This window comes from Aquarana catesbeiana, linkage group LG11, assembly GCF_042186555.1.
Source record: "Aquarana catesbeiana isolate 2022-GZ linkage group LG11, ASM4218655v1, whole genome shotgun sequence".
Classification (NCBI taxonomy): domain Eukaryota; kingdom Metazoa; phylum Chordata; class Amphibia; order Anura; family Ranidae; genus Aquarana; species Aquarana catesbeiana.
In genome coordinates this window covers 230,294,315-230,582,672 of record NC_133334.1, presented here as the reverse complement: position 1 = coordinate 230,582,672, position 288,358 = coordinate 230,294,315, and the positions used below count along the sequence as shown (strand labels likewise).

Genomic DNA, 288,358 nt, shown 5'->3' with positions numbered 1-288,358 from the left:
TGCAGACCGAACCTCTGAAGAAGACCCCAACTATTAAGGGTTGAAACGCGTCAGGTCTTATGTTCATGATAGGAATTGTGTTATGAATATATGTCTGCTATGTATGTTCAGCTATTTAGTTTTTAAGCACTCCCCACTGGAGCTCATTGTTTTTAACCTTTTTTGGTATAGCTTTCAATAAAATTGTTATATTTTTTCTTACAACATTGACTACATCCATTATTGTGCTGCCTAAAAACCCCGCTGCGGGGAAACCTTCTTTCTTTTCTTTTTTTTTATTTCTTGCTTAAACAAAAAATACAAATTGTGAAAAAACAAACATACATTTGGGCTGACTTACAAACCGTTTGCGCCATCAGAGACTCAAATTACAATTTCATATTTACGTAACGTTTGCGCAACAGAGCGCTGATCCCCATTTACTATAGTGATCTCGGCGCACGGGAGAATGAAATCTGAGTGCCACTATGGACATGGCGCACGGCATCTTCAATTTAATATTAACAGAAGATGGAGGTGCCAATATTGTGGGATGATGTGAGGAAGTTTAGTAACAACTGCCCAAGTAACAAATATATACCTGAAATAGAATGAGAAAGTAACATTTTGTGAGCAAGCCTGCGGTGCCTGCAAGTGCGTTTAGAACTGCGTGAGATCAATGTAAGCACTGCACAAGCGGCTCTTGCTCTCGTTCAAATTCGTTGGTTCACTGCGCGGCCAAAATCTTAGTAAATGTCAAGCAACACAAATTCAGTTGCGTGGGTTGAACGGGCACACCTCTAAACTTGACAATATTTTTTTTTTTTTTTTTTTATGCTGGTTCACCTTTTATGTATTTTAAGGATGTTTGCACACAGGTCATGTTAGCATATTACATTGCCAACATGTGACATGCACCTTGTTAAAATTATGTAAAAAGACTCTAGCTCCTCCTAAAAGGGCATTTAGCCTTCCCCTTCTAATGCATATGATTTCCTTGGGCTAACTTTTACTTTTACAGGGGAACTCCACACTCCACTCCAACCACCCGTGTTTTTACGGGCAGCCCGTAAAAACGGGGCTATTTTTTCATGTCTATGAAAGCCCATATATTAAAAATCTTGCCAGTAAAAATATGATGGTCCCGGCTCAGAACAGCGCATGTGCAGTTCCAAAGCATCCCAAGAGTCTCTGATCATCCCGATGATCTTTCTGATACTGCTGCTACTTGTCTTGTACCTTCCACAGCGCGCCTTATTTGATTTCCGCACTGGAGTTGCTGGGAGGGGGAGGAGTGGAGTCGGCCTGCAGTGGAGCCAGACGGACTTCAGCCTAGCAGAGGGTAAGCTAGCTATTAGCTAAGCTGAGCAAAATGCAGTGTCTCATTGCCTCGTCTTAGTAGGCAGGAGGAGGGGGGAGAGGATGGGCTGTGTAGCAGGCTTGTGTACAGTAGATTGTTTTTTGTGTCAGATCTGCTTTGCTTCTAAAGGGAGGACGTTTTCTGAGATCTCCCCCAATCTCTACATATTGCCTGCAGTGCTCACCAGTCCAGTCCAGGCACAGCCTCCTCAGTCCTCTCCAGAGTTACCGCCTCATGTGTCTGGGTCACTACAAATCCAAGCATGCCAGGAGAGGGGGGGCAGCAGCAATATTATTTGCCTGATTTCCAGATGAAAAGTGCTGCAGGATATTGTGTTTGTACAGTGTGCATAGTTGCCAACATTGTAATAAAAATTTTCGGAACACTTTTTTGGCTGTAGGTGGAGTCAGCCTATAATTAGGGGGCGGGGCATGTGTCAGTAGGCGTGACATAGGAAAAAGAAAAAATGCGGCGCGCGAGGGCATGGTTTACGTGAAATAGTGGGCGTGGCTAAAATGGGGTGTGGTTAGAGTCTGAGATGAATGAGGGATGCAGGGGGAAAGGGGGGGAGAGGGAGAGGGATGGAGGGACAGCAGACCCAGATCCTACACCACAAATAGCAATGTGTATTCCAGAGTTTAACCATCAGCAGATAAAGATACTCCAAACACCTGGTGTTGGCGCTTCAATCATCCCGGCACCATGGTTGTTATGGTGTTGTCAGGATGATTGAAGCGCATTATTTCTATTATTACATTGTAATATAAAATGAAATCATTCAACTCACCATAATGCAGAATTGGTGGGACCACTGAGCGTGTCACCTGCTACGTCGCCTGCCACCAGATGCCATCAGGTGCCCCCAGCAGAGTCTGTCCTTACATCAGGTGCCCCCAGCAGAGTCTGTCCTTACATCAGGTGCCCCCAGCAGAGTCTGTCCTTACATCAGGTGCCCCCAGCAGAGTCTGTCCTTACATCAGGTGCCCCCAGCAGAGTCTGTCCTTACATCAGGTGCCCCCAGCAGAGTCTGTCCTTACATCAGGTGCCCCCAGCAGAGTCTGTCCTTACATCAGGTGCCCCCAGCAGAGTGTTGGCTACAGTCTAGCTACATCTCCTCAAGAGTGGTGACAAGGGGAGAGAGGTGTGTGGGTGGAGGCATGGTGTTTTGGGGTGTTACAGGCTGACTTGGGGAAGGGTGGAGACAGGGTGGTGATTTGGGGGTGCAGGCATGGTGGTGACTAGGCCGGAGAGAGTGCAGGCATGGGGGGAGGCGGGTGCAGGCATGGTGGTGATATGTGGGGAGGGGGTGCAGGCATGGTGTTGTCATGGGGGGAGATGGGTGCAGGCATGGTGGTGATATGGGGGGAGGGGGTGCAGGTATAGTGGCGACATGGGGGGAACAGGTATGGTGATGACATGGGAGAGGGGGGGCAGGTATGGTGGTGATATGGGGGAGGGGGCCAGGGCTGGACTGGGACAAAAAATGTGGCCCTGGACTTCATCCAGACTGGCCCAGGGCACAACACATCAGGGTACGGTACATCAGGGCACAAGGCACATCAGGATACAAGGCACATCAGTGTACAGCACACCAGGCCACATCAGAGTACAGGGCACAGCACATCAGGGTACAGAGCCCAGCACATCAGTGTATAGGGCACATCGGGGCACAGGACATCGGGGCACAGGACATTGGGGCACATCAGGGCACAGGGCACCGGGCCACAAGGCACATTATGGGGCACATCAGAGCATGGGGCACGTCAGGGCACATGGCACATCAGGGCACATTATGGGGCACATCAGGGCACATTATGGGGCTCATCGGGGCACATAGCACATGGCACATTAGGGCATGGGGCACCTCAGGGGGCACATTATAGGGCACATCATCAACTAGCCAGTATGCAGAGTAGCGCAGGAAGCGTGTCTGTAGTAAATTCTCTCATGTCACACTCACGAGCGGCTGCTCCCCGGCGGCCCCCCTCTTCTTGTCTATCCCTGAAGACGAGACACTGTCACACACAGGGCAGAGCGGAGGGAGGATTTCCTTGTGTTCAGTGGAGAGGGGGGCGCGGTCACCAATCCCTGTAGCCAATAGGCTTCAGTGTACAATAGAATTTTCTATTTGTACACTGAAGAGAGAAGCCGATTGGCTGCCCCTCTCCCCTGCACTGAACACAAGGGGAAACAACTGATTGACTGACTCGTGGAGGCGACAGCGGCCATTTTTGTGGAGCCGTTGCCGTTTTTTTTGAGAAAAATACTCACGATTTTCTTGGGACAAACCCAAAAATTCCGGAAAACACTCGGGACAAGATTAAATCGGGATGAGGGTCCCAAAATCGTGATTGTCCCGGGAAAATCGGGACTGTTGGCAACTATGAGTGTCTGTATAGTGTGTACTGTATGGTCATAATATGATTATGTATTGTGCTTGATGGTCTTGAGGAGTTTGTTCATATATTTTTATCTGAGTAAGTAGTGAGCACATTTGGTCTCCTGTATTATGTCCGCAGTCTCTGACCGTCTCTCCTGTATCATGTCTGCAGTCTCTGACCATCTCCTGTAGGGTAAAACCCAGAGCCACCAAGCTGGAGCCATTTGAATGAGCCCTGCATGGTGCACCTGAGAGGGGGTCAGTGACAGTGCCGCCAGGCCAGCCTGAGGGGGGGGGGTCACTGATGTAAGTGGGGATTGAATACAATAATGTAAGGGGGCACTGATATAAAAGTAACCCCCCCCCCTTACCTTAGTGTATTCACTCTACGGAAGGTGGTCTCTATTCACCAGAGTCCCCCCCCACATCAGAGTTCCTGGCGTTCCCCTTTACATCATCAGAGTCACAGGAATCCCCCTTACAGTGCAAGGGGGAACTCAATCTGTGGACCCTGATGTAATTGGGAACTCTGATGTAAAGGGAACACAGTGGACTCTGATATAAGGTGGTCTCTGGTCACCAGAGCCCCCCTCTACATCAGAATTCCATCTTAGATCATGATTTGCAGTGTTCCCCTTTACATAAGAGTTTAGTTTCACTGTCAGGGGGAATCCTGCAGACTCTGATGTAACCTGGCCTTCATGTCAATATGCAGAAATGTTTTTTTTTTTTTTTTTTAAGTTAAAAACATTGCTAATAGCACTAGATAGGTTTATAGTTCAAATATTGATATTTGCACTATTTAGCACTGAAAACTGTAATTGTAGGTACTTTTTTTGCAGTGCCAGTAAAAAAAATGTGGCTGCCAGTAAATTGCATGATTTAAAAAAAAAAAAAATTTTTTGGAGTCCTGCCAGTAAATTTCGCTTTGGAGGGTTGGGAACTCTGCAATGGATAGGCACCAGGAAATTAAAATCAGAGCGGTAAGCAGGGGCGGACTGACTATTCGGGCAGTCGGTCGCTGCCCGAGGGCCCCGTGGTGGGAGGGCCCGTGCCAGCCCTGGAGGTGCCCGCAGCTTAATATGCAAAACAATACCCCCGAGGAAGCAGTAAAGCGGTACCCTTTAAATCCCGCTAATCCGGTTGATGCGGCTATATGAGCAGAGCTGACCAGGATGGATCATTCATCAGCTCAGAGGCGAGCCGTCAGCCGCTCAGGGATGGTTTTAGTGACAGGCGCTCCGGCCACCTCTCCCCCTGGGGAATTCAGCCGACGGGCGGGACCATTCGTCACTGCCGCGGGGGACCGGTAAAGAAGCTGGAGGCTGCAGAGCGCACAGGCTGAGCGGAGTCAGCTGGAATCTGGATAGAAGAATTTCCCTTTCCCAAAGGCACCCACACTGACCTGCCTTGTGTGCAGCAGCAGGTCAGTGTGATAATGACAAAGAGCAGTTGGTGTATTTATGTCTGTGTTGTAACTTGTAATAAGAAAAACGAGCGAGCCATGCTGCTGAGTGTTCCACTTCATTCTTGCCCTGTGCTGTGCCTATTTACCGGGTGGCAGGTGCTATTCACTAGTGCACGCTGACATCTGGTACATTGAATGCCACTCAGTGTATAGATATTAGTGTTATATATAGGGAATAGCAATTTGCCATGCGATTTGACATGGCAAATTGCATGGCAAATCAGCGGCAATTGCTGTCAATGGCACTACCTGAATCAGTGTGATGCCGCATTTGTTGGGCCGCACTGATTCCCAAAACTAGTTTCTGTACAACTTTTGGCAACTCCTGGGTGCGATTTCCATAAACATCTGTGCAGCAACCCACACAGATGACTCTGAAATCGCTGCCAAACTCACACTGACATGTGGGTATGAAATTGTGCGAGTTTAGCTGAACTCGCACGCTTTCATTCCTGCTGTCAGTGTGAACCTAGGCTAAGTGAGATCTATCTATATCTATATCTATATCATTTTGGGGACCACAGTTTTTTTACAATTCCACAGGTGTGCTGAATTTTAGGACTTGACATGCTTGGTATTGTTGGGTGCAGTTTTCAACTTAACTGCTTCTAGTTTATATTGCTTTGCCAAATTTAGCTATCAAAGAAATAAGACACAGAATATAGGTTTCTGTATATCAGATCCGAGCCTTAAAGGTCCCGTACTGTCAACTGAACCTGTCGGCTCTTTATTGGGGCTTTTTATAGACTGGTTACAGAAGCATCAATTTGAGCAAATTTCCATATAAGGTAACAAGCAGTATAATTTCAACATACATGACGCTAGACTTACACATCTGGAAAAACTTATGCTACGTCTTACAACTGACACGCACACATTATACAGAAAAATGGAAAACAACTTAAGTAGAACTCCAACCTATTATTTCCAACCTTATCAATTTCCCCCTTTGACATCATCCCCTCCACGATTCTGGGTCCTTGCAAACAAGTGAACAGCCGATACTTCAAAGAGTACTATCCCTGACCGCGGGTTGTCAGAGGAGGATAAGTCTTCTTTATTTACCCTCATCCCTCAAATCCATACCTGCATCTTATAAGCAAAGAGAATAGAAAAGGGGTGATGTCAAGTTACCCTTTTTGTCATTAGAGTTCCTAATACCTTTCTCTTTTCATTTTGTCTGTTCGTGCCTTAATCTTCCTATATAAGCAACAGTTTATCACGGTAAGCAGTACAAAAACTAAAATTAGAATAAGTATCGGATTGAGCAAATTAAGAATTGCCGTAGCAGTGGGTGATCATCCAGCAAATACATCATACCAATGTTGTGTTGTTTCATCTCTTATTTGTGAGGATAAATGTATTAATTTCCCTTTATCTATAACCGCAGATATTAGATTATTTTGAAGGGTATGTTCTTGTGTCTCTATGTGTTTTCTAAGTATTTCGGACTCATTTAAGATTTGCCGTAAGAGCTCTAATGATATTATAAAAGGAGTAGTATCAGTAAGATTATCTACCGTCCATTCTAGATTAAATATTCTATGTGCATCTGGTTCAAAAAGGAAAGTGTCATTTTGCCATTTAAGCATTTTAACATTCTTTACGCATCCTGAAAAAGGGGCCATTTTATTTAAACTTTCCATAGTTTCCTGATCATTTGTGACTAAACAAATATGTTGTGGTCCTATCTCCATAAATCTGTTTCCTACACCTACTGGTAATCTCTGAAACTTACATATGTTAGATTGATGTTTCAATAAGCAAGGTTCATAGACTAGAGAACTTCTCCCACAGACTATTCCCTTATTAGTTTTAACACATAAACTTAGATCATGAGTCATGTTTTGTGTATCTACATAGTGTCCATAAATCTCAGGATACCAAAATTCAGGTAGATCCTTTCCTATCAGGAGTGGCATCACTAACTTACACATTACCTGGACCTCCTCCAATTTGTATACATCAAACCTTCCAGCACACTATCTTTCCTCACATTCAACTTCTTTTCCTGGTACTTCAAACCATATACTTTCTAAATTTAAACCCTTAAAATAGTTCATCCAAGTGCGATTTGAATGTGATAAGATAGTGTAGAAAAAGCACATTAAGTAATGTTTATAAACTCCTGATTTTCTTTCCACAACTCCAGACTAACTAGTGCTGTGTGATTAACCATAATATTGAGATATTTAGTTAATTTTACCTGGCTAATTTGTGTTTCGAATGTTGTAGGTAACCATTTACTTATGATTATTAAACTATCAGCTATGTGACTTCCTGCACATTTCCACTTATTTTGTATCATTTCCATCTGTATCCCATTCATTATTCCCATTCCAGTTCTTGCAGCTCCCAGAACTGTATCATACCATTCTCGGCGATACCTACATTCTGGTAGCTGGGGAAAAGTTACATTCAATTTGATTTTTGTTTTCTGTTATAATACCGAAACATTTATGCAAGATCTAGGAATAGGAATTAATACAGAGGATTCGAAGATGGTGGGTAGAGCGTCTTCTATTTTTATATTGAAACCATAATGTTGCCATTATATATATATCCTCCTGTTGTGTTTTCCCATTTCCTTACTGGTACAAAATACCATGCTGTACAAATATAAGTTGCAGATTGATTGGTACTAAGAGGACCTATTAGATTGAATTGCCCACTTCCCCTTGCTGGTCTAGGACCTTTTCCCTTCTGTGCTATCTCGTATTCTTTTGAATTCGGAGTTCTAAGTAACTGTAGTAATTTGTCTTTTACTTCTCTCCATGTTTCAGATGGACCTAACTTATGACATTTATGTGGTGTGTTATTAAAGGGCCATGTTAAATTGTCCCTCCAATGGAAAGTTATGTTTACTTGTGCTTGTGATTTAGCTTTTATCCACACTACTGGTGATTCCATATTCTGCATCATATAAAAAGGACCCTCCTGTACTGACACCGTGAAATGTCCTACCGTATACCATTCGTAGTAAGGATATTGTGTTATACTCTTATCCTGATTTACCCATCTAAGATCAGTACTATTTTCATGAACTGTTACATTGATACCCGGAGTCCATGTATAAACAAACATTTGAAAACATTCAAGCACTATTATCATAGTTAGAAGAATCTTCATTCTGTTTCTCTCGGTTCAAGACTCTTTTTGCAGTGTGATGCGTGGATCCAGGCTGCTTTTCCTTCCAATTTCACTGAAGTGGCTGTGGTCAAAAGCACTTGATAAGGACCTTCAAATCTAGGTTCCAATGTCTTTCTGGTGTGTTTCTTAACATATACATAATCTCCTGGTAGCAGTGTATGTGTACCTGCTATTGAGTTAGGGTCTGGAAGAGAAGAATACACACTTTTGTGGATATTAGTTAGACGTTGTTGTAATTGTATCACATATGCAGTCAAACTATCACATTGCAATTGCATACTCTGTGGAAAGTATAGACCTAATTTAGGTGCATTCCCAAAAAGTATTTCATATGGGTTTGTTTAACTCTTGCATGGCTTTTTGTATTTTCAACTTTATTGTCCCATTTACTCTTTCCACTGATCCTGAACTCTGTGGATAAGGGGTGTGAAAACTTTGTTGAACCCCTAACATGGTCATCACATTCTGCATGATTTCTCCTGTAAAGTGTATCCCCCTATCTGATTCTATTGTTTCAGGAAGACCAAACCTAGGTATTAACTCTGTGATCAGTTTCTTAGCTGTGATTTTTGCTGTAGCTGATTTTACTGGATAGCTTTCAGGCCAACCTGAAAATAAATCGATACACACGAGGACAAATTCAAAGGGGCCGCTCTTAGGCATTTGTATGTAGTCAATTTGCAGTCTCTGGAAGGGGAATTGGGCCAGAACCTGGTATTTTTGTGGGGTTTTCACTTTCTGTCCTGGGTTATTCAGGAGACAGATTTGGCAGGCTGCACAGTAGTTTCTTGCAGTACTACTGAATCCAGGGGCGAGCCATCCTTGGTTCACAATCCTATACATGGAAATGGAACTGACGTGTGTGGGTAGGTGAACTGCCACTGCCATTGCTGGGTACAGAGAGGCAGGCAGGCATACTTTACCTCCTTCCCTCCATACATTGTCAAGGTCTGGTGCTGCTCCCATCCTGACCCACTTATCTTTCTCGCTCTCCCCTGCTTGCTCCTGTAATTTACTCAACTGCTGCCATGTTGGTTCTGGGATACTCACCTCTACCGCTGCTAAGGTCTCAGGGCTTCCTTCCCCTAGAGCTGCCTGTTTTGCAGTCAAATCTGCAAATGCATTTCCTTTTGCCTCAATTGTTTTTGCGCTCGTGTGTGCCGCTATCTTCATGATGGACACTCGTTTAACCTTTTGAAGATTGTTCAGAACTCTCTTAATCCCTTCTCCATGTTTTACAGGTGTACCTGCTGCTGTCAGATAACCTCGAGCCCTCCATATGTGGCCATAATCGTGCGCTACGCCATAAACGTAGGCAGAGTCAGTGTAAATATTCCCTTCTCGTCCTTTTAAGTATTCTAGGGCTTGTTCTAAAGCTTTTAATTCTGCTTCTTGTGCTGACATGTGGGCTGGTAAGGGCTGTGCGTCAATCATCTGTGTATCAGTCACTACGGCATACCCTGTGTGATATTTACCCTTGTCATCAGCAAACCTACTACCATCTATGTACAAAGTGTGCTCAGCATTTAAAATTGGTGTATCTGTAACATGTACCTTTAAGAAAAATGTACTCTGTCTTAATTAACACCAGATGTTCCTTCTAACTAGAATTACTCTATTGTAGGGATGTTTAACCCTTTCAACTCTAAAAATACACTATATATGAATGTAAAAAATGATGTGTAAAAAATATCTCATCTTGATATAATAAACATGTCCTGTCACATAAAAATGATATATAAAAACTGCAATATCCATATCTGATGGATAAATTTATTTCATCAGTAGTCAAAAAAAACTAAAAAATCCATTGTTTTTAGAATGTCCTCTCTTATCAGAGGTTCTCGAGAATTTTTTTCTTCCTCTTCTTCTTCCTTATTAGCACTATTATTCCCCCTTGCCAAATCTGGTGACTGAAGAGGCAAAAAGGTGGCCAAATTTAAAGTTGTACAGCGCTGAAAAGTAACATTTGGAGGTAAAAGTAAAGTACACTGTAACCTTAATTGCCTAGCCATTGAAATGTGTTTGGGCTGAACTTGAGACAAGATTGCATGTATGTCATGTGTAGTGTGCACTACAACTGGATTGTCTAGAACAATTTCTGATGACTTATCTAGGATTATCGACACCGCTGCTACCGCCCATACACAGGACGGTGAACCTCTGGACACTGGATCTAATGCTGCTGAAAATTAAGCAACGGGTCTTTGTTTTACATGTGCCTGTGTCAAAACACCTGTGGCGTGTCCAGTGATTTCAGCAATGTACAAATGAAATGTCTTGGTGTAATCTGGAATATCGATAGCCGGGGCAGAAATCAATAACCTTTTCAAAGTGACAAACGACTCATAAGCTACTTCTGTAAGCATATACGGTACAATTTTCAAACAATCGTATAATGGCTGCATCAAAGCGCTAGCATGTGGTATCCATTGTCTACAATATGACACAATACCTAAAAACATACGCAATTGTTTGAAATTCCGTGGGGGTAACATTCCCTTTATCACTTGAACCCTCTCCTCAGTGAGATGTCTTGTACCCTGTGATATACAATGTCCCAAAAAGATAACTTTTTTCTGACACACTTGCAACTTTTTCTTATTAACCTTGCAACCTTTTTCTGCCAAAAAATCGCAACAAATTAAGGGTGGTATTCAGGCTTTCAGTCTTTCACTTATCTGTGGAATTGATCCTTCCATAAACTGTCTATTGAAGGCTCAGATCGTGACTGGCAGAGCCAAATCCAATCCCTCATCTGCCATCATACTTTCCATAGATAAGTAAAATTCCAATACAGTCTGTCCTGGCATTTGTTTCATGAGTGATATTGACCCCCTCTCCTGTTGTTTTGCCTGACAGAAAGCTTCTAATCTAGCAATAAAAGGAGCCCTTGAGTTTGTGTCCAACGTCCTGTCTCTAAATTGCCATCCCCCTCAGCTCAGTCTGCAGGTCGGTCATAAACTAGTTAAACAGGGTCAGAGTCATTTTATGTCTGCATAAATCCTCCCCATCCTGCCAGGTTGCTTCATGTGTATTCATTAACTGTGTCACAAATCTACAAATCTACAGAAAGCAGCTGGCTGTATCAGTGCGTACGGGGGCTACAGTTTCTGAATGAGATTTTTGTACTCTACAATCCTGACAAACTTATCCTCTACCCTCAAGTATAGGATATATCTTGTGTAGTTTACGTTCTATGTCAGTATATGGGGGTGGGATGGCTGAACTAAGATTATTTAAAATTTTTTTTATTCTTCTGTCTTTCATATCCCAACCATCACAATCTGGATTATATTTCCACCCCTCTTCTTTTGCTCTATTTGAGACTTTAATTAAGCATTGAACCTGACGCATCCATTGCTTCTCTAACACCTCTCCTTGTCTGTCCCTTTTTATTTCACTCCATACATCCAGGTCTAAACCCGCTTCTCCTTTCACCTTAAATTTACGAAGAACATCCTTTAAGTCCTATGCTTCATCTTTCCCATAGATGTTCTTAATTATCTGTGGCACCGTATAATGCACCACAATTCCCTGACGGGGTTTCGTGTTCTGCTGGCCCATTCTGACAGTCCGTGCCTAGGTAGCGTGTGGGACACTTAGTGTACAGTACTAAATACTAAAAAAGCTACACTAGTTCCTCGTTGCCTTCCTCCTAGGGTGCCAGAATACTAAAAACCTCTCCAGGATGAGATTTCTGAAATCGAATTACTTTATATGCTAGCCAACTCACAAATATTATGACCAAAATGGCAGCTACACATATACAAGCATTCCTTTAAGTGACCAGGTATCCGACTAGATCTCCGGGCTTATGGAGACCTCATTCCCCCCCGTATCTGGGATCCCTCACATACACTCTTATCCCTGCTTTATGGAGCAGACAGGGCTTATACTTTCAACCCGTCTATGGTTTATGAATTAAATTGAATATCAAACTTAAGCGGCAGACCCCCAAAGTCCTCTTGCGAGGTAAGGGCGCATTCCACTGCTCATTGGGATGATATTCCTTCAATTCATACCAACCTAGGCAAGGCTCATTCACTTTCTCAACAAGACAGACAAAACAACAAACAACAAATAATTCCAGCAATATAAACCACAATATGCAGTAATTCTAGACTCACCACTACAGAGGCTGGTGTTTTAAAACCAGGAGAACCGTAACTGACAGAACGGATAGGCACAAATCAGGGGAGCACAGAATATAAGAAACATAAAGCTTTTTCTTACCTGCGCAGGTTTTCAATCTGTGGTTCCCGGAATGCCTGTCCTTTTGTTCCGTCAGTCCAATTCATCCACCTCTTGAAGTGTCATCGGTGTGTCCCTGTTCGGGCGCCAGAATTGTTGGCTGCAGTTTTCAACTTAACTGCTTCTAGTTTATATTGCTTTGCCAAATTTAGCTATCAAAGAAATAAGACACAGAATATAGGTTTCTGTATATCAGATCCGAGCCTTAAAGGTCCCGTACTGTCAACTGAACCTGTCGGCTCTTTATTGGGGCTTTTTATAGACTGGTTACAGAAGCATCAGTTTGAGCAAATTTCCATATAAGGTAACAAGCAGTATAATTTCAACATACATGACGCTAGACTTACACATCTGGAAAAACTTATGCTACGTCTTACAACTGACACGCACACATTATACAGAAAAATGGAAAACAACTTAAGTAGAACTCCAACCTATTATTTCCAACCTTATCAGTATCTATTTACTCCACGCAACCCAATCTTTTCTATTTTACCAAATAACTGGGTATGATGTGTTTGTTTGCATTAAAATTCTGTTTAACCACTTAACCTGTGTTTGTTTTTTTTTATTAATAAAAAAGAGAATATAAATCTGAATAAGTGTACATTAATTTGTTTGAAAGTTAGTGTCTACAAACTATGGATATATACTGGAATGTATGCAGCTATAATGTAATAGTGGTGATCAGCAACTTTTACTGTATTGTAACTGTGATAGTGTGGTGGCCAATCTGGTGCTAACGGACACTGGCTGGGAGGGACATTAACTGACACTTGTGGGGTTAAAATGACTTATGAGGTGTATTCAGTAATAGATTTATTCACCATGAGGTGAATTGTTAAAAACTAAGTTCACCTTTTTACAAAAAATTATAAATGCACATTTTTTGGAGGTAAAAAAAGTGCATTTATCATTTTTGTTGTTGCAGAGCCTGTAAAGCATCACACCAGTGATCAGCAGATTGCTGGTGCCATGCAAGCAGACAGTTTCACACTGACAGGAAGACTCAATGAACTACCACAGTGCTTAACAGAATCATGATAGTTTATTGAAAACTACAAGCTGCAAAAGATTCGGGACGTGTAGTTCAGTCACACACAGAGCTCTGCAAACCAATGACGCAGCTGTGTGGGCGGAGCCCCACATGTCCGCCCTATTTTCAAAAAGTGACAGCTAGTACAGCGAACGTCTCCCTGTACTGCTGTCACAGGGAGGGGGGTCAGCAGGGAGCTGTTTCAGCACTGAGAACATGTTACATGTTCCACCCTAAAAACGGGTGGAACATGTAACGTGTAGTGTTTTTATATTTCCTGTTGCTGGCTTATGTGCAAAACCACCTATTCAGAGACAGGTGAAAACCACCTGAACTTCCAACTTGGCAGTCTGTTAACCACTTGCTGACCCCCCCCCCCCCATCATTGTATTCAGCGCACGGGGACACGAGGTGTGCGCATGCGCAGTACGTAACCCAGTGGGCGTGTATTTCAGAGCAGATATAAGGGTTGAGTGGCAGCGTACACAGCCAATCCCATGAAGAAGTCTATCCATGACGAAACATGTCGGGGGCGTGGCTGTGAGTTGTGACGTACATGCTGTAGGCCACACAGGAGGATAGGATTACGAGCGCACGGAGGGACGGAGGTATCCCGAGGGAGGGGTGAGAGCATACCCAGCAGCTGCACACCTCGGGTCCGCCGTGACCATTGGTTATTGTTTAATCCACAAAGTTGAGGCTTGTTGTTGATCACACGTTCTGTGCCTTTTTTACGTTTACACAATGTGAGTGCTATGTGTGAGGATTGCAGTGATTTTAATAAATAGTTGTTGCTGAATTACACTATTGGAGCATTTATTTACTTTTATGTGGATCCATTGAACACCATCGCTGCGAACCTCGTATGCACTATTTACCCTGGAGTGTGGTAAAGAGAGCTTGTTTTGCCTTGCATGAGAATGCTGGCATTTTATTTCGGTGAGTGTATGTCTGGAGAGTGTAATTCACTGGCACGGTGGTGAGGTGGAAGAAGCACGAAGTTACTCATCATTTGACATTTATCACTGAGGAATCATCTGTGTGGGACATTTGATTTACATTTTATCGTCACTATCTTTTATCACCTGCAGCCTGTGTACAGGCTGTTCTCATTCATGGACTGTATATGGAGTTTTTAACTTTTGCAGCATGAATTGAAATATTTGCACGTGTTTATTTTTCTAATTGCTGTCACTTTTATATGTGTGTATTAATTCATATGGTTACACTATACATTTGAAAGTTTTATTTTATATTTACAGGTTTATATACTTTTATGGTCCACTGCTAATCCAGTGTGCTACACTTAAGTGGTTGATTCACTAATAGAGGGTGTCACCACTATTGTACACTGCAAAGTGTACCTTTAGTGTTTACACCCAGTTAACCCATTAGATAATAGAGGTGTGCTACACTTTGGGTGATTGATTCACTAATAGAGGGTATCACCACCATTGTACACTGCAGAATACACCTTTATTGTTTATACCCAGGGAACCTATTGACCAATAGAGGTCGTCACTATCATTGTACACTGTAAGGTATATCTGGATTGTTTTTGAGCGCCTTCTAATTTACCCTATGTGTCGGTACACCATTTTTGGTTTTTTAACCGATATTTAGGATTAAATTAACTATTGATTCTTATTGTGATTTTAAGGGGGCAGCTCTACATTTTCTGTGTTCACTAGTTTATTTTTATTTAATCACTGTCACTGGTGTATATGTATCTAGTATTTATTCAGTATTTTTGAAGTTTTTTGGGGTGACATTGGCGCGGTGGAGGTGTTCTTCGTGCAGAGGGCATGAGCATTAAGGATACCTATTTGTTAAAGACTTCTAATCCATCTGCAATCTATCCCCAAGCAAAAATAAGAAAGGATTTCATTTAGTTTAACTCTGCAAAGACACATTCCTAAGTTCAACTATGATGCATGTCAATGGCCCATTTAGACCTTGTTTAATATAAAACACCAGTTGCCTTTCACTATAAACATTTGTTAGTCCAGTCCTGGAAATCTGCATCTGCTTTACTATTAACCACTTAAGGACCAAGCCTCTTTTTGAGATGTGGTGTTTACAAGTTAAAAACAGGTTGTGTGTGTTTTTTTTTTTTTTTGTTTTTTTTTGCTAGAAAATTACTTGGAATCCCAAACATTGTAATTTTTTTTTTTTTTTTTTTACTAACACCCAAGAGAATAAAATGGCAGTCGTTGCAATACTTTCTTTTTTATATCGTGAAAGATTTTGTTATGCCGAGTAAATTGATACCCAACATGTCACGCTTCAAAATTGCGCCCGCTCGTGGAATGGCAACAAACTTTCTCCCATAATCTCCATAGGTGACATTTAAAAAAATTCTGCAGGTTGCATGTTTTAAATTTAGAGGAGGTCTAGGGCTAGAATTATTGCTCTCGCTCTACCGATCGCGGTGATACCTCACATGTGTGGTTTGAACACCATTTTCATATGCTGGCGCTACTCGAGTAGCTCGGCGGGATGGGGCGCATTTAAAAATGTATTTATTTTAACTTTTTTATTTTTCGACTGTTTTTATTTTAAAAAATAAATAAATAAATTGTGTCACTTTTATTCCTATTACAAGGAATGTAAACATCCCTTGTAATAGAAAAAAAAGCATGACAGGACCTCTTAAATATGAGATCTGAGGTCAAAAAGACCTCAGATCTCATATTTACATTTAAATGCAATAAAAGAATAAAATAAAAAATAAATGGCCCTTTAAGAGCTATGAGCGGAAGGGACGTTTTGACGTCGCTTCCACCCTGCATTGTTATGGAGACGGGTGGGGGCCATCTTCCCCTCACTCGTCTCCATGCCCAGCAAGGGTGAAGACCTGATCACCTCCGGTAAGCGGCGGGAGTGGCCCCCCTCTCCCTCCGCCAAAAGTGATCTTGCAGCGAATCCACTGCAGAGACCACTCTTATCAGAAAGCGGACCGCCGGCCGAACAAGAGGATACAGGGGTTATGGCAGCTAGCGCATAGGTATGTTCTGTGGTGCATATCTGGTTCCCGGAAGTGGCAGACAGCACACAGGAATAACATCGCTCCCCTACAGGAAATTGCTTGCACTGCTGCTAACTTCTTCCCACCACCATGCCCTGCTCACTGTTCTCTGAGGATGAGATGATCCTTATTTGCAAATTAAGAAATTTTATTTATTATTTTAACATGGGGTGGTGTTTTGTGTGGGTCCCTAAAACACATTCAGACATATTAGGGCCAATTTAGACAGGATCCGATTTACCTACCAGCATGTTTTTAGAGTGTGAGAGGAAACTGGAGTACCTGGAGGAACCCACGCAGGCACAGGGAAAGCATGCAAACTCCAGGCAGATGGTGTCAGGGGTGGGATTTGAACCAGCGACCCATTTTGCTGCTCGGTGAAAGTGCTAACCACTACACCAGTGTGCTGCCCAAATATTTATCTATAGATGTAGGTTCTTGTGTCCACCAGCAGAGAGAAGTTGGGTAGATGCCACACTCCCAATTCTTGAGGCATAATAATGGTCTAGCACAGGGGTCTTCAAACTACGGCCCTCCAGTTGTTCAGGCACTACAATTCCCATCATGCCTAGTCGTGAATGTGAGGGTTTTACAATGCCTTATGGGATGTGTAGTTCCGGAACAGCTGGAGAGCCATAGTTTGAAGATTCCTGATCACTCTAGCATGTCTTGAAAAAAGGTGGTTTCTCATGTACCTTGTATAGTGCACCATTATCAATGAGAAAACTGCAGTTACCCTAGCACCAGTTGCAGTTTACATATTTATTATCATTTGCGCATCTGCGTGCGCTGGTTTGCACGTTCAATCAATCATTTTTCCGGCGCAGCGCTTTCGTCTTAGTAAATCACCTCCATTATTTTTATATCCTAGTTTGTTAAAATTTTGCAAACTGGTATTTTCTCTCCTTCACTGATGGGCACTGAGAAGTGGCACTGATTGGCACTGAAAGGTGACACTCATGGGCAATGGCACTGAAAGGTGGCACTTGTTGGCACTGATGGGTAGCACAGACTGGGACCAATGTCCCTGTAACAGAAGCTGGTTACCGGCTTTTTTTTCTTTTCTCCTCACACTGATCGTGAGGAGAAAAAAATCCAGTAACCGGCTCCTGTTTACTTCCTGATCAGCTGTCATTGACTGACAGCTAATCACGTGGTAAAGGGCCCACTGTGATTGGCCCTTTACCCTGCTCTGTGAACAGCTAAGTCTGAAGGACTCGGTGATCATTGTGCGCCGGGCGCGCAAGCAGCGTGATCACAGGAGGACATCTATTGACGTCCTCCCGACACTGGAAGCCCGCGCTGTAGCTGTCATTAGACTATAGCATGGGTGGAAAGTTGTTAAGGGGGCGTGGGAGGGTGTGTGTCCCATGCCTACATACTTTTGCTAATAGTTGTCCCTCATTCCCATCTCAAAAAGTTGGGAGGTATGCATAGTGGTTAGTGAGAGGAAACACCATGCCCAGAGGGGATCGTGCTTTTTGGTACACCCAAAATTGTCAGATAGCAGTGACATCTGGAGTTCTGCAAGAGATTTTGTTCACCACATGTTGTGAAAGAATGTATTTATCTCTTTCCACAGTGCCTTTACTCTTATTTAGTATGCTCTTTAATGGCTTCCCAGCTAGCCAATATGAATAAGGGTTTTTTTTTTCCTTTTCTGGGATGGCGTGCCTGTATGTCCTCTCAGAAGTGCACGTCACACGCACCTCCTGGGGCATGCCATGGGGTGATCTGTGACCCACCGTGTCCACCGGATGCAACCAATCAGGATCATGGTACAGGCTGCTGCAAGCAACCCTGGTACCATGTGATCACTGTGACCAATCACAGTGATCACAATTACAGTAGTAAACAAGGCCCTGTACCATGTGATAGCTGTAACCAATCATAGCATCACAGAAAAAAAAGGCAAAGGTTTCGTGTAAGAAGCCTTTGAACAGAGTTACTGATTGCTAATAAGCAATTTGAGTGTTAAAAAAAAATCCCTAATCACTCTCCCTAGAGTAGTAGAGTGCCACTATGGTGACACGGCACATTTCTGGTGAGAGTATGTAAAAAAAAAACAATTGTAAAAAATGGCTGGCTGCTTTGATATCACTGTATGTCAGTGCAGTGTCCCTAATCACCGACGCACCACTGAAAGTTTCCCTAATCACTACAGTCCACTCAGTGTCCCTAATCTCTTATTTTTATTTATATAGCAATTAATTTTAAAAAAATAGTGGTGATTAAATACCACAAAAAGACAGCTCTATCTGTTCAAAAAATGATAAACATTTCATTAGGGCACAGTTGGATGACTGATTAATTGCTGGTCAAAGTCTGACAGTCCTGAAAGCTGAAAATTGGCCTGGGCAAGAAAGTGGTAAAAGTGTTCGATATTGAAGTCATTAAAATGTATTTACTTGATCATTATTTTTGTTATCTGCAATAAAGTAAACCTATGGTAAAAGGTAGTCTGACAATGCTGACCTGTGCTTCTATAAATATGCATAAATAATATTTATTCTCTCATGGCAAGTTTTTTCTTTATCCATTCATTGTCTTAAAATGTTGGCATGAAAAGGAATTTTTAAATGTCTACCTTTTTTTTTTTTTTTTTTTTAACTTGATAGAAGCATGATAACTGTGATAGGATTTGTCACTGTAATGCCTCGTACACACGGTCGGATTTTTTTTGGAAAATGTCCGATCGGAGCGTGTTGTCGGAAATTCCGACCGTGTGTGGGCTCCATTGGACATTTTCCATCGGATTTTCCGACACACAAAGTTGGAGAGCAGGAGATAAAATTTTCCGACAACAAAATCTGTTGTCGGAAATTCCGATCTTGTGTACACAAATCCGACGGACAAAGTGCCACGCATGCTCAGAATAAATAAAGAGATGAAAGCTATTGGCCACTGCCCCGTTTATAGTCCCGACGTACGTGTTTTACGTCACCGCGTTCAGAACGATCGGATTTTCCGACAACTTTTGTGTGACCGTGTGTATGCAAGACAAGTTTGAGCCAATATCCGTCAGAAAAAATCCTAGGATTTTGTTGTCGGAATGTGCGAACAAAGTCCGACCGTGTGTACTCCCTATATCAGATGTTACAGTTCAAGTAGTATTTTTTTGTTTTTTTGTTTTGTTATGTAAAGCATTTGTTACCCCAACACTTCATATTTCTAATATGTGCCTGTTGTACCATGTAATTGTATAAGAACGTATCCTATTATTTTTGTATTGCTTACTATATGTGAAATTCTTGGTGTTCCTGCTAGTGCATTTGCTTTCCTTTTAAAAACTGACCACACTAAGCAGGAAAGCACACCGTGGTTAGTTCTCTAGCTATGCTGGGAACTCTGTGTACTCTCCTCCAATGATCAGAATTGTCCTGACATGCCTCTGCTGTACAGCCATTCACTGGGAAGCTCAGTGTGATGCTGCTTCTCCTCCCCCCAGCTCTTATGCAGCTAAAAACAGGGAATGTGATCATTTATAAAAAAGGGGGGAAAAAAACAGAAAATTGGATACTCACCTTTCTGTAAATTTTTCCTTTCCTGATGCATCTCCATGGCCGCACACACTGGGTTGTGACTTCGCCCCCACAACCTGACAGGATTGGTTAACTATAAATTGTGTCAAAATTACTAAAGCGCTGATGTGAATGATTGTATCAAATTGTGAACCAAAAATTATATTAAGATGAAACAAATGATCGTGACTGCTATTATTGTGTTATGTGCTGATATCACAAAAAATATTAAAAAAAAAATCACAATAAATATATTAAGTAAATAAAGCGCTACCATCTACCTTATTATGGCACGGTGATCCAATAAATAATGTGATCCTATAAATAAACTAATATATAAGTGTCCAGTAAACCACACTAGAGATAAATTAATTGCTGTTCTTCTAAAATGCTTGTAGATTTCTGGAGATGCTGGGGGAAAAAGTCAAATACCACTCATAAGATAAAACACAAAAGGACGACGATACCAACGATGCCCAAATGATCAGGTGTGTAGTCACTGATGTTCACATGTGGAGGATTTCTTTCATACCTTCATTGCTTTCAATCCTTCATAGATTGATATCGCTTGAATAAAAGAGAGAACATACCTCATTGTGCAAATAAATAAACTACAAATGACATGTGGGTAATAAAACACAATTGCACTCACACATGCCCCGCAATAAGATTGCATATTGAAAAAGTCACGTGCCAGTGATGTAATGCGCAGTAACCCCAGTGCTGTGTGAGCAAGAAAAAAGTTAAGTGAGGAGACTGTCTGAATATATGCAACTGACCTTCTTAAATGCGATCTTATTGCGGGGCATGTGTGAGTGCAATTGTGTTTTATTACCCACATGTCGTTTTTGGTTTATTTATTTGCGCAATGAGGTATGTCCTTTTCTTTTATTTGAGCGATATCAATCTATGAAGGATTGAAAGCAATCCACCACATGTGAACAACATCAGAGACTACACACCTGATCATTTGGGTATCATTGTCCTTTTGTGTTTTATCTTACAAATGAGTGGTATTTGACTTTTTTCACAGCATCTCCAGAAATCTACAAGCATTTTGGAAGAACAGTAATTTATATCTAGTGTGGTTTACTGGACACTTATATATGATTAGTTTATGTATTCTTTATAGGATCACATCCTTTATTGGATCACTGTGCTATATTAAGGTTTATGGTAGCGCTTTATTAACTTTTTTTTTTTATGTATGTGTTAACTATAAATTTGAAGGAGAGGCACCCCCCTTCATTCTCTGTAACTATCATCTAAAGAAGAGTGGGATGCTGTGTGCTGCCATGGAGATGCGTCAGTGAAGGAAAATTACGGAAAGGTGAGTATACAATCTTCCGTTTTCCTCACGCATCATGGCAGCACACACTGGGAAATAACTAGCCAGTCGGGTGGTGCAAGTTAAAGTAGTAGTATTTATAATTATATAACTGAAAAATTGGCTCAAACAACGTCTCTTCCAAAATCTACCGTTGATAACTGAGCCGAGTCCACTCTGTAGTGGGACAATAATGTATGCCTGGAGGACCAGGTTTCTGCCCTGCAGATTGTCTCTGGAGACACCCTGCAATCGCTGCCCAGGAAGCTGCCACTGCCCTTGTTGAATGAGCCCTAATGCCTCCAGGTACTGTCAGATTCTGAATGGTGTAGGCTTTCTTGCTGGTCTTAACCAGCCAAGATGCGATGGTGCGAGATGATGCCATGTGGTCTCTTCTCCCTCCGTGAGGAATCGCCAAAAGTTTATCGGTCTTCCTGAAAGAGACTGTAGCTGACAGCTAATTCCTAATAGTGGTCTTAATGTCCAAAGCGTGTGGTTGTCCTTGATCATCTGTGAATGATGGAAGGTTGATTTCCTGATTATAGTGAAAGGATGATGTCCCTTTTTGGAGTAAAGTGGTCTGAGGGTTTCAGTACCACCCTGTCTGAGTAAAAGACCACGTAGGGTTCTGAAATCATTAACTCCTGTATCTCTGAGCTTCTTTTAGCTGAAGTGATGGCGATAAATGTTAATTTCAGAGTTAGGTTCCATAATGTAATCGAGTCAGCTGGGTGAAAAGGTAAATCTGATAGTGTATTCAGAGCTATTGATAAATCCCATGCTGGCAATGTCGGTCTTCTTGGAGGCCTGATCTTTACACATGCTCTTATAAACTGGATTAGAAGAGGGTTTGTGGCCCATTTGAAGCCTTTTTTTGCTGATAGAGCCGAAACCTGCACTTGAAGGGTACTTGAACTGTGTCCTCTAGATAAGCCTGCTTGAAGAAACTCCAGGATTTGCGGAACTTCTGGAGATCGTGGGTCCCAACCATTCTGCTGGGCCATGATCCTGAATTTATCCTATATTCTGTCCTAAGTAACGTTAGTTGTGCATTTCCTAGCCTGGAGTAACGTTGAAACGACCTGGGAACAGCCTTGCTCTAGAAACCTTTTCCTCTCAACATCCAGGCCATTAGATGGAGCCTCTCTGGAGCTGGATGGAGAAACTTCCCCTGATGAAGTAGATCCTGAGACAGTGGATGAGGTAGTGTATCTTCTAGACTGAGCTGCAGTCATGAACCAAGGCCTCCTGGGCCAGTAAGGAATTGCCGCAAAGGATGAGCCGAACACCCCTGGTTCACACTCAGAACATCCGAACAGGCCCAAAAATTTGGCAAGAACACCGTTAAAGTCTATGAGACGTGAACATGAAAAATCAAAAGTGCCAATTTTAAAGGCTTATATGCTGGGATCTGGGGGTCACCTTGTTAAAGGGGGCTTTCAGATTCCGATAACCCCCCACAATCACCGGGCAAGAATTGTGGGGATGAGGCCCTTGTCCCCATCAACATGGGGACAAGGTGCTTTGGGGGGCTGCTCCAAAGCATCCTCCCCATGTTGAGGGCACGTGTCCTGGTACGGGGGGGTGCTCTCTTGGCCCCCCTTTTCCTGCGGCCTGCCAGGTTGCGTGCTCGGATAAGGGTCTGGTATAAGTTTTGGGGGGACCCCTACGCCATTTTTTAAAACATTTTGGTGCAGGGTTCCCCTTAAAATCCATACCAGACCTGAAGGGCCTGGTAATGGGATCGGGGACCCCATGCCATTATTTTTTTTTTTTCAGTGAGTTTTGTCTATATTGCCGAGACCCGACAATTCATTACAGCCGCGATCAGTTTTAAATAACTTTTTTTTCCTTTAGAAATGTAATTTTGCTGTGGTACTGTTCTAAACACGGGAAAAATGCGCCACTTTACAGGCATACTAAGGACACCCCCAGGCACGATATTCAAAGGAATATTTAATTTTTATTGTTGCACTTTAAGCATTAAAAAAAACACTGCTCCTGAAAAAACTGCAGTTTTTTTAAACTTTTTTTTTTTTTTTTTGCATTGTAACATGTCCCCTGGGGCAGGACCCGGGTCCCCAAACACTTTTTATGACTATAATTTGCATATAAGCCTTTAAAATGAACACTTTTGATTTTTATGTTTAATGTTCCATAGACTTTAACGGTGTTCCAGTGGCTTTTGAATTTGTCGGCGAACAGGCAAACACCCGATGTTCGAGTCAAACTTTCGTTCGACTCGAATATTGGGCTCATCCGTAATCACCGCTATTACTGAGGCTAAAGACCTCTTGAGCCTGGATAGGAACCTCGCAATTAGAGGTGTTGGTGAAAGTTCCATGGATGAAAAAGGCAGTCCACCCCCTCCACAGATGGATATGCTGCTCTCGATCGGAACCTCTGGCATTTGGTGTTTGTGGGTATCGTGGCCAGATCGATCTCCAGGATTCCCCAAGTTTGGGTCAGGAGACTGAAGACTTGATGGTTCAGGGACCACTCCTTGTTCGACAGGAACTCTCTGCTCAAACAATCGGCTAGTAAGAAAATAAACCGCTCGTAGATCCCCTAGAAACATAACTGGGCCCATTCTAAGATGGGACAGACTTCCTCCAACAGAGTACTGCTTCTGGTACCCCCATGTCTCTGAATGTATGTTACTGCCACCTTGTTGTCCATCCGGATCAAAACACTCTTCCCCCTCAAGGACGGGCCAAAGTCTAGGAGTGCCTGGAAGGCTGTTCTGAGCTTGAATATTCTATACTAGATCTTCCGCATGAAATTGCCATCGACCCTGAGCTGCCTGGTTCTGATAGTGGGCTCCCCATCCTGTCTGGCTGGCATCCGAAGTGATCACCTCAAGTTCTGGGTGAACTATAGGTCTGTGTCTCCTGAGATTATTTATATGCATCCACCAGCAAATTGACTGTTTCACGTTGTGGTGAATAGTGATCGACTGGAGCATTGATGTTCCATTCCACTGAGCAAGGAATGAGTACTGCATTGTCCTCATGTGCCATTGCGCTCACTGAATCATCGGTAGAGTGGCAGACATCGAACCTAAGGTGCTCAGATTCTCGCTGGAAGAAATTTTGCTGACATTAGTCTCAACTTTCATATTAAGGGACCTATCTTTTCCTGAGGTAGACTGACTCTGATAAAGTATTGAGTTCTACCCCTAGAAAAGTCATACGTTATGTGGGCTGAAGGCTGCTCTTTTTCCAGTTGATTAACCACCCGAAGCTCTGAAGTGTGTTGATCAGTATAGCATGATGGTAAATCAGCGTTTCCTGACTGTCTGCTAGAAGAATGTTGTCCAAATAGTGATGGAGTCTCAGGCCTCTCTCCCTTAGAAATGTGATCACAGGAAGGAGAGTCTTGATAAATGTCCTGTGAGCAGAGTAGATGCCGACTGGAAGACACTGAAACTGGAAATGTTGGTTGACCGAGAATCGCAGATACTTTTGAAAGGTGGGGTGTATAGGCATGTGTAGATAGGCGTCCACTAAATCTACGGAAAGCATCCAGTCTCCTAAGTTTACATCTAATAGAATTGATCTCCATTTTGAAGGCTTCTACTTGAATTCTTCTGTTGAGCCCCTTTAGGTCTATTACAGGTCGTAGGTCTCCTGTCTTTTTCCTTACTAAGAATAGAGGGGAGTAATACCATCTTCCTCTTTGGGGGCTTGGAACCTTCAAAATTGCCCCCTTCCTTTCTAGCTCCGCCACAAACTTGAGAAGTGGCCTTCTCTTGACTGGTGATGACGGCAGTCTGGTTGACTGAAAATGGCTTTCTAGTACTTTTGTCTATAAATCTCCACCTGTGCCCATACTTTACTGTGGACAATGTCCATGTATCCTCTGTGTTCCGTCCAGACCTGTTTGAATTTTTTGAGCCTGGCTCCCACTCTCCCAGGTAGGACAGGCGTACCCTCCAAAAAGACTTCTGGTTTTCCCCTGACATGGTGGTCTTATAGGGCGTACACACGGTCGGACTTTGTTCGGACATTCCGACCACAAAATCCATGGATTTTTTCAGACGGATGTTGGCTCAAACTTGTCTTGCATACACACGGTCACACAAAGTTGTCGGAAAATCCGATCGTTCTGAACGCGGTGACGTAAAACACGTACGTCAGGACTATAAACGGGGCAGTGGCCAATAGCTTTCATCTCTTTATTTATTCTGAGCATGCGTGGCACTTTGTCCGTCGGATTTATGTACACACGATCGGAATTTCCGACAACGGATTTTGTTGTCGGAAAATTTTATTTCCTGCTCTCCGACTTTGTGTGTCGGAAAGTCCGATGGAAAATGTCCGATGGAGCCCACACATGGTCGGAATTTCCGACAACACGCTCCGATCGGACATTTTCCATCGGAATATCCGACCGTGTGTACGGGCCATTAGACGTCTGAAGCCTCAGAAAAGATGATTGTGGATTCTTCCAATTCCTTTTAAATTCTCTTCCCAGTCTATATGTTCTTGCCTCCCTGTTCCTCTCCGGGAGGTTGTGTTTGAAAGAACGGCCCTTCTGTGGCTTAGGTCTTCTGTCAGAGGGGATCAGTCCCGATTTGCCTCCTGTTACTTTGGAGATTGCTGAGACCAGTTTTGAACCAAAAAGATTAACCCCATCATAAGGGATCTTGCACCAATTGGTCATTGGTGCTGCATCCGCCATCCTTGGCTTGAGCCACAGGGCTCTTCTAGCCATGACTGACCCTAACATAGTCCTTGCTGAAGAACAAATCACATCCACTGAGGCCTCTGCCACGAAATCGCCTGCCAGCTTCAATTCCTGAAGAGAACTGATTATTTTCTCCTGGTCAGCCTCCTCGCAAATGGATCTTTCTATATTGGCAGACCATCCTGAAATCGCTTTGCCGACTGCAGCCGCTGCTACTGCAGGTCTACATGCACCTCCTGCTGTGCAGTATGCTTTTTTCATGTCCAGATCAATTTTCCGGTCCAGCACATCCCGGAAGGTTACTGCATCCTCTATTGGTAAAGTAACATGTCTTGAGTCACATTAAAGTGTCGACCACCGGTGGGTGGATCAGTGACTTCACCTTCAGTTCCTTCAGAGGATACAGTTTAGCCAATCTATTATTCAGGTTAGATCTTTTATCTGATCTCTCCCACTCATCCATAATGAGGTCCTCCCAGTTCCTTGATAAAGGGGAAGGACTCTGGTTCCCTCTTTCGATTAGGAAAGTACTTCTGGATTTTGCGAGGGGCCTCTTTCGCTTCCTCCCATCCTATGGCCTCTTTTACTGGTAAAGTCAAATCCTGTAGGGATCTCTTGAGTCTTCATTGTCGCAAGCTGATTCTGAATCTATAGAAGGATTTGGAGCTGCGGAAGATGTGCTTGGGCCTGCCTTGTCTGGTTCGAGGACTGATGTCTCCAGGATAGATCCCCGCACAGACTCTGAGGTCAGAATCCTTTTCTCTGGTTGAAGCATGCACGGCAGGCTAACTTGTCTGGCAAAGCTGGAGCTCCGCACACCCAGCAAGCATTTGCTGCAGGGCGGGTGTGATGGCTCCTCTTGTGAGAAGGTGGCCACCTGTGTGAGCGGCTACGGCGTGAGTGACTGTAATGTGAGTGGCTTCGGCCAGAGCGATGATGGCGAGATGAAGATTTTGAGCGACTTCTTCTCCTAGATCTCCCATGGCTTGATCAACCTTGATGCCTGGAGTGTGTAGATTTTGACCTGGAAGGGCTGTCAAAGTCGCAGAATTAGAGGATATGCACTCTTTTTCCTCTTCCATACATTCTGGGCACCTCTTACCTCATATGTTGAGGGTGGTCTGCTTGGGCAGTGGCCTCCATGAAGACATTGCAGCAGGAAGACAGTATCTAATAAGGAGTGAAACGTCATAGAATTGCAGTGCAATCAAAAGAACGTTTACTAATTAGTCATAAAAAGAGATGCGGAACTTACCTGAGACTGAGGGCAGTAAGGAACGCAAAAGGAATCCCCAATAATATGCCTGCAACCATCAGCAACTACTGACAGGTCACAGGTCTTTTTAAATTCGTTGCGGCGGAAATGACGACACTGCGCATGTGCAGAAGCGAATCGTCGCCCCGAGCGCCATCTTCAGTTACCTCACTTCCTCTGATGCATGCGCAGAGCAATGATGAGGACACGGCCGCCATGATGGGAATGACTCTGACTCGTGGAACTACAGAGCTCAGCCAAACTTTGCAAATAAGAAATGGAAAAAGCATGAAATACCTTAGTGAAAAGAGGAGAAAGGTAGGAGGCCACTGCGGAAATCTAAACTTCTTTAAATGCCAGAAATTACTTGCCCCCGAGACCACCAGATTGGGGTTCTCTCCATAAAGGCTCATTTAGAGACTGCACCGGAGAGACTTCCAGCCAGGAGAGGCTTAACCTGGTGGGGAGAATGCGGTAAGGCTGCAGAATCCTGTTTCAATCTTGTCAGGTGAGGATAAAAAAAAAGAATGAAGGGGGGTGCCTCGCCTTCAAATTTTATAGTTAACAAATCCTGTCAGGTTGTGGGGGCAGAGTCACAAACCAGTGTGTGCTGCTATGATGCATCAGGAAAGGTATTAATAATGGGGTATTTTTATTTATTTTTATATATATCTATACAAAAATGTTTTGCCTTTTCATTTCTGTTTTAAACTGAATTTTTACAATTGTTGTAATTTTTTTTTTTTTTTTTACAATTGGTTGTTTTTACAAGGGGATCGTTTACAATCACGTTAAATATTTAATATTTCAGATGGAAGGACTCAGCTTCAGGGAAGTGATGGAGACAGTGAATGAGGTGTATAAGATCCCTGTAATGATTTCCAAGGGGATGTTCCAGCTCTTTTCCAGTCACATGGAGATCCTGGCTGTAGTTGGAGGGTGTTTCATCCTGTGGAATTTTTTCAGCTTTCTTCATTTCTGGTATTCAATGATACAGCAATATGCCATTCCTTGCTTTCTAAGCAGGTCCAAGCATATCAGACAGTATGGAGAATGGGCTATAGTTACTGGTGAGTGAGAAGATCTGAAACATAAAAGCACGTAACTGAATTATGTTTTATTTCTTGTATTGGTTCACATAACGCCTTCATCTTTGAAGTTCTGTGGATTTCCATTTAAAAAAAAAAAAAAAATTATGACATTTCTGCTTTAAAAACTTTAACCACTTTCCTACCAGCCTATAGCAGATTGACGTCCACAAGGTAGCTCTGTTATGCTGACTGGGCATCATATGACATCCAGCAGGTTAAGCTGCTCGTGCGCGGTGATCGGTAGTGCTGTGTGTCACTCTACCACGATTGGATATGCGGGCTTTCCTTGTTTTGCGCTGACGGGGAGAGCCAATCGGCGGCTATCCTAAAGGGGGGGGGGGCTGCGCTAATAATCAGATTATCAGCGCAGCCCCCATCAGAAGCGCCCACCACAGGTGCCAATCAGTAACGCCTGTCAGTGCCCATCACAGATGCCAATCGGTGCCCATCAGTAATGACTATCATTGCTGTCTATTGCCGCTCATCAGTACCCATCAGTGTACCCTCATCAGTGTCTGCCAGTAAAGGAGAAAACACAATTTTATAACCGAAACGAAGAAAAACTTGTAAAAGAGGTTGGTCTTTTTTAATTTGTTTACCAAAAAAACCCAGTGGTGATCAAATGCCACCAAAAGAAACCCCTATTTGTGGGAAGAAAATTATAAAAATTTTGTTTGGGTACAGTGTTGCATGACCGCGCAATTGTCATTCAAGTGTGACAGTGCTGAAAGCTGAAAATTGGCCTGGTCAGGAAGTGGGTGAAAGTGCCCAGTATTGAAGTGGTTAAGAGATAGTAGGAGGAGTTGAAGCAGGAAGTTTGTGTGATTAAATTAAGATGGTGACCTGTTTGCACTTACAATGGTGACAAGGGCACTTGCAACCCTGTGTGCAGCCTCCAATGCTTATCCTGGCCTAGGCCGACAAGGCCCAGGCCTAGGGCAGCACTTTGCAGGGCGGCAGCACACTGTTAGTGTAGCGCCAGTCTTATGGGGAGGACTGGGCTGAGAGGCAAATTAGTCTAGCCCCCCCTATAAAGTGGCTGCACTGCTTCCGGTATGCGGGCAGACAGCATATGGGGGGGGGGGGGGGGCGCTTCTAATTTCGACTGTCCTATCATCCTGTACCACAAATCTTCCTCACTGTGCTATGTGTTTTCTGCTGCACCATTGGCATGGTTATATCTTCTTAATCCTCTCCATAAAATTATCAGAAATTTGTGCTTAAAGTAGAACTATAGGCAACACTTTTTTTTTTTTTTTTTTCGTTTTGGATAGAATAAGGGAGAATTATAGCCCCAGTCAGTTTATTTTTTACCATCCTTGTCCCATTGCAGAGATTCAGGAAGTGAGAGGGAATCTATGCAAATTAAGGGAATCCATTGGCCCCTCAGGCCCTCAGAACTAGTGTCCCCACTCGAATGTCAGGGCGGGTCTTAAACAGCAAGGGGTGTGGCCTTGACAGGAAGGGGTGGGTCATATTTAAATTGGGAGGTCACGAGTTTAGTCAGGCCTAGGGCAGCACAAAACCTAAATACACTACTGGCAGCCTCCTGAGAATTTTCTGCAGCCTGCTAGCAAGTCTGCAGTGCCCTGGAATCTCTTGGTATGAACAATTTTTTCAATCTATTTTCAGGCATCTGGCCTGGATGAAGCCTCACCTGAGACAGGAGGGCCTTGCTGTTTAAAGGATAGGTTCACCTTTGGGAACTTGTAACAATGCTGCAACCACTTCCCTATTTATTTATTTTTTTCTTTCTGAGTTCTGTGAATTAACTACAAATACCAACATCCTTTGCGGATGTTTTTTAGTTCTCAATGAACTGCCACAGCGCTGTGGAGCGCCAAAGTAATTCATTGATTCTTCCTGTCAGTGTATCTGTGTGTCCGTACAGGCAAGCAGATACACTGACAGGTCAGCAGGAGACCTACATTGCACCAGTGATCAGCACTGCTTTTCAGGCTTTGTTTTACCTGTGCAAAAAGTGCTTCCCCCCCCCCCCCCTTTTTTTTTATTTTTGTGAACTTATTCAGAAGGCTTCCTCACCTCTGGAAGCAGATACCTCATAAACGGCTACAGTTATAAGCCCTGGAACAGCATTTTAAACCAGCTACAAATGATGATGCAATTGGTGACTCGGATTGATCACAGCATAAAATCTGTTTATTTAATGTAGACAGAGGTAAAAAATCCAGAAAACAAGCAGCTTACATGTTTCAGCCCTCAGCTGTTCTGCCGCAGTTAAAAGCATGTAATATGTTCTGTGAAATTCAAGACTCCAGGCACTGTGATCAGCTGCATTTTGTACAGTGCGATTACCTGCATTTACGTGCGGTTACATGCGGTTGTGTTTAGCTGTGGTAGTCATTCCCATATTGTTTTTTGATATTGTTGACACAAGACTGCGATTACCTGCAGTTATGTGCATATAGCTGCGCTAAATTGCTCCTGGACGGAGTCAATTCTATTTTTTCTATCCGCACCAAACCGCATGTAACTAAATCGCAGCTAAACGCAGTGTGTGAATGGGGCCATAGGAGAGCATTGTGTGCTTTTAGCCGCCGTAGAAAACTAGAAAATCCGCAGCTAAAAGTACAATTCTATCAATCCATGTGAAAGGGGCCTTATAGCTACAAACACAAATTACACACTACACTTTTATAACCGCACTCAAAGGCTCGGTTCACATAGGGGCGACTTGTCAGGCGACCTAGTCGCCTGACAAATCGCCTCCCGTTCTGTGCTACGGAACCGTTCTAATAGGAGCGACGCAAGTCGCTCCGACTTAGAAAAAGGTTCCTGTACTACTTTGGGGGCGACTTGGGGTGACTTGCATAGACTTCTATACAGAAGTCGTTTTGCAAGTCGCCTCGGAAGTCGTTTGCAGGTCGCCTCGCTGAGGCGACCTGCAAGTCGTGCCGCCCCTGTGTGAACCGGCACTAATCCTCCAGGGGTGGTAATCACGAATTAACCGCTTGGAGTCTGGTATACGCATATTCATTACATGCAGAAACAAACAGGGCAATTTACAAATCTATACAAATATATGAGAGCAAAAGAACAACACAAGGAGAGAGAGAACACGTGTGGGGGGACAGACAAACGTGCTATTAAATAATTTTATATCCTTTATGTAAAAAGTGATGATAAATCTAAAGAGACCCAGAGAGGGAGGTTTGCGCAGATACGGGTCAAAGTCTCACCTGAGATTTAACACTTGTGGCTCTCGACCCTGCAATCTATGAATCGACTATACCTCCCTCTCTAAAAGTCTCCGATGTCTACCACTCCACCTGGGGGTAACTGTTATGCCTTGTACACACGATCGGACATTGATCGGACATTCCGAGAACAAAATCGATGGATTTTTTCCGACGGATGTTGGCTCAAACTTGTTTTGCATACACACAGTTGCGCAAAGTTGTCGGAAAATCCGATCGTTCTGAACGCGGTGACGTAAAACACGTACGTCAGGACTATAAACAGGGCAGTAGCCAATAGCTTCCATCTCAATTTATTCTGAGCATTTGTGGCACTTTGTGCATCGTTATTGTCCACACACGGTCAGAATTTACGCAAACAAATTTTGTTATAATTATATAAAATTTTATAGCCTGCTCTCAAAGTTTGTGTGTCAGAAATTCCAATGGAAAAAGTCCGAAGGAGCCCACACACGGTCGGAATTTCCGACAACAAGCTCTGATCGCACATATTCCGTCGGAAAGTCAGACGGTGTGTACAGGGCATAACTTTCAATGCCACAAAATTTAAAATAAGGTTGTATTTCCTCCTTGTTTCTCCCTAAAATGTTTGGAAGCATTGGAGATGTACTTTGTTTTTTCATCACTAGAATCTAAAAAAAGGTCTCCTATGCGAGTTCTTATTGGTTGTGTCAAACTGCCAACATATTGCAGGCAGTAAGTAGTACAAAAATTTGACCCACAATTAATGCACTGATTTGATCTTAACCCTCTCACCAGTAACAAAATTCAAAGGTATTAGTAAGTATATTTGTAGCATAGAATCACACATGTGTGGGAGTCTGATAGGGCTGCACACCCTGATACAAGTACTGTATTGGCATATAACACGCACTTTTTTCCCCTTAAAATCACGGGTGCGTGTTATACGCCGATCCCCCGGTGACTGTGAGCGGAGGAGCGAGCGCCGCCGACATTCATACATAGCCAAGTGTACTCGGCTAGGTTCGGCTAGCTCCGCTCAGTCACGCCCAGTCCCGCCCTAAGATGGACATAACACAGGGACTGGGCGTGACTGTGAGCAGAGCTAGCCGAACCTAGCCGAGTATACTCGGCTATGTATGAATGTTGGCGGCGCTCGGCTCCGCCCATAGGACTACGAGAACAGCCGAGAGCAGCCGAGAGACACAGGACTGGCTCTGTGTATCTCGGCGGCGCCATATTTAAAAACTGCAGTGTCACTGGGCAAGGCTGCAGATGACACTACAAGGCTGCAGATGGACACTGATAAGGCTGTATTGATGGGCATTTAAATGTAAGTTTTTTTTTTTTTTTTTTTTTTTTCCTTTAAGTTTTTTTCCTTAAAATTCCCTCCTAAACTTGGGGTGCATGTTATACGCCGGCGCGTGTTATACGCCGATAAATACGGTATTTTTTTTTTTTTTTGCAGCAAATGGGGCATTTCCTAAACATCGAATAGTATAGTATAACTATAATTTATCAATACTGTGAGGTAACATCCTCTGATGCATATTGTTTACGAATTATACCACATGGTATTATCCACTGTTTGATTTTCCTTCCTAGTCCAAACTGTCTCGCATTGTGTACACCAGAGCTCATATTTTAACTTTTGTACCACATTGATGTTCAATTGTCTTTTGATAAATAAAATTAATAATTTTTATGAACCCTTTTGACTCATATTTGTGAGTACATTTAACCACTTTGTAAGTACAATACCACTTCCATACCGCTAAATATCCTATGACGCTGCGATCGGCGAGCTGGAGAATGACTCGGCCGGCAGCGGCCGTTTACCATAGAGAATACCGCTGACCTTTGCTTGCATTAAAGTAAAAAACGTTTCGTTTCTCTGTGCCCCCCTTGCCTGTGTGAAGGGGAAGAGAGGGGAGAAAAGATTAGTGCTGTGCATGGATGCATCTTTTTTCTCCCCTTACTTCTTCTTTACACTGCAATCGAGTAGGAGCCATTGGCTCTTGCTGCTGTCAATCAGAGGAATTGGGGGGCGGGCCTAAGTCCTGCTGTGTAAGTCTATGGAGCACGGCTCTCTAGACACACAGCTCGGGAGCCCGGGGACTGCCTCTCATAGCCAGCTGGCTATGGTAGCCCCGCAGAAGAAGAGGAGGAGCCAAGATCGCCACCGGGGTCCCCAGAAGAGAAGGATTGGGGCCGCTCTGAGCAATACCACTGCACAGAGCAGGTAAGTATAACATGTTTGTTATTTTAATTTTTTTTTTTAAATGTTAGGTTTAGTAACACTTTAAATACACCTTAATGCAATTCACCCACGCTGGCATCTTCAGGACACTAGAACAGATGAAACACGTTGAGTTATGTTGTCACTGTTGGTTTTGCCGGCGAGAACGGGAGGAAGTCCATGTACACCCTCCTGGTAGTTTAAGCCTGCGCTATAGCCGAAACACGGCTACAGCGCGGGCTTAAAATACTGGGAGGGTGTACATGGACTTCCTCCCGTTCTCGCTGATGCCAAGTGGTTAAGCTCCTCTCTAGGGAATTATCACGGTGATTACATTAAATAATCCTTTTCACAGCTAATCACTAGCTGTGAAAAGGATTATCGCCCATTTCTCAGTTTATTAAACGTACAGCTTGGTGTGAGATACACATTAGGAAGGAGCCAGTTGAATGTCCTCACTTATTGATACCTGTGCTCTTTGCCTGACAGTGGTATAGAGTGTTATTTCTGTTAAAGGGTAAGCTCACCTTTACAGAAAAATCTGTAAGGTGAACTTACACTGGACCCCCTCTTCATCCCCCCCCCCCCCGTACCACTAACCTGGAGCCTGGCGATCACCCGCTAGGAGACCTCGTATAGCCGCCTCACCGGTTCAGGGCTTAGAAATCTCCTTGGCTTAATCTCCTAGAGGTACGTCTAGGAGCATTCTAATTGGTTGGCGCTGTCACGTGGGCAGCGCTGACTAATCAGAACCCGCAAAGCCCGTCACTGCAAGCGAAGAGTAGAGAAAGCCATGGGGATTTCAAATCCCAGGATCGGTGAAGCGGCTATATGATCGGTCAGAACGGGTGAACGCCGGGTTCAGGTACAGCGAGGACCAGGTGCGATGAGGAGGGGGTCCAGTGTGGGTTCACCTTACAGGATTTCTGTAAAGGTGAACTTACACTTTAAGCTTGCTACGGTATTGAACCATCACATTTCAATGTGCGCATTAGTATTACCAGATATTTTACCTGTATTTTATTTCCACTGTATTTTATTACCCTATTTATTGTGACGTTTTCCACCTTTTTACGTTTGCATTTTTTGGGTGTGAAGCCTGAAAATTATTCCTTTTCAGCCTTGGTGTGTCAGAGGGTATGGCATACCAGAAGGGTTGTTGTCTGGAATCGGGGAGCCCATAGATCAGTGGCTCCTCTGGTGGTAAGCGCTACATAAATATTTGTTACTTATTTAATCTGGTTGAAAAAAGTCCATCTAGTTCAACCAACAGAGAAAAAAGAAAACCAGCACACTCAAATAGAAAATCTCGATATACACAATCCTATACCCACAGTTGATCCAGAGAAAGGCAAACAAAATCCCATAAAAGCATGATCCAATTTGCTCCTGCAGGGGGGGGATGAACTACTTATAAATATTAGTTATATTGTGTGCATTTAGGAAAGAATCCAGGCCTTTCTTTTTTGTTTTTTGTTTTTTGCACCTTAAAAACTAAATTTTTCGCTCTTTGGGTAGTTTTTGTCCTTAATGTGAATAACTCTACACCAAGTTCACTATATGGATCACTTATGTATTTATACATGTTAATTATTTCCCCCCTTAATCTCCTCTTAAGCGAAAATAAACTCAGTTCCTCTAATCTTTCCTCATATGTGAGTTTCTCCATGCCTCTTATCAGTTTGGTTGCCCTTCTCTACACTTTCTCCAGTTCCTCAATATCCTTTTTGTGAACTGGTGCCCAAAACTGAACTCCATATTCCAGATGAGGTCCTACTGATTTTGTACAGGGGTAAAAATCTCTCTGCAGTCCTTACCTCTTTCAATACAAAGGATTTTGCTCGCTTTGGAAACGGCAGCTTAGCATTGCATGCATTATTAAGCTTATGATCTACCAGAACCTTCTCCACCATTGATTCCCCCAGTTGTATGTACTATGCATGATGCATCCATAATTGTAGCCCTCAAGTGCATAACTTTTACGTTTATTAACATTTAGCCTCATTTGCCACACAGAGTTGATTGTTACCATCATTATTACTTTTTACAGGCTACCTTAAGGATGTATTTTCAGTGTAGAATCAGTATGTCCAGCAGACCATTCTTGTGTATTACACAACAATAAACCACAGCCCAACACCGTCCCTATAAGTCACTGAGCCCTATAATTTCTTTTTCACAGGAGCCACAAGCGGCATTGGTAAAGCATACGCAGAGGAGCTGGCAAGTCTTGGTATGAACATCATCCTAGTCAGCCGCAACCCTGAGAAGCTTAAGGAAGTATCTGAAGCCATTGCTGCGACTTACAAAGTAAAAACTCGCTTCATAGTGGCTGATTTCAGCCTGGGACGTGAAGTCTATCCTCATATTAAGGAGGCTCTGAGAAATGTAGAAGTTGGTATTTTAGTTAACAATGCTGGAGTGTTCCATGATTATCCACAGATCACTACAGAGGTTCCAGAAGACAAACTATGGGAAATTATTAATGTCAACATTGGCGCAGCTGTCATGATGGTTCATATAGTTCTCCCAGGGATGGTACAGAGAAAGAGAGGAGCCATTGTCAATGTGAGCTCTGCAACGTGTTGCAAACCCACCCCTCTAATTAACATGTATTCATCTGCCAAGGTAACATAATCTTTATGGCTACCTCCCTCCCTTTATTTTTGCACACGTTCCAATGCACATTTTTAGATGTTTCCTGACCCTGGAAAATAAAATAGTAGTAGTTGCAATTTATTCTGTCACACAATATTAGCACAAGGGTTTCTTTAAACCCAAAATTTACAATAAAAAAAAACTTTTTTTTTTTTTCTAAAATATAACAGATGAGGTTGCCTTGAGTAAATACTGTAGGATACCAACCATGCCATCCCATAAATTTGCATGCATCCATGAAATGTGACAAACTTCCAAAAGCATAATTTTCCATAAGCAACACTTTAAAAGCAGTTTAGAGTTAACCATAAGGCCCCTTTCACACTGACAGACCTTTTAGGTCTGCCTGTCAGTTTTTTAGGTGGACCTGATCAGACTATCCATTGATCTCCATGGAGCAGCGGATGTCAACGTACATTTGTCTGACACCCGCCAACATCCATACAGATCCTGTCTGCTAAAAACAGTCAGATCGGATGGAAATGAACAGGTAGTCCATTTCCATCGGACAGCCCCATTGAGAACAGTTGCTGTGTCCATGGCCGCATTGCATCAGCGGAAGAGACACAGGTCTGTCATCCCCCTGTTGAGGCGGGGATCAGAGGACTAGTGTGAAAGGGGCCTAAAGAATAAATGCTCCCACTCCAGCGTGCATGGCAATACATAACGTGTAGCACAAACCATGTTTCTCCTATCACCTTCCAGGACGGCACACCTGAAAGATGAGGGCTCCTCCCTACAGGAAACACAAGCAATTGACAGCTTGTTATAAGTCCCCACCCTTCCCCTTGATCCCCAGTATTGATTGTGTTTCTCCCAAATATACCGGCATGTTTGTTTTGTTTGAGACCAAATGACTGGGTAGGGACAGATGGTCCCTTGTTGAGACAGGTTCTAGGAAAGCCTGGAAGGGCTGAACTAACCTGCAGGCTTATTCTTCTCACAGGTTGCCCTCAAGGCTGTATCAACGCTCTGGCCACAGGGAGTGTGTGCCATCGCTGTAAGTGCAAAAAATGCTGCCGCCAGCTGCTTTCTTCCTCATAAGGAAAAAAAATCTTGCATTGGACGAAGTGCTGCTCTCCAGGCCTCGCTCTGGATAATGTCATGGCCGCCTCACAGGAAGTGAATGGTGCCAGAGGAGCAGCGCGATCCGGAAGTACCTCTAAAATGCTGGGAGAACAGCGTGGAGATCAGCGTGGGGAAGTAGAGACAGAGCAAGGCAGCAAGCAGCGGTTGGCTCCCTGTACTAAGCCCTCAGTGGTACCAGCAGCCCAGGACTGGGCCAACCTCCACATGGAACAGCAGGAAGGGATGTCGACTACAACTGTGGGTGGATCCAGGTCAGGGCCAGGTGAGTAAAAACCCCCCTTGGAAAGGGGGGGGCGAGAATCCCTGGGCCAGCCAGGATAGGCGGGGTCTCGCTAATCACCTTACAATCCTCCTTCTAGTACAAGCTCGCAGTTAGGGGGAGGACAGAGTAAGTTACATGTATGCTCTACCTCTTGTCTTACAGAATCCCCTAGCAGAACCCAGGAGGCCCCAGATAAACAGCCTCCTGCTGCAACAGGGCATAGCTCCTCAAAAAAAAAATGTGGATACTGTAAGGATAAGCTTCCAAAATCCCAAGCCTTTCTACTATAAATGTATTAATAAATTAGCAGGGAAAGAGGCTTCAACTTTAATGAAAAAGTTCCTTTCATCTATGCAGACAGAAATGCTGGCAACAGTCAAATCTTTCAATCAGTCAAATCTTTCAATCAACAGCCCAGGGCCTTGACCCAGAGGAGCTTGCCCCTAGAGAAGGCCCATCCTCTCAGGAGAGTCTCTCCAGAGTGGGACCTAGTGCTCTCCTCCCGCCCTCAGTCACTACCGCTAGCTCAGGAAGAGGAGGATGGGGAGAAATGGAAAGCCAGGTCAAATCAGACCACAGCTCAGATGGGGGGGGAACATCCAGACCAGCTAAACGAAACAAAGGAGGATGTCAGGCTAAGGAGACACCTCTTCATCCTGGAGGATCTGGATGGGCTCCTACAGGTGATATATTCTACAGAGAAGATTCCAGAGACCCCCCCCAAAGTGACTGCCGCACAGGACAAGGTATACAGGGGGCTGAGCAAGGCTCAATCCAGGGTGTTGCCACTCCACCAGTCCCTAAAGGATTTGATCCTACAGGAATGTAGGGAACCTGAAAGAAGAATTGTCAGGCAAAAAACCTGGAAAAGGAGATTTCCTTTTAAAGAGGGTAACAAGGAGACATTTTTTAAGCTCCCAAAACTGGATGGTGCTCTGTCTCAAGTCACCCAGCAGTCTGACCTCTCCTTTGCGGATGCAGGCAACTATTAGGGGTCTGATGAACTGTAGATCAGAATCCCTTCCTAGAAAGGCTTGGGATGCAAGTACATCAGCCATGGGTCCAGCCTTAGCGGCAGCCTGTGTAGACAGGAATTCAGACTTCTGGGTGGAGAAGCTGACCAAACACCTGTCACAGGAATCTGAATTGGATGACATCCTTGACTCCCTATCAGTGATAGGAAAATCCATTGCATACCTTGCAGATGCCGCAATTGAGTCTGCAAGAGCCTTGGCCAAGACAGCCGCATTAATCAATTCAGCTAGAAGAGCTGTCTGGATTAAGGCCTGGGAAGGAGATTTTACATCAAAGAGTAAACTATGCGGCCTTCCCTTTCAGGGCTTATTGCTTTGTGGCCAGGTCCTAGACGACATCCTATCTAGGTCCCCAGAAAAGGGTAAGAAGTTCCTAGTGAAGCCCAAGAAGAAATTTCAGAAAATTTTTTTTGTGGCCCTCTGGGGCAACGCAGCATAGAGTCAAAAAAGAACCCAACAGGAGGTGGGGCAATGGTAGGGGAAGGCAAAAGAGCACCTTACTGTTTTCCTCCCCCAGGGTTGGCGCCAAAGAAACTGAGTGACGCCAAGATCAGGGTGGGGGGGTTGGCTGTCTCACTTTGTCCCACAGAGGGAAAAGATATCAGACCGCGCCTACATTTGCCAGATCCAGCGAGAACGGTATCGCCTGGAATTTTCGGCAAAATGATCACCCTCACACATCTCCCCCCCCCCCAGGGATGCCCTAAAAATATCAGCTCTTCTGGGTGGTATGCAGGAATTGTACCAAAAGAACAACAATACCAAGGATTCTACTCCAATGTATTCATTGTTCGCAAGCTGTCGGGAAAGTATCGGCTTATAGTAAACCTAAGAAACCTGAACAAGTTCTTGGAATACAAAAAATTTTCAATGGAGAGTATCTACTCCGTACGTAAAAAACCTTATGAAGGAGGGCTTCATGATGACACTGGACCTCAAGGATGCCTACCTGCATGTTCCAATTCACTTGGATCATCAGGCATTCTTGAGGTTCGCAGTAGACGTCGGAGGGGAGATTTTTCACTAGCAGTTCAGAGCCTTCCCATTCGGGTTAACAACCAGCCCAAAATTTTTTACCAAAATCCTAGCAGAAGCAGTAGCCTTTTTGTATCTACAGGGTATATCTCTGATTCCCTACCTGGACTATCTAGTGGTCTCTGGACTGTCAGTTGCCCAAGTCAGATCAGAGACCGACAAGGTAATGTCAGTCCTGGAAAGCCTGGGCTGGATAATTAGCATGGAAAAATCCTCCCTCAAAACAGAACAGGTCCAGAACAAGACCTTCCTAGGCTACTTAGTAGACACCAAACTACAGAAGCTCTTCTTGCCAAAGGACAAGGTGGCAAAACTAGCTTCATCATTGGGGGACATGATTAAAAACTGTCACGCAAACCTTCCTATTGGTACAGCCAGATAGTCACCCTCAGGCCAGATCCCTTTGTATCTACCAACTTAGCATCTTTATTTCATAGGATACAAGATATAACATTGCCGTCCTTTTATGATAAATCAAAAAACAAGAAAGAAATTAAATTTCATTGCCTGGATGTAAGAAGATGTCTCCTTACCTATTTACAAAGAACAAGAGTTTAGGAGATCCAATCACCTACTAGTTTTATAAGTTTGGCCAAGTAAGGGACTTCAGGCTTCTAAAGCCTCAGTCTCGAGGTGGATCAAGGGAGCTATCTCCCTGGCTTATGAGAGTTCTGGGGTTCCAGTACCAGTAAAGGTTAAGGCCCATTCAACCAGGTCACTAGCGACTTTCTGGACTGAGAAAGCAAGGGCCTCCTGGGAACAAATCTGCAGCGCGGCCACCTGGTCCAGTCAGGATACATTCCTGAAGCACTACCGCGTGGAAGTGTTGTCACAGTAAGACTTTGCTTTCAGCCGGAAGGTCCTACAAGCTGTGGTCCCACACTGAAGGTAGGCCTGTGGTTACTTGATTATCCTCTCAGGTGTGCTGTCCTGGAAGGTGATAGGAGAAAACCTACATTAGACTTACCAGTAACAGTATTTCTATGAACCTTCCAGGACAGCAGGCCTTCTTCCCACCCTATAGTGGAGGGAAAATGAGTTGAACACTAGGTGGTGAGTACCTATGTGGAATAATTCTCCTTATGAACCGGTTCAGGATTACTTTATTACAATTGGGGATCAAGGGAAGGGTGGGTACTTGTAACAAGCTGTCAATTGATTGTGTTTCCTGTAGGGAGGAGCCCCCAATTCTCAGGTGTGCCATACTGGAAGGTTCGTAGAAATATCGTTACAGGGAACTCTAACGTAGGTTTTTTGCATGTAGGCCACCCTGACATGAGCGGTTACATTTGTGTGGATGCAGGCTGCTTTAAAGTGATTATAACCCCCAGAATGAATATGAACAAAGCACATCCTTCTATATTGTGCAACATCAAGAGGTGATGGGGGTGGAGAGCCCCAGTGCACAGCCTGTGACTGATATTCACAGCTGTGCTTGTTGTTCATGTAGAGTGAGGAGGGTAGTGTGACCCTTCTCTCCAATCAGGGTTCAGAGTTCTTCTAACTGAGCTTTGCAGTGAGTGAATTCCCCCCACCCCCTGCTTTCTGCTGCTGAGAGATGCAGCCAGATTCCATGTTGAGATTTGTGTTGTAGAAGGCTGTACAGCTCACTACACCACACATCTAGGGTGCATTGCAGTGTGAGTAGGACACATAAGAAACAATCGTTTTCTGTGTGTTCTATTGCTGACCTGTGATTTATCCAGTGCAGTAAAATGCGGGTCACCGCTCTGTGTATGAACGGGGGTCTAAGCCTTACATTGGTGGTATTGAAAGCTGTAATCAGAAGCATCAGTGAACAGGAATTGGGATATACACATCGAACTTCTGATAGGCTCCTGTCAGGCTATTTGTAGTTTTGGATAGAGTGAGGAAGGGCTAAGAACCTTATCAGTTAATTTTTTTGCTATCTTTGCCACATTGGGAATCTCTACAAAGGAAGGGAAATCCCCCTCTAATGCCGCGTACACACGACTGTTTTTTCCGTCAGAATAAACTCTGAAGGCTTTTTCGACTGAGTTCTGCTGCAACTGTCTTGCCTACACACGATCACACCAAAGTCCGACCGTCTAGAACGCGGTGACGTACGGCGGGACTAGAAAAAGGAAGATCAATAACGAGTAGCCAATAGCTGCCGTCTCGTACTTGCTTCAGAGCTTGCGTCGATTTTGGTCCGTCGGAACAGCATACAGATGAGCAGTTTTCCCGATAGGAACTGATTCCATCGGAAAGATTCAAAATTTGTTCTATTTCTAGGTCCGCCAGAATTTTCGAAACAAAAAAAAACGATCGGAATATCCAATGAAAAGATTCTGTCGGACTTTTCCTGCCCGAAAGTCCGACCGTGTGTACGCGGCATTAGACATTGGAAAAATTACCATCACGTCTTATTATGGTGACCTCGCCAAGTTTTGTATTTCTTATGTCTCAGTAACAATAGTCAATAGGACAAACACAGAAGGTTAATCTATCCTATGGGGACAACAGACAGCAAACAAACCATGGTAGAGGTTCTAACCCTTCTCTAGTCTTTCCATAACGAAAAAATATGATTTGACTGTGTATATATACATACTTTAACCTCCCTGGTGGTATTCCCGAGTGTGGCTCGGGGTGCATTTTCATTACCAAAAGCGGTAACCCTGAGCCACACTCGGCATTGCATCTCAGTTTCCTGGTAAAGTTACTTACATTGTCCCCAGGTTGCTGCGATGTCCGCGGGCTGTATCCTCCGCCCGATTTATCACTGTGCCGGGCTCTGTTCCCTGCGAGCATAGCGACGCATGGGGTGGAGCCCGGCGGCAAATTCAAAATGGTGAAAAATGCAGAACACACAATACACTGTAATCTGTAAAATTAAATTACTGTATCAAATCATTTCACCTCCCTTTTTTCCCTAGTGCTTTGTCCAGTGCCCTGCCTGCAGTTTTACATTTTTATATACAGTTTTGCTCATAAGTTTACATACCCTGGCAGAATTTGAATTCTTGGCCATTTTTCAGAGAATATGAATGATAAACACAAAAACATTTCTTTCACTCATGGTTAGTGTTTGGCTGAAGCCATTTATTATCAACTGTGTTTACTCTTTTTAAATCATAATCACAACAAACTACCCAAATGACCCTGATCAAAAGTTTACATACCCTGGAATGTTTGGCCTTGGTGCAGACACATAAGGTTGCATGTAGGGATGAGCCCGATGTTCAAGTCGAACATAAGTTCGACTCGAACATAGGGTGTTTGACGAACAGCGAACATTATGCGGTGTTCGTGGCAAATTCGAAAGCCTCGGAACACCGTTAAAGTCTATGGGACACTAATATGAAAAACCAAAACTGCTAATTTTAAAGGCTTATATGCAAGTTATTGCCATAAAAACGTGTTTAGGGACCCGGGTCCTGCCCCAGGGGACATGTATCAATGCAAAAAAAAGTTTTTAAAATGGACGTTTTTTTCAAGAGCAGTGATTTTAATAATGCTTAAAGTGAAACAATAAAAATGAAATATTCCTTTAAATATCGTGCCTGGGGGGTGCCCTTAATATGTCTTCAAAGTGGCGCATTTTTCCCGTGTCTAGAACAATACCACAGCAAAATGACATTTCTAAAGGAAAAAATTTCATCCAAAACTGCTCACAGCTGTAATGAATTGTTGGATCCAGGCAATATAGATAAAAATCATTAAAAAAAATGGCATGGGGACCTGGGTCCTGCCCCAGGGGACATGTATCAATGAGAAAAAAAGTTTTAAAAATGGCTGTTTTTTCAGGAGCAGTGATTTTAATAATGCTTAAAGTGAAACAATAAAAATGAAATCTTCCTTTAAATATTGTGCCTGGGGGTGTCCTTAGTATGCCTGTAAAGTAGCGCAGTTTTCCCATGTTTAGAACAATACCACAGCAAAATTACATTTCTAGAGGAAAAAAAGTCATTCAAAAGTGCTCGTGGCTGTAATGAATTGTCGGATCCCGGCAATAGAGATAAAAATCATTGAAAAAAGCGGCATGGCATTTGGCTGCTAAATAACCAGGCCATTTTTTGAGATTCGGCACTGCGTCACTTTAACTGACAATTGTGCGGTCGTGCGACGTTGTACCCAAACAAAATTGATGTCCTTTTTTTTTTTTTCCACAAATGGAGCTTTTTCTTGGTGATATTTGATCATCTCTGCGATTTTTTTTTTTTTTTTTTTTTTCTTTTTTGTGCTATAAACAAAAAAAGAGCGATTTAATTTTGAAAAAAAAACACAATATTTTGTACTTTTTACTATAATAAATATCCCCTTAATTTTTTTTTTTTAAAAAAGCATTCTCAGTTTAGGCCGATATGTATTCTTCTACATATTTTTGGTAATAAAAATCGCAATAAACGTATATTGGTTTGCGCAAAAGTTTTATAGCGTCTACAAAATGGGGGATAGATTTATAGTAGGGCTGTTACTGATTAAAATTTTCGTGTTCGATTTAATTGACTTTTTTTTTTTTAATCGATTAATCAACTAATTTCGATTAATTATAACGCACATACAGATCCGACTACTTTTAGCTGATCTCCTTGCATTGCAACTCTGCATTAGTCAGTGGTAAATGTGGTATACACTATATACAATCACCCGACACTAGTTAGTTTCCGCAATCCATGAGTACCGATCAAAAAAATTAACGATTAATTGAGGAATTTATAGCATTTTTATTTTATATATATATATATATATATATATATATAATATAATTTTTTTTTTCTTTTACTAGTAATGGCGACAATCTGCGATTTTTTTTTTTTTTTTTTATTGTGACTGCGACATTATGGCAGACACATTGGACAATTTTGACACATTTTTGGGACCATTGGCATTTATACAGCGATCAGTGCTACAAAAATGCATTGATTACTGTAAAAATGTCACTGGCAGGGAAGGGGCTAACACTAGAGGGCGATCAAGGGGTTAACTGTGTTCCCTGTTACGTGTGCTAACTGAAGGGGGATGGGACTTGCTAGGGGAAGAGATAGATCGGTGTTCATACTTTGTATGAACACACGATCTGTCTCTTCTCCCCTCAGAGAACAGGGATCTCTGTGTTTACACACAGAGATCCCGGTTCTCGCTGTGTCATGAGCGTTCATGGGAGCCCTGCGGTCATCGTGTCCGCCGGGCACTCGCATTAGCTTTGGGGGCGAGCAGTGGGCGTGCACCCCTAGTGGCCACAATAAGAAGCGACGTAACATTACAGCGATTTCGCGCAGCCAAGCCATTCTGCCGCAGTAAAATTGCAGCGGCTGGTCGGCAAGCGGTTAAGGAGAACCCTGCTCCAAATTTTTTTTTTTTAAAGATGCGTGGGAGTCCCCCCAAAATCCATACCAGGCCCTTATTCGAGCACGCAACCTGGCAGACCGCAGGAAAAGGGGGGGATGAGAGAGCGCCCCCCCTCCTGAACCATACCAGGCCACATGCACTCAACATGGGAAGGGTGTTTTGGGGTCTGCGGGCAGGGGGCTTATCGGAATCTGGAAGCCCCCTTTAACAAGGAGACCCCCAGATCCCGCCCCCCCATGTGAATGGGTATTGGGTACATTGTACCCCTACTCATTCACCAAAAAAAGTGCCAAAGATAGTAAAATTGACAGACAATTTGGGACAAGTCCTTTTTATTAGAAAAAAAAAACTGTCCCGCGATGTCTATTCATCTTCGATCACAGTGCGGCAGACCGAGGGAAAAAAAGAAAACGCAACAACTCTGCCTCGATGGAAGGCTCCCGCCGACTGAATCCTCTTCACGGTGACAGCTGTTATATAGCTAAGGGAAGAGCCACACAGTGACGTAAATGGGTGGGCATGACGTCAGAAGGGTTCAGGATCACTCGTTTACATCACCGGGTGGCCCTGCCCTCAGCTATATAACAGCTGTCATCGCGAAGAGAATTCAGTCGGTGGGAGCCTCCCATGGAGGCGAGTTGTTTCTATTTCTTTTTTTTCTCGGTCCGTCTGCGCTGTGATCGAAGATGAATGGACATTGCGGGACAGTTTTTCTTTAGTTTTTTTAAATAAAGGACTTGTCCCAAATTGTCTACTGTCATTTTTAATATTTTTTTTTTTTTTTGGTGAATGAGTAGGGGTACAATGTACCCGATACCCATTCACATGGGGGGGGGCCAGGATCTGGGGGTCCCCTTGTTAAAGGGGGCTTCCAGATTCCGATAAGCCCTTGCACGCAGACCTCCAAAAACACCGGGCAAGAGTTGTGGGGATGAGGCCCTTGTCCCCATCAACATGGGGACAAGGTGCTTTGGGGGGGACCCCAAACACCCTCCCCATGTTGATGACATGTGGCCTGGTAAGGTTCAGGAGGGGGGCACTCTCTTGCCCCCTCTTTTTCTGCGGCCTGCCAGGTTGCGTGCACGGATAAGGGTCTGGTATGGATTGGGGGGGAACCCCTACGCCATTTTTTTAAATTTTGGCTCAGGGTTCCACTTAAAATCCATACCAGACCTGAAGGGCCTGGTATGGATTTTGGGGGACCCCTGCACCATTTTTTTTGTTTTGGTGCAAGGTTCCCATTACTATCCATACCAGACCTGAAGGGCCTGGTATGGATTTTGGGGGGACCCCCACACATTTTTTTTACATTTGGTGCAGGGTTCCCCTAATATTCATACCCGACCCAAAGGGCCTGGTAATGGACTGGGTGGGGAAACAATGTTGTTTTTTTTTAATGATTTTTCTCTATCTTGCCGGGATCCGACAATTCATTACAGCCGTGTGCAGTTTTAAATTAGATTTTTTTTTTTTCTTTAGAAATGTAATTAAAGGAATATTTCATTTTTATTGTTTCACTTTAAGCATTATTAAAATCACTGCTCCTGAAAATGCCGTTTTTTCATTGATACATATCCTCTGGGGCAGGACCTGGGTCCCCAAACACTTTTTTTTATGGTAATAACTTGCATATGAGCCTTTAAAAATAGCACTTTTTTGGTTTTTCAGGTTAGTGTCCCATAGACTTTAACGGTGTTCTGAGGCTTTCGAATTTGCCGCAAACACCGCATAATGTTCGCTGTTCGGCGAACATCGGGTTCACCTTCTGTGACTTTTTATGGCAATAACTTGCATATAAGCCTTTAAAATGAGCACTTTTAATTTTTCATGTTCGTGTCCCATAGAGTGTTACAGTGTTTTCTTGCTCGTGCTAATTGTTTGCCCGTTCGCATGTTCTAGTGCGAACCGAACTGGGGGGTGTTCGGCTCATCCCTAGTGGCACACACAAGTTAAAATGGCAGTTAAAGGTTAATTTCCCACATTTGTGGCTTTTTAAATCACAATTAGTGTCTGTATATAAATAGTCAATGAGTTTGTTAGCTCACATGGAGGCACTAAGCACGCTAGACACTGAGCCATGAGGAGATAGAAAAGAACAGTCAAAACCTGTGGAACAAGGTAATGAAACTTTACAAAGATGGAAAAGGATATAAAGAGATATCTAAAGCCTTGAATATGCCAGTCAGTACTGTTTGATCACTTATTAAGAAGTGGAAAATTGGGGGCTCTTTTGATACCAAATCAAGGTCAGGTAGACCAAGAAAGATTGCAGCCACAACTGGCAGAAGAATTGCTCAGGATACAAAGAAAAACCCACAGGTAACCGCAGGAGAAACTGAAATAAAAAGAAGACAAGGGCGCACCAGCCTTGTGCATTAACTTTTAAAACATTTATTAAATAAAAAATGGTAAAGGAAATAACTCACAGGCGATTGGTGGAGGAGGCACAACATAAAATCGCACCGGTGGACAGTCTGCGATTTGGGTTGAGCGAAACCTTCCAGGGGTCGTGGAGGAACGCACAGACGCTGCAATCCGCTAACGCGTTTCGAGGGGAAACACCGCCCGCACGGCCAGTGTACTGTGCGTCCTGCGGAGGGGGAGATGTCAACCCCGCCTCCCTCCTCCAGCGTGGCACGCATACTTCACCTTCTCTCCCTGTAGCTTGGAACGCAAGCACATCGGAGTGCGTTCCTCTTGATCACAGACACGCTGCAGTGACCGGCCACGGTGCAGCGGATGTGGAGGTACTTCACAGGCCCTGACCCCCACAATACTAAGTGTAAGTACATGCACACTTCCATCCACTGTGTACATTCTGAGATTTGAAGAGGGAGGTTTTGAAGTGTGACTCTCACCCACTATGTGCAATGTCTACTGTGATTTATATCTGGCAGTATGATTGGTAATATTTACTGTGATGTATATCTGGTATTTTTAGATACCACATGTTGCCTTTCAGTCCATATGCACAGTACGCTGCTGTTCACTTCCTATCAAGCGATCTATCAATTGGCTATTTATTAGGTGTTTTTATGTGTATGTATATATGTGTGTGTAGGCATGCACGTGTATATATGGTGTGTACACGTGTCTGCATATGCACTTATGCGTATATGGCGTGCCTGATTAGAGGACCTAGGAGGGAGGGATTTTTTAAAGGGGGAGGAGCCCCGCACCCCATCCCTGTCTTATTGGCTTGCAGGCATTTATAAGTGAGGTTCACTGAGGGAGGTTGCACTGCATAGCTCTGAGGAACAGGGGATTTTCCCCTCGAAACGCGTTAGCGGATTGCAGCGTCTGTGCGTTCCTCCACGACCCCTGGAAGGTTTCGCTCATCCCAAATCGCAGACTGTCCACCGGTGCGATTTTATGTTGTGCCTCCTTCACCAATCACCTGTGAGTTATTTCCTTTACCATTTTTTATTTAATAAATGTTTTAAAAGTTAATGCACAAGGCTGGTATGCCCTTGTCTTCTTTTTATTTCAGTTTCCACTAGGATCCCCATCCTTGAGGGCGGCAAGGCCTGTGCTTACCTACTACATATGGTGATCCACCTGTGCGCAGGAGTTGCTTTTTTCTCTTTTGCTACTGTATTGCACGTGTGGGGTCTCCTGCAGCAGGGTGGTCTTCATCATCATCTTTTATAAATGAACTCACTGACAATGGTTTTATCTATTGAGGAAAGACAGTTAAGAAGATCCTCATTAGCGAAGGGATTCACCACCAGCATTGACTCATTTGAGATGCAGAATCCCAACAATGAAGAAGTTACAGCACATACAGTTGATGAGCCGACCCCATCGAGAGAGGACAGAATGATATCTTTGTTTCACAATCTAAGAGACTTATTGGAGAAGGAGATGTTACAATGGTGGGACATTTTGCTCCTACAAAAGTATGTTGAATTCAAACGAGTCCCTAGGGGCTTAAGAATCACCAAACTATGCTCATTTCTTGATGATGATCTTAATGACAAGTGGATCTCCTGTTTGCATGATTGCAACCAACTATGGCTGCAATACATCATTGTTCAGAGAGAACGTAACCTTGATAGAATTCGTGTGGACATTAACACTCTACATGAGAGTTTGTCTACATATCTAGATGTTGCAACATTTGAGAGTTGGGATCGTAAGATCAATAAACAAATGATGACGTATGAGACGACCCTTATCAGCAAAAAATCAGGGAAATTTGAGCGTGACCGGTTGGACTACCTTAACAATAGGGAATTCAACTGGAAGAAGCCCAGATCTCCTACTGATTTGGCGAAAGGGGTGAAAGTCTCCAACAATAGGTCCAAAAATAACAACAATAATACCCATAAATGTAACAAAATAAACAGGAAGAATAATACCACTAATGAGCACAAACACTCCACCGATTCATCTCAGGCTGCATATCTATCTCAGCCACAATGTACCAAGTACACTGAGGATTCTAGTCACAATAGGAACGGTCGATCACACAATAAGATTGGTAAATAATCTTCCAAAATGTACAGTAAGAGCACACTTCACAGACAGCGACCCCCTATCGAGGATCGTATGTATGGGAAAAGTGTTTCTAATCCTACCCCACCATCCATTGCTGTTGATACTGTGGTGACGGATGCTGGGGATAGAGGCTCGGTCAGCCCCTCACCTTGTGTGAGGCGATCTTCCACCGTCCATGCGGCCTCACCACAGCCCCCCACTGTCAGGTCTATGGCCTTCCCTTCAACCGCCGATCTTGAGATCACATTTGACCCCTCCATAGTCACCCATAATCGCTTCACTATCTTGGAGAACCTAGAATCTGATCTTAACCATGGCAGCATTGCCAACATAACACCTCCATTGATTTTTTTAGAGACGGAAGTTGCAAGGATAGAGGGGATTGCAACGGAGCACGAGACGTTGAACCCTCAGCCATGCACTATGTCAACAAAGAAGTCAAGGAAAAGGGAAGAAGAACTAGAAGAGGTAGAAGAGGTGGTAAGAGACACCAAAAAGAGGCAGAGTATGAATCACACTCTTGAAACCATTAGGATCTTTAATCTATCCAGTTCCGTGTTCATGGACACAGACCTGGATCTACTTAGAAAAGGTCTTAACTATGCCCCTCCCAGTGTCCCTAACCTTTTCGAACTATTTGTTGATCTCAACAAATATGTGCGTAAACTTACTTTGCAGTGGTATTACATACTAAAAGACACTGGTAAATCCTCGGCAACCATCAGTAATGCGGAACCACCGTCTACCCCGCTCTCGGACAAGAGCTTTGACGATGACTCTGCCCTGAATATTTTGGAGGAGCTTTACATAGAGGCAGAGCATAGTGATGCACCATCCTCTTCTTTTGAATCTCTTAGCAACACAGCGATAGTCCACACCTCTTTTTCCCCTAAATCCTCCTTTTACCCACATTGGGCTAAGGGGAAATACATCTCGACATTCTACGATGTGGTTTTTGAATCTTTTAAAAATAGATTTTACATGCTAACAAAAAAGGCAATAAGTTCAATAGGCATCTTGACCCCCTGGGGCTATCCATCACTAGCCTTAGGCAGAACCAAGATGTCATCATCAGGAAAGCTGATAAAGGTGGGAGTCTAGTGATTCAAAACAGGGAAGACTATGTAGCCGAAGCTATGAGGTTATTGGGGGACACATACACTTATACCAAATTGAAAGGTGACCTTGTTGTAGAGTATACGAAAGATCTAAAATCACTTTTAGATCAAGCATTATTGAACATGGTCCTAACCAAAAATGAGTTTCAATTTCTCTACAACAGACATGCCTTAACCCCACACTTTTACCACATCCCGAAGGTGCACAAAAGCGAGGTGAATCCCCCTGGTAGACCCATCATTGCGGGTGTTGACAGCATTACCAGCAATGTAGGGTGCTACATTGATCATTTTCTGCAGGGAATAGTTACGAATCTTCCATCTTTCGTTAGGGACTCGAGCCACATGTTGGATATCTTATCACACTACGTATGGCAGCCTAGATATAGATGGCTCTCCTTAGATGTAGCCTCGCTCTACACGTCGATTGATCATGTCTATGGCCTTAGAGCAGTGAATCACTATTTGTCTAAGGAAGGTGGCCTTAACTCTGTACAGGCTAAGTTTATACTTGACTGTGTCGAATTCTTCCTTAAACACAATCATTTCTCCTCGGAGAAACCTATTTGCAGATTAGGGGCACCGCGATGGGGGCCAGGTTCGCCCCCAGTTATGCTAACATCTTCATGGGGTATTGGGAGGAATTGTTTATTTGGAACAACAACCCCTTCGGAGCGAACCTGGTCCTCTTCACTAGATATATAGACGATATCCTTATCATTTGGGATGGATCCGACCAGGAGCTAGGACAATTCCTTGAGCACTGTAGAAGCAATCCGTTTGGGATTGAGTTCACGCATGTCATCAGTAGTGACAATCTCGTATTCCTAGATCTGGAGCTCAGGAACGGCTTTGATGGGAAAATTATTTCCAAAACACATTTCAAACCCAGCAGTGTTAATTCTTTTTTACATGCAGAGTAACCATCATCCCAGATGGATCAGGAACGTCCCAAATGGCCAGCTTTGTCGCCTTAAGCGCACCTGCACAACAAAAAGCGACTATCTAGAACAGAGTAGGATCCTCCGTAACAAATTCATTGATTCCACCCTAATTGATATGACCTGCAATAAATATGTCCATCTATATGAGGAGCCCTTGGTACATGATTCACAGCCCACCCCTGCGAGTGATGAGGACACTATACAGACTCGGTTCTCCACCCAATATACCAACAGAGCTTTTGAAACACAAAGTATTTTACGGAAGAACTGGAGTATCCTCAAACACGACCCTATTTTGAGTAAACATCTTCCTGATAGACCTAATATAGTCTATAGAAAACCTCGTGACCTAAGAAGCCTGATAGCCCCCAGCATGGTGAAGAAACCTTTAAGTCCATCAATGTCTGGTCGACTATTTTTGATCAGAAAGGCAGTTACAAGTGTAGCGTTAGGAACTGCGGCACCTGTCAATGTGGCACAGGAAGAAGTCTGTCACTGGTATAGATGGCAGGACTCACCACCTGAAGCAATTCATTAACTGCGGTACTGACCATGTAGTTTATGGCATTATTTGTCCGTGTGAGCGCCTTTACGTTGGCCGCACCTCTCGCCCAATGAGAGTGCGCATTGGCGAGCATAAATGCGACATTATCAACACACGAGTCAAATACCCTGTCCCTCGGCACTTTCAAGATGTCCACAATGGAGACCCCATGGGTATGAAATTGTTCGGGATCGAGTCTATCAGGGGTGATATTGACAGAGGTAGAAGACATCAGAGACTCTGCAAACGCGAGGCCTATTGGATCTTCACCTTAGGCAGTATGACCCCTGGGGGGTTGAATGAGGATCCTGAGGTTCACAAAATTGTCTGACCATGTAGATTTCGATGAGCATTTATCTGCTCCCCCCCCCCTCGCCCCATAACCCCCCCCCCCCCCGTGTTTCTGCCTATCCCCGTTTAATTTCCTCGCATACATTTACACTGTCCCTAACATACAGGACAGCGTCAGTGTACTTCCCTATTTATCTGATGTAGCCGATTTCCTGTTTTGATTATTAGTGGATTACCAATGGTTTCATACCAATATAGTGTTTTACTTGAGACACCATTCATGATATATATTTAGTGGTTAAGTATAGATATCGTTTTGTTTGTACAGTCATTGTCACAACCATCTTTTGCACATAGCGACTGAAGATGCAATATTTACCGTTTGTATTGTTATTATATAATATGTATGGTATAGCAGTCGCAATAGGTTGTTGCATGCGCATACCTCTCTCAGTGTGATCCTAATTCTTATTTTAATTTTTAATTCATTTCATTTACTATTGGCACCACCATTATTATGGGAGTTGATCAGTAGCTGAATAATGGCATGCGAGTCTGTGGGTACCCATATGCGCATAGGAGCTACATGTACAGTGCGCTGGTGGTCGGACGATTTATCATCTACTACACTATTTATTATTATTATTTTTACTAGTGCTATGATTTTTTTATTCTAAGAAAAACACTTCTATTAGCCTTATCCTTGTAATAACATCATCAACCGCATTACCAGATAACACACATATTACCATTATTAATGATTTCATCACTACTCCTTCTACTATACAGTCTACTATCATCTAGTGGTATTTGTATTTTCATTGCCAGTTTCATCATTATTCTTTCATTGCTATACACACTGGCAGTGTATTGTGGCAATGTGTTGTTTAGATGTGCCTGGTTCATGGTCTGAGCGACAGCTGGTCGCTTTGTTAGACACCAGGATGTTTCTGGTGGGCGGAGGGCTCTTCCTATGTTGGTCCCGCCCCTAGCTGCACATCACTAGGCTTTCTCACGCCGCCCGCACGGCCAGTGTACTGTGCGTCCTGCGGAGGGGGAGATGTCAACCCCGCCTCCCTCCTCCAGTGTGGTATGCATACTCCACCTTCTCTCCCTGTAGCTTGGAACGCAAGCACATCGGAGTGCGTTCCTCTTGATCACAGACACACTGCAGTGACCGGCCGCGGTGCAGCGGATGCGGAGGTACTTCACAGGCCCTGACCCCCACAATACTAAGTGTAAGTACATGCACACTTCCATCCACTGTGTACATTCTGAGATTTGAAGAGTGAGGTTTTGAAGTGTGACTCTCACCCACTAAGATGTGTAATGTCTACTGTGATTTATATCTGGCAGTATGATTGGTAATATTTACTGTGATGTGGTATCTAAAAATACCAGATATACATGTTGCCTTTCAGTCCATATGCACAGTACGCTGCTGTTCACTTCCTATCAAGCTATCTATCAATTGGCTATTTATTAGGTGTTTTTATGTGTATGTATATATGTGTGTGTGTGTATGCATGCACGTGTGTGTGTATATATGGTGTGTACACGTGTCTGCATATGCACTTATGCGTATATGGCGTGCCTGATTAGAGGACCTAGGGAGGTTGCACTGCATAGCTCTGAGGAAGAGGGGATTTTCCCCTCGAAACGCGTTAGCGGATTGCAGCGTCTGTGCGTTCCTCCACGACCCCTGGAAGGTTTCACTCATCCCAAATCGCAGACTGCCACCGGTGCGATTTTATGTTGTGCCTCCTCCACCAATCGCCTGTGAGTTATTTCCTTTACCATTTTTTATTTAATAAATGTTTTAAAAGTTAATGCACAAGGCTGGTGCGCCCTTGTCTTCTTTTTATTTCAGTTTCCACTAGGATCCCCATCCTTGAGGGCAGCAAGGCCTGTGCTTACCTACTACATATGGTGATCCACCTGTGCGCAGGAGTTGCTTTTTTCTCTTTTGCAACCGCAGGAGAAATACAGGCTGCTCTCCAAAAAGACGGTGTGGTTGTTTTTAACCACTTACACCCTGTTCCAAATTATTATGCAAATTCTATTTCAGTGTCACAAAGATTAAATATTTTGTTTTTCAGTTTAACTCATGGATGGCATTGTGTCTCAGGGCTCTTTTGATCACTAAAAACAATCTCCACACCTGTGATAATTAGACTGCCAGGTGAGCCCAATTAAAGGAAAAACTACTAAGGGAGGGTGTTCCACATTATTAAGCAGAGCACCGTTTTCAAGCAATATGGGAAAGAAAAAGGATCTCTCTGCTGCCGAAAAGAGTGAAATAGTTCAATGCCTTGGACGAGGTATGAAAACATTAGATATTTCATGAAAACTTAAGCATGATCATCGCACTATTAAGAGATTTGTGGCTGATTCAGAGCACAGACGGGTTTCACGCAGATAAAGGCACATTGAGGAAGATTTCTGCCAGATCCATGCATCGGATCAAGAGGGCAGCTGCTAAAACACCATTACATAGCAGCAAACAGATATTTGAAGCTGCTGGTGCCTCTGGAGTCCCACAGACATCAAGGTGTAGAGTCCTCCAGAGTCTTGCAAGTGTGCATAAACCTTCCATTCGACCACCACTAACCAATGCTCACAAGCAGAAATGGCTGCATTGGGCAGAAAAATAAATGAAGACTAATTTTCAAACAGACCTGTTCACTGATCAGTGCCATGCAACAATGAATGGTCCAGATGGATGGAGTAGTGGATGGTTGTTGGACAGCCACCCTGTTCCAACAAGGCTGCGACGTCAGCAAGGCAGTGGTGGAGTCATGTTTTGGGCCAGAATCATGGGAAGAGAGCTGCTCGGCCCCTTTAGGGTCCCCGAAGGTATAAAGATGACGTCTGCAAAGTATGTGGAGTCCCTGACTGACCACTTCCTTCCCTGGTACAGAAGGAAGAACTATGCTTTCTGTAATAAAATCATCTCCATGCATGACAATGCACCATCTCATGCTGCAAAGAATACCTCTGCATCAATGGCTGCTATCGGGATAAAAGGAGAGAAAGTCATGGTGTGGCCTCCATCCTCTCCTGACCTCAATCCTATTGACAACCTTTGGAGCATCCTCAAGTAAAAGATCTATGAGGGTGGGAGGCAGTTTACATCCAAACAGCAGCAACAAATTCAAGCAAAAACTCACAAGTTCAATGGATGCAAGACTTGTGTATTTGCTATCAAATAAGGGGTCCTATGTTAAAATGTAATGGTCAGTGACCTGTCAAAATGTTTAAAAAGTTAAAATGTTGTTCAAAGTTTGATTGAAATAACTTTTGTTTTCAATAAATATGCTGCAAACACAACAAATGACAATTTTCAGTTCTTTACAACCTATAAAGTGTTTTGAAACGTACTGTGCGTAATAATTTGGAACAGTGCATTGTAAGTTTTTTATTTTGAAAAAAAAAAACTTATTAGGAGGCTTGTTCAATAAAATTTGAAATGTACTCTTAATAGTTGATAACATGAGGATTTTGCTGACTGTTGTTTACATCAATTATTTAGCATAATAATTTGGAACAGGGTGTAAAGACCAGGCCTCTTTTTCAGACTCGGTGTTAACAAGTTAAAAACCAAGTTTTTTTGCTAGAAAATTACTTGGAACCCCCAAACATTATGCATTTTTTTCTAACACCCTAGAGAATGAAATGGCGGTCATTGCAATACTTTTTGTCACACCGTATTTGCGCAGCAGTCTTACAAGCGCACTTTTTTTTTAGAAAAAATTCACTTTTTTGAATAAAAAAATAAGACGACAGTAAAGTTAGCCCAATTTTTTTTATAATGTGAAAGATAATGCTACGCCGAGTAAATTGATACCCAACATGTCACGCTTCAAAATTGTGCCCGCTCGTGGAATGGCGTCAAACTTTTACCCTTAAATCTCCATAGGCGATGTTTAAAAAATTCTATAGGTTGCATGTTTTGTGTTTTATAGAGGAGGTCTAGGGCTAGAATTATTGCTCTCGCTCTAACGATTGTGGCACTACCTCACATGTGCGGTTTGACCACAGTTTTCATATGCGGACGCTACTCACGTATGCATTTGCTTCTGCGCGCGAGCTTGTCAGGAGGGGGCGCTTTAATTTAAAAAAAATCTTATTTATTTTACTTGATTTTATTTATTTTTTCACTGTTTTTAAAAAAAATTGGGTCACTTTTTTATTCCTATTACAAGGAATGTAAACATCCCTTGTAATAGAAAAAAAGCATGACAGGTCCTCTTAAATATGAGATCTGGGGTCAAAAAGACCTCAGATCTCATATTTTGACTTAAATGCAAAAAAAAATAAATAAAAAAATTGGCATTTGAAAAAAATGACAACAGAAAAATGTGCCTTTAAGACGTATGGGCGACCACCATTATCCTAAACAGGACCGCCGGCTCAGAAGATGGATACCTCGAATGTGGCAGCAGCTGCTGCTGCCGTTACTGAGATATCCCTCTTTAAACTGCCAACGTATATGTACAGGAGCCGGTCGGCAAGTGGAGCACAATTCAACGATACATTAAAAAAGAGCTGCATGGTTGAGCTGCCAGAAGGAAGCTTTTACTGCACCAATGCCACAAAAAAGCCAGTGAAGCATGTCAAGGTGTTGGCCATATTGTAACCAGGCTTTTTGTGGAACTTGTACAGTAAAGGCTTCTTTCTGACAACTTGACCATGCAGCTATTTTTTTGTTCAAGTATCATCATATTGTGCTCCTTAAAAACAACCACACCATCTTTTTCCAGAGCAGCCTGTATTTCTCCTGAGGTTAGCTGTGGGTTTTTCTTTGTATCCCGAACAGTTCCTGTGGCAGTTGTGGCTGAAATCTTTCTTGATCTACCTGACCTTGGCTTGGTATCAAGAGATCCCCAAATTTTCCACTTCTTAAGTGATTGAACAGTACTGACTGGCATATTCAAGGCTTTGGATATCCCTTTCCATCTTTGAAAGTTTCATTACCTTGTTACGTAGGTCTTTTGACTGTTCTTTTCTACCTCCTCATGGCTCAGTGTCTAGCCTGCTTAGTGCATCCATGTGAGAGCTAACAAACTTATTGAATATTTATACACAGACATTAATTGTGATTTAAAAAGCCGCAAATGAAAAGAACCTTTAATTGCCATTTTAACCTGTGTGTGTGCCACCTTCTGTGTCTGTACCGAGTCCAAACATTCCAGGGTATGTAAACTTTTTGATCAGGGTCATTTGGGTAGTTTCTGTTGTCATTATGATTCAAAAAGTGTAAACGCAGTTGATTGGATAATAAATGGCTTCAGCCAAACACTAACCATGAGTGAAAGAAATGTTTTTGTGTTATCACTCATATTATCTGAAAAATGGCCAAGAAATCATAAAGTACCGTATTTATCAGCGTATAACACGCACCCCAAGTTTAGGAGGGAATTTTAAGGAAAAAAAACTTACATTAAAAGGCCCATCATTGCAGCCTTCTCAGTGCAGCCTTGCCCCAGTGCAGCCTTGTCAGTGCAGCCTTGCCCCAGTGCAGCCTTGCCCCAGTGCAGCCTTGTCAGTGCAGCCTTGTCAGTGCAGCCTTGCCCCAGTGCAGCCTTGCCCCAGTGCAGCCTTGCAGCTCGCAGTTTGAAAATGGCACCGCTCCCCTGCGATCCTGTGATCCCCTGCGACCTGAGCTTCAAAATCGCCGACCGCGATTTGAAAATGGCGCCGCTGGCGCCGAAATACACAGAGCCGGTCCTCGGCTCTTCTCGGCGGCTCTCGTTCCCTTTCGGCTCCACTCGTAGTCCCGCCCGGGATGGGCGTGACTGTGAGCGGAGCTATCCGAACCTAGCCGAGTACACTCGGCTAGGTTCGGGCGGCGCTCGAGTGAAGCCGAAAGTGGGCGAGAAGAGCCGAGGACCGGCTCTGTGTATTTCGGCGCTGGCGGCGCCATTTGCAAATCGCGGTCGGCGATCTTAAAGCTCAGGATCGCAGGGGATCAGCGTATAACACGCACCCGCGATTTTCCCCTGATTTTAAGGGGAAAAAAGTGTGTGTTATACGCCGATAAATACGGTATGTAAACATATGAGCACAACTGTATACTGTTCTTTCTGCCTGGAAACTTGAGAACATCCATGGCATCCAAAAAAGTGTCCCTCTATGTAAAAAGCAATTTTAGACCAGCTAGAAAACGGCGATAGTGAATTAGAATCACTTGCAGTATTGAGCGATAGTGATTTGTGGGGAAATTCATCATCAGACACTGACAGTGACAATAGCGACGATTCTGCGTCTGAGCTAATATCAGTGTTTTTGATTTACAGTAAAACCTTGGATTGCGAGCCATTGGATTGCGAGCATAATTAGTTCCGGAAACATGCTTGTAATCCAAAGCACTTGTATATCAAAGTGAACTTCCCCATAAGAAATAATGGAAACTCAGGTGATTAGTTCCACAACCATTTATTCATAGGTCATTCAGTTTATAGTCCATATAAAAATATTATAGCAATGTGATAGGTTGTGTATCCATAAAATGTCCATCCACAAATGGCAGCCTCCACAAAGGGATTGGAAACGATGATTAAAACAGGCACATCTAAGTATGCAGGCATCTGGGGTAAAGCTGTCCACATAGACCATCCTGCGCACCGCCGCCTTTTACCACTGTCAGTCTGTAATCGTGACCGGCAAGACTACCCTGAAAGCGAGGCTTCAAGCGCTCATGGAACGCAGCATGGAAATTAATGATGTTGATGGTGGTGTGGAGGACGGTCCATGTGGACAGCTTTACCCCGGGTGCCTGCATACCTTGATTTGCCTGTTTTAATCATCAACCATGTGAGTTGCTAAATGTTGTACCTTCATTAAATGTAACCATATTGCTACACTTAGAGGCACCTCTCTACTCTTTTATACACGATATGTTGAGAGAATCTGTACTTGTAGTTGTGTCTTAGAGCAGTCCTGTTTTTGCACATAACCATGTCAGCATTCACAATTCCTAACCTCCCCCGACCTGCTTCATAAAGCCGTGACAATGCTTTGTCCTTGCTATACATCCCTCAATTACTTTCCAGACCGTCTTATCTCTGTGCAGTTTTCTGATCCCTGCAACAGATAATATCTTTCTTTTTGTCTGAGTTACTGCGTTCATTTTCTGCTTTTGCATTTTCGTCTGATCCTGCTAATTATGCCTTAAATTCTTATACCTATATGCATTTTCATTTGAGTTTAATAACGAGGATTTTAATTAGCATTTTAATGCTTTGGTTCTGCTGTTCTATTTTATATTAAATTGCAGATTCTTTTATTACTCTTGGCTGATGAAAATTCATTACCTCTTCCACTGCTCGACTTCTTGCACAACTATTAATCAAAAGGACAGAGTTTAAGCTGTAGTTATATGCCAGATTTATTACTGTGCAGTTCAGATCATATATAGTTAAACCCACGTGTTTTTTTAAGCTGTGTCTTAGCCCAGTTGGGGACAAAGGAAAATGTCAGTTTTTTCAGTAAAATAATCTTTTTATTATAAAAATAAAATAATAATGTATGCAATATTTCATGTGATTTGACTCTTCTAATGTTGAATAGATAGATATACAGTGTATATATGCAGTATTATATATTATACATAAAGTATATTATAGTTATTTTTCCTTCTTAGAAGGATGTGACACCACCCACTTTACAAAGATATTAGAAGTAGCATATAGATATTCATATGTACTGTGCAAGGTGCATGTTCCTGTATAACACATCCTTCTTGGGCCAATCCTCCATTTTTTATCCCTCTGTAAATGCTGCACGTGATGTACATCTCTGCTCCTCAACTAAGTATTTTTTTACTTTGCTGTGATGCCCGTGTCTGCACATTTATCTGTGTCTAGATAATGTCTACTACTAGTGCAGAGCATTTGAGATTTACCTCAGGTGCCCTCAATTTTTTAGATCTGTCCAATCTTTGCACCGATTTAAGGATTTGATGGATGGAACTGCTGATATATATAGATATACAGTGCGAACGGAAGAATTCAGATCCCATTAAACTTTTCACTCTTTGTTATATTGCAGCCATTTGCTAAAATCATTTAAGTTCATTTTTTTTCCTCAATAATGTACACACAGCACCCCATATTGACAGAAAAACACAGAATTGTTGACATTTTTGCAGATTTATTAAAAAAGAAAAACTGAAATATCACATGGTCCTAAGTATTCAGACCCTTTGCTGTGACACTCATATATTTAACTCAGGTGCTGTCCATTTCTTCTGATCATCCTTGAGATGGTTCTACACCTTCATTTGAGTCCAGCTGTGTTTGATTATACTGATTGGACTTGCTTAGGAAAGCCACACACCTGTCTATATAAGACCTTACAGCTCACAGTGCATGTCAGAGCAAATGAGAATCATGAGGTCAAAGGAACTGCCTGAAGAGCTCAGAGACAGAATTGTGGCAAGGCACAGATCTAGCCAAGATTATAAAAAAAATTCTGCTGCACTTAAGGTTCCTAATAGCACAGTGGCCTCCATAATCTTTACATGGAAGATGTTTGGTACGACCAGAACCCTTCCTAGAGCTGGCCAAACTGAGCTATCGGGGGAGAAGAGCCTTGGTGGGAGAGGTAAATAAGAACCCAAAGATCACTGTGGCTGAGCTCCAGAGACGCAGTCGGGAGATGGGAGAAAGTTTTAGAAAGTCAACCATCACTGCAGCCCTCCACCAGTCGGGGCTTTATGGCAGAGTGGCCCGACAGAAGCCTCTCCTCAGTGCAAGACACATGAAAGCCCGCATGGAGTTTGCTAAAAAACACCTGAAGGACTCCAAGATTGTGAGAAATAAGATTCTCTGGTCTAATGAGACCAAGATAGAACTTTTTGGCCCTAACTCTAAGCGGTATGTGTGGAGAAAACCAGGCACTGCTCATCACCTGTCCAATACAGTCCCTACAGTGAAGCATGGTGGTGGCAGCATCATGCTGTGGGGGTGTTTTTCAGCTGCAGGGACAGGACGACTGGTTGCAATCGAGGGAAAGATGAATGTGGCCAAGTACAGGGATATCCTGGAGGAGAACCTTCTCCAGAGTGCCCAGGACCTCAGACTGGGCCGAAGGTTTACCTTCCAACAAGACAATGACCCTAAGCACACAGCTAAAATAACAAAGGCGTGGCTTCACAACAACTCCGTGACTGTTCTTGAATGGCCCAGCCAGAGCCCTGACTTAAACCCAATTGAGCATCTCTGGAGAAACCTAAAAATGGCTATCCACCAACGTTTACCATCCGACCTGACAAAACTGGAGAGGATCTGCAAGGAGGAATGGCAGAGGATCCCCAAATCCAGGTGTGAAAAACTTGTTGCATCTTTCTCCAAAAAGACTCATGGCTACATAGTTACATAGTTAGTAAGGCTGAATAAAGACACCAGTCCATCAAGTTCAACCTGAGCAAGTGTGGGTGCGTGTCTACAACTATCCCTATTTTTATTTAAGGTACCCATATAGCACTGTGTCAACTTTTTCACGCAGCGCTCCACACATATATCGCACACTCACATCAATCCCTACCCTCAAGGAGCCCACAATCCAAGGTCCCTAACATTCAAATACTAGGGCCAATTTTGGACAGAAGCCAATTAACCTAAGAGCATGTCTTTGGAGTGTGGGAGGAAACCCATGCAGGCACAGGGAGAACATGCAAACTCCAGGCAGGTAGTGTCGTGGTTGGGATTTGAACCAGCGACCCTTCTTACTGCTAGGCGAGAGTGCTACTCACTACACCACTGTGCTGGCTGTATTAGATCAAAAGGGTGCTTCTACTAAATACTGAGCAAAGGGTCTGAATACTTAGGACCATGTGATATTTCAGTTTTTCTTTTTTAATAAATCTGCAAAAATGTCAATTCTGTGTTTTTCTGTCAATATGGGGTGCTGTGTGTATATTAATGAGGAAAAAAATGAACTTAAATGATTTTAGCAAATGGCTGCAATATAACAAAGAATAAAATATTTAAGGGGGTCTGAATACTTTCTGTCCCCACTGTAGAGAGATATATATATATATATAATATATAATCTCTGTGCTGCTGAGGGACTGAGGAACCATTGTCATAGGCATGGACAGGACATCCTGAGACTTGTAGTTCCACAGAGATCAGAACACATTAGGTTTGTTATTTGTGAACATGCACTTTAAGTGATAATACCTTGCGTAGATCTTCTCTGAGTTATGGATTTAAGTGATATTGAACCCAAAGGCAAACCTATAAGATATTGCATTATTTCAGTCCCTACACGTGATGACTATTTGTTTTTTATTTTTTTAGGCTTTCTTAGAGCCTGGTGTAGCGCCAGCATTTTTGCTTATTGATGTAGTACAATGTTAACTTATGAACAGTATTATATTTTAATATGTGGCACCATCTAGTAGCCAAATTTTGTGAATGGACTTTATTTTATTTTCCTTTTTCAAGAATGTGAGAATATGACAGGAAGTGACTGTTGTTTACTTTTCATATTAACTTACCTACCCAGCATGCCGTGTAATTTACCTAGCAGGACTCCGTACTGAATTGCATGCTGGGTAGGTTATAAAAAGGCTCTGCGCAGCCATCTTGGGTCTCTTCTGAACGCGTGGCCTGCCTGGGAGGATCTGTGTGAGGTATCCAGAGGAGCGCGGCCTACACCCATTGCGGAGCGTCCCGATCAGCGATCCTGTTGCACTTCAGTGAGGTGGACAGACGTGAGACAGAACTGGGAAGGATCCAGAGAAGCCCGTCGGAGCCACCTGAAGGCCTCGGAACATCTAGCTGAGTGGAGCGGAGCGGCGTAGCAGTATTTGCTGAGAAGAAACAGGACCGCGTGCACCGGAGCAGAACTGTTCTACCTTGCATACTTGGTTGGGTGAGAGGGCTGCTGCCCAAAGTTTCATTGATGCACTTTCACACATTTGCATCTATAACATAGAGCTGCTGGGACCTGTAGTCCCACAGAAGAGATTTAAAGAATTAAAGACGGAGTTTAATATAGGCCCCAAGCCTATCCTTCACTACAATTCTAACATTGTGTTATACCAAGTTACGTGTACCGGAGACAGTTGCAGTGCTGCCGCATTACAATAATAGTTTAACACCCATATTGCTTTGACCCAGGTTTGTTAACCACTGGATTACAATTTAACCTACACATAGCTAGCAGAAGACAGAAGAAAAAAAGGACTGCCTCTTTTAACGCAAGGCCTTACATTTTATTGTTCTGTAGAGGTATTGTAATATAAAGCAGTGGAAGCTCCCTAGGAATTGTACTATGCTTTATTAAAATAGTAATTGTCTCTTTTAAGACAAACAGAGCATGCTGAGAGTGGGACAGTGCACATAGTGAAGTGAGTTTCACTCTGCCATGGGTCCCATTTTATAGACGCACTTCTAAAAGGTTAAGTTCACAACTTTTATTTGTGCAGTACTGTTGTGAATTAAATCTGTTGGCTGTCACACTACGTTGGTCTGACTGTACAACTGCTGTAATCATTATCTTGAAGCAGATACAGTAAAATCTTATTCTTGTTTAAGTATTATTGTGTGGAGTGCTGTTTTCTTTTGAATAGCAGATCAAGTGGAGAGTTGGAGATTAAAGGTAAAGACAAAAGGTATAATATATATGATATTGTGGAATTGTCTTTAAGTTCCTGCTGCATACTAGCATTACACCACAGCTGTGTCAAGGGGACTGAGTCACATTAAGGGGGCGTGATAGAGTACAGGCCCAAATCAAAATATCAGCAGCTCCTTCGGGGGTCAGTGCTACACAGGTATATGATGTGCAGAGCCCTGTGTATAATGTACAGCCTGGTATATGATGTGCAGAGCCCGGTGTAAAATGTACAGCCTTGTATATGATGTACAGAGCCCGGTGTATAATGTACAGCCTGGTATATGATGTGCAGAGCTGTGTATATAATGTACAGCCTGGTATATGATGTGCAGAGCCCTGTGTATAATGTACAGCCTGGTATATTATGTGCAGAGCCCTGTGTATAATGTAAAGCCTTGTATATGATGTACAGAGCCCGGTGTATAATGTAGAGCCTGATATATGATGTGCAGAGCTCTGTATATAATGTACAGGTATGGGTATATATATAGTGTAGCGCTAGTTTTAGATCATAAAAAAGTTTAAAGTAGCGAAAAACAAATGTATCCAACCGTTTGTTTAGACCACCATAGATTCAAATAATACAAAAAAGGATTTCGATGAATATCTATTTGCCTAAAAACTGAGGACCAATAAAGAGTCACAATCAGGTGGTGGTGTCCGTATACTGCGTAAGTGGGTTGAGAGAGGCAATATACAATAAAAAGGGTCAGGAAAAATGAATACATCCAACCATTTTGTTCATAACATCATATGTTCAAAGTAATACTGAAAAGCATTTCAATAAGTATCTGTTTGTATAGAAACTGAAGACACAATAGAAAGTCCCAAATAGATGGTAGTGTCTATACACCACATAGATAGGTTGAAAGGAGGTGGTACACAATGATAGAATCCCCCATATGGAAGCAATGCAGGCTTACCGGAACCGTTGGACTCACAGAGGCATATATCTCCTGAGTCAGAAATGCTTGTGTTGCCACCGGGCAATGGAATGAAGTCTCCCGATGGACCAATATGGACTCCGGATGCTATTTCCAAGGCTCCCGACAAAATTCTTTCATGTATAACCAGATTTTGTAGTGGCTCATAGAAAGTAAAAAAGGGGCCACATAGTATAATACCGTTTTTATAAGGTAAATTTATTAAGATAAACACTTACATTTTCCATAATAAAAAGCGCTTAAAATAAAACTGGTGGCAGGCAGTGGAGTCTCCCGACGCGTTTCGTCTACTCAGACTTCATCTGGGGTACCTTGCCACTGCTGCCATACTCACTTATATATCTACCAAGACCCCCTTTAATGAGAATCCGGCATGTGCCACTTGTTTGCTTGCACTTCCGGGTATCACCAAAATGGCGGCCCCGCGTGCGTTCCAGGCCTCTTTTTAATGGCTTCTATGCGTTCCAGCCTTCCCTCGTTGAAAGAATAAGAAATAAATATGCCCATTGACTATAAAGTTTCCGAATCTTATAAAAATTAGATATCAGTAATGATGTATATAGTTAAAATATAAAAAAGATGATGTTAATCAAAGAAAAATCATCCGGACCTCTCACAGGAAGTGAGTGGAACCGGATGACCGCTCCTCCTGACGTGTATAGCGTCAACTTCCGCCCGAGTGGAACGCAAAAGCTAAGCGGCCGTCCGCCGCATGCGTGCCACGCCTCGGTGTAGCGGTAGGCATGGCGCGATGTCGTCACCAGCGGTCCGCTCTGTCGACACGCCCCCCGCTTGGGAAATGACGCTCCACTGTACAGCACATCCACTGTGTACTGTGGAAATAGACAGCTATGTATAGAAAGTAGCTCAATATTCATTCAAAATATTCAAAAAAACAAATGAAATCCTTCATTATAGGACTAATCCTACTAGGGTTGTGAAGGTGAAAAAAAATTAATTGATTTAATAACGGTGCAAAAAAAATATTATTATAATAACAAATAGTGATATATCTGCATGTTAGTAGCAGGTGCATGTGTTGCACTAAAGCAATAGTATTAGTGTATGTATTTGTGGATTATCACCCACGTGTATCCAGTGTGACTAGTATGACTGTGTACTTTATGTGCAATGTAAATTAAAGGAGAAAAAATGTGATTCCAAACCAGTGAAAAAATATTGGATGTAATGATACCAGAAGTCTCCCAAATTTTATATTCCTAGACATTGTACAAAGAGATATAGATATAAAAACCTTATGAGTTGCAAAATCGCAAAGGGTATAAGCCCAAGACGGATTCTCAATAAGGGGCTCGTATTAAACAAAATTACATACACCATAGAAAATAAAATTCCAAAGAGATAAAAATAAACATCAGATAATAACATATACACAAATACACACAAGAATGGATTTCTTACGTGTAGTGTGTAGTCATCTGAATGGATGTATCTAGTCCCACCAACTTGTAGACCTTAAAATTCATTGGTAAAGATATTTCAAATATTTAGGTGATGTTTGTTTCCCTATATGAAAAAAGCTTAGTCTCACTACTTGTAAGCTTTATTAATGGAGGCATTAATCTCTAGAACCAAGTTTAATCCTGCCCGTTCTAAGATTCATTAATGAAGGCGTTAATATCTAGATCCACATTCATACCCCTTGGGTGAAGGGACCGTAGCTCATGGATCCAGAACATTTCTAAACGAGAAACGCCTCTAGTTAAGGCCCCACCTCTCCATGGAGGGGTGTATTTATCAATTATCATAAATAATGAGCCAGTGGGGTCGCTATTATGAACCTCTTTATAGTGTCTCGGGACACTATGTTTTGAGTCTCGGCTTTTAATGAGACTGATATGTTCACTCACTCTTTTCGTGAAGGTTCTAGTTGTTCGACCCACATATTGTTTGCCACATGGGCAAACAATTAAGTACACGATATATCTGGTATTACATGTACAAAAGGGTTTGATAGTATACCTCTTCCCTGTAACTGTCGAAGTAAATTCCATTAATTTTCTTCTTATTGGTATGTTGTGTCGGCACATGACACACTTTTTACAGGGATAGAACCCTGTCCAATCGTGAAAAAAGGATGGACGTGCTGGAGGGTTAATAATATTGGGTGCTACCTGTCCCTGCAGGGATGGTGCTCCCCTAAAGATAATCTTAGCTTGTTCCGGCAATATCTTTCCCAAGACATTGTCCTGTCTTAATACTCCCCAATGTTTTCTCATGATACTCTTGATTTGTTTATGTTGTATCGAGTATGTGGTGGACAATGCCCATTTATAAGTGGTATCTGGATCTCTTTTTTGTTTAGTTACTAAAAGAGTATTTCTGTCTATGTTGGTCACTCTTTGAAGCTCGGTGTCCAAATCTGCTTGGTTGTACCCTTTGTCCAAAAATCTCTGTTTCAAGACCTCTGCTTGTGAAATGAATGTATCCACATCGGTACAATTCCTACGAAGCCTTAGAAATTGGCTCCGAGGGACGGCATTAAGCCAGGAGCTGTGCTGGCAGCTATCTCTGGGGATAAAACTGTTTCGGTCCATTGATTTAAAGTAGGTATTAAACTTGAATTGACCATCAACAATTTTAATTTCTAAATCCAGAAAATGTATCCCTGTTTTGCTGGCTTCGTATGTAAGAGAAATGCCTCTGTTGTTAGAGTTCAGATCCTCAAAAAAGTTTGCTAAAGTCTCAAAAGTACCACTCCATAGGAGGAGGATGTCGTCTATATATCTTGCCCACAACACCAATGATGTGGTGCGGTGGGTATAGACGACATCCTCCTCCCACTTGGCCATAAAGAGGTTCGCAAGGCTTGGAGCGAACTTTGCTCCCATGGCTACGCTGCGCTGTTGAAGATAGTAGCGCTGGTTAAACCAAAAATAGTTATGTTCCGTTGCGAATTCTAGAAGCTCTATCACGTAATCACTCTGAAAGGATGCCAAAGACTGCTCCTGATTTAGAAAGTGTCTAACTGCTTCTATGCCTCTTTGATGTGGTATGCATGTATACAGGGATGCCACATCTGCTGTAGCTAAGATGTAGCCATCCCGTACGTTCACACCTTCCAGGAGTTTGATTGTGGAACCTGTGTCCTTCAAAAAGGAAGGTGTTTTTTTAACCACAGGTTGTAAATAAAAGTCAATATATTTGCCAATTCGTGAGGTGATGGAATTAATGCCACTCACGATGGGCCTACCTGGAGGGCAGATCGGATTTTTGTGGATCTTTGGCAAGAAGTAAATAGTGGGAATTCTGGGTGCTTTAGGTATCATGAATGCTTTTTCTTTTTTATTTAAAATTCCACGGTCATATCCTTTCTTTATCAATTTTTGAAGTTGTTTTTTAGATATGTTGGTGGGATTATTGGCAAGTTCAGTGTAGGTACCTGGTTCGTTTAAGATCCGGTACATTTCCTCCTCATACTTATCCTTATCTAGAATCACTATACCCCCTCCTTTGTCTGCCGGGCGGACAACTATGTTTTTCCATGTGCACAGAGACTGCAACCCCTTTTTTGATATTGGGGGGTGTCTTATGCGTTTCTCAGGTAGTTTCACAAGGTCATCTAATACCAGATCTCTGAAGATTTTAACGGCAGGTGGTGCCATAGGGACAGGGGGGGTAAATAAATAAGGTTTAGAGAGTCCGGAGTGCACAGTCCCTGAAGTGGCTGCTGGACAATCCGTCCTCATAGGATTAGTAACAAGATATCTCTGTATATTGATTTTGCGTATATATTTATGGACATCTATATACGTATAGAATTTGTTTAATTTGTTTGGTGGGGCATATTTCAGGCCTTTGTCTAGTACTGATATTTCTCCCGGGGAGAGTGGCTGGGTGCCTAAATTGAATATACCTTGCCCTGCTACACTCTTTTTCTCTTTTCTCCTCTGTAATTTCCTGCCTCCCCGACATCCTCTCTTAGGTCTGGACCTCGTTTTTTGGTGTGGCGGTCCTCGCGAAAACCCTGGTTGCCATAGGTGTTCGGACCATATGTGTATGGATGGTCTCTATAATCACCCCCCCTGTCACTAGAGCTATGTACGTCTCTAAGGGGTGAATACCGGTTATGGGTGGGGAATGGAGAAGGAGGGTAGCGGTAATATGAGTTTTCCCCATAGTTGGGATCATGCCCTGTCCCTTGTCCCCCCAAAGGGTGGCGAGATGACTGATCCTCATAATCTCGGTGAGGCAAACTCTCATATTCACGAAGAAGGCGAACATCCGAATAATGGTTATTGCCCCTGAAGTTGCCTCTACTTCCACGTTTGCCCCTATAGTTGCCTCTACCTCTCGAAGATGGTCTGGGGGTTTGTGGACTAAAATGTCGTATTCTAGATTGTGATGAGTATGACACCCCTCTTTGTCTTTCTTGGCTTCTAGATGTTCGACCCCCATTCGAACTGGATGGAGGGGCTCGGGTAGTCGAAGCTACCTGTGTATGTGCTGATGGATTGACCTCCATATCATTAGTTGAAGATTCCGTGGAGGGGGCAACCTTAAATAATTTCTGCCAACTAAAGACATTATTTGTTTTATAATCTCCTATATCTCTAGAATATTTTTTCTGTTTTTTGTATTTTTGTTCTCTGTCTTCCTTTTCCAAATGATTAATAATGTACAGCCTGGTATATGATGTACAGAGCCCTGTGTATAATGTAGAGCCTGGTATAGGATATGCAGAGCCCGGTGCATAATGTAGAGCCCAGTGTATAATGTAGAGCATGGTATATGATGTACAGAGCTCTGTGTATAATGTAGAGCCTGATATATGATGTACAGAGCCCTGTGTATAATTAATGTACAGCCTGGTATATGATGTACAGAGCCCTGTGTATAATGTACAGCCTTGTATATGATGTGCAGAGCCCTGTGTATAATGTACAGCCTTGTATATGATGTACAGAGCCCAGTGTATAATGTACAGCCTGGTATATGATGTACAGAGCCCTGTGTATAATGTAGAGCCTGGTATATGATATGCAGAGCTCTGTATATAATGTACAGCCTGGTATATGATGTACAGAGCCCGGTGTATAATGTAGAGCCCAGTGTATAATGTAGAGCCTGATATATGATGTGCAGAGCCCCGTGTATAATGTACAGCCTGGTATATGATGTACTACAGGAGACTGAGTGGGTGGATTCTAAAAGGTGTGGGGCTTGTAAGAAGTGGGAGGGGTCAAAAAGGAAGGGCGGGGTCTGGCGCCCCACCATCTTAAAATTTCACCAGCCACCACTGCAGGTGAGGATTATAGTAGGTACAAATATGGAAAGAGTGCAACATACCACAACACGCACACATATACTAGTCTTTAATAGTATGACTGTAGCCACATCAGACCATAAGAGTACTAAAAAAATCTCAAAGGGCCTGTTCACACTAGTGCATTGCCGTAATGCACATTAAAACACGTATTTTTGCAATGCACCTGCTCTATTTGCGTTGTGATGTCATTCACTGTGAATGACACCCGTATACCCCAATATACCTCAATGCATATAAAGTGCCTTATGGTGCTAAAAAAGGGTAATTTTATTATTTTTCATCCAGTGTAATCCATTGACAACATAAAGTATGAGCTGCCTTAAAGTGGTATTAAGCCCCAAACCAAAAAGATTATATTTTAAAGCTTCCCAATTAAATGCCATGGCTGCATTAGTTTTCTTTTTTCGCATTTTTTTTTTACCTGGGGATCTGGCCAGTAACACACTTGTCTTAAGTTGTCTACACCAGTGGCGGCTGGTGCTCAATTCTCTTGGGGGGGCAGCCCGCAGCCTCCCCCTGGCAGCCCACAGCCTCCCCCTGGCAGCCAGCCACATATCGCACAATTGTCATACAACTGGGTGGGCTCACCCTTTTTGAAGCCAATTAGAGCCTCATGCTCTAATCATGTGCTTAAAAAAAAAAAGAAAAAGAAACCAATTGGAATCCATGCGTCCGGCAGCCTGCATGTAGATTAGAGACCGGACGCATGGATTAGGGGGGCGGCACCCCTGCGCCCTGAATGAGCAGCCACCACTGGTCTACAGGATGGCGAAGCAACGGAGTCACCTGTGGTCAGCAGCATTGTTAACCACTTATACATCTTCCTGCCCAGACCAATTTTCAGCTTTCAGCGCTGTCGCAGTTTGAATGACAATTGCGCGGTCATCCATCACTGTACCCAAACTAAATTTTTATCATTTTGTTCCCACAAATAGAGCTTTCTTTTGGTGGTATTCGATCACCTCTGCGGTTTTTATTTTTTGCTAAACAAATAAAAAAAACGAAAATTTTGAAAAAAAATAAAAGTTTTGATTTTGTTTCTGTTAAAATTAGTAAATAAGTAAGTTTTCTCTTTTCTCTTTCACTGATGGGTACTGATAAGGTGGCACTGACAGGCACTGATAAGGCAGCACCGATAAGGTGGCACCAATGAGTGGGCACTGATATGTGGCACTGATGGGCACTGGTAGGCAGCACTGATGGGTGGCACCGATATGCAGCAATGATGGGCACTGATGGTCACTCATGGGTGGCACTGGTGGGCACTGATAGGCGACACTAATGGGCACTGAAAGGCTGCAAAGATGGGTTCTTATGGGTGGCACTGATTGGCACTGATAGGCGGCACTGCTGGGCACTGATAGGCGGCCCTGATGGGCACTGATAGGCATCCCTGGTGGCACTGGCAGTGGTAGGCATTGTGCGTGGGCACTGATTGGCAGCTGCCTGGGCATTGATTGGCAGCTGCCTGGGCACAGATTGGTATTTCCCTGGGGGTCTAGGGGACATACCTGGATGTAGTCCAGTGCGGATGGCTTCCCTGGTGGTCCTGGGTGGGATCCGAGGGGGGGGGCTGCATATTTGCCAACATTGCAAAAAAAATATGTGGGACACTTTTTTTGGCTGTAGACGGAGCCGTATAATAATTAGGGGGTGGGGCATGTGTTTGTAGGCGTGGCTTAGCAATAAAAATAAAACTGTGAAGCGTGCCGCGGCGAAAAATGGACGTGGTTTACGCAAAATAGTGGGCGTGGCTTAATTGGGCATGGCTCAAAGGGGTGTGGTTAGAGTCTGAGATGTATAAGGGATGGAGAGGAAAAGGGGGAGAGAGGAATGAAGCAGCCCCAGATCCTACACAACAATAGAAATATGTGCATTCTAGAAAGTTTAACAATCAGCAGATAAAGATACTCCAAACACCTGGTGTTAGCGCTTCAATCATCCCGGCACCATGATTGTTATGGTGTCAGGATGATTGAAGCGCATTATTTCTATTAGTACATTGTAATATAAAATTAAATCATTCAACTCACCATAATGCCGAATCAGTGGGATCCCTGAGCGTGTCACCTGCCACATCGCCTGCCCCCAGCAGAGTCCGTCCTTGCATCAGGTGCCCCCAGCAGAGTCCGTCCTTGCATCAGGTGCCCCCAGCAGAGTCCGTCCTTGCATCAGGTGCCCCCAGCAGAGTCCGTCCTTGCATCAGGTGCCCCCAGCAGAGTCAGTATAGACCCCCTCAGTGCAGACCCCCCTCCATCAGTGCAGACCCCCTCAGTGCAGACCCCCCTCCATTAATGCAGACCCCCTCAGAGCAGACCCCCCTCCATCAGTGCAGACCCCCTCAGTGCAGACCCCCCTCCATCAATGCAGACCCCCTCAGTGCAGACCCCCCTCCATCAGTGCAGACTCCCCTCCATCAGAGCAGACCCCCCTCCATCAGTGCAGACCCCCCTCCATCAGTGCAGACCCCCTCAGAGCAGACCCCCCTCCATCAGTGCAGACCCCCTCAGAGCAAAACTCAAAACTGTATGACAATGCTATTGAAAGACTGCAACATATGTGTTACTTTTTTGTTTAGCCTTAGTTCCACTTTAATGCTGAATTCCAGGCATATCTTAAACTAATACTAAATGCAGAATGCAGTTATGTATTTATTAAAAACATTATTTTATTTTGACTGCAACTAGTATAAATTTGACTTTGGTCTCTTGTAATCCCCTGTACAGCAGCGATATCCCAGAGACTTGGATAGGGAGGGGCAAGACTTGGGGCCAATCATATGTGCATTTAGCCGTTTGTCTAGAGTTCAGCTTTAAGTGTAAAAGCGTTTCAGACTGTCCATCAGATGTGTATGCAAAAAACAAAATAGATGAGCTTGCATTGCTAAGGAGGAGCTAATCTAGTAGTAGGTTTTTAATTTTTTTTTTTTTTTTTTTCACTTTTTTTCCACAGTTGTTAACTCATTGGATTCCGGAATGGCTCTGGGTATCCATATTAACCTTTATTTGCAACACCGTTCGCATGGCGTGCAATCACAAACCAGTGAAGTTATAAAAATCAACAGATCAAATTTCTCCACTGTTGAACATGTTCAAGATTTGTGAGAGGAACCTTATTCTATACTTATATTTCCTCTTTATATTCCAAAGTATAACACACTCATATTTTCCTTTTTTATAATTATCCATATCTTTAATATCATTATTGGCTCTATTCACTTATTATTACCAAGTACTGCACATATCTTACACTTTTTTTTATTATTTTTTCTATTTTTTTGACCATAGGCCATATTTGTTTATCCCAAGATTGCAATTATATATATATATACATATATATTTTTTTTCTGTGTTGTATTGAACTGCATGAGATTTCTTTTTTGTTTTTTTCTGTAGTATGCTAATATCTACTGGCAGTTTCTGGTCACTGCAACTTATTTACTAATGTGATTTTTGGTATGTTTCTCTTCCCCCTCCCCCTCTGTTTACTGCTAGTTTGGTCCTAGGCGGACCTACAACATTTTTTCCATGTTCCCTCAGTCAGTGTTGGTACTTCGTAGAGACGGGGATTAGGAATGTCATTGTCTCCTTATTTCAAAAGACTGGAAAACATAATCTGTACTGCAATTAGCTGAAGTAAAATTGTGTTGCATTCAAATTCTGTGTCTTATTGACCATATTGTCCACACGGACTGGGTCTAAAGAGGTATGTCAATGCATAAAGCAGCACTTGAAATACAACAGTAAGAAGTCGTATTTCTGGAGCCTTTATATTCTCTGCTGCATCTGTAAGCACATGGTCTTTTCTATACTATGTGTCAGCATATGCTGCATTACAGACTCTCAGTAGGGATGGGCGAACGGTTCAGGCCAAGTACACGTTCGACATGAACAACAATGGATGAGCACCTTATGCGGTGGTTGCAGGGGTCTGTGGGCCGGGGGTTTATCTGAATCTGAAAGTCCCCTTTCACAAGGGGGCCCCCAGATCCCACCTCCCCCATGTGAATGAGTAGGGGTATATTGTACCCCCTACTCATTTACCAAAAAAGTGAGTAAAGACACAACACGAGTTTGACAATTCCTTTATTAAATAAAAAAAAGTCCCCCTGTGTAGATCCATCGTCAATCACAACGCCTAACAACAACAACAACCTGAAAAAAACATGGGGGGCAGGGGTGCTTTAGGGTTGGGAGGGATTCTTCCCGACAACCCTGGGCAGTGGTTGTGACGGTCTGTGGGCAGGGGGGTTTATCGGAATTTGGAGACAACAAGGGGGGCCCCAGATCCCCCCCATGTAAATGAGTATGGGGAAAAAAAAAACCTCCGGTCTCGTCGAACGCTCCCGCTGACTGCTCCCCCATCTGATGTTTCTTAAATAGCCAAGGGGCAAAGTCGCCCAATGTTAACAGATGACCCTGCCCCTTGTGACTTCACCGACCTGGGTATGCTGGCGCTGCGCTGGTTGTGGAGGTCTGCAGGCAGGGGGCTTATCGGAATCTGGAAGCCCCCCTGCCCCAAAGCACACCCCCCATGTTGAGGGCATGTGGCCTGGTATGGTTCAGGAGGGGGGGGCGCTCGCTCAGATAAGGGTCTGGTATGGATTCTGGGGGTATTGATGATTAATGATAGTATCAATGCAAATAATTTTTTTAAAGGAGCAGTGATTTTAATGATACTCAAAGTAAAACAACGAAAATGAAAACTTCCTTTAAATATAGTGCCTGGGGGGCCCCCTTAGCCGGCCTGTAAAGTGACACCTGTACCGTGTATAGAACCTGCTGCAACAAAACTGACATGGAAAAAGAATGACATTTAAATTGATTTTCCTGGCTGCATAAAACCATTGCTGGCAATTGAAAAATGGAAAGAAAAAAACGGCGTGGGGGTCTGGCATGGATTTTGATGGGAACCCCCCAAAATCCATACCAGACCCTTATGCGAGCACGCAGCCTGGCAGGCCAGGAAAGAGGGGGAGATGAGCGAGCGCCCCCCCTGAACCTTACTAGGCCACATGCGCTCAACATGGGGGATACTTTGGGCAGGGGGCTGTGCCCCCTCTGCCCCAAAGCAACTTGCACCATGTTAATTGGGACAAGAAACTCTTCCTGACAACCCTGGGCAGTGGTTGTGGGGGTTAGTAGACAGAGAGCTTATCGAAATCTGGAAGATCCCACCCCCCCATTTGAATGAGTATGGGGTACATTGAAACTCTACTCATTCACCAAAACAAAGTCCCCCACAACCATCAAACAGGGTTGTTGGTAAGAGGCCCTTGTCCCCATCAACATGGGGACATGGTGCTTGCCCCAATGCACCCCCATTTTGAGATCATATGGCTGGTATGGAGCAGTAGGGGGGCGCTCACTTGTCCCCCCTTTCCTGGCCTGCCAGGCTGCGTGCTCAAATAAGGGTCTGGTATGGATTTGGGGGCCCCACACAATTTACTATTTTATTTTGGCGTGTGGACTTGAAGGGGCTGGTATGGATTGGGGGGAGCCAATTCCAGGCTCGGATGCCCCCATAGCAAGCTGCTTGCTGTGGGGCACTCAGCAGGAGGGAGGGGCCAAGAGTGTCGGCAAGGTATCCAAGAAGAGCAGGATCTGGGCTGCTCTGTTTAAAACCACTGTACAGAGCAGGTAAATATAACATCAGAGAATTTCCACGTGATAAAAAAAAAAGTCCAGGAGCAACAGCTTCAAGTGACAATCCCTCCACCTCCTCAAATAATGGACCCCTGACCTAACAGGTGGTCATAAGCGCATGTCACAGCAATGGGTGAAATACAACAGGAACTTGAAATCCAGGTCTTCAAAGCGATATAAATAAAGCCCAAGACAATATAAATAAAATAATACATCTAAGTGCTCTCCATTTAAAACAATCCAGCTTTTATAATTCAATAAAAAAACTACTCGCATAGAGCTGGACAGTTCAAGCATAAACACGAGACATGGAGTAGCATATTCATTCAGGATGACAGTGGGTGATGTCAGACGTAGCTCCTCCCCCTGTACGCATTATGTTCACAAGAACTTTGTCAGCGGGATGGAGCTACAGTGTCACCCTGCCTATCCTAAACAAACCTGTTGCCATAACAACATACAATGCCAGAAATGCAACCCCAGCGAAATAATACTTTTTAAAAAATGTTGTCAGCGCTACAAGCATCGGACGAGGTTAAAAAATTAACACATTAAAAATTGTGTGACTTTTCAATAAATAATATACCCAGATAGGGAACTGACTCAAACCGATGTATATATTTAAAATTTTAAATAATAGGTCCAATAGCACCCCTACAGCTCAATTTAACATATAAAAAATCCTTATGTAAAAAAAGCAATTTTAGTACAAAATCGTTCAAATTTATCTACACCCGCTGCCATCCTGTTACAAGCCCAATGTGAAACCATATAAAAAATCATAAGAAAAAAAATGAAAAAACATAACAAAATCAAATGATGACAAAAATATTAATATTAGAACCGATCTATTAGAAATGAAATGGTTTAAATCAAAATCTACATTTTAACCCTTCGGGTGTTTTTGAAACTTTTGCTTCAAGAATCCAAAAGGACTCCTTTGGCTAAGACGACGAATGTAGTCCCCCCCCCCTCCAATGTCTATTTAATTCTTTCAATACCCTAAAATCTAAGTCCTCAAGGTTTTCTATCATGGCACAACCTAAAAGGTTTAAAGACACTGTGGGACCTAAGTCCCTTTTTTAATATTGTTAACATGTTCCCTGATATGGACACTGAGGGGCCTGGAGGTCCTACCTATATATTGGAGCCCACAGTTACACTCCAACATATAGACAACCCCACTGTACTACATATGATCAAATCTTTGATCTGATATTTTTTATTAGTGGAGGAGGATGAAAATTCCTTTAGTTTTTTTGAAATAACACTTACATTGTCTACAAACTTGGCAATGCCCACATGCGTAGGAAAGAAAAAATCGTATTTTCCCTAATAGGCGGGTCAATAACCTCGGGAGCAATAACGTCTCTCAATGTGGGGGCTTGCTTATAAATGAATTGGGGGAGGGTGGAGAGAACTGCACCCAGCACCCTATTCTTCCTAAGCACTTCCCAACGTTTAATCACAATTTTTTTCAAATTGTTTACACCGAATATTCTAGTCCAAGACAATCTTAAATTCATGCTTGGTTTGTTTATTGGTATTGGAGTTGGACACCAATATTTTTTCCTATCTGAATTACCAATAGATTAGCAATCTGATATTTTTGATAACCCTTCTGGGAGACTGGGACTGATAGTCGGACTCCGATGAACAGTTTTGTATAAGGCGAATAAACTGCCCCCTGGGGATATTACACAGCTAGGTTTTGTGATTGCAACTATCAAGGGGAATGTATCCATTCCTATCTGTGGGCTTGAAACAGTTACGGGTCCTATAGTGAACTCCTTCCTTAAATACCTCCAGGTCAAGAAACCCCATACATTGATTATCGATGTTCCAAGAGAGGGAGATATCTTTGTTGTTACTATTTAACCTAAGCATGAATGCCTCAAGGCTGTATGTATATTTTGTAACATACTAGTTGACTAGGACGGTCCCAAAAAACAGTTTCCTCCTACCACAGTGCCATAAATAAGTTTGCCAAACTGGGAGCAAACCTGGTCCCCATGGCAACACCCATGATCTGAAGGAAGAACCGTTTACTGGACAAAAAGTAGTTCCTAGTGAGACAAAACTCCAAGTATTGTAATAAAAACACAGAAGAAGAACACCGAAGGAAGACCAGAAGAAAGAAGATGGAAGAAGAAGAAATTATTAAAGGACTTGTCAAAAACCGTCTCGTGTTTTTTTAACCTTTTTGACACCTTTTTTGTGAAATGTAGGGGTACATTTGTACCCAATTACCAATTCACACGGGGGGGTGAGATCTGGGTGTCCCCTTGTTAAAGGGGGCTTTCAGATTCTGATAAGCCCCCCGCCCGCAGACCCCCACAACCACCGGGCAAGGGTTGTGGGGTTGAGGCCCTTCTCCCCATCAACATGGGGACAAGGTGCTTTGGGGGGCTATCCCAAAGCACCCTCCCAATGTTGAGGGCATGTGGCCTGGTATGGTTCAGGAGGGGAGGCACTCTCTTGTCCCCCCCCTCTTTTCCTGTGGTCTGCCAGGTTGCGTGCTCAAAGGATCTAATATGGATTTTTGGGGGGACCCCACGCCATTTTAAAAAAAAATTGGCACAGGGTTCCCCTTAAAATCCATACCAGACCTGGAGGGTCTGGTATGGATTTTGAGGGGGACCCCCACGCCATTTTTTTAAAATTTTGGTGCGGGGTTCCCCTTAATATTCATACCAGACCTGAAGGGCCTGGTATGGAATTTAGGGGGACCCCCACGCATTTTTATTTTTTTTTATTTTGATTCAGGGTTCCCCTGTGGGGAAATTCCATGCCGTTTTTATCAATGAAATTTATGTGTATTGCCGAATCGACAATTCATTATAGGCGGAGCTAGCGATAGTAGTTTTACATTACTTTTTTTTCCTTTAGACATGTCATTTTGCTGTCAGACTGTTCTAAACACAGGAAACATGCGCCTCTTTACAGGCATACTATAGACACCCCCCAGGTACCAAATTTAAAGGAATATTACACTTTTATTGTTTCACTTTAAGCATTATTAAAATCACTGCGCCCGAAAAAACGGCCGTTTTTAAAACTTCTTTTTGCATTGATACCTGTCCCCTGGGGTAGGACCCAGGTCCCCAAACACTTTTTATGACAATAACTTGCATATAAGCCTTTAAAATGAGCACGTTTGATTTATGCATGTTCATGTCCCATAGACTTTAACGGTGTTTGCGTTTTCTAACAAATTTTTTGCCTGTTCGCATGTTCTGGATGCGAACCGGGGGGTGTTCGGCTCATATCTAATCACCACAAACAGTCAGAGCAGCAATTCTAGGTCCCTCATTTATGGTTTACTTTACAGGCATTTAAAGCGTCACTTATTAATAGTTTTGGGTAATTTTTCTCAGTTTTGGGGGTGCATGCCGTTTTGACCAGTGGTGACTGGTGCTCTATTTTTTAGGGGGGCGGAATTACCACTGGTTACTTTAACAGCTTTATCTGATTGTGAGGGAGCTGGCACCCACCGGGCACATTCATCTGACAGGGGATTCTTGACTGACAGCTGAAAGTAAGCATAGCAGAGGGGGGGTGGTATGAGCAACCCCCCACACTCCACCTCCAGCAGCCCTGATTTGCTATCGTCGGCGAACCAGGACACCCATGTAGGTTATTTTGCATGTGGCCAGATATGAACTGTGAATTCTAACATTTTTTTAACCACTTCAGCCCTGCAAAAATTTACCCCCTTCCTGACCAGAGCACTTTTTGCGATTCGGCACTGCGTCGCTTTAACTGACAATTGCGCGGTTGTGCGACATTGCACCTAGACACAATTCATGTCCTTTTTTTCCCCCACAAATAGAGCTTTCTTTTGGTGATATTTGATCACCTCTGTGGTTTTTATTTTTTGCGCTATAAACAAAAAAAGCGACAACTTTAAAAAAAAAAAAGCTAATTTTTTCTCAGTTTAGGCCGATATGTATTCTTCTACATATTTTTGGTAAAAAAAATTGCAATAAGCGTATATTGATTGGTTTGCGCAAAAGTTATAGTGTCTACAAAATAGGGGATAGATATATAGCATTTTTATTATTTTTTTTTTACTAGTAATAGCGTGCAGCGGGCACGTGCCTGCTATCCCAACCCCGCAAGCTGACATATAGCTATGACGGCTCGCGCAGGGGAGCCAACCTGCCACAGTATAACTGCGGTGGTTGGTCCGGAAGTGGTTAAAGTGTCCACTAGATGTTGCTTTTCCCTTTCTATACACACACACAGGAGCTGTGGGGGAAATTGCATGCGGTACAAACAGGAATCGCACCGCATTCCTGTTTGCAGTGCGATTTGCACCATTTTTTTGTTCGTATTGACGCTTATACACAAAGTTTTGATACTTGTAATTGGCAAGTACTTGACCAAAGGTATCGGTACTCGTACTCTCCGATAAAAATGGGTATCGGTGCAACCCTACCTAATATGTGTAGCACAAACAAAGTTTTCACATGTAGGCCACTATAACATGCGTGTTTTACATTTGTGTGAATGCAGGCTGCTTTAACCATTTCAGCCCTGGAAGGTTTTACCCACTTCCTGACCAGGCCATTTTTTGCAATACAGCACTGCGTCGCTTTAATTGACATTTGTGTGGTCGTGCGACGCTGTACCCAAATAAAATTGATGTCCTTTTTTTTCCCACAACTAGAGCTTTCTTTTGGTGGTATTTAATCACCTCTGTGGTCTTTATTTTTTGCACTATAAACAAAAAAAGACCGACAATTATGAAAAAAAACAACAACATTTTTTTACTTTCTGCTATAATACATATAAAAAAAATGAAAAAACAAATTTCTTCATCAGTTTAGGCCAATATGTATTCTGCTACATATTTTTGGTAAAAAAAAAATCCTAATAAGCTTATATTGATTGGTTTGTGCAAAAGTTATATACAAACTATGGGATAGATATAGGGACTCTAATTATTTTTTTTTATCTTTTACTGGTAACGGCGGCGATCCGCGATTTTTAGCAGGGGCTTTCACACTGGAGACAAAGCAGCGGCACTTTCGGGTCGGTTTGCAGGCGCTATTATTAGTGGAATAGCGCCTGCAACCCGCCCCAGTGTTAAAGGGCCCTAAGTCAGGGCGGCACAGTGGTGTAGTGGGTAGCACTCTCGCCTAGCAGTAAGAAGGGTCGCTGGTTTGAATCCCGACCACGACACTACGTGCCTGGAGTTTGCATGTTCTCCCTGTGTCTGCGTGGGTTTCCTCCGGGTACTCCGGTTTCCTCCCACACTCCAAAGACATGCTGGTAGGTTAATTGGATCCTGTCTAAATTGGCCCTAGTATGTATGAATGTGAGTTAGGGACCTTAGATTGTAAGCTCCTTGAGGGTGTAGGGACTGATGTGAATGTAAAGCGCTGTGTAAACTGACGGCGCTATATAAGTACCTGAAGGAAAGAAAGAAAGAAAGAAAGAAAGAAAGAAAGAAAGAAATAAGTGACACTTTTTGGGGACCTGTCACACCAATACAGTGATCAGTGCTAAAAAAAATGCACTGATCCCTGTATAAATGACACTGGCAGGGAAGGGTTTAACTACAGGGGCGACCCCAGGACCAGCACATTCTGAGGTTCCAGCGCTGTAAAAGCGCCAGACGCCCTTAAAAAAATGGCAGATCGCCGCCATCACCAGTAAAAAATTTTTAAAAATAGGATTCCCTAAATCTATCACTTAGTTTGTAGACGCTATAACTTTTGCGCAAATCAATCAATATACGCTTATTAGGATTTTTTGGAGGCCACGCCCCTTGTGGTGTCACCACCCAGGGCATGATGGGGCGATGACATCACAAGGGGTGTGGCCTCCAAATTATGTCATCGGGTGGCCCCGTCCCATGCCAATATAAGTCATTGCACACAGTAGACCCAGCATTACACTGTGAAATTGCGTTGAGTCAACATTGGAACAAGAACAGAGGGAGAAGACCCAGCAAAAGAGCGAGAAGACACGGCAAAAGCTGCCTTAATAAAAACATAAAACAAGGTGCTTTGGGCTGGGGGACAGAGCACCCCCTGCCCCAAAGCACCCCCCCAATGTTGAGCGCATGTGGCCTGGTATAGTCCAGAAGGGGGGGCGCTCGCTCCCCCCCTTCCTGACCTCCTGGGCTGCGCGCTCGGATAAGGGTCTGGTATGGATCTTGGGGGGAACCACCACGCAATTTTCGGGCATGGGTGTTCCCCTTAAGAACCATACCAGACCGAAGGATCTGGTATCGTCTTGGGGGAAGCTCACACAAACATTTTTTTTACATTTTGGCGGGGTTCCCCTTCAAGATTCTCAGCACACAAGTCTCACCGCAAGTCGGATTATCTTGATCCGACTTCTGGTGCGACTTCTGTTCAAATCAATGGGCTCCCATAGGGAACCATTGATTTTGAATAGAGGCAGAGAAATGCGGCTGAAAGCTAGCGCGGCTAAACGCGCATTGACGCCAATGGAAAACGCGGATAAACTCAAGTTTTTTACGCCATTTTTCCTGGCGTCGGTACTAGCTTTACAGCGCGTTTTTTTAAAACATCCATGTGTATGAGGCCTAAAAGTTGTATTTGTTCTTTACTGTTCTGCATTTATATGTGAAAGAGCTGTGGAGAGGGGTCTGACACTCATAAGAGCCATTCCTCTGCTCTACTGTAACCCGTTCACATAGACCTTATATGTGTTTAGTTGAGCACAGGGATTAAAGCATTCACTGCTAAAGGTTTGAATCTCATAAATGATTTCTATTCAGCTATAGGTGACGTTTCTATGCAAGACAACATTTTGAAGTATACATTTGAGTTTGACTCTTTGATTCTTTTCCCTTCCATCTCATTGAAGCGGTAGTAAACCTGCAGATTTTTTTTTTTTTTTTTTAACCTGTAATGCCCTGTACACACGATAGGATTTTCCGACAACAAAATCCATGGGATTTTGGCTCAAACTTGTCTTGCATACACACGGTCACACAAAGTTGGTCGGAAGTTCCGAACGTCAAGAACGCCGTGACGTACAACATGTATGATGAGCCGAGAAAAATGAAATTCAATAGCCAGTGCTGCTCGTCTGCTTGATTCCAAGCATGCGTGGCACTTTGTGCGTTGGAATTGTGTACACACGCTCGGAATTTCCGACAACGGATTTTGTTGTCGGAACATTTTATAGCCAGCTTTTAAACTTTGAGTGTCGGAAATTCCTATGGAAAATGTGTGATGGAGCCTACACATGGTCGGAATTTCTGACAACAAGGTCCTATCACACATTTTCTATCGGAAAATCCTATCATGTGTACAGGGCATTAGGTAAAAGGCACAATGCGCTAGTATGCACTGCAAGTGGTTAATATTTGCAAACAAAATGAAAGTTTCCTATTTAGAATAATAAGCTGTCAGGTTAGCAAAACAGCGATATCAGAACCGATTTTAGGTTAATAGGTTAATCACACATAGTTGGAGAACTACTCAAATTCTTTTATTTATTTAAAACAATAACATTACCGGGGGGGGGCAGGAGGCGGAGCCTAGCAGAGCAGACATGCATTGTTAGAGCTCCGCACCGCTGAGGAGAGAAGAGAAGGACAAAGCGGAGCCTGCAGGCTCAAAAGGTATCCATTTGAACCTTTTTGCCCCAGGGACCAAACTGTGAAAGTTTGGGCAGGAAATATGGTACTGGGAGGAAACCGTGGCAGAAATAAAAATCACCTCACAAAGAGCTCACAGGCACTCACTGCAGCTGAAGCAGCTCCAGTCACCTCACAAGATACAGCATCAGGGCGCTCTCACAGACAGAAAATGTCACAGCAAGACTCTCCATTTGAGTCAGATACAGAACAAATCCTCTCACAAACTTCTCCACAAGCCTCCTCAGTATCCCCAGTAATATTATTACAATTTGAAAAGATGCTTCATAAGGCTTTAAAACAAACCTCAGACCAAATAACAAAAAGCCTAACCAAAGAAATAAGAGAGCTGGGAAACCGCACCGCAGCCATAGAAATAAAAATGGATGAAATTGAAATTACAACCCAAGAAAATATAACAGAATTGGAACAATTAAAAAAAGAGAATTTAATACTTCAAACTAAGCTCGAAGATTACGAAAATAGAGCCAGACGTTCAAACTTGCGCATAAGGGGAATACCTGAAACTGTGACAGACCTGCAATCTACTATTACTGCTCTATTACAAGAACTAAAGCCAGATATCCCTATTGAACGTTTAGAACTGGACAGAGTACACAGAGCCCTCACAGCCAAAAAGAAAGACGGACCCCCACGTGATATAATCACAAAATTTCATTATTACAGAACGAAAGAACAAATACTAATTGCTGCAAGAGAAAAAAAGGAACTTAATTTTCAAGGACACAATTATCAAATTTTTGCTGACCTATCCCAACTTACTATTACTAAAAGACGATCCATGAAACCCCAACTAATGGAACTGCAACGCCACAACATTATGTATCAATGGAGCTTCCCCTTTTCAGTCAGATTTAACTACCAAGGTACAATTTACAGAAGCAGATGAGCGGATGAACTACAACAAACCCTTTTAAAATTAAATCTGACAGAACCCACAAGCATCAACACTCCCACACGCAGAAGAATGGCATCATCTTCACTTTCAGGCAGCACCCAGAAAATTTCAGAACAAAATGGGAATCATCATTCTCACAAAAGAGGCCGTTATGCCACATCATCCATGGACCAAGAAGATTCAATGGACTGACATCCTAATTCCTGATATCTCTTCATTTATTATACTAAGAGATGGTTCTCTATAAAAAACCTGTATTTATAACTGAATGTAACTGCATTCTGATAGTCACACACTGTGTGGGATCATGTTACATTCCAGTTATATTTCTTATTACTTATGATTCATATAGCCTTAGAATATATAAGTGAAATAAGGAAATTCTTGTTCAGTAATATATTATCAGGTAATAACAATAGATTTATTACTTTTTAGGACAAATATGTTCAATAATCCAGAAGTAATGGAAGCTTTTTCTTTCTTTTCTTAAAACAAATGTATTATTACCTAACTAGTTCCTAGAATTATGTTTTTGTTTATTCTAATCTGAAGCAATACAACCTCAATTTTATGAGTTAACATTTCTAAACAGTTGCATATGAATAAAATATGTAATTGTTTACTCTAAAAGGGTTAAAATCCCAAAATAATTCAAACTATCTTCATCAATACCAATGTTATTAACAGTACCTTTCTAACTGAATTATTTAGCCTAGGGCAAGACTAACCATATACAACCACCCTGGAATAAATAATTTCAGCAAAAACTATATTCTGCACTCCAATTAATGAAACATCATTTTAATGTCTTTTGACATAGCACTTCTCTCCTGTAAGCGGAAGATCCGTGTACCCCCATTAGCCCTCCTCATTCTCCCAACCATATTATGTGGGAGTGTGACAAAGGCACTTATTCCCCTGAGAGAGATATTTATTCTCTTTCATGGGTAAATTATGATTACTTGCAAAAAATAATTTATACAATGTATCATCTAATCTCATATGTTTTTTGTTTACTCTTTACTCCAGAATTCACTGGTTTCTTTTCTATCTATTCATCTCTTCAGTCCACACAGGTTGATCTGCGCAGTCAGCTCTGCATAACAAAAAGTAAGTCAAAACTATTTGATCAATTGCCATGGCACCACTGAATATATTTTCCCTGAATGTTCAGGGAATAAATGTCCCTCAAAAAAGGACCAAAGCCTTCCGTACTTTCCATAACAAGAAGGCTCACATAGTATGCCTCCAAGAAACACACTTCACCAAAGATTCTACTCCAAAATATATTTCTCCTTTTTATCAACAAATTTACAGGGCTTCTGCCTGTACCAAGCAAAGGGGAACTCTAATTGCATTTCACCGATCCACACCATTCACCTTATCATCAGAAATTAAAGACCCAGAAGGTAGATACCTGATACTCATGGGTTATATAATGGATACAGCAATCACGGTGATTTCCTACTACGCTCCTAACAAACAACCTACACCATTCCTCTCACATATATTACAAGTGATTAATACACACAAAATAGGAACAGTGATAATGTGTGGGGATTCGAACCAGGTCCTCCTCCCATTTCTAGATAAATCACCTTTTACACCATCCAAAATAACCTCTAGATTACCTTTTTCTCAACTTCTTTCCAAATACAATCTGGTAGATTCGTGGAGAGAAAGTAACCCAATGAAAAAGAAATTCACTTATTTCTCGCACCCTCATCAAACCTTCACCAGAATAGATCATATTTTTCTAACAATAGGAATGATACCAGAAATTATTGCATCAGATATAATTCCGATTCCGTGGTCTGACCATAATGCAGTATATACTACTATAGCCTCAGCCATACCAAAAGCGCATGACCCAACGTGGTACTTACCGGACATAATGCTCAAACACCCACTACATCAGATGGCCATTGAACAAGCTTTAAAGGAATACATATCAATTAATAATACAACAGACATCTCCCCAATAACACTGTGGGAAGCTCATAAGCCTGTCTTGCGTGGTACAATACAAAGACAAATGGCACTATTTAAACGGGAACGCAAAAATCTAGCAAAAAAACTAGAACTCAATTTTAATGCAGCCTACATATCATTTCAAGATAATCCATCTCAGAGTACAAAATCTCATCTGGAAAAATCTAGATTGGAATACGATCTATTTCTCACTGAGTCAGTTGATAAATCCCTCAAACGCTCCAAACACAATTTCTACATGAATACAAACAAACCAGGTACATATTTGGCTCGGGCATTAAATTCAACTAACAAATCTTTCAAACCAATACGTTTGAAATTATCAAAAAATGTTTACACTTGTAATCCAGTTAAAATAGTCCATAAATTTCACTCACATCTCGCAACTTTATACAAGACAAACAATGAATTTAATCCTACAGAGGCTGAATCCTTCTTCTCAAAAATAACCTTACCTGAGTTATCTCAGAATCAAAAAAGCAGTTTGGATGAGCCTATAACTATAGATGAAGTTGCTAACGCCATAAAAGACCTAAAACTTAACAAAAGACCAGGCCCAGACGGCTACTCGTCTTTATACTATAAAACATTCTCAGAAATACTCTCTCCCATTCTCACTGAAACTTTTAACAAACTTCTAGATGGACATTCTTTTTGGCAAGAAACACTAATGGCAATTGTTTGTATGATCCCAAAACCCCTTTTTGATGATACTTCCTGTGTGAATTATCGGCCTATCTCTCTGTTAAACCTCGATATTAAATTATTAGCAAAAATAATAGCAAAACGCCTCAATAGCATTATAGGAAAATTAATACATAGAGATCAAGTAGGCTTCATGCCAAATAGACAGGCAGGCGATAATATACGCAGGGCAGTGTTATTGGCACATATTGCTAAAAAACGGAAAATCCCTTTATGTTTTCTATCTCTCGATATTAAGAGGGCATTTGACACAGTATCCTGGCAATATATGCAATATTCATTACAAAAATGGGGTTTTGGACCCCACTTTTTAACATGGATCAAAGCATTATATAATAACCCCAAAGCCTATATAAAATATGCTGGATACAAATCTGAAGCCTTTAATATCGAAAGAGGTACCCGACAGGGTTGCCCATTATCTCCCTTATTATTTGCCCTTATACTCGAACCCATGGCCCAATACATCAGAACAAATCAAACTATAACTGGCATTGAAGTAGGAGGTATTACACACAAATTATGTATATTTGCAGACGATATATTACTTTTTCTATCATCACCACAGGTCTCTGGTCCTAACTTAATACCAGCTCTTGATGGATTTGCAGCCCTATCCGGCCTTATGATTAATCCTAAGAAATGCCTAGTGCTTAATATTTCACTCACAAACATGGAATTGATCCCGGCTAGGGCTGCACTCCCATTCACATGGGCAGAAAAATCAATCCCATATCTTGGAATTCATTTAACAGCATCTCATTCTGACTTATTCTCAACCAATTATCCTCCTGTATTAAGACAGATCACAAATCTAATAAAACAATGGTCGCAACTTCCTTTATCCTGGATAGGGAAGATTAATGCAATCAAAATGACTATTCTACCCAAATTGCTTTATCTATTCAGAGTCCTCCCTATTCCAATTCCTTCCTATTTTTTGAGAATAGTACAAAAAAGAGCAACTTCGTTTATATGGGGCTCTTCTAAACCACGTATACCTATACACACACTACATCTTCCCAAAAATAAAGGAGGCCTGGGATACCCTAATTTTACTAACTACTACAGAGCAGCACATTTGGCCAGTCTGTCCAAATACCATGCAAAACAGGAAATCCCATTATGACCCTCTATTAATATCAAATTTATTATGGCTTGATCCTAAAGACCGCTTTAAAATTCATAATCCCATAACTAAACACTTCTTATCTCTCTGGGATAAACTAAAAACCAAATATCAGTTACAATCTCCACACAATCCTCTCCTTTCTTTTATCAGAAATCCGGCCTTTTATCCAGCATGGATCTACCCAAATTCTTTTAAAGCTTGGACAACATCAGGCATTCAGACACTAAATGATTTCATAGCATCTAAATCATTCCTTTCATTCCCATCGCTTAGAGAAAAATATGATCTACCAAACTCTGAGATATTTAGATATCTCCAAATCAAAAATTTCTATACACCATTCCTAAAGGGGGATACACCATTATCCCAATTATCCATTTTTGAATCAATCTGTACAAAAGATCCATTTGCTAAAGGTACAATTTCATCACTTTATAATCAATTATATGGAGTAGCAAATCTTAATAGACCCTCTTACGTTCAGAGGTGGGAGGAGGACCTGGGACAAACTTTAGAAGACACGGACTGGTCTAACATATGGCTCACATCTAAGTCATCTTCACCCAACATCTTAGCACTGGAGACAAATTATAAAGTCTTAACTCGCTGGTACCTTGTACCCGCTAGAGTGGCAAAATATTCACCTAATACCTCAGCTCTTTGTTTTCGAGGATGCCCAGAAATAGGCACACATTTACACATATGGTGGACGTGCCCAGTAATCCAAACCTTCTGGAAGGAAGTCTTCGTGATTGCATCTAAAATATTTAAAAAAATAATACAACCAGATCCATATTTAACTTTACTTAATCTAAAACCGGAATGGTTAACACTCTCTCAATTCAAACTTATGATCCAACTAATAACGGCTGCAAAACAAACAGTGGCCAAGGCATGGAAATCTCCTACATTGGTACTAGCAGAAACAATTCACAGAATGAATAATACAATGTCCCATGCTAAGATGGTAGCCATCGATCAAAATCAAATTCCAAAATTTGAAAAACTTTGGCATCCTTGGATAAAACAACAGTTCCTGTCAATCTTCAATGACTCTGTCCTGTTGCCATGGTAACAGATTAAATGACTTACAGAGACACCCATTCTAAGGCTTCAAAGAGAACTAAAAAGAATAATAAACTAACGAGCAGGACAACCTTGTGGACCATACCTCTACCTTTCAACCCTTTTTCTTCTTTCTCTTTCCTTTTCTCCACCTTACGATTAAAGCTCATTATCAGAATTTATTTGACCTATATACACTCTACTTGTAAACAATATGTATAGTAGGTATAAATCATTTAAATACCTACAAAAGTAACTAAGGAAATGATATATATCTTTAATTTAGGTTTACGTGAACCCAATGTTTAATATTTGAAATTTCATGATATTTACCTATATAAACCCTACTGTAAAACAATGAGCTTACTTTATAGATCCTTGTAAACTTACTTTATGTATCTTTATAACATTGTATACTCAATAAACTTCTTTTGACAAGGAAAACAATAACATTACCAGTGCAAGTTATCTCGGCTTTTATTAAAAAAATCATCGATTTTTATCCACCCTGACGGTTCATATAGCTTTCTGCTTTCTGAAAAAAATTTCAGTAAAATCAGTAATGAAAACAAATTAAAAAACTTGCCAGGTGTTCTAATCTCTCTCCAATCTATCCAAAACGTTATAAAAAATGTCTTTTGTTATACTTATATTGTTCCTGTGTTGAACTGGCTTCTAAAAACATTTGCATAGTTTGCTCTGTTATTTATGCCCCTTTGCAGTTACTATAATTTCTTTGGTTCAAAAACAGAAATATTTATCTTATTTATTGTAACCTTTCCTTATTCTTTAAAGTAATCATTTTCATCGGATTAGTCATTACAGCATTTCAAGAGAACTCTGGCTTTTCAAACAAGTTTATCAAGTTTTATTTCACCCTGCAAGTACAAAAGTCCCACCCACAGATTCAGCTGCCTAGGGTAACCATCATATAGTGATAATGATCACATAGTGACAATGTCGCAGCGCTGCGTCTCTCTATTATTAGCATTCACCTTGTTGGGTAAGTTTTCTTTACATATTTATTATATTTATAATTTCCAGAAAACACAGAAGAAACATGCGACCATTAAGGTGACCCCCTTCAGAAGGTGTTTTACTTCAAAATACTTAGCCAGTTAGCCAGGAACTGATGTGAAGAGTGAGATGTTTTCTGTAATATGTAATGTAATATGAAAACTGACTCACACCTGTGCTGGGTAGAGGGGAGGAGGTGGTTAGTGGATGACCCCGTACAGGTCATAGAGTCTTGTACCAGAAGACTGACATCCCTGATGGGCCAGGAGTGCATCTCTGCCTAAATACAAGTCTCCGGTGGGGGACGTCTAGGACATCGGGACATCTCTCCAACGGATCCCAGATCCAACCAGCGTTTTGTGACCCCCCTGAATAAGGGTGGTCGCTGGCTTTCTGGTAAGCCTCTTGTCTCTCTGTGATGACGGGTTTCACGTGGTCAAGTTTTTTGATTTTATGTTCCACATTTCACAAGTGATTTCCCTCATTGAATCCATGATTCACAAGGATTTCTCCTAATGAACTCAAATTACCTATGAACTTTTGCATATGTGTACAGTTGTTTGTTTTCATTAATTTTGCACTTTATATATTATTGGATTCACATTTTAATGTGTTCTTGTTTTGCACTATTTTTTCAAAAACTGTAATTACATGCCCCTGTTAAACAGGGGCAATAAAATTGGACAAGGAGCCCGTGGAAAAGGCCGCTTTGGCAGCTGCATTGGAAGGCAAACTACTCTGTGCCTGGGTGACAGAGGATGAGGAGGATGAGGCGGCTTCGTTATCCACTCCATCAACTCTTCTGCATCTTATGGCCCAATAACATGGCCAGCAGCAGAAAAAAAGGGTAAGCGTGTCCCACAGCCACCTGCAGAGGATGCACCACTGTTGACTGTAGACACAACGGCTGCTTGCCCTCATTTAGTGGCCTGTGAACGGCCGCCTCTCCTTGGTGGACTTTCGGACATGATGTATTTTTTGTTTTGCAACACCACACTACACTGTATTTGTATAATGTGTACACTGCCTGAAGTGTATTAGAAACTATACACCCCCGAATGCACTGTATACATGGGCTACACTGAGTGCAGAGTATGTGTGTGTGTGTGTGTGTGTGTGTATATACATATATGCATATGTGTGTGTGTGTGTATGTGTAATATATATATATATATATATATATATATATATATATATATATATATATATATATATATATATCATACACAGTCAGGTCCATAATGTTTTTGCCATCCCTCTGATGGGTTTGTTTTGTTTTTTCAGCCTAATAATGGCTTGCTTCACTGCCGAATGATGGCTACAGGGCGGTTGCTTAACTCTGGGAGGACGTACTATGATGTCCTCCCAGAATTCCCCCTGGAGCGCGCACCCGAACACATCCGTGATCTGGACCCGGCGCATCACGGATCCCGGTAAATGGCCGCTGATCGCGGCTGTTTACCATGTGATCGCTACGTCAAATGACCGAGCGATCACATGTAAACAAACCCGCGTCATCTGATGACGCCGGCTCCTCTCCTCCCCTCTGTGTACCGATCAGTACACTGTGAGTGGAGAGGGGGATAGATGGATGTCTGCAGCGCTGTGGGCTGGATGTGTAGTGCCCACAGCGCTGCTCAGTGACATCCAGCCATCCATCCATCCATCCATAATCAGCCATCCCTAATGCTCTGCAATGCCCTGCACTAATCTGCAATGCCCTAGAATACTGTGCAATACTCTGCAAGCCCCACAATACTCTGCAATACCCCACAACACTGTGCAATACTCTGCAATACCCCACAACACTGTGCAATACTCTGCAATACCCCGCAATACTGTGCAATACCCCACAATACTGTGCAATACTTTGCAATACCTCACAACACTGTACAATACTGTGCAATACCCCGCAATACTGTGCAATACCCCGCAATACTGTGCAATACCCCACAACACTGTGCAATACTGTGCAATACCCCGCAATACTGTGCAATACCTCGCAATACTGTGCAATACCCCGCAATACTCTGCAATACCCTGCAATACTCTGCAATACCCCGCAATACTGTGCAATACCCCGCAATACTGTGCAATACCCTGCAATACCTCACAACACTGTGCAATACTCTGCAATACCCCGCATCACTGTGCAATACCCTGCAATACTGTGCAATACCCCACAATACTGTGCAATACTTTGCAATACCCCACAACACTGTGCAATACTGTGCAATACCCCGCAATACTGTGCAATACCCCGCAATACTGTGCAATACCCTGCAATACTCTGCAATACCCTGCAATACTCTGCAATAACCTGCAATACCCCGCAGTACTCTGCAATACCCCGCAATACACTGCCATACCCAGCCATACTCTGCAATACCCAGCCATACTCTGCAATACTCTGTGATACTCTGCGATACCCCGCCATACTCTGCAATACCCCGCCATACTCTGCAATACCCTGCCATACCCAGCCATACTCTGCAATACTCGGTGATACCCTGCCATACCCTGCCATGCTCAGTCATGCTCGGCCATACCCAGCCATGCTCGGCCATACTCGGCCTCTGTATGTGGCCAGGCTGTGGAAGTCTCACACATGTGGTATCGCCGTACTCAGGGAGAGTAGGAGAATCTATTTTGGGGTGTCATTTTTGCTATGTACATGGTATGTGTTAGAAATATTGTATAAATGGACAATTTGGTGTTAAAAAAATGAGTTTTAACCACTTCCCGCCCGCCGGCTGTCATACGACATCCTTGACTTTGTGCGGGGATATCTGAATGATGGGTGCAGCTACAGGCATCATTCAGATATCAACTTTTTTAGCCGGCTATTCTCTACACCATAAGAATGATCATAGCGGCTGTTCCACTGCTTGATCGTTCTTAGGGGAGGCAAGAGGGGACGTCCCCCCTCCCGCTGCCCTCTGGTGTTTCTACCGACTCACCGCTACGATCAAAGCCAGGATTTTTTTTTTTTTTTTTTTCAGGCTTCCCAGCCTAGAGGTGAGATGTGGGGTCTTATTGACCCCATATTTCACTGTAAAGAGGACCTGGCATGCCATATTCCTATTACAAGGATATTTACATTCCTTGTAATAGGAATAAAAGTGGTCAAAAAATTTTTTTTTTTGGAAAAAAGCATCAAACTAAAATAAAGTAAAATGAACAATAAAAAAAAAATGTAGCTGTATAAATTTTGGCCAAAATATAAAGAAAAATTACTATTTTGCAAAATTTTATAACAGAAACTAAGAAAAATTCATTTTTTTTACTGATTTTTCGGTCTTTTTTCTTAGCGCAAAAAATAAAGAACCCAGCGGTGATTAAATACCCCCAAAAGAAAGCTCTATTTGTGTGAAAAAAAGGACAAAAATTTCATATAGATACAGTGTTGAATGACTAATTGTCATTCAAAACGTGAGAGCACCAAAAGCTGAAAATTGGTCTGGTTATTAGGGGGTTTAAGTGCCCAGTGATCAAGTGGTTAATACACCACCTGAAGTGTATTAGAAACAGTAAACCACCAAATGCACTGTAGATATAGGCTACACTGGATGCAATATATATATATATATATATATATATATATATACATATATATATATATATATATATATATATATATATATATATATATATATATATATAATATTTGACTGTGTATATATCGAATACACTGCCACTAACTGAATAACCTGCCTGCTTAATCTGCTTAATCTAACTCAAGCTATCTCTCTGTCCACGCCAACAACACTACACACGGCCCGCCCTGTAAGCAGCCTTATATAGTGTGGGGTGTGGACTTAGTCCCCCTTAAGCCATGATTGGCCAAAGGCACCCTGCCTTTGGCCAATTATGGCTCTCTCAGCAGAGCGCGCTATGATTGGCCAAAGCATGCAAGTCAGGTACATGCTTTGGCCATTCATCATACAGCAATGCACTCTCGCAGGGCATTCCACGGCGCTCAAATTTCCCACGAATGCCCCATATTGTTCGCTGTTCTGCGAACGGGCAAACGCCCAAAGTTCGAGTCAAACCTATGTACGACCCGAACATCGAGCTCATCCCTACTGTGTACACTGCCTGCACTGTATTAGAAACTGTACAACGGCTGCACTGTATTGTGTGCTGTGTACACCACCATAAGTGTAGTAGAAAATGTACACATTCTTTAATACTGTGTACACCGCCTGAAGTGTATTAGTAACAGTACACCACCGAATGCACTGTAGATATAGGCTACACTGGATGCAGAGTATATATATATATATATATATATATATATATATATATATATATATATATATACCCCCTTAAATTTTTCACTCTTTGTTATATTGCAGCCATTTTTTAAGTTCATTTTTTTTCCTCAGTAATGTACACACAGCACCCCATAATGACAGAAAAACACAGAATTGTTGACATTTTTGCAGATTTATTAAAAAATAAAAACTGAAATATCATATGGTCCTAAGTATTCAGACTCTTTGCTCAGTATTTAGTAGAAGCCCCCTTTTGATCTAATACAGCCATGAGTCTTTTTGGGAAAGATGCAACAAGTTTTTCACACCTGGATTTGGGCATCCTCTGCCATTCCTTCTTGCAGATCCTCTCCAGTTCTGTCAGGTTGGATGGTAAACGTTGGTGGACAGCCATTTTTAGGTGTCTCCAGAGATGCTCATTTGGGTTTAAGTCAGGGCTCTGGCTTGGCCATTCAAGAACACTCACAGAGTTGTTGTGAAGCCACTCCTTTGTTATTTTAGTTGTGTGCTTAGGGTCATTGCTTTGTTGGAAGGTAAACCTTCGGCCCAGTCTGAGGTCCTGAGCACTCTGGAGAAGGTTTTCATCCAATATATCCCTGTACTTGGCTGCATTCATCTTTCCCTCGATTGCAACCTGTCGTCCTGTCCTTGCAGCTGAAAAACACCCCCACAGCATGATGCTGCCACCACCATGCTTCACTGTTGGGACTGTATTGGACAGGTGATGAGCAGTGCCTGGTTTTCTCCACAGATACCTCTTAGAATTAAGGCCAAAATATTCTATCTTGGTCTCATCAGACCAAAGAATCTCATTTCTCACCATCTTGGAGTCCTTCAGGTGTTTTTTAGCAAACTCCATGCAGGCTTTCATGTGTCTTGCACTGAGGAGAGGCTTTCGTCGGGCCACACTGCCATAAACCCCCGACTGGTGGAGGGCTGCAGTGATGGTTGACTTTCTACAACTTTCTCCCATCTCCCGACTGCATCTCTGGAGCTCAGCCACAGTAATCTCTGGGTTCTTCTTTACCTCTCTCACCAAGGCTCTTCTCCCCCGATAGCTCAGTTTGGCCAGACGGCCAGCTCTAGGAAGGGTTCTGGTTGTCCCAAACGTCTTCCATTTAAGGATTATGGAGGCCACTGTGCTCTTAGGGACCTTAAGTGAAGCAAAAATTATTTCGTAACCTTGGTCAGATCTGTGCCTTGCCACAATTCTGTCTCTGGGCTCTTCAGGCAGTTCCTTTTGACTTCATGATTCTCATTTGCTCTGACATGCACTGTGAGCTGTAAGGTCTTGTATAGACAGGTGTGTGGCTTTCCTAATCAAGTCCAATCAGTATAATCAAACACAGCTGGACTCAAATGAAGGTGTAGAACCATCTCAAGGATGATCAGAAGAAACAGACAGCACCTGAGTTAAATATATGAGTGTCACAGCAAAGGGTCTGAATACTTAGGACGATGTGATATTTCAGTTTTTGTTTTTTAATAAATCTGCAAAAATGTCAACAATTCTGTGTTTTTCTGTCAATATGGGGTGCTGTGTGCACATTAATGAGGAAAAAAAATGAACTTAAATGATTTTAGCAAATGGCTGCAATATAACAAAGAGTGAAAAATTTAAGGGGGTCTGAATACTTTCCGTCCCCACTCAAAACTCCTGCCCGCAGCTCCTCAAGACCGGCGCGGTGTCCATCAAAAAAAAAAAAACTCGATTTGAATCATGAATCGAGTTTTTTTTTTTAAATCGCAGATTTTTTTTTTTTTTGGAGAAAATAGCCCAGCTCTTATAGCGCCTACAAACAAGGGGGAACATTTTCTGGAATTAATGCAACTTTTAGTTTGTGACTGCCTATCTCATTTCTTGAGGTGCTAAAATGGCAGGGCAGTAAATCCCACCCCAATGACCCCATTTTGGAAAGTAGACACCCCAAGGAATTTGCTGAGAGGCATGTTAAGCACATTGACTATTTTATTTTTTTGTCACAAGTGATTGAAAAATTACAAAAAAAAATTTTTTTTACACAAAGTTGTCACTGAAATGATATATTGCTCAAACATGACATGGGCATATGTGAAATGACACCCCAAAATACATTCTGCTGCTTCTCTTGAGTACGGGGATACCACATGTGTGGGACTTTTTGTCAGTCTAGCCACATACATGACCCTGAAAACCAATCATCGCCTTCAGACTTTCTAAGGGCGTAAATTTTTTATTTCACTCCTCACTACCTATCACAGTTCAGAAGGCCATAAAATGCCAAGATAGCACAACCCCCCCCCCCCCAAATGACCCAATTTTGTAAAGTAGACACCCCAAGCTATTTGCTGAGAGGCATGTTAAGTCCATGGAATATTTTATATTTTGCCACAAGTTTCGGGAAAATTACAATATTTTTTTTTTCAAGTGGGGATACCACATGTGTGAGACTTTTTGGCAGTCTAGCCACGTACAAGACCCCAAAAACCAAGAACCACCTTCAGGCTTTCTAAGGGCGTACATTTTTGAATTCACTCCTCACTACCTATCACAGTTTGGGAGGCTATGAAATGCCCAGATAGCGCAACCCTCCCCCCCCAATGACCCCATTTTGGAAAGTAGACACCCCAAGTTATTTGCTGAGAGGCATGTTAAGTATTTTGCAGATCTCGCTTTTTGTCACAAAGTTTTGAAAATTGAAAAAGGAAAAAAAAATTTCCTTTTCTTTCTTAATTTTCAAAAACAAATGAGAGCTGCAAAAAGAATACTCACCATGCCTCTTAGCAAATACCTTGGAGCCCTTTCACACTGAGGCGCTTTACAGGGGGTACAATGCTAAAAATAGCGCCTGCATAGCGCCTGTAAAGAGCCTCTCCTGTCTCTCCAGTGTGAAAGCCCGAGGGCTTTCACACTGGAGCGGTGAGCTTGCAGGACGGTAAAAAAAGTCCTGCAAGCCGCATCTTTGCAGCGCTGTAGGAGCGGTGTATATACCGCTCCTAAAGCGCCCCTGCCCATTGAAAACAATGGGGCAGGGCCGCCAAAGCACCAGCAAACTGCCACTGCAGCGGCGCTTTGCGGACGGTTATAACCCTTTTTCAGCCACTAGCGGGGTTAAAACCGCCCCGCTAGCGGCCGAATAGTGCCGCTAAAACGACAGTAAAGAGGCACAAAAAATAGCGCCGCTTTACCGTCGACCCCCACCCGCCCCAGTGTGAAAGGGCTCTTGGGATGTCTACTTTCCAAAATGGGGTCATTTGGGGGGTTTTGTGCTATCTTGTCATCTCAGGGCCTCCGAAACTGTGATAGGTAGTGAGGAAGTGAAATCACAATTTTACGCCCTTAGAAAGCCTGAAGGCAGTGCTTGGTTTTCAGGGTCCTGTATGCGGCTAAGCTCCCAAAAAGTCCCACACATGTTGTATCACTGTACTCAGGAGAAGCAGCAGAATATATTTTGGGGTGTAATTTCACATATGCTCATGGCATGTTTAAACAATATATCATTTCGTGACAACTTTGTGAAAAAAAGAAAAAAAATTGAAAACAAAGCCCTTTCTGACACTTTTTGTTTACATGAAAAAATATTTTTTTTTTTTTTGCTAGAAAATTACTTTGAACCCCCAAACATTATATATTTTTATAAAGCAAAGGCCCTACCGATTAAAATGGTGAGTGTTACAATTTTTTTTTCCCACACAATATTTGCGCAGCGATTTTTCAAACTAAATTTTTTGGGAAAAAAAAACACTTTTTTGAATTTTAATGCACTAAAACACACTATATTTCCCAAATGTTTGGTAAAATATGAAAGAAGATCTCATCCTGAGTACATAGATACCAAACACGACATGCTTTTCGAAATTGCGCACAATCGCGCAGCGGCAAAAAACATTACATACATTTTTAAAGGCCTTTAAAAGCCTTTACAGGTTACCACTTTAGATTTACAGATAAGGTCTCCTGCTAAAATTACTGCCCTCGATCTGACGTTCGCTGCAATACCTTACATGCATGGTGCAATTGCTGTTTACATATGACACAAGACCAGCCCTTGCGTTCGCCTTTGCGCGAGCACGGGGGGACAGGGGTGTTTTTTGGGGGTTTTTTATTATTTAGTTTGCTTTTTATTTTATTTTTACACTGTAACTTTAATTTTTTTTAATCATTTTTATTGTCATCACTGAGAATGTAAATATCCCCTATAATAGCAATAGGTAGTGACAGGTACTTTTTAAAAAAAAAATGGGGTCTATTAGACTCTAGATCTCTCCTCTGCCCTCAAAGCATCTGACCACACCAAGATCGGTGTGATAAGATGCTTTCCCAATTTCCCAATGGCGCTGTTTATATCCCGCAAAGTCATGAAATGCTCATAGCTTCCGGTTTCTTAGGTTATAGAGATGATTGGAGCCGTTCTGGTCTCCGATCAGCTCTATGGTCAGCTGGTGGAACCACTGGCTGCATTATCAGGATCCCTGATGGGACAGGAGAGCCCAAGAAAACCATGGAAGACGGCGGGGGGGGGGTGTTCCCAAAATAGCCGCTAGGATTGCTTTTACATGACAGCCGACCGCTGGTTCAAAAGAACGATACCAAGATGATACCTAAACCTGTAGGCATAATTCTCGTATAACCACTCAAAGTCCAGCAACATACCAGTACGTTGCTGGTCCTTGTTGGGCATATATTGTAATGTTCTTTTTTTTCATGAAGCCTGTGGGCTGCATGAAAAAGAGATTGGTCGGTGGGTATGCCCACCATTAGAATACCACCCTGCATCCACCCACTTTTAATGATGGGCATACATGCACCATTTTTTTTATCTGTGGTGGTGAAATCACCTCCTACAGTGCTGGAGTTGCTGATTTACGTATTGTGAGAGCAAACCCTGTTGCTGTCAAGATAAATAAATCAGTGCTGCAGCTGAATGGCATACCTGAAAAGCAAACAATGGTAACAATTAAACATTAACAAAATAAAACAACTTATTTTTTTATTGCAATCTGTGCCTAAAAAAAAAATGCCCAAGCATGGGGGCAATCCGCCCCTAATGTTAGGAGCAAATCGCCCCTCCACCCCTGCCCCCTTGCTTTGGCATATATGCTCTTTTTTGATAAATAAATCAGTGCTGCAGCTGAATGGCGTACCTACAAAGAAAATAATGGTTAACAATAAAAAACAGTAAAGTATAAAAGAATTACATACCTGCAAAGTAAACATGATAAAACATAGTAACATTAAAACATTGCAATTATAAAATACAGTGAAACAGAGCAGAACAAAAGAGAGAGAACAATAGAGAGAGAATAGAAAGAACAATAACACAACAACTATTTTTGGCTTTTCTAATATATATATATATATATATATATATATATATATATATATATATATACCCCCTTAAATTTTTCACTCTTTGTTATATTGCAGCCATTTTTTAAGTTCATTTTTTTTCCTCAGTAATGTACACACAGCACCCCATAATGACAGAAAAACACAGAATTGTTGACATTTTTGCAGATTTATTAAAAAATAAAAACTGAAATATCATATGGTCCTAAGTATTCAGACTCTTTGCTCAGTATTTAGTAGAAGCCCCCTTTTGATCTAATACAGCCATGAGTCTTTTTGGGAAAGATGCAACAAGTTTTTCACACCTGGATTTGGGCATCCTCTGCCATTCCTTCTTGCAGATCCTCTCCAGTTCTGTCAGGTTGGATGGTAAACGTTGGTGGACAGCCATTTTTAGGTGTCTCCAGAGATGCTCATTTGGGTTTAAGTCAGGGCTCTGGCTTGGCCATTCAAGAACACTCACAGAGTTGTTGTGAAGCCACTCCTTTGTTATTTTAGTTGTGTGCTTAGGGTCATTGCTTTGTTGGAAGGTAAACCTTCGGCCCAGTCTGAGGTCCTGAGCACTCTGGAGAAGGTTTTCATCCAATATATCCCTGTACTTGGCTGCATTCATCTTTCCCTCGATTGCAACCTGTCGTCCTGTCCTTGCAGCTGAAAAACACCCCCACAGCATGATGCTGCCACCACCATGCTTCACTGTTGGGACTGTATTGGACAGGTGATGAGCAGTGCCTGGTTTTCTCCACAGATACCTCTTAGAATTAAGGCCAAAATATTCTATCTTGGTCTCATCAGACCAAAGAATCTCATTTCTCACCATCTTGGAGTCCTTCAGGTGTTTTTTAGCAAACTCCATGCAGGCTTTCATGTGTCTTGCACTGAGGAGAGGCTTTCGTCGGGCCACACTGCCATAAACCCCCGACTGGTGGAGGGCTGCAGTGATGGTTGACTTTCTACAACTTTCTCCCATCTCCCGACTGCATCTCTGGAGCTCAGCCACAGTAATCTCTGGGTTCTTCTTTACCTCTCTCACCAAGGCTCTTCTCCCCCGATAGCTCAGTTTGGCCAGACGGCCAGCTCTAGGAAGGGTTCTGGTTGTCCCAAACGTCTTCCATTTAAGGATTATGGAGGCCACTGTGCTCTTAGGGACCTTAAGTGAAGCAAAAATTATTTCGTAACCTTGGTCAGATCTGTGCCTTGCCACAATTCTGTCTCTGGGCTCTTCAGGCAGTTCCTTTTGACTTCATGATTCTCATTTGCTCTGACATGCACTGTGAGCTGTAAGGTCTTGTATAGACAGGTGTGTGGCTTTCCTAATCAAGTCCAATCAGTATAATCAAACACAGCTGGACTCAAATGAAGGTGTAGAACCATCTCAAGGATGATCAGAAGAAACAGACAGCACCTGAGTTAAATATATGAGTGTCACAGCAAAGGGTCTGAATACTTAGGACGATGTGATATTTCAGTTTTTGTTTTTTAATAAATCTGCAAAAATGTCAACAATTCTGTGTTTTTCTGTCAATATGGGGTGCTGTGTGCACATTAATGAGGAAAAAAAATGAACTTAAATGATTTTAGCAAATGGCTGCAATATAACAAAGAGTGAAAAATTTAAGGGGGTCTGAATACTTTCCGTCCCCACTCAAAACTCCTGCCCGCAGCTCCTCAAGACCGGCGCGGTGTCCATCAAAAAAAAAAAAACTCGATTTGAATCATGAATCGAGTTTTTTTTTTTAAATCGCAGATTTTTTTTTTTTTTGGAGAAAATAGCCCAGCTCTTATAGCGCCTACAAACAAGGGGGAACATTTTCTGGAATTAATGCAACTTTTAGTTTGTGACTGCCTATCTCATTTCTTGAGGTGCTAAAATGGCAGGGCAGTAAATCCCACCCCAATGACCCCATTTTGGAAAGTAGACATTCAAACCCCCTTAAATTTTTCACTCTTTGCTATATTGCAGCCATTTGCTAAAATCATTTAAGTTCATTTTTTTTCCTCATTAATGTACACACAGCACCCTATATTGACAGAAAAACACAGAATTGTTGACATTTTTGCAGATTTAAAAACTGAAATATCACATCGTCCTAAGTATTCAGACCCTTTGCTGTGACACTCATATATTTAACTCAGGTGCTGTCTGTTTCTTGCTTCATACCATTATTAGCGTATACTGTTATATGTCTCTCTCTTTTCTATTTAGAGTCTACAAAATTGCACAGGTGTAATCATCTTTCCCCGAGGAAGCCAAAGTTGGCGAAACATGTAGGAATTGATTACCTGTTAGGACCTGCCTTCATACACACTGGCTGGTCTCCACTGTATTTTTATGTGTTGTTTTTTACAGTGACTCTGTGTATATTGCACCCTTGTACATTTGTACGGCTTTTTTATTATGTGTATTAATAAAACTATATTTTTTAATTATCTGTGTGAAAAATATTCTAAATCCTTGGCACTGCTATAATCCCCTCCCCTTTTCCTATATAATCCCCTCCCCTTTCCATATTCTTTGTTCTATATTACTTTTTCCATATACATTGTACATTTCACAACTTACATTTAAAAAATCCATTCATAGTCATTTCATCAACATTAATAAACCCCTCCCCTTTACCCCATCCATTAATACTTATTTTTTATGTGCAATCCCCCACTCAAAAAAAAAAAAAAAAAAATCATATATTATTCAATACCATTGTATCCTTTTATATATATATATATATATATATATATATATATATATATATATATTATATAAAATTTATTTCAGGTACTTATATAGCGCCGTCAATATAAATATATATATATATATATATATATATACTCCCCCCCCCCAAAAAAAAACCCCACGATTTATCTAGTGTCCAACCACTCTGATTTGGTGTCTCAAAGAACTGGGTGTGCGAGCTGTCCATCACCCGTAATTTACTGGGATATAGAAGGCTAAATTTTATCCCCTTCTCTCTCAACCTTCTCCGTACTTCCGTATAGGCTCTTCTTTGTTGCTGAATTTCAGGGGGATAATCAGGAAAGAACGATAACTTGGCGTTTTCATATTGTAAGTCTGTCCTTATCCTGGCCACCGATAAAATTTGATCTCGATCTCTATAGTTCAATAAAAGCACCATAAACGGGGGGGGGGGGGGGGGGGGGGTGTCTGTTAAGCCTAATGTTCTTATCAAGAATTTCTCTGAAAATTCAATTGGATTTTTTCCTTCCACTCACTCGGGTAGAGCTACAATTCGAATGTTGTTTCTCCTCAAACGGCTTTCTGTATCAATTGCACTGTCCTGCAAAGCTCTGATTTGTTTTTTCGACATATGCCATTCTCTATTATCTGTTTTTAATTTTTCTTCCACCTTTTGAGACCCGAATTTCCATTGCTGAAATTCTTTCTTGTATTTTATCAAACTCATGTCTCATTATGCTGACATCCACCGCTAAGGCATCAATTTTTGTTGTAAGAGCCTTGCTATTTACTTTAATGGCTTCCATGATATCTTTAGCAGAGGGAAATTGATCTACCTGATTTCTCTATTTCAGTCTGAGTTTCTACTGGTATTCCAACAGCTTGGGGGGATTTTATTTCCGGGGGAGGTTTAATACTGATTTTCCTGATGTCTTCGCTGCCATTGAGGTGGGAGAGAAGCAAGGGGTAACAATCTGCACTTTGACAAGGGGTTTATTAGGGGCCATGCAGACCTAATATTTGGGGAGCCTCACGGCTCTGAAAATCCCAGCTATTCAACAAAGGGCAAAAGTCCACGTTTTCCCTCACTCCCCACCTCTCCTCTCTCCTCTTTTTACAATCTTTTCCCCCTCTTCCTGGGGCAACTTAAGGCCTGGCTTTATGAGTTTGTGTTCCGCCTACTCCTCTCCCACCTGTCCCCTTATTTCTCTGTCCAAAATGCAGAAAGAAAAAAAAAACAGAACCTACTGTTTTGTTGTTTTCTGCCTGCTATATCGCAGGATCACTCAGATGGAAACATTTATCCAGAGTCTCTGCCGAGAGCTGATGACTGGTACCTGGAGAGCCAAGAGAGGCAGGAACCGGGAGCCAGGAACCAGGTATCAGGGGACTGAGGAAGCCAGGCACCGAGAGCCCAAAGCCAGGAACCAGAAGCCTAGAAGCCCTAGAAGCCGAGGGAACCAGGAACCAGGAGCCAAATGCCAGGAGCCAGGAGCCAGAATCTGAGGGGTCGGGGGTCATCCACTACCCCTCCTACTGCTCTGCTTTCTATACAAGGATCTGCACCATACTGATCGAGCGTTAGGAGCCGCCGACGATCCTCCTCTCTCCTCCTACTGCTCTGCCACTTGTTCGGAGATCTGTTCCGACCCCCCCTCCTTAGCAATAGTTTCTTGATGCCGCCACGGGGAAGAGTTATTCGACAGTTCGAGAGTTATTCGACGGTACAACTGGAGCTGGCATCTCACATTGCTGAGAACCTCATGGAAACGGAGCCCGCCCACCACTCCACACGTCACACACTCACACGCACATCACACATCCTGGAGCGTGTCCCACAGACTTTAACGGTATTCGCGTGTTCGCACAAATGTTTTGCCTGTTCACAAGTTCTGGTGCGAACCGAACTGGGGGGTGTTCGACTCATCCCTAGTTATTAGTGGAGAAGTGCCCTCTTACACAAGTAGGGATGAGCTGAACACACCCCTGGGTTCAGCAAACATAAGTAAAGCTTGGGTGCCAAATCCCAACCCTATTGAAGTCAGCTGAATACCATACCACTGTAGTGAAGTGATCATTTCTTTGCCCATTAACCAAGTGTATGCTCCTGTTATGCAGTGTTTGTTTTGCCCTTTTCCAATATGGCTGCTATGCTCTCTCTCTGCATTGAGGATGAGGTCATTAAGAAGAGCAGATGCATGGCAAGGTTGCTTGGGTAAGTTGGTGGAGGAGAGAACACATGTTGGAGAGAGAACAAAGGATTCCTGCAGAGAGAGAAAAGACTAAGTGCTGCAGCTTCCCCTCACTGAGACATACATAGACACTGATAATGATTTCATGTTCCTGTTTGGAAAATACCTTATGTTGAATGGTTCACTGAATGTTATTTCTGCAATACATGGACTTTCAAATACAATGCTGTGTGGATTACTGTCTATGTGGATGACACATTTCTCAATTGTGATTTCACTTGCTATCCACAAGCCCCAATTGAGTGGAGGCACTAGCGCATGTTAGAGATCCTGTCCTGATCACACAGATTATAAAGACTCTGCTCCTAAATACTATACAGGTGGCGCCATCATACCCCAGTAGCCGCAGAGAGTGAAACCAGACCCTGATCCAAGCATGCAGCTGTTGATGAGGACAAGGGCGTCTTCCCCACAACCCTGGCCCAGTGGTTGTGAGGGTCTGCGGGCAGAGGGATTTTTAGAATCTGGAAACTTCCTTTAACAATAAGGGAACGCCAAGATACTGCCCCTCCCATGTGAATGAGCAAGGAGTACATAGTACCCCTACTCATTCAGACAAAATATAAACAGTAACAAAAAAAAACTCACACACACAAAGCCTTTATTAAAAAAAAATGTCCCATGATGTATATCCACCATCAGCCATGTCATCCAGTGATGCAGATCCCTGTCAGTGATGACGATGATGCCTTACATCCATTGGCCCGCAAAGAGAAAAAAAACAAAACACCCACTGACACAATCCGATCCCGACAACTGCATGTCCACTACTGACAGCTCCAGCAGATGACAGTTTATATAAACAAAGGAAACTGTAGCACTAGAAAGGACCAATAGAAGCCCAACAATTTCACACTGTGTCTATATGAAACAGAGGACATTAATGTGTGTGTGTATATATATATATATATATAAAAAGCTCAAAAATATATACAAAAATATATATACTGTATGTAAGGGTCCAAAAATAAGCAATATCCTTGATGAAAGGACAAGCCCGTATGTAAAGATGGGCTCAGGCGTGTTCGGAAGCCCCACGTGCAGAGCCCGCCAGGAAGTTGGCACTGCACAGCGCTAATCACAAGCAGTGAGACATTGTCCTGATGCACAGCTGCAGAGATCGGGAAATGTCTCACTGCTTGTGATTAGTGCTGTGCAGTGCCGACTTCCTGGTGGGCTCTGCACGTGCGGCTTCTGAACACGGCTGAGCTTATCCTTACCTGTATGGACACAGCAAGTAAATGGATGTCATCAGTCAAAGGGCACACACTACGCTGACCATAGCATCACAATGTTTTTTAAATAACCTTGCTGAGCTCTGTAATCCCACAATCCAGTGATTCATCTGGCTACTGCTAAACCCAGGCTTGCCTGATTGCCCGACGATAAGAAAGAAAGAGTGTGCACCAGCCTAGTGCATTATCCTAAGGTATATTTATTAAAACCAAGATTAAAATCTCACAAGGGTAGGAAGAAAAAAATCGCACTATTAACAATCACAAGGCAATTGGTCCACTGGTAGCAGTTTCCAGGTCCTAGGAAGAGGAAGTACGAACCGCTGCTGGCTAACGCGTTTCGAAGGTGTCCCTTCTTCTTCAGAGCCTTATCTGTGCTATTCTCTTGCAGCTATTTATACATGTGTCCATCTGTTCATCTGGAAATCTCCTCTCAGATCAGTACTGGAGCCCCTCCCCTAATTGTTGGGAGGTCTTACAAAGGGCAGACCTTAACCACATTGTTGTATGTGTATAATGATAGTTTGTCTCTTATATCTTATCTTGTTATATTATTTTATTTTATTTCACATGTGTGTGCACACTGGAAGTGCATGCACCCAGCAGTAAGCTGACCTGGATCTATTGATGAGTACCGTACATCTAGTTGACCTGGGTATTGTAGATTGCAGATGGAGAATATCAAGTATCATGTATATAGAAAAGATAGCCTTAGCTCTCACCTTCACCCAAAGGGCCCCCTGTGAGAACCACAGCTGCTCCAGCATCCATAGCCGACAGCTCCCATCTGATCGCATGTTTCGATATCCCATACCACCCGCCGCGCTGTCACTTCCTAGTTGCGATCCACTGGGCAGAAGTGCGGTCCTGACGTCACTGCCCGTTGGCGCACGGGATTGACGTCTAGTAGTAAACAATAGCTGCCATATTATCAGAGGAAAAGGTAGAGGGCCAAGCCAGACAGAAGTGTTTGACGGGAAGTGACGTCAGGACCGCACTTCCGCCCAGTGGAGCGTTGTGCGTTCCACCCGCCGGGATGGGATATCGAGACATGTGATCAGATGGGAGCTGTCGGCTATGGACGCTGGAGCAGCTGTGGTTCTCACAGGGGGGCCCTTTTGGGTGAAGGTGAGAGCTAAGGCTATCTTTTCTATATACATGATACTTGATATTCTCCATCTGCAATCTACAATACCCAGGTCAACTAGATGTACGGTACTCATCAATAGATCCAGATCAGCTTACTGCCGGGTGCATGTACTTCCAGTGTGCACACACATGTGAAATAAAATATAAGATATGAGAGACAAACTATCATTATACACGTACAACAATGTGGTTAAGGTCTGCCCTATGTTAGCCCTCCCACCAATTAGGGGAGGGGCTCCAGTACTGATCTGAGAGTATTTCCAGATGAACAGATGGACACATGTGTAAATAGCTGCGAGAGAATAGCACAGATAAGGCTCTGAAGAAAAAGGGACACCTTCGAAATGCGTTAGCCAGCAGTGGTTCGTACGTCCTCTTCCTAGGACCTGGAAACTGCTACCAGTGGACCAATCGCCTTGTGATTGTTAATAGTGCGATTTATTTATTTATTTATTTTTTTCTTTCTACCCTTGTGAGTAGATTTTAATCTTGGTTTTAATAAATATACCTTAGGATAATGCACTAGGCTGGTGCACTCTCTTTCTTTCTTATCATTTACTACAAGGATATTCCATCCTGGAGAGCAGCAAGGCTGAAATTCATTGTCCTTTTTGAACCCTTGGGATCATCTAGCTGACACACCTGTGCGTAAGAGTATTTGCTTCTGTCATACTGTACAATGCCTGATTGCCCATGTGCTCCTGAGTGTTGCCCATGTGCTCCTGAGTGTTGCCCATGTGCTCCTGAGTGTTGCCCATGTGCTCCTGAGCATCTGTATGAGGATCCTGTGTGGAAAATAGCTGATCCTTTTGCTCAGGCTTTGTCTTTACAGCCAGTTGGTGTTAAATTCCAGATCTCCACAGGGTTACACTCTGCTGTTTCTCTTGGAGTTGTGTGATCTCTCTCTCTCTCTCTCTCTCTCTCTCTCTCTCTCTCTATGATCCTGTGCTCCCATGATGTATCATCCAGAATAGATTGGGGGGGGGGGGGGGGGGTTGTCTGGTATTAGTTCACCTTTACATTTTTTCTGTTAAGTTGAACTAACCCTTTTACATTGCATTAAAGCAGAAAGCATTTTGTTCTTTAAAAAAAAAATGAACTTATTGAACAAAAATGACAGTATATATGATTTCCTTTCTCCTAGGTGTTTGTCATGGTGGGTTTCCCTGTAGTTATAGTGACCTGGTGAAGAATCTAAATTTCACTAATGCAGGCGTTCGGCCAGTAAAAGACAGTTATACTGTAACCAATGTAACTATTGATATAACCCTGTACACTGTTGTTTCACTGGTAAGTTTGCATAACTGATTATGGGTTCTTGTATTGTATTTTCTACCTATTACTATCTTTATTGTACAGTATAGTGTTGTATATACTGTATATCAGTCATGCTGACAAACAAATATAACTTAATAAAGAAAAATAAATTGACATAGATCAAAAAATTTAAATGGCTGAAAATATATTTTTTATGCAGGAAGGTAAGTATATGTGTCATGGAGGTCTTTAAAGTTAAAGTGAACTTGATTTATCCTTAAAGTGTAAGTTCACCTTTACAGAAAATCTGTAAGGTGAACTTACGTTGGACCCTGTCCCTATCGCTCCTGGTCCCGCTAACCTGGAGAGCAACAATCATCCGTTCTGACACATCGCATCACCGCTTTACCAGCCGGGGGATTTGAAATCCGCACGGCTTTCTCTTCGTCCACGGTGGCAGGACGGGCTACCCGGGTTCTGATTTGTTGGTGCTGCCCATGTGACGGCGCCGACCAGTTAGAATGCTCCTAAACATACCTCCTGATGAGGTACGTTTTGGAGATTATGCCGAGGGGGTTTCTAAGCCCCGGACAAGTGAGGCGGCTTTACGATGTGTCAGATCGGGTGATCACAGCGCTCCAGGTCAGTGGGACTGGGGGGGGGGGGTGAGGAGGTGAACTTACCCTTTAAAGGACCCTTCCGGCTCAGCACATGTTTTTTATATATATACTGGAGCCTGTAAAGCATAGCACCCCTGATCAGCAGATTGTCAGGATCCTGCAGACTCTCAGTACATGGTCTGCCCATACCTCTGACATGAGCAGGCAGTCACTGAATTGCAGGAAGAATAAATGAATTAAAAGCTCACCACGCTGTTTTTAAATTAAGCCACAGGATGCTGGGAGAGGATCCCTTGTCTGCTGTCACAGGGAGGGGGGATCATACAGGAGCTGGAACATGTTACATGTTCCAAAGGTGAACTTAGCCTTTAAAGTGATATTAAACCCTCAGTGTAAGAAATTTCAGTAGCTGAATTAACCACTTACAGACCATCTGCAGCATTTACTGCAGCAAGGTGGCCCGGCTGCTGCTTCGTGCAGTAGGCTCCGGGGGGGCACACGCTCGCGGCATGCCGATTGAACGGAGGAGGAGCCATTCAGCGGCCACCCGTGAGCATTCCCCAGGGAGGCAGAGAGGCAGTACGGCGATCTGCCTATGTTAACAGGGGAGAACATAGAGATCTTGTGTTCCGACTAAGCTGGAACACGCGTCTCTGTGTTCTCCCAGTCAAAGCAATCCCCACACAGTTAGTAAGCACCCCCTAGGGACCCACTTAACCCTTTGATTGCCCCTGGTGTTAACCCCTTCCCTGCCAGTGTCATTATTACAGTAACAGTGCATATTTTTAGCACTGATCACTGTATCCGTGTCACTGGTCCCCAAAAAAGTGTCAAAAATGTCAGGTGTCTGATTTGTCAGCCACAATGTCGCAGTCCCGCTAAAAAACGCTGATCACCCCCATTGCTGGTAAAAAATAAATAAATAAAAATTCCATAAAAATATCCCATTATTTGTAGACGCTATAATTATTGCGTAAACCAATCAATATACACTTATTGGGATTTTTTTTTACCAAAAATATGTAGCACAATACATATTGGCCTAAATTGATGAAGAAATTAGATTTTTTAAATTTTTTTATTGGATATGTATTATAGCAGAAAGTAAAAAATATTGTTTTTTTTTTTTTTTTTCAAAATTGTCGCTCTTCTTCTTTTTTTTTTTTTTTTTTTGTTTATAGCGCAAAAAATAAAAACCGCAGAGGTGATCAAATACCACCAAAGGAAAGCTCTATTTGTGGGAAAAAAAGGATATCAATTTTACTTGGGTACATCGTTGCACAACCGTGCAATTGTCAAAGTAACGCAGTGCCCTTTGAAGGGGGTAAAACCTTATGGGGCTGAAGTTGTTAATCCGTTACTGCTTGCAGCTTCTTTAGCTTTTAATCATTGCCTATGTTCCATTTTAATCTATTGCCATGATCACTGCCCCAGGTTTCCTATTTCAGGGTAGTCCATTTCTCTTTCAGCGTCCTGTGGAAATACCCTTGCATGCAGGGACTAGAGTTTTGCCTTCTCTACACTGTGTGCAATAATAGAAACATACCGCCCTCTAGCTTATCATGGCAAAGCCCTCACCTTCTCTTTCCCTTTTTTATGCTAACAGACTGGATGGAGACTGCACTGTCCATGTCTTCTTTTGAAAAATGGAGGTTTAGGGAAGCAGCACTGAGAGAGCAGGAGCCGGCACCACTTGTAAACTGGAAGTACTAGGGAATGTTTAATTTGTGCTCAATGTGTTTTTTTTTTTTTTTTCCACTTCAGCGAAAATTTTCCGAGAGACATTATTTCAACTTTATGTGTCAAACTTTATCTCTTCTCCTTTTTCACATCATTGTGGATTGTTTCCGTCACATCTTTATTATTTTTCCCTTCTAGGATATTCTTAAATATTTTTAAAAACCGGCGACAAACCGCCTTCTATAATTATAAACCCTATTATTATCTTATTCTCTCTCAGTTCCTCTTATTTCCCCCCACCCCCCCCTCCCCCTCCCCTGTGTCTGGTCCGTTCCTTTATGTTATTTATTTATCCACTTGGCTCTGCACCTGTTCTTTCTTTTATCCTATCTAAATAAATATCCGAGACTTTGTAGTTTTTCCAACTTTCCCATCTACTATTATCCCCTTTCTCTCCTCCTTCCATTTTGTAGTGATAATCTATTTCCTTTAGCCAGTTTCTAATGTCTGGTTTTCCACTTTTTAGCCAATTCTTGGGAATTAAGGCCTTGGCCGCATTCAGGAGGTTAGGTATTATTGATTTTCTATATTGTTTCTTAGGTTTATTGTAGATATGGAAGAGGCATGTCCAAATATTTTGTTCTATTTCTTCTCCAGTTATTTCCTTTATGTTGTTTAACACTTCCTTCCAGTACTCCATTATTATTGGGCATTCCCACCATATGTGTATGATCGTTGCTATTTGGCCACATTTTCTCCAACACAAGGAGGTTCTATCTTGATGGAATCTGTGTATTCTTACTGGGGTCATATACCATCTTGATACTAGTTTATAATTCATTTCTATGGTCTTCATGTCCCAGGCCTTATTATATCCCATTTCTATCATTTTTTCCACTTTTTGGTTATCTATTTTTAAATTCATTTCTTTTTCCCATTGATTTATATATTCTGGTCTTTCTTGTGCTTCCAAATCTGTCAGTATACTATAAATTTTTGATGTTCCGTTTTTTAATGGTGTTTCATTGCTACATAGCTTTTCCAGTGCAGTTAATTTTGTTTCATCTCTCAGTGGGTGTGGTATTGTGCTTACTAGGTGCCTTATTTGAATATAATTCCATTCATTCATCTTCCATCCATTCCTTTCCTCTATTTCTACTCGTGTTCTTATTTTGCCATTTCTAGTGATATCTTTCAGTCGTGGGTTACCTATTCCTTGAATTTCAAATATTTCCCTCCCAGGGGTGAAGAGATTTGATCCTGTGAGTGCTAATAGTGGTGAATTATATTTCCATTCATTCTTTAAGTGAATGGTGTCCCAAATTTTAAATACATTTTTTGTTATTTCGTGCGTGTCGGTGTCCAATATTCTATATTTCCGTGGAATCCAAATATTCTTATGTAGTGTGGCTCCACTTATTGTGTTTTCCATTTCCACCCATTTTTTTTCATTTTTCTCATTTGTCCACTCTAACATTCGTGTTAAAACTATGGCTTTATAGTACCTACTTATATCTGGGACGGCAAGACCCCCATGCTCCTTTTTCCTTGTGATCAGCGTGTATTTAATTCTTGGTTTTTTATTAAGCCATATGTATTTTAGCAGGATTGTTTTAATTATTTTAAAAAAGCTCTGCGGGATTTTTACTGGTAACATCTGTAATCTGTAATTTATTTTAGGTAATATCGTCATCTTAAACATATTTATTCTTCCAATCCATGAAAGTGGCTGTATTCTTAACTTTTTCATTTCTTCTTTGACCTCATTGATCAGTGGAATAAAGTTTGCCTGATAAATTTTTTCGACTCTAGGAGTTATTTTAATTCCAAGGTAATTGAGTTCTTTTACCCAAGTGAATGGGAATTCTTTTTGTAAAAACTGAACTTCCTTTTCCTCTAGACCTATGTTTAATATTTCCGTTTTTATTGGATTAATTTTGAAGTTTGACAGTTCTCCGTATTTTTTAATTTCTTTCAGTATGTTTGGGAGTGACACTCTTGGGTTGGATACGTACATCAAGATGTCGTCCGCGTAGGCAGCGATCTTATGCTCTTTTCCTCCTAGTTTCGCTCCTTCTACCTCTTTGTTATTGCGGAGTGTTACTAATAGTGGTTCTAAGGCCAATACATATAATAGTGGAGACAGTGGACAGCCTTGCCGTGTTCCATTGTGCATCTTAATTTTTGGAGAGAGTCTACCGTTTACTTTTACGACTGCTGTCGGGCCATTATACAAATTTGTTATCCACTTCATCATTTTTGTCCCAATACCCAAGTGCCGCAATGTATCCATCATGAAACCCCAGTCTACCCTGTCAAATGCTTTTTCTGCATCCAATGACAGGAATAGAACTGGGGTCTCATTCTGCACCTTCTTGTGCAACATCAATAATGATTTTAGGCTGTTGTCCCGCCCCTCTCTCCCCGGGACAAAACCAGTTTGGTCCGGGTTGATCCACAGTGGGATTAGTTTTTTTATCCTAGTGGCCAGGATCTTGGAGTACAGCTTCGTATCAGCGTTCAATAGGGCTATTGGCCTGTAGCTTGAGCAGTTAACTTTGTCTTTCCCTTCTTTTGGTAGTATTGTAATATGAGCTAATAACGATTCACTTCTTATTTCTTCATCTTCCCCTAAGGAATTCATATATTCTAATAGTTTTGGAGTCAGCTGTTCTTCAAATTTTTTATAGTATTTGACCGTAAACCCGTCTGGTCCTGGGCTTTTTCCTACGGGAGTTTCCTTTAATGCCAGTTTTACCTCTTCATGCGTAATATTTTTTTCCAATTCTTCTAGTTGGTCTATTTTTAGTTTTGGTAAGTTTGCTTTTTTTAAATATTCTTGTATCTTCTTTGTTCTTGTATTCGCTTCTTTCCAACTTTCCTGTCCTTTTATTGCATAAAGGGAGCTGAAGTATTTTTGAAATGTTATCGCTATATCTGTGGTTTTATTTACCACTTCTCCTTTTTCATTTTTGATCTTCTCAATGTAATTCAAAGACTTCTTTTTTTTTACCAGATTTGCTAGGTATTTTCCTGGTTTATTAGCCCATTTATATTTTTCTTGTACTACTCTGTTGTAGTCCTTCCTTTCTTCTTGTTCCATCCAGTCTTTTAATTGCTCTCTCTTTTGAGATAGTAGGCCGAAGATTTTGTTGTTTACTTGATTTTTGTGTTTTCGTTCCAATTCATAAATTTCTTTAATTATTTGTTGCATGTTTGTTTTCCTTTCCTGTTTTTTTCTTGCCCCTATAGCTATTAACTTGCCCCTAATAACAGATTTATGCGCCTCCCATATTGTTGCTTTCGATACTTCTGGTGTATCGTTTTCTTCAAAATATCTTTTAATTTCTTCTATGATGCTTATTTCGGTCTCACTGTCTTCTAATAAAGTTTCGTTGATTCTCCATGGACCCCTTTCAAGGACTTCTCCTTTTATTTTCATTCTCAAGATTACTGGGCTGTGATCTGAGGCGGTTATTATGCCTATTTTTGTTTCTTCTATTTCTTCCAAGTTTCTATGTTCGACCATGATGTAATCCAATCTGGAGTAAATTTTGTGTACTGTTGAGTAGAATGTGTAGTCCTTTGTGCTGGGGTGCTGAATTCTCCAAGGGTCTATTAGTTGTTGTTCATATAATGTTCTTTTTAATTTCTTTAGTTGATTTACCTCTTTGTCCCTTACTCTTGAGGTACTGTCCATTTTATTATCCATGCTGAAGTTGAAGTCTCCAGCTAGTATTAATTTCCCTTGCTTGAATTCCATTAGTATTTTAATTATATCTATCAAATATTTTTTAGGGTTCTTATTAGGACAGTAGACATTGGCCAATGTATATTTTACCCCATGTATAGTTCCTGTAATAAAAAGATATCGACCCTCCGGGTCTATTTTCCTTTGATCTATTAGAAAACGTACATTTTTCCCTATACCGATGGCTACTCCTTTGGCCCTTCTTATTGGCGAGTCTCCTTGATACCATGTTGGTATGTTTCTTGAATAAATTTTGGCACTTGAGTTTTGGGTTATATGCATCTCCTGTAGGAAAATTATTTCTGCTTTACTTTTTTCTAGTTCTCGGAGGATGATATTTCTCTTCCCTGGGGAATTTAGTCCTCGGACATTGTAAGAGATTATTTTTATGCTGTTTACATTTTCCATTCTTGTGCCTTTTCTTCCCCGCCCGTCCTCCGGCCCTCCCCCCCACGCGGTCCCCCTAGGAGACCGGATGGAGGGGACACCCAGCGGACGCACGGGGTCTCCTCATCTCTTGTCTCAGAATAGGTGTGCCTATGTAACCACTCATGTGACTCAGACCTCTCCCTCCCCACCCTCCCTCCCCCTCCCCTCCCTCCTCCCACCCTCCCCCTCCCTTTTTTCTGATATGGGTTTTTTACCCCCATATTCTCTAGAGCTGAGAGCATTTTACTTTGTTTTGTGGGGCACGCTCTGCCCCCTCTGCTCTATTTATTGTGAGGCGGAGCTCTGTAAGACACCCTATTACCCCCCTGCCTAAGCACTAATAGGGCGACCCCCTGTCCACTCCGTGAGTCCCTGTCTCCCTCTCCCTGCATTTTTGTTGTGTTTTACCAATCCTTTCACTTTCCTTTTTTTCCCATCCCATCAACCCCAGCCCCCCCCCCCCCCTTTCCACTCTAAGGCCCCTTGCACCGTTGTGTGGTATTTTCTCAGATATTAATTTCCTCGAGAGTCCACATCTTGATGTCTGATCCTTGAATTTACTTGCCACTGTAGGTCATCTCTTGCCGTTATTCGCTCCTGACTATTTGCGTATTTTTCCAGTTCTGGGGAGGGGATTTCTAGTTTGTTGCAAAAGTCCGGAATCTCCTCCACATGTCTTAGCCTCGCACTTATTCCGTTTTTCCTTGCTATTAGACATGCTGGAAAACCCCAGTTGTATTGAATTTCTTGCTCCCGGAGGATTTCTAATAATGGCTTTAGTATCCGTCGTCTTTTCAATGTTTCTTGAGATAAGTCTTGAAATATTTGTAATTTACCTCCCGCAAACTCTATTTGTGTTTTCCTCTTTAGGTTTATCCAGATCTGTTTTTTTTTCTTCCCATTTTTCAAAGCGTACGATTACATCTCTAGGTGTTTCCCTTGCAGACCTTTGAGGTTTTTTTACTCGAAAGACACTTTCTATTCCTATTGTGTTAGTTGTTTCCTTTCCCAAGATTTGGTTGAAGAGATTGTTCATTTTTTCTATTAGATTTTCTGCTTGTTCTGTTTCCGGTAACCCACGTATTCTCAAGTTTTTCTTTTTATCTCTATTTTCTTGCTCTTCTATTTTATATGATTGTTCCTGTTGTTCCCGTTTTAATTTCTTTATTTCATCCTCTAGTTCCTTTATGTTTTTTTGATGTAGGTCTACTTTGATCTCTACTTCTTCCACTCTGTTTAACATATATCCCATATCTTTATGGAGTGTTGACATCTCTGCTTTTAGGGAATTCTCTAGTGCCGCAAACATTTTTTCCATATCCTGTTTTGTTGGCAACTGTGGCCCTTGTTGTCCTTCCTCCTTTCCTCTGTCTTCCTCTCCCATTTCTGGCTCCATTCTGGGTTCTGAGAGGTGGCTGGTTTGTGTTAAACTACATGCTGAGGGCTTAATACTATTTTAAGGTAGATGTAAAAGCATCCTATAACCCCAGGTCCAAATGCTACTTCTAGCAGTGCTTTACTCTCATATGCTTAATTATTAAAGTGGCATTAAATTACCTTTATATTCAATTGTTTACCTGTGGTCCTGTGACCACTAACCCTTGGCACTTGTTTGTGGTGGGCAGCAATTTTCAAGTTTTGCAAATTGGATTTAGGTCTGGACTTTAACTGGGCAATTCTAACACACGAATATGCTTTGATCTAAACCATTCCATTGTAGCTCTGGCTGTATGTTTAGGGTCATTGTGTTGCTGGAAGGTGAACCTCCACCCCAGTCTCAAGTCTTTTGCAGACTCTAATGCCGCCTACACACAATCACACCAAAGTCTGATCGTTTAGAACGCGATGACGTACGACGGGATTAGAAAAAGGAAGTTCAATAGCCAGTAGCCAATAGCTGCCCTTGCGTTGTTTTTGGTCCGTCGGACTAGCATACAGACGAACGGTTTTCCCGATAGGAATTGAGTCCGTTGGAAAAATTTGAAACATGTTCTATTTCTAGATCCGTCAGAATTTTTGAAAGAAAAAGTACGATGAAGCCCACACACGATCGGAATGTCCGACGGAATGATTCCGCCTGACCTTTTCTGCCAGAAAGTCCGGTCTTGTGTACGCGGCATAACAGGTTTTCTTCTAAGACTGCCCGTATTTGGCTCCATCCATCTTCCCATCAACTCCGACCAGCTTCCCTGTCCCCCCTGAAGAAAAGCATCACAACATGATGCTACCACCACAATGTTTCACGGTGGGGATGGTGTGTTCTGGGTGATGTGCAGTGTTAGTTTTCTGCCACACATAGCGTTTTGCTTTTAGGACAAAAAGTTCAATTTTGGTCTCATCTGACTAGAGCACCTTCTTCCACATGTTTGCTGTGTCCCCCACATGGCTTCTCGCAAACTGCAAGGTACTTCTTACGGCTTCCTTTCAACAATGGCTTTCTTCTTGTCACTCTTCTATAAAGAACAGATTTGCGGAGTCCGCAACTAATAGTTGTCCTGTGGACAGATTCTCCCACCTGAGCTGTGGATCTCTTCAGCTGCTGCAGAGTCACCATGGACCTCTTGGATAATTCTCTGATTAATGCTCTCCTTGCCCGACCTGTCAGTTTACGTGGATGGCCATGTCTTGGTAGGTTTGCAGTTGTGCTATACTCTTTCCATTTTCTGATGATGGATTGAACAGTGCTCCGTGAAATGTTCAAAGCTTGGGATATTATTTTATAACCTAACCCAGCTTTGAACTTCTCCACAACTTTATCCCTGACCTGTCTGGTGTGTTCCTTGGCCTTCATGATGCTGTTTGTTCACTAAGGTTCTCTAACAAAACTCTGAGGGGGCTTCACAGAAGCCGTGTCCTGAGTGAGGGAATTGTTCCTCACTGAAGTCCTGTCTTCCTGTACATCAGGGATCCCACAAAACCCTTGAGGTGTATTAGTGCCTTGAGTGCGGGAAATCTCTTCTATATGAATGTTGCTGGACATCACAGCTCTCATGTGGGGAAGAAGCACACCTCAGATATGGTACAGTGCTAATAGGAGTGACTGAAGCCACATCAACATTGGAAATCCAGTATTTATACTGAGATTAAATTACACACAGGTGGACTCTATTTACTAATTAGGTGACTTCTGAAGGCAATTGGTTCCATTAGATTTTAGTTAGGGGTATCAGAGTAAAGGGGCTGAATACACATGCCATCACAATTATTTGCCACTTTGTGTTGGTCTATCACATAAAATCCCAATAAAATACATTTATGTTTTTGGTTGTAACATGACAAAATGTGGAAAATTTCAAGGGATATGAATACTTTTTCGAGGCACTGTGTATATGTAAAGAGCTGTGTAAATTGATGGCGCTATATAAATACCTATAATAAATAAATAAGAAAGCCAATCAATATACAGGGTATCACTGTCACACATCCTTGGAAATCAAACAGCATGCTGACAGATTGTCACAAGAGCCCAAAGTTTGCCAATCCAGACTCAGTTAACAACCATAAACAGTGTGCACACTCTAATATCTCACCACTACCACCAGATATCAAGGAAATCCCACCCCAGTTACTTGCTATGAGAACCTTGTCTGGTGGAGGAGGAATGGGAAGAGCTTACTTTGAGACCATAAAACTAGCTGTGAAATGGTTATCTTAGCCTGCAATACCACTAGCTGCCACTGGAGGGATACTCACCGAAATCCACACAGGGCTATCATGTTACACATGAATTGTTTGCCTTTAAATAATTTTCGCCCTGCCTCACTCTGTAGCTAGGGGATGCTCTGTGTAGTTGGCCCCCCTCTTCTTCTTCATGCTTGAGCCTCCATTCCCCACTAGGGATGGGCCGAACACCCCCCGGTTCAGTTCACATCCAGAACATGCAAACATGCAAAAAATTGTTCGAACACGCGAACACCGTTAAAGTCTATGGGACTCGAACGTGAAAAATCAAAAGTGCTAATGTTAAAGACTAACATGCAAGTTATTGTCATAAAAAGTGTTTGGGGACCTGGGTCTTGCCCCAGGGGACAGTGGAGGAATTACAGGGGTCGCTGAGGTTGCCATAGCAACCGGGCCCCTTGCTGCAGGGGGCCCTTGAGGGCCCCCTGTATACAGTACTTCGACAGGAGGAGCAGAGACAAGCTCCCTGATCCTAAGCAGAAATGTAATCGGCACTGTGAGGGGAGCTGGTCACATTGATTACAAAGTGAAAGCACAGTGCTGTGCTCTTTGTCTCCCTGCGTTTGATGGGCACAGGGGCTGTGTTTGATGGGAACAGTGGCTGCATTTGATGAGCACCTTGAGGCTGCAATTGATGCGTTTTTTTTTTTTTTAAGAATTTTTCAGTTTGCTTGCGCCCCCCCCCCCCCCCCCAAATTTTGAGCACCAGCTGCCACTGGTTGCTGTTCTTCTGAAACGTGATCCATGCTCAGATCGCTTTTCAGAGGCATTTGACAGTCGGTAAAGAGGCAATATGTTGCCTCCTGACCGCCTGTTTTAACCCCTTAAAAGCATCATCAAGGGTGCCCTGACTGAAAAAAGATTGAGAAACACTGACAGAGGAACTGACCTCTCCATTTTCTTCCTCCAGCCACTGAATGCCTGTGGGAGGGAGAGGAGGAGAAGCGGGGGGAATGGAGAAATCGATTCCTTTATATGCAGCCACCCACTTGCGACCGGGCTCTGGTGTTCCGCCATCGGGCTCGGAGAAAAGAGCCCTGTCCGGGGGTCAGGGGGGCCCTCCATGGTTTCTTGCATCGGGGCCCTGAAAGTTCTAGTTACGCCTCTGCCAGGGGACATGTATCAATGCAAAAAAAAGTTTTAAAAATGGCCGTTTTTGCAGGAGCAGTGATTTTAATAATGCTTAAAGTGAAACAATAAAAGTGAAATATTCCTTTAAATTTCGTACCTGGGGGGTGTCTATAGTATGCCTTTAAAGTAGTGCATGTTTCCCATGTTTATAAGAGTCCGAGAGCAAAATGACATTTCTAAAGGAAAAAAAAGTCATTTAAAAGTGCTAGCGCCGGCTATTAATGAATTGTCTGTCCAGACAATACATATAAAAGTCATTGAAAGTCACTGAGAAAACAAAATGCGTGGGGGTCCCCCAAAATTCCATTACCAGGCCCTTCAGGTCTGGTATGGATATTAAGGGAAACTCCGCGCCAAAATAAAAAAAAAAAATGGCGTGGTGTTCCCTCAAAAATCCACACCAGACCCTAATCCGAGCACGCAACCTGGCAGGCCACAGGAAAAGAGGGGGGACGAGAGAGCGCCCCCCCCTCCTGAACCGTACCAGGCCACATGCCCTCAACATTGGGAGGGTGCTTTGGGGTAGCCCCCCCAAAGGACCTTGTCCCCATGTTGATGGGGACAAGGGCCTCATCCCCACAACCCTTGCCCGGTGGTTGTGGGGGTCTGCGGGCAGGGGGCTTATCTGAATCTTGAAGCCCCCTTTCCCCCCTGTGTGAAATGGTAATGGGGTACATTGTACTCCTACCGTTTCACCCAAAAAAGTGACAAAAAAGGTAAAACACACACAGCTTGGCACAAGTCCTTTAATAAATAAGAAAAAATTCCAGCGATGTAATCCTTCTATGATCCATGAACGATACAGCCTCCTCCATAGGAGGCACCCGGCAGAATGACGCGCGACTCGGATGACAGTTCTTAAATAACCGAGGGCGGGGCCATCCGTGATGTGACAGGTGACCCCGCCCCCTCTGAAGCAAGGGGAAATGCCGGGGTTACCCAGTGACATGTACGATTTCTCCCATAGACTTTTAAAGGGTGTTCCACAAACAACCCAAATTGTTCGCTATTCGGCGAATGGGCGAACAGCCAATGTTCGAGTCGAACAGACAGCCCATCCCTATTCCCCACGTGTGTGCGTGTGTGTGTGTGTGTGTGTGTGTGTGTGTATATATATATGTATATATATTAATATATATAATATAATATATTATAATTTATATACAGTATATACAAAGGTAAAATTAAAAAAATACAAGAGAGAAAATGAACTTAGATAGAAATTTGTGAGAAAAACAGGAAAAACCTTACTATTTGCACAGTATGGTTTTATCTCACTGGCATGAGAACAGCAAAATTCTGTAAATATCTTTGAATAAACTCTCCAAAACAAACAAAATATTCATTTTTCATGCTGCTCAATTTGTAGAGGTATGGATGTGAGATGGACTCTAATCTTGGCCAATCACCCCTGGAGGTGTCACTTCAGCTCTTGCTGTGAAAAAGGTCACTGTCTCCTTTTGGAAACAGGAAATAAAAGCAACCTCATGTCCACCTAATAAAAATATCCTGAATTGAAATAAAACATTAGAGTCTAATTATGAATCTTTTTGCCCAAGATGTACACAATTTTCACCTAAAATACACCCATGTTTAAAAAAGATTTCATTGAGAAAAATTGGTGAATCTTGGCTAAATAAATTCCTTTGTGATCAAATAGAAACAAAAATTATGTGTGTGTGTTTGTGTGTCCTGCTTAACTCCTGGCAAATCTTCCCATAATTATTTTTCAGGACACGAGTTTGCAGTATTTATCTACATTGATCTGGTTCAGCATGGTAAGTCACATTCATTTTTGCAAACATTTTACATGAAACAGCTGTCATTGCACACATACAGTATATACTGTACAATATTGGGTGAGGAATAGGGATGAGCCGAACACCCCCCTGTTCAGTTCGCACCAGAACTTGCGAACAGGCAAAAAATTTGTGCGAACACCGTTAAAGTCTATGTGACACGAACATGAATAATCAAAAGTGCTAATTTTAAAGGCTTACATGCAAGTTATTGTCATAAAAAGTGTTTGGGGACCTGGGTCCTGCCCCAGGGGACATGGATCAATGCAAAAAAAAGTTTTAAAAACGGCTGTTTTTTCGGGAGCAGTGATTTTAATAATGCTTAAAGTGAAACAATAAAAGTGTAATATTCCTTTAAATTTCGTCCCTGGGGGGTGTCTATAGTATAGTAAAGGAGCGCATGTTTCCCGTGTTTAGAACAGTCTGACAGCAAAATGACATTTCGGTGATTGGTAGAGAATTTGTACCCACTGTATAAAATTTGGACCAAACCCATATTCTCGTAGCAAAATGACATTTCAAAGGAAAAAAAGTCATTTAAAACTACTCGCGGCTATTAATGAATTGCCGGTCCGACAATACACATAAAAGTTCATTGATAAAAACAGCATGGGAATTCACCACAGGGGAACCCCGAACCAAAATTAAAAAAAAAAAGACATGGGGGGTCCCCCAAAATTCCATACCAGGCCCTTCAGGTCTAGCATGGTTATTAAGGGGAACCCTTAACCCTTTAAAAAAAATGGTGTGGGGTCCCCCTCAAAATCTATACCAGACCCTTATCTGAGCACGCAACCTGGCAGGCCACAGGAAAAGAGTGGGGGGACGAGAAAGCGCCCCCCTTCCTGAACCGTACCAGGCCACATGCCCTCAACATTGGGAGGGTGCTTTCAGGTAGCCCCCCAAAACCCCTTGTCCCCATGTTGATGGGGACAAGGGCCTCATCCCCACAACCCTTGCCCGGTGGTTGTGGGGGTCTGCGGGCGGGGGGCTTATCTGAATCTTGAAGCCCCCTTTAACAAGGGGACCCCCAGATCCCGGCCCTCCCCCCTGTGTGAAATGGTAAGGGGGTACAAAAGTACCCCTACCATTTCACAAAAAAACTGTCAAAAATGTTAAAAATGACAAGAGACCGTTTTTGACAATTCCTTTATTAAATGCTTCATCTTTCGTCTATATTCTTTCTTCTACCTTCTATCTTCTATCTCCCTTTGGTTTCTTCCTCTATCTTCTTCTTCTTCTGGTTCTTCCTCGGTGTTCTCCTCCGGCATCTTCCTCTGCGGCGTCTTCTTCCCTTCTTCTCCTCGGGCCGCTCCGCATCCATGATGGAATGGTGGGAGGCTCCCGCTGTGTGACGCTTCTCCTCTTATGACGGTTCTTAAATAATGGGGGGGGGCGGGCGGGGCCACCCGGTAAACCCAAACATAATCTATCAGTGCCTTCTATCAGTGCTCATCAGTGCCTTCTATCAGTGCTCATCAGTGCCTTCTATCAGTGCCTTCTATCAGTGCTCATCAGTGCCTTCTATCAGTGCTCATCAGTGCCCATCGGTGCCTTCTATCAGTGCTCATCGGTGCCTTCTATCAGTGCTCAATGGTGCCTTCTATCAGTGCTCATCAGTGCCTTCTATTAGTGCTCATCAGTGCCCCTCAGAGCCCTCTATTAGTGCTCATCAGTGCCCCTCAGAGCCCTCTATTAGTGCTCATCAGTGCCTTTTTATTAGTGCTCATCAGTGCCTTCTATCAGTGCTCATCAGTGCCTTCTATCAGTGCTCATCAGTGCCTTCTATCAGTGCTCATCAGTGCTTTCTATCAGTGCTCATCAGTGCCTTCTATTAATTTCCATCAGTGCCGTCTGCCTTCTCAGGACAGCACGGCTCTGAGCGGAGATCGTGTGTCATAGAACAATAGCACAGACTGACACCGGCGGCATTAACGTTCTACTTGCCCGTCCGTCCTCTCTGGCAGGGGATGAGAGAGGACACACAAACGATCTTGCGGCTCCCCTCCCCCCTCCCCTCTCTTGTGTGCTCCGTGGGAAATGTGAGCTCCTTAGCTTCACTTTTGACTGCCCGCGAAGCACACAGGAGAGGGGAAGGGGAGGGAAGGGGGAGCTGTGAGATCAGCTGTATGTCCTCTCTCATCCCCTGCCAGAGAGGACAGACGGGCAAGAAGAACGTTAATGCCGCCGGTGTCAGTGCTATTATTCTATGACACACGATCTCCGCTCAGAGTCGTGTGTGAAGAGCAACCCTGGTAATTCCGCCACTGCATATCATTACAATCAGGTTTTTATGGTTGATTGTGTGTGCTTTTAATCTGAGCATTTGTGTCTCGTTAAAATCAATGTTGTGATGGGAAATTTGACTATTGACTATTAAAAATCTCAAAAAAAAACTTTTGTCTGCTAGATCTCAAGCAGTATGTTAGATAGAGGTCAGAGTTCTTGGGTGACATGGGATTTATCCATATGTAAAATGAATAGTTACTTTATGGACTACAATGACCTGTATCGAAACAATATTAACAAGGGGGAAAGTACATTATAAAAACATCCCTTATTATTAAACAAACTAATAATAAAATCTCTGTAAAATTTGAAAAACAAAAAAATATTAGCTGATTGGCATACCACTATATATAGAAAAGCATAATATATACTTTGTATATACATACAACATACTTTTCCCCTTTTGAATTTTAATTAAATGCAGGCTGTAGTCCCATAAAGTGGTCATTCATTTTACATATGGATATACTGTACAGTCACCCAAGGACTCTGATCTTTATCTATCCTATCTATCTATCTTATCTATCTTATCTATCTATCTATCTATCTATCTATCTATCTATCTATCTATCTATCTATCTATCTATCTATCTATCTATCCACCCACTTATAACTCTATGAACAGTCAATTGTGTTATTATAGTTTGTTATAGCTTACAAATGTATTTGTATTTTGTTTTTTTACAGGAATGGAACAATGAATTTGTAGGATGGGATCCAGTCATGAATTGTTCAATACAAAGTATATTGGCAACAGGGGTTGAACTCTGGAAACCAGACTTGTATGTATATGAAATGTAAGTCCTAAATTCATAAATATGAAGTCAGAATTTTCAGTTCTAGTTTTAGGATAACAAAAACACAGACTGAACACAAATGAACATAGACTATAATGCCGCGTACACACGAGCAGACTTTGACCAGACTGGTCCGACAGACCGAGTCCGGCGGACAATTCGACCGTGTGTGGGCTTCATCGTACCTACAGCAGACTTTTTCGGTCGAAAGTCTGACGGACTTTAGATTTGGAACATGTTTCAAATCTTTACGTCGGAACTCCGCCGGACCCAGTTCCTATCGAAAAGTCCGCTCGTCTGTATGCTAGTTCGACGGACGAAAACCGTCGCTAAGGCAGCTATTGCCTACTGGCTATCAACTTCCCTATTTTAGTCCGGTTGTACGTCATCACGTACAAATCCGTCGGATTTTGGTGTGATCGTGTGTAGGCAAGTCCGTTCGTTGGGAAAGTCCGTTGGAAGTCCACCGAAAGTCCGTCGGATAGTCCGTCGGACCAGTCCGGTCGAAAAGTCCGCTCGTGCGTACGCGGCATAAGATGTGCAGGTTGTTGTCACCTTCCTTCCTCTGAGTTTATCTAACTGTTCACACCCTATCCAAATTATATAGAAAGATGGCAAATTAATTCTGCTCGATTCTGTTCATCACAAATTTTCTTTGAAATTATTTTTGAAACTTAAGGACCATTTTTTTTTAATAAGCATTTTATATACGTGTTACTGTCTTTTCACTTACACTACATGACATATAGTTACATAGTAGGTGAGGTTGAAAAAAGACACAAGTCCATCAAGTCCAACCTATGTGTGTGATTATATGTCAGTATTACATTATATATCCCTGTATGTTGCGGTCATTCGGGTGCTTATCTAATAGTTTCTTGAAGCTATCGATGCTCCCCGCTAAGACCACCGCCTGTGGAAGGGAATTCCACATCCTTGCCGCTCTTACAGTAAAGAACCCTCTACGTAGTTTAAGGTTAAACCTCTTTTCTTCTAATTTTAATGAGTGGCCGCGAGTCTTGTTAAACTCTCTTCTGCAAAAAAGTTTTATCCCTATTGTGGGGTCACCAGTACGGTATTTGTATATTGAAATCATATCCCCTCTCAAGCGTCTCTTCTACAGAGAGAATAAGTTTAGTGCTTACAACCTTTCCTCATAACTAAGATCCTCCAGACCCTTTATTAGCTTTGTTGCCCTTCTTTGTACTCGCTCCATTTCCAGTACATCCTTCCTGAGGACTGGTGCCCAGAACTGGACACCATACTCCAGGTGCGGCCGGACCAGAGTCTTCTAGAATGGGAGAATTATCGTTTTATCTCTGGAGTTGATCCCCTTTTTAATGCATGTCAATATTCTGTTTGCTTTGTTAGCAGCAGCTTGGCATTGCATGCCATTGCTGAGCCTATCATCTACTAGGACCCCCAGGTCCTTTTCCATCCTAGATTCCCCCAGAGGTTCTCCCTCCAGTGTATAGATCGCATTCATATTTTTGCCACCCAAATGCATTATTTTACATTTTTCTACATTGAACCTCATTTGCCATGTAGTTGCCCACCCCATTAATTTGTTCAGATCTTTTTGCAAGGTTTCCACATCCTGCAGAGAAGTTATTGCCCTGCTTAGCTTAGTATCGTCTGTAAATACAGAGATTGAACTGTTTATCCCATCCTCCAGGTCGTTTATGAACAAATTAAATAGGACTGGTCCCAGCACAGAACCCTGGGGGACCCCACTACCCACCCCTGACCATTCCGAGTACTCCCCATTTATCAACACCCTCTGAACTCGCCCTTGTAGCCAGTTTTCAATCCATGTACTCACCCTATGGTCCATGCCAACTGACCTTATTTTGTACAGTAAATGTTTAAGGGGAACTGTGTCAAATGCTTTTGCAAAATCCAGATACACCACGTCTACGGGCCTTCCTTTATCTAGATGGCAACTCACCATAGAAGGGTAATAGATTGGTTCTTGCCAAACCATTCTTCATGAATCAATGCTGATTACTGCTAATGATACCATTCTTATTACTAAAATCTTGTATATAGTCTTGTATATAGTTTGGAATAAAATGGCCTTACGGCCTTTTATTAACAATTAACGTAATTTCAATAAATGACATTTAAAATAACCATTATCCAACTTCTCTATATACTTTGGGGATCTTCGAAGGCAACGACACACAACTTGGTCACTGCGACCAACTTATTTTAAACTTTTTAGGCCTCCAGTTGCAAGCCACCGACTCAGAGACGGTTCTCAACCTTCACAGTGACCTACATTTTTACCCCTTCCTGGTTAACCCCTCGTTAAACAGAAGGTACCTGAGAACCCCATACCACAGATAGGTCCCAACCATGTTATATATATATAACACAGCCATCTTTTCTTCCTCCAAAGACCCACCACTGCCGGGCTGTCCTGACAGCCTCACTAAAATACAAACCAAACATCGGGAGGGTGGGTGGGAATCTCTCTTCTCCTCCGCTCTCGACTGACATCACTTCCCCCCTTCTCCTCCACCTACTTCCTCCGAGTACCTCCCGGCTCCCGACCACCCCCCTTTTCTTAAAGGGGGACAACTCTCTACCTTATACCCTGCCTGTCCTATGTCCAGCCCTGTCATGCCGTCCGTCCGTCCCCTTTTGTTCTTTTACTCCGGGACTCCCTATATTAGTGTAGTTAAGGTGTGTGCTTAAGCTTTACCCAAACCCCCTTCTCTGTCTCTAAATCATGTCCTAGCACTCGTTTTTTTTCTTAAACCGTGTTCCTGTATCAAGAAACTGCTTTTAATCACTCCCTGTTAAACACCATTATTAGGCTACTTAATTTCCTGCAGGAGTTCTGTAGTCCACCAGGTAGAGCTGACAAATCTGATTGGGAATTCAATGCAGAAACCCAAACTGTTGAAAGCTGAGATCACACTGGATTTCTTTGTACTTGTAGCATTTTTAAGGGATACAAGATGGGAAAATGAGCATGTATTGCAGATATATACTGTTTTTTTTTGCCCTGACATACACATCAGGCATTTTAAAGTGGATCTTCTCAAGCCGCTTCGCCCCCTCCCCCCCTTTTTTTTACCCCCGTTTACCAGGAGGTGCACATTTCAGATACTCACCCACCCAGAGGATACAGTGTTGTCCCACTGAGTTTCCCTTATCTTCTGCCACTGCTCAGTCCCGCTACTCCATGTTGTTGGTGATGTCATTGAGAGGCTCCCCGACTCCTTCGGGTTCATCCAGCGCGATGATGCACCGCTAGGTATGCCCCCCACTTCCTTTGTGAATGAAGAGCTATGCTTCCTGGGATACGTTATGTGCATATTCCAGGAGGCACAGCAATCACTGTGCATGTCATTCACCTAGGCAAGTGATGTGCATGGGGGGGGCACACTTTTTTCATTAAAAAAAAAGGGGAGGAGGGGTGCATTGGAGGGAAGTTTATTCCAAGGGTGAAGATGCGCATTAAACATCACTATAGCACAGCTTTTCTAAACCTTTTTACATTGAGGAACCCTTGAAATAACTTTCTGGGTTTGAGGAACCCCAACTAATAATTAACCTAATTACAGCTCATGGTACATTACTGCCGTAGTCAAAGGGAAGGATGCTCCTTACATTTGTGGTCATTGGGAAGAATCCCTACTTACAGAAAACTAAAATGATCAATGCTGTTAGTGGTTACTTATCTAAGTGGCAGAAATTGCTCATTGTTCAAGGAACTCTTAGCAAGCTCTGGAGGAACCTTAAAAGAGAAGTATGTTTGTTTGTTTTTTACTTACCCATCATACTTACCTGGGTGGATGCAGCATCGTTCCGATGCTGCATCGGTCCCCCGACGCCTCTGCACTGATCACCGAGCCATCGGTCATCGCTGATGGCTCGGTTCTCACAGCTCCCTTAGCAGAGAGCTGCTGCCTGTCAGTCAGCAGCTCTCCGTTCTGCCCCCGCCCTCACTGGAGCTCTGAGCTGTGGAGGGGCAGGGAGCGGCCATCTCAGGCTCTCAGTGGCTCGCTGAGAGGCTAAGACAGGCATCAGTCGCTCTCTGCTGACATCACTGAAATCAGTCCAGGCACCGCGTCATCACGACAATAAAGCCTGGATCCGCCAGGTGCCTGGACTGATTTCAGTGATGCCAGCAGAGAGCGGACTTAAGACCGCTCTCTGCTGAAAACGGGTCACAGGAGTGCAAAACAAATTGCACTCCTGTGACCCATAGGAGAAGCCCAGTCAAACGAGCTCAGACTGGACTTCTCCTTTTAAGGCTCCACGGAAACCCTGGCTGAGAAAGGCTGCTATTTTAGATTACAGAATTCTGCAATTCATTTCAGTTCATGTCAAGTACATGTCCTTATTTCAATAAAGCCAACACTTCTTTTTTTTACAACTATATAACAACCAATCAGTTTATCTTTTTTGTATGTCCTGTTTTACCTTTAGACACTGATAGCACTCTCAATAGCATACTATAACTCAAACACTATGTACTGTATATGAATACAGTATATGTGTATATAATGAATTACATTTTTATGTGCATTGTACACTGCTATATAGCTTTTACGTTTAAAAAATATGTTACTAAGGCTGACAAAAAAATAAACTAACATCTCTGTTCTTCAGGATAACATATAATGATGATCCCCCTGTTGTTGAATACTTTGATATAACACACAACGGAACAATTACCAACGCAAAGCCATTGCCGATTGTCAGTGCCTGTAGATTAAACATGTTCCGCTTTCCTTTCGACTCACAGAAGTGTAATCTCACCTTTGGTCCATATATTCATACAGGTATGTTTATATTGTATGCATACCTCCCAACATTTTGAGATGGGAATGAGGGACACCTACCAGCAAACGTATGTAGGCATGGAACGAGTCCCCTGCCACACCCCCTTTAAAGGAGAATTAACCCAAGAAAAAGGTTAAATAAAATCACAAGGGCTTTTTTTTTACCACTGCCATTCCTTTTTATTGGCTTTTAAAAAGGTACAAATGCAGCAATTTAGAATTTGGAAAAAAGGTTTAGCATTGGGAAACAGTTTTTGAAAGATAAAAAGTGCATTTTATATACAGCTATTTGGATCACTCCAAAATGAGGGACAAATGAGGGGGAAAGAGGAACAGAGGGACATTTCCCCAAATCATGGACAGTCCCTCGAAATCAGGGACAGTTGGGAGCTAAGTTGTATGTTACACACAGATTCCATTTTTATAGACAGTGAAATGCTAAAGTGACTCTAATCTATGGTTAAAAAATTAGGTTACAGGGGTGGTGGAAGTGTATAGATTATTTTTGGAAAAATATAAGGATATTTGTTTAGTGTCACTTTAAAGAAAAATTATCACAGAGACGGGCAATATCCCTTAAAGAAGAACTCCGGGATAGGCAAAAAAAATCACCCATTAGTACACCCCCTACACAAAACACTAAACAGTTGGAGGTGCATGCGCGGCGCGAAACTGACAGGAAGCTAAGTGGCGGAGCTCCGTGGGAAGCGGAGACATCTACTAACTCCCCAGGGCTCTAAAACACTCGTTTTACCACCTGAACACCCTAACACCCCTGCGGGACTAGAGGTGCATGTCAACAACCAAAAAAAAAAAAAAATTTGCGCAGCGGTCCCTTACAAACTACCTTCTCCAGGTACGGAAACAGACCACGATGTCCCAAGATGGCGCCCACAAGAAGAGCGTCTCTCCTGATGCCCCTGATCCAGAAGCCTCTCCTACCACCTTTGCTGAACAAAGTGAGTACACACCACACCTCACTAAAGTGGACCTAGAGGACAGTTTATCAGTTATGTATGACAAGCTTGCTCGCAAGTTTCAAGCTGAACTACATAAGGTGACAACATCACGGAGCTGGTGGATGTTAGGGACCTTGTGCTCCTCCACCTTCTGTTTGAGGATGCCCCACAGATGCTCAATAGGGTTTACGTCTGGAGACATGCTTAGCCAGTCCATCACCTTTACCCTCAGCTTCTTTAGCAAGGCAGTGGTCATCTTGGAGGTGTGTTTGGGGTCGTTATCATGTTGGAATACTGCCTTGCGGCCCAGTCTCCGAAGGGAGGGGATCATGCTCTGCTTCAGTATGTCACAGTACATGTTGGCATTCATGGTTCCCTCAATGAACTGTAGCTCCCCAGTGCCGGCAGCACTCAGGCAGCCCCAGACCATGACACTCCCACCACCATGCTTGACTGTAGGCAAGACACACTTGTCTTTGTACTCCTCACCTGGTTGTCACCACACACGCTTGACACCATCTGAACCAAATAAGTTTATCTTGGTCTCATCACACCACGGGACATGGTTCCAGTAATCCATGTCCTTAGTCTGATTGTCTTCAGTAAATTATTTGCGGGCTTTCTTGTGCATCATCTTTAGAAGAGGCTTCCTTTTGGGACAACAGCCATGCAGACCAATTTGATGCAGTGTGCGGTGTATAGTCTGAGCACTGACAGGCTCACCCCCCACCCCTTAAACCTCTGCAGCAATGCTGGCAGCACTCATACATCTATTTCCCAAAGACAACCTCTGCATATGACGCTGAACACGTGCACTCAACTTCTTTGGTCGACCTAGGCAAGGCCTGTTCTGAGTGGAACCTATCCTGTTAAACCGCTGTATGGTCTTGGCCACCATGCTGCAGCTCAGTTTCAGGGTCTTGGCAATCTTCTTAAAGCCTAGGCCATCTTTATGTAGAGTGACATTTTTTTTTCAGATCCTAAGAGAGTTCTTTGCCATGAGGTGCCATGTCGAACTTCCAGTGGTCAGTATGAGAGAGTGAGAGCGATAACAGCAAATTTAACACACCTGCTCCCCATTCACACCTGAGACCTTATAATACTAACAAGTCACATGACACTGGGGAGGGAAATTGGCTAATTGGGCCCAATTTGGACATTTTCACTTAGGGGTATACTCACTTTTGTTGCCAGTGGTTTAGACATTAATGGCTGTGTGTTGAGTTATTTTGACGGGACATCAAATGTACACTGTTATACAAGCTGTACACTCACTACTTTATATTGTAGCAAAGTGTCATTTCTTCAGGGTTGTCACATGAAAATATATAGTAAAATGTTTACAAAAATGTGAGGGGTGTACTCACTTTTGTGAGATACTGTATGTGCGTATGCGCATTCCTTCGAGCAATGCGTCCACGTGCATTTCTATTAGCAGTGCGCCTATGCTCATTTCCATTAGCAATGCGCCTATGCTCATTTCTATTGGTGAAGCTATGTGCATGCGCACATTTATGAGCAAGTCGCCGTACTGGAATTCCCTTACAATCACAGATTAACAGGATTTGGGGCTTTTTAGACTATCATTCAGAAGCCTTTAGTTGTACATAAAGCGGTGTTCCAGCCGCAAAAAAAAAAAAAAAATTTAAAGGTCAGCAGCTACAAACACTGTAGCTGCTGACTTTTAATAAGGACACTTACCTGTCCAGGGAGCCCGCTATATCGGTCACCCGAGGCAGATCCGTCCATCGGATCGGTTGCAGGCACTACCATTCCAAATAAGGGAAACCGGCAGTGGAGCCTTGCGGCTTCACTGCCGGTTTCCGACTGCACATGCACGAGTCCCGCGGCATTTTGTGAATGGCCAGCTTGTCTTCTGGGACACACACAGGTCCCAGAAGACAACGGGGGTGCTCGCCAAAGAAGAGGATGTGACGTCCTGGGCCATGGAATCGGAAGTGCACTTGTACTTCCAAAAAAGGTACTAAAGGAAAAAAAACATTTTTTCTTTCAATATCCAAAAAACGAGGGGTGGCGACCACCTCTCAAAAGTGGGTGGAACTCCGCTTTAACGTAAAACTATAGGCAAAACTTTTTTGGGTAGCGTAAGGCAGGGCTATAACCCGTATTGGTTTATTTTTTTGCCATTTGTGCCCTATTGGGGAGAAAGAGCTTCACTTCCTTTCTTACAGCCAAATCAGGAAGTGAAAGGAAATCACTGCAAATTAAGGGAATTCCTTGGGGACTCCATGCCACCAGAACTGTCCCAATTGGAAGATTTCCCCTCTATTACTTTTCTGGAGACAGCCCAACATTTGGGATTTCCTTTTTACTTTTACTTTCAATCATAATGATAACCAGGACAAATAGAGAGGGGGAATCTCCTTAACTGGGGCACAGACAGCAAAAAAAAAAACTGACAGGGGTTCTAATTCCTCTGCACTCTGTCCAAAACTAAAGAAAAAGTTTTGCCTTTAGTTATAATTTAAACCACTTCAGCTCCAGACTGTTTCGCCCTCTTCCAGTCCAGGCCATTTTTCATGTTTCAGCACTGTCACATTTTGAATGCGAATTACTCACCCATGTAACATTGTACCTAAGTGAATTTTATAAAGTGTTTTTAAACAGATAGAGTTTTCATTTGGTGGTATTTAATCATCAAAAAATTATGGAGTCTAGAAACTATAGCATACAGTATATATTTGAAAATTGATCAGTTCTGAAGTGCCTATATTGAGGCCTTAATATGCAAGGATAGTACAAATACCCACCAAATGACCACTTTTTGGAAAAAAGACATGTCAATGTATTTAGTAAGAGGAATGGTGAGTTTTTTGAAGTTGTAATTTGTTGTTACAATTTTTTGGAAAATGAAGAAGTTAAATAAAATGTTTTTTTCTTCAAGTGTCATTTCTCACTAGGGATGAGCTTTGTGTTCGAGTCGAACCCATGTTTGACTCGAACATCGTGTGTTTGGTTGTTCGCCGAATTACGAACGATATGGGTTCGTGTGGCGCGTCACGGCCCATAATTCACTGCGGCATCGCAGTGCATTGCTGGCTGATGATTGGCCAAGCATGCACTATGACCAGCATGCTTGGCCAATTACAGCGCCGTCTAAACAGAGAGCCGTAATTGGCCAAAGCCAAGGAGGCTTTGGCCAATTATGGCTCAGGGGGTTTAGTACACGCCCCACATTATATAAGGCCGCCTGCACGGTGGCCCTGTGTAGTGTGTTCCGGCATTCAGACAGAGAGAGAGAGACCGTATCATTTGATTTAAGTTAGATAGAGTAGGCAGGTCGAGTCAGTTAGCTGCAGTTAGTGTATTGTGTGTGTGTGTGTGTGTGTGTGTGTGTGTGTGTGTGTGTATATATATATATATACATCCCAGATTATGTGTATATATGTGTGTGTGTGTGTGTGTGTGTGTGTATATGTATGTATATATATATATATATATATATATATATATATATATATATATATATATATATATATATATATATATATATATATATATATATATATATATACATATACACACTGTATTCAGTTTAGCTAGATCCTGTTCTTCTCTTCCTAATATACTGACAGGCAGGCAGGTACTGTACTGTGTATCCTGCACAGTTGCACCTACAGTATAGCTACCTGAAGACAAGTGCAGGTGTTCTCATACTAATAATACTATAGGCAGGCAGTTGATTCTGCTAGCCGCAGTATAATCGGTGTATGTGTGTATATGTATATATATAAATCTATCCCAGTTTTGTGCAGCTCACTGCAGGCCAATAGTATGTCTGGAAGGCCAACAAGGAGAGGCAGACAGTCGCAAGCCAATAAAAGACGGCAAGCAGGCTCTGTGTTTAGAGGCAACAGTGCTGGTCGTGGACACGGTGCATCCTAATCATCATGTGGCTGGCCGTATTGAGCCACAACATGCGGAAGACTTGGTCGAGTGGATGACCAAGCCGTCCTCATCCTCCTCATCCTCTCACCCAGGCTCAGGGTACTTTGTCTGGCAAAGCATCTGCCAATGTGGCCTCTTCCCTCTGATCAATGGCATCAGTGACTCCTTCCCTAGCCCCACCATGTCCTCCTGAGGAGTCCCTCGAACTGTTTGACCACAGTGTTGGGTACATGCTCCAGGAGGATGCCCAGCGTTTTGAAGGCTCTGATGATGGTACTGATGATGGTACTGAGCTAGATGAAGGCAGTAACGTGAGCCCGGACAGAGGGGGTGCCCAAGAAGAACAGCAATCTGGCAGTCATGTTCCCCCTGCTGCACCATACTGCCAGGTTTGCTCCAGTGATGAGGAGGGAGGGGATGATGAGATCACTGACTCAACGTGGGTGCCTGATAGGAGGGAGGAGGCACATCACCAACGAGGCAGGATGCCCTCCAGGAGCCAGCCTAAGGGCAGCACACTGACTGCATCACACCGCAGAGCTCCACATGTGCAGGGCGCTGCTGTCTCTGCGCGTTATTCCAAAAGTTCTTTGGTGTGGGCCTTTTTTGAGACGAGTGCATCAGATCGCACCACTGCTATTTGCAACATACGCCTCAAGCGTATCTCACGAGGCCAAAACATCTCCCGCTTGGGCACCACATGCTTGACCAAACATATGTTGACCTGCCATGCAGTTCGTTGGCAAGCGTATCTAAAAGACCCACACCAAAGAACAAAGAGGACCTCTCCTTGCTCCTCATCAGCTGGGATCTCCAACCCCACTATATATTCAGTCCTCTCTGAGACCTGCACTGATAGGAATGAAGGTGTAGAATTAGGTGTGTCACAGCCAAATACTTGCAGGCAGTCTGCTATTGGTACACTGACATCAGATTGTACCAGGCAAATTTCCCTGCCCCAGCTGCTGTACCGCAGAAAGAAGTTCGCTCCCAGCCATCCACATGCCCAGCGGTTGAATGCTAGCTTGGCAAAATTGCTAGCACTTCAACTGCTACCTTTTAAGTTGGTAGACTCTGCCCCCTTCCGAGTTTGTGGAATGTGCGGTTCCTCAGTGGCAGGTTCCCAAACGCCACTTTTTTTCACGGAAGGCAATTCCGGCTCTCGACCGGCATGTGGAAGGCAATGTCTTGGCCTCGCTGGACAGGGCGGTCAGCGGTAAGGTGCATATTACCGCTGACTCATGGTCCAGCAGGCACGGACAGGGATGTTACCTAAGTTTCACGGCGCATTGGGTGACTCTGCTGGCAGCTGGGAAGGATGCAGGACAAGGTGCAGTAGTGTTGGAGGTTGTTCCGCCACCACGCCTCCAAAATGCCACTACTGGTGATTCTGACACACCTCTCTCCTCCACCCCCTCCTCTTCTTCTTCCTTCATGGCCTCTTCCTGTACTTTGTCCTCGGAACCAGTGGTGCTCCATAGGCGTTCAAGGGGCTACGCAAGTACGCAGGCCAAAAGATGCCATGTGGTGCTTGAGCTGGTGTGCTTGGGGGACAGGAGCCACACTGGGGCAGAGATTCTGTCAGCTCTGCAGGGGCAGGTTCAGAGGTGGTTGACTCCACGCCAATTTAAGGCAGGAATGGTGGTTTGTGACAATGGCACCAACTTCCTCTCCACCCTCCGACAGGGACAAATGACCCATGTGCCCTGTTTGGCTCACGTCTTTAACTTGGTGGTGCAGCGGTTCTTGGGCAGGTACCCGGGCTTACAGGATGTCCTGAGGCAGGCCAGGAAAGTCTGTGTGCATTTCCGCTAGTCATATAATGCCAGTGCTCGGCTGGCAGACCTCCAAAAGGAATTTAACCTGCCCAAGAACCTCCTAATCTGTGACATGCCCACCAGGTGGAACTCAAAGTTGGCCATGCTGCAGCGGCTGCACACGCAGCAGAGGGCCATCAATGAGTACCTGTGCGACTATGGCACCAGGACAGGGTCAGGGGAGCTTGTTTTTTTTTTCCTCACGCCAGTGGGCCATGATCAGGGATGCATGAACTGTCCTGTCACCATTTGAGGAGGCCACAAGGATGGTGAGCAGTGACAGTGCATGCATCAGTGACACTGTCCCCCTTGTCCACCTGTTGGAGCACACGCTGCATGGAATAATGGACAGGGCACTTGAGGCAGAACAGAGGCAGGAAGAGGAGGACTTCCTTAGCTCTCAAGGCCCCTTTTATCCAGACAGTGTTCCTGCGTGCCCGCTGATCACACAGGAAGAGGAGGAGGAGGATTGTGCCAGCATGGAGGTGGAGCCTGGCACTCAGCATCAGCAGCAGTCTTTAAGGGATCATTTACAGTCCCAAGAAACCCATGGACTTGTACGTGGGTGGGAGGAGGTGGCTGCGGATCATGTCGTCCTTAGTGACCCAGAGGACTCCAAACTGAATGCCTCAGTAAACCTACGCTGCATGGCCTCCCTGTTCCTGCAAAGCCTGCGGAAGGATCCTTGTATTCGTGGTATCAAGGAGAGGGATCAATACTGGCTGGCAACCTTCCTTGATCCACGTTACAAGGGTAAGGTTGCGGACCTTATCTTGCCGTCGCAGAGGGAGCAGAGGATGAAACATCTTCAGAAGGCCTTGCAGAAAGAAAAAAACAAAAGGGAGGAAAGCAAAAAGAATTCTTCAGTGAGGAACCAGCAAGTTTAGCAAAAATATAAATATTTATTATAGAAAAAATAATACCACATATACACCAGATAGTGTCAACAAGAAAATAAGTTGACTGTAAATAGACCAATCACCACCACTAAAAATAAAATAGACAACGTTGTCTAAAAACAGAGAACAACATACAGATGGCCACCACTACACATACAATCACATCTAGTTGGCTAGTTGGACTTGCATCGTCCCATATATAGTGTCTCTAAGTAGAGGTTGGAAGCCAAGAGGTGACGGTATGCAGCCGTGGGTATGGGAATTCCGCTGTGCACACTGCCGTTGGCAAACTTGAATGTGACTTTACAGACAACAGGGGCTGGTAGTGGCACTTGCAGGTGAATGCTCAGCCACAGCTGATAACCATACGTGAACGGCTGTGTGGGTGCTGGGCAGAGGTGCAGGAGGGGGTATGTGCCTGTGTAACTATTGGTGTATGAAGACAGCGTCTGAGCCGGATATAATAAAATGATCTCACCAGACCATAGACATCCAGATACACCAGGCACGTTGAACACTCCAAGCCTCCTCAATGTAAGCGAAGCAGCTGAATCATCCTCTGATCAAGTCAGAGTAACTGGAAAGTCCGTTTGGGTAGATGCCCAACAGGGTAGTGGAAATGAAGGGACGTGGTAGGGTACCGCCAGGATGCGGTGTGAGCCACGATAACTTCCGGGTTCCGTGCTGTAGAACTTTCAGCGGGCTTCAGCGGGCTTTCGGCAGGGCTTGAGCGGCTTCAGCGGAGTAGCAAATCAGATCCCAAAGGCTGGTGGGTGGGTCTGTATGGGTACTACGTCGAACGTAATGGCGTCATGCTGACGCGTTTCATCCGTCAAGGATTTCTTCAGAGCATGCGCAATAGTTGCAGGGAGCGGCTTATATAGTAATTCCAATTGAAGACGTTAATACGTCAACTAGCCGTTGTCTAGGCAACAGCGCAACAGATAGACGGCCATTCAAATCTAAAGACAACAACAAATAATAGGTTGGGTCCGTCCGTGGGTGCAGTGCCCCCAGCGGAGATGTTAAATAAGACTGGGAAGGTGAAAAGTGGGGGGAGGAGGGGATAGGGTTTTGGTGATGGAAGGAGGGTTTTAGTTAAGAAAAAAGGGGGGGGGGGAGGGGGGGGGGGGGGAAAACCACAATCTGGTCAACTAAATGTTAAAATGGGCAGGGCAAATGCAGAAAGATATGAAGACTCTCCCCCGGCATCTATGGTGTGAGGAATACTGATAAATTACACTCGTTGTTTAACCCATGTGGGGACATACTGTCAAGGGTATATATCCACATTTTTTCTTTCTGGCAGAGAATCCTGTCGAAGTCACCCCTTCTAAGGGGGAGATTTAGCTTGTAGATACCCTTGACAGTAAGTCCCGTAGGGTCCCCACCATGATGATTAAGAAAGTGTAGGGGAATAGGGCGTTCGTCATCCTTGCTGAGGATGCTCTGTACGTGTTCACTGATTCTGATCCTGAGTTTCCTTTTAGTTTTCCCCACATACTTTTTGCCACATGGGCATGTGAGCATGTAGACCACTCGTGTGGTATTGCAATTAATAAAGTTATAAATTTTAAATTGTTTCTCACCATCAGAACCAGTGAACACGTCCGTGCGCTCCACATACTTGCATATATTGCATCTGCCACATTTAAACATACCCTTTAAGGGTGGAAGTTGTGTGAGCCAGTTTTTACTGTGTGACCTATGGTATTCTGAATGAATCAAGTGATCCCTGAGATTCCGAGAGCGTCGGGCAGTGAGAAGAGGACGTTCCCCTACTATTTCACCAAGTACAGGGGAGTCTGAAAGGATATGCCAATGATTACCGAGAATGGTCCTGATTTGTTTCCATTGGGAACCATATTTGGTGATAATCCTGGGGGGCCCAAAGTTATCTTGGGAGGCCTTGGGCTTTTTCCTAACGAGAAGTTGCTGTCGATCAGTCTGGACAGCTCTTTTTTTGGCTGCTCTGATGGACCCATGGGAGTAGCCCCTATCTCGGAATCTGTCATATAGGTCCCTGGCCTCTGTGTTGAAGTCCTGTTGTGTGGAACAGTTTCTGCGAACACGGAGAAACTGACCCACAGGAATGCCTCTAATCAGTGATCTGGGATGGTCACTTGTTGCCTGGAGGAGCGTATTCGCTGCCGTGGGTTTTCTGTACGTTTTAGTACTGATCCTCCCATTGTTGGCAACAAGGGTAAGATCCAGGAAGGGGAGGGTATGCTGGTGGGCTGTGTAAGTGAGCCTAATGTTCCGATCATTGGTGTTAAGTTCATCAATGAACGACACCAGTTCCTGTTCTGTACCCCCCCAGATCATGAATACATCATCGATGTACCTCAGCCAGAGGCGACTGTGGCTGAGGTACATCGATGAATGGTAGACACACTCCTCCTCCCACATGCCAAGGTGGAGGCATGCATATGAGGGAGCCCACGGTGCCCCCATTGAGGTGCCTCTAATTTGTCGGTAGTAAGTCCCCATAAACTGGAAGCAAGTCCAACTAGCCAACTAGATGTGATTGTATGTGTAGTGGTGGCCATCTGTATGTTGTTCTCTGTTTTTAGACAACGTTGTCTATTTTATTTTTAGTGGTGGTGATTGGTCTATTTACAGTCAACTTATTTTCTTGTTGACACTATCTGGTGTATATGTGGTATTATTTTTTCTATAATAAATATTTATATTTTTGCTAAACTTGCTGGTTCCTCACTGAAGAATTCTTTTTGCTTTCCTCCCTTTTGTTTTTTGATATGTATTATAATTCAGAGGTACACACCCACTTATGACCCTCATGTTGGGTGTTAGCAAGCATTAGCATCATTAGGCAGATCTCCTATGGGCATTACTCCCATCTGTCTATAGCTATATGATATCCAAGCAAAGTGTCTGATTCATAAATTTTCTTTTGTTTATTCATATTTGCTTTGTGGGATTAGACTTCCCTTCCTCTATGAAACTCACTTTGCTACCACGCACACCAGACTGTACCTTGACCACACACTTTTTATAAGTGGGCCCGTCCTTGGGTGCACTCCACCCCCCTTCCTCCCTCCCCTTCCCCTCCTGCCCCCCCCTTTTTCCTTCCCCCTCTTTCTCCACATCTGGACATCTAAATTTCCCCTCCACATGCTATGGCCTATCTCCTTGATGAAGATATCGATCGAGAAATTCAGTCTGCCTTCTCCTCTCAACAGTCGGCTCCAAACTCATGTGAGGAGTCTCTCCAGACCCTCTTCAGGAACCATAAAAAATTGACAATTAAATTCCTGAATAGGAAGTGGGACATCTCTTCATTAAAATCCCATATTGAAAACGGTATTGTCCCCAGAGGTCTGAGAGAACGGGTGACCCCAGCCGGACATCTTCACACACCACGCTTCATACAGGCATGGAAGGCTAGCTGTATGAGGCGAGGTCTGGAAATTATGCAGCTGATTGTAGATGAGGAACATGCTCAACTTGCTGAAATTCAAACTGAGATAGATAATAGTGTCAGTTTACTCGAACCTTTCAAAACAGACCCCTCATTTGAAAAACATAATGAGCTCCTTAAAAAAGAAGTAGAGAAAACCCAGAGAAACCTAAAAATCCATAAACAAGAAAAATTTAAACAAAATCTACTTGATCTTGAAAGTGGTGATCTGTTTGATCCCACAATTCATAAAGGAAGGAGCCGTTCACGAAAAAATAGAGGGAGGAGTAACAGCTCAGCCAATACTAAGGCTATCCGTAAACAATATTCCTCGACGGACAGTGACAGCGAACGCAGAGACCTCTCTGTGACTTTTTTAGAGAGGGACCAGTCACCAACAGACAACCCCCCAACTACTACAGGGAAGAACAAAGCAACAGGAAAAGGGAAAATACCCCCAGACTCACCCCCAGGTCATCAGGGAAGACAAAGGGAAATCCGCAAAAGCCAAAGACAGGTGAGAAAGAAAACATACAGGACATAAGTACACAGAAATTATCAGTGGCTTCTTCCACAGATATGAAGGTAGTTAACCTCACCAATTTCCCCTTAAATCAACATCATCTCTCTCTACTCAGCAGGGGCCTCTCTTTCTCCCCTAAATCAGGGATGAATGAGTTTGAAGTATATAAGGACATCTCCCTCTATCTAAGAAAAGTCCTCTTTAGATACTGGCATCTATCTAAACACACCGAAATCAATCAGGACTCTCAGAATAGAGAGGAAAGGGAGGCTCTGGACGCACTTGTTTCACTTTTATTAGAAAATGAGGACTCTGACTCTGATTCTGAGATGCCATCTGCGCAAGCTGTCCTGACCCGTCCGGCTAACCTACCCATCAAATCAGACAAAATGCCCCCGTTGTCTAAACATAGGGCCATTGAATTCTTCCTGGCACAAGTTAAAAGAGACCTATCTAAAGTCAACTGGACATATAAGGGTATAGATAATCTTACCAGAGATGAGAGAAAGGCCCTAAAAGAACTAGAGGAGACCCCCCATATTGTAATTAAGGGCAGTGATAAGGGGGGTAATTTGGTCCTCCTTACAGAGGATCAATATGAAAATGAAGTACTTAGACTCTTGGGTGACCAACTTACTTACCTTAAACTTGATATAAACCCCTTTCCTGACATTACTAATGAACTGAATTATCAGCTCAGTCTAGCATTGGAGGAAAAACTAATCAATAAAAAGGAGTTCAATTTTCTCAAAGTGTCTCAGTTTAACATACCCACCTTCTACATTATACCGAAGCTCCATAAGTCCCTAACCAACCCCCCCGGTAGGCCCATAGTATCTGCAGTGAATGGCCCCCTCGAAAAAACGGGTAAATTCATTGATGCATTAATTAAAGAATTGGTAATTGACCTGCCCTCGTATGTGCAAGACACTGGGCATGTACTATCCCATTTAGAAAACGTGGTCCTACCGGAGGGATCTTTCCTGGTTGGTATTGATGTCGAATCCTTATATACATCAATTCCCCATACTTGGGGACTGAAGGCAATTCAATTCTTTCTTCAAAAGAAATTCCCAGACTTAGGACATCAAAATGAGTTCATCTGTGACATACTCAAATTCCTATTGGAGCATAATTGCTTCCAGTTTATGGGGACTTACTACCGACAAATTAGAGGCACCTCAATGGGGGCACCGTGGGCTCCCTCATATGCATGCCTCCACCTTGGCATGTGGGAGGAGGAGTGTGTCTACCATTCATCGATGTACCTCAGCCACAGTCGCCTCTGGCTGAGGTACATCGATGATGTATTCATGATCTGGGGGGGTACAGAACAGGAACTGGTGTCGTTCATTGATGAACTTAACACCAATGATCGGAACATTAGGCTCACTTACACAGCCCACCAGCATACCCTCCCCTTCCTGGATCTTACCCTTGTTGCCAACAATGGGAGGATCAGTACTAAAACGTACAGAAAACCCACGGCAGCGAATACGCTCCTCCAGGCAACAAGTGACCATCCCAGATCACTGATTAGAGGCATTCCTGTGGGTCAGTTTCTCCGTGTTCGCAGAAACTGTTCCACACAACAGGACTTCAACACAGAGGCCAGGGACCTATATGACAGATTCCGAGATAGGGGCTACTCCCATGGGTCCATCAGAGCAGCCAAAAAAAGAGCTGTCCAGACTGATCGACAGCAACTTCTCGTTAGGAAAAAGCCCAAGGCCTCCCAAGATAACTTTGGGCCCCCCAGGATTATCACCAAATATGGTTCCCAATGGAAACAAATCAGGACCATTCTCGGTAATCATTGGCATATCCTTTCAGACTCCCCTGTACTTGGTGAAATAGTAGGGGAACGTCCTCTTCTCACTGCCCGACGCTCTCGGAATCTCAGGGATCACTTGATTCATTCAGAATACCATAGGTCACACAGTAAAAACTGGCTCACACAACTTCCACCCTTAAAGGGTATGTTTAAATGTGGCAGATGCAATATATGCAAGTATGTGGAGCGCACGGACGTGTTCACTGGTTCTGATGGTGAGAAACAATTTAAAATTTATAACTTTATTAATTGCAATACCACACGAGTGGTCTACATGCTCACATGCCCATGTGGCAAAAAGTATGTGGGGAAAACTAAAAGGAAACTCAGGATCAGAATCAGTGAACACGTACAGAGCATCCTCAGCAATGATGACGAACGCCCTATTCCCCTACACTTTCTTAATCATCATGGTGGGGACCCTACGGGACTTACTGTCAAGGGTATCTACAAGCTAAATCTCCCCCTTAGAAGGGGTGACTTCGACAGGATTCTCTGCCAGAAAGAAAAAATGTGGATATATACCCTTGACAGTATGTCCCCACATGGGTTAAACAACGAGTGTAATTTATCAGTATTCCTCACACCATAGATGCCGGGGGAGAGTCTTCATATCTTTCTGCATTTGCCCTGCCCATTTTAACATTTAGTTGACCAGATTGTGGTTTTCCCCTCCCCCCCCTCCCCCCCCCTTTTTTCTTAACTAAAACCCTCCTTCCATCACCAAAACCCTATCCCCTCCTCCCCCCACTTTTCACCTTCCCAGTCTTATTTAACATCTCCGCTGGGGGCACTGCACCCACGGACGGACCCAACCTATTATTTGTTGTCTTTAGATTTGAATGGCCGTCCATCTGTTGCGCTGTTGCCTAGACAACGGCTAGTTGACGTATTAACGTCTTCAATTGGAATTACTATATAAGCCGCTCCCTGCAACTATTGCGCATGCTCTGAAGAAATCCTTGACGGATGAAACGCGTCAGCATGACGCCATTACGTTCGACGTAGTACCCATACAGACCCACCCACCAGCCTTTGGGATCTGATTTGCTACTCCGCTGAAGCCGCTCAAGCCCTGCCGAAAGCCCGCTGAAGCCCGCTGAAAGTTCTACAGCACGGAACCCGGAAGTTATCGTGGCTCACACCGCATCCTGGCGGTACCCTACCACGTCCCTTCATTTCCACTACCCTGTTGGGCATCTACCCAAACGGACTTTCCAGTTACTCTGACTTGATCAGAGGATGATTCAGCTGCTTCGCTTACATTGAGGAGGCTTGGAGTGTTCAACGTGCCTGGTGTATCTGGATGTCTATGGTCTGGTGAGATCGTTTTATTATATCCGGCTCAGACGCTGTCTTCATACACCAATAGTTACACAGGCACATACCCCCTCCTGCACCTCTGCCCAGCACCCACACAGCCGTTCACGTATGGTTATCAGCTGTGGCTGAGCATTCACCTGCAAGTGCCACTACCAGCCCCTGTTGTCTGTAAAGTCACATTCAAGTTTGCCAACGGCAGTGTGCACAGCGGAATTCCCATACCCACGGCTGCATACCGTCACCTCTTGGCTTCCAACCTCTACTTAGAGACACTATATATGGGACGATGCAAGTCCAACTAGCCAACTAGATGTGATTGTATGTGTAGTGGTGGCCATCTGTATGTTGTTCTCTGTTTTTAGACAACGTTGTCTATTTTATTTTTAGTGGTGGTGATTGGTCTATTTACAGTCAACTTATTTTCTTGTTGACACTATCTGGTGTATATGTGGTATTATTTTTTCTATAATAAATATTTATATTTTTGCTAAACTTGCTGGTTCCTCACTGAAGAATTCTTTTTGCTTTCCTCCCTTTTGTTTTTTGATATGTATTATAATTCAGAGGTACACACCCACTTATGACCCTCATGTTGGGTGTTAGCAAGCATTAGCATCATTAGGCAGATCTCCTATGGGCATTACTCCCATCTGTCTATAGCTATATGATATCCAAGCAAAGTGTCTGATTCATAAATTTTCTTTTGTTTATTCATATCGGCCTTGCAGAAAGGCCTGTGCAATGCGTTCCCAGAGACTGGGAGGTTACAAACTCCTGTTCCTGGACAACGTGTTGCTGAGGCTTCGTTCAGTCAAAGGAGGAGCGGTGGAGAAGGTGGCCGTCTGACCGATGCGTTCAGACAATTTTTTAGTCTGCAGCCCCAAGGTATAATCGGTTCCAGCAACCATCGCCAGCGTCTGTTTTACATGGTGCAGGAATACCTAGGGGCAAGATCTGACTTGGACACCTTTCCCACCGAAAATCCTCTGGGTTACTGGGTCTTGATGATGGATCATTGGCCAGAGTTTGCACAGTATGCAATTGAGCTACTGGCCTGTCCTGCATCTAGCGTTCTTTCGGAACGCACATTCAGTGCTGCTGGAGGCTTAGTAACCGATCACAGGGTGCATCTGTCCACGGACTCGGTCGATCGACTGACCTTCATAAAAATGAATCAGTCTTGGATCACCACCAGCTACCAAGCACCTGATGCTGATGTAACCGAATAATTTTTTTTTATGTCAGATCCCTTCAAGACTGCCTATGCTGATGCTGAGTGATTATCCTTTTCCTCCACAATGATCATGCTGATAGCTTGTAAGAAAATTTTTGGTTCTGGGTGCTGCCACCAGTGGCTAAGGCCCAATTTTTCAGCCCCTGTTTAAGAGGGGCGTGTAATTACAAATTTTGATGCAATCTTTTGCAGGAGGGTTCGTTGCTGCGCTCAACTAGAGTGTCTATGAGGGGTTGCAGTGTTGTGGCACCAGTGCCTAAGGCCCAGTTTTCCTGCCCCTGTTCAACAGGGACATGTAATTACAATTCTTGATCTAATATTTCACAGCAGGGCCCGTTCCAGCGCCCACCAAGAGTAACTGTGAAGACTTACAGTGTTGTGGCACCACCACCACCAAAGGCCCAATTTTTCTGCCCCTGTTCAACAGGTGCATGTAATTACAATTCTTGACCTAATATTTCACAGCAGGGCCCTGTGAGGGCTTACAGTGTTGTGGCAACACCAACACCTAAGGCCACAATTTCTGCAGAGTATATAGGGCAGGCCCCTGATTTCAAACTTCCAACTTACAAACGACTCCTACTTGCAAACAGAAGGAGACAACAGGAAGTAAGATGAAATCTACCCGTAGCAAGGGAAATTCTCTCCTGTAATAGTTAATATGGGGAAAACGTTTCTCCTTTCCACTGATGCTTTATCACCAATTCTTGTTTCACTAAAAACCTCACATTTTCTAAAAACATTTTCTGTCATTGGGACAGAAAGTGAGGTGAAATCTTCTGAAGAGGAGCACAGACAGCAAAACAAATGTCACAGGGGTGATAACCCTTTCCTATGTTTTCCAAAAAGCTTTAAATAGATTTTTTGGCTGGAGCTAAACACGTTAAAAATGTACCAGTTCAAAATTACAAACAGATTATACTTTCAGCGTATATAGGGCCTGGTGGCCCCACGCCTTTCCTTTTTTATAATTTGGGTGCGGGGTTCCCCTTAATATCCATACAAGACCCAAAGGGCCTGGTAATGGACTGGGCGGTACCCATGCCGTTTGTCTCACTGATTTTCATCCATATTACCAGGTCCCCACATTACATTAAAGCCGCAAGCAGTTTTAAATGACTTATTCCTTTAAAAATTGTCATTTTGTGCAGGGACTGTTCTAAGCACGGGAAACACGTGCCACTTTACAAGCATACTATAGACACTCCCCAGGTACGGTATTTAAAGGAATTTTTCACTTTTTTTTTTGGCTCATCCCCATTTCTCACACACAGCCTAGACATACTTACAGTTACACCCAAAAACACATTTGCCACTGCCTCTTGAGTATGGGAATACCACTTTTGAGACTTTTTTACACAGCCTAGATGAATAGAGCGGTCCAAAATCCAAAGGAGCACCTTAGGGCTTTTAGGGAGCATGAATGATGTACCTACTGTAATTGACTGACTACCTATCACATTTTTGGAAGCCGTGGACACTCATAAAATGACCACATTTTAGAAAGAAGACATCCGTAGGTATTTTTTGAAAGGCATAGTGACTCTCTTGAAAATGTAATTTTCTTTTGCAACAAGTTTTTGGAAAATGTAGAAAAAAATGGAAAGGTATTCTTTTACACCATGTTGTCAATTAATAAGTTATCTCTAACACAACAAAGGCATACTTATGCCGCGTACACACGGTCGGAATGTCCAACAACAAATGTTCGATGTGAGCTTGTTGTCGGAAAATCTGACCATGTGTATGCTCCATCGGACATTTGCTGTCGGAATTTCCGACAACAAATGTTTGAGAGCTGGTTCTCAAATTTTCCGACAATGTGTACACAATTCCGACGCACAAAATTCCACGCAGGCTCGGAATCAAGCAGAAGAGCCGCACTGGCTATTGAACTTCATTTTTCTAGGCTCGTCGTACGTCTTGTACGTCACCACGTTCTTGATGTTCGGAATTTCCGACAACATTTGTGTGACTGTGTGTATGCAAGACAAGTTTGAGCCAACATCCGTCGGAAAAAAATACACGCTTTTGTTGTCGGAATGTCCGATTGTCTGTACACGGCATTAGAATTAGACTGCAAAACACACTGTGCTACTCTTCCTGAGTGGAGATGCCAATATCATGTGTGAGACTTTTTCTAAACCTAGCCACATAGAGACACCCACAGCATTAGGTATTTCATGGACATACATTACACCAAGACAGTAGAAACACCCATAAAAATTACCATATTTTGGAGAGTGAATACTCCAAGGTGTTTTTTAAAAGGAATGGTGAGTCTTTCAAAGACTTATTTTTTGCCATGTTTTTAAAAAATAAGGTTAGAAAGTGGCAATTCATTTTTTTAAAGAAAGTTGTCAATTTAATATATATATTTTTTACACACAGCATCGGCAATAGACATTAATACTTCCCACAGATTACTTACTCCTGTCGTTTTACTCCAACCTTTGAAATAGTTTTTTTTAGAAATTTCCCCATTTCAGCAAAATGTGTCCTTTTTGAAATCTAAAACTTTTGTCTTTGTATATGATTTTTCAGTTCTTGTTTTGATATCAAACCAAAGACATTGGTATTAACTAGAACCCAAAGTTTCTCCCACTTCAACATCAGACAGTCAATCCCCATTTGTCAGTACTAGGAATATGGTCACCTCGGGTTGGGCTTTTTACGAACTGTTTTAGAGAAACCCCATTCAGTGCTTCCAATACATCCCTGCTCCTACTTGTAATAGCAGTTTGAGAAATCCAGATAACGTCAGGCATGTTGAACTCACCCAAAATCAAAACATCTCCCTGCATTGCCATTTGAGTTATTTCGTCAATCAACAAGTTATCATTTTCTTTAATTTGTCCTGGGGGTCTGTATACTACACCAATTCTAAGGGAAGATCTCTCTGGTTGGAAGGCAGACCCAGAAGGCTTTAATTATTTCATTTGTTTTTTAACTTAATGTTAGTGTTATGCTATTTTTGACATATAAGGCAACCCCACCTCCCCTCATTCCTACTCTGTAGTTCCTGTATAGTGTATACCCTGGTACAGTACAGTTATTTCCCTGTCGTTTGAATCATTGAACCATGTCTCTGTAATTGCAACAAGGTCCAAGTTGTCCCTAGACATAAGAGCTGTCAGCTCACAACTCGTGTTGCCTAAACTACGAGCATTAGGGCACATGATATGACAAACACTGTTATCTACTGCTTTATATTTAACATTAGAAACTTTAACTTTAGTGACCACCCCATCAACCCAGTCCTTAACAACACAAACCATCACATTTATTTCCGCCTGCTGGGGACAGAAATGCTACACATCAATTACATCTCGGCCCCCATTCCTCAGTTTAAATGCATGTCCAAAAAACTCCTAAATTCATAATTACATACTTACATAGTTGGTGAGGTTGAAAAAATACTTCAGTCCATCCAGTTCAACCTATGATGTGTGTTGGTGTATGTGTATATGTCAATAGTGCATTGTATACCCCTGTATGTTGTGGTCGTTAAGGTGTCCATCTAATAGTTTTTTGAAACTATCGACGCTCCCTGCTGATACCACTGCTTGTGGAAGAGAATTTCACATCCTTACCGCTCCCACAGTAAAGAACCCTCTATGCAGTTTAAGGTTAAACCGCTTCTCTTCTAATTTTAGTGAATGGTCACGTGTCTTTTTAAATTTTCTTTCACTGAAAAGTTTTTTCCCTATGCTAGGGTGGCCAGTACGGTGTTTGTACATTGATATCATATCCCCTCTCTAACGTCTCCTCTCCAGTGAGAATAAGTTGGTGTAGTTGTTAGCACTTTCACCTAGCAGCAAAAAGGGTAGCATGGTTCGTATCCCAATCATGGCACTACCTGCCTGGAGTTTGAATTGAATGTTCTCCCTGTGCCTGCATGGGTTTCCTCTGGGTACTGCGGTTTCCTCCCACACTCCATGCTAGTAAGTTAATTGGCTCCTGTCTGAATTGGCCCTAGTACGTCTATGTATGAATGTGAGTTAGGGACCTTAGATTGTAAGCCCCTTGAGGGTAGGGACTAATGTGAATATACAATGTATATGTAAAGCGCTGCGTAAATTGACGGCGCTATAAAAGAACCTGAAATAAATAAATAAGTTCAATGCTTGTAGTCTTTCCCCATAGCTGAGGTCCTCCAGTCACTTTATTAGCTTTGTTGCCCTTCTCTGGACTCTCTCCAGTTCCAGCACATCCTTCCTGAGGACTGGTGCCCAGAACTGGATGGCATACTCAAGATGTGGCCAGACCAGAGTCTTGTAGAGTGGGAGAATTATCATTTTATCTCTGGAGTGAACTCCCCTTTTTAATGCATGTCAATATTCTGTTGGCTTTGTTTGCAGCAGCCTGACATTGCATGCCATTGCTGAGCCCATCATCTACTAGGACCCCCAGGTCCTTTTCCATCCTAGATTCCCCCAGAGGTTCTCCCACTAGCAAATAACTTGCATTTGTATTTTTAGCACCCAAATGCATTACTTTACATTTTTCAACATTAAACTTCAAAAAATGCCCTTTATCTTTCCTAATGGTAGCACCGGGCAAACAACTTCCTCATGATTTCCTAAAGAAACGCCTCTTGCAGTTGAATTGCCAACAAGATGACTCTTCCTTCTAGGAGCCTCATCCACAACACTTGCCTGGTTTGCAACCTCACATAAAACCGTTACTTTTGGCAGTGCAATTTTTTTCCGAGGGTCCTCCTTCCTATCCAGAGAAAAGTTGCCAATCTCAGAGTCACAAGCAGCTATGTTTGCAACCTTTGTATCTGCATCTAGCTCAGAAAGAACACTATAGGGGTTATGCAATCCCACACCAAAAGCTACAGGTTTATGGTCCACAGGCCTCACTCTTCCCGACTCAACAGTTGTCCGCACTGCCCTTCTGCACAGTCTTTGAGGAAGAACAGGACAAATTTGCTTAGACAACCTCCTGATCTCAGACTGCAGGGCACAAACCAAAGCATTTAGACAAGCTATGTCATCATGTAGACTAGAAATCTGTATACAAATGGGACAGCATCCCAGCTTCCAAAAGTGCCACGAAAAACACATTCCAAACAAGCACAGAACTAAACCAGACATTTTAAAAAAGATTGACTTGGGGGGCAGGAGGCGGAGCCTAGCGGAGCAGACATGCATTGTTAGAGCTCCACACCGCTGAGGAGAGAAGAGAAGAACAAAGCGGAGCCTGCAGGCTCAAAAGGTATCCATTTGAACCTTTTTGCCCCAGGGAACAAACTGTGAAAGTTTGGGCAGGAAATATGGTACTGGAAGGAAACCGTGGCAGAAATAAAAATCACCTCACAAAGAGCTCACAGGCACTCACTGCAGCTGAAGCAGCTCCAGTCACCTCACAAGATACAGCATCAGGGCGCTCTCACAGACAGAAAATGTCACAGCAAGACTCTCCATTTGAGTCAGATACAGAACAAATCCTCTCACAAACTTCTCCACAAGCCTCCTCAGTATCCCCAGTAATATTATTACAATTTGAAAAGATGCTTCACAAGGCTTTAAAACAAACCTCAGACCAAATAACAAAAAGCCTAACCAAAGAAATAAGAGAGCTGGGAAACCGCACCGCAGCCCTAGAAATAAAAATGGATGAAATTGAAATTACAACCCAAGTAAATATAACAGAATTGGAACAATTAAAAGAAGAGAATTTAATACTTCAAACTAAGCTCGAAGATCACGAAAATAGAGCCAGACGTTCAAACTTGCGCATAAGGGGAATACCTGAAACTGTGACAGACCTGCAATCTACTATTACTGCTCTATTACAAGAACTAAAGCCAGATATCCCTATTGAACGTTTAGAACTGGACAGAGTACACAGAGCCCTCACAGCCAAAAAGAAAGATGGATCCCCACGTGATATAATCACAAAATTTCATTATTACAGAACGAAAGAACAAATACTAATTGCTGCAAGAGAAAAAAAGGAACTTAATTTTCAAGGACACAATTATCAAATTTTTGCTGACCTATCCCAACTTACTATTACTAAAAGACGATCCATGAAACCCCAACTAATGGAACTGCAACGCCACAACATTATGTATCAATGGGGCTTCCCCTTTTCAGTCAGATTTAACTACCAAGGTACAATTTACAGAAGCAGATCAGCAGATGAACTACAACAAACCCTTTTAAAATTAAATCTGACAGAACCCACAAGCAGCAACTCTCCCACACGCAGAAGAATGGCATCATCTTCACCTTCAGGCAGCACCCAGAAAATTTCAGAACAAAATGGGAATCATCATTCTCACAAAAGAGGCCGTTATGCCACATCATCCATGGACCAAGAAGATTCAATGGACTGACATCCTAATTCCTAATATCTCTTCATTTATTATACTAAGAGATGGTTCTCTATAAAAAACCTATATTTATAACTGAATGTAACTGCATTCTGATAGTCACACACTGTGTGGGATCATGTTACATTCCAGTTATATTTCTTATTACTTCTGATTCATATAGCCTTAGAATATATAAGTGAAATAAGGAAATTCATGTTCAGTTATATATTATCAGGTAATAACAATAGATTTATTACTTTTTAGGACAAATATGTTCAATAATCCAGAAGTAATGGAAGCTTTTTCTTTCTTTTCTTAAAACAAATATATTATTACCTAACTAGTTCCTAGAATTATGTTTTTGTTTATTCTAATCTGAAGCAATACAACCTCAATTTTATGAGTTAACATATCTAAACAGTTACATATGTATAAAATATGTAATTGTTTACTCTAAAAGGGTTAAAATCCCAAAATAATTCAAACTATCTTCATCAATACCAAAGTTATTAACAGTACCTTTCTAACTAAATTATTTAGCCTAGGGCAAGATTAACCATATACAACCACCCTGGAATAAATAATTTCAACAAAAACTATATTCTGCACTCCAATTAATGAAACATCATTTTGATGTCTTTTGACATAGCACTTCTCTCCTGTAAGCGGAAGATCCGTGTACCCCCATTAGCCCTCCTCATTCTCCCAACCATATTATGTGGGAGTGTGACGAAGGCACTTATTCCCCTGAGAGAGAGATTTATTCTCTTTCACGGGTAAATTGTGATTACTTGCAAAAAATAATTTATACAATGTATCATCTAATCTCATATGTTTTTTGTTTACTCTTTACTCCAGAATTCACTGGTTTCTTTTCTATCTATTCATCTCTTCAGTCCACACAGGTTGATCTGCGCAGTCAGCTCTGCATAACAAAAAGTAAGTCAAAACTATTTGATCTATTGCCATGGCACCACTGAATATACTTTCCCTGAATGTTCAGGGAATAAATGTCCCTCAAAAAAGGACCAAAGCCTTCCGTACTTTCCATAACAAGAAGGCTCACATAGTATGCCTCCAAGAAACACACTTCACCAAAGATTCTACTCCAAAATATATTTCTCCTTTTTATCAACAAATTTACACGGCTTCTGCCTGTACCAAGCAAAGGGGAACTCTAATTGCATTTCACCGATCCACACCATTCACCTTATCATCAGAAATTAAAGACCCAGAAGGTAGATACCTGATACTCATGGGTTATATAATGGATACAGCAATCATGGTGATTTCCTACTACGCTCCTAACAAACAACCTACACCATTCCTCTCACATATATTACAAGTGATTAATACACACAAAATAGGAACAGTGATAATGTGTGGGGATTCGAACCAGGTCCTCCTCCGATTTCTAGATAAATCACCTTTTACACCATCCAAAATAACCTCTAGATTACTTTTTTCTCAACTTCTTTCCAAATACAATCTGGTAGATTCATGGAGAGAAAGTAACCCAATGAAAAAGAAATTCACTTATTTCTCGCACCCTCATCAAACCTTCACCAGAATAGATCATATTTTTCTAACAATAGGAATGATACCAGAAATTATTGCATCAGATATAATTCCGATTCCGTGGTCTGACCATAATGCAGTATACACTACTATAGCCTCAGCCATCCCAAAAGCGCATGACCCAACGTGGTACTTACCGGACATAATGCTCAAACACCCACTACATCAGATGGCCATTGAACAAGCTTTAAAGGAATACATATCAATTAATAATACAACAGACATCTCCCCAATAACACTGTGGGAAGCTCATAAGCCTGTCTTGCGTGGTACAATACAAAGACAAATGGCACTATTTAAACGGGAACGCAAAAATCTAGCAAAAAAAATAGAACTCAATTTTAATGCAGCCTACATATCATTTCAAGATAATCCATCTCAGAGTACAAAATCTCATCTGGAAAAATCTAGATTGGAATACGATCTATTTCTCACTGAGTCAGTTGATAAATCCCTCAAACACTCCAAACACAATTTCTACATGAATACAAACAAACCAGGTACATATTTGGCTCGGGCATTAAATTCAACTAACAAATCTTTCAAACCAATACGTTTGAAATTATCAAAAAATGTTTACACTTGTAATCCAGTTAAAATAGTCCATAAATTTCACTCACATCTCGCAACTTTATACAAGACAAACAATGAATTTAATCCTACAGAGGCTGAATCCTTCTTCTCAAAAATAACCTTACCTGAGTTATCTCAGAATCAAAAAAGCAGTTTGGATGAGCCTATAACTATAGATGAAGTTGCTAACGCCATAAAAGACCTAAAACTTAACAAAAGACCAGACCCAGACGGCTACTCGACTTTATACTATAAAACATTCTCAGAAATACTCTCTCCCATTCTCACTGAAACTTTTAACAAACTTCTAGATGGACATTCTTTTCGGCAAGAAACACTAATGGCAATTGTTTGTATGATCCCAAAACCCCTTTCTGATGATACTTCCTGTGTGAATTATCGGCCTATCTCTCTGTTAAACCTCGATATTAAATTATTATCAAAAATAATAGCAAAACGCCTCAATAGCATTATAGGAAAATTAATACATAGAGATCAAGTAGGCTTCATGCCAAATAGACAGGCAGGCGATAATATACGCAGGGCAGTGTTATTGGCACATATTGCTAAAAAAACGGAAAATCCCTTTATGTTTTCTATCTCTCGATATTTAGAGGGCATTTGACACAGTATCCTGGCAATATATGCAATATTCATTACAAAAATGGGGTTTTGGACCCCACTTTTTAACATGGATCAAAGCATTATATAATAAACCCAAAGCCTATATAAAATATGCTGGATACAAATCTGAAGCCTTTAATATCGAAAGAGGTACCCGACAGGGTTGCCCAACATCTCCCTTATTATTTGCCCTTATACTCGAACCCATGGCCCAATACATCAGAACAAACCAAACTATAACTGGAATTGAAGTAGGAGGTATTACACACAAATTATGTATATTTGCAGACGATATATTACTTTTTCTATCATCACCACAGGTCTCTGGTCCTAACTTAATACCAGCTCTTGATGGATTTGCAGCCCTATCCGGCCTTATGATTAATCCTAAGAAATGCCTAGTGCTTAATATTTCACTCACAAACATGGAATTGATCCCGGCTAGGGCTGCACTCCCATTCACATGGGCAGAAAAATCAATCCCATATCTTGGAATTCATTTAACAGCATCTCATTCTGACTTATTCTCAACCAATTATCCTCCTGTATTAAGACAGATCACAAATCTAATAAAACAATGGTCGCAACTTCCTTTATCCTGGATAGGGAAGATTAATGCAATCAAAATGACTATTCTACCCAAATTGCTTTATCTATTCAGAGTCCTCCCTATTCCAATTCCTTCCTATTTTTTGAGAATAGTACAAAAAAGAGCAACTTCGTTTATATGGGGCTCTTCTAAACCACGTATACCTATACACACACTACATCTTCCCAAAAATAAAGGAGGCCTGGGATACCCTAATTTTACTAACTACTACAGAGCAGCACATTTGGCCAGTCTGTCCAAATACCATGCAAAACAGGAAATCCCATTATGGGTATTTATAGAGGCTTCAGAAAATGACCCTCTATTAATATCAAATTTATTATGGCTTGATCCTAAAGACCGCTTTAAAATTCATAATCCCATAACTAAACACTTCTTATCTCTCTGGGATAAACTAAAAACCAAATATCAGTTACAATCTCCACACAATCCTCTCCTTTCTTTTATCAGAAATCCGGTCTTTTATCCGGCATGGATCTACCCAAATTCTTTTAAAGCTTGGACAACATCAGGCATTCAGACACTAAATGACTTCATAGCATCTAAATCATTCCTTTCATTCCCATCGCTTAGAGAAAAATATGATCTACCAAACTCTGAGATATTTAGATATCTCCAAATCAAAAATTTCTATACACCATTCCTAAAGGGGGATACACCATTATCCCAATTATCCATTTTTGAATCAATCTGTACAAAAGATCCATTTGCTAAAGGTACAATTTCATCACTTTATAATCAATTATATGGAGTAGCAAATCTTAATAGACCCTCTTACGTTCAGAGGTGGGAGGAGGACCTGGGACGAACTTTAGAAGACACGGACTGGTCTAACATATGGCTCACATCTAAGTCATCTTCACCCAACATCTTAGCACTGGAGACAAATTATAAAGTCCTAACTCGCTGGTACCTTGTACCCGCTAGAGTGGCAAAATATTCACCTAATACCTCAGCTCTTTGTTTTCGAGGATGCCCAGAAATAGGCACATATTTACACATATGGTGGACGTGCCCAGTAATCCAAACCTTCTGGAAGGAAGTCTTCGTGATTGCATCTAAAATATTAAAAAAAATAATACAACCAGATCCATATTTAACTTTACTTAATCTAAAACCGGAATGGTTAACACTCTCTCAATTCAAACTTATGATCCAACTAATAACGGCTGCAAAACAAACAGTGGCCAAGGCATGGAAATCTCCTACATTGGTACTAGCAGAAACAATTCACAGAATGAATAATACAATGTCCCATGCTAAGATGGTAGCCATTGATCAAAATCAAATTCCAAAATTTGAAAAACTTTGGCATCCTTGGATAAAACAACAGTTCCTGTCAAACTTCAATGACTCTGTCCTGTTGCCATGGTAACAGATTAAATGACTTACAGAGACACCCATTCTAAGGCTTCAAAGAGAACTAAAAAGAATAATAAACTGACGAGCGGGACAACCTTGTGGACCATACCTCTACCTTTCAACCCTTTTTCTTCTTTCTCTTTCCTTTTCTCCACCTTACGATTAAAGCTCATTATCAGAATTTATTTGACCTATATACACTCTACTTGTAAACAATATGTATAGTAGATATAAATCATTTAAATACCTACAAAAGTAACTAAGGAAATGATATATATCTTTAATTTAGGTTTACGTGAACCCAATGTTTAATATTTGAAATTTCATGATATTTACCTATATAAACCCTACTGTAAAACAATGAGCTTACTTTATAGATCCTTGTAAACTTACTTTATGTATCTTTATAACATTGTATACTCAATAAACTTCTTTTGACAAGAAAAAAGATTGACTTAAAGTGGTTGTAAAAGCAAAAAGTTTTTTATCTTAATACATTCTATGGATTGAGGAAAAACCTTCTATGTGCAGCAGTCCCCCTCATACTTACCTGAGGTCCATCTAGATCCAGTGATGTTGCAGGAGCGTCTCGGCTGCCCTCCCCTCCTCATAGGCTGAGACAGCAGTGCGGCACCATTGGCTCCTGTTGCTGTCAATCAAAGTCAGTCAGCCAGTGATAAGAGAAATGAGGCGAGACCAGGTCGCGGCTCCGTGTCTGAATGGACACAAGGATCTGTGGCTAGGCTCGAATGGCCCCATAGCAAGCTGCTTGCTGCGGAGGCATTCAACAGGAGGGAGGGGCCAGGAGCTTCAGCCAGGGACCTGAGAAGAGGAGGACCCGGGCTGCTCTGTGCAAAACCACTGCACAGAGCAGGTAAGTATAACATATGTGTTATTTTAATAGAAAAAAATTAGACTTTAGTATCACTTTAACCACTTCAATACAGGGCACTTTCACCCCCCTTCCTGCTCAGGCCAATTTTCAGCTTTCAGCGCTGTAATACTGCGGCTCCTGCTGAATGGGTCCCAGCCGGGTGAGTGACTCCAAACAATGACCGCACTGGGCCCAAGCAGTGACCACCGCGGCCCAAGGCGAGCCCTCCGCAAGGCTCCAGTCAGACGCCATTAAGCACCAGCACCCGCTCCTGCGAATCAGGCAACCACTATAAGGTGGGCAACAGTCGACCACCCTCTGCCATCTTCTGCTGCCTCGTAGTGTCTGCTGTTAGCAGGAAACTTTTTGTCTCCTCCAGCGCGTGGCACCGCTCCCTCAATTCCAGATGAGCTGGCGCCAATAGAACTGATAAGAACATTTCTCCCTGGGCATGCTGCTGTAACCCCTTGTTAAAGGAACTGCAGTTTGCAGGCATGCTGATGCTAGCAGGACTTGTACAGGCATGTCGCCTGGCACCAACCATGCCCAAGCAACTGAAGGTAGATGATAGCTGAACAGTCCGGTGGTTGCCAGTAGCAACAATAAAGATGGTAGCCAATGTCTCCCTGTAGAGAACTGATATCACATAGTCTCGCCTGTAGGCACTCAGAGGCTGCTTCCGATTACCCTGGGTAACAGTAGACATTCTCAGGCTTACTTTACTGCCTTTAGCAGGAGTTTGGAGCAGAAGTTCAAGATGTCCAGCATTAGCAGAACGCTGGACTTATTTGTAATCCACAGTGAAACGTCCAGTAATAGCAGAACGCTATTTGTAATCCATAGGCGCGGTTACCCGGCATGGTTGCAATGGGTGACAGCATATAGTGAATAGTTTCTGAATTGCAGGATTGGTACAAGTGCTCAGCACCAATTGGGGCAACTGGGTAAGCAGGAACAATGAATAGCGACAGGTCTTGCTGGCTGCTACGGGCAACAGCACTTGTTACAACACTGAAACAATAGGCAGAGCACACAAGTCCTTCCCCTTGGTTCAATCCTCAATAGTGGTGGAACAAAGCAGAGTTCCCTGGGTCGGTCAACCTTGGTTACTAGGGGCAACGACTGGCAAGTTACCCATGACATGTGAACCCGGACGAGCCCCCAAATGTAGTGGTACCCCCGTAGGGGGTACTGAGTGATGTGGCCCACCTGTCGCCCAGCCCGGCATTCACTTCCAGTCACTCCAAGACAATGAACAAGTCCATCAGCTTTGTTTTTGTATTTTATTGAGGGACTAGACTTGGATGGGGTTGAGAAATTTATAGCATGCCCAGAAAAGATTCTTGCATGGCTTGGGACAATTTAGATACACTCCTCCTGCACAACACTTTCTGCAGACTATCTCTCCTTTTCCCTCCAGCAAAATTCTTCAGGAGCAGCTAGCACATGGTTAGGCCTGACACTGGCTTCAGCCAGGCCTTAGCAAGATGCCCTATTACAGGCAGGGACCACGGGCCCTTATGGAGTAGCAAAGGAAGTTCTGGTGCTAGCTGTCCTCTTTGGTGGACTATTGATCCCAGTCAGCCCTTTGCAGACCCTGAAAGCCCTCCTGGCTGAAGCAGCCTGACTTCACTGCTAGTTACATCAGTCGCTCTCATTGGCTCTACATCCATCTCAGACTGCCTCCCAGTCCGCCCCGGCATGCCTCTCCCAGCTCCCTCAACTGTGCATGTCACTCACCGACACCTGGTGGATCCCTCCTGGAGACTTGCACGACAGTATTCCCCGCGGTCCTCTCCTGCTCCTGCTCAGGACACCCCTTGGTTGTGTGGGGTTCCTTCACAGCTCTGAGCCCCTGGCCCAAAGTCACCACCTCAGACTGAGGGGCTCCCTCCAAGGCCCTGACAGCCCAATACTCCATCTCCAGTTATTCCACCTGAACAACTCATCCCCAGCTGGGCTGACCCTGGGTATTTAAGGAGGCCTGCCCCCTGCCAATCCAGGTTGGGGATTGGTCAGGGCTCCTAAGAACACCCCAGACAGCTCCACCCATCTCCCCCTCCTTTCTAGAAGCCTCTAGAAGCAAAAGGGAGGTAACCAAAAGTTGATGCTGTCTGTGAGTCACCAGCCTACTCTAGGCCACTCCCAGCCCCACAGATCAAAACAAACAGGCCTAGCTTTTAGCTAATCCTACCTAAATGTACCTGCTCTCTCAAAAATCTCACTCTAGTACCTACCTAAGGTAGAGGGTGCTTCATACATACAGTATGTATTCAGTTAAATCCAACTCTCTGCGATTCTATAGGCCAGCTCTTTGTACATCATAAGCATGCGCACGGCACTCCCTAATCACCCCCTACAGCGCAGAGTCCCCCTGCCGCCCGGGGGGCCCCTCCTGCAGCGCTGCCAGCTTCCACACTCTCCCGCTGGCTGTTTCTGTGGGCAGAAAGATGGTGTGGGGATGAGTGGGGAAGTAGTAATATAATTTACGGGCCCCTTCCCTTTCTGAATGAACACGGTGAGTGACTAGTACCGTGTGTTTGAGCTTTAGGGTGCACACACCTATGCTGAACACCATGTCTAATATGCCTAAAAGTCTCTATATTGTCTCGATTCTTTATATTCTTTACATTGTTGTAAAAAAATTAAAAAAATTTAAAAAAACAGTACCAATATGTTTGTGTCTGGTAATTCTGAACTGTCTCAATAAAAATAAATGAGCATAACCTGTCTAATGGAGACAGAAACATCATAAAAACATTTCTTTATTTTTGGAGAATGATGGAAATTTAGGATTTTGGTCAGATGTTTAAGGCTGTCTCTGTTTCTATTGGCGAGATTTTACCTCACAGGAGAAAGATGGGAAACACTGACTGCAGTTCTAGCCCTTCTCTTTGCTACTTAAAGGGGTTGTAAAGGCAGTGCTTACAATCACTGCCAGCCCCTCTGCTATGACAAAATGTACTATACAGTGTTTGTGCTTTTTTAAAATTCTTCTTCTTAATACCTTATTTTACCTCTCAGATCAGCGGTCACGTGACCGCCCATCACTCTCTTCCTCCCAAGTATGTACGACAGAGGGAGGGGCTGAGATCTCCCTCTGATGTCTGCCAGGCGGCAGTGGCGTAGCATGGGGGGTGCAGGGGGTGCGGTGGCCCCGGAAGCGACATTTAGGGGGGCGCCAGTATGTGTCACTACTGGCTGCCTCCTCTTAATTTCAAGTTCCTGTGTCCCCCGCGCTCCGGTCGCCATGTTAAGTGTCCAGTGCCCTGTTATTGGGCGTATGGGGGTCGTGAGGCGCAGGGCTGGCCTGTCCTCGATCGCTCCTGAAGTCCCGCCTCCGCACATGACCCCTATCCACCCAATCACAGTGCGCTGGACACTGAACATGGCAGTAGCCAGAGCGCGGGGGAGAGAAGCAAAAATGTGAGCCACCGCTGTCTTCTTCTTCTCCTCCTCCTCCGGACCGATGCAGGCCAGGACAAGAAGGTGAGTGGGACTCCCTCATGAGAGTCATGTTACTGGCCACGGGGGGGGGGGGGGGAATGGGGATGGGCGAGAGAGAGACTGTAGGCAGGACAATATAGTGTAGGCTGCGTAGTATAGTGTAGTATAGTGGTCAGTATAGTGGTTAGTGTAGTATAGTATGAAGGTCAGTATAGTGTAGTATAGTGGACAGTGTAGTGTAGTATAGTGCACAGTATAGTGGTCAGAGTAGTATAGTATGGAGGTCAGTATAGTGTAGTATAGTGGTCAGTATGGTGGACAGTGTAGTGTAGTATAGTGTAGTATAGTGGTTAGTATAGTGGACAGTGTAGTATAATGGTCAGTGTAGTGTAGTATAGTATGGAGGTCGGTATTGTGTAGTATAGTGGTCAGTATAGTGGTCAGTATAGTGGTCAGTGTAGTATAGTATAGTGGTCAGTGTAGTGTAGTATGGTGGTCAGTATAGTGGTTAGTGTAGTATAGTGGTCAGTATAGTGCAGTTTTAGTATGGAGGTCAGTGTAGTATAGAGGTCAGTATGGTGGTCAGTGTAGTGTAGTGGTCAGTGTAGTGTAGTATAGTGGTCAGTGTAGTGTAGTATGGTGGTCAGTATAGTGTAGTATGGTGGACAGTGTAGTATAGTGGACAGTGTAGTATAGTATGGTGGTCAGTGTAGTGGACAGTATAGTGTAGTGGTCAGTGTAGTGGACAGTATAGTGTAGTGGCCAGTGTAGTGTAGTGGTTAGTGTAGTGGACAGTATAGTATAGTGGTCAGTGTAGTGGACAGTGTAGTGGACAGTATAGTGTAGTGGACAGTATAGTATAGTGGTCAGTGTAGTGGACAGTGTAGTGTAGTATAGTGGTCAGTGTAGTATAGTATGGTTGTCAGTGTAGTGGACAGTATAGTGTAGTGGTCAGTGTAGTATAGTGGTCAATGTAGTGTAGTATGTTGGTCAGTGCAGTGGACAGTGTAGTGGTCAGTGTAGTGGACAGTATAGTGGATAGTGTAGTGGTCAGTGTAGTGTAGTGGTCAGTGTAGTGTAGTGGTCAGTATAGTGTAGTGGTCAGTGTAGTGGACAGTGTAGTGGTCAGTGTAGTATAGTGGTCAGTGTAGTGTAGTGGACAGTATAGTGTAGTGATCAGTGTAGTGGACAGTGTAGTGTAGTATAGTGGTCAGTGTGGTATAGTATGGTTGTCAGTGTAGTGGACAGTATAGTGTAGTGGTCAGTGTAGTATAGTGGTCAATGTAGTGTAGTATGTTGGTCAGTGCAGTGGACAGTGTAGTGGTCAGTGTAGTGGACAGTATAGTGGATAGCGTAGTGGTCAGTGTAGTGTAGTGGTCAGTGTAGTGTAGTGGTCAGTATAGTGTAGTGGTCAGTGTAGTGGACAGTGTAGTGGTCAGTGTAGTATAGTGGTCAGTGTAGTGTAGTGGACAGTATAGTGTAGTGATCAGTGTAGTGGACAGTATAGTGTAGTATAGTGGTCAGTGTAGTGGACAGTATAGTGTAGTGGTCAGTGTAGTGTGTAATGGTCAGTAAAGGAATCAGGTTGGTCAGTGTTATAATCAAGTAGATTAGTGTAATGGCCAGTATAGGAATCAGGTAGGTCAGTACTATTGTATTGGAAGGGACTCGGGGAGAGCTAAAAGTCTGCAGGTTGGGGGGGGGGGGGGCCGCAAATTACTTGCCTTGCCCTGGGTGCTGACAAACCCGCGCTACACCACTGCCAGGCGGTCACGTGACCACTGATCAGCGAGGTTAAATAAGGCATTTAGAAGAAGAATTAAAAAAAAAAAAAAGCATAAACACTGTATAGTACATTTTTTCCTAACAGAGGGGCTGGCAGTAAGACCCCTTTTACACTGAGACGCCCAGCCGTTAGCACTAAAGCGCCTCTTTTCGGCCGCTAGTGGGCGCCTTTTACCAAAAAAATTGTAAAAAGTACAGTTTTTCAGTGCTTTCAAAGCGCTGCCCATCCATTGCAATGGGCAGGGCGTTTTGGGAGCGCTAAATACAGTGCTCCCAAACAGCCCCAAAGATGCTGCTTGCAGGACTTTTCGTAACATCCAGCAAGCGCACCACCCCAGTGTGAAAAGACATACTGCAATAAATGGGAGCGCTTTGCATAGGCCCTTTCTAGCACTAAAGCACCTGAAAACCGCCCCAGTGTGAAAGGGGTATAATTGTGAGCAGTTGCTTTACTGCCGCTCGGAATAGCGATAGAAGGGGAGGGGCGGCTCACACACAGGAGTTGACAGGGAAAGAAGGGAAGAGAGGAGTGCTGCGGGATGACAGAAGCACGTAAACTGACCATGATAATCAGAGCTCAGCAGCCCTGATTACTGTGGTCAGGACACACAGGGGGACACAGGAACAGGCAGGATCAACCAGGCTTTTTACAGCTTAGAGACGGAAAAATGACACTGCACAATCACTATGCAGTTAAACATGCTTTAACGGAACAGGGTGTTTTTTGTTTTTTTTGGGGGTTTTTTCGGTTTTTGTTTTTTAGGGTTACAACCACTTAAAAAAATTGGCTCAATTTTGGATTTAATGTGTATGTTTACATATTTTGTGCCATACCCCACTGTATAGCATTACAAAATATTCCAGTGTTGTATAATTAAATGAAAATAGTAAGGACTAGTTGTCTAATTTCACCTTTTACTTTTCCTATTCCACAGAAAAAGATATTGTCATGTCTCCAAAAAGTAATTCAAGTGAAGTGTACAAAGGATCAAAAGATGTTTTTGTTAACAAAGGGGACTGGATACTACTAGACGTCACAGTGAAGTCGAATTTACTATATGTTAATGGAGCTAATTTCAGCACAGTCTTGTATGAGGTAAGAAACATTAATTTTTTTATGCATACATTTTTTTCTGCATAAATATTTACCCCTTTTTGGAGATTTCCACATTTTAGGGTTACAGTATGCAATGTAGGGATGAGCCAAACCCCCCCCACCCCCACCCGTTCGGTTTGCACCAGAACTTGCGAACAAGCAAAAATTTGTGCAAACACTGTTAAAGTCTTTGGGACACAAACATGGAAAATCAAAAGTGCTCTTTTTAAAGGCTTATATGCATGCTATTGCTATAAAAAGTGTTTGGGGACCCGGGTCCTGCCCCAGGAGACATGTATCAATGCAAAAAAAGTTTTAAAAACTGATGTTTTTTCAGGAGCAGTGATTTTATTAATGCTTAAAGTGAAACAATAAAAATGACATATTCCTTTAAATATTGTGCCTGGGGGATGTCTGCCTGTAAAGTAGTGCCTCTTTAGAACAGTACCGCAGCAAAATGACATTTCTAAAGGAAAAAATGTCATTTAAAACTGCTCGCGGCTGTAATGTATTGTCAGATCCCAGCAATATACATAAAAAACCATTACCAGGCCCTTTGGGTCTAGTATGAATATTAAGGGGGACCCCACACCAAAATTTAAAAAAAATTGCGTGGAGGTCCCTCCAAAATCCAGATCAGGCCCTTCAGGTCTGGTATGGATATTAAGGGGAGCCCTGCGCCAAAATTGTGAAAAAAAAATGGCATGGGGTCCCCCCAAAATTCATATCAGACCCTTACCCAAGCACGCAACCTGACAGGCCGCAGGAAAAGGGGGGGGCGCCCCCTCCTCCTGAACCATACCAGGTCAAATGCCCTCAAGTGGGCAATTTTGCATCACATTATCACAAAATAAAATAGTTGATTCTGGAAAACCTAAAGCATAGAACATAACACAAACAACATCATAAAGCTAAAAGGAAAAGTTCAGCTTAAGCTGGCCTCACTGCTAGTTTTTTTTTGTTCCGCCACCAGTGGAACAGATTCCCCACAGATCCACACTAATTAGGTGAAATCTGACATGGGGACCTGCTGCTGTCAGAATACACTGTTTATCAGCTGCAGCCACTGATCCTCAAAAGTTTTCCAGCATTGCACTTTGACAGGAGTTGATCAAGTGATTGACTTCTGTTGAGTGGGTACAGGCACACACTGCGGTCTCTGCTGAATGAACTTCATTTAGATTGGTGTATGGCCAGCTTTGGTTTGGTATATAGCTTTGGAGAAGAACAAGATTTGGGTTATAAAAATAATCCCCCTCAGCAGAAAAAGAATATGTCCCAACTATGTATGTCCCTAGAGTAGGCCAGCCACTAAACTTCAGTGACTGGGTAATGAGGACCATAGTAAGCAAAACAATCAAGAGGCCAAAGGAACTGAAACGGAACAAACTGTCCATGGTATAACTATAATATGGACACTCTACAAGCATGACCTATATATATGAATGATGACAACAAATCTGGGAAAAACAAAAAAAAAATCCAATCCTTTTTAGACTTTTCCAAAAGGCACATGGGACACACACAAGCCTTATAGAAAAATTATCTTTACTCTGGTGAGATAAAAATGTTATATTTAGTGAGGACTGAGAGCAAGGTAAACAAATCCAATTAATGGATAATTCTAGAGGAAAAGTTTTTTTTCTGCTAGACACTTGAATAGGGATTCACCTTCTTACAGGGCAGTGACACTAATATAATCAAATTTTGCCAAAAATCAATTTTGACAAAAGGTATAGGAAACATTGCATGATCTAGTTGTGCAATGCTAGCAGATATGCACTCAAAGTATTGGTTTGATTAAATACTCATATAACCAAAAAGTCTTGCATTTTTTGTTTAAAGAACATCTAAACCAATTTACTAAAATCTCACAAAAGCTTTAGCGTTTTTTAATCTACTGCTTTCATTTAAACATGCTTTGCCGGCAGCGGTCCTGCCCCTGTTGGAAACTAAGGGTTGTATTGACATCATTCCTCTGGTCATGGGACAGTGAAGGGAACAGGTCACATGCTCCTTCATACATGCAAGCACCGAGTTGTTGGCTATGATGGAGGTAGCGGCGATGAGGGCGAGATGGCAAGGTGAATAAGTGGGTTAGGGTCCTTTACAAAAACACTGAGGAAATTATGTCTCAGTTGAGAGGCACTAAGGTAGGTAGTTGTGATATTAATACCTACTTAAAGTCACCCTGTAAGAATAAGGTTTCCAGCAAGAGAAGATGTAGTACACTCCATCAGAATTTGCCTGTTACCTTTCCTCTGTTTCAGTGCTGAATCCTACATCAATGTCTTTGGCATTCAATATTTAAGTGGGTGTGATATGCCTCCAACCCCTTCACCACTTCTGGTTATGTAATTTCGACGAATCCCTCCCTGTACCTCCAGATGGGATCAGATTACCAATGCTTACCAACAGAACTACTCTTATCAGCTGGCTTGAGTTGTCTTTTTTTCTTTTTTAGATAACATTAAAAAGAGTACCTGTAGTTCACATCATTACCCTCATCCTCCCAGCATGCTTCATGGTTTTATTGGATATTGTCAGTATGTTTATACATATTGAGTCTGGAGAAAGACTTGAGTTTAAAATAACCCTTGTACTTGGATTTTCTGTGCTCCTTTTAATCCTAAACGACATGCTGCCAAAATCTAAGACTGCTCCAGTATTAGGTACGTTGTTTTAACCTTTACCTTCCTATCCATAAAATTAGAATCAAACAATTTGATACTGTATATGCTGTTTTTTCTTAATCGTATGCTCCTATCTGGTAAGCTACCATGTATTATTTATAGATGGTTATTACTTGTATCTCAAAAAAGCATTTTTGCACTATAAGAGAATAGGAGCTAAAATTATATTTTTTCAGGAAGCCCACTTTGCTTCATCCAACCATATGACGATCTGTCATAATGCCTTTAAACAGCTATAGCCTTCAGGTGTAAAGGAGTAGCCATTTTCATTCATAGCTCCCTTTCCTTGGAGGTATGTTTTTAAGGATCCTGAAAGCAGATATTTAATTCTTAAAGGCATGATTGCTGACCAAGAACTCACTATTGCAAGTGTTTATGTCCCCAAAACAGCCCAGGCATCCTTCTTTTTCTCCTTTTTTGCTGCATTAGAACCTTTTCATTCACCACACATGTACATTGGGGGGACTTTAATCTAGTCATGCATTCATGGCCAGACAGAAGCAGACCCACTCTTTTCTCCAAAGTGTTCCCTTAATTGCTCACTAAATCGCTCAATGTGATTCAATTTATTCCTGGCACCTAAGTGTAATGTCCCAGAATTACAGAGGGTGGTGCTTACCGTCACAAACGGCTGTGAAGATTTCAAAAGTCTTGCTGTTAAGGACGAAATGCAGTCCGCTCACATAATTTGTAATAAAAACATCTTTGCCATTCTGAAGTTTCCCTCCAACCACTTTGCATATTATTTTATATATGCTGTATTTCTGTACTTGACAAATATGCTGCAGAAATCTCCTCCCACTAAGTCTGGCCTGCAGAAATTTTAACTGTGGGCAGCTGTAGCTGCTGCCTGTTCACTTCCTGGATTTACACAGACACACAGAGGCACACCTCCAGCTCTGCAGCTCTCATTGGCCCTCTTATGACTCACCCCCCTCCCTTCCTGGCAAACTCTCACGAGAATGAGAGAGAGAGCTGTGCATGATGTCATAAGCCTAAGCCAGTAATGGCGAACCTATGGCACGCGTGCCACAGCTGGCACCCAGAGCCCTCTCTGTGGGCACGCAGAAGCTCCAGGCACACAAAGGCTCCTCACACTTCACTAGGAGGACAAAGCGCTCAGTGTCCCCGCACTGCCTACCTCCTCCAGATCAAACACAGCACTTTGACTTAGCGGACAACTCTTTGGAGAAAGAGCTGCGGGACGGACTCACAGACTGGCAGGAAGGGTGGCCAATCACCTCCCTCGACCTGGGAATGAACAGCCAATTGACTGGCATGGGAGAAGTGGGCGTTTGTTTGCCTGGGGGTCGCCTGTGTGCAGCTGCTTCGATCCATTGGTGAGAAAGCCTAGGGATGAGGCTGGTGCAGCCAGTGATAAGCCGCGCCACGTGACCATGTTCTGTGCTATGGTGATAACAGGAGATGTGTGTATGGGCAGAGGGAGCAAGACGAGATACATGAGTGTCACTGCATCACTGCCCTACCACAGCAGAGGGGGGAACAGATGTGTGATGGAGAGGAAAGTGTGCCATGAGCTGCATGAAGGGGTGTGATACATGGTGAGGAGGTGCACTATGAGTTACATGGCGATGTATAATATGCTGTAGCTCACTGATGTGATGTGGCTGGACAACAGAGAGGTGTGAGCTGAAGGCCAATACATAATACGTGCTAAAAGTTTACAGTGTGATGGAGATGTGCTGCATTGCAATGAATGTTGGCACTTTGAAATAAATAAGTTGGTTTTATGTTGCAGTTTGGGCACTCGGACTCAAAAAGGTTCGCCATCACTGGCCTAAGCTAATGACCAGACAAGAAACAGGAAGTGGCCTGTAGAAGGTATTTTCTGTCAGAAAAAAAATGTTTTACTATCCAAAGTTAAAACAACAAGGGCAGAAGATTTAATAGATGGAAAGTTGAAAAAATGACAGAAGGTCCGCTTTAACTACTTAGCAGCAAGGATGGGAAGTGTCATCATAATGGGGGATTTTAATTATCCAGACATAGACTGGGCGGAAGGAATCGCGCATTCGTCTAAGGCTTGCCAGTTCCTAAATGTCTTGCAGGACAATTTCATGGATCAGATGGTAGACGCACCAACTAGAAACAAAGTGTTACTAGACCTACTGATTACCAAAAATACAGACCTGATCACGAATGTGGACATAAGGGGCAATTTAGGAAACAGCGATCACAGGTCAATTAGCTTCAGTATAAATCACACAAATAGAAAACATAAAGGGAATACAAAGACATTGAATTTCAAAAGAGCAAACTTCCCTAAACTACGAACCTTGCTAGAAGATATAAATTGGGATAAAATCTTAGCAACAAAGAACACGGAGGAGAGATGGGTTTGCTTTAAGTGCATTAGTCAGTGCATCCCATTGGGAAATACATTTAAAAGAGGGAACAAAAGTCCTGGTTGGCTTAACTCCAATGTAAAAATGCATATAAAAGCAAAGGAGAAGGCTTTCAAAATATACAATGCTGAGGCATCATTAGCATTCAGACTTTACAAAGAATGCAACAAGAAATGTAAAGGGTGCAGTTAGGGTGGCTAAGATAGAACATGAAAGACACATAGTGGAGGAGAGCAAAAAAAATCCCAAGAAAGTATATAAATAGTAAAAAAGGGAGGACAGACCATATTGGCCCCATAAAGAATGAGGAAGGAAATCTGTTTACAAAGGATGGGGAGATGGCGAAGTTATTGAATTTATTCTTCTCCTCAGTCTTCACGAGGGAATCAGGGGGCTTCAGTAACCAAAACTGCAGTGTTTATCCTCATGACATGTCACAGGAAGCACCCTCGTGGTTAACATAGGAATTAGAAATCGACTTGGAAAACTTAACATTAATAAGTCACCGGGGCCAGATGGCTTGCACCCGAGGATCCTTAGGGAACTCAGTCAAGTAATTGCCAGACCATTGTTCCTAATTTTTTACTGACTGGAATGGTACCAGCTGATTGGAGAAAAGCCAATGTAGCTCCAATATTTAAAAAAGGGCCAAAATACATCCCTGGGAAATACAAACCAGTTAGCCTAACGTCAATATTAGGGATGAGCCGAACACCCCCCGGTTCGGTTCGCACCAGAACCCGCGAACGGACCGAAAGTTCGCACGAACGTTAGAACCCCATTGACGTCTATGGGACTCGAACGTTCGAAATCAAAAGTGCTAATTTTAAAGGCTAATTTGCATGGTATTGTCCTAAAAAGGGTTTGGGGACCCGGGTCCTACCCCAGGGGACATGTATCAATGCAAAAAAAACTTTTAAAAACGGCCGTTTTTTCGGGAGCAGTGATTTTAATGATGCTTAAAGTAAAAAAAAAAAGTGAAATATTCCTTTAAATATCGTACCTGGGGGGTGTCTATAGTATGCCTGTAAAGTGACGCGTGTTTCCCATGTTTAGAACAGTCCCTGCACCAAATGTCATTTTTAAAGGAAAAAATCTCATTTAAAACTGCTTGCGGGTTTAATGTCATGTCGGGTCATGGCAATATGGATGAAAATCAGTGAGACAAACGGCATGGGTACCCCCCAGTCCATTACCAGGCCCTTTGGGTCTTGTATGGATATTAAGGGGAACCCCGCACCCAAATTAAAATAAGGAAAGGTGTGGGGCCACCAGGCCCTATATACTCTGAACAGCAGTGCAAACAAGACAGGGACTGTAGGTTTGTTGTTAAGTAGAATCTGTTTGTAATTTTGAACATTTTTAACGTGTTTAGCTCCAGCCAAAAAATCTTTTCTAAGCTTTTTGGAAAACATAGGGAAGGGTTATCACCCCTGTGACATTTGTTTTGCTGTCTTTCCTCCTCTTCAGAAGATTTCACCTCACTTTTTTGTCCCAATGAAAAATGTTTTTTGAAAATTTGGGTTTTTTTGTGGAACAAGGATTGGAAAGCATCAGTGGAAAGGAGAAATTGTTTTCCCATATTAACTCTTACAGGAGAGAATTTCCCTTCCTAGGGGTAGATTTCATCTCACTTCCTGTTGTCTCCTTCCGTTTGCAAGTAGGAGTCATTTGTAAGTTAGATGTTTGAAAGTAGGGTCCTGCCCTATATACTCAGCAGAAATTTGGGCCTTAGGTATTGCTGTGGCCACAACACTGTAAGCCCTCACAGGGCCCTGCTGTGAAATATTAGATCAAGAATTGTAATTACATGCCCCTGTTGAACAGGAGCTGAAAAATTAGGCCTTAGGCACTGGTGCTGGTGCCACAACACTGCAACCCCTCACAGACACTCTAGTTGGAACGCAGGAATGAGCCCTGCTGCAAAGTATTGCTTCAAAAATTGTAATTACACGCCCCTGTTAGACAGGGGCAGAAAAATTGGGCCTTAGGCACTGGTGCTGGTGCCACAACACTGCAACCCCTCACAGACACTCTAGTTGGAACGCAGGAACGAGCCCTGCTGCAAAGTATTGCTTCAAAAATTGTAATTACACGCCCCTGTTAGACAGGGGCAGAAAAATTGGGCCTTAGGCACTGGTGCTGGTGCCACAACACTGCAACCCCTCACAGACACTCTAGTTGGAACGCAGGAACGAGCCCTGCTGCAAAGTATTGCATCAAAAATTGTAATTACACGCCCCTGTTAGACAGGGGCAGAAAAATTGGGCCTTAGGCACTGGTGCTGGTGCCACAACACTGCAACCCCTCACAGACACTCTAGTTGGAATGCAGGAACGAGCCCTGCTGCAAAGTATTACATCAAAAATTGTAATTACACGCCCCTGTTAAACAGGGGCTGAAAAATTGGGCCTTAGGCACTGGTGGTGGCGCCCAGAACCAAAAATGTTCTTACAAGCTATCAGCGTGATGATTGAGGAGGAAGAGGATAATTACTCAGGGATAGTCACTCAGCATCAGCATAGGCAGTCTTTGAAGGGATCTGAGATTTCAAAAAAAATTATTCGGTTACATCAGCATCAGGTGCTTGGTAGCTGGTGGTGATCCAAGACTCATTCATTTTTATGAAGGTCAGCCGATCGACCGAGTCGGTGGACAGACGCACCCTGTGATCGGTTACCACGCCTCCAGCAGCACTGAATGTGCGTTCCGAAAGAACGCTGGATGCAGGACAGGCCAGTAGCTCAATTGCATACTGTGCAAGCTCTGGCCAGTGATCCATCCTCAAGACCCAGTAACCCAGAGGATTTTCGGTGGGAAAGGTGTCCAAGTCTGATCTTGCCCCTAGGTATTCCTGCACCATATAAAACAGACGCTGGCGATGGTTGCTGGAACCGATCATACCTTGGGGCTGCGGACCAAAAAATTGTCTGAACGCATCGGTCAGACGGCCACCTTCTCCACCGCTCCTTCTTTGACTGACCGAAGCCTCAGCAACACGTTGTCCAGAAACAGGAGTTTGTAACCTCCCAGTCTCTGGGAACGCGTTGCACAGACCTTTCTGCAAGGCCTCCCGAAGATGTTTCATCCTCTGCTCCCTCTGCGATGGCAAGATAAGGTCCGCAACCTTACCCTTGTAACGTGGATCAAGGAGGGTTGCCAGCCAGTATTGGTCCTTCTCCTTGATACCACGAATACGAGGATCCTTACGCAGGCTTTGCAGGATCAGGGAGGCCATGCAGCGTAGGTTTGCTGAGGCATTCGGTCCGGAGTCCTCTGGGTCACTAAGAACGACATGGTCCGCAGCCACCTCCTCCCAGCCACGTACAAGTCCATGTGTTTCTTGGGACTGATCCCTTAAAGACTGCTGCTGATGCTGAGTGCCAGGCTCCACCTCCATACTGACACAATCTTCCTCCTCCTCCTCTTCCTCCTCGTCCTCTTCCTGTGTGATCGGCGGGCACGCAGGAACACTGTCTGGATAAAGGGGGCCTTGAGAGCTAAGGAAGTCCTCCTCTTCCTGCCTCTGTTCTGCCTCAAGTGCCCTGTCCATTATTCCACGCAGCGTGTGCTCCAACAGGTGGACAAGGGGGACAGTGTCACTGATGCATGCACTGTCACTGCTCACCATCCTCGTGGCCTCCTCGAATGGTGACAGGACAGTGCATGCATCCCTGATCATGGCCCACTGACGTGGGGAAAAAAAACCAAGCTCCCCTGACCCTGTCCTGGTGCCATAGTCGCACAGGTACTCATTGATGGCCCTCTGCTGCGTGTGCAGCCGCTGCAGCATGGCCAACTTTGAGTTCCACCTGGTGGGCATGTCACAGATTAGGCGGTTCTTGGGCAGGTTAAACTCCTTTTGGAGGTCCGTCAGCCGAGCACTGGCATTATATGACCGGCGGAAATGCACACAGACTTTCCTGGCCTGCCTCAGGACATCCTGTAAGCCCGGGTACCTGCCCAAGAACCGCTGCACCACCAAGTTAAGGACGTGAGCCAAACAGGGCACATGGGTCATTTGTCCCTGTCGGAGGGCAGAGAGGAGGTTGGTGCCATTGTCGCAAACCACCATTCCTGCCTTAAGTTGGCGTGGCGTCAACCACCTCTGAACCTGCCCCTGCAGAGCTGACAAAACCTCTGCCCCAGTGTGGCTCCTGTCCCCCAAGCACACCAGCTCAAGCACCGCATGGCATCTTTTGGCCTGCGTACTTGCGTAGCCCCTTGAACGCCTACGGAGCACCGCTGGTTCCGAGGAAGAGGCCATAGAGGAAGAAGAAGAGGAGGGGGTGGAGGAGAGAGGTGTGTCACAATCAGCATTTTGGAGGCGTGGTGGCGGAACAACCTCCAACACTACTGCACCTTGTCCTGCATCCTTCCCAGCTGCCAGCAGAGTCACCCAATGCGCCGTGAAACTTAGGTAACGTCCCTGTCCATGCCTGCTGGACCATGAGTCAGCGGTAATATGCACCTTACCGCTGACCGCCCTGTCCAGCGAGGCATGGACATTGCCTTCCACATGCCGGTAGAGAGCCGGAATCGCCTTCCGTGAGAAAAAGTGGCGTTTGGGTACCTGCCACTGAGGAACCGCACATTCCACAAACTCACGGAAGGGGGCAGAGTCTACCAACTGAAAAGGCAGCAGTTGAAGTGCTAGCAATTTTGCCAAGCTAGCATTCAACCGCTGGGCATGTGGATGGCTGGGAGCAAACTTCTTTCGGCGGTGCAGCAGCTGGGGCAGGGAAATTTGCCTGGTACAATCTGACGTCGGTGTACCAAAAGCAGATTGCCCACAAGTACTTGGCTGTGACACACCTAATTCTACACCTTCATTCCTCTCACTGCAGGTCTCAGAGAGGACTGAAGGTCTAGTGGGGTTGGAAATCTCAGCTGATGAGGAGCAAGGAGAGATCCTCTTTGTTCTTTGGTGTGGGTCTTTTAGATACGCTTGCCAACGAACTGCATGGCAGGTCAACATATGTCTGGTCAAGCATGTGGTACCCAAGCGGGAGATGTTTTGGCCACGCGAGATACGCTTGAGACATATGTTGCAAATAGCAGCGGTGCGATCTGATGCACTCGTCTCAAAAAAGGCCCACACCAAAGAACTTTTTGAATAACGCGCAGAGACTGCAGCGCCCTGCACATGTGGAGCTTTGGGGTGTGATGCAGTCAATGTGCTGCCCTTAGGCTGGCCCCTGGAGGGCATCCTGCCTCGTTGGTGATGTGCCGCCGCCTCCTCCTCCTCCTCCTCCTCCTCCTCCTCCTCCTCCTCTCTCCTATCAGGCACCCACGTTGAGTCAGTGACCTCATCATCCCCTCCCTCCTCATCACTGGAGCAAACCTGGCAGTATGCTGCAGCAGGGGGAGCATGACTGCCAGATTGCTGTCCTTCTTGGGCACCCCCTCTGTCCGTGCTCATGTTACTGCCTTCATCGAGCTCAGTATCATCATCAGAGCCTTCCAAACGCTGGGCATCCTCCTGGAGCATGTACCCAACACTGTGGTCAAACAGTTCGAGGGAATCCTCATGAGGACATGGTGGAGCTAGGGAAGGAGTCACTGATGACATTGAGCTGAGGGAAGAGGCCGCTGCTTTGCCAGACAAAGCACCCTGGGCATGGGTGAGAGAGGATGAGGAGGATGAGGACGGCTTGGTCATCCACTCGACCAAGTCTTCCGCATGTTGCGGCTCAACACGGCCAGCTGCCGAAAAAAAGGCCAAGCGTGTCCCATGGCCACGTGCTGATGAGGATGCACCGTCTCCACGACCAGCACTAGACACAGAGCCTGCTTGCCCTCTCTTATTGGCTTGTGACTGTCTGCCTCTCCTTCTTGGCCTTCCAGACATACTAATGGCCTGTAGCTGCACTAAGCTGGGATAGAACACCTGTAATTTTCTTCAAGTAGCTTTATATACTGTAACCAGACAAGCCTGCCTGTCAGTAGGAAGATAACAGGAACGGATCTAGCTGAACACTGTGAGCAGGACGCACTGTACTAAATGTAAATAGTCTAGCTGCCTGACCGTGGTACTAATAGGATCAAATAGAACACCTGTAATTTTCTTCAGGTAGCTTTATATACTGTAACCAGACAAGCCTGCCTGTCAGTAGGAAGATAACAGGAACGGATCTAGCTGTACACTGTGAGCAGGACGCACTGTACTAAATGTAAATAGTCTAGCTGCCTGACCGTGGTACTAATAGGATCAAATAGAACACCTGTAATTTTCTTCAGGTAGCTTTATATACTGTAACCAGACAAGCCTGCCTGTCAGTAGGAAGATAACAGGAACGGATCTAGCTGAACACTGTGAGCAGGACGCACTGTACTAAATGTAAATAGTCTAGCTGCCTGACCGTGGTACTAATAGGATCAAATAGAACACCTGTAATTTTCTTCAGGTAGCTTTATATACTGTAACCAGACAAGCCTGCCTGTCAGTAGGAAGATAACAGGAACGGATCTAGCTGAACACTGTGAGCAGGACGCACTGCACTAAATGTAAATAGCAGGAACGGATCTAGCTGAACACTGTGAGCAGGACGCACTGCACTAAATGTAAATAGCAGGAACGGATCTAGCTGAACACTGTGAGCAGGACGCACTGCACTAAATGTAAATAACAGGAACGGATCTAGCTGAACACTGTGAGCAGGACGCACTGCACTAAATGTAAATAGCAGGAACGGATCTAGCTGAACACTGTGAGCAGGACGCACTGCACTAAATGTAAATAGCAGGAACGGATCTAGCTGAACACTGTGAGCAGGACGCACTGCACTAAATGTAAATTGCAGGAACGGATCTAGCTGAACACTGTGAGCAGGACGCACTGCACTAAATGTAAATAGTCTAGAAGATAACAGGAACGGATCTAGCTGAACACTGTGAGCAGGACGCACTGCACTAAATGTAAATAGCAGGAACGGATCTAGCTGAACACTGTGAGCAGGACGCACTGCACTAAATGTAAATAGCAGGAACGGATCTAGCTGAACACTGTGAGCAGGACGCACTGCACTAAATGTAAATAGCAGGAACGGATCTAGCTGAACACTGTGAGCAGGACGCACTGCACTAAATGTAAATTGCAGGAACGGATCTAGCTGAACACTGTGAGCAGGACGCACTGCACTAAATGTAAATAGTCTAGAAGATAACAGGAACGGATCTAGCTGAACACTGTGAGCAGGACGCACTGCACTAAATGTAAATAGCAGGAACGGATCTAGCTGAACACTGTGAGCAGGACGCACTGCACTAAATGTAAATAGCAGGAACGGATCTAGCTGAACACTGTGAGCAGGACGCACTGCACTAAATGTAAATAGCAGGAACGGATCTAGCTGAACACTGTGAGCAGGACGCACTGCACTAAATGTAAATAGCAGGAACGGATCTAGCTGAACACTGTGAGCAGGACGCACTGCACTAAATGTAAATAGCAGGAACGGATCTAGCTGAACACTGTGAGCAGGACGCACTGCACTAAATGTAAATAACAGGAACGGATCTAGCTGAACACTGTGAGCAGGACGCACTGCACTAAATGTAAATAGCAGGAACGGATCTAGCTGAACACTGTGAGCAGGACGCACTGCACTAAATGTAAATAGCAGGAACGGATCTAGCTGAACACTGTGAGCAGGACGCACTGCACTAAATGTAAATTGCAGGAACGGATCTAGCTGAACACTGTGAGCAGGACGCACTGCACTAAATGTAAATAGTCTAGAAGATAACAGGAACGGATCTAGCTGAACACTGTGAGCAGGACGCACTGCACTAAATGTAAATAGCAGGAACGGATCTAGCTGAACACTGTGAGCAGGACGCACTGCACTAAATGTAAATAGCAGGAACGGATCTAGCTGAACACTGTGAGCAGGACGCACTGCACTAAATGTAAATAGCAGGAACGGATCTAGCTGAACACTGTGAGCAGGACGCACTGCACAAAATGTAAATTGCAGGAACGGATCTAGCTGAACACTGTGAGCAGGACGCACTGCACTAAATGTAAATAGTCTAGAAGATAACAGGAACGGATCTAGCTGAACACTGTGAGCAGGACGCACTGCACTAAATGTAAATAGCAGGAACGGATCTAGCTGAACACTGTGAGCAGGACGCACTGCACTAAATGTAAATAGCAGGAACGGATCTAGCTGAACACTGTGAGCAGGACGCACTGCACTAAATGTAAATAGCAGGAACGGATCTAGCTGAACACTGTGAGCAGGACGCACTGCACTAAATGTAAATTGCAGGAACGGATCTAGCTGAACACTGTGAGCAGGACGCACTGCACTAAATGTAAATAGTCTAGAAGATAACAGGAACGGATCTAGCTGAACACTGTGAGCAGGACGCACTGCACTAAATGTAAATAGCAGGAACGGATCTAGCTGAACACTGTGAGCAGGACGCACTGCACTAAATGTAAATTGCAGGAACGGATCTAGCTGAACACTGTGAGCAGGACGCACTGCACTAAATGTAAATAGTCTAGAAGATAACAGGAACGGATCTAGCTGAACACTGTGAGCAGGACGCACTGCACTAAATGTAAATAGCAGGAACGGATCTAGCTGAACACTGTGAGCAGGACGCACTGCATTAAATGTAAATAGTCTAGATAGAAGATAACAGGAACGGATCTAGCTAAACTGAATACAGTGTATATATATATATGCAACACCTGGGATGCATATATATACACAATACACTGTAAGTGCAGCTAACTGACTGACTGTTCTGCCTAATCTATCTAACTCAAATCAAATGACACTGTCTCTCTCTCTCTCTATCTCTCAGCACACCGGAACACACACTACACAGGGCCGCCGTGCAGGCGGCCTTATATAGTGTGGGGTGTGTACTAAATCCCCTGAGCCATAATTGGCCAAAGCCACCCTGGCTTTGGCCAATTACAGCTCTCTCTACTGACGGCGCTGTGATTGGCCAAGCATGCGGGTCATAGTGCATGCTTGGCCAATCATCAGCCAGCAATGCACTGCGATGCCGCAGTGAATTATGGGCCGTGACGCGCCACACGAATTTAGCGCGAACGGCCCATAACGTTCGCAATTCGGCGAACGATCGAACAGCCGATGTTCGAGTCGAACATGGGTTCGACTCGAACACGAAGCTCATCCCTAGTCAATATTATGTAAGCTCTTGGAGGGGATGATAAGGGACTATATACAAGATTATAGTAATGAAAACTGTATCATTAGCAGTAATCAGCAGGGATTCATGGTTCTTGCCAAACCAATTTATTAACATTCTATGAGGAGGTGAGCTGCCATCCAGATAAAGGAAGGCCTGTAGATGTGGTGTTTCTGGATTTTGCAAAAGCATTTGACACAGTTTCCCATAAACGTTTACTGTACAAAGTAAGGTCCGTTGGCATGGACCATAGGGTGAGTACTTGGATTGAAAACTGGCTACAAGGGCGAGTTCAGAGGGTGGTGATAAATGGGTAGTACTCGTAATGATCAGGGGTGGAAAGTGGGGTCCCTCAGGGTTCTGTGCTGGGACCAATCCTATTTAATTTGTTCATAAACGATCTGGAGGATGGGGTAAACCGTTCAATCTCTGTATTTGCGGACGTTACTAAGCTAAGCAGGGCAATAACTTCTCTGCAAGATGTGGAAACCTTGCAAGAAGATCTGAACAAATTAATGGGGTGGGCAACTACATGGCAAATGAGGTTTAATGTGAAAAAATGTAAAATAATGCATTTGGGTGGCAAAAATATGAATGCAATATACTCACTGGGGGAGAACCTCTGGGGGAATCAAGGATGGAAAAGGACCTGGGGTTCCTAGTAGATGATAGGCTCAGCAATGGCTTGCAATGCCAAGCTGCTGCTAACAAAGCGAACAGAATATTGGCATGCATTAAAAAGGGGATTAACTCCAGGGATAAATAAATAATTCTCCCACTCTGCAAGACTCTGGTCCGGTCTCACCTGGAGTATGCGGTCCAGTTCTGGGCACCAGTCCTCAGGAAGGATGTGCTGGAAATGGACCGAGTACAAAGAAGGGCAACAAAGCTAATAAAGGGAATTGGAGGATATTGAATTGAATTGTTATGAAGAAAGGTTACAAGCACAGAACTTATTCTCTCTGGAAAAGAGACGCTTGAGAGGGGATATGATTTTAATTTACAAATACCATACAGGTGACTAGGGATGAGCTCGATGTTCGGGTCGAACATAAGTTCGACTCGAACATCGGGTGTTCGCCCGTTCGCTGAACAGCGAAAATTAAAGCGCAGCGGAACGCCCCATAGTGCACTGCGGGATTGCAGTGCATTGCTGTATGACGATTGGCTAAAGCATGCACCAGACCTGCATGCTTTGGCCAATCACAGCGCACTCTGCTAAGAGAGCCATAATTGGCCAAAGGCAGGGTGTCTTTGGCCAATCATGGCTCACTGGGACTAAGTCCACACCCCACACTATATAAGGCTGCCTACACGGCAGCCATGTGTAGTGTTGTTGGCATGGAGATAGCTTGAGTTAGATTAGGCAGGTTATTCAGTTAGTGGCAGTGTATATATATATATATATATATATATATATATATATATATATATATATATATATATATATATATATATATATATATATATATATATGTGTATATATATATATATATATATATATATATATATATATATATATATATATATATATATATATATATATATATTCTGCATTTAGCATAGACTATATAGTGTTTTTTATATTCAGTGTTTACTCGATATTCAGTTAGTGCAGGCAGTATATATATATATATATATATATATATCCTCATCCAGTAGTTTGCTTTCCAATGCAGCTGCCAAAGTGGCCTATTCCACCGGCTCCTTGTCCACAGTCACTCCTTCCATAGCCCCACCATCATGCACAGAGGAGTCCCCAGAATTATTCTACCACAGTATCGGGTACATGCTGCTGGAGAATGCCCAGCGATTTGAAGGCTCAGATGTTGGTTCCTGGGTTGAGGAAGGGATTAATGTGAGCCTAGAGAGAGGGGGTGCCCAAGAAGGACAAGAAACTGGCAGTCATGTTCGACCAGCTGCAGCATACTGCCAAGTTTGCTCCAGTGATGAGGAGGGAGGGGATAATGAGGTCACTGACTGTACTTGGGTGCCTGAGAGAAGAGAGGAGGGGGAGGCACAACTCCAATGAGGCAGGATGTCCTCTAGAGGGCAGCTTAATGGCAGCCACCCTATTCCATTACACCACAGAGCTCCGCAGGTGCAGGGCGCTGCTGACTCCCCACTGACTTTTAAAAGTTCCTTGGTGTGGGCCTTTTTCGACACCTGTGCAGCATATCGCACCATTGCTGTTTGCAACCTATGTCTGAATCGGATGAAGTAATGCCAGAACAGCAGCCGCTTGGGCACCACATGCTTGGCCAGACATATGACGACTTGCCATGCAGTCCATTGGCAACAGCACTTGAAAGACCCACATCAAAGAAAAAAGGCGGAGTTTTGCTTGCTCCTCATCTGGGATCTCCAACCCTATTATACCTCCAGTCCTCTCAAAAACCTGCACTGAGAGGAATGAAGGTATAGCAATAGGTGTCCCAAGTACTTGCAGCCAATCTGCTAGCAGTACACCACCATCTGATTTTATCAGGCAAATTTCCCTACCCCAGTTGCTGAATCGTAAAAAGAAATTCGGTCCCAGCCATCCCCATGCTCAGCATCTAAATGCTAGCTTGGCCAAATTGCTAGCACTGCAACTGCTGCCTTTTCAGCTGGTAGACTCTGCCCCCTTTCGTGAATTTGTGGAATGTGCTGTACCTCAGTGGCAGGTTCCAAAACACCATTTCTTTTTTCGGAAGGCCATTCCGGCTCTCTACCGGCATGTGGAAGGCAATGTTTTGGCCTTGTTGGACCGTGTGGTCATCAGTAAGGTTCATATTACTGCTGACTCATGGTCCAGCAGGCATGGGAAGGGACGTTACCTTTCCTTCATGGTGCACTGAGTAACTCTGCTGGCAGCTGGGAAGGATGCAGGACAGGGTTCAATGTTGTTGGAGCTTGTTCCGCCACCATGCCTCCAAAATGCTAGTGGGGATTCTGCAACAGCTCTCTCCTCCAACCCCTCCTCTTCTTCCTCTATGGCCTCTTCTGCAGATTTGTCCTCTGAACCAGTGGTGCTCTGTCAGCTCTGCAGGGGCAGGCTCAGAGGTGGTTGATGCCACGCCAGCTTCAGCCAGGAATGGATGTATACGACAATAGCACCAACCTTCTCTCTGCCCTCCGACAGTGACACTTGACCCATGTTCCATGTTTGGCACACGTCCTGATTTGGTGGTGCAGCAGTTCTTGAGCCGGTACCTAGGCTTACAGGATCTCCTGAGGCAGGCCAGAAAAGTCTGTGGTCATTTCTGCCGGTCATACAATGCCAGTGCTCGGATGGCTGACAAAGGGATTCAAAGGGAATGCAACCTGCCCACCAACTGCCTCATTTGTGACATGCCCACCAGGTGGAACTCAAGTTTGGCAATGCTGCAGCAGCTGCACGCACAGCAGAGGGCCATCAATGGGTATCTGTGCAAGTATGGCACCAGGACAGGGTCAGGGGAGCTTGGCTTCATTTCGCCATGCCAGTGGCTACTGATCAAGGATGCATGCACTGTCCTGTCACCATTTGAGGAGGCCACAAGGATGGTGAGCAGCGACAATGCACGCATAAGTGACACTGTCCCTCTAGTCTTCCTGTTGGAGCACACGCTTCATGGAATCATGGACAGGGCACTTGAGGGAGAACAGCGGGAGGAAGAGGAGGACTTCCTTACCTCTCAAGGCCCCCTTTATCCAGATAGCATTCCTGCGGGCCCGCCAAACACACAGGAAGAAGAGGAGGAGGATTGTGTCAGCATGGATGTAGAGGATAACACTCAGCAGTAGTCTTCAAGGGATGGTTTTGTACGTGGCTGGGAGGAGGTATCCTGACAACGTCATCCTCGGTGACCCAGAGGACTCAGAATCAAAAGTCTCTGCAAACTTGCGCTGCATGGCCTCCCTAATTTTGCAAAGCCTGCAAAAGTACGCTAGGTTTCGTGGTATCAAGGAGAGGGATCATTACTGGCTGGCAACCTTTCTTGATCCACGTTACAAGGGTAAGGTTGCAGAACTCATCCTGCCTTCACAGAGGGAGCAGGGGATGAAACCTCTTCAGGAGGCCTCAAAAAAAGGTTTGTGCAACGCATTTCCAGACCCTGGGAGGTTACCATTTCCAGGTGCTGGACAACGTTGCTGAGGCTTCATTCATTTAGAGGAAGAGTGGAGGAGAAGGTGGCCAGCTGACCGATGCCTTTAAACAATTTTTCAGTCCTCAGCGCCAAGGTCTGATTGGTTCAAGCAACCATCGCCAGCGTCTGCATTACATGGTGCAGGAATATCTAGGGGCAAGAGCAGACTTGGAGACCTTTCCAACAGAGCATCCACTGGGTTACTGGGTCTTGAGGATGGACCACTGGCCAGAACTTGCTCAATATGCAATTCAGCTACTGGCCTGTCCTGCATCCAGTGTGCTTTCTGAACGCACATTCAGTGCTGCTGGAGGGTTTGTAATGGATCAATCAGTGCGCCTGTCCACAGACTCTGTTGATAGGCTCACATTCATAAAAATGAATCAGTCTTGGATCAGCAGCTATCAAGCACCTGATGCTGATGTAACCGATTGAATTTGCTATAGATGGGGGATCACTTGAAGACTGCCTATGCTGACTATCCTATTCCTCCTCAATCTTGATGATGCTAGCTTCCAACAATATTTTTGGTTTAGGGCACTACCACCACCACCCAATTGTTCTGCCCCTGTTTAACAGGGGCATGTAATTACAATTTTTGATATATTTCAACGCAGGGCCCGTTCCTGCACCCAACAAGGGTATCTGTGAGGGCTTACAGTGTTGTGGCACCACCACCCAAGGCACAGTTTTTCTGCCCCTGTTTAACAGGGGCATGTAATTACAATTTTTGATATATGATTTCACAGCAGGGCCCGTTCCTGTGCCCAACAAGAGTATCTGTGATTGCGTACAGTGTTGTGGCACCACCATCAAAGGGCCAATTTTTCTGCCCCTGATTAACAGGGGCATGTAATTACAATTCTTGATATAATATTTCACAGCAGGGCCTGTTCCTACACCCAACAAGAGTAACAGTGTTCTGGTACCACCAATATGTAAGGCCCAATTTTCTGTAGAGTATATAGGGCAGGCTGTATAGTATATACAGTGGCTTGCGAAAGTATTCGGCCCCCTTGAACTTTTCAACCTTTTGCCACATTTCAGGCTTCAAACATAAAGATATAAAATTTTAATTTTTTGTGAAGAATCACCAACAAGTGGGACACAATTGTGAAGTGGAACGAAATCTATTGGATATTTTAAACTTTTTTAGCAATTAAAAAAACTGAAAAGTGGTGCGTGCAAAATTATTCGGCCCCTTTACTTTCAGTGCAGCAAACTCACTCCAGAAGTTCAGCGAGGATCTCTGAATGATCCAATGTTGTCCTAAGGCCCCTTTCACACTGGGGCGGTAGAGGGCGTCGGCGGTAAAACAGCGCTATTTTTAGCGCTGTTTTACCGCGGTATTTGGCCGCTAGCGGTGCGGTTTTAACCCCCCGCTGGGGGCCGAAAAAGGGTTAAAGCCACTCGTACAGCGCGGCTATAGCCGCGGTATTGCCGCGCTGTCCCATTGATTTCAATGGGCAGGAGCGGTGAATACACCGCTCCTTCACCGCTCCAAAGATGCGGCTCGCAGGACTTTTTTTACCGTCCTGCCAGCGCACCGCTTCAGTGTGAAAGCCCTCGGGCTTTCACACTGAACAAACAGCGGAGGCTGTTTAGGGGTGGTTTGCAGGCGGTATTTTTAGCGCAATAACGCCTGTAAACCGCCCCAGTGTGAAAGGGGCCTTAATGACTGATGGTGATAAATAGAATCCACCTGTGTGTAATCAAGTCTCTGTATAAATGCACCTGCTCTGTGATAGTCTCAGGCTGGGTTCACACTGGTCCGACAAACGCTCCGACATTGGGAGCTCATGTCGCATGACGTGTGAAATTTAATGTTTCCCTATGGGAGCCGTCCTAACTGGTCCGACACAAGTCGTTCCGACTTTAGAAATGCTCCCTGTACTACTTTGGTCCGACTTTGATCCTACTTCAGTCTATTGACTATCATTGAAGTCGGATCAAAGTCGGATTGCCGTCTTGCATGATCCGACTTTGGCACGCGACTTGTGCTCAGATGTTCTTGAGGGGGAACTCCGCGCCAAATTTTAAATAAAAAACCGGCATGGGTTCCCCCTCCAAGAGCATACCAGGCCCTTGGGTCTGGTATGGACCTTGAGGGGAACCCCCTACGCCGATAAAAACGGCGTGGGGGTCCCCCCCAATCCATACCAGACCCTTATCCGAGCACGCAGCCCGGCCGGACAGGAATGGGGGTGGGGACGAGCGAGCGCCCCCCCCCCTCCTGAGCCGTACCAGGCCGCATGCCCTCAACATGGAGGGTTGGTGCTTTGGGGGAGGGGGCGCGCTGCGGCCCCCCACCCCAAAGCACCTTGTCCCCATGTTGATGAGGACAAGGGCCTCTTCCCGACAACCCTGGCCGTTGGTTGTCGGGGTCTGCGGGCGGGGGGCTTATCGGAATCCGGGAGCCCCCTTTAATAAGGGAGCCCCCAGATCCCGGCCCCCCACCCTATGTGAATGAGTATGGGGTACAGCGTACCCCTACCCATTCACCTAGGAAAAAAGTGTCAATTTAAAAAAAAAACACTACACAGATTTTTAAAGCATTTTATTAGACAGCTCCGGGGGTCTTCTTCCGACTTCGGGGGTCTCTCCGGTTCTTCTCCACGCTCTCCGGATCTTCTGCCGGGCTCCTCCGCTCTCTTCTGCTCTTTTGCCGCTCTTTTGCTAAAGCGGAGGAGCCCGGTCTTCAATCTTCTGCCTTCTGCCTTCTTCTCCTGATGTTGACACGACGCTCTCTGGGGCTAGAATGCTCTCTGTGCGCTCTGCTCTGACTTATATAGGCGGTGACCCCGCCCCCTTATGCCGTCACAGTCCCTGGGCATGCTGGGACTGTGACGTTTTAGGGGGCGTGGTCATCACCCGATGACCACGCCCCCTAAAACGTCACAGTCCCAGCATGCCCAGGGACTGTGACGGCATAAGGGGGCGGGGTCACCGCCTATATAAGTCAGAGCAGAGCGCACAGAGAGCATTCTAGCCCCAGAGAGCGTCGTGTCAACATCAGGAGAAGAGGGCAGAAGGCAGAAGGCAGAAGGCAGAAGGCAGAAGATTGAAGACCGGGCTCCTCCGCTTTAGCAAAAGAGCGGCAAAAGAGCAGAAGAGAGCGGAGGAGCCCGGCAGAAGATCCGGAGAGCGTGGAGAAGAACCGGAGAGACCCCCGAAGTCGGAAGAAGACCCCCGGAGCTGTCTAATAAAATGCTTTAAAAATCTGTGTAGTGTTTTTTTTTAAATTGACACTTTTTTCCTAGGTGAATGGGTAGGGGTACGCTGTACCCCATACTCATTCACATAGGGTGGGGGGCCGGGATCTGGGGGCTCCCTTATTAAAGGGGGCTCCCGGATTCCGATAAGCCCCCCGCCCGCAGACCCCGACAACCAACGGCCAGGGTTGTCGGGAAGAGGCCCTTGTCCTCATCGACATGGGGACAAGGTGCTTTGGGGTGGGGGGGCCGCAGCGCGCCCCCCTCCCCCAAGGCACCACCCCCCATGTTGAGGGCATGCGGCCTGGTACGGTTCAGGAGGGGGGGGGCGCTCGCTCGTCCCCACCCCCATTCCTGTCCGGCCGGGCTGCGTGCTCGGATAAGGGTCTGGTATGGATTGGGGGCGACCCCCCACGCCGTTTTTTCGGCGTAGGGGGTTCCCCTCAAGGTCCATACCAGACCCAAGGGCCTGGTATGCCTCTGGAGGGGGAACCCATGCCGGTTTTTTATTTAAAATTTGGCGCGGAGTTCCCCCCTAAGGATTCATACCAAACACAGTGCCGGCATTGGCGGGGATCCAAGTCGGATCCCCGTTCATTGAAAGTCGGACACATGCCGGCTTCATGTCGCAGGGCAAAGTCGGATCCAAAGTAGGACGGCTGTCGTGTCGCACCAGTGTGAACCCAGCCTCAGGGTTCTGTTGAAAGTGCAGAGAGCATCATGAAGACCAAGGAACACACCAGGCAGGTCCGTAATACTGTTGTGGAGAAGTTCAAAGCCGGATTTGGATACAAAAAGATTTCCCAAGCTTTAAACATCCCAAGGAGCACTGTGCAAGCGATCATTTTGAAATGGAAGGAGTCTTAGACCACTGCAAATCTACCAACACCTGGCTGTCCCTCTAAACTTTCAGCTCAGACAAGGAGAAGACTGATCAGAGATGCAGCCAAGAGGCCCATGATCACTCTGGATGAACTGCAGAGAACTACAGCTGAGGTGGGAGAGTCTGTCCATAGGACAACAATCAGTCGTACACTGCACAAATCTGGCCTTTATGGAAGAGTGGCAAGAAGAAAGCCATTTCTCAAAGATATCCATAAAAAGTCTTGTCTAAAGTTTTCCACAAGCCACCTGGGAGACACACCAAACATGTGGAAGAAGGTGCTCTGGTCCGATGAAACCAAAATCGAACTTTTTGGCCACAATGCAAAACGATATGTTTTGCGTAAAAGCAACACAGCTCATCACACTCAACACACCATCCCCACTGTCAAACATGGTGGTGGCAGCATCATGGTTTGGGCCTGCTTTTCTTCAGCAGGGACAGGGAAGATGGTTAAAATTGAGGGGAAGATGGATGCAGCCAAATACAGGACCATTCTGGATGAAAACCTGTTGGAGTCTGCAAAAGACCTGAAACTGGGACGGAGATTTATCAATGATCCCAAACATACAGCAAAATCTACAAAGGAATGGTTCACAAATAAACGTATCCAGGTGTTAGAATGGCCAAGTCAAAGTCCAGACCTGAATCCAATCGAGAATCTGTGGAAAGAGCTGAAAACTGCTGTTCATAAACGCTCTCCATCCAACCTCACTGAGCTCGAGCTGTTTTGCAAGGAAGAATGGGCAAGAATTTCAGTCTCTCGATGTGCAAAACTGATAGAGACATACCCCAAGCGACTTGCAGCTGTAATCGCAGCAAAAGGTGGCTCTACAAAGTATTAACGCAAGGGGGCCGAATAATTTAGCACGCCCCACTTTTCATTTTTTTATTCGTTAAAAAAGTTTCAAAAATCCAAAAGATTTCGTTCCACTTCACAATTGTGTCCCACTTGTTGGTGATTCTTCACAAAAAATAAAAATTTTATATCTTTATGTTTGAAGCCTGAAATGTGGCAAAAGGTTGAAAAGTTCAAGGGGGCCGAATACTTTCGCAAGCCACTGTATACTGCTGTTCAGAGACATTTTTTTTAAAACGTGGGTGCGGGGTTTCCCTGAAAGGCCTGGTATGGATTTTGGGGGTGACATCCACGCCATTTTTTTTTTTTGGTATTCTTATCTATATTGCCAGGATCCAAGAATACATTACAGCCGCGAGCAGTTTTAAATTACATTTTTTTCCTTTAGAAATGTCATTTTGCTGTGGCACTGTTATAAACATGGGAAAGATGCACTACTTTAAAGGCATACTAAGGACACCCCCCCAGGCATGATATTTAAAGGAATCTTTCATTTTTATTGTTTCACTTTAACCACTTGCCGACCGGCTCATGCCAATATACGTCGGCAAAGTGGCATGGGTACGCAAAAAACGTACCCGTACGTCGCTGCGTCATCCGCGGCTAGCGGGCACACACGCGGCGGCGGTGCAGGAGCGTGCCCGTGGGTCCCACAGACTTGATGTCCGCCAGTGGCCCGCGATCGTGGCACGGAGAGGCAGAACAGGGAGATGTAAACAAGGCATTTCCCTGTTCTGCCTAGCAACATGACAGGGATCTACTGCTCCCAGTGATCAGGAGCAGTGATCTGTCATGTTCTAGTGAGCCCATCCCCCCTACAGTTAGAACATGCTGAGGGAACACAGTTAACCCCTTGATTGCCCCCTAGTGTTTAACCCCTTCCCTGCCAGTGACATTTACACAGTAATCAGTGCATTTTTATAGCACTGATCGCTGTATAAATGCCAATGGTCCCAAAATAGTGTCAAAAGTGTCCTATCTGTCCGCCGTAATGTCGCAGTCACGATAAAAATCGCAGATTGCCACTATTACTAATAAAAAATTATTAATAGAAAGCCATAAATCTATCCCCTATTTCGTAGACGTGATAACTTTTGTGCAAACCAATCAATATACAATTATTGCAATTTTTTTAACAAAAATATGTAGAAGAATACATATTGGCCTAAACTGTGGAATAAATTTGTTTTTTTATATATTTTTTGGGGATATTTAATATAGCAAAAAGTAAAAAATATTGCTTTTTTTTTCAAAACTGTCGCTCTTTTTTTGTTTATAGCACAAAAAATAAAAACTGCAGAGGTGATCAAATGCCACCAAAAGAAAGCTCTGTTTGTGGGGGGAAAAAAAAGGACGTCAATTTTGTTTGGGTACAACGTCACACTGACAATTGTCAGTTAAAGCGACGCAGTGCTGTATCGCAAAAAAGGGTTCGGTCGGGAAGGGGGTAAAGCCTTCCAGGGCTGAAGTGGTTAAGAATTTTTAAAATCACTGCTCCCAAAAAAACAACCTTTTTTTAAACTTTTTTTTGCATTGATTCATGTCCCCTGGGGCAGGACCCAGGTCCCCAAACACTTTTTAGGGCAATAACTTGCATATAAGCTTTTAAAATTACCACTTTTGATTTTTCACGTTTGTGTCCCATGGACTTTAACGGTGTTCGCGTGTTCGAATAAATGTTTTGCCTGTTCACATGTTCTGCTGCGAACCGAATTGGGGGGTGTTCGGCTCATCCCTACTGGTGACCCCACAATAGGGATAAAACTTCTCAGTGGAAGGGAGTTTAATAAGACACGTGGCCACTCATTAAGATTAGAAGAAAAGAGATTTAACCTAATGCCCTGTACACACGATCGGAATTTCCGTCAGAAAAACCTTGAATGGTTTTCCTGGCGGAATTCCGCTCAAGCTTGCCTTGCATACACACTGTCACACAAAAGTTCTCTGAACTTTCGACCGTCAAGAACGTGGTGACGTACAACACTATGACCAGCTGAAAAAATGAAGTTCAATGCTTCCGAGCATGCGTCAAATTGTTTCCGAGCATGCATAGGAATTTTGCGCGTCGGAATTTCTACAGACGATCGGAATTGGAAAAATAGAGAACCTGCTCTCAATTTTTTGCTGGCGGAAATTCCGCCAGCAAAAGTCAGATGGAGCATACACACAGTCGGAATTTTCGACCAAAAGCTCACATCGGACTTTTTCTGGCGGAATTTCCTATCGTGTGTACGGGGCATTAGACTGCGTAGAGGGTTCTTTACTGTAAGAGCGGCAAATATGTGGAATTCACTTCTACAGGCGGTGGTTTCATCGGGGAGCATCAATAGTTTAAAAAAACGATTAGATAAGCACCTGAACGACCACAACATACAGGGATATACAATGTAATACTGACATATAATCACACACATAGGTTGGACTTGATGGACTTTTTTTAACCTCACCTACCATGTAACTATGTAACTACTTGCCTTCCAGCTCTGACTACCCTACAAAATATTGACTTTTATACAAAGTCAGTCACCACTGCTTACCTTGCTGAACTTTAAAACGGAGTTCCACACAAAAATGGAACTTCCGCTTTTCGGAACCCTCCCCCCCTCCGGTGTCACATTTGGCACCTTTCAGGGGGGTGCAGATAATGGTCTAAGACAGGTATTTGCACCCACTTCTGGCATAGACTCCCACGAGTGGCTTTCTCGTGGTGGCACCTAAACAACATAACCACACTTTCTTTGCTTCAGGCAGGATCAGAATTTGCCTCATTTGATCATTTTCTCAATCACAAAAACACTCCTCGATGGGAACTATTTTGTTATTTACAAATTAGATATTTTTATGCCACTCTATAAGCATTATCTCCAACCTCGCCACCAACTCTATATAAAAAAAAACAGCCGTGGCTCTCCCAGAAGGATAGGATTGATGATATGATCTATATAGCTTCCTTATTGGTATCCTCTTTTTTGTCTCCCTTCCATATATGAATAAATGGGATGTGGATTGTGCAATGCCCTTTACCCAGGAGGATAGGGTCACGATTCTGGATAATTTACAAAGATGCACCAGATCACTTACCATTACAGAGACAGCCCTTAAGCTTCTCACCAGACGGTACTAAACTCTGATTAGACTTCATATCATTTACCGGGGCCATCTCTGACAATAACGCTAACCATATTTGATTTTAGCAAGCAATTGAAAACGTTTTTTCCTGCACAGCCTATTTTACACAGGATTAAAGGGAAATTGTAAGAATAGAATTATGGTAAACAATTTATAAATACCTGTGTTTTAGACACATCTTCAACTCTCTCCAATGGGATGAACTGTCGACTACCTAGAGAAATTCTCTCACTTTACAATGATCCAGTATATTAGCAAAAAAGGCATGCTTTTTTGTACCAAACCCTATCCCATGACACTTTTCCAGAAAAATGCACCCCATGCTTCAATGGGAGGAGAAATTTGCCCAACCATTCCAAACAGCCCAATGGACATGAGATTACTCCTTCATTCATTGAGCTGTGTCAATCACTAGGAAAATTCCCTCAAATTATTACATTGTTGGTATTATACCCCTGCTTGCCTAGCTATTATCTTCCCCCATACTTCCCCTGCATGCTGGAGAGAATGCGGGAACACTTGTACTTTTGTTCATGTTTGGTGGAACTGCTCAATGATTTTCAAATTTTGGAAATATGTCTTTTTTTTTATTTCTAATGCAATTCAGACACCCATCAAACCAGATCCTGCTATGGCACTACTGCTGCTAAATAATGAACAGTGGCCTATTGCACAAATATCTTTTATTATTCAATGCATAATTGCCATCAGAAGATCAATCAAGGTGGTTTGGAATCAGAAACCCCCTCCTCAAAGTACATCCTTCATGCACAATTTAAATATGTTTTTTTAAGAGACTTAAACATAAAAAATTTCTACAGGTGGTAAAGCTGATAGCGAAAAAAAAATATTCTCAAACACAAGGCCCACTAGGCCATTTCATGTTGCCCTTGCACTCCTGCAGCTGCGGCAGTGCTACTACCCCCGTAGGGGTTGCAAATGACAGGGTTCCCCACTGTTGCACAGCCAGGCACACAAGGTCAACTTTCGTCCAGAGACAGTGAACAGTCCTTGAGCTTGTTTTTATGTTTTATTGGGAAGTAAAAATTTGGATGGGGATGGGAATCATGGGACGCCCAACTTGAAAATGACAAACTTAGGGATAACTTTCTCCCTATGTAAAGCTTCAACTCCCATTGATCCTTCTCCTTTCTTCTGTACAACTCCAACTCTGATTCCTCTGTTCAGGCTAACAGTCTCTGTTAGATTAGCAACAGCCCCTTACAGGCTAGGAACTCTAAGTCTCTTGAGAAGCACACTATATTGCCAAAAGTATTGGGACACCACTCCAAATCTTTGGATTCAGGTGTTCCAATCACCTCCATGGCCAAAGGTGTATAAAATCAAGCACCTATGCATGCAGATTGTTTCTACAAACATTTGTGAAAGAATGGGTCACTCACAGGAGCTCAGTAATATTCAAGCCACCTGATAGGTTGCCACCTGTGCAATAAGTCCATCTGTGAAATTTCCTTGCTACTAAATATTCCGGTCAAATGTTAGTGGTATTATAACAAAGTGAAAGCAACAGGGAACAACAGAAACTCAGCTATGAAGTGGCAGGCCACGCAAAATGACAGAGTGGGGGCAGCACTTGCTGAAGCTCGCAGTGCACAGAAGTCACCAACTGTCACCAACAAGCATCTGCATCTAAGCCTTACTTTACCAAGTGCAATGCAAAGCGTCAGATGCAGAGGTATAAAGCATGCTGCCACTGGACTCTAGAGCAGTGGAGACATGTTCCCTGGAGTGACCAATCATGGTTCTGTGTCTGGCAATCTGATGGATGTGTTTGGGTTTGGCAGTCGCCAGGGGAATAGTACTTACCTGACTGCATTGTGCCAAGTGTAAATTTTGGTGGAGGGGGGGGGGGGGGTTATGGTGTGGGGTTGTTTTTCAGGGGTTGGGATTGGTCCCTTAGTTCCAATGAAGGGAACTTCTAAGGTGTCAGCATAACAAGACATTTTGGACAATTTAATGCTCCCAAATTTGTGGGAACAGTTTGGGGATGGCCCCTTCCTGTTCCAACATAACTGCACACCAGTGCACAAGCAAGATCCATAAAGACATGGATAAGTGAGTTTGGGGTGGAGGAACCTGACTGGGCCTGACCTCAACCTGATAGAACACTTTTGGGATGAATTAGAGTGGAGACTGCGAGCTATGCCTGACCTTATGGACAGCCTTCCTATAAGAGTAGAAGATGTTATAACTGCAAAGGGTGGGCCAACTCAATATTGAACCTTATGGACTAAGACTGGCATGCCATTAAAGTTTATGTGCATGTAAAGGCAGGCATCCCAATACTTTTGACAATATAGTGTAGCACAATTTGGTCTCAGCAACAGCCCCTTACAGGCTTGGAACGCTCAGTCCCTCTAGAAAGTAGCACAATGGGTTTTGAACTGCAACCTGGAGTACTTCCAACTCTCCTGTAGACACTGATCCTAGCTCTACTACTGCAGGAAAATGCTAGCCCACCTGGCTGCTTCTCTTCACCAGTCTACCTGACAGACACTCTGGAGATCTCCCAGGGCAAGGCTATAGAAGTCTTAAGTATATATAGAACATAGATAAAGTCCAAAGTGAATCTTCAAAGAGAGACAGCCGGTGATAGAAAAAAACATTTTATTACAAAAACCACTTCTTACATACATTCTTCCACAGATAGTGAAGGAGAACCCCTGGAAAAATCTTACTTTTTTAGAGAAAAAGGGAAAGGGTGGGCAGGATAAAGGATATAGGATAAAAGAAAGAAAAGAAATTCCAGAACAACATCGAGAGGCAAACACAACACCCATACACAGGGCACAGATGCAGAAAGAAGAAAAGACATAGGAAGAAATCAAAGAGCTCAGAGCCAGAACACGCAATAAATAATAGGAGGGATCAGGACACCTTGTATAAAGAGGGGTGAAGTGGATAAGGTGGATATGAAGATAGTCAATTTGACAGATTTCCCCCTGAATCAACACCACATTTCCTTACTAAGAAAGTGACTTTCATTCTCTCCCAAATCAGTCATGAATGAATTTGAAGTCTATAAGGATGTCAGCATTTTCTTGCACAGAGTGATCTTCAGATATTGACACACTAGCCGCAATAATAACAATGCGGCAAGTCCAGATAACAAATAAGAAGCAGAAGCACTTAATGTATTGGTAGCTTTGCTTCAAGAAAATGCTAACTCGGACTCTGATACAGAACCATCCACCTATACAATTGAATGCCCTAGAGCCTCAAACATCACCATTAGATCAGTTAAAATCCCCCCCCCCCCCATCTAAACATAAGTGGATCAGTTTGTTCCTGGATCAGGTTCAGAAAGACCTGGCCAAAGTTAATTGGAACTGGAGGGGAATTGACAATCTAACGAAGGAGGAAAGAGTGGCCTTAAAAGAACTTGCAGAAGCAACAAATCTAATTATTAAAGGGAGTGATAAGGGCGGGAACATTGTTCTTCTATCTGAAAATCAGTATGAACAGAAGGTGATGCGTCAATTGTCTGATGCAACTAAATACTGAAGACTGACTTGCAGCCCTTTCCCAGGAATAGTGGGTGCACTGAATCACAAGCTCAATCTAGCACATGAGGCTGGACTGGTTACTAAAAAAGAACTAAAGTATTTAAAAGTTAATGAGTTTAATGCACCCACTTTCTACACTATCCCTAAGCTCCACAAATCCCTGGCTAACCCCCTGGGTAGGCCCATAGTGTCAGCTATTAAGGGCCCCCTTGAATGATTGGGTAAATTCTGCGATGTCCTTATCAAAGAGCCTTCTTTTGTTCAGGACACCAGAGATGTCTTACAAAGATTGGATTCTGTTGTGTTTCCCAAGGGAGCCCTTATCGTTGGGATTGATGTGGAATCATTGTACATGTCAATCCCTCATGAATGGGGACTACTGGCAGTCCAACATTTTTTGGATAAGAAATTTCCTCTCCTAAGAGCTCAAAATAAGTTCATAGTTGAGATCTTGCAATTTATGTTGGAGCATAACTGCTTTCAATTCTTGGGAATTAACTATCAGCAATTTGGGGGGGACCTCGGTGGGTGCCCCCTGGGCCCCATCCTATGCATGCTTGCATCTAGGTCTCTGGGAGGAGGAGGTGGTCTATTAGTCTCAATTGTACCTCAGCCACAATAAGATGTGGCTGAGGTACATTGATAACATGCTTATGATTTGGGTGGACACTACTGAACAACTATCTGATTTTATTGAGGAATTCAATATCAACAGAAACATTCAACTCACGTACTCCTTCCATCATGAAACATTGTCCTTTCTGGATCTTAACGTGGGGGCCTATGGAAACCATATTGTTACCAAAACTTATCGTAAGGAGACAGCAGCCAACGCGCTTCTCGAGGCCACTAGTGACCCCCAATGCTCTCTTATCCAGGGAATCGCAGTGGGATAGTTCCTGAGGATCAAAAGGAAATTCACACTGAATAAGGACTTTCTTACTAAAGCAACTGATATGTACATTCAATTTAGGGAAATGTATTAGGCGAGCTAAGAAATGGGCCCACAATGCTGACAGACATAAACTCCTAGATACAACCCCAGGTCCCAAACATGTTGATCTACATAGCGCCCCAATTAGGATCATCACAAGATTCGGGTCCCATGTAACCTATCTGTCTTTCTGGAACAGTAACTAATAGATTCATCGATACCAGGGACTATGTGGGGAGGGGATCTATCCATCTGGTAGTGTGGGACTAATCAATCCGTAGTGATGGGGTTCCACCTTGGAACTACAATCCCCTTCCCCATTTTCTATAAACACTAAATAATGTATATATATCTTTGAATTCATTCTCCCTGTCATGATACTATGCGAGTAATGGAGATTGCCAATCACTTCAAAACTAAGATTGATACAATTCATGAGGAGATCGCCAATGCGCAAAAACCTCCCCCATGCAACACCCCATGTCCACAGATACAATCATTACTTCCCTCATTCAACCCTGCTACTACTACTGAGGTTGCTAAACTTTTATCTAGCACTCATCTAACCACTTGCCCCCTGGATCCTGTTCCCTCGCAAATGCTACGCTCACCCTCTGACTCGATTCTACGCTCTCTAACTCACATTTTCAACCTCTCCCTCTCTTGTGGCATCTTCCCAAACTCTCTAAAACATACGCTAGTCACCCCCATGCTAAAAAAGCCCTCACTGGATCCCACCAATCTCAACAACTCACGTCCCATCTCCTTACTCTCCTTCTCCTCCAAACTTCTTGAAAGACTGGTCTACAACCGATTAAGCGACCATCTGACCATGAATAAACTTCTTGATCCCCTTCAGTCCGGTTTTCGCCCTCAACACTCCACGGAAACTGCTCTCCTTAAACTCTCAAATGACCTACTAATGGCTAAAGCCAATGGACACTATTCTGTACTACTTCTCCTGGATCTCTCTGCTGCCTTTGACACAGTGGACCACCCCCTCCTCCTCAAAAAACTCCACTCCTTTGGTCTCCGTGACTGTACTCTTCGCTGGTTCTCATCCTACCTATCCCACCGCTCCTTCAGTGTCACTTACAACTCTACTTCCTCCTCTCCTCTTCCTTTTTCCGTTGGGGTCCCCCAAGGTTCTGTTCTCGGACCTCTCCTTTTCTCAATCTACACCACCTCCTTGGGTCAGTTGATTGCCTCCCACGGCTTTAAATATCATCTCTACGCTGATGACACCCAAATCTATCTCTCCACCCCCCAGCTCTCTCCATCTGTCTCCTCACGCATTACCAACTTATTAGCAGACATATCAGCCTGGATGTCACATCACTTTCTCAAACTCAACCTATCCAAAACCGAGCTCATGATATTTCCTCCCTCAGGTGCCACTTCCCCTGATCTCCCTGTCAAGATCAACGGCTCAACTATCAACCCATCTCCCCACGCCAAGGTCCTAGGTGTAATCCTGGACTCTGAACTAACCTTTCGACCCCACATTCTATCACTATCCAAAGCTTGCCGCCTCTGTCTTCGCAACATCTCCAAGATACGCCCCTTCCTAACCAATGACACCACAAAGCTTCTAATCCACTCCCTGGTCATCTCCCGCCTTGACTACTGCAACTCCCTCCTCATTGGTTTACCTCTAAATAGGCTATCCCCACTTCAGTCCATCATGAACGCTGCAGCCAGGCTCATCCACCACACAAACCGCTCAGCGTCTACTACACCCCTCTACCAATCCCTCCATTGGCTGCCACTCAGTCACCGAATTAAATTCAAGATACTAACTATAACTTACAAAGCCATCCACAACTTGGCCCCTAGCTACATCTCTAACCTAGTCACAAAATACCAACCTAATCGTTCTCTTCGCTCCTCCCAAGACCTCCTGCTCTCAAACTCCCTTGTCACCTCATCCCATGCTCGCCTTCAGGACTTCTCCAGAGCCTCCCCCATCCTCTGGAATGCTCTTCCCCAATCCGTCCGATTTTCTCCTACTTTATCCACTTTCAGACTATCCCTGAAAACTCATCTCTTCAGAGAAGCCTATCTGGCCCCCACCTAACAACTGTACATTTATCTTCTCAATCAGCACATCACCCACAGTTATTACCTCTTGTATCTCTTGACCTTCCCTCTTAGATTGTAAGCTCTAAGGAGCAGGGCCCTCTGATTCCTACTGTATCAAATTGTATTGTATTTGTACTGTCTACCCTCAAGTTGTAAAGCGCTACGTAAACTGTTGGCGCTATATAAATACTGTATAATAATAATAATAATAATAACATGTTTCCATACATGGTGCCTTTTGACATCGAATCTATTCTTTAATTAAATACTTGTTTTTTTGTTTTTGTTTTTTCCTGCTTTGTTTTTCATTACTAGTAAGACTCACACCATCTCAGGTCTGCTTTGACCGTGGTTCTATTTTGGTTATAAGTTTCTATTTACTTTCTAAGTGTCTACTGTCTTAAAGCGGGGGTTCACCCAAACCGCCAAAAAAAAAAAAACTATTAAAAGCCAGCAGCTACAAATACTGCAGCTGCTGACTTTTAATACATTGCCACTTACCTGTCCCAGGGTCCAGCGATGTCGGCAGGGGACGCCGAGAACCCGCTCGGTTCTCGGCAGCTGCCGCCGCCATCCTAGTTGAGGGAATCAGGAAGTGAAGCGTTGCGGCTTCACTTCCCGATTCCCTACTGCGCATGCGCGAGTTGCGCTGCGGGTCCCTAGTGGTCCCCGCTCTCTCCTGGGAGCTGTGTGTTCCCAGCAGACAGCGCGGTCGGGACGGGAATAGGCATAGACTCCCATGGGAGTCTATGCCGGAAGTGGGTGCAAATACCTGTCTTAGACAGGTATCTGCACCCCCCTCCCCCCTGAAAGGTGCCTAATGTGACACCGGAGGGGGGGAGGGTTCCGAAAAGCGGAAGTTCCATTTTTGTGTGGAACTCCGCTTTAATTTCTGCTTATTGGGAATAGAAATGCATATAAGGATGTAACTGTTTCCTCTTAACGGGGGATCTATGTGTCAATCCAATATACGCAAATATGGAGCTTTTTCATTTTTTTCATTCTTTTCATGTTTAAACACTGGCTGCTGTGCCGGGGGATGGGATATCCCCATGTGAATAAGTGTGTTACTGGCTTGCTAAGTGGAAGTAGATGGGTGCTGGGCTTTCCCTGAGGAGATTAATTAACCTAATTGCCTAGGATATTTAAGGATGCTTCTTTGAAGATCCACTTTGGACTTTATCCACGTTCTATATAATGCTGCCTTTGATCTAGAGAGTCGCACCTCATTGTTTTTTATTTCTTAATGAGGTGACGTGTTTCTTTTACTGAATTGAGGAATGAATGCTGATTATTCCTCTTCAGTTTTTCAAAACTACTGTGGTGTAGCTCTAATGATGTTTTTATTGTTATTTTCTATAGAAGACTTAAGCATACGTTTGTCTTAAAGAGAGACCTGCTACATGTGGCAGTCTCTGCCCTTGTAAATCCCTGCACCGTGCTTTAGTACTCACACTGTTCTTTCCTTGCTCCTGCTGCCTCTCCAGAAGGGCTCCCTCAAACGTCTCCTGTGGTAGGATCTCTCCAGGCCAGCCACCTAAACTCTGGGCCGAGGTAGAGACCCTCCCTGGAAGGGGTCCCTCGAGGGCGACCGACAGTCTCCTCAGCACTGCATCTCCATCTTCCACCTGACTCCCATGCTGATGCTGGCATAACTCAAACATATTTAAGGGCTCACTTAGTCCCCTGCCAGGCCCACCACCTGGGGATTGGCTAATTTCCCCTAAATATGCAGGACAACCCTCATAGCCCCCACCCTCTTATTTCTAGACCATTCTCCAACATTCTAGAACCAGGGGGAGGCACCAGAGAGCTGCCTGGATGAGTCTTCAAGCCATGAACTCTAATGAACCCTGACCTAGATTCTATGGCTCAGGCTTAGCCCTGAGCCAAACTATATTTTACCTTCATTACCACTAGTAGCACACTAGAGGGTGCTACATACAGTTTAATATATGCTTGCCATTATTTTTTCTCAGATGTCTACTTCCACAGCTAGTTGTTACTTAAAGTGTTTGTAAACCTCAAACATGAAATATGAACAAAGCATACCCCTCTATAGTGTGTACTTGTCTCTATCCAGAGTGTCATTTCTGTCTGCTGCTTTGTTCCTCTGTTATCAGCATGAATCACTTCTGAAAAGTTTTTCTGACACCAAGAGAAAAAAGGTGACGGGAGGGAGCTCCAGTTGATTGACAGCCCCAGCTCTGTTTTCTGTGTGCTGTGTGAAGAGAGGGTGTGTCCCTTCCCTCCAATCAGCTCTCAGACCACTCCTCACTGAGCTCTGCAGAGTGTAACTTCAGCTCTCCACACCCTTTTTTATGACATCTTAGACAAGCTTTATAAATTCAGCAAATACAACAAGCCCTTTGAGGGCAATCATCATTGAGATTAAAGTGGTAGTAAACCACTGGGCCTGGGTGGCCATTCCTTCAGAGTGCATGCGCCGCTGACATCAGCTGCATATACAGTAAATATCTCCTAAACGGTGAACGTTTAGGAGATTTTTACAGTACCTATAGGTAAGTCTTATTATAGGCTTACCTATAGCTACAAGCTCCGGGATGATAGTTTACTCCCACCTTAAGTTTGACATTTCTGTTTAGTTACATTGCCTGTAATATTATGAAGAACAGCTCAGCTGCACTAAAGATGATCCAATTGGGACACATCTCCTCTTTCCTTTTCCTTGATTGGGAAAAAGTTATTTCCCTGAATACGCTGCTGGTAATATGTTCTATGAATGAGGGAGAGAATGGGACAGATCAGACTCTGCCTCATTCACAGATCATGATACAGGCAGGGTAATCATTAAAAATCTTCTTAAAGGAGGAGAGAGCAGGAGGGGGCGTGTCCCTGATGGATAATCTTTAGTGTAGCGGTGCAGTGCCAGAAGAAGCAGCAGGAAGGGGTTTTTAAAGAATTCAGCAGCCTGCACATCAAGGGACATATTTCATTACAGGTAAGTAAGTACGGTAACTAAAGCTGTAGAAAATTTTTCTTTTCTTAACTAAACATCAGCTTTAGGTGCAGGTATCTAGGAGTACTTTCATATACCCACAGCAGCCTCTAACACCCTGCTTGTATGGCCAAATACAGGGCCATTTGTAAATGCAAGATTCTAACAATTCTAGGTAGTGTAGAAGCTTGCTGCTACCTCCTGCACCCACATATCCCTTTGGCCTATCACTATAATGGACTGCCTCACTGGCCTATAGGAATGTTCAAGAGTCAGGAAGGGGTGGGATAGCTTTGGCACGCTAAGGAGGAGCTGAAACTTTGCCTGTCAATGCAGATGGGATTTGGCCATAATAGCAGGGATTTGAGATTTTTACCTTCAGCAGCCTTTTTTTGTTCTAAACTGATGGCCAACAAGTTCAACCCGCCCACACTTGAAGTCCCACCACTGGATAAGTTAACTCTGATACATAGAGCTGCCACTTGGAATAATAAAGTACGTGAATAGTATTTTAACCCTCTATTAAAGCTGAAATAGTGGAGCTTAAATTAAAATGCTAAGTGAAACAGAGACTATTTATCTCAATAAAAATAATTAATGTGCTGCAAATATTATTAACACCCTACGACAAGTGAAAACCAATGTACTTTAAAAATTAATCTTTCTTAAACAATAGTGAGCAACAACGAATGTGCTTAATCTATTATTATCACCCCGTGACAAGTGAAACAAAAATGTATTTTTATATATGTACACTTTGTGTTCAAAAAGTCCATAAAACAGAAAAAAATCCAATATTGTAATATAGTAATTCCAGTGCAATGTACTTCTATTCATTCACCACACCTCTGTGCAAGTGATTCCGCTCCCCTCAGACAACGCACTCACCAGCTTTATATGCCTCACACTGGCTCAAAACGCCTTAAACCACACAGAAAGGATTAAATATAATCTCCAAACTCCAGCCGTGTATGTAAGGAATCTCTCCACGTGTAAATAATAGAGTGCTCCAATAGTGTGATAATGTAAAACCAGTTTAATAAACACTTTGTAATCTTCCACCATTACACTCACATCAATAAAATTCAAAGCAAGCAAAAAATGCCAAATCAGACTTAATCATGATTAAGTCTGTGTGACGAAACATGTCGGGGCGTGGCTGTACGGCAATCATCAACGTGTGACGTGATACACTGCACCAGGAAGTTGAAGCTCGGGTCTGAGGAGTGGGTGAGATTGTAACAGCTACCACACACCTTGGGTCCGCCGTGACCGCAATACACCGTTTTAGATCTGCATGGAAGTTTTCTGCTGTGGCATTTTTTGCTTGCTTTGCGGAGACCAATCGGTGTTTATACTTAGTATGAACACACGATCTGTCTCCTCTCCCCTGAGAGAACCGGGATTTGTGTGTTTACACACACACACATCCCCGTTTGCGTTCTGTCACGAGCGATCGTGGGTGCTCGGCGGACATCGCGCCCGCTGGGCACACGCATCTGCTCCATGGACAAGCGGTGCGCGTGCCTGGTATCCCGTCTTAAAGGAGCGACGTACAGCTACGGTGATTTTGTGTAGCCGTGCCAACCTGTCGCTGTATAACTGCGGCGGCTGGTCAGCTAGCGGTTAAATACCTGCATAGATATTGAATGAAAAACTTTATTTCATATATAAGTACATCATTCATAAATAATCCAAATAATGGATAGCACACGATACATATAGAAAAGCCCAAGATATGATAGCACATGATGGAAATATAATCAAATACATAATGCATGAACAAAATCCACAATGATGTGGTAGGATACAGTATACAATTTGAACACATTTGTTATCTCAACGCGTTTCGTGACTTAATGTCACTCATCAGGAGCAAGCATGTACACGTGCAGGATATCTCTGTAATTATATATTATGCATTTATAGTTGGTCAAATATAGTCACAAGTGTGAAAAATATAAAAAGAAATAGGGGTAAAACACCCTATATAATACTTACAGGGTATCCATGTGCAATTGATACGGTACTGAGGGTCATGAGTATCTCCACATGGGGAACATCTTTTCTGGGAGCTTAGATGGTATGTTAGGCGACAGACAGCCCAACAGGCAACCCTCCAAAGGACGGTCATGCATCAGGCTGTGATAGATGGGTGAGAATGTGTGATCGCAAAAAAATGGGGCTGTAAAAAGTAAAAAGCCAGAATGTGAAGAAGACTCCCAGTGGGGGTATAAATAGCACCTGACACTCTCTGGGCTCCTCCCATATGTAATCATGGATAGGAACCCAGCACCCATTGTTGACTAAAAAGTAAAAAGTTTATTGGATACAAAGTGAAAGAAAGCATACCACAAGGGGGGGAAGAGAATAGAAAAGTGAAAAATCGCATGAAGATCATGCAGTTTCCCAAAAAGGGGAGAAGGGTGAGAAAAAACGTGTACTAGAGGTGAAGGAGCACCCACAAAAGTGGACTGACAGGACCAGAAAGTAAAAAGCGGGATGATAAGAAACAGAAGGAATGATATGGGGGAAGTGTTGCCTACTAACCAAAAAGGAGGTAGGCTGTTTATGATGTCCAAAGGAAAGAGCAGAAGCCAAATACTAGAACCATCCAAAGATGGTGCATATGTAAGCGCTGCTGCAGAAGACCCATCAACGTCACAAATATGCGAACAAATGAAGGGGAGGCGCCAATGCGGAAGAGCCGCCTGGTGGTTTGGCGCCAAACCGAGTCCCATAACGCTCGTAGATTGAATGAACGCTGGCAAATGCAGCTCCACAGAAACTGGCGCGGCCCACCCAGTGTGAGAAGCATGAAGACGACACGTAGTGCGCACACACCCACCATCCCCAAGAGAACAGGGGGAAGGGAACGCTCGCAGTACGTGTCGCAGCTCCCGGACCAGAGGAAACCCAAGGAGTATTCCTTGTAATGTGTTCATGCCTGCTATGTTGTTGGGATCACAACTCAGATTTCTCTTACCTTGACCTCACTCCCTAAATAGGATAGGCGCAGTTAGTGCCTGATTTGTGATATATCACACAGTGCTTAGCTCCCGCTGGCACTTTAGAGTTCTTTCTTATTAAAGTGTCTCTTTATCTTTCCTTGCTCTCAATTTCTGACTCTTCCTTTTCTCTTGCTATTTTTCCTTTGTCCCCTTCTTTTTTCTCAGGTGATACTCCGTCATGTCCCACAGAAAGGTTTCTCACCCAAAATTAAAACTTTGTTCGTACAATGTTAATGGCCTGAACATTGCCTCTAAACATGGACAAATTCTATATAATTTACATAAACAAAGGGCAGATGTGCTCCTCCTGCAGCAGACGCATTTTCAAGCTGATCAGACCCCTTCCTTTTCCAACAGATACTACAATAGATGGTTTCATAGCACAAACCCTATCCAAAAATCTAAAGGCGTCTCTATTGCTTTTCATAAAGCACTTTCTGTGGCATTGCTTGACTGCCTGGCCAGGGAGAGGTATGTCTTCGTGAAATTTACCTTGTGGGGTTCTAAATTTACGATAGCCAATATTTATCTACCCATTACCAATCAGACCAGAACCATATTGTAGTTTTTGGAAGTATTGTCAGGTTTTATGGATGGGAAACTTATCATGGGTGGTAATTTCAACATGCCTCTAGACCCACTACTAGAATCCTCCGCTTCAGGGTCCAATATCTCTTTTTCTAAATTGAAAGCCCCGAAGAAGGCATTCTACGACATGCACTTGATTGATGTATGGGGGTTTTATACCCCAAGTCTCTAAACTATACTTATTATTCTCCTGTCCACCATTCCAACAGTCGCATTGATTACTTCTTAACCTCCCTGGCGGTATGCCCGAGTCTGGCTTGGGGTGGAATTTCAGAACCAAAAGCGGTACCCCCGAGCCAAACTCGGGATCTCATCGCAGGATCCAGGAAGAGCTTACTTACCTTGTCCCCTGGATCCTGCGATGTCTCCCCGCAGTGTGAGCGGCCCGTCCTCCGCTCGATTCATCACGGAGCCGATCTCCGTTCCCTGCGAGCGTTGCGACGCACGGGGGTGGAGAACGGCGCCAAATTCAAAAAGTGAAACACACACTATACATACAGTACACTGTAATCTTACAGATTACATTACTGTATGAAATTATTTCACCTCCCTTTTGTCCCTAGTGGTTTCTCCAGTGCCCTGCATGCAGTTTTATATTATAAAAACTGTTCTTTCTGCCTGGAAACTGGAGATTGTCCATAGCAACCAAAACTGTCCCTTTACATCAAAAGTGGTTTTAGACCAGATAGAAAACAACGATAATAAATTAGAATCACTCGCAGAATTGAGCGATAGGGATTTGTGGGGAGATCCGTCATCAAACACTGAAAAGTAATGACAGCGACAATTCTGCAACTGAGCAAATTACAGTGTTTTTGATTTGATTACATTATTGAATGATTTTTATTATTATTATTTGGTATAATTATTTATAGTTATTTATTATGTTATAATTTATGATTTCGTGTTTCAAACTTTATCATACCCGGGATGTCTACTAGACTCTTGTTTGGACAGATTTAAGTGAGTTATTTCTAAGAATTACAGGCCTATAATATATCCGCCAGGGAGGTTAATGGATCATAGTTACTTGGACTGGTCCCCGGAATGTGATATCGAAACTATGGTCTGGTCTGACCACTCCCCTGTTTTTCTGACATTTTCGGTTCCTTCTGCTCCCTTGAAGGAGTGAACATGGAGACTGAACGACACACTCTTGCAAAGCCCTGAATGTGTCGCTCGTATTTCGGAGACCATATCCAATTTCCTCTTGGATCACGCTACAGTCTCTACCTCGCTCCCCATCCAATGGGAAGCGTTAAAAGCCATCTTATGAGGGACTTTCATCCAGATAGGTACACGCATGAAAAAGGAGCAATCAGCTTCCATTGCCTCTGCAGTACAAAAACTCAAGAATTTGGAGACAGCACACTTTTACGAATCGCCTGCCCGCACTTTCGCTGATAAGCTAGCACTGCATCAATACAAATTTTATAACAAATGCGGTTGGCCGCTAGCCCGTACCCTTCATCCCAAACAATCCTCAACTTTCATATCGCATATACAGGGCCCCCATGGCAAGGTTCTCTCCTCATAACAAAGGAAGTAAAGGTACACCATGGTACCAACTGGTATTTATCCACACACTCAGATCGAGTGGGACTCAGTGGCCATAAAACCATATGAAAAAAGTGCACTGTGTCAGAAAGAAGGCACAGTACCAAGTGCCACATAGGAGAGCCCTGGGAAATAATAACCAAAAGATGCATAAATAGTTAATCAGATATAATTTATTGAAAAAAATAAGACCAATTGATAAAAAATGCAAAGATTCTATACCTAACACTATAAATAGACAAAATTGTCTGGGGACAAGGACAAACAACAAACACACACAAGACAAAACGATAGACACCACCCAAAATATATAATGGCACCGATGTGGTACTATAAATGCAAATTGAGGTGACCACATCACCAGCCAGGCATATATCAGATAATATTCAAAAAAATTCTAAAGATATGTACCAGTCAGTAGCTGAGAAAGAGGCTGCTATTGCGGAACAGTCCAGGGGATAGGAAGGGGGCAAAGGCTGAAATGACGTCTGCATGTCCACAGATATTATGAAATCCACTGGCTATGACTAGCTTAAAAGTAATCAAAGCTTCTATAACTTGTCAAATATTCACTGGAACAACATTATGAATGATGGCCCATTCCCAGAAGACTGCATGATTCAGGGTGAGAAATTGACAATAGTTCAGATAGGAGTATTTAATGAAAATTGTGGATCAGTTGCTCACTGTCAGCACGAAACTGTGAAGGTGGCACTATACAGCGCAGCTGAGAACAGCTGATCAGAGCTTCCGTGAACTTCCGTGAACTTCCGTGGTCTCTCTTCATAGCTGAAATGCCAGATGCTGACTCCAAAGGGAACCACTCACAGAATGTAAGGAGCGGAGAGACACTGCTGGGAAAGCCGACTCCTGTATCCTATGTTCCTAGGACACAGCCAACACTGCGTATCAGGTAAAAAAGGTGAGGTGGTGATGCTGGGTGATGCTTGGGATGGCGTCTAGCATTCAAAGGAGTGACGTCAATGCGCTTCACTGGGAACCCCCAGTTTCATGATGAAACTGGGGGTTCCCAGTGAAACACGTTGACGTCATTCATTTGTACGCTAGACGCCATCCCAAGCATCACCTGGCATCACCACCTCGCTTTTACCCAGTCCACAGTGTTGGCTGTGTCCTAGGAACATAGGATACGGAAGTCGGCTTTTCAGAAATTCCAGTAGTGTTTCTCCGCTCCGCTTACATTCTGTGAGCGGTTCCCTTTGGAGTCAGCATCTGGTTTCTGCTATGAAGAGAGACCACGAAAGTACACGGAAGCTCTGATTAGCTGTTCTCAGCTGCGCTGTATAGTGCTGCCTTCACAGTTTCATGCTGGCAGTAAGTAACTGATCCACAATTTTCATTAATTACTGCTATCTGAACTATTGTCAATTTCTCACCCTGAATCATACAGTCTTCTGGGAACGGACTATCATTCATTATGTTGTTCCAGTGAGTGACTAGTTATAGCAGCTTTGATTACTTTTAGGCTATCCATAGCCCAGTAGATTTCATAATCTCTGTGGACATGCAGACGTCCTTTCAGCCCTTGCCCCCTTCCTATGCCCTGGACTGTTCCTCAATAGCAGCCTCTTTCTCAGCTACGGACTGGTACATATCTCTTGAATTTGTTTGAATATTGCAACGCCCATTGCCTCCATTATTATCTGGTATATGCCTGACTGGCGATGCAGTCACCTTAATTTGCACTTATTTATAGTACCACATCGGTGCCATTAGATATTTTGGGTGGTGTCTATTGTTTTGTCTTGTGTGTGTTTGTTGTTTGTCCTTTTGTCTATTTATAGGGTTAGGTGTAGAATCTTTGCATTTTTTATCAATTGGTTTATTTTTTCAATAAATTATATCCCATTAACTATTTATACATCTTTTGGTTATGATTTCCAAGGGCTCTCCTATGTGGCACTTGGTACTGTGTCTTCTTTCTGACACAGTGCAAATTTTTTCAGAGGTTCTCTCCTCACCCTCGGAGATATCCACATCAGTCCGAACCGCAATCTAAAATTAAGTTAGAAAAGGAAATGCTGTCTTATATTGAAAAAAGAGGTGGTGGGTATCTGCGCTAACTAAAATGACAAAAAAAAAAAAAAAGCAGCCAGCACAGTTTGTTGATCATCAAACAAAATATATATAAAAGTCCAAAATGCAGCGCTTGAATTCACATGAAAGTTCTTTCATTACATAGAAAATATGAAGGGCCCTTCACCAGCTTCCGTGTACGTGGAAAAGCACACCACACCCAAGTGCATCCAATCTGCTTACCAGAAGGAAATGATATATAGGCATATGAACATCAATTTCAGGAAATCATGGTGTAATTCGCCAGATGATACAGGTAAACCCGAGAAAAGGTCGAATCGTCAAATAACATATGGCCACCGTATTATCGAACTCCAAAGCCAGAATGGACGTGATAACCGTTCACCAATTAGCATTTACCCAAATGGAAACAAGAGCAATAGTGAAGCTCGTAAAGTAAAAAAGCAATATTTTTTATTGTAGTTCACTTACATGAAGTAGTAGAATACAGTCATGATGATGGAAAATAGAATATAATCCGCAGCTCTCAGTGTGCTTGCATCGGCCTTGTCTTATATTGAAGAAACTGCTCTTCCGACCTTAGATGCTGATATGAGTGAAAAGCTTGAGGATCCTATTTCTGAGGACGAGGTGGTTAAGGCTATTGCAAGTGCCCCCACTGAGAAAAGTCCAGGCCCTGACGGTTTCAAGCCAACATTTTTTAAACAATTTGCTTCCTTTTTGACTGCTTTTTTGATCAAAGTATTCAATTCTCTGACAGAGGGTTATAGGTTCTCTACACAAACACTTGATGCACATATATCCCTCACTCCCAAACCTGGTAAGGACCTCTCTAATTGCGCAAATTATAGGCCAATCTTTTTGATTGGCGTTGACCTGAAGATCTTCACCAAGGTACTTGACAATAGACTACAGCCCTTACTGCCTGGCTTGATCCAGATCAGGTTGGTTTCGTAAGTGGCCGAGGGGCCAGAGACAACGCTCTGAAAACCCTCCTGCTTACGGATTATGCTTGCACGCATGATGTCCCCCTGTGTCTTCTTATGGTCTATGCAGAAAAAGCATTCGGTCGGGTTAGTTGGCCGTTTCTTCATTTATCCCTCCAACAGATAGGCTTGGGTCCACATATGGTCTTGAGAATAATTACTCTTTCTCTTTCTAATTTCTTTCTAATTTCTCTTTCCCCTGTGTTCAATATTCACAACCGTACACGTCAATGATGCCACTTATCACCCCTCCTCTATGTACTTACAATGGAACATCTAGCAGTGGCCTTACGCCAAAACGTAACTGTAAGCAGCATATCGGTGGGTCCTCTTAACAATAAACTAGCCCTTTTTGCAGATGCTCTGCTTCTATATGTCACTCAACCTCTAACCTCCCTTCCCTAGTTCTTGGCGGAATTTAAAAGATTTGGCAGTGTCAGCAACTTTAAAGTGAATTATAACAAGTCAGAACTTCTAAATATATCTCTCCCACCGGCCATCCTAAAATAAGTTTCAACCTCTTTCCCCTTCAGAACTGGATCTACCTCTATCCGTTACTTGGGGATACAGATACCAACGTAGGCATCCCAACTCTTCTCCTTGAATTTCCTCCCACTCCTCCATAAAACTAAAGCTGACTTATAGGGATATACTACAAATAGACTTTTGTAGCTTGGTAGAATAAACCCAGTGAATATGGATGTTCTCCCTTGTTTTCTATACGTGTTCCAAACTGTCCCCATCTTTCTTCCTGCCTCATACCTCCGGTCTTTGTGCCAGGTGTTCTCTAAATTCATTTGGCAAACGTTGCATCCCAGAATTAGATTCGCAACTCAATCCCTTCCAAAACATTGTGGCGGGGCAGGAGTCCCTGATAGAGCTCTCTATCATAAAGCTCTGCTCTTCACCTATCACTCTATACAGGCCCTATGACTTCCATGCCACCAGTCACTAGTTTACCCCAATGGCTACAGCGTCAGCAGGCCCTATTGTATTTACATTCTTTTCCCTCCCTTTCAGAGCTACAAGCTAAACCAATGGAATTCGAATCTCTGCTGTTACATGACGACCCCTCGTTACACGTGGTCTCCCAACTATACTCATTGCTCCTGTCAGCTTCATCCCCTGTCTTACCCTCTTACACCCAGACCTGGGAATTTGAGCTACATCATTCTATTCCCCCTTCTGACTGGCTGAAATGTTTTGCCTTAACCCATAAACTTTCTTTAGCTACTAAACACCAGGAAACGGGATTTAAGGTTACCACTAGATGGTATAGGTGCCCATCAGTCATCCATAATTTTAACTGTTCCACACCTGATACTTGTTGACGCTGTGGTTCCTCCAGGGGTACTATGATCCACATATGGTGGGAATGCCCCCCTATCAGATCCTTCTGGCAGCATATCTTTTACCTTTACTGCAACTTGATGTCGACCTCAGTACAACCCACATCTGAAATAGCTCTCCTGTCAATACTTCCCGGATACTTCAAATCCATAAAAAAAAGAGGTCCTTTGACATTTCTTATCCATAGAATAGTCATACCTCGCCATTGGAAGACGACTGACATACCTTCCCTCGGGAGTGGTCCATAGAAGTTGATTCAATCAGAGACCTTGAGCGGCTGTTGGCGCAGGAAGCTAATAGGAAAGAACAGTTTTCGCTAACCTGGACCTCTTGGACTATGTTCCGCTACTCGTCCGAGTATATCATCTGGGCCTCGGGGGATCTCATGTATACTTCCTCTGGGCCATGACGGAGTTTACAAAGTACATCTCTCTGGATTATAGAATATACTCTGTGCTCTTGTCCTACCTGCCTTTCTTTCCCTGACTCTTTACTCTTTATCTCTGTCATAAAAAGAAGTATCAAAATGTGCTCTTCAACTTAGTGTTTCCTACAACATTTTTCTTGAATATTAAATTGACTCATGTAGGTTAAATGTTATTCATGTTTACTTTGTTTTTTAATAAACCTGTATATCACCCTAAACGTTAAAACTAAAACGGATGACTCATGCAGTATGCCTCAATATCTGTTCATCGATGAATATTGTATTCCATCTTGTGAAATTGAGAGTTTTTTTTGTAATCGATATCATCCCACGTTATATACATCTTTGTATTGATATATGGTTTGTTTTCATATTTTTCTTGATACAATAAAATTGAGATTGAACTAAAAAGCCTGAACTCCCACCCTGTATGTTGTTCCAGTTCATTACTGGGTAGTGAAACTAGAATCAGGGTGACAGCTCTATGACCCACACCTATTTAAAGTCAGTTTCCATATTTTTCCACAGTTTTACTTTTAGTCTAATGAACCATCTGCTTCTTTTAGAAGGACCTCTTCACCATGTTTTAATCTTGCAATTACAGGTATATTCTGCCTTGTCTGTATGACTGTCATGATACTCAGTATAATTGGATGTGTCACAATTTCCTACGTGATGACGCTGTCCAAATCTCAGACCGCTGTCCCATCTTGGGTAAAGACCTGGATCTTGAAATACTTGGCAATGCTTCTTTGCTTTAGGTCCTTAAACAAACATGGAATAAGCATATTGGATTCAGAAACCGGTAAGTAGTGTTTGCTATATGTGAAATAAAGTGGATTTAGTACACAAGGTGTGTAGACCTTAAAGGCTAAGTTCACCTTTGTTCACCTTTTTTTTTCCTTCCCGTATGTACCAATATAGCATTAATGTATTTCTTTTGCAAAAATAAAACAGCTTTCCATTTATTCTACACACGTTTATTTCACTCTTCCAATGGCTGTTTAAAAACACTGCTTTATTACTTCTGCCGTACTTCCTGAACAGTCTTTAGGTCATGACACAGGAAGAAGTTGACCAGCTTAGGGTAGATGATATAGAGTGTGTGCTAATGAGGTCAGCTGGTCAACTCCTTCCTGTGTCATGACCTAAAGTCTGCTCAGGAAGTAAGACAGAAGTAATTTAGCAGTATTTTTAACCACTTCTGCCCCGGAAGGATTTACCCCATTCCTGACCAGAGCACTTTTTGCAATACGGCACTGCATCGCTTTAACTGACAATTGCGCGGTCGTGCAACATTGCACCCAAACAAAATTGACGTCCTTTTTTTCCCACAAACAGAGCTTTCTTTTTGGTGGTATTTGATCACCTCTGCGGTTTTTATTTTTTGCGCTATAAACAAAAAAAGAGCGACAATTTTGAAAAAAGTAATATTTTTTACTTTTTGCTATAATAAATATTCCCAAAAAATATATAAAAAAAAACAAATTTCTTCCTCAGTTTAGGCCAATATGTATTCTTCTACAAATTTTTATTAAGAAAAATCGCAATAAGCGTATATTGATTGGTTTACGTAAAAGTTATAGCGTCTAAAAAATAGGGGATAGATTTATGGCATTTTTATTATTATTTTTTTTTTAGTAGTAATGGCGGCGAGCTGCGATTTTTATCATGACTGTGACATTGCGGCAGATACAACGGACACTTTTTACACTATTTTGGGACCAGTGACATGAATACAGCGATCAGTGCTATAAAAATGCACTGTTTACTGTGTAAATGACACTGGCAGGGAAGTGGTTAACCTCCCTGGTGGTATGATTATTTCATATTTTTGATGCTGAAAGCGGTACAATTATTTTGCATGGAAATTTGGCATTTTATATTGTAGGCCTGTAATTCTAATGCCCTGTACACACGATAGGATTTTCCGATGGAAAATGTGTGATAGGACCTTGTTGTCGGAAATTCCGACCGTGTGTAGGCTCTATCACACATTTTCCATAGGAATTTACGACACACAAAGTTTGAGAGCTTGCTATAAAATTTTCTGACAACAAAATCCGTTGTCGGAAATTCCGATCGTGTGTACACAAATCCGACACACAAAGTGCCACGCATGCTCAGAATAAATTAAGAAACAAAAGCTATTGGCTACTGCCCCGTTTATAGTCTCGTTGTACGTGTTTTACGTCACCACGTTCAGAACGATCAGATTTTCCGACAACTTTGTGTGACCGTGTGTATGCAAGACAAGTTTGAGCCAACATCCGTCGGAAAAAATCCATGGATTTTGTTGTTGGAATGTCCGATCAATGTCCGACCGTGTGTACAGGGCATTAGGAATAACTCACTTAAATCTGTCCAAACCAGAGTCTAGTAGACATCTCGGGTATGATAAAGTTTAAAACACGAAATCATAAATGATAATATTATAAATAATTATACCAAATAATAATAAAATTATTAAATCATTTTTATTATTATGTAATCAAATCAAAAACACTAAAATTTGCTCAGTTGCAGAATTGTCGCTGTCATTACTTTTCAGTGTTTGATGATGGATCTCCCCACAAATCACTATCACTCAATTCTGCGAGTGATTCTAATTTATTCTTGCTGTTACATCAAACCCCTTTTGATGTAAAGGGACGGTTTTGGTTGCTATGGACAATCTCCAGTTTCCAGGCAGCAAGAATAGTTTTTACAATATAAAACTGCATGCAGGGCACTGGAGAAACCACTAGGGACAAACGGGAGGTGAAATAATTTCATACAGTAATGTAATCTGTAAGATTACAGTATACTGTATGTATTGTGTGTGTTTCACTTTTTGAATTTGGCGCCGTTCTCCGTCCCCATGCGTCGCAGCGCTCGCAGGGAACGAAGCTCGGCTCCGCGATGAATCGAGCGGAGGACGAGCTGCTCACACTGCGGGGAGACATCGCAGGATCCAGGGGACAAGGTAAGTAAGCTCTTCCTGGATCCTGCGATGCGATCCTGAGTCTGGCTCTGGGTTACCGCTTTTGGTTCTGAAATTCCACCCCGAGCCAGACTCGGGAATGCCGCCAGGGAGGTTAAACACTAGGGGGCGATCAAGGGGTTACCTGTGTTCCCTCACTGTGTTCTAACTGTAGGGGGGGTGGGCTTAGTAGAACATGACAGAGATCACTGCTCCCGATCACTGGGAGCAGTAGATCCCTGTCATGTTGCTAGGCAGAACAGGGAAATGCCTTGTTTACATAGGCATCTCCCTGTTCTGCCTCTCTGTGTCACGTTCGCGGGCCACCGGCGGACATTGAGTCTGCGGGAGCCGCGGGCACGCTCATGCAGCGCGCACGCACGTGCCCATTAGCCCGCAATTTAAAGGGGACGTACAGGTACGCCCATTTGCGCAGCCGTGCCATTGTGCCGACGTACATCGTTGTGCGCTGGTCGGCAAGCGATTAAACAGCCATTGGAAGAGTGAGGTAACCATGTGTAGAATAAACGGAAAGCGGTTTTATTTTTGCAAAAGTACATTGATGCTATACTGGTACATAGGGGAGACGGAATTAAGAAAAAAAAAAAGTGAACATAGGTGAACTTAGCCTTTAACCAGTGAAGAGGCTGCAGTTGTCTGAACAATATGACTTGAAGCATTCCTTCTGAGATGAGAAAGAGGGACACACTGGGCTTGATTTACTTGATAAAGCCAAAAAATGACTGTGCACTTTGCAAGTGCAGTTGCTCTAATTTTCCTAGTATGTGGACAAAAGACATACCGCTTCCATGCCCCAGTTACCAAGAAGAATAAATATGCAAAGATTATTGGTTAATTGAAGAAGTGTTTTTTTTCATCTCTAGGTTTCCTTTATACTAGCTTTACAAGATTACAAAAGCATCAATTTAATGGTTTGATGCAAGGTTTAGTACAACAAACATTTACTATATTGCAGCTGACCAGAGGCGGCTCTAGGCTTTGTGAGGCCTTAGGCAAAACTTACACGTGAGGCCCCAATCACGCCCATAATGGGAAAAAAAAATTTGAGCAATAAAAATGGCTGCAAAAACATGAACAGATCTAGCACATAGTTCATCAGCACCACTTCCAGGGCACCCTTCTCACCCATTTGACATATGCAGCCAATAAAACATCTGGGGCCCAGCAAGGTGGCAACCCATCTAAGAATTTTCTGTGTCTTGGGAGAATGGGGAGGGGATGTCACTGAGTCATTCCACATCCACAGAGGAAGTAGAGTGGGGGGATCTCAGCACAGCGCAGGGGGAGGGGGAGAGAGGGGGAGGGAAAGGGAGAGAGAGAGGGAGAAAGAGGGGAAGAGAGAGGGAGGGGGAGAGAGAGAAAAAGGGGGCAAGAGAAGGGGAGCAAGAGATTGTGAGTGAGAGGGGAGGAGGTAGAAAGAGGGGGGGAGAGAGAGAGGGGGAGGGAGAGAGAGGGGGAGCGAGAGAGAGGGGGAGCAAGACATTGTGAGAGAGGGGGAGGGAGAGAGTGAGGGGGAGAGGGGGGGGAGAGAGAGAGTAGAGAGAGAGGAGAGGGAGAGAGAGGGGGGGTGGAGAGAGAGAGGGGAGGAGAGAGAGAGGGGGGAGAGAGACAGAGGGGGGGAGAGGGGGAGGGAGAGAGAGGGGGGGAGAGAGAGAGAGGAGGAGGGAGAGGGAGAGGGGGGGAGAGAGAGGAGAGAGGAGGGGGAGAGGGGGAGAGAGAGATAGGGGGGAGGGAGAGAGAGGGGGAGAAAGAGAGATGGGGAGGGAGGGAGAGAGAGGGGGAGAAAGAGAGATGGGGAGGGAGAGAGAGAGAGAGGGGAGAAAGAGAGATGGGGAGGGAGAGAGAGAGAGAGAGGGGAGAAAGAGAGATGGGGAGGGAGAGAGAGAGAGGGGAGAAAGAGAGATGGGGAGGGAGAGAGAGAGAGGGGAGAGAGAGAGGGGCGGAGGGGGAGAGAGAGGGGGGAGGGAGAGAGATAGGGGGAGAGAGAGGGGGGGAGGGAGAGAGAGAGAGTGAGAGGGGGGAGAGAGCCGGAGAGGAGTGTGGTGAGAGGGGGAGGGAGAGAGAGTGTAAGAGAGAGAGGGGGAGAGGGGGGTGAGAGGGAGAGAGGGGGTAAGAGAAAGAAAGAGAGGGGGAAGGAGAGAGAGAGAGAGAGAGAGAGAGAGTGAGGGGAGTGACAGGGGGTAAAAAAGAGAGAGAGAGGGGAGGTTAGAAAGAGGGGGGTGAGGGAAAGGGGTTGAGAGAGATCTCTAGCCCTGTCCCTGTCCCTGTCTGCAGCCCCTCCTGTGCCCCATGTCCCAGTCTGTGAAGGCACTGGGGGGGGGGGACAAAGAGCAGGGAGGAGCTGGAGAGTGCTGGGGGCAGAGAGTACTGGAGGGTGGGGGGCGGAGAGTGCTGGGGGGTGGAGGCGGAGAGTGCTGGGGGGTGGGGGCGGAGAGTGCTGGGGGGTGGGGGCGGAGAGTGTTGGGGGGTGGGGGCGGAGAGTGCTGGAGGGTGGGGGGCGGAGAGTGCTGGAGGGTGGGGGGCAGAGAGTGCAGAGGGGTGCTGACGAAATGGGGCGGAGCCAGGGAGGACAAGGATGGGCTGGAGAGCAGGAGGGGTGGAGCCAGGGAGTGCACGGTGGGGCCGGAGAGCACGGGGATGCAGAAAAAGTTAGATAGGAGGAGCGGTGGGGAGACAGCACATAGTGGAATTGATTTTTCCATATTCCTCCATGCAGTCGCCGAATGATCACTTCTCCCCCTCTCCTTCCTGCAGACATTCAGCGGCTGCATGGAGTAATATGGAAAAATCAATTCCACTATGTGCAGTCTCCCCATCGCTCCTCCTATTCAGACACACAAGGAGGCTGCACGGACAGTCACCTTCTCTCCGGTCGGCCAGGCAGCATAAGAGCTCCTTCCTCTTCACTGCAGCTCAGCTGGATAACTTCAGCGACCCCCCGCCCCCGGCCCCGACTGCAGAACCAAATAGGAGGCAGGTGCAGAGAGGTCGGGTGAGCGCCATAGGTAGAAGGAGCAGCTCCGCTGCAGGTCCCACATGGACATGTTGCCCGCATGCCTTGGAGCCGGGTGCTATCATCCAGCCGCTGCCACCAGCTAGAGGCCTCTACTGTCCCCGCTCCCCACACTTGCTACCACCGGACGGGATGAGACCTTGACAGCATCAGTTCAACTTTGATTTGTAAGTGTATCTAAAGCTGCCAGTAAATCTTACACTACCCTCCCCCCTAGAATGACAATGCAACTGTCCAAAGGTATCTGGTAATCCTTCGTTCAGAGTGCAAGCACCCTAATACAGGAGGTGTGTTACTGGCCAGATCACCGGTTGAAAACAAAGGGGGAACAAAAGCCTAAAAAATAAAACAAATGCAGCCACCACACCTGAAGATTGGTAAGCTGCAATATGTTACATTTTTAGTATTGGGTTTATTACCACTTTAATCTCTTACTGGCTGCATAACGTATACAAGGGGGTATCAAAAAGCTTCAGGACCTGCTCATCTGCACCATCATTACCCTGTGAACATTCACACCTGACACTCTGGGTTCGGACATCTTTGCACCACCATCTTTTGCACAAAGGAGGTAAAATATATATATATATATATATATATATATATATATATATATAGGCATGTACAGTGTAGTACCACTTGAGCATGACCTGAAAAGGATAAGCAAGAGTTGACCATTAATTCTGGCAAGACTTCTAAAGGGAAAACCCAGGCCGGCCTATTCAACTTCTAATCCTAATGAGAGATTAATTGAACAAGAACAGTATGAGGGCCCTTTTTGTAGTAATGACGGTAATGTCCCCGTTGCAGGCCTGATGTTCTTCGATAGCAGTCGGAGCTCTTTAACTATATCCAATAGGGTGCAGCAACAAGGTAATGGTACTTCTTGGAAAACGTTTGATGCGACAGGTGTATATGTACAATGTTCAAATAGAGATGCAGTAAAGTGTTTCCCCAGGGTAAAGCTGTCTGTGCACAGTGTCCCAGTGAAGCAGCAAAGAAACATTTGTAAAGGTGAGCAAGTGCCCTCTCACCAAGGACCAATGCCTTCCGATCATCGATTCCTGAAGAGGCGTCCTTTTAGCGGTTCCACGCGCAAACAGCACAAAGCGCGGGTAATGCTGGATAGATGCCTGTTGATCAGCAAGCAGGGATGGGCCCTTCTCGGCTAGGTTGGAATGTCGTACACAGTGTGGTAGGCCGCGACCTCACCCTCTCGGAACAGAGAGGTCTGTCACACACCAGGCCCAGGAGGAACAGACCGTAGCGCTCGTCTCTGGTCTCTTTTATGCTCTTCCCAGAATTCTCCCTGATGATAGCAAAGATCCATGGGATATGAAGTCCGGGTGCATAGTCATACAGAGTAATTGCCATTCTGAGGAACTACTAATCCCACAATCCCTTTGGGTCGGCTCACAGGTATGAGGTCAGTTAGTGATACTGGGCACTAGAGGGACAATACGGTACATAGAAATGACGGGAACACACACAGTCACAGGGAGCACTGACCATCATAAGTCAGTGTGCCAAAGGCATCATCCTGTGTACATTGGAAGCTGTGCAACTGGTGCTATTCTGACCATGTGCTCTACCATGTCTGCCATTTCATCATGGACAGCAAGTTAGAACAAAGAGCAAATATGAAATTCTTTGTGAAACTGGCCAAATCTGCCACAGAGACATTTGACATGATTCAGCAAGTTATGGTGATGCTGCAATGGGTTGTTCAGGGTATTTTAAGTGGCACACAGGCTTCAAGAGCGGAAGAACACCACCAGAAGACAACAAGAAATTAGTAAGACCTTCAAAGAGCCCAACCCCCGAAAATGTGAAAACCGCTTGGCACCTTGTGATTGGAACATGCACCGTGTTGCTGCCAAGTTTGTCCCCATGGCACGCTGATGGAGTGCTTGGCAGACTTTGATGCAGTGTTTCTTCTGCTCCATAAGCAGTCAGCAGCCTGGGGACACCTCAAACTCAAAACGCATTGAAGGACTCATTGCAGCATCGACGGAAACTTGCCGAATCATGTCAAATGTCTCTGTGGCAGATTTGCCCAGTTTCACGCAGAATTTCATATTTGCTCTTTGTTCTAACCTGCTGTCCGTGATGAAATAGCAGACGTGGTAACACACGTGGTCAGAATAGTACCAATTGCACAGCTCCCGATGTACACAGGACGATATCTTTTGGCACACTGACTTATGAAGGTCAGTGTTCTCTGTGACTGCATGCAGCTTTGTGCTGCCATCTGTTGGCTTGTTATAAAACTAGTCCTGAAACTTTTTGATACCACCTCCTATATATGCTGCTACAGTAAAATTGGTCTTCAGCACCCAGTTGCCACACATATGAGTCAACAGAATTCTAAGCCTGTGTACTGGGAGTGTACTCACTGCTCCCACCCAGCACACTGAATGATCTGTCTCTGACAGCTCTTCTGATTGGGAGCCTGTAGGCTATCTGGTGACACCATTTGGTGAGTATGAGGGTGCATGTGGCTTCTTCCCCTGTGACAGTGCAGGGGATTGTTACATAATCAAGGAAATTGTGTCACTGCAATCCTTGGTCACGACACCACTGATTTCAATGCTACGTGAGAGGTGAAGGAGCACAGACAAAGTGAGTGTAAGCATGCATTGCATGGACAAGGTGACCATGTCTCCTCGAATAATATTTACACATCAGATCAAAAGGGGGACAGAGGGATTTAGTTCCTAATGAAGGATATTTGGGAGCTATGCTGGTAGTGAGTTGGATATTGCAAGTTTTCCAGATCTGCACTAGATCATATATATCCACCTTTGTTGTCTACTTCTTCACAGAGTCTAATAATGAAATGGTAAATGCTGAAAGGAGAAACACAACCCAAATATCCACTGAAGATAGTCATGAAGTGAAGCTACTGAGGGAGCTGTTAAATGAAATCCTAAAGATCCAGGAAGACTTGACGGAGTCTAGGATCAAGCAGGAGTATAAGTCAGAATGGCATGCTGCAGCCCTTGTCATAGACCGCTTTATAGTTATCATCTACCTAATCATTGTAACAGTTGTGTTTGCTGTTGTAATCGCTATTTGGGTATCATAATGTGCATGTACAAGGAAGAGATACTGTTCATTTCAGCTGTTTTCATGTCATTGTCACTATTATCTAAAGCCTATCTTTACCATACAGGCAAATAAGATGTTGCAAGGCTGTCTATAACGGATTCTCACACATTTGAAGTGGGTGAGGAAATCCTCCCCACTATGTCATTGTATTCTGACAGCCGGACAAATTTTCCAACAGTCCCGGTTGAGAGGAGATCACTAGGTCAACACCTCTTGAACAGGATGGAACAAAATTTGTCCCTGCTGAACCAGCTGAATTTTGATCCATCAATGGCCAGCCTATAACAGAATATGCTAGCCATTTTCTTGGGACCATTGGAAACCTAAAGACATGTGAATGTGTTGTTTGCTTAAAAATGTACCGTATATAGTTCTTATTGCAGAAAAGGAACTCATTTACAGACTTACCCCAGCCATGGTAAATTTGTTCTTTGCACGCAGATTAAAATGCCCTTGATGTAGGGTTTCCACCTGGCTCACATTTTACCAGCCTAACCAGTAAAATTGAGAATTGTTGCTATTTTTACGGAGAGATCATAAGGCTTTTCCCATTAAAAAATGGCAATATTACCCCATAGAGACACAAATTGACTCCTGTTCATCACAGAGTTCAACAGGGGGCTGTTCTACAGGTGTGCACCCACAGCAGAGTTGGGTAATATGGAAGATGTTAAAGTAGAACTATAGGTAAATTTTTTTTTTTTCATTTTGGATAGAGTAAGGCAGAGTCGTAACTCCTGTCAGTTTTTTTTTTTGTTTTTTTTTGCCATCTATATCCCATTTCGGAGATTTTCCTTCACTTCCTGTCCCATAGCCAAAACAGCAAGTGAGAGGAAATCCTTGCAAATTAAGGGATTCCCTTGGGGACTCCGAGGTTACCAGAACAAATGTCCCTATTGGAAGATTTTCCTTCTATTACTTTTCTGGGGACAACCCAAATTTTGGGATTTATTTACTTTTAATTTTAATGATAGATGTAAACCCAATCGTTAAAATCCTACCTAATTATACAGCTAAATCTACATCACTGAACTGCACAAATGTATGGGAAAAAGGTGAAAACAGTATTTTTGAAGTTTAGATTCAGTGTCTCTTCAAAAGCACCTGAAAGTTTGCATTGACCATTATTATTAACTCTTGCATTGCTGGACTCCAGCTCCCCTATATACCAATATACCTCAGTTGCAGAAAAATACAAGCTTTCATTGATTTTGATAACAAGGCCCTACCTTGCCATTGCTATATTTCTTAGAAAGCTTCAGAGACTCCCTGGCAGGGCCGCTGAGTACTGGCCCTGTTGTACCGGGCCCAACCAGCAGGGGGACCAGGGCAACATGAACAGATAAGCAATTTAATGTAAAAGAAAATAAAAAATCCTCCAGCGATCAGAGTCCCTTAACGTCAAAATCACCCCCCCCCCCCCCCCCGTTATATTTTAAGTTTTTTTTCTTTTTTTTTGCTGATAAATATGGTCATGATTAAGTGGCAGCATGGGAGGGACTATTTATTGTTTTTCGGGCACGTGGTATTATTCTGCGCCCGCTCCTCATCCTGACCACCGCCTCCTCTGTAGTGGCAGTGCGTGCTGTCCCCCTGGTGGTGCCGCGGAGTGATTCTTCTCTCTCTGCATGAGAATTAGTAGCAATGGCAGTGAGGCGACAGGCGAGCAGCGGCGGCAGTCGGTAGAGGACAGCGGCAGAGGCATCCCTTCTAACTAGTTTGTGGACCCTCAAGTCCAGGCAGCAGCAGGATCACAGAGAAAGTGACTCCTGGGGCCCAGTTAGCAATTACACAGGTGTGTGCTTGGTTGGGGGGAGGGGGCTTCAAGATCTACTACTACTGCAGCAGCATCTATCTATACATTATGGCATTGGCGGCACGGGTGGCACTGTCTGCAGAGACAGTGCCGCCAATGCCGTAATGTGCTGCAGACAGTGCCACCCATAGGTAATGCCATAACACATGTGCTGCCTGCAGAGACAGTGCCACCGATGCCGCCAATGCCGTAATGTGCTGCAGACAGTGCCACCCATGACGTTAATTCCATAACGCATGTGCTGCCTGCAGAGACAGTGCCACCCTTGCTGCCAATGGCATTATGCCATTGGCGGCATGGGTGGCAGTGTCTGCAGCACAATATGGCATGGGTGGCACTGTCTGCAGTACATTACGGCATTGGCGGCATGGGTGGCACTGTCTCTGCAGTACATTATGGCATTGGCGGCATGACATGGGTAGCACTGTCTCTGCAGTACATTATGGCATTGGCGGCATGGCATGGGTAGCACTGTCTCTGCAATACATTATGGCATTGGCATGTCCCACTGTCAAGTCGCTGATCGCCACCATTACTAGTAAAAATAAATAAAAAATACATAAATACATCAAATAGTTTGTAGATGCTATAACTTTTGCGCAAACCAATCAATAAACGCTTTTTGGGATTATTTTTTTACAAAAAATATGTTGCAGAATACATATTGGCCTAAACTATTTAAGAAATTTGATTTGTTACATTTTTTTATTGGATAAGTTTTATTGCAGAAAGTAAAAAATAGTTGTTTTTTTTTCAAAATTGTTTTTTTTTTTTTTTGTTTAGAAACGCAAAAAATAAAAAATGCAGAGATGACCAAATACCACCAAAAGAAAGCTTTTTATTAGATAATCAAACTTATAACTGGCTGCAGAAAAATAATTATCACTTGTAGACAAACCTGCACTTTGTTTCAAGGTGGGGTCTGGGGAGGGGCCAGGGGCAGGGCCAGGGGTGGGGCTGAAGGAGGGACCAGGGGCGGGACCAGGGGTGGAGCTGAAGGGGGCCACTACGTCACTACGTTCGTAATTGTTGGCCAACATTTGTGTGACCGTGTGTATGCAAGACAAGTTGGAGCTAACACCCTTCAAAAAAAAATCCATGTTTTTTTTGTCGTAAAGTCTGATTGTGTGTATGAGGCCTAAGGCAACATTCACACTGGCAATTTGGGCAGGTGGGAATTAAATCTTCAGGCATCAGAGAGACTTGCTGCGGCTCTGAGCAGCTAGGTGAGGCTGCTGCCCTCGATCACTATGACAGGTCGCCAGTGGCCGCAGCTATTCACCTCTGTCCACCAGTCTAAATATAGCCTAAACCAGTTGGAGCTCTAAAACCTGATGTGAGCTTTCATTTATACTGACCTTAAAAAATTTTTAAAAAGCTAAACAATATTATTATTTACATGTCCTGCTTCCTGTTCCTCAAATCTTCAGTCTCTTTTTCAGGCACAGCCTTCAGATGAATCTTGACATTTCCAGATATGTTGATTTTCATGTCCCATGCGGCATACTAGCACATTATGATATTGCCTTGCAAGTGGAAACTTTTATTCTTATAGCGTTTACTACCACTTTAAGCATAGCTATATTAAAAAAAGTGACATACCGTAGTTTATCAGTTCTAACATGTGATGGCTACAATGTTTTTTTTCAGCTTCATTTTCATCTAGTTTTCTATGTGCCAGTAACACGCTTCCTGTCCTAGGATGACATCACTCACCTACTGTATCTCTGGAGAAGCAATGTTATCACCAATGGCGGCTGATGCTCCAAAATTTTAGGGGGGGGCGCAAACAAACTGAAAAACTAAACTGTTAGTAATGCAGGACTGTAAATAGCCATTTATCTGGTGATTATGTATCGTTACTGCTAGATAAAACTGTGCCCATCAATTGCAGCCTCACTGTGCCCATTATATGCAGCCTCACTGTGCCCATCACAGTAGGCCAATCACATCCACATTTCAAGTAAAAGAAAATAAAACCACTTAACATAAGGTGTCCTCATCAGAGCCCCCATTTACAGCAGGTGCTCCCCTTTACATCAAGTGTCCCAATCAGAGTCCCCCTTTACAACAGGTGTCCCCATCAGCATCCCCCTATACATCAGGTGTCCACATAAGAGTTCCCTTATACATCAGGCGTCCCAATCAGAGTCCCCCTTTACAGCAGGTGTCCCCCTTTACAACAGGTGTCCCCATCAGCATCCCCCTATACATCAGGTGTCCACATAAGAGTTCCCCTATACATCAGGCGTCCCAATCAGAGTCCCCCTTTACAACAGGTGTCCCCATCAGCATCCCCCTATAAATCAGGTGTCCTCATCAGAGTCCCTCTTTACATCAGGTGCCCCCATCAGAGTCCTCCTTTACATCAGATGTCCCCATCAGAGCCCTTCTTTACATCAGGTGTCTCCATGAGAGTCCCCCTATACATTAAATGTCCCCATCAGAGTCCCCCTTTACATCAGATGTCCCCATCAAAGTCCTCCTTTACATTAGATGTCCCCACCAGAGTCCTCCTTTACATTAGATGTCCCCACCAGAGTCCTCCTTTACATTAGATGTCACCATCAGTGTCCCCCTTTACATTAGATGTCCCCACCCGAGTCCTCCTTTACATTAGATTTCGCCATCAGAGCCCCCCTTTACATGACATGTCCCTATCAGAGTCCCCCTTTACATTACATGTCCCCGTCAGAGCCCCCCTTTATATTAGATGTCTCCATCAGAGTCCTCCTTTACATTAGATGTCTCCATGAGAGTCCCCCTTTACATTAGATGTCTCCATCAGAGCCCCCCTTTACATTACATGTCCCCATCAGAGCCCCCCTTTACATTACATGATTTTTTATGATGAGTAGCTTTGGGGGGGTGGCGCCCCTGCACCCCCTATGGGCGGGCCGCTACTGGTTGTCACCCTAAGACAGGAAACGTTTTAGGACTACAGAACACCTTCCCTCTCCTCTTCTCCATAAGACAGGTAAGGGGGAGGAGTACTCTGTAGTTCATAGGGAGAGCTGAGAACAATGCAAACTGGTAAGAGGCTGAAAACACTGGGCAACATTTTTGGCGGGATTAAAGCGGTAGTAAAGTTTTTAAAATAAAAAAAAAATCTGGTTCGCCTGCAAGGTAATATCAAAATGTGCTAGTATGTGGCAAAAAAAAATGTAATGTGCCAAAAGTTGTAGAGGAGGGGGAAAGAAAAGTGTAATTTCACTTTTTGGGTGAAGTTCCGCTTTAAGTATTCAAGGTGTCTGACATGGCAGTTTTATCACCCATTTGTGAAACCGTTTTTTTTTTTTTTTTTTATCAAAGTTGGTAAATGTTGCCAAATTCAGCAGTTTAATGGTTCCATGCAATAATAGGATTTTTATAACAGCTTACCTGTAAAATCCTTTTCTTGGAGTACATCACGGGACACACAGCCACAGTAATTACTGTATGGGTTATATAGGCACCTTTAGGTGATGGACACTGGCACACCCTAGACAGGAAGTTTAGCTCCCTATATAAACCCTCCCCTTACTGGGAGTACCTCAGTTTTGTAGCAAAGCGATACACGTGTAATCAGAAAGAGGGGAGGGACCTCTGTGTCCTGTGATGTACTCCAAGAAAAGGATTTTACAGGTAAGCTGTTATAAAAATCCTATTTTCTTTATAGTACATCATGGGACACAGAGCCACAGTAATTACTGTATGGGATGTCCCGCAGCAATTCTATCTGAGGGGGGGAGTCACAAACAAAAGTAGGGTGCAATCAGACCTAAAGGTCCTATATTGCTGCCTGCAGCACACTGCGCCCAAAGGCAATATCCTCATGTTTTCTTACATCCACCTGATAGAATCTGGTGAATGTATGGACTGAAGACCAAGTTGCGGCCTTACAGATTTGAGCCATGGAGGCTTGGTGATGCACTTCCCACGAAGCACTAACAGCCCTGGTGGAGTGCGCTTTGATTTGAAAAGGTGGAACTTTCCTCTTCAAACCATAAGCTTGAATAATTACTTGCCGAATCCACTTAGCAATAGTAGATTTCAACGCTGCCTGTCCTTTCCTAGGACCTTCAGACAACACAAAGCATCAGTTTTCTGAATCTGAGCAGTCGCTTCCAAACAGATTTTGACTGCTCTCACTACATCCACAAAATGTAGTGACTTTTTTTCCGTAGAACAGGGTTCTGGAAAAAATGAAGGTAGAACAATATCCTGGTTTAGATGAAAACCTGAAACCGCCTTCGGCAAAAAACTAGGATGAGGATGCAATACTACTCTATCCTTGTGAATGATTAAATATGGCTCTTTACAAGAAATGTGAAATAAACTAATACTGCGCAAAAAATAATCAAAATAAATGGGACTAAATAAACAGCAGCTACACAAGAATGTGACAAAAATTCAAATGAGAAAGGTGCAAAAAATGTAGCGCTAACAAAGTATGTGTACCAATAAAAAGTGCACAAAAAGTTCAAAAGTCCAACATATTGAAATGGACAAATGTATATAGAATGAAAAAGTTTATAGAATCTCATAACTTGAGTCCAAAAAAATTAGGTGAAAATCCACAGCGAAGTGATAATCTTCAAATGTGCAGAGTGCAGTTTGGAGCATCAACAATAGGTGAATCCAACAAACGAATAAAATGGGATACCCTTACCAGAGCAGTTGGACCCAGATATCAGCAACACCGAATCGTAAAGGCTTGGATACACAGATAGATGGTTCTTTCAGATTGGTACAGGAACCCCGAAATCTCCAAGGATGTCTTCCAACGACCTCCAGAATCTCGACCATCCTGGAAAGGTAGTTCATCCAAAACGCACGTCACGACCACTCTCATTCAAATAGATGTATATAAAAAAGGAGAGAGGGGGGCTCAAATGGTGCAGGTCAAAAAGGTAGGTCTATTAAAACCAACATACAAAATTGAATGAAATAAAATAAAAGTGATCACAATTGATAAAAGCAATGTGGGAAGCGATGAACCTTGGGCGGGCGGGGGCGCCCCTTCATAAAGAGGCTTTAGCGTTCTGTCTTGTAGGTTTCCTCCCCCAGGACTTCTTTTGTCCCTGGGGTTGACTCTGAGGTTTACCTCTTGAACCTGACGGTGGAGGCCGTCGTGACTGTCTGGAGGCTGACGCCCCTGGCACTGGAGAAAGAGCCCGTTTAAATGAGGGACGTTTACTCCTTTTCTGAACTGGCAAAAGGGTACTTTTCCCACTTGATATCTTTTGGATATATTTGTCCAAATCATCCCCAAACAGCCTTTCACCATTGAAAGGAAACCCAGCTAGGAGCTTTTTTGCATGGCCCTTTGGCTGACCAATTTTTTAACCATAAAATTCTACGCATATGCACCAACCCAAGCGTAAGGCGAGAGGTCTGAAGAATAGAATCTCTGATTGCGTCAATTGCTAAACACAAAGCTGCTGGCAGCTCGGCTAAATCCTGGGCCTGCTGTTCAGGGTAAACCTTGAGCACCTGTTTTAAGTGGTCTCTCAAGGACTGACACACCCCAATTGCTGCCACTGCAGGTTAAGCTACTGAACCTGCCAAAGAAAAAATGTTTTTTAACAGGAATTCCAACTTTTTATCAATTGGATCCCTAAGCATTTGAGCATTGTCGACAGGACAAGTCAAATTTTTATATACAGAGGATATAGCAGCGTCAATTGCTGGTATACCCCACATCTTTGTAAATTTTTCCTCCATAGGATAACATGTTGAAAACTTTTTAGGAGGGAAAAGGTGCTTATCTGGGTGATCCCACACAGAATACATAAGCTTTTCCAGCAAAGAATGGACAGGAAAGGCCTGCAAAGCTTGAGGAGGCTTCAGCGAACTCAAACAAGAAGTGGGCTTTTCAACCGACTCAGTTAAGGGTAGCTTAAATGTGGAGCCGACCATTTCAGTAAGAGATTGCACCAGCAATTTCTCCGCCTGTGAAGCTGAAGAAGGTCCTTCCCCACTTCCCTCTTCCACTGTTCGTCTGTTTGAGGGTCCTGGGTGGTAGAAGGGGACCTAATGTGTTTTCTTCCACTCTGTGAAGATGCGATTAAAGCCGCTAATCTTTCCTCCAATCCAATCATGGCTGAGGAGAAAACCTCTTCAGTAATATATACAGGGGCTGAAATGCCGGAAGCAGTTGCAACCCCTGACAACCCCGATGGCTCGCTCTGACCAGCCTCCCTAGGCCTTTCAGGGGGGTGGCGTTGCAGAGAGATGGTTCTCAGAGCCTGAAGGAGATCCCTTTGAGCCCCTGTTTTTTGTACCTCCACTTCTGCCCATAGTGCTTAGCACAAATGCAGAGGTACTACCAGAAAATGCACCCACTGCTGAGCAAATAGTCCAGCAACTGCCGCTGCTATCAAGGCTCAGGCTGATGCTTAAGTAAACAAGTCCTGGGAATGCCTGTGTCACCAACACTCACATGCCCTGTCTGCTCCGTGTCCCTCTATCAGCTGAATGCACCTGCAAAAGGTGTACTTATAGCCTACACAGCCCCTGCGTCTGTGAAACACGTCAGCACCACGTTAAGCCCCGCCCCCTCTCCCTCCAACTTCCCACCGCTCCCCGTCCCTCACTTTTTTTTCAAAAAGGACTGCTTTCTCGCACGAGCGGGGCTCCGATCCGACTGGATCGGCATGCAGGGGGGGCTGGGGTGGAGGAGAGGAAGCGAACTACTGGAGAAAACCGCCATACTATGGCGGCAGTGGGAGCGGCGCGGCATACCGCCGACTGACCCATGCTCCCTCGGCCTCCTGGAGAGAAGAAAAAAAACAGTCCAGGTGGGGGATTCTAAAAGAAAAGCCTCCCTTCCAAAATCTTACCTGGGGCTTGGGCTGGAGGAAGCGTGCAGCTTGTAATGACACAGGTGTCAGTTTATGAAGCAGTGAAATCTATTCACTGCTTCATTCTCCGGCATTCACAGTGGAGATCGTTCTCCTCTGGATGCCAGTTTATGAAGCTTTGTAGATCGCTTCACCTTTGGAGGAGTGAAGTGATCTACAAACGCTTCAAACAGCAGAGAATGGCCCCTGATACTGGAATCTCGTGAGACTTTACGAGATTACAGTACCAGAAATTCACTGAAACACAGAGATGTCAGTTTATTAAGCAGTGATAAATTATCACCGCTCAATACACTGACAGACAGCATGGATTAATGTTAATAAAATAACGAGTCCCCCTACATTATCTACATATGTATATACACACTAGGGATGAGCCGAACACCCCCCGGTTCGGTTCGCACCAGAACCTGCGAACGGACCGAAAGTTCGCACGAACGTTAGAACCCCATTGACGTCTATGGGACTCGAACGTTCGAAATCAAAAGTGCTCATTTTAAAGGCTAATTTGCATGGTATTGTCCTAAAAAGGTTTTGGGGACCCGGGTCCTACCCCAGGGGACATGTATCAATGCAAAAAAAACTTTTAAAAACGGCCGTTTTTTCGGGAGCAGTGATTTTAATGATGCTTAAAGTAAAAAAAAAAAAGTGAAATATTCCTTTAAATATCGTACCTGGGGTGTGTCTATAGTAGGCCTGTAAAGTGGCTCGTGTTTCCCGTGTTTAGAACAGTCCCTGCATCAAATGTCATTTTTAAAGGAAAAAATCTCATTTAAAACTGCTTGCGGGTTTAATGTCATGTCGGGTCATGGCAATATGGATGAAAATCAGTGAGACAAACGGCATGGGTACCCCCCAGTCCATTACCAGGCCCTTTGGGTCTTGTATGGATATTAAGGGGAACCCCGCACCCAAATTAAAATAAGGAAAGGCCCTATATACTCTGAACAGCAGTATACAGGCGGTGCAAACAAGACAGGGACTGTAGGTTTGTTGTTAAGTAGAATCTCTTTGTAACTTTGAACGGGTAAATTTTTAAAGCGTTTAGCTCCAGCCAAAAAATCTTTTTTAAGCTTTTTGGAAAACATAGGGAAGGGTTATCACCCCTGTGACATTTGTTTTGCTGTCTTTTCTCCTCTTCAGAAGATTTCACCTCACTTTTTGTCCCAATGAAAAATGTTTTTTGAAAATTTGGGTTTTTTGTGGAACAAGGATTGGAAAGCATCAGTGGAAAGGAGAAATTGTTTTCCCATATTAACTCTTACAGGAGAGAATTTCCCTTCCTAGGGGTAGATTTCATCTCACTTCCTGTTGTCTCCTTCCGTTTGCAAGTAGGAGTCGTTTGTAAGTTAGATGTTTGAAAGTAGGGTCCTGCCCTATATACTCAGCAGAAATTTGGGCCTTAGGTGTTGCTGTGGCCACAACACTGTAAGCCCTCACAGGGCCCTGCTGTGAAATATTAGATCAAGAATTGTAATTACATGCCCCTGTTGAACAGGAGCTGAAAAATTAGGCCTTAGGCACTGGTGCTGGTGCCACAACACTGCAACCCCTTACAGACACTCTAGTTGGAACGCAGGAACGAGCCCTGCTGCAAAGTATTGCATCAAAAATTGTAATTACACGCCCCTGTTAGACAGGGGCAGAAAAATTGGGCCTTAGGCACTGGTGCTGGTGCCACAACACTGCAACCCCTCACAGACACTCTAGTTGGAACGCAGGAACGAGCCCTGCTGCAAAGTATTGCATCAAAAATTGTAATTACACGCCCCTGTTAGACAGGGGCTGAAAAATTGTGCCTTAGGCACTGGTGGTGGCGCCCAGAACCAAAAATGTTCTTACAAGCTATCAGCGTGATGATTGAGGAGGAAGAGGATAATTACTCAGGGATAGTCACTCAGCATCAGCATAGGCAGTCTTTGAAGGGATCTGAGATTTCAAAAAAAATTATTCAGTTACATCAGCATCAGGTGCTTGGTAGCTGGTGGTGATCCAAGACTCATTCATTTTTATGAAGGTCAGCCGATCGACCGAGTCGGTGGACAGACGCACCCTGTGATCGGTTACCACGCCTCCAGCAGCACTGAATGTGCGTTCCGAAAGAACGCTGGATGCAGGACAGGCCAGTAGCTCAATTGCATACTGTGCAAGCTCTGGCCAGTGATCCATCCTCAAGACCCAGTAACCCAGAGGATTTTCGGTGGGAAAGGTGTCCAAGTCTGATCTTGCCCCTAGGTATTCCTGCACCATGTAAAACAGACGCTGGCGATGGTTGCTGGAACCGATCATACCTTGGGGCTGCGGACCAAAAAATTGTCTGAATGCATCGGTCAAACGGCCACCTTCTCCACCACTCCTTCTTTGACTGACCGAAGCCTCAGCAACACGTTGTCCAGAAACAGGAGTTTGTAACCTCCCAGTCTCTGGGAACGCATTGCACAGACCTTTCTGCAAGGCCTCCCGAAGATGTTTCATCCTCTGCTCCCTCTGCGATGGCAAGATAAGGTCCGCAACCTTACCCTTGTAACGTGGATCAAGGAGGGTTGCCAGCCAGTATTGGTCCTTCTCCTTGATACCACGAATATGAGGATCCTTACGCAGGCTTTGCAGGATCAGGGAGGCCATGCAGCGTAGGTTTGCTGAGGCATTCGGTCCGGAGTCCTCTGGGTCACTAAGGACGACAACGTCCGCAGCCACCTCCTCCCAGCCACGTACAAGTCCATGTGTTTCTTGGGACTGATCCCTTAAAGACTGCTGCTGATGCTGAGTGCCAGGCTCCACCTCCATACTGACACAATCTTCCTCCTCCTCCTCCTCCTCGTCCTCTTCCTGTGTGATCGGCGGGCACGCAGGAACACTGTCTGGATAAAGGGGGCCTTGAGAGCTAAGGAAGTCCTCCTCTTCCTGCCTCTGTTCTGCCTCAAGTGCCCTGTCCATTATTCCACGCAGCGTGTGCTCCAACAGGTGGACAAGGGGGACAGTGTCACTGATGCATGCACTGTCACTGCTCACCATCCTCGTGGCCTCCTCGAATGGTGACAGGACAGTGCATGCATCCCTGATCATGGCCCACTGGCGTGGGGAAAAAAAAACAAGCTCCCCTGACCCTGTCCTGGTGCCATAGTCGCACAGGTACTCATTGATGGCCCTCTGCTGCGTGTGCAGCCGCTGCAGCATGGCCAACGTTGAGTTCCACCTGGTGGGCATGTCACAGATTAGGCGGTTCTTGGGCAGGTTAAACTCCCTTTGGAGGTCCGTCAGCCGAGCACTGGCATTATATGACCGGCGGAAATGCACACAGACTTTCCTGGCCTGCCTCAGGACATCCTGTAAGCCCGGGTACCTGCCCAAGAACCGCTGCACCACCAAGTTAAGGACGTGAGCCAAACAGGGCACATGGGTCATTTGTCCCTGTCGGAGGGCAGAGAGGAGGTTGGTGCCATTGTTGCAAACCACCATTCCTGCCTTAAGTTGGCGTGGCGTCAACCACCTCTGAACCTGCCCCTGCAGAGCTGACAGAACCTCTGCCCCAGTGTGGCTCCTGTCCCCCAAGCACACCAGCTCAAGCACCGCATGGCATCTTTTGGCCTGCGTACTTGCGTAGCCCCTTGAACGACTACAGAGCACCGCTGGTTCCGAGGAAGAGGCCATGGAGGAAGAAGAAGAGGAGGGGGTGGAGGAGAGTGGTGTGTCACAATCAGCATTTTGGAGGCGTGGTGGCGGAACAACCTCCAACACTACTGCACCTTGTCCTGCATCTTTCCCAGCTGCCAGCAGAGTCACCCAATGTGCTGTGAAACTTAGGTAACGTCCCTGTCCATGCCTGCTGGACCATGAGTCAGCGGTAATATGCACCTTACCGCTGACCGCCCTGTCCAGCGAGGCATGGACATTGCCTTCCACATGCCGGTAGAGAGCCGGAATCGCCTTCCGCGAGAAAAAGTGGCGTTTGGGTACCTGCCACTGAGGAACCGCACATTCCACAAACTCACGGAAGGGGGCAGAGTCTACCAACTGAAAAGGCAGCAGTTGAAGTGCTAGCAATTTTGCCAAGCTAGCATTCAACCGCTGGGCATGTGGATGGCTGGGAGCAAACTTCTTTCGGCGGTGCAGCAGCTGGGGCAGGGAAATTTGCCTGGTACAATCTGACGTCGGTGTACCAAAAGCAGATTGCCCACAAGTACTTGGCTGTGACACACCTAATTCTACACCTTCATTCCTCTCACTGCAGGTCTCAGAGAGGACTGGAGGTCTAGTGGGGTTGGAAATCTCAGCTGATGAGGAGCAAGGAGAGATCCTCTTTGTTCTTTGGTGTGGGTCTTTTAGATACGCTTGCCAATGAACTGCATGGCAGGTCAACATATGTCTGGTCAAGCATGTGGTACCCAAGCGGGAGATGTTTTGGCCACGTGAGATACGCTTGAGACATATGTTGCAAATAGCAGCGGTGCGATCTGATGCACTCGTCTCAAAAAAGGCCCACACCAAAGAACTTTTTGAATAACGCACAGAGACTGCAGCGCCCTGCACATGTGGAGCTTTGGGGTGTGATGCAGTCAATGTGCTGCCCTTAGGCTGGCCCCTGGAGGGCATCCTGCCTCGTTGGTGATGTGCCGCCTCCTCCTCCTCCTCCTCCTCTCTCCTATCAGGCACCCACGTTGAGTCAGTGACCTCATCATCCCCTCCCTCCTCATCACTGGAGCAAACCTGGCAGTATGCTGCAGCAGGGGGAGCATGACTGCCAGATTGCTGTCCTTCTTGGGCACCCCCTCTGTCCGTGCTCATGTTACTGCCTTCATCGAGCTCAGTATCATCATCAGAGCCTTCCAAACGCTGGGCATCCTCCTGGAGCATGTACCCAACACTGTGGTCAAACAGTTCGAGGGAATCCTCATGAGGACATGGTGGAGCTAGGGAAGGAGTCACTGATGACATTGAGCTGAGGGAAGAGGCCGCTGCTTTGCCAGACAAAGCACCCTGGGCATGGGTGAGAGAGGATGAGGAGGATGAGGACGGCTTGGTCATCCACTCGACCAAGTCTTCCGCATGTTGCGGCTCAACACGGCCAGCTGCCGAAAAAAAGGCCCAGCGTGTCCCATGGCCACGTGCTGATGAGGATGCACCGTCTTCACGACCAGCACTAGACACAGAGCCTGCTTGCCCTCTCTTATTGGCTTGTGACTGTCTGCCTCTCCTTCTTGGCCTTCCAGACATACTAATGGCCTGTAGCTGCACTAAGCTGGGATAGAACACCAGTAATTTTCTTCAGGTAGCTTTATATACTGTAACCAGACAAGCCTGCCTGTCAGTAGGAAGATAACAGGAACGGATCTAGCTGAACACTGTGAGCAGGACGCACTGTACTAAATGTAAATAGTCTAGCTGCCTGACCGTGGTACTAATAGGATCAAATAGAACACCAGTAATTTTCTTCAGGTAGCTTTATATACTGTAACCAGACAAGCCTGCCTGTCAGTAGGAAGATAACAGGAACGGATCTAGCTGAACACTGTGAGAAGGACGCACTGTACTAAATGTAAATAGTCTAGCTGCCTGATACTAATAGGATCAAATAGAACACCAGTAATTTTCTTTAAATGTAAATAGTCTAGCTGCCTGACCGTGGTACTAATAGGATCAAATAGAACACCAGTAATTTTCTTCAGGTAGCTTTATATACTGTAACCAGACAAGCCTGCCTGTCAGTAGGAAGATAACAGGAACGGATCTAGCTGAACACTGTGAGCAGGACGCACTGTACTAAATGTAAATAGTCTAGCTGCCTGACCGTGGTACTAATAGGATCAAATAGAACACCAGTAATTTTCTTCAGGTAGCTTTATATACTGTAACCAGACAAGCCTGCCTGTCAGTAGGAAGATAACAGGAACGGATCTAGCTGAACACTGTGAGCAGGACGCACTGTACTAAATGTAAATAGTCTAGCTGCCTGACCGTGGTACTAATAGGATCAAATAGAACACCAGTAATTTTCTTCAGGTAGCTTTATATACTGTAACCAGACAAGCCTGCCTGTCAGTAGGAAGATAACAGGAACGGATCTAGCTGAACACTGTGAGCAGGACGCACTGCACTAAATGTAAATAGTCTAGAAGATAACAGGAACGGATCTAGCTAAACTGAATACAGTGTATATATATATATGCAACACCTGGGATGCATATATATACACAATACACTCTAAGTGCAGCTAACTGACTGACTGTTCTGCCTAATCTATCTAACTCAAATCAAATGACACTGTCTGTCTCTCTCTCTCTCTCAATGAACGCCGGAACACACACTACACAGGGCCGCCGTGTAGGCGGCCTTATATAGTGTGGGGCGTGTACTAAATCCCCTGAGCCCTAATTGGCCAAAGCCTCCTTGGCTTTGGCCAATTATGGCTCTCTGTTCAGGCGGCGCTGTGATTGGCCAAGCATGCGGGTCATAGTGCATGCTTGGCCAATCATCAGCAAGCAATGCACTGCCATGCCGCAGTGAATTATGGGCCGTGACGCGCCACACGAATTTGGCGCGAACGGCCCATATCGTTCGCAATTCGGCGAACGGGCGAACAGCCGATGTTCGAGTCGAACATGGGTTCGACTCGAACACGAAGCTCATCCCTAATACACACACACACATTATATATACATGTATATACACACACATTTTATATATATATATATATATATATATATATATATATACATATACACATTATATATATATATATATATATATATATATATATATATATACACATAAATATGACAGGGGGACATGGTTACAGTGTTGGGGGGTGTGAACGAGGCATAAGGAAGTTAAAAATCTTCCTCCTTCCCCTTCATATCCCCCCAGATTTCCTCTTCACTCCCCGCTTCTCCACCTCTGAGCTGGTGAATCGAGGAGTGTGAATTCTGACACAGATCGCCAGTGAAGCGGTGAGATCACCGCTTCATAAACTGGCCGTTACTGTGTCATTCAATGAGGATTCTCCATGTGCAGAGATCATCGGCGGGAGAACAAGTTCAAACACTTCTCCCCCTGATTATCTCTGTTTCATAAACTGTTTATAGACTGTGATCAGCGGCGATCCTGGGGATCACTGCTGATCACTGCTTCATAAACGGACACCACAGAGCGAGCCTGACAAGCATGGAATCAGGTACGTGCTCTTGACAGCCCCCGGTGGCGATTTTAGGCATGACAACATTTTACTTAAAGGAAAAAACCCATAAGAATTAGAAAATTCCTTAGGAATCTCCACTTACCTTATCCAGCTGCAGGGTTCTGTGGTAAACCAGACAGACATAATCTTCTCCACTCATGGTGGGCTCTGTTTAAAAAAACCTTCAGGGACCAGGGCCCCTTTTTATCAGGGGATCCACACCCCTGGACTCGTAAAGCACCCCGCCAGGAAATATAGCTGAAAAAAGCAAGCTCTGGATCCCGGGGTCCAGCTCTCTAAAAAGAGAAGCATTACAGGCAAAACCTCGTTTCTTCTGACACGAGGCCCGGGTACCATTTAATTCGGCCTAAAAAGACACTTTGAATGGATCCCGTTGCATAGCTTGCCCCAGCAAAGGAATATTCCAGTAGAGCTCAGCACAGCACATCTTTACTCGTGACCAACACCTAAGACACTGGCGATAAAACTGAGGTACTCCCAGTAAGGGGAGGGGTTATATAGGGAGCTAAACTTCCTGTCTAGGGTGTGCCAGTGTCCATCATCTAAAGGTGCCTATATAACCCATACAGTAATTACTGTGGCTCTGTGTCCCATGATGTACGATAAAGAAATGTCATATATACAGTATCTCACAAAAGTGAGTACACCCCTCACATTTTTGTAAATATTTTATTATACCTTTTCATGTGATAACACTGAAGAAATGACACATTGCTACAATGTAAAGTAGTGAGTGTACAGCTTGTATAACAGTGTAAATTTGCTGTCCCCTCAAAATAACTCTCAACACACATCCATTAATCGGTGGCGGCCCGTCCATAGGGGGCGCCGGGGCGCCTGGGCTCTCCCCCCCCCCCCCCTCCAGGCAGCAAAAAAAAAAAGTCAAAAAAAAAAAAAAAGCCCTTTAAAAAAAAAAAAGGAAAAAAAAGGTCCTTAAGTGCACTGTGTTCGGACGCCAAACACAGTGCGACGCCGGACACAGTGCACTTATGGGAAGCGCCACGTCTATGCAATCACGAGATTGCAGACGTGGCGCTGCATTTGCAAGCGTTTAGCCCGCCTTGTGGCGTTTTCTGAAGCGCCGAGTAGCTTCCGCCCGGCCATAGTAATACATAATACAGGCACTGGGCGGAAGCTACTTGGCACTTCAGATTTGATTGACATCTGCCCTGACTCAGATGTCACTTCCTGCCTCGCTCTCTCATTGCGCCCGAGAGAGGAAACAGGAAGAATGCTGGTGCCAGTGTGAGGAGGAGGACACCGCAGGAGACCCAAGGTAAGTACCGCTGTGTGGAGAATGGGGGGGACAGAGGCTACATTTGGGGGGGGACAGAGGCTGTATTGGGGGGGACAGGCAGTATTTTGGGGGGGGACAGAGGCTGCATTTTGGGGGGGGCAGAGGCTGCATTTTGGGGGGGACAGAGACTGCATTTTGGGGGGCAGAGGCTGTATTGGGGGGGGACAGAGGCTGTATTTGAGGGGGGGACAGAGGCTGTATTTTGGGGGGGGACAGAGGCTGCATTTTGGGGGGGACAGAGGCTGCATTTTGGGGGGACAGAGGCTGTATTTGGGGGGGGGACAGAGGCTGTATTTGGGAGGGGCAGAGGCTGTATTTGGGGGGGGACAGAGGCTGTATTTGGGGGGGACAGAGGCTGCATTTTGGGGGGACAGAGGCTGCATTTTGGTGGGGGACAGAGGCTGCATTTTGGGGGGGGACAGAGGCTGAATTTTGGGGGGGGACAGAGGCTGCATTTGGGGGGCAGAGGCTGCATGGGGGGGGCAGAGGCTGTATTGGGGGGACAGAGGCTGTATTGGGGGGAGCAGAGGCTGTATTGGAGGGGACAGAGGCTGTACTTGGGGGGGCCAGAGGCTGTATTTGGGGGGGGACAGAGGCTGTATTGGGGGGACAGAGGCTGTATTTGGGGGGGACAGAGGCTGCATTTTGGGGGGGGACAGAGGCTGCATTTTGGGGGGGGCAGAGGCTGCATTTGGGGGGGGCAGAGGCTGCATTTGGGGGGACAGAGGCTGCATTTTATGTGACAGAGGCTGCATTTGATGTGACACAGGCTGCATGTAAGGAGGGACTCCGCTGGGGGCACCTGATGTAAGGACGGACTGCTGGGGACGCCTGATGGCATCTGGTTGTAGGCGACGTGACTAGTGACACACTCGGGGCTCCCACTGATTCTGCATTATGGTGAGTTGAATGATTTAATGTTATATTACAATGTAATAATAGAAATAATGTGCTTTGTTTGGAGTATCTTTATCTGCTGATTGTTAAACTTTCTAGAATACACATATTTCTATTGCTGTGTAGGATCTAGGCCTGCTGTCCCTCTCTCCCTCTCCCTCCATCCCTCGTTCAACCACACCACCTTAGAGCCACGCCCACTATTTCCCTGAAACCACGCTCATTTTCACCAAGTGGGAGGGGTCAAAAAGGAAGGGCGGGGACTGGCGCCCCCCCCATCCTAAAACTTCACCAGCCGCCACTGCACCCAATCCTCCCCCCGGGATAGTAGCAATAGATGTTGGCAATTCGGCTTCTCTTAGTTCGGCCGACCACGGCACTCGAGCCTGGGTCGATTTAGCTTCCAAGTCCCTAAAATCGTTCTTTAAAACACTCTATCTGCCTCTGACTTTGTCATTGGTGCTAACGTGCACCATGACAGCCGGGTCTTCCCCAGCACCTCCCAGTAATCTGTCCACCAGATCCGTGATGTGTCGAACCCAAGCGCCCAGTAGAAAACATACATTTCGACGCTTCAGGTCTTTGTTACAGATTTTTCTGTCCTTCTAAGAATTGAGTCCCCTACCACCAGAATCTGTCTTTCCTTTCCCTTCACTCCCCCCCCCCCACTCTCACTGGAGGAGTTCTTCCCCCAGCAGCTAGGAGAGTCCCTCAGCTCCAGCAGTGCTGGTCCCTGACTGGTTTCACCAATGTCACTCAATGGAGCGTAATTATTGGGATGCTCCTGCCCTGGATCGACCTCCCTGGCACTTCCCCCTCTACCCTTCCTGATTGTCACCCATCTGCTATTTTCTAGTGCCTGCACCTTTTTGTGTCCACCCACCTCTGCGCTGGCCCCTGCCGCCCTCGATCGGATGATCAAGGAATGCATACATGCCCCAAGATGTACACAGAGTTGCATCTCCACACATACCGGGCATCTTACCTACTAATTTAATGAGGATTGGGGATTATACCCTGTCCAAATTACCTAACAACTAACTCTGTGATTTATTGCTACCATTGTTTGCTTTGCAGGTATGCCATTCAGCTGCAGCACTGATTTATTTATTTTGACAGCAACAGGGTTTGCTCTCACAATACGTAAATCAGTAACTCCAGCAGGTGTTCACCACCACAGTTAAAAAAAGAGCATATATGCCAAAGCATAGGGGCAGGGGTGGACATTAGGGGCGGATTGCCCCTATGCTTTGGCATATGTTTTTATTTACTTTCTTCATCAACATCGATGTGAATGGAGGAATCTGTTAGGTTCTTTTTTTTCGCTCAACCCATGGGTTGAACGAAAAAAAGAGAAAGGTGCATGTATGTCCATCATTAGAAGTGGGTGGATGCAGGGCGGTATTCTAAAAGTTGGCATACCACCAATGGAGAAATCTGTTAGGTTCTCTTTTTTTATTTAACCCACAGGCTGCATGAAAAAAAAAACAGAACAATTACAATATATGCCCAACAAGGACCATACTGGTATGTTGCTGGACTTTTAGTGGTTATACCAGAATGATGCCTGCAGGTTTAGGTATCATCTTGGTATCCTTTTTTTCATCCAGCAGTCGGCTTTCATGTAAAAGCAATCCTAGCTAATTAGCCCCTAGACTGCTTTTACAAGCAGTGGGAGGGAACGTCCCCCCACTCTCGCTGTCTTCCATGGTTTTCTCGGGCTCTCCTGTACCGCCAGGGAACCCGAGAATGCAGCAGGTGGTTCTCCCAAGTGACCATAGAGCTGATCAGAGACTAAAATGGCTCCAATCATCTCTATGGCCTAAGAAACCAGAAGCTACGAGAATTTAATGACTTCGATTTCGCCGGATATAAACAACGCTATTGGGAAATTGGGAAAGCATCTGATCACACAAATCTTGATGTGGTCAGATGCTTTAAGGGCTGAGGAGAGATCTAGAGTCCAATAGACCCCACATTTTTCAAAAAAGAGTACCTGTCACTACATATTGCTATCATATTAGCTATTTACAGTCCCTGTGATAACAATAAAAACATTTTCCCCAAAAATGTAGTTTGAAAGACCATTGCGCAAATACTGTGTGCCATAAAATATTGCAACGATCACCATTTTAATCTCTAGGTTCTCTGCTAAAAAAATATATAGATAGATATAGATATATTATCTACATCTACAGTATATCTATAGATATATATATATATACAAAGTATATAGGAAATGACTGTGTGCAACATAAAACATTTATAAAGGTTCATGTGAAACTTAAAAAATGTTTTTATTACATTGTAAATACTAATAAATAAACATATACATATAAATCAATGCATCAATAAACATTTTACATATTCCCTAACTTGAATTTAAACAGAATGTTGATTTTCACTAGGCACATAATTAAAGTGGCTCTGTAGGCAGAAGGTTTTTTAACCATTTGGGTGCAGTCCCCCCCCCCCCCAAAGTATGGTTTAGGAGATATTCCCTTTGCATGCAGCCGCTAAAGTCAGCAGCGCATGTGCTGTGCAGGCCCATCTGAAGGTCCAGCAGACGCTGCCGGACCTTGCCGGGAAGAAAACTCCCACGTGCACGAGCGGGAGTGAAGTCATCGCGGCTCCGACCACTCACAGCGCCCCCGGAAGACACACCGAGGGCAAAATGTCAGCTCCCTCGGTGTGGACCGGGTGAGATACCAACGCCTCGTTCTAAGGTAAGTATTTCATAATGAGCTAGTATGCACTGCATACTAGCTCATTATGCCCTTGCCTTACAGGTTTTTGTAATTTTTTTTTGTTCCGGCGGATATACAACCGCTTTAAGCCTATTATATTTATGTTTCTTTCCTTCTAACAATTTCAGAAAAATAACTTCAGATCTAATAACTGAGATTTAGGAGGGATCACTATTATGATTGGGACTGAAAACTTGGAGGGGATCACTATTATGATGGGATCCAAAATTTGGGAAGGATCACTATTATGATGGAAACAGAAATTACGGGGAAAACTATGTTCTAGAATGTGATCCAGTGGTAATTTTATTGAAAGCTAACAATCTTTTATAGGCATACATGATTTCTGTTATTGTGAAGAAATCTATCCAGAATGGTATGAACCTTCGTTTTGCGTTGTGTACCTTCTGCCTTTAGAACCACATTAAATGTCCATAGTCTGACTTAAAATTAGAGTTTCTGTCCCCAAAACCATGGGATACTGTACTACTAAATACAAAAAATACTAACATATGTTTAAGTGGAATGGTACTAGATAATGAGCAATGAGGAAGTTCTCTCCAGCAGGAACACACACAACAATAAAAAATGAGAGATTCCAAACTTGCTTACCCGGAAAAAAAATTAGGTTTTTGATCAAAAAAGGTTTTGGCCAAAGATACATTTTAAAGCGGGGGTCCACCTATCTATCGTTTTTTTTTTTTTTAGTTTATTCACAAACTTTTCTTCTCAGCATTACATACTCACATATTGTGTGTAATATGTCCGCCTGTGTCAGATTTCGTCGGAAAGAATAACTTATATTATTCACTGCAGGCGGTTTCCATCTTCATTGTGGGCATTTGAAGCCCACAAGCATTTATTTCCTGGATGTGGTGAATGCTGTGCTCCCAGCATTCACCGCTCATTACCGCACATGCTCAGTGGCATCCTGGGAAGCCTGAGACTAGCTCCCAGGAGTCTGGGAGAGGCTAGAAACACGCCTACTCCCACGGGAGGAGAACCAGGAAGTGCAAAGAAGAATAGAAAAATAAAAGGTAATTACGGCGATTTCAATTTTTTTAAACGGCATGTCAGCATCTAGGCAAGGAAGAGAATACATACAGATATTGTTCAAAATTTGGGTGGAACCCCGCTTTAAATAGCTAATTTTTAAATACACACATTTGTGGATGAACCCCTGTCTAGGGAGATTCAGGGACGGTCCTGGTTATCTTCTGATATGTAATTATCCTTTACCACACCTTATCCTTCAGGTGAACAGCATCCAGGGTTTTAGGCTGGAATTGTTACATTGCCCACACAAGGACCACTATAACGACAATAATGACCACAATGAGGAGGTAAAGGATGAGGATGAACCTGTCCAAGACAAAAGCCACCAGATTCCACTCAGATTTTGCCTCTTCCTCTTTTTTAGAGACGATAAGATGTCTTCGAACCATGAGCAGTTCCAATAGCAATCTTTTAAGTAGTTTAATCTCTGCGCTCCCTTTGACATTTTTTGAGAGATGCTTGTTGGTTTCCTTCTCTGATTCAGTGAGTGCCAGATTTTCATCTGAAGCTAAAGAAAATGTGTTAATATTAGTATTGTAGGTTTTATTCAAATCTTCCAACAATTGCATAGCCTTTACATCTCAAGACATGTTGGTGTTAATCAGCCACTCACAATAAATTATTCACATTCACAAAAAGACTGTCAGGACCTGGATCTGAACCCAAGACCTCTGCTGTATATGGCTGCATCTCCTCTTGCTGAGATTCCTGTGATGCTGGACAGCTCCATGTCTGATTCCTTGAACAAACTCACTTTCTATCTTGTTTCTGGAGAACCTTGAACTCCTTGCTCCTTCCATGAACTTCCTATTTAAGACATGCCTTTGTACTTCCTGTTTGTCAGATTATTGTGCTCTCTTCTAGTCAATATTTTGCTCCTTATGCTTCTGCTGCCATTCACATTTCTATTATCATTCGACCTCTAACTTGTTCCTCGACTTTGCTTCTGCTTGATCACAACCGTCAAACCTTTGGCTTGTTCCTTGAATACACTTCTGCTTGATCCCAACCTGCAACCACTTGTTGTCAACCTTCAACTTGTTTACCAACTTCGCTTCTAATTGATCCCTACTTGCTACATCTGCTACTGCAACCTGGCTTTTTCACCTCCTGGTGGGGAGATCCTGAGGACTGCAACCTGGCACTAGCACACAGCAAATCCCATCTCTACCATCAGGAGCTCTGGTGAAGACTGGTTAGTGTTTAGACACTAAGGGGTTGATTTACTAAAGGCAAAACAACTGTGCATTTTGCAAAGTGCAGTTGCACTCTGCAAGTGCAGCTTAGTAAATGAGGTAAAGCTTCACTTTGCAAAAAATATCCAATCCTGAGCAAGGAAAATGAAAAAACTGCATTTTTGCTTGCACATGATTGGATGATGGAAGTCGGCAGAGCTTTTGCTCATTTACTAAGCTCTGGAGCAACTGCATTTTGCAAAGTGCACAGTCTTTTTGTTCTTAGTAAATCCTCCCCTATGTCTTTGGTGAGCCTCCGTCATCCACCAGGGGAATTAGCTCATGTATTTATCCTGCTGGTTTCTGGGTGAGCCTTTCCTTTGCTATAGCCACTGGCCTCCAAGCATGACCCCTGATTGTGACACTGCCAGGTATATAGTACCATTAAAACCATTAAGACCCCAATTAATTCACCACATAACTAAGTATGTCTTTCCCCCTTCCCCTAAACATCCAAGGACACCACTACAGCAGTATAACAAGACCCAGAATTGATTGTGTGGTTACAAACAAATCTCAATTCTTCTTAATTTACAAAGCTCTAACACAAGATATGGACCCTAATTTTAGCCATGTGACTAGCATTTTCAAATCTTTTTGTACTCAGATAAAAAAAAAACTAATTGTCACCTTTTAAGAATCAGTATCCTTATCCTGGTGTGTCAGCTTTTTGACCTGAGCCTACTGCCAGTCATTTTTACACAGTTTTGGGGATTTTGTTAAAAGTCCTGAAAACTCTACATAAAGTTTATTCCTAACCAAAGCAATAATAAAATGAAATACCTTTACCTTTGTTACTGCTCCCAATAACAATGGAGTCCAAATCCTTCTTTATATTAATTCTAAGGACAAACGCCAGTCGTTTTAGAACCCAGAGCTTTATAAATTCTGGTACATCTGGCCGCACAGAAGAAAGGTGCAACATGTATGATATGAAGATAGAGTCAATAATACTAATGATCATAATGAGCAGACATATCATACAGAAAACACCTGAAAAAAGGACAAAGAAAATATATCTATTTATTTAGTTAATTTATTTTTAAAGTTTAAAGTGGTTTTAAAGACAGAAGACTTCTTACCTCAATGCATTGTCTGCATTAAGGTGAAAAAACATTCTGTGTGCAGATCCAACCCCGCCACCCTTTATACTACTTTATTGATGTCGATCAAGCACTGTGCATGAGAGCAGCATCGGCTCAGACACAGCAGTGGTAGCCATTGGCTCCTGCTGCTGTCAATCACAGCTTGTGAAGAGGGAATAGGAGGCAGGGTCAAGCCGCACTGTGTGTGTCACTGAACAAACAGAGCGTGGCTCGGGAGTGACTGCATGAGTGCCCCCATAGCAAGCTGCTTGCTATGGGGGCACTCAGCAGAGGGGAGAAGACAGGAGTGCCAGCAGAGGATCCTGAGAAGAGGGGATGTTCTGTATAAAACATTGTACAGAGCAGGTAAGTGTACCGTGTTTTTTAGCTTAAAAAATTACCTTTACAATCACTTTAAAGTTTAATGTGGGGGATTAGGAATTAGATCCTAAACAGGGATTACTGGAAATTCTGGTCAAATTTGTAACATATAATGCACTATATATATATATATATATATATATATATATATATATATATATATATATATATATATATATATATTTATTTATTTATTTCCACTGAGTGGCATTCATCTCAATGCAAAATCGTTGAGGAAAAAAAGTGATATGTCTAAGGCTGGCCATACATTATATAATTTTCTTGTACAATTTCACTTTGGATTTAAAAAATAAAATAAGGTCAAGCCTAATCACTTTCAACTTGTATGCAGTCAGGCAGGCCCCTGCACTACATAGTTGAAGATAAATCAAAAGGAAATTGAATACAAAAGTTGTATAATATATGACCAGCTTTATCAGTTATATGATGCATTACTAGCACAAGCTGTTATATTAACATTTGTGCTTTCTTTTTGTTTTGTTTTTAGGTGAGTTAGGAAATCTCCTATTGAAAAACGCAAAATGCACCTGGCATATGCATCAACTGCAACCTGCATAGGTCTAAAACTGGTGCATCTGTGCAGCCAATCAGCTTGTGCAATTGGGCTTTGACAAAAAAAACTGAAAGCTGAATGGTTTCTATGGAGAGCTGCGCCATATTTAGCACAGTTTTAGTAAATCCCCGACTGTGTCTACTAAAAACTTCTTACCTTTATTCTAAGAAAGATATAGATATCTCTGTAGCATTTTTGAGCTTTTATTAAGCCCTGGTTCACATTGGTGCATTTTAACATGTGATTTGACATGTCAAATTGCATGTCAAACCGGGGCAATTTCCGGCAATGGCACCGTCCTAATCGGTGAGATCTTGCATTTGAGGCACCGCACCGATTACAAAAAGCATTTTCTGTACTACTTTTTTTGGGATTTCGGGGTGCGATTTCCGTTGACATCTGTGCAGAAACCCGCACAGATGTCTGTGAAATCGCCATTGAAATCAGGACTGACATGCGGGAGTCCACTGTAGTCCACTATGGTACAAATTTGTGGGCCTTACAACACTGCTTAGGGTTTTACTTGCATAATAAATCTGTTTTGCTTAAGAAAAAGAACAAAGTGAATGCAGTGTGAGTTATGTTATATATAGAAGTGTCACTGTACATCACAAAGAAACTCTCACAAAAATTACAATTTAAGAATATGGTGAATACAAGAAATAGGGATAGTCAAAACGCAAATCAAAATAAGTGACTTGTCTCAGACTGTCCACAGGGGAATAGATTAAAATGGCAGCAAGTAGGTGAATTCTGGCAGTAGAATCCAATTATGTGAATTGATATATGTTGTGAAAATCTGTGCTAGCGACCAAGACAAACAGCAGCTGCGCACTATAACCTAGATACCAGCCACAATGACAATATAAAAATAAAGTGCAGCGCTAAAAAATAGAGTGCAATCTGTACAGTATATATAATTAATGAAAAAAATCACAAATTCTGATTAAAGTGCAATTAGTGCCATCAATCGTGCGTGCCAAATGAGAAATTTAAATATAGGGACTAAAATTTGTCTCAAACATATGTAACAGTAATATATATATATATGTATATATATATATATATATATATATATATATATATATATATATATATATATATATGCAACAAAAAAGTTCATATGAAACTAAAGTCCATGGGAAGAATCCATAGAGAGAAGTGTGTTGAAAATGATGATTAAACACCCAGCGGTGTAACTAGGGTTGCCACCTTTTCTTCAAGCCAAACCCAAACACTTTAGCAGCGCACGGCATGGCACCCCAACCTCGGCACAATTTTGCCGCTATTGTCACCCAACAAATAGCGGCAAAATCGTGCAAACAGAATCGTGGGATGCCTGTCACCCAAAAGAAGTTTTGCTCAGCGATTGGGGTGCCATTATCTCCACCCCCTCCTATTACAAATCTTCTTCCCCTACCAGCACAAATCCTCCTCCCTCAATACCCCCATGGCAGCCGAAAGGGGGTACCACTGGGCCTCCTGTAGGGGCCCCAGCACACAGGGGGACCCGGACAGCAGGGGGATCGGAGCAGCGGCCGGGGGGGGCAATTACAGAGGAGTCAAAACAGAGAAAGAGGCAGCAGGCAGCTGCTGGTGCGGTAGTTTTTAATAAATTAAATGTTTAAAAACAATCCACTCACTCTCCATGTCAGAGCGGTAGGCATGTCAGTCTGTGAAGTCCGCTGCCCCATTCTCCCGATCCACGCTGCTGTTATCACTGAATTGCTGGAGGAAACAGAGAGCCCCTGGAAACTCATGTGAACTCTGATGATGGAGACGTGGTTAACCTCCTTAGCGGTATTCCCGATCTGGCTCGGGGTGGAATTTCAGAACCAAAAGCGGCAACCCCGAGCCAGACTTGGGATTGCATCGCAGGATCCAGGAAGAGCTTACTTACCGTGTCCCCTGGATCCTGCGATGTCTCCCCGCAGTGTGAGCGGCTCATCCTCCGCTCGATTCATCACGGAGCCGAGCTCCGTTCCGTGCGAGCGTTGTGACGCACAGGGATGGAGAACGGCGCCAAATTCGAAAAGTGAAACACACACTATACATACAGTACACTGTAATCTTACTGATTACATTACTGTATGAAATTATTTCACATCCCTTTTGTCCCTAGTGGTTTGTCTAGTGCCCTGTATGCAGTTTTATATTATAAATACTGTTCTTGCCTGGAAACTTGAGATTGTCCATAGCAACCAAAACCGTCCATTTACATCAAAAGTGGTTTTAGATCAGCTAGAAAACAGCGATAATAGATTAGAATCACTCGCAGACTTGAGCGATAGTGATTTGTGGGGAGATCCGTCATCAAACACTGAAAAGTAATGACAGCGACAATTCTGCAACTGAGCAAATTTCAGTGTTTTTGATTTGATTACATTATTGAATAATTCTTCTTCTTATTATATTATTATTTGGTATAATTATTTATAGTTATTTATTATATTATAATTTATGATTTCATTTTTGAAACTTTATCATACCCGGGATGTCTACTAGACTCTGGTTTGGACAGATTTAAGTGAGTTATTCCTAAGAATTACAGTATAGTACAATATAAAACGCCAAATTTCCATGCAAAATAATGGTACAGTTTTTAGCACCAAAAGTCTGAAATAATCATACCACCAGGGAGGTTAAGCCTCCGGAACGCTCTGATTGGTCGCAGCGTCCCAGGCTATCTGACAGCTCACTGCAATTTCCCCGCGGCTCTGTATCCTTGGCTTCCTCCAGCAATTCAGTGATTATGGCAGCGTGGATCGGAGGGGAGAATGAGGCAGCAGACTTCACAGACTGACATGCCTACCACTCTGACATGGAGAGTGAGTGGATTGTTTTTGAACATTCAATTTATTAAAAATTACTGCACCAGCAGCTGCCTGTCGCCTCTCTCTCTAACTTATGTTTTTACTCCTGTGCCCCCGCCCACCGCTCCGATCCCTCTGCTGTCTGTGTCCCCCTGTGTGCTGGGACCCCTACAGGAGGCCCTGTGGTACCCCCTGTTAGCGGCACTGGTGTCCGGGTCTCAGGCAGAGGGAAACCTGGGCACAGCATTCTAAACCCGTACTGTCTGGGTCAAAACCGGACAGCTAGCAACCCTACATGTAAGACCCATCACCAAAAAGCTAAAAATGGAGGCTTACCAGAAAGCCAGCGACCCCCCTTAGGCAGGTCATGCAGCTCTTGATTGGATCTATGATCCACTGAAGGAAAGCCAGGATGTCCACTCCACTCCGGCATTGTGGTCCATTGATGGTCATTTGATATCACTTCTGGATCTATTGAGAGCCTTCTGGTACCAACTTCAGCCACCTGGGTGGACATCTGGGCTTCCCTTCAGTGGATCATAGATCCAATCAAGCGCTGTATGTCCTCCCTGAGTAAGTGGGGGTCACTGGCTTTCTGGTAAGCCTCCGTTTTTAGCTTTTTGGTGATGGGTGTTACACAGCCGGCCGGGTGTTTAATCATAATTTTCAAAACACTTCTCTCTATGGATTCTTTGCATGGACTTTAGTCTCATATTAACTTTTTTTTTGCATGGATTTGCACTTTTCTTTAGCCCGGGTTCACACTATATCGGGCTGCGGATCGCACAGGAGCACTGTGCGTCCCTGTTCCCCGTTTCAGGGACAAATCAGGGCCGATTCTATGCCTGAATTCGGCCCTGAAACGGAGCCAAAGACACACAGCGTTTTTGTGCAGTGCGCTCCGCAGCCGCCCCGGAGATATGTGACCCTGCTCCATAAGGAGCCAGTCACATTCTCCTGCTATGCGAATTAGATGTGCGGAAACGCACATCTAATTCGCATAGGTGTGAACCCGGGCTTATATATCACACTGTTACATATGTCACTATGGCACTAATTGCACTTTAATCAGAATTTGTTAATTTTTTATTAAAGGGGTTGTAAACTTCAACTTTGTTCCAAGTTGGAACACGGACACAACCCCAATCTAGGATACAATGCAGGCACCTCGGAGTTGTGTGTACCGTGGGGGCTGGACATGTCTATGCTCCACCTCAAAGGGTGTACTGCGGAAGTTGGACATAGACGGTTTGGCATTTTGTTAATAAGAATTTTTGAATTGAAAAACTATACATTATCCCATAAAAAGGGAGACTGATCGTCTTGTTTTTGTCCATTCTTGCTTCTTTTTGTATCCAACATCGTATAAGATATCCATATAGTCTTTATTAGATGTAAAACAAATGGAGTGTAAACAAGTAGTCTATTATGTAATGAGAATTCATAAAGAGAATGAGAAGACGTTATACAATTGCCCATCTACTTATGTCTTTGTCAGACGTACCCAGTATAGGTGGATTGTCTGTGTTTGGCAGGAAATCATTTAGAATCAATAGAAGCACAGAGAAGCCAAGCACAATCGTTATCTTAAATCCTAGGCGCTCTCCACCCTCCATGGGAATAAACATACTTGATACGTCTACCACCACAAGCAAACAGGCCGGTATAATAAGATTGATGACATATAGAATGGGAGCTCTCCTTATAAGGACCTGCAAACAGAAAATCAAATACTCACTACATTTGAAGAAACAGTACTAGCTGATGGTAATATAAGGCTAACAATGGTAAAGTTACATGTCAAAAGCAGTTCAAGTTTGCTTACTATGCTGCCTGCTTAAGAACTACACCTTTAAAATGCAACATTTCAAGATACAAGCATCCTATTTTCTCCAATGCAAAGGTAGGTTGGAGTCAGTATTGTAGGAACAAGATGATGATATAAAATAAATGGGTCCTCCGTGTGGAAGCAATACAGGCTTACCGGAACCGTTGGACTCAGAGAGACGTATGTCACCTGAGTCAATAACGCTTGTGTTGCCACCAGGCAATGAAGTGGGGTTTCACAGTGGAACGTTGTGGAATCCAGATGTTTGTTCTAGGACTCTCGACAAACCTCTTTCGCATGTAACCCGGTCTCGTAGTGGCCCATATAAGGTAAAAGAAGTAGCCACATAGTGTAATAACGTTTTAAAAATAAATTTATTAAAAAGTAGAACACTTACATTCTCCGTATTGAAAAAGCGCTTATAAATAAAATTGTGGCAGGCAGTGGAGTCTCCACTTTTACCTTATATGGGCCACTACAAGACCGGGTTACATGCAAAAGAGGTTTGTCGAGAGTCCTAGAACAAACATCTGGATTCCACAACATTCCACTGTGAAACCCCACTTCATTGCCTGGTGGCAACACAAGCGTTATTGACTCAGGTGACATACGTCTCTCTGAGTCCAACGGTTCCTGTAAGCCTGTATTGCTTCCACACGGAGGACCCATTTATTTTATATGACTTCTTCTCAGTTTGCTATTTCACGTGGTGTAGAACACCACCATCTATATTGGAATTTTTATTGTGTCTTCAGATTTTATATGTAATAGGTGCCTATTGGAATTCACTCTCAATGTTTTTTGAAATACATAGGTTAGGAATAATGGTTTTATATATTGATTTTTTGTAATTTTAATAATTCTCATCCCAATCAGCGCTACACTATATACACCTGCATTATTTACCAATTTTCTTGATTGTTGTGTGAGCTGCTAATTTACCGAGTAAGCGCAGTGTTTTTGGAGATTTTTTTACTAGGAACAAGATGACACAGATTATCACTAAAGTGGCCTAATGGCCCGTACACACGATCCGAATATCATACGAAAACAGTCGTCCGAGGAAAGATCGTACGATATTCGGATCGTGTGTACACTACTTTTGACAGCCGATCACGACTGTTCATCCGATATTATTCGATTGGACATACACGAAAATTTTCCTCGTACGATGCCAGATCGTACAATTTTCGTTTACTCAATATAGTTGTCGTCCGAAAATACAATACAAATACATTACAACACATGACATCACTTCCGATTTTTTGTCTATCGTACGAGAATTTTCGTGACTTTATTTAGCTATTCAATTTCTACTTGTGACTATTAAGCGAGAATGGTCGTACGATCGGTCGTACGATATTCGGAACGTGTGTACGAAGGCATAAGGGTGACCCTAATACTTAACCTTTAAAAGAGATGTATGTGGTTTATTTTTATTTTTTTAAGAGTCATGCTTACCTAGCTGGATGCAACATCGGTCTGATGCTGCATCTGTCCCCCGCTGGCTCTAAGACTGAGAACCGAACGATCAAACACCACTGATCACTCTGTTCTCAGAGCTCCGTGAGCAGAGAGCTGGTGACTGTCAGTCACCGCCTCTCTGCTCTGCCCTTCCCCCCTATGCTCACTGGAGTGCTGGGCTGTGGAGGGGGTGGGACCAGCTGGCTTTAGCTCTCAGCAGCTTGCTAAGAGGCAGAACAAGGTGCCGGTCCAGGGTTGTGGGAGGATTCCGACCATATTGTTCGATATTTCCCCAGCCTGGACTGGCTCTGTGACGTCAGCCGACAGCTGAAAACGGGTCACAGGAGTGCAGAACAAACTGCACTCCTGTGATCCACAGGGGAAGTATAGCCAATCAAACTTCTTTAAAGCTAAACTCTGGGGAAAATCCAAAGTGCCTTCCCTTCCCCTTAGGGTTAAATGTTTGTTTTTGTCTATAGGAACAATAAAAAACTGTTTTACTTTAAGAGGAACAGTCAAGGAAGCTGCCATCTTACCCTCTTTTTGATCTGCATGTTACCATGCTGCTGCACATAAGCTATGACATCAGCCATTTGATGGCCTAACAGTTTGGTTGTGAGCTAACATAAGCACACTTGTAGACAGGTCCCAGTCGTGACTGAATCACCCACATTCTCTTCCAGGGACTGCCTATACCAGGGCTTGTTCAGGCTTGTTCAGGCCTAGTAGGAGTGTCCATCGAGGAGGTAGCAAAGAATATATTAAGTCCTTATACAGTCTCTCTGCACTAAGCTCCACCCCAAGCTCATATATGATTCTGCCAGCAAGGATATGAAATCATTCCCTTTTCTGAAAAGTTTTTATAGAGGAAACCTTCTTAAAGGGGCAACAATGTAACCTTTCTACACACGAGTAACTAGGCATGTCCTAAATGCAACTGTTTTGGGAAACCATTAAACCTGTGGGTTTATTTTCACTTTAACTTATCCCTCGCTTACCTGGCACCCGACGTTTCTTCTGTTCTCCAGGCCCTTGACATCTTCACTTAAAATGCAGGACTGCTAGTTCAGCATTGTGTGTGAAAATGTCAGAGTGCCTGTGATCGATGTGGCTTACTGGCTTCAGATGACCAGTGGCATGGGGGAAGCTTGCGGGAACATGGGATACGCAGCCTTTCTTTAACTCACAATAATAATAAAAACATATAGTCAGCATCGCCTATTGAATTCTCCAAATATTCCTCTTCACATGGTCAAGCAGAATCTGTGATAACTAAAGTGTTTGAAGGGGATCTAACAAATATTCTAGCAGAATTATATCTCCTTGTTAGAGCCCCAGAAGCAAAACAAGCTGGCAGGTAACAAACAGAACCTACAAGAATACTTTCATAGACTTTTTTTGGAGAGGGGATTTACTAGACATGTGCATTTGTTTTAGTCCGAATGCATTTTCGTCCGAATTTCAGGTATTTTTGTTATCATTTTAACAAAGGATAAGGAAAGTGCAGAGTCCGAAAAACGAAAGATCCGACATAAACAAATGCTTTATTTTCGTTTTCGTTGCTACAACAGTTCGATATAGATAGGAGATTCGACATGATGATGACAATAACAATCTGTGTCCATCAAACCTGTGGTCGAATGTGCCTAACCTTAACTCTATTAGTCCAAGATTATTCTACATAGAGAGAAAAGATTCGACATAGAGAGAAAAGATTCGACGTAGGGGAGGAAAGATAAATAAAAATAATGATGATGATGAATGTTATTGGCTGATTGTAATCAAAGAGGAGGAGCAGTAAAATAGCTAGAACTAAGTACACACGTATTTTGGCTTATGGTGTCTGTTGAAAGTTCTAAGAAGATTCGACGGAGCAGGTAAACTATACGGCGTCTTACAGTTTAGCTGCTCTGTCGAATCTTCTTTGAACATTCGACAGACACCATAAGCCTTCAATGACAGATTCGACCTTAATTTGGATTTTCGGACAAATGCAATTTTTAACGAAAAAGGAAATAAATAAAAATGAATTTCGGGAGTAACTAAATAAATTTATTTTTCGGATGAAAACGAAATTCCGAAACGAAATATTTCAGTGTGCACATGTCTAGGATTTACTAAAACTGGAGAGTGCACAATATGAGACAGCTGTGCATGGTAGCCAATCAGCTTCTAACTTCAGCTTATTCAATTAAGCTTTGCCCAAAAAAAAAAAACCTGGAAGCTGATTGATTTCTATGCAAAGCTGCTACATATTTTGCACTCTCCAGTTTTAGTAAATCAACCCTTTTGGGACCCATATCAAAATATTATATCAACAACATGTACTGTACATATACAGTATACGGTATAATATACACTATATTACCAAAAGTATTGGGATGCCTGCCTTTACACGCACACGAACAAAGCAAGGCCCATAAAGACCCGGATGAGCAAGTTTGGGGTGGAGGAACTTGACTGGCCTGCACAGTCCTGACCTCAACCTGATAGAACACCTTTGGGATGAATTAGAGCGGAGACTGCGAGCCAGGCCTTCTTGTTCAACATCCGTGCCTGGCCTCACAAATGCGCTACTGGAAGAATGGTCAAACATTCCCATAGACACACTCCTAAACCTTGTGGACAGCCTTCCCAGTTATACCTGCAAAGGGTAGGCAAACTCAATATTGTACCCTACAGACTAAGACTAGGATGCCATTAAAGTTCATGTGCGTGTAAAAGCAGGCATCCCAATACTTTTGGTAATAGAGTGTGTATATATATATATATATATATATATATATATATATATATATATTTATGCAGTATCTCACAAAAGTGAGTACACCCCTCACGTTTTTATAAATATTTTATTAAATCTTTTCATGTGACAACACTGAAGAAATGACACTTTGCTACAATGTAAAGTAGTGAGTGTACAGCTTGTATAACAGTGTAAATTTGCTGTCCCCTCAAAATAACTCAACACACAGCCATTAAATCGCTGGCAACAAAAGTGAGTACACCCCTAAGTGAAAATGTCCAAATTGGGACCAAAGTGTCAATATTTTGTGTGACCACCATTATTTTCCAGCACTGCTGTAACCCTCTTGGGCATGGAGTTGACCATAGCTTCATAGGTTGCCACTGAAGTCCTCTTCCACTCCTCCATGATGACATCACGAAGCTGGTGGATGTTGGAGACCTTGAGCTCCTCCACCTTCCGTTGTGGGATGCCCCACAGATGCTCAATAGGGTTTAGGTCTGGAGACATGCTTGGCCAGTCCATCACCTTTGCCCTCAGCTTCTTTAGCAAGGCAATGGTCATCTTGAAGGTGTGTTTGGGGTCATTATCATGTTGGAATACTGCCCTGCGGCCCAGTGAGGGGATCATGCTCTGCTTCAGTATGTCACAGTACATGTCAGCATTAATAAAGCCCTTAATGAACTGTAGCTCCCCAGTGCTGGTAGCACTGATGCAGCCCCAGACCATGACACTCCCACCACCATGCTTAACCGTAGGCAAGACACACTTGTCTTTGTACTCTTCACCTGGTTCCCGCAACACACGCTTGACACCATCTGAACCAAATAAGTTTATCTTGGTCTCATCAGACCACAAGTCATGGTTCCAGTAATCCATGTCCTTAATCTGCTTGTCTTCAGCAAACTGTTTGCAGTCTTTCTTGAGCATCATCTGTAGAAGAGGCTTCCTTCTGGGACGACAGCCATGCAGACCAATTTGATGCAGTGTGCGACATATGGTCTGGGCACTGACAGGCCGACCCCCCCACCCCTTCAACCTCTGCAGCAATGCTGGCAGCACTCATACATCTATTTCCTAAAGACAACCTCTGGATATGACGCTGAGCACGTGCACTCAACTTCTTTGGTCGACCATGGCGAGGCCTGTTCTGAGTGGAACCTGTCCTGTTAAACAGCTGTATGGTCTTGGCCACCGTGCTGCAGCTCAGTTTCAGGGTCTTGGCAATCTTCTTATAGCCTAGGCCAGTGATGGCGAACCTTGGCACCCTAGATGTTTTGGAACTACATTTCCCATGATGCTTAACCACACTGCAGCACACATAAGCATCAGGGGAAATGTAGTTCCAAAACATCTGGAGTGCCCAGGTTTGCCATCACTGGCCTAGGCCATCTTTATGTAGAGTAACAATTCTCTTTTTCAGATCCTCAGAGAGTTCTTTGCATGAGGTGCCATGTTGAACTTGCAGTGACCAGTATGAGAGAGAGCGATAACACCAAATTTAAAACACTTGCTCCCCATTCACACCTGAGCCCGTGTAACACCAACTAGTCACATGACACCAGGGAGGGAAAATGGCTAATTGGGTCCAAATTGGACATTTTCACTGAGGAGTGTACTCACTTTTGTTGCCAGTGGTTTAGACATTAATGGCTGTGTGTTGACTTATTTTGAGGGGACAGCAAATGTAAACTGTTATACAAGCTGTACACTCACTACTTTACATTGCAGTGTCAACAAGTGTCATTTCTTCAGTGTTGTCACATGAAAAGATATAATAAAATATTTACAAAAATGTGAGGGGTGTATTCGCTTCTGTGAGATACTGTGTATATATATATATATATATATATATATATATATATATATATATATATATATATATATATATATATATATATATATATATATAAAGCCATTTGCTATGGTGCTTTTAAAAAAAAAATACTACAGTTATAACAAGTAAGAACATGTAAGTGAGAACAATGACTAGATTTACAATAAATAAGTTGGTGTTACCTGATAAATGACTTTACTCCATTCCACCCCATATTTAGAAACATTTAAATGCATAACATCTACTTGCGTAAGATCCCATTCTGACTTTGAAAATTGTTCTTTTGACAATTGAGTTACTTTTTCAGCATTAGAAATGGGAATCAACTGCACATCAATAACTGGGGGAAGAGAAGACATGTAACTAAAATAAATTATATGCTTTCAACCACGTATAGGTGATCGTGTAAAGTGCACTTCCACCATATAGACATAGGCAGATAAATACGGTATATCTGAAACATTTGGATAGACACCATCTACATGCCATACTGCCAACAGACTGCCAAAAAGGCTGCCATTTTGTTCTGATCTTCCACTTTACGTTCTTTTATTGAGTGTGTCTGTTTGGTATGTCCCCTTTTGTGGGGAAAAAAAAATAGCATATAAAAATAACTAATATAGCATATGCAATTTTCTACTGTAATTTGATTTTATTACACATGACCTTTCTTTTTCAATCTGCAGTGCTGTAATTTTACATAAAATTCAATGCAATAGGGCAACCTTTAGGCATTCTGTAAACCGTTGGTGTACAGAACTTCCCCAGAAATGTAATTTCCTACTTGTGTGATTTGATAAGGAAGGCACAACCAGTACCAGTGCATCCTATCTAATCGCTCACTCATGCACGCTCTCAGGAGCGTACAGAAGCAGGATCTGTGACTGCTTTGTCCACTGGACACAGCAGATCACAGATCAGGGTACAAGGCAGTTGTGATTGACCCTGTACCATGTGATTGCTGTGGCCAGTCAAAACAATCACAGTTAGCAATAGTAACAATGGCTGTCATTCATGACATCATTGTTTACTACTGTGAGCTCTGTGATTAGTCACAGCAATCACATGGCACAGGGGCAATCACAACAGCCCTATACCATGTGATAGCAGGGGCGGATCCAGGGGAGGGCAACGGGTCAATTGCCCCCTCCGAGAATGCTGGGGAGAGGGCAGGCAGCTGGGTCCGCGGGAGAGAGAGAGCGGACGGCCAGGCGGGTGACAGTCTGAGACTGACTGTCAGTCTCAGACTATCACAGCCCGGCCGTCCGCTCTTTCACCCGCCCACTGTCAGTCACTGACAGTGGGCGGGTGAAAGAGCGGACAGCCGGGGGGCTGGTGACAGTCTAAGCCTGACAGTGGGGTGGGCGGATGAGTGTGGACGGCCGGGCTGGCCGCTGGTGACATTTAGAGAGCGGCCGGGCTGCTGGCCAATCAGGGAGCCGGCGGGCGGGGGAGCAGAGAGATGACATCATCTCTCACCGCCCGCCCTGCATCCATGCAGTTCCGCCCTCACTGTGCAGGTAGCTACGGGCAGAAGAGAGATTACATCATCTCTCTGCTGCCTGACTGGTAATCTGCTGCCTCACCCTCTGGAAAAAAGAAAGTGACAATTGTAGCTGTAGCAGGCAAGTGACAATCCACAACGTGTGGCAGATGATGTGGCAAGTGACAATCTGCAACTGGTGGCAGGCGACATGGCAAGTGACAATCCGCAATGTGTGGCATGTGACGTGATAATCCGCATCTGGTGGCAAGGTGATGTGGCAAGTGACAATCCGCATCTGGTGGCAGGTGACGTGGCAAGTGACAATCCGCAATGTGTGGCAGGCGACGTGACAATCCGCATCTGGTGGCAAGGTGACGTGGCAAGTGACAATCCGCATCTGGTGGCAGGTGACGTGGCAAGTGACAAACCGCATCTGGTGGCAGGTGACGTGGCAAGTGACAATTGTAGCAGGCAAGTGACAATCTGCATCTGGGGGCAGGTGACGTGGAAAGTGACAATCCGCAATGTGTGACAGGAGATGTGGCAAGTGACAATCCGCAATGTGTGGCTGGTGACATGGCAAGGTGACAATCTGCATCTGGTGACAGGCGATGTGGCAAGTGACAATTGTAGCAGGAAAGTGACAATCCACATCTGGGGGCAGGTGACATGGCAAGTGACAATCTGCAACGTGTGGCAGGTGAAGTGGCAAGTGACAATCCGCATCTGGTGGCAGGCAACGTGGCAAGTGACACGCTTGGGGCTCCCACTGACTCTGCATCATGGTGAGTTGAACGATTTCATTTTTTATAACAATGTAATAATAGAAAAAATGCTCTTTAATCATCCTGACACCATAACAACCATGATGCTGTGATGATTGAAGCGCCAACACCAGCCATTTCCCTGATAAATTCCCCCCAAAAAACGTATTTTCTGGCAGTGCCCCTCCCGAGACTAGACTCTGGATCCACCCCTGTGTGATAGATGTAGCCAATCACAGCAATCACAGTGGAAAACAATGGCATCATGAGCTATGCTAAACACAGATGGAATGATTGCTTATACAGTAATGCCAAACACAGACAGAAATGATTGTGGTGATCAAGTACAATGTCTGCTCTGATATCACGGTATGTCGGCGCCACCAAACATTGTCTCTGATCAGCAGTACAATGTCACCAGACAAGTGCTGCCAGTCAGTATCTCTAATCGCCATTGCACAGTCAGTGTCCCTGATCACAGCCAGACCAGGAAATAAATAATGAAATGCATGCAGTAATTAAGCAGTGGTCCAGGCATCGCTGATCACCATTACTAGTAAAAACAATTAAAAAATAAATAAAAAGTCCCTAAATCTATCCCATACTTTTTGGACATATAACTTGTGCAAACCAATCAATATACACTTACTGGGATTTTTTTTACTGAAAATATGTAGCAAAAATATGTAGCAGAATACACATTGGCCTAAATTGATGAAGACATTTGATTTTTAATTTTTTTTTTTATTGGGAATATTTTATAGCAGAAAGTTAAAAATATTGTTACTAAAATATCTTAGACTGTCCATTTTCGAAGAAGTGTCATTTGGGCGATATATGTAGTGTCCTGATATTTTTGGGCCTCAATAGATGAGATAGGTAGTCAGTAGGGATGAGCCGAACACCCCCCGGTTCAGTTCGCACCAGAATATGCGAACAGACAAAAAATGTGTGCGAACTATGGGACACAAATGTGAAAAATCAAAAGTGTTAATTTTAAAGGCTTATATGCAAGTTATTGCCATAAAAAGTGTATGGGGACCCAGGGGACATGTATCAATGCAAAAAAAGGTTTTTAAAACAGCCGTTTTTTCAGGAGCAGTGATTTTAATAATGCTTAAAGTGAAACAATAAAAATGTAATATTTCTTTAAATATCCTGCCTGGGGGGTCCCCTTAGTCTGCCTGTAAAGTAACGCATCTTTCCCATGTTTATAACAGTACCACAGAAAAACTACATTTCTAAAGGAAAAAGTTACATTTAAGTTACATTTAAAATTTTCTCGCGGATACCAGCAATATACATAAATAATCATTGAAAAAAACGGCGTGGCCCCCCCCCCAGTCCATTACCAGGCCCTTCAGGTCTGGTATATATATTAAGGGGAACACCACACCAAAATAAAAAAAAATCCATACCAGACCCTTATCCGAGCATGCAACCTGGCAGGCCACAGCAAAAGGGGGGACGAGAGAGCGCCCCCCCTCCTGAACCGTACCAGGCCACATGCCCTCAACATGGGGAGGGTGCTTTGGGTGCCCCCAAAGCACCTTGTCTCCATGTTGATGGGGACAAGGGCCTCATCCCTAAAACCCTTGCCCAGTGGTTGTGGTGGTCTGCGGATGGGGGGCTTATCGAAATCTGGAAGCCCCCTTTAACTGACACACTGCACCACCGATCGCCGCAATGCACGCCCACATTGGCACGCAAGAGCAGTCGTTCTAGGAGGCCGTCATATGACGTCCAACCAAAACGAGAGCCGCGCCGCCCAGCCGTCATTTGACAGCTGGCTGGTGGAAAGCGGTTAATGTTGGGATCCACTGAGAAGCCTGGAAGCCAGCCACTTCCACCACCCCTGCACAGCCTAACTCTCCAGTGAGCACTGGAGGGGCAGATCACAGAGCCGGTGACTGACAAGTCACTGGCTCTCTGCAGACTTAGAGGTCTTAGAGGTGGCGGGGGATGGATGCAGCATCCACCTAGGTGAGTATGACTGTTTTTTTTTCTTGTCAAAAGAAGTTTATTGAGTATACAATATTATAAAGATACATAAAGTAAGTTTACAAGGATCTATAAAGTAAGCTCATTGTTTTACAGTAGGGTTTATATAGGTAAATATCATGAAATTTCAAATATTAAACATTGGGTTCACGTAAACCTAAATTAAAGATATATATCATTTCCTTAGTTACTTTTGTAGGTATTTAAATGATTTATACCTACTATACATATTGTTTACAAGTAGAGTGTATATAGGTCAAATAAATTCTGATAATGAGCTTTAATCGTAAGGTGGAGAAAAGGAAAGAGAAAGAAGAAAAAGGGTTGAAAGGTAGAGGTATGGTCCACAAGTTGTCCCGCTCGTCAGTTTATTATTCTTTTTAGTTCTCTTTGAAGCCTTAGAATGGGTGTCTCTGTAAGTCATTTAATCTGTTACCATGGCAACAGGACAGAGTCATTGAAGTTTGACAGGAACTGTTGTTTTATCCAAGGATGCCAAAGTTTTTCAAATTTTGGAATTTGATTTTGATCGATGGCTACCATCTTAGCATGGGACATTGTATTATTCATTCTGTGAATTGTTTCTGCTAGTACCAATGTAGGAGATTTCCATGCCTTGGCCACTGTTTGTTTTGCAGCCGTTATTAGTTGGATCATAAGTTTGAATTGAGAGAGTGTTAACCATTCCGGTTTTAGATTAAGTAAAGTTAAATATGGATCTGGTTGTATTATTTTTTAAAATATTTTAGATGCAATCACGAAGACTTTCTTCCAGAAGGTTTGGATTACTGGGCACATCCACCATATGTGTAAATATGTGCCTATTTCTGGGCATCCTCGAAAACAAAGAGCTGAGGTATTAGGTGAATATTTTGCCACTCTAGCGGGTACAAGGTACCAGCGAGTTAGGACTTTATAATTTGTCTCCAGTACTCCTCCCACCTCTGAACGTAAGAGGGTCTATTAAGATTTGCTACTCCATATAATTGATTATAAAGTGATGAAATTGTACCTTTAGCAAATGGATCTTTTGTACAGATTGATTCAAAAATGGATAATTGGGATAATGGTGTATCCCCCTTTAGGAATGGTGTATAGAAATTTTTGATTTGGAGATATCTAAATATCTCAGAGTTTGGTAGATCATATTTTTCTCTAAGCGATGGGAATGAAAGGAATGATTTAGATGCTATGAAGTCATTTAGTGTCTGAATGCCTGATGTTGTCCAAGCTTTAAAAGAATTTGGGTAGATCCATGCCGAATAAAAGGCCGGATTTCTGATAAAAGAAAGGAGAGGATTGTGCGGAGATTGTAACTGATATTTGGTTTTTAGTTTATCCCAGAGAGATGAGAAGTGTTTAGTTATGGGATTATGAATTTTAAAGCGGTCTTTAGGATCAAGCCATAATAAATTTGATATTAATAGAGGGTCATTTTCTGAAGCCTCTATAAATACCCATAATGGAATTTCCTGTTTTGCATGGTATTTGGACAGACTGGCCAAATGTGCTGCTCTGTAGTAGTTGGTAAAATTAGGGTATCCCAGGCCTCCTTTATTTTTGGGAAGATGTAGTGTGTGTATAGGTATACGTGGTTTAGAAGAGCCCCATATAAACGAAGTTGCTCTTTTTTGTACTATTCTCAAAAAATAGGAAGGAATTGGAATAGTGAGGACTCTGAATAGATAAAGCAATTTGGGTAGAATAGTCATTTTGATTGCATTAATCTTCCCTATCCAGGATAAAGGAAGTTGCGACCATTGTTTTATTAGATTTGTGATCTGTCTTAATACAGGAGGATAATTGGTTGAGAATAAGTCAGAATGAGATGCTGTTAAATGAATTCCAAGATATGGGATTGATTTTTCTGCCCATGTGAATGGGAGTGCAGCCCTAGCCGGGATCAATTCCATGTTTGTGAGTGAAATATTAAGCACTAGGCATTTCTTAGGATTAATCATAAGGCCGGATAGGGCTGCAAATCCATCAAGAGCTGGTATTAAGTTAGGACCAGAGACCTGTGGTGATGATAGAAAAAGTAATATATCGTCTGCAAATATACATAATTTGTGTGTAATACCTCCTACTTCAATGCCAGTTATAGTTTGGTTTGTTCTGATGTATTGGGCCATGGGTTCGAGTATAAGGGCAAATAATAAGGGAGATAATGGGCAACCCTGTCGGGTACCTCTTTCGATATTAAAGGCTTCAGATTTGTATCCAGCATATTTTATATAGGCTTTGGGTTTATTATATAATTCTTTGATCCATGTTAAAAAGTGGGGTCCAAAACCCCATTTTTGTAATGAATATTGCATATATTGCCAGGATACTGTGTCAAATGCCCTCTTAATATCGAGAGATAGAAAACATAAAGGGATTTTCCGTTTTTTAGCAATATGTGCCAATAACACTGCTCTGCGTATATTATCGCCTGCCTGTCTATTTGGCATGAAGCCTACTTGATCTCTATGTATTAATTTTCCTATAATGCTATTGAGGCGTTTTGCTATTATTTTTGCTAATAATTTAATATCGAGGTTTAACAGAGAGATAGGCCGATAATTCACACAGGAAGTATCATCAGAAAGGGGTTTTGGGATCATACAAACAATTGCCATTAGTGTTTCTTGCCGAAAAGAATGTCCATCTAGAAGTTTGTTAAAAGTTTCAGTGAGAATGGGAGAGAGTATTTCTGAGAATGTTTTATAGTATAAAGCCGAGTAGCCGTCTGGGCCTGGTCTTTTGTTAAGTTTTAGGTCTTTTATGGCGTTAGCAACTTCATCTATAGTTATAGGCTCATCCAAACTGCTTTTTTGATTCTGAGATAACTCAGGTAAGGTTATTTTTGAGAAGAAGGATTCAGCCTCTGTAGGATTAAATCCATTGTTTGTCTTGTATAAAGTTGCGAGATGTGAGTGAAATTTATGGACTATTTTAACTGGATTACAAGTGTAAACATTTTTTGATAATTTCAAACGTATTGGTTTGAAAGATTTGTTAGTTGAATTTAATGCCCGAGCCAAATATGTACCTGGTTTGTTTGTATTCATGTAGAAATTGTGTTTGGAGCGTTTGAGGGATTTATCAACTGACTCAGTGAGAAATAGATCGTATTCTAATCTAGATTTTTCCAGATGAGATTTTGTACTCTGAGATGGATTATCTTGAAATGATATGTAGGCTGCATTAAAATTGAGTTCTAGTTTTTTTGCTAGATTTTTGCGTTCCCGTTTAAATAGTGCCATTTGTCTTTGTATTGTACCACGCAAGACAGGCTTATGAGCTTCCCACAGTGTTATTGGGGAGATGTCTGTTGTATTATTAATTGATATGTATTCCTTTAAAGCTTGTTCAATGGCCATCTGATGTAGTGGGTGTTTGAGCATTATGTCCGGTAAGTACCACGTTGGGTCATGCGCTTTTGGTATGGCTGAGGCTATAGTAGTGTATACTGCATTATGGTCAGACCACGGAATCGGAATTATATCTGATGCAATAATTTCTGGTATCATTCCTATTGTTAGAAAAATATGATCTATTCTGGTGAAGGTTTGATGAGGGTGCGAGAAATAAGTGAATTTCTTTTTCATTGGGTTACTTTCTCTCCATGAATCTACCAGATTGTATTTGGAAAGAAGTTGAGAAAAAGGTAATCTAGAGGTTATTTTGGATGGTGTAAAAGGTGATTTATCTAGAAATGGGAGGAGGACCTGGTTCGAATCCCCACACATTATCACTGTTCCTATTTTGTGTGTATTAATCACTTGTAATATATGTGAGAGGAATGGTGTAGGTTGTTTGTTAGGAGCGTAGTAGGAAATCACCGTGATTGCTGTATCCATTATATAACCCATGAGTATCAGGTATCTACCTTCTGGGTCTTTAATTTCTGATGATAAGGTGAATGGTGTGGATCGGTGAAATGCAATTAGAGTTCCCCTTTGCTTGGTACAGGCAGAAGCCGTGTAAATTTGTTGATAAAAAGGAGAAATATATTTTGGAGTAGAATCTTTGGTGAAGTGTGTTTCTTGGAGGCATACTATGTGAGCCTTCTTGTTATGGAAAGTACGGAAGGCTTTGGTCCTTTTTTGAGGGACATTTATTCCCTGAACATTCAGGGAAAGTATATTCAGTGGTGCCATGGCAACAGATCAGAGTTTTGACTTACTTTTTGTTATGCAGAGCTGACTGCGCAGATCAACCTGTGTGGACTGAAGAGATGAATAGATAGAAAAGAAACCAGTGAATTCTGGAGTAAAGAGTAAACAAAAAACATATGAGATTAGATGATACATTGTATAAATTATTTTTTGCAAGTAATCACAATTTACCCGTGAAAGAGAATAAATATCTCTCTCAGGGGAATAAGTGCCTTCGTCACACCCCCACATAATATGGTTGGGAGAATGAGGAGGGCTAATGGGGGTACACGGGTCTTCCGCTTACAGGAGAGAGGTGCTATGTCAAAAGACATCAAAATGATGTTTCATTAATTGGAGTGCAGAATATAGTTTTTGTTGAAATTATTTATTCCAGGGTGGTTGTATATGGTTAGTCTTGCCCTAGGCTAAATAATTCAGTTAGAAAGGTACTGTTAATAACTTTGGTATTGATGAAGATAGTTTGAATTATTTTGGGATTTTAACCCTTTTAGAGTAAATAATTACATATTTTATTCATAAGTAACTGTTTAGATATGTTAACTCATAAAATTGAGGTTGTACTGCTTCAGATTAGAATAAACAAAAACATAATTCTAGGAACTAGTTAGGTAATAATATATTTGTTTTAAGAAAAGAAAGAAAAAGCTTCCATTACTTCTGGATTATTGAAGATATTTGTCCTAAAAAGTAATAAATCTATTGTTATTACCTGATAATATATAACTGAACAAGAATTTCCTTATTTCACTTATATATTCTAAGGCTATATGAATCAGAAGTAATAAGAAATATAACTGGAATGTAACATGATCCCACACAGTGTGTGACTATCAAAATGCAGTTACATTCAGTTATAAATATAAGTTTTTTATAGAGAACCATCTCTTAGTATAATAAATGAAGAGATATCAGGAATTAGGATGTCAGTCCATTGAATCTTCTTGGTCCATGGATGATGTGACATAACGGCCTCTTTTGTGAGAATGATGATTCCCATTTTGTTCTGAAATTTTCTGGGTGCTGCCTGAAGGTGAAGATGATACCATTCTTCTGCGTGTGGGAGTGTTGCTGCTTGTGGGTTCTGTCAGATTTAATTTTAAAAGGGTTTGTTGTAGTTCATCTGCTGATCTGCTTCTGTAAATTGTACCTTGGTAGTTAAATCTGACTGAAAAGGGGAAGCCCCATTGATACATAATGTTGTGGCGTTGCAGTTCCATTAGTTGGGGTTTCATGGATCGTCTTTTAGTAATAGTAAGTTGGGATAGGTCAGCAAAAATTTGATAATTGTGTCCTTGAAAATTAAGTTCCTTTTTTTCTCTTGCAGAAATTAGTATTTGTTCTTTCGTTCTGTAATAATGAAATTTTGTGATTATATCACGTGGGGGTCCATCTTTCTTTTTGGCTGTGAGGGCTCTGTGTACTCTGTCCAGTTCTAAATGTTCAATAGGGATATCTGGCTTTAGTTCTTGTAATAGAGCAGTAATAGTAGATTGCAGGTCTGTCACAGTTTCAGGTATTCCCCTTATGCGCAAGTTTGAACGTCTGGCTCTATTTTCGTAATCTTCGAGCTTAGTTTGAAGTATTAAATTCTCTTTTTTTAATTGTTCCAATTCTGTTATATTTTCTTGGGTTGTAATTTCAATTTCATCCATTTTTATTTCTAAGGCTGCGGTGCGGTTTCCCAGCTCTCTTATTTCTTTGGTTAGGCTTTTGTTATTTGGTCTGAGGTTTGTTTTAAAGCCTTATGAAGCATCTTTTCAAATTGTAATAATATTACTGGGGATGCTGAGGAGGCTTGTGGAGAAGTTTGTGAGAGGATTTGTTCTGTATCTGACTTAAATGGAGAGTCTTGCTGTGACATTTTCTGTCTGTGAGAGCGCCCTGATGCTGTATCTTGTGAGGTGACTGGAGCTGCTTCAGCTGCAGTGAGTGCCTGTGAGCTCTTTGTGAGGTGATTTTTATTTCTGCCACGGTTTCCTCCCAGTACCATATTTCCTGCCCAAACTTTCACAGTTTGTTCCCTGGGGCAAAAAGGTTCAAATGGATACCTTTTGAGCCTGCAGGCTCCGCTTTGTCCTTCTCTTCTCTCCTCAGCGGTGTGGAGCTCTAAGAATGCATGTCTGCTCCGCTAGGCTCCGCCTCCTGCCCCCCATCGACTGTTTTTTTTTTTAATCCCACACTTCTATTTTAAGTATTATTGTTTACTGTGCCCCATTGTAGAGATTCACAATCTCTATTTGTCCTAGTGACTATTGCCACTAGGACTAAAAGTAAAGGAAAATCTACTTTCTGGGGTTGTTACCAGAACACAAATAGAGATCTTCCAAGGACAAACTTACATATGTGAGAGCTGTTGTACCTCACTTTAGAGAGATTATTTCCTTGCTTCCTACAGTATTTCATCTACAGAACAGGAATTCAGTTAACTTGAATGGGACATAGATGGCAAAAAACACCTGGTTTTATCATTCATTACTTTATTCAAAATGAATACAAACATTTTGGCTTTATATATAATTTAAATACATGCTAACTTTATGAAAAACAAACAAAAAAAAGTACAATATTTAAATAGCCAGGGATATATATTAAAAAACAGTATACTTAATATGTACATTAACCAGTTGCAACAAAAATGCTATAGTAACACAGATTCCTTCTGAACCACTCCTCATTTGTAAGCTAGAAAAATTGTCCTATTCGCTTACATGTATAAATCAGTGGTCACCAACCTTTCGGACCTTATGGACCACTAAACCCACAATTTTGAATCCTGTGGACCACTAACATGAATTTTACATGCTTTATACACACAATGCTCTGGCTTTCTGCCCCCCACCCCCTGGATCACATTGCTGTCTTATACACACCACGCTCCGGGTCTCTGCCCCCCCCCCTTTCCCATGCACTCTGCATCATGCTGCTGTTTTACACAGACTCATCACTGGATCTCACCTCCTTATCTAGCCATGTGATCAAGCTCCATGCTCCATCCCACACTCCCCTCTTTATTCACCTCCCGCTCTATGCACTGCTCCCAGCGCCTCCTTCTGAATTCACAGGAGCCAAAACTACAGAAGAGGCATCGGGTATCAATGCGCGCTGACAGTATTGACTGTCAGCATGCACTGAGAACAACACTGGAAACAACATATAGATCATGGTGGTGGTGGTGGCCTCCCGTTTGCCTGCTCTCCACAGGTCATCATGGTGGCGGTGGTGGCCTCCCGTTTGCCTGCTGTCCACAGGTCATCATGGTGGTGGCCTCCCATTCCCCTGCTCTCCACGGGTCATCATGGTGGCAGTGGTGGCTTCCCGTTTGCCTGCTCTCCACGGGTCATCGCGGTGGTGGCCTTCCATTCCCCTGCTCTCCACAGGTCATCATGGTGGCAGTGGTGGCTTCCCGTTTGCCTGCTCTCCACGGGTCATCGCGGTGGTGGCCTCCCATTCCCCTGCTCTCCACGGGTCATCACGGCGATGGTGGCTTCCGTTTCCTTCCTCCTCATTGGAGGCCAATCAGGAGTCTTCTCTTTTTGGCCAATCAAAAAACGGGTCTCAAGGCCGCTTCTGATTGGCCGGATTGAGGATCATTGTTTCAACAGTGAATTATCATTCGCTGCTGTAACACCTGGGTGGATTCATGGCGCAATGCTCTGCACCACAAACCCACCCTATTTTGAACCCTTTTAGAGCCTATGGCCTATGGCTCTAATCAGGTGCTTCAAAAAAACACCCCCGCTGCTATAATTCAGGCGCCCGGCATCCTGAAAGGGGCTGGACCCATGAATAGGGGGTGACCGCAGCGGCCATGGATAGATTCATGCTATGCATGAATCTATCTGTTATACGTATAGGGGGTGGTGTGGATAAAGGGGGCGGCGTCTGGGTGCCCATAATGGACGGTCGCCATTGCTATCATGCACAGCTTCACCAAATTCTGCGTGTTCCAATTTTAGTAAATCTCCCCCACAATCTCCTGCACATAGCCACATGGTACCGCAATTGTCTTTTCTTGCACTATTTTCTATTCTTATCATTATTACATGCTAGATTGACATTCTGTGACGCAGTAAAATTATATTTCTAGGGTGCCCTTAGTCAAATCAAATTTCATACAAAAAACTTTTCAAGAAATAATACATTTATTAGTCTATTTCATGTTCCTAAAATATGCATCTGTTGTATTTGACAACAAGAAAAAAATTGTCTAAGAAAGATGGTTCAAACAAACATTTTCCTAAGGCCTTATGTCTGTGAAAAACCCAAAATTAGGAAAACTGGGTAAACCTGAACATACAAGATTTCCCATCCATATACTCCCCATTCAAGTCTAATTATAATTGCTTACCTGGATTTATGCTCATGCCAAATGTCAAATTACATTTTTGTTTGTCAAATGGAAATTTGTACAGGTCAAGAGGACATGTGGTTACGACCTTAACAGTTTTTGTTCTCCGAATGGTGCCATTGTAATTGAGCTCCATATATAGGACATCAAGAGAGTCATCCTCTGTCCTGGCAAAAATATAGTGAAAAAGTAATGTTTACAGGGCAGGTGAAACAAACAAATATACTCACCGACCACTTTATTAAGTACACCTGTTCAATTGCTTGATAACATAAATTGCTAATCAGCCTATCACATGGCAGCAACTGAATGCATTAAATCATCTAGACGTGGTGAAGATGACTTGCTGAAGTTCAAACCGAGCATCAGAATGGGGAAGAAAGAGGATTTAAGTGACTTTTAATGTGGCATGGTTGTTGGTGCCAGACAGGCTGGTCTGAGTATTTCAAAAACTGCTGATCTAATGAGATTTTCATGCACAACCATCTCTAGGGTTTACAGAGAATGGTCCGAAAAAGAGAAAATATCCAGTGAGTGGCAGTTCTGTGGGCAAAAAATGCCTTGTTGATATCAGAGGCCAGAGGAGAATGGGTAGACTGGTTTGAGATGATAGAAAGGCAACAGTAACTCAAATAACCACTTGTTACAACCAAGGTATATAGAATACCATCTCTGAATGCACAACACATCGAACCTTGAAGCAGATGGGCTACCGCAGCAGAAGACCACACCGGGTGCCACTCCTGTCAGCTAAGAACAAGAAACTGAGGCTACACTTCATACAGGCTCATCAAAATTGGATAATAGAAGTTTGGAAAAATGTTGTCTGGTCTGATGAGACTTTCTTTCAGCTGCGACATTCAGATGGTACGGTTAGAATTTGGTGTAAACAACATGAAAGCATGGATCCATCCTTCCTTGTGTCAATGGTTCAGGCTGGTGGTGGTGGTGCAATGGTGTGAGGACCACTTTGGGCCCCTTAGTACCAATTGAGCATCGTTTAATCGCCACAGCCTACCTGAGTATGGTTGCTGACCATGTCCATCCCTTTATAACTACAGTGTACCCATCTTCTGGTGGCTACTTCCAGCAGGATAATGCACCATGTCACAAAGCTCAAATGATCTCACCACTGGTTTCTTGAACATGACAATGAGTTCACTATACTTCAATGGCCCCCACAGTCACCAGATCTCAATCCAATAGAGCACCTTTGGGATGTGGCTATCATGTCAATATGGACCAAAATCTCTGAGGAACATTTCCAACACTTTGTTGAACCTATGCCACAAAGAATTTTTGGCAGTTTTGAAGGCAAAAGAGGGTTCAACCTGGTACTAGCAAGGTGTACCCAATAAAGTGGCCGGTGAGTGTATATTAACTAATAAAAAAAAGTTTAAAAAATTGTGGACTGATTGTGGATATCACACTGTGAGGATCTCCAGCCTGAGCTCTTTCTCTCTCTTCTGAAAGCCAACACAGATATCTCAACTGATTTATTACTGTACATTTTTTTTGCCTTGTGGCAATTCAGTATAAAGACAGTTTCAGGTAAAAGTGTGGCAGGCACAATACTAAATCGATGTCTGGGCAAAGAAGAAACATTATATTTAGTACATTTCAGCAATACATGCACATTTAATTATGTTTTTTCATGGTAAAAAATCTACAAGTACAGAGAAAGTATCTGTTGATCCTCCCAGTGAGCCCATTACGTTATGAACACTCTGCCTTTGCTGTGCTGAAATCAGCTTTTCTTAAGTTCTCCCTTTCTCAACTAAATAACTAAGTAACACCTCCCCTTATTTTTTGGAGATGAGCAGAGGGGAAGGTGTTTTGTATACCTCAAAGAAGAATGATGCAGGCAAAAGCTGTTGGTGCCACTTCTCTTAGAAGAACACAGCGTCTGGGACACGTCAATGGCTTTTGGCCAGTGGACGCGTGCCTTTGAAACCATACACTGCACCAGACGGCGGAGACGAATCTTGCAGACTTCAATTTTGAACTTGGAGGACACCAGCTCTGCCTGACACTATTTTCGGGAACTAGATTCCACCAAGACCATATCCTAAGTGACCTAGGAGGAAGATCTGAGGCCACATTGGTAGGCATTCCTCTGGTTGCCACTGTACCCATCTTACCTTTAAAGTGGATCTTTTGGAGATCATACACTGACGAAAAGACCTCTGGAGATACGGAAGGGTGACATTGATGTGTGTGGTGTCGGTTGGTGCCAGTGTGGTGGATTAGTGTGGATGAGTGGGGGCCTACTGTTTACATCTTTGTCCTTTGGACACCGGTGGTGTCTACTCGCAAGTGCGGTGCAAGTGCCGCCGTTGTTCCAGCAGTGAATTCTTATGGTGACCGCTCTGGTGTGATTCCCTCCGGACATTTGTCCCTGATGAAGGGACGCAACTCGTCCCGAAACGTGTCGGGCCGTGTGGACACTTCATGGGAAATATTACCATCAACATCATTGTTTTTATTGGTTTGAATTTTGCTATTGATGTACACCAATTTGAATAAACTACACTGTATTTTAACCTTTGTTGCCGTAAAAGTCACATTATTTTGGGGGTACCCCTTTTTCTAAAGATTGTCACCAGGTTAGCTGACTATCATCCCAAGGCCATTGGAGGTAACATATGAAGCACTGTAAACACTTCATAAAGATCTCGTATACACATCTTTCCTAGCTAGCTAGCTCATAGCTGATTATTTGGGTGTTTTAGCATTTTTTCCAGTCAACAGTCCATGCATGTTTTTTGCAGCTCTACATTGTCTTCAAGACTCGTACTGTAAGCCAGTGGCGCAAGGGCACAACTATTGTACTTCATTTATTAATCAAAAGATCAATGATCAAATTATTTGGAACAGAATGCATTACTATATGAATTCTAATTGAAATGTATTTGGCTCGAGTTGGTCTTTGATTGTACCTATGGTGCTAGAACAATATCATAGTTTTATTCTTTTGGGTTATTTGGATCATTTAAAATGTTTTTAATTCTATGTGTACATTTACAGTCTTATGTACATTTTAATTTCCACTTTCACAAGTTACTAAAATAATCAATATTAGATTGTAGTCACTTACATTTCAGATATAGTGATGTCAGGAATCCAGACTGAACCCTCTGGAATGAAGATACGTTTTATGTCACAGAAATCACTTGGTTCCCAGGATAGGAACTCATTTTGCCATACCTTTTATTAAAATAGATAAAAGTCAATGTGTTGAAATTAAATTCATTGTTGTTTCTTTAAAGGAAAAGTTATACAATTTAGGTTTAGCAAACAGTTATTAGGAATTTAAAGTGGAAATAAAGACAAAACTTTTAATTTTAGATAGAGTAAAGCGGCGTACACACGGTCAGACCGTTCGACCGGACTGGTCCAACAGACCGAGTTCAGCGGACAATTAGATCGTGTGTGGGCTTCATCGGACCTTCACTTTTCAAGTCGAAAATCTGACGGACGTTAGATTTGGAACATGCTTCAAATCTTTACGTTGTAACTCCGCCGGACCCAGAAATCCGCTCGTCTGTATGCTAGTCCGACGGACAAAAACTGATGCTAGGGCAGCTATTGGCTACTGGCTATCAACTTCCTTACTTTAGTCCGGTGTACGTCATCACGTACGAATCCATCGGACTTTGGTGTGATCGTGTGTAGGCAAGTCTGTTCCTTAAAAAGTCAGTCGGAAGTCCGTCAAAAGTCCGTTGAAAGTCCGTCGGAAAGTCCGTCGGACCAGTCCGGTCGAAAAGTCCGCTGAGTGTACGCCCCATAAAGGAGGGTTAAAACTCAGTCAGTTTTTTTTTTTGTTTTTTGTTTTTTGCCCTCTGTGTCACATTGGGGAGATTTCCTTTCACTTCCTGTTCCATTGCCAGAAACAGGAAGTGAGGGAACATCCTTCCAAAGTGAGGGAATCCTTGAGTTTCACCAGGCTCACCAGAACTAGTGTCCCCATTGGAAGATTTTCCCTCTATTATTCTGATGTCAACTCAAAATGTGGGATTTTCTTTTATGTTCACTTTCAGTGATAAGGGTAAACCAGGGTTGCCCGCTGTATGGTTTTGACCCGGGCAGCCTGGGTGTTGACACGTGTCTGGGTTTCAATCCGCCTGAAACCCAGACACACATACCAACAGTCCAACCGTCCTGGAACCAGTGGCATAGCGTGGGGAGGGCAGCCAGGTCGATGGCAACATCTAAAGGGGCGCATACCGTTCCCACCATCCGCAATGTCACACTGTCTCAGTCTCACACTGCAGTTGCATTCGAGCTCAGCTCAGCAATGGGCGGCGGGCATGTGATTGGCCAAACGGGGCGGCGGACATGGGCATCTGTGATTGGCTCGGCGGAGCTGGTCACTTGTGGAGGCTGGCTGGCCTGTGGATGATCATGGCCACTTGCACCCAGAGTCCCGCCTGGCGCATGCTATGTGTCTCCTGAGGTCTCTCTCTCATCTTCCCCCTCACCCCTCTCTCTGTCAACCACCCATCGCTGTCAGCCCACCCCCTCTCTGTCAGCCCCCCCCCTCTGTTAGCCACCCCTCTCTGTCAGCCCACCCCCTCTCTGTCAGCCCTCCCTGTCAGCCCACTCACTCTCAGTCAGCCCACCCCCATCAGCCACCCCTCTCTGTCAGCCCACCCCACTCTCTGTCAGCCCCCCGTCAGCACCCCTTTTTGTCAGCCCCTCCTCTCTTTCAGCCACTCCTCTCTGTCAGCCATCCCTCTTTGTCAGTCCACCCCCCCTCTGTAAGCCCACCTCCCCTCTCTGTAAGCCCCCTCTCTGTCAGCCCCCTCTCTGTCAGCCACCCCTCTCTTTCAGCCACCCCTTTCTGTCAGCCCTCCCCCCCCTCTCTCAGCCCCCCTCTCTGTCAGCCACCCCTTTCGGTCAGCCCCCTCTTTGTCAGCCACCCCTCTTTGTCAGCCCACCCTCTCTGTCAACACCCTTCCTGTCAGCCACCCCTCTCTGTCAGCCCCCCTCTCTGTTAGCCCACTCTCTCTGTCAGCCCTCCTCTGAGCCCCACTCCCTCTCACCTCCCTTCTCTCTCACCCCCCCAGCCCTCTTCTCTCTCTGTCACCCCCCCTCTCTCCTTCCCTCTCTCTCTCAGACCCCCCTCTCTCTCTCAGCCCCCTTCTCTCACCCTCCTCTCTCTCTCTCCCTCTCTATCTCTCTCACTCCACCCCCTCTTTCTCTCACCCCCTCTCTCTCACCTCCCCCCATGCACCCCCTCCTCTCACCCCACTCTCCTCTCTCTCTAACCCCCCTCTCTATCTCACTACCCTCTCTCTCCTGCCTCCTCCCACCTTTCTTTCTCTTAGTCCCCAACTCTTCCCCTCACCCCCCTCTCTCTCTCTCACCAAATCCTCTCACCCTCTCTCACCTGCCCCTTTCTCACCTCCCTCCCCCCACCTCTTTCCCCCTCAGGAGGTGGGGGCCCATGAGAAAGTGTCTTGATTCCTGTGTCTTGCCGACACACCAGCACAGAGCTACAGCCCCTGCCTCTCCTTTGCCTTCTCCCCAAGCCCCCCCCCTCACAAAGTAAGGAAGGGAAATAGCACTACAGTACAGCAACTCTGCCCCCAGACTCTGGCTCCCACACTTCCTGGCTCGAAGCAGCTCCAGGTAAGGCAGTCTAATGGGGGTTTTTAGGGGCAGGGGACTCTGATAAAGGGGGTTTCCTGATCTAGCAGAGGTCTCTAAGGGGACTCTGAGCTAATGGGGGGGAGTCTGTGGGGAGGGGGGTGCTGGCTGCTGGTGACCAATTAGATTAGCAGTCAGCACCCCCCTTAGAGGCCCCCCATTAGATAAGCAAGATACCTCTATTAGATCAGGGGAACTCTCCCTATATCACCACTCCTTTTAGAGACCCACATTCGATCAGAGTGTCCTTATATCACCTCCCACCCCCACACTTAGAGGCACCCATTATATCACAGTCCCCTTATCTCTGCACCCCTCTTAGAGACTAATGGTTGGTCTCTAAAGAGGATGGGATATAGGGAACTCTGATCGGTAAATAAAATTGTGTGTTCCCACACCTCAAAAAAACTTAAATATTTTTTTAAAAATGCAGGGGGCATAATTATTTTAATTCAAATATGAAAAAATAATTCTGAGTGACGGTGGAAACCCCAAAGGATAATCCAATCCAAGTATCAATTCACTCCAATCTTATTCAAACATATATACTGTGCAAGCTTCATACACATATAATACTATATGAATAGTGATGTAAACGTCCAATAACTAATATAATTATAGGGCGAGGCTGTGCTGCACTTTTTCAATATTTTTTTTTTGGGTCTCTAAGGGGAGCACTGATATAAGGGGACTCTGATCTAATGGGGGTCCTCTATGGGGGGCCCCTGTATTATGGAAGAGGGTAACACTGACCCCTGTATTACAAAGGGGGGAGGGAGTGACACTGACCCCTGTATTATGAAAGGTGGGGGGTGACACCTAGGGTTTCCACCTGTCTGGGATTCACCTGAATAGCCCAGGTTTTGAGTCATGTGTCCGGATTTTAGTCTGCCTGAAACCCAGACACATTATTCAGACTGGACTGTGGCTCCCCAAGTACCCAAGATAGTCACACACCAATCTGTTGCCATCTGGTAATGAAATTTGGCCACACCCACTGTTTGCCATGGTGCATTATTACTAGGGTTGTCCCAATACTGCTTTTTTAAGACCGGGTACAAGTACCGATACTTTTTTTCAAGTACTCGCCGATACCAATTACTGATACTTTTTTTTAATGTCATGATGTCATGTGATAGTTTTCAAAGCACAATACAGACTAATGATATCTTCTTTATAATTATGAATAACTGTAACTCAAGACATTATAAAAGAATAAAAACGGTTTTATTATGGACACTGATAGGTGGCACTGACTGATGGCTGGCACTGATAGGCAGCACTTATGGGCACTGATAGGTGACACTGACTGGTGGCTGACACTGATAGGTGGCACGAATAGGTGGCACTGATAGGCGGCAATTATGGGCACTGACCAGTGGCACTTATGGGCACTGATGGGCAGGCACTGATGAGCACTGAAATGCAGCACTGATTGGCAATTGCTGGCCTGGCATAATTCATTAAATGAATGATGAGAAGGAAGGATTTTGCAATGCTATATGCTGCGACGTCCATCTTGGTAAACCTTACACTCGACCGCAGTAAGCAGCAGTGGACATCTTGTTGGACAGTGGACATCTTATATAGGCTGGGTGTAACAAGATGTCCCCTGCTGGCTTACTGCAGTCAAGTGCAGGGTGTACCAAGATGGGCATCGGGATGTTCAACCTCTAACGGAGACAGGGAAATGTCACTTCTGTTACGGAATGTGATCATCGATTCTGATGGAACATGTGGCTGCACCCCTGCCCGGCCAGCTTACCTTCCGCTGCTGCCAGCCTGTTGAGGACTCACTCTCCGCTCCGCACTCTACGCCCACTGACTTCCGGTTGCTAGCAATGCCGCCTCTTCATTCCCAGGTATCGGATTAGGCATCGGGAGCATTTGTGCAAGTAGAAGTACTCATGCAAATGCTTAGTATTGGCACTGATACCGATACTACTATCGGTATTGGTACAACCCTAATTATTACTCTCTAAGTACACCCAAAGATGTCCCAGGTCTTTACAATCCTATAGTGTATACTACAAAAAAAAATTGTCATAAATACGGCTAAAGTGTTCTGGCTTGGCTTGAAGAAAAGGTGGCAACCCTACTGTAAACAGGACTACCAGAGAGGATGAATCTCCCTATCAGGAGCACAGACAGCATTAAAAACCTGACAGGTGTTCTAATCTGTATCCCCTCTATCCAAATCTAAACAAAAAAAGGTTCAAAAGGCTAAGAGCTGCATGCATAGTGCAGTAACTTACATCATCCAACAAGAAATCACCTTTGCTAGGTACAACAACTATTAATTAATTAAAACATAAATTATGACTGGTTGCTGTAGATTAGAACATTTAATTGGTTGTTTTACTATTAGACCCACTTTGGTTATAAATGTGTTCAGCTAGCCACTATAATTTTCCTTATTCTGCAATGATAATTTAAAGTGTATGTAGAACCACTAGAGGGAGCTCAGCATCTTTAGATCCATGCTATTACAAGTGGTTTATTGGAAAATTGTGTTAATTGGGAGGTTTTAAAAAAATACTTTTGTAACCATTTTCACTTTTAACTTTGTTTTGATACAATATGAATAATTTATTTAGACTATCAGCTTAGATGAGGAGATATCTCTCACACGTCAAAATTTCTGATTATTTAAACCCTTCTAGTACATTGGCACAGCATACTGATCCTCTTGACAATGTCTATTGAGACACAATGTACGTCAGGGTGAGGTAGGGCCTATGAGGACATCACCCACCCCTGTCTGAAGCCTGCACCAGCTGCGTTTTTGATGTTTCATGCGTTTACTCTTCTGAAGTTTTGTAAAGTTTTCAGCTGTTTGTTTAAATGAATTATTTGACGCTGTTACACTATTAGAGTTTCGTTTTTCCCTGGCCGAGTTTTAACATGGAGCATGAAGGAGGACTGAATTGGAGTCTCACATTGGAATACCGCCTGTGTTTCCTATGCCATAAGATCCTTGAAGCAAGATCCATGCAGCTTCATGCCTTGTTAGACCACCTATAATTTGGGATCTAACTATCTGGTAAGAGGCTATGGTTTTAGCGGTGGTGGGAGCAATGATTATACACCATCGTGTTTTAAGGATAAGATACCATTTATTTTTATTGAATACTTATGCTTATGGACATTTAATTTATATGGACTTTTTAATAGTTTTCTCTACCTTCAACTCTCTACTTCGTCCTCCACTGCCCCCCCCCCCACACACACACACACACACACACTAACTCACACACTGCCCAGGAGATTGCTAATCGCTTCAAAAATAAGATTGATAAAATTTGTGATGAAATCTCCACTCTACAGGAATCTCCCCCAGTTAACACCCCTTGTCATCAGGTACAATTGACACGTCCCTTATTCAAACCTGCTACAATAGACAAAGTTGCTAACCTCCTTTCTAACGCCCATCTAACCACCTCTCCCCTGGCACCTTTTCCCTTTCAAATACTACGGTCACCCTCTGACTTTATCCTACACTCTCTAGCCCACATCTTCAATCTCTCCCTCTCTTCTGGCATCTTCTCCAACGCTCTAAAACATGCACTGGTCACCTCCATACTTAAAAAGCAGTCCTTGGACACTACCAATCTTAACAATCTATGCCCTATCTTCTTGCTCACCTTTTCCTCTAAACTCCTTGAACGCCTGGTCTACAATCAACTGACTGACCACCTCATAAAGAATAACCTTCTTGATCCCCTTCAGTCTGGATTTCGCCCTCAACACTTTTCAGAATCTGCTCTTCTAAAACTCACAATTTACTTACTAACCGCAAAAACCAACGGACACTATTCCGTACTCCTACTTCTAGACCTTTCGGCTTCCTTTGATATGGTTGACCACCCCCTCCTCCTCAAAAAACTTTAGTCCCTCAGTCTCTGTGACTGCGTTCTTCGTTGGTTCTCATCCTACCTATACCAATGCACCTTCAGTGTCACTTACAATTCTACTTCCTCCTCTCCCTTTCCCTTCTCCGTCGGGGTCCCCCAAGGTTCTGTTCTTGGACCTCTCTTATTTTCAATCTACACCACTTCCCTGGGTCAGCCTCACATAGCTTTCAATATCATTTCTACGTTGACGACAAATCTATCTCACCACCCCTCAACTCACTCCATAAGTCTCCTCCCCCACATGCCTCTTCCCCTGACTTCTCTGTCAAGAGCAATGGCACAACCATCTACCCATCCCCACATACCATGGTGCTAGGTGTTATCCTGGACTCTAAACTCTCCTTTCAGCCCCACATCAAATTCTTTTCCAAAGCTTGCCACCTCAACCTCTGTAACATCTCCAAACTACGTCCCTTCCCAACTAATGAAACCACAAAGCTCCTGATTCACTCCCTGGTTATCTCTCGCCTCAACTACTGCAACTCTCTCCTCATTGACTTACCTTTAAATAGACTATCCCCCTTCAGTCCATCATAAATGCTGCTGCCAGACCCATCCACCTTACAAACCGCTCAGCGTCTGCTACCCCTCTCTGCCAATCCCTCCATTGGCTGCCACTCGCCCAACAAATTAAATTCAAAATATTAACAATAAGTTACAAAGTCATCTACAACTCTGCCCCCAGCTACATCACTAGCCTAGTCTCAAAATACCAACCTAATCGTCCTCTTGGTTTCTCCTGTTAGAAATTTTCTTTAATCTAATACCTAATATTTATCAATTAACAAATATTAACAAATGAATGAATAAGTGGGTCTTTATAATATAAGTGAATTGTAAATCTTTATATAGATATGGAAAATTGAAATATATTTATATTTTATATTTATGTGAAAATATACATTTTGTTATAGTCTCTGCTTTTCTTTGGAGAGCTCACACATGGTAGAAAGTAGGTTTGAATGAGCTAGCTCTTACCATCCGCCCATTGTAATAGATTTTTTCTTGAAGATACATAGAGTTTGATATATATATATATATATATATATATATATATATATATATATATATATGAATATGAATATAAGTTCTTTATACGATAATATCTCTTGGTTAAGATATTAATAAGAACAAGAGCCTTTCATTGAATATAATATACATACTGATTTATGTATAGGTATATGTTGTACATATGGTTCAAACTAATCTCCAGGGATTCCTATGGTATGTCAGCATAGCTGTTTCGTTTTGTATTTCAACAGCCAGGCCTCAGTGAGGAGAGGGGAAGCTATGTCTCATTAGAAGAGTCTGTAGGACAATAAGACTCAGAAGAACTTTAAACCAGCCCTTTTAAAGATAAAGTGGGGGTCAGATTTTAGGAGTAAAAGCTATGAACAAGAGTACTTTTAGCAGATTTGCTTGAGACACCAGGAGGAAGCTTAACATACACACAAAGACATACATATGATTCAATCTTCATTTTAAGAATATAACTACATTATTGATGTTATTTTTACATTCTACATTTTAATATTGTTCTTGTAATATTTTGCTATTTTATTATTAAATCAACTTTTGAGTTTTTACACAAGAACTGAACGGACTTTCTTGAAACTTTTCTCATCGATATGAGTAATTGAATATCGGTAATTATACAGAATTAACGATTTCTAACAGTGGCGAGCCTTAGCCAATTTCTTTTTGTCTGAATATCGAACATTTTTGAATTATTTCTCCTTTCGCTTGAAGAGAGGGAAATCATACCTTGACTATGCAATCAAGCTTCCAGGAGAAATAGCAACAGCAAATGAACTTTGAACATCATTGAATGAACCTGGAATCATAGAATCATCGGAATTGGTGAGATGTGTGTGCATGTGCAAGAAAACCCTATTCCTTGATGATGTAATTTCCCGACAAAAGAGGGAACGTGTGTCACATGAAGGAAGTCCGTCCTAAATTCGTAAGTAATGAATTTTATTGAATAATTATCTAGTAAGAATGAATTAGAATAATTCAAAAATCTGTCAAAATGTGTTAAAGATGATGAATTATGATGCTACATGTTCAATGGAGGCTTACAGGATAATATTAAGATTCAAAAATCAAAATGTACTTTTAAGAGATTCAGCAAACAGGTTAGAAATGTGATAAAGTTAGTTAAAGTTTTTGACATAATGATATTAGGAGTTCCTAAAAGGAATGTTGTTTGTACCAAAGGGAAAACAAAGACTCTGCAGGATAACAGTGTATGTGCTAATTGTTTGATTTTGACTGAGCGAATAGATTATTTGCAAAGTGAAATTCAAATAAAAGCTATTCGGTTGTCTGAATTACAGAATAATGTAAAAAGGATTTGTGTAAATTCTAAAGCACAGTCAAGCAAGAGTTTAGAGATTAATGATTGTGCAGACTCTAAACAAAAGTCTTTTGTACCAGATATGCAGTCTATAGAAATAGATGACCAGGACCATGAAGTTTTGCTTAAAACAAAATTAATGAATAAAGATGCAGTATGCACACAAAGTTTAGATAGACAAAAACAAAATGGCGATCAGAGAGTTGCCACGTGTATGGCCACACCCAGATATGGTGAGATACACGTCACAGGCAGAACCAAAGTTTCAGGGCAGACAGGAAATTTTATTTGCTTACATTGTAAGAAATGTGGCCATGTACAGAAAGAATGTTTAAAATATAAATTAGATTCACAAAGAAAAACTTTGAAATTAGAAAATGAGGACATTTCTGAGCAATTTATTCATCCTTCTCCAAACAATAGGTTGATTGATTTGCCTTATGCCTCAGAAGTCAAACAGATCAGTACACTGACTGCTAATGACAATTCAATCAATATGACAAACAATGCTGTCAATGAGAGAGATGGATTACTTCCGTTGCCAAAATCGGGATTAAAAAAAGTATTGCCTCCTCCAACATTAAATTATGTTGCTCCAATTGTATTAGATGAAAGTGGAAGGCTATGGTTACATAGTTTATTAAATGGTGGGAAAATGAAATGGTTAATAAATTTAGGAGCTGAACTCAGTTTAACTAAACACAAATTACCTGTGAATATTAATTCTCCAAAATGTAAATTAATTGGTTTCAGTGGAAAAGAAAATACACTTGCAACTAAAGTTTCTGATGTGACTTTTGAAATTCCAGGACTTTTGAAAACTAAGATAGACATCTGATCAAAATAGAGAGAATATTTTAGGCATGGATGTGATTAGTAAACTAAATTGGATTATTGATTTAAGTAATTCTACTATATGGAAAGATTCATCTAGGCCCAAATCTATGTTAATAGATCCTTCCATGTACAGTAATGTTGGAAGTATTTGTACAGCAGTCGCTGACATGTCTTCAGATTATAATTGGCCACATACAGGAAACAATCTCGTATTGGAACAATTGGTTCAATCGCATAAAAGTCTTTGGAGTCAGACCAAAATTGATACAGGTTTGTTTAAAGATATTGAAATAGACATTGAGGGAAAAGATCCTAAGCCCCAAATTCAATATAAGTTGCCACAAGAATCAATAGGCCCAGTTTCTGACATTGTACAAGAATGTTTACAACAAGGAATATTAAAGAAAGCAAAATCTGTGGTAAATAATTGTATTTGGCCTATCAAGAATGCTGATGATTCGTATTCTTTATCAGTTGATTTAAGATCACTGAATAAATGCATTACAAATAACAAACCTATTATTCCTGATTTAAATTTAATGTCACACCTGGATGCCAAAGCCAAAGTATTTTCTGTACTGGAAATTGCAAACAGTCATTGTTCAGTACCATTAACTAAAAGCTGTCAATATAAACTTGCCTTCAGCTTTAATAAAGAAACCTATGCAATCACTAGAATTATTCCAGGATGGGACATTAGTGATGGTATAGTGCACGAGTGTTTAGAGAAAATATTATCAAAATTCTCTAGACCAGAATGTCTTTTCCAGCATGTGGACATGTCGATAACAGCCCGTTCCTTCCGGGACCTTGCGTTTGTTTGCGGTGACATCAGCACACCACTCCTCCCTATGCCGTTTCATCACAGATGACGTCGTCCAGGGGCACGGGCCCCCGAGCGTACCCCTGGACGGCGTCATCTGTGACGAAACAGCAAAACGTGCTGACATCACCGCAAACAAATGCAAGGTCCCGGAAGGAACGGGCTGTTATCGAGAGCCGGCCGTCTCGAACATTTTATGACACGCTAATTTATTCTTGATACATTGTAAGTGCAGTCTTGTTTTTAATATTATTAAATGTTATTTTGAATTACACTATGGAAGCCTTCTTTTCTGACATAGGGAATTGCTGACCGTGGGCTATTTCAAGGATAACTCGAGCAGAGGAGAGGGGACATCTGGCTGGCAAGCATAGAGACCCGGGCTGGGGTATGAGCCACAGGCGAATGTGATCTCCCTAAAAAGAGATCAATACAGCTGGTAAGCGGCAGTTGTTTCTTAGGTGGAGGAATCTTTCTGTCTCAACTCATCACTACTTCTTGGGTGTTTTTCGTTTTAAGTCACCAATGATCAGTGAGCTGAGGATTTCCTATATGAATTCAAATTGGGAGTGCTACTTGATTGTGGAACCTTCTCTTTAAGAACATTTGTGGTGTGGACTTTCCCACAGGACTTTTAGCCTCTAATAATATATTATTTTTTTAAATTTGATTTATTTTGTGTATCTCACATATAAGTTGCAGCAGTACCTAATACACACCATACTACACTATAGTAGAATGGCTTACTAGACAGCGTAGTATTTTCATTTTTGACATTGTAATTGTACTGTCTGTCCTAATGTTGTAAAGCGCTGCGCAAACTGTCTGCTCTATATAAATCCTGTATAATAATAATAAATAATAATAATTGTTTTCACTGATTTACAGGTATGGTGGTCACAATAATCTGCACTTAAGGAGAAGCACTTGATTGAGATATTTGTTTAGATTTTGCTTTCGGTCATTCCCACACACAGTACAACAATCTTAGGTTTATTTATTTTTTGAGCAATTGTGCATGAGTGCAGCTGTGCATATTTGAAGTTTGTTTATACCACTAAGCACAGTTTTTAGAGATTCACATTATTATGTAGAGCCAACAATTTTTTTTCTTTTTAGTTTTGCATAGAGTAGGAAAGGATTGACCCTCTCAAGTTATTTTATCCTATGTGTGATCTGCTGGGATAGTTTCCCTGGTTTCCTGTCCCAGAGAGGCAACAGAAAGTGAATGAAAATCACTCCAAAATTAGGGGACTTTCCATCTTAGAAAACTGTTACCAGAATATTTGTCCCCATAGGGATATTTACTCTCACCTCTTCCTTAAAATTTTGGATTTCCCTTTACTTTTTTGTATCAGTGACAATAGTCACCAAGACAAATAGAGGGGTGAATCTTCTCAATAAACATAGACAGCGAAAGAAACTCTATTCTAACCTTTACCTTTATAGGTCAGTCCACCCAAAGCTGATATTTTGGATTTTAATAGATGCTAGAAGGTTACATCACCCACCTGGCTAAATCTTATCATTCTTGAGAATTTGGGTCGGTGAGACACCTGTGCTTGCATGCTGAACCAATGGTGAGTGCTTGCAACATAGATTATTTTGAGTCTCAAGTTACTGGGGTTGATTTTCTAAGGGCCGGTTCATACTGGTGCGTCATCCTCTCTGACTTTGAGATCACAAGTCGCATGACATGTCGAAACCAATGGTTCCATATGAGAGCCGTCTTAACTGGTCTGACTTGTGTTGGTCCGACTTTTAAAAAGGCTCCTGCACTACTTTGGTCTGACTTGTGTGCGATTTCAGCCGATAGAATTAAATGGAAGTCACATCCAAGTCAGATCAGCATTTTAACTGATCCACTTGTGACATTCAACTTGTGCTCAGAGGCAATATTAGCAATGCAAAATGTATTGAAAAAAAAAACAGCCACGTCCCTTAGCTATATAAGAACTGTCAGACACGGGAGATGCCAGAACAGTAGAAGCATTCCATTCGTCGAGGAAGGATCGCTTCTCTTTATATAGGGGTGGTGGCGGCAGAGGAAGACATCGTGATTGATGTTGAATCTGTATCAGGGGACATTATTCATTTTTAATAAAAGACTTGTCAAAACTGCCTCATGTTTTTTGTTACACTACACAGCTTTTTTGGGGGTGAATGGGTGGGGGTATTATGTACACCTACTCATTCAAATAGGGGGGGCCGGGACCTGGGGGTCTCCTTTCTTAAAGGGTGCTTCCAGATTCTGATAAGCCCCCTGCCCGCAGACCCCCACAACCACAGCTCTGGGTTGTGGGGAAGGGACCCTTGTCCCCATCAACATGGGAACAAGGTGCTGGCCAAAAGCTCCCCCCCATGTTGAGGGCATGTGGCCTGGTATGGTTCAGGAGGGATGGCCCTCATTTGTAAGGGTCTAGTATGGATTTTATTTTTATTTTAGTGTGGGGTTTCCCCTCAAAATCTATACCAGACCTTAATGCCAGATTTTGTAAATTTGTCATGAAAAGCACCCATCCCAAAGTTGGATCCTGTTCATTAAAGTCGCATAGATGTTGGATCCGATGTCGCAGGACAAGGTTGGATCAGAAGTTTGTGACTTTCGTGCTGCACCAGTGTGAACGGGGTCTAAAGGAAAATAGACTGTGTACTTTGAAAGGTGCAGTTGCACTCTGCATGAGCAGTTGCTCCAGAGCTTAGTAAATTTGTAAAAAAGTTCTGCTGACTTCCATCATCCAATCATGTGCAAACAAAAATGCTGTTTTTTTTTCATTTTCCTTTCATGTGATTGGGTATTCTTTGCAAAGTGAAGCTTTACCTCATTTACTAAGCTATGGAGCAACTGCACTTTGTAAAGTGCACAGTCTATTTGCCTTTATGGAATCAACCCCACTATGTCTTCTGACAGATGTCTTGTCTAACTGCATCAAAGGCTAGCAATCATATTTCAGGAACATATTCCCCTGTTATTACTTGACTTAGGGCAATTTCTAGTATTTCAGGATGAGAAAGCATAAGAAAAAAATGTGCACACAGCCCAGTTTGCATGAAAACGGTATCAATAAATGTGCACAGCTTCATATCATATTGGTACACACTACTAAAACAGGTATGAATGCACAATCAAAGTTGAGATTTTTTTTCACTCATTCAGACTTTAGGACTTTGCAGTGTAGTGAATCAGACTCACTGACTTTCTAAAATAAATGTTATAGCCGATCTTTACCCTTTAAATGGACTTGGCTCCTCTCCAATACACCCACCCCACCTCCTCCTCCTCTGCACACATGTTATGTTTTGTTTTTTTTAACTTTATTTTTTAAGAATTAGTTTCAGCTTGCTCCTCCATCCTCCGTCACTCGTCTAGGCAATTGATATCAGTGCCCCGATGCCTCTTAGGATATGTGACATTCATATCCCAGGAGACACCTGGAGCCCTGCGCATCACCCTATTCACTAACAGATGAGAGGGCGGGTCAGGCACGTCATCAGAAGGCTAAACCAGGAAGAGCCGTCACAGCCTTACGATGACGTCACAGAGAAACATGGGGGAACGGGACCCAACGGCTTGCTGAGATCCTCTGAGAAGAGGATCCCAACAGGACAACACTAGGTACATTATGCGGGAAAGTGTCTGAAATGTGCACAGCCCAGCATCAGGTAAATAATGTTTTTTTTCTTTTACTACTTGCATCTGCATTTCTGTCTGTAACTGCTTTCAAAAGTAAAAATTTTAAGACAGTTATTGCTGAGGCAAGTGAAAGTTTTCGCATTGGGGCCCTTTGCTTGCAGCGCGCAGCTAGTAAATATGCCCCCGATAAGGCATTTCATTTGGGAAGGTGTTCAATATTATTTCCTGGTGAATCATCACAGTTCATGCCCTCTACCTCTGAGTAGCGTTAAGGGGAATTCTCAATTTTCTACATGTGGAACAAGGCAGAACAACCTGTTTATCTTAGTATTAGAAAGGCAGGTTTTGTACTATGAAGTGCAATGTCATCATTATATCCTTTTTATCTCTTCTATCACAATTGTCACATCATTCCTTCAGGCTGTTTTCTTATTCATTGAAGGTACTTCAAAAGTTTCAAATTTCTTACCATTTCAATGTCCATCAATGTTGTCATTATCTGTAACTTTTCATCCTGTACAAAAAAAAATTGACTGTTTTTTTTAACATTATGGAAGAAAGAAATGGCACAATTATAAGAAAATATTTAAATGATATCATTTGGACTTTCATTTCTCAACACAATTTTTTAAAAGACTTGTACCTGCAAACTTAACTTACTTGAAACCCCCTATTATTGTAGTTACAAAGGACTAATGTTGCATAAGAAAAGACTGCCATGCTTCTAGAGTGTTAAAAGAGTTGTAGTGATTGAGGTGACTGCTGTGTATTATAAGAGACTACTGTTTGACTTTTATGTTATTGTTATACAGGATTTATACATTTATGTTACAGAGAGATGCACATTAGAAGAGGTTTCCATGTGGGAGATATGGGTGCAGTTCTGCCATGGTACAAGATACATTTAAGTTGTGTAATAAAATGTGTATGAGTTAATGTTGCCACCTGTCCGTGATTCAGTTTGGGTATTGAATCATGTGTCCAGGTATCAGTCTGCCTGAAACCCAGACACAATATTCAGACAGGAATGTGGCTCAAAACAGGGCCTGATAGGAAGGTGAGGGGGCACTATGCATGCCACATTAGTATTCTCTTTGGAGCGCCCAAAGGTGTCCCAGGTCTGTTACAATCCTATAGTGTATGCTAACAAAAAAAATTTTTGCTGTGCACTGCTAAAGTATTAGTAGTATGAGTAGGTGTATGGAAACATTAACAATTAAGATTTCTTATTTGATCCTTTTTGGTCTATTAAATATACTATCAATATTATTTTGTTGTATTTGTCTGGTGTCCTTTTAACTGGGTCTTTACACCAGAGGAGCAGGAAGGACTGCCTAATCATGTGAACACTATTGGCTGTCACAGTTGTCCCAAGATAAGGAGTCCATCCTGCTAGTTCACTAGAGTTCAGGAGCTGTCTTTGATAGCACAGAAGCCTTGGAAGTCCCTCCATTACATGGGTGGCAAAAATTTTGATCCTGCCTGAAATCAAGAGCTATGCTGTGTCCTGTGCACTTTTTAGTACTATCTCAAGCAGCGTTATCAGCCCTGCACAGACTACAATTACAGATTTCTTCCAAGTATTTTATGAAGATAATTATAGAGGTAGATGTTCTCTAACATATTCCATAAATATTGTACAGTGAGCAACCGTTGTGACCCTAGGATAGAAAATGTGTTCCCAGCAGGTCTACTAGGTGAGTATAAAGAAAGAAAAAATTAAAACTGAGGCAGCTGCGACATCTGTATATAGAACGTGGATAAAGTCCAAAGTGGCTCTTCAAAGAGAGATAGCCGGTGATAGAAAAAACATTTTATTGCAAAAACCAAATTCAAATTCAACAATTAGATACAAAATGCACCTCCACCACATTCATTTAACATTTCGACAATGTTGTCAAGGTACAGGTAGCTACCACAGTCATTCAAACTTCACACACTTATCCTAAACAGCTAGGTTGGAATAGACTTAAAGCGGGGTTCCACCCAAATTTTGAACAATATCTGTATGTATTCTCTTCCTTGCCTAGATGCTGACATGCCGTTTAAAAAAATTTAAATCGCCATAATTACCTTTTAATTTTCTATTCTTCTTTGCACTTCCTGGTTCACCTCCCGTGGCAGTAGGCGTGTTTCTAGCCTCTCCCAGACTCCGCACAGCCTCCTGGGAGCTAGTCTCAGGCTTCCCGGGATGCCACTGAGCATGTGCGGGAACGAGCAGTGAATGCTGGGAGCACAGCATTCACCACATTCAGGAAATAAATGCTTGTGGGCTTCAAATGCCCACAATGAAGATGGAAACCGCCTGCAGTGAATAATATAAGTTATTCTTTCCGACGAAATCTGATACAGGCGGACATATTACACACAATATGTGAGTATGTAATGTTGAGAAGAAAAGTTTGTGAATGAACTCAAAAAAAAAAAAAAACGATAAATAGGTGGACCCCCGCTTTAAATGAAAAAGTGGATAACTGTTGTGTTGCAAGAGCGATCGTTCAAATAGAAAAAACACAGCTCAACGTGTTATACAAGGATAGCAAACAGTCCCACTTAAGTCTACAGGAAAGAAAGGAAGAAATTCCAGAACAACATTGAGAGGCAAACACAACACCCATACACAGGGCACAGATCCAGAAAGAGGAAAAGACATAGGAAGGAATCAAAGAGAGCTCAGAGCCAGCACACGCGAGAAATAATAGGAGGGATCAGGATATCTTGTATAAATAGGGGTGAAGTGGATAAGGTGGATATGAACATAGTCAATTTGACAGATTTTCCCCTGAATCAACACCACATTTCCTTACTAAGAAAGGGACTTTCATTCTCTCCCAAATCGGCCATGAATGAAATTGAAGCATTTTCTTGCGCAAAGTGATCCTCAGATATTGGCACACTAGCCGCAATAATAACAATGCGGCAAGTCCAGATAACAAAGAAGCAGCGGAAGCACTTAATGCATTGGTATCTTTGCATTAAGAAAATACTGCTAGAGTTGACACGTTAGCTGTGCAAGCCTGTGAGTGAGACGGCTTTCCTCCTCCCCCTCCCTTCCCACTCAGTGAGGATATCGTATCCATCCCGGCATGATAGACTGGAAATTTGCAGAGCAGTGAGCCTACTTTTTTGTCATGTTCCTGTAGTATATTGGGACGTGATTCAAGCATCACCACAACACGATCCAGACATATACTGCTATATACTATCCGCTGTTAGCGGTAAATCCCGAGGACTCTGTTTGTTTTTCAAAGGGAGTAGCTGCAATTATCTCATTGCTCCACACACAATACGAGGATACCCCATTACGTCAGCACAGGGCTTTGCTTTGAGGAATATTCAGCCTTATGCCCGTACACACGGTCGGATTTTCCAACGGAAAATGTGTGATAGGACCTTGTTGTCAGAAATTCCGACCGTGTGTAGGCTCCATCACATATTTTCCATCGGATTTTCTGACACACAAA

General features: G+C 43.3%; 3 protein-coding genes across 5 annotated transcripts in view; 2 read left to right on the top strand and 1 right to left on the bottom strand.

Annotated features, from left to right (window-relative positions):
• The first annotated feature begins 28,234 nt into the window (after window positions 1-28,234).
• Window positions 28,235-73,717, top strand: LOC141111652 (inactive hydroxysteroid dehydrogenase-like protein 1). Its single transcript, XM_073603806.1, has 4 exons — window positions 28,235-28,517; window positions 36,139-36,584; window positions 37,377-37,379; window positions 73,565-73,717. Exons 1-4 carry the CDS (start codon window positions 28,259-28,261, stop codon window positions 73,664-73,666), a joined length of 810 nt encoding a protein of 269 aa, XP_073459907.1. The 5' UTR covers window positions 28,235-28,258; the 3' UTR covers window positions 73,667-73,717.
• Window positions 73,718-90,626: 16,909 nt separating this feature from the next.
• Window positions 90,627-219,817, top strand: LOC141112548 (5-hydroxytryptamine receptor 3A-like). 2 transcript variants are annotated; one of them, XM_073605467.1, is made up of 9 exons: window positions 90,627-90,697; window positions 108,793-108,938; window positions 121,931-121,975; window positions 124,973-125,082; window positions 129,709-129,881; window positions 163,917-164,077; window positions 166,542-166,749; window positions 210,592-210,792; window positions 218,809-219,817. In XM_073605467.1, the coding sequence occupies exons 1-9, from the start codon at window positions 90,652-90,654 to the stop codon at window positions 219,069-219,071; spliced, it is 1,353 nt and encodes a 450-aa protein (XP_073461568.1). In that variant the 5' UTR covers window positions 90,627-90,651; the 3' UTR covers window positions 219,072-219,817. The 2 variants fall into 2 exon arrangements, with proteins under 2 accessions (XP_073461568.1, XP_073461569.1); XM_073605468.1 differs by lacking the exon at window positions 218,809-219,817 and adding an exon at window positions 216,201-216,337.
• Window positions 219,818-239,645: 19,828 nt separating this feature from the next.
• Window positions 239,646-288,358, bottom strand: part of LOC141112547 (5-hydroxytryptamine receptor 3A-like) — a 76,958-nt gene continuing 28,245 nt past the window's right edge. For both annotated transcript variants that reach the window (XM_073605465.1, XM_073605466.1), the window contains exons 3-9: window positions 285,364-285,408; window positions 270,773-270,882; window positions 267,676-267,842; window positions 255,093-255,250; window positions 248,540-248,747; window positions 242,972-243,175; window positions 239,646-241,455 (exon numbers count right to left, since the gene is read on the bottom strand). In XM_073605465.1, the coding sequence (XP_073461566.1) occupies window positions 241,181-241,455; window positions 242,972-243,175; window positions 248,540-248,747; window positions 255,093-255,250; window positions 267,676-267,842; window positions 270,773-270,882; window positions 285,364-285,408 (1,167 nt within the window). In that variant the 3' untranslated portion in view covers window positions 239,646-241,180. The remainder of the gene's footprint in view (window positions 241,456-242,971; window positions 243,176-248,539; window positions 248,748-255,092; window positions 255,251-267,675; window positions 267,843-270,772; window positions 270,883-285,363; window positions 285,409-288,358) is intronic.

Coding starts and splice junctions, on each gene's coding strand:
- LOC141111652 (XM_073603806.1), top strand. CDS start 28,259: ATGGAAGGACTCAGCTTCAGGGAAGTGATGGAGACAGTGAATGAGGTG. Junction 28,518..36,138: donor AGAATGGGCTATAGTTACTG/GTGAGTGAGAAG, acceptor TCTTTTTCACAG/GAGCCACAAGCGGCATTGGT.
- LOC141112548 (XM_073605467.1), top strand. CDS start 90,652: ATGTCGCAGCGCTGCGTCTCTCTATTATTAGCATTCACCTTGTTGG. Junction 121,976..124,972: donor CATTGATCTGGTTCAGCATG/GTAAGTCACATT, acceptor GTTTTTTTACAG/GAATGGAACAATGAATTTGT. Junction 129,882..163,916: donor TGGTCCATATATTCATACAG/GTATGTTTATAT, acceptor CCTATTCCACAG/AAAAAGATATTGTCATGTCT.